The 272,392-nt window shown below is 36.7% G+C and overlaps 1 protein-coding gene and 2 pseudogenes across 3 annotated transcripts; 2 read left to right on the top strand and 1 right to left on the bottom strand.

Moving 5' to 3' along the window:
• The first annotated feature begins 11,582 nt into the window (after positions 1–11,582).
• Positions 11,583–13,170, top strand: LOC112649371 (2-phosphoxylose phosphatase 1-like; annotated as a pseudogene).
• A 30,179-nt stretch (positions 13,171–43,349) lies between these two features.
• Positions 43,350–189,956, top strand: NRK (Nik related kinase). 3 transcript variants are annotated; one of them, XM_049107124.1, is made up of 29 exons: positions 43,350–43,802; positions 51,426–51,491; positions 111,898–111,954; positions 113,281–113,352; positions 120,562–120,687; positions 125,311–125,421; positions 126,888–126,978; positions 130,031–130,161; positions 131,828–131,882; positions 137,391–137,469; positions 138,478–138,653; positions 140,244–140,307; positions 140,723–141,890; positions 145,313–145,414; positions 148,169–148,227; positions 150,290–150,384; positions 158,958–159,055; positions 160,055–160,419; positions 162,203–162,530; positions 165,343–165,529; positions 165,986–166,141; positions 168,961–169,104; positions 171,016–171,174; positions 176,136–176,240; positions 177,843–177,985; positions 178,275–178,424; positions 181,236–181,395; positions 185,247–185,386; positions 186,749–189,956. In XM_049107124.1, the coding sequence occupies exons 1-29, from the start codon at positions 43,746–43,748 to the stop codon at positions 186,842–186,844; spliced, it is 4,740 nt and encodes a 1,579-aa protein (XP_048963081.1). In that variant the 5' UTR covers positions 43,350–43,745; the 3' UTR covers positions 186,845–189,956. The 3 variants fall into 3 exon arrangements, with proteins under 3 accessions (XP_048963081.1, XP_035568046.1, XP_035568047.1); XM_035712153.2 differs by lacking the exon at positions 177,843–177,985 and having other exon boundaries at positions 176,136–176,236; XM_035712154.2 differs by lacking the exon at positions 177,843–177,985 and having other exon boundaries at positions 176,136–176,236; positions 181,260–181,395.
• A 76,934-nt stretch (positions 189,957–266,890) lies between these two features.
• LOC112649591 (U6 spliceosomal RNA) lies at positions 266,891–266,987 on the bottom strand (annotated as a pseudogene).
• Positions 266,988–272,392: the final 5,405 nt, after the last annotated feature.

Below are 272,392 nucleotides of genomic sequence, written 5' to 3' on the forward strand. Positions count from 1 at the left end.
GAGATTATTTTAAAGGATTTTAATGATGAAATGTATGTAAGGAAGGGTGCTGTTAATGACTAGTTATATCTATTCATTGAAGCTAGATGAGCACATCCTTTCCTTGAAAATATCATCATGGTCTTTATTCCAATACTATTTTTTTCAAATATCATTATTTTTTAAATTAAAAAGTAATTCAGTCTTCTTGCTCATTCAGTAAATAGATCCTCCCACCATTCTTGAGTTAGTGAATTGTGATGTATCTCAACACTCCTTCGCCTCCCAAATAATAACAACCCTAGACATTTTTTAGAAAGAAGTTTTTTTTTAACCTGTCAAGTCACTTGGATTTTCTACTCACGAAGATCTTAACACGTTTTAAAGGACAAAACAATAAATAGGAAGTTCACCAGGTCAACAAGCCATTGTGTAGTTGTGGCTTTTAGGCAGTCACAAGTTGAAATGAGTCAATAATATGATGTAGCTACTTAGAAAGCAAATACAGTCTTAGAATAGAGCACTATACAAATAGAATGCCCAGTTCAAGGGAGGGACTCAGCACTAGTCAGACCACATCTGGTAGGCTGCCTTCATTTCTGGGCACCCACATTCTAATAGGAACTTTACCAGTCTAGAAAGATTTCAGAAGAAGATAGTCCAGATGGTAAAGTTTCTGAAATCATGCTATGGAGGGAAGATTGAAAAAACTGGAAGTGTATTTCCTGAAAGAAATAAAATTTAGCCAAAATGTCATGTGGAGACAAAATTAGACATATTCAGTGTAGCCCCAAGGGGAGAACCAGGATAATGAGTAGAGCTCATGAGGAGGCAAATTTAGGCTCAGGATCAGAAAGATCTGTCTAAGGATGCAAAATACCCACAAACAAAATGGGCTGTCTTGCAAAACAGTAAACTGTCACTGCAAAGTGTCAAAGACTGGAAAAATGCAGAAAGGATTTTTACTTTAAGTCTGGGGTTAAAATAATTGTTATCTGAGAATATTTCCAACTTGAATCTATGATTATGCTCAGATATGCTCAGATAACTGAAATACATGTCTAGCTGATTTGTCTTTGAATCCACACTGAACACTACTATCTAATCTACTATTGCCAGACTAATCTATTCCATTTTTATTTGCTGTTCCCCCTTCTCCTCCCCTCTATTCCTTTCTTTTTTCATACCACACACACAAAGACACACAGACTGACAGACACACACACACACACAATTGTTGAGCCATGTATGAAGTTCACTGTGTGTCAGCACAATACATACACTATATTCATACAGATACAAACGCACACACTTTATATATGACTCCTCTTGAATGGGGTCCAAATCTCTTTTATGACATTTTGTACCTCCCTACGACCTGAACTCCTTCTTTCTGGTGATATTATTTTTTCCTCTTTGCCAAAATATATTCTCCACTATTGAAGACATCCTAGCTATTTCAGATTTCTATTTTATCCCATGACTTTGTATGTACTGTACTTCTTCCTGAAATTTTCCCAGTCATTCCCTCCACAAAGTTAAATGGTACTGATACTTCAAGGCTGAATTCTTTTATTTTTTTTCCCAAGGCTGACTTCTAACCTATCTTTTCCTGACTCTTTCCGTGGCTATTATAGCCTACACTTTGTCTCTTGTTTCCTCTGAATTTGTAAATATATCAACATCATAGTTTCAATCTCTAATTTTATGTAGTCCACAGTTTTCCAAATGAGGAAATGATAATGCCTCCAAATAAAGTGACTTGTCTGAGCTAACCCAGCAAATTAGTAACAGACCCAGAAAGATAACAAACTTTACTCTTCTTGGGCTGGGTGTTTTAGTATGCAATATTTTTGTATCTAATCATTTCATCTTTTTAAATTATTCTGAATTCGTGGAAGATAAATACTACTCCGTATTAAAAATTTCTTTGTATTTTCAGAGGATTTACCACTTAGTTAGGCATATAGGTATCATCCAATAAATTCTTGCTGAAGTGAACAAAACAAGTACAAATATCACACCCTTATAGAGCTTAAATTTTCACAGATATCCAATAAACTAGAAAAGAAGGCCTGGTTGAAAGAATAGTTTATCTGACTTGCCCTTCTACAAAACTTCCTTACACACCACCAAACTGACTTGAACTGAACAACGCTGACCTTAACATGTAGAACAATTTTGGAAACTGGATTCCTGTGTGTGGTGTGTGTTTAATGTACTTATTAGAAGGATCATCAGTCGTAAAACTAAGTCCTAGAAGCTTATATTCTTGTCCAGTCTAACCAAATCCAAACCAAGTTGACCAAAACTAAGAACAGGATGACTGAGTTTAGGTGTTCAAAGCCACATTTGCCTAATGACTCTCTTTTTTGGATTTATACTTTTAAATGAAAATTTAAAACCCCATCTCTAGGAGTTAGAGATATTATTTTAAGTCATTGAAGGTCAGAAATTATTAGTTAACATGAAAATTAAAATCAATCAGTAGATATTAGTATCTAGTATATACTGAGCATTGTGCGTATAAAGTATAAATCATGGCCCCCACTTTGTGATGTTAAATAAAAAATAAAATGTACCTAGTGTGAAATACAAGCACTTCATCTGTAAAAACTCCCCCTCCCCATCCAGTCGCCAAACAAAACATATGCATAGGAAATAGTATTGGGGAAGGGAATAACTTAAGAGCAGAAATGAGAGCCCCAAGCTGACAAAACCTGAAAATATCCCAATTATGATGTTGTACCTCAATGGATGAAACCCTAATTCTGAGAGAGTAACCTAAGAAATTGAAGGAGCCCTTTTTCTCCCCACTCTTCACTTCCCCCACAGACCAATGCAGACTATGGAATGTAAGTCCACAAACCGCCACATCTCCACTCTTTACCTTGTGAGAAGGCCAAAAATGTTTAGCTATGTCAGTGGGTCCAATGGCCAAACCTCATATTTTTATGCATAAATAATTGGGAGTATGTGTAACGCTCTGTCCTCAGGGTTTTCAAGGACTGGAAGAGTGTAAATCATCTTAGAGTGCTGAATAAATGCAGATTGATAAAGAAATGTACACAGGTTTACACATATAAATTCTCTGATATTAATATTCTGGAACATTTTCTCCAGCAACCTACAAATAACAACTGGACCTCAAATATTTGAAAAAGATTTATAAGTCCAGCAACAGTTCCTTTGCTGTTTCTCCTTTAGGAGTTACAACTGGTGGTTTTTATGTGACTTCTAACAGCTCAGCTAGTAGTCTGCAAGTTCCAGCAGCTTAAATAAGGAGACTCAATTTCAAGGTGTGAGAGTGTAATCACAAAATCAGTTTTATAATCCAGAATATTTTAGTCTCAATTCATGAGAACTCCCCAAAGAAAGATAGCTCCCCTTGAGGAAAAAAACAACAACTTCCTTTTGGGCTAGAGACCCTTATTTTGTTCTCTGAAGAAGTCTCTTAAAACAGTTTTGTCTAGGTTTACAACCATACAATGATGGTTCATGTTCAGAATCATATTTTTAACTTTTGGCTCATGGACCATGTTGATAATATGGTAAAATTTATGGATCTTATTCCCCAGAAAAAAAAGCACACATATACAAATATATATATATTTATATAGATATATTATATTATATATATAATTTATACATATAATTTTGCACAGCACACAATGTGAGAGGCTCCCTATATTTCCAGAAGCCCATCAGTGGTCCCAAAATTAAGAATGCCTCCTCTAGAAGATAAAAATGAACATAGGAAGAAAGATGCATAGGAAGGCAAAAGGTGGGAAATATAACATTTTCAAGCAAGACAAAATTGCAAAGAATGTAAGCAATTTAGAATTATAGCTGTGATAGTCCTATCCCAGGAACAAAACAAAACAAAGAGATAATATGAGGAGTTGTCACAAAACTATGAGCTTTTTTACTTTGCAAAAATAAAAGCATAATATGCTTCAAGATATTCTTGCAGAATGTGGAAACTGTGACCCTTGGCTGCTATCATTTTTTTTCTATTTTTCTTGCCAAACAAATGTTATGAAAGAATATCTCCAGGCATTCACTCTACCCTGAGGGTTAAAAACATGTACAGGATGGAAACTGGCAGAGTGCTGAGGTTGGCGGACTCGTCCGCCTTCCTAAAACTTCTAGAGACCTTCAAGTGCTCTAGGGATGAGGGAGTTGTCTTTTTTTTTAGAGAAAATCAGGTCACTAAAAAGTGTCCAAGTCTTCAGAACAATTGAGCCATGGCAGCAGATACAAGTAGAAAAAAGTTCTTCAGTGTAGATCCCATGATCTCAGAACGCTGTATTTTACATTAAGAGCATCTACAGGAAATACTCTTGCCAGCACAAATAATCAGGAACCTTTCTCAACTGGAGAAACTGGGAACAAAACAGCAGACATTATATCTTGAGAGGAGATAGATGATTGAGGCTTTGAGACAGGATTCCCTAGGGATAAAATTCTCAAAAGGAATTCTATGGAGTTGAAATCATGCTCAGATATCACCAGATTTCTAAGGGTCTTTTCACATGCCTCCAAGAAAACCAACATTATACTGTCTTTTGTATAATTAAGTGTCTCAACATACCTTTATGTGTTCTCACAGGCCCTGTACTTTTAAGGCAGAAAGCAGAATAGATAGTTTTTGTTCTTAAGCCAGCAGAGAAAATAGAAATACAAGCATATAATTATAATTAAGTATCCTAAGTGCATTAATAGGAGTATGTACAAGATATTAGATGGAACAAAGGAAGGAGAAACTAAGTCTTCTTGAGGAAATAACACTTTGAATTAAGTCTTGAAAGAAGAGTAGAAGTTTGCTAGGTGACCAAATGGAAGAAGGACATACCAAGGAAAAAGTATAGCAAAGCCTAGAGATCAAGAGGGGAAATAATATGTGTGCCTGGAGAAGAGCAGAGTATTGATATTGGGCCATAACATGTGACAAGGTAAACAAAATTAAGTTAGTATTTCAATTAGATCCATTGATTTTCAATGGTTGTAATCTATGACATCCATAAAATTTATAATTAGGAATTAGATGAATCCAGGTGAATTTAAGAAGACTTTTAACCTGAAAATAGGGCTGACAAATGGCTAAAACTGCTTTATAAAAATAAATATCTACACTTCAATGAAGTTTTTTGCTGTATCTTCTGCCTCTAAACCCAATTCATGTTAGAGTGCAAACTGTTACTTCACTATAGAAATGCACATTTCCACAAAACCAACATGAATGGTAACTGCCTACCTCCTTTTAAAGAAGTCAGTAGAGTTCCTTGAAAAACCAATAATAGAACTTTCTTTTTACATTTTTAAAGAGTGAAATACATGTAACTTAAAATTAACTGCTTAAAATGTACAATTCGTTGTCATTTAGTATATTTAGAATTCTATGTGACCAACATCTCTATCTAGTTTCAAAACATTCTCATCATACCAAAAGAAAACACTGTACCCATTAAGCAGTCACTCCTTCTTTCTCCTCTCCCCAGTCCTTGGCAACGAGCAGATCAGGAAGCAGTCTTCTTCCAGTCTGTATGCATTTGACAATTCTGAATATTTCATAAAAAATCAAATAATTCAATATGTGATCTTTTGTGTCTAGCATATTTCACTTCATATCACATTTTTGAGATACATCAATGTTGTGTGTCAGTACTTCACTTTTTATGGCTGAATAATATTCCATTATATGGATATGCTACATTTGTTTATCCACTCATCAGTTGATTGGCATTTGGGTTTTTTCCACCTTTGGGTTATTGTGAACAGTGCTGTTATGCACATTTATGTACCGGACATTTTTGAACACCTTTTTTTCAATTCTTTTAGATATATACCTAGGAGTATATAACTTTTGAAATTGCTAGGTCATATGGTAATTCTATGAATAACTCTTTGAGGAACATCTAATCTGTTTTCTACAACGACGTTGCTTTACATTCCTACCAGCAATATATGAGAGTTCCAATTTCTTCACATCCTTACCAACATCTTATATTTTCTGTTTTTTAAAAAATACTTTCTTTTTGGGATCCCTGGGTGGCGCAGCGGTTTGGCGCCTGCCTTTGGCCCAGGGCGCGATCCTGGAGACGCAGGATCGAATCCCACGTCAGGCTCCCGGTGCATGGAGCCTGCTTCTCCCTCTGCCTGTGTCTCTGCCTCTCTCTCTCTCTCTGTGACTATCATAAATAAATAAAGTCTTTAAGAAAAAAAAATACTTTCTTTTTTAAATAATGGCCATCCTAGTGAGTATAAATAAGATATAATTTACAACAATATAAGATAAGGAGAGATGATCCATTGTAAGTCCACTTTGGCAGACTATCTCATTAAGTAGTGGAAACTTTGCTTGACCTCATGTAGAACATTGAAATCTGTATACAGCACCATCAGTTAAAACCATGATCATCAATAAGTCATAAATATCATGCTTTTTAGAAAAAGTATGTTAACCTCATTCTGGATGTATAGGTAGATAGCTAGATAGATATTGATATATATATATATAGAGAGAGAAATTGATATAAATATAGATATACATAGATATATATTCCACATATAGATAGTCAAAATAGTCAAAAAAAATCCAAATAGTCAAAAGGTGAGTTGATAAAGTGTACAACCAGATGTAGTAACACAACTAGAAAAGGAAAGAAAACCACACTCATATTTCATGATGACAAGTTAGGACATCTTTATCCTCTATGAAAAATATATTTCTTCATTAACATTAAAGCCTATAGATGCTATTTGCTCTGTCAAAATCTCATTTTTATAAAATATCTGAGCCTGTTAAACCCTGGGGCCAGCTCAGGATTTCTTTATTGTCAATTAGAGCTACAATAATTTTCCAGTGATTTCAAATCTGATCACACCCCTGAGGGAACAAAGCTGCTTGGGTGGGGTGGAGAGCAAAGAGCTTTGTATGAAAATTCTAGCATTGAGAAGTCTCTGGCAAGCCAAAGCAGCTGGATGAGCAGCATAGAGAAATTAATATGAACCTGGGACCAGATTATATGAAAATTTCTTACTTCCAGAAAACTAAGCCAGCAAACATTTGCCAAAATTAATTATCCCCACAGTTCAGCCCCACAGCCAAAAGCAGCATAAGATCCATAAGAGGGACCAAATGTTGAGCACCATTTTGTCCTTAAATACATATATTGTATAATTTGCTAATGATACCACTAATGGTCAACTAGTGAACAAATTATAAACTAAGCTTTTTTTAAATTTGTACTCAGATTCCACATAAAAGTGAAACGACATGGCATTTCTCTTTGTCTGTCTTACTTCACTTAGCATAATGCCCTCAAGGTCCATTCATGTTGCTGCAAATGGCAAGATTTCATTTCTTATGGCTGAATAACATTCCATTGTGTATATATGCCACATTTTAAAAATTTCAATAGAGTTAACATACAGTGCTGTATTAGTTTCAGGTGTGTGATATAGTGATTCAACACTTCCAAACATCACCCAGTGTTCATCATGACAAATGCACTCCTTAATCCCCGTCACTTATTTCACTCATCCCCACCATCCCCTTCCCCCTGGTATCCATCAGTTTATTCTCCATAGTTAAGACTCTGTTTCTTGGTTTCTCTCTTTCTCTCTCTCCCTCTCTCTCTCTCTTTCTCTCTCTCTCTCTGTCTGTCTCTCTTTCTTTTGCTAGTTTTTTTTCTTAAATTCCATATGGAAGTGAAATCATATAGTACTGATCTTTCTCTGACTGATTTACTTAGTATTATACTCTCTGGCTCCACCCATGTTGTTGTAGATAACAAGATTTCATTCTTTTTATGGTGAATAATACTCCAGTGTGTGTGTGAGTGTGTGTGTACCATATCTACTTTGTCCATTCATCTATTGATGGCCACTTGGGTTGCTTCCAAAATTTGGCTATTGTGAATAACAATGCAATAAACACAGGAGTGCATATATCCCTTTGAATGAGTGTTCTCAACACTTCCATATACTCTGTGCTCATCATGACAAGTGCACTGCTTAATCTGCATCATACTTAAGCCACTGTGAAGACAGTATGGAGGTTCCTCAAAAAGTTGAAAATTTATCTACCTTATGATCCAGAAATTGCACTACTGCGTATTTACCCAAAGAATACAAAAACTCTAATATATATAATATTATATATATATATATATATATATATATTTACAGAAAGCTTCTTATATTGATATAGTCCCAACAGTTTATTATTTTTTATTTTTCCTTTTATTTAAATCCCTTGCCTTGGAATATCTAGAAAATATTGCTACTGGTGATGTTGAAGACATTACGGACTGCTCTCTTCTACGATTTTTATGGTCTCATGTCTCACATTAAGGTATTTAAACCATTTTGAGTTTATTTTTCTGTATTATATATGAAAGTAGTCCAGTTTCATTCTTTTGCATGTAGCTGACCAGTTTCTCAACACCATTTATTGAAGAGACTGTCTTTTTTCCATTGTATATTCTTTCCTACTTTGTTGAAGATTAATTGATCATATAATTGAGGGTTTATTTATGGAATTTCTAGTCTGTTCTATTGATCTTTACCACAGTTTTATAATATAACATGAAGTCCACAATTGTGATACCTCCACACATAAATTTTAGGATTGTTCTAGTTCTGTAAAAAAAATGCTATAGGAATTTTGATAGAGATTGCATTAAATGCACATGTTGCTTTGTGTGGTATAGACATTTTAACAATATTTTTATTCCAATCGATGAGCATGGAATGTCTTTACATTTTTTGTGTTGCCTTCAGTTTCTTTAGTGTTTCATAGCTTTCAGAGTAGAGGTCTTCACCTATTTGATTAAGTTTATTCCTAGGTATCTTATCTTTTGTTATCCCATATTTTCCTTATCTATTTATCTATCAATGGACATTTATATTATTTCCATATCTTAGCTACTATAAATAATACTGCAATAAACATAGGGGTGCACTATATCTTCTTGAGTTAGTGTTTTCATTTTCAAATACCCAGAATTGGAATTGCTGGATAATATAGTAGTTCTCTTCTTAATATTTGGAAGAACATCCATACTGTTTTCCATAGTGGCTGCACCAATTTATATTTCCACCATCAATGCTCAAGCATTCTTTTTCCCCACACCCTTGCCAACACTTGCTAGTTCTTGTCCTTCTGACAATAGCCATTCTAACGGGTGTGAGGTGATATCTCACTGTTGTGATTTGCATTCCCCTTATAATTAGTAATTATCATCTTTTCATATACTTGTTGTTCCTCTGAGAGTCTTTTTTGGAAAGATGGCTATTCAAATATTCTGCCCAATTTTAAGAACTCATTTGGAGGTTCTAACAGAAAATGCAGCTCCTCGTATACCCTTGACGGAATAATGATCCTCCTTTAATCAAGGAAAGTCATCCTCTTTGTCCAAGTGTGCAGCTTTGGGAGAGACACACGTGGAGTGGTGAGTAAGGAAGGGGACATCTGCCTAGCCAGCTAGATCAGCCAAATCAACCCTGGAAGTCAAAGTGAGGACAGATGTTGCAGTCAGACCACCTTCACATTCTATTCTGCCCATTTTTGAATTGAGATGTGTGTGTTTTGTTTTTACTATTGAGTTGAATAAGTTCTTCATATTTTTTTGGGTATCATACATTATCAGATATATAATTTGCAAATATTTTCTCCCATTTAGCAGGTTACTTTTTTATTTTGTTGCTGGCTTGTTTCACTGTGAAGAAACTTTTTAGTTTGATGTAGTTCCATTATAGTTTTCCTTTTTTTCCCTTTGCTTTTGGTGTTAGATCCAAAAAATTATTCCCAAGATATGTTTTCTTCTAGGTTTTTTATGGTGTAAGGTCTTATATTCAAGTCTTCAAACCATTTTGAGTTAATTTTTTTGTAAGATAGTAGTCCTGTTCTTTTGTATATGGTTGTTCAGTTTTCCCAACACCATTTATTGAAAAGACTGTCTTTTTCTCATTGTATGTTTGTTACTCCTTTGTCATAAATTAATTGTATATGCATGGGTTTATTTCTGGGCTCCCTATTCTTTTTAATTTATCCATCGTGTCTGTTTTTATGACAATAGCTAAAGCTTTGTAGTGTGGTTTGAAATTTGATAGTATGGCAGTAGTGTGATTTGGTAGTGTGATACTTCCAGCTTTGTTCTCTCTCAAGATTGCTTTAGTTATACGGAGTTTTTGGTGGTTCTATACAAATCTTATGATTGTAAGGATTGTACAGAATCTGTAGATTGCTTTGGGTAGTATGGACGTTTTAATAATATTAAATCTTCTAATCCATGAGCATGAGATATCTTTCCATGTATTTGCATCTTCAGTTTCTTTCATTAATGCCTTATAGTTTTCAGTGTACAGGTCTTTCATCTTCTTGGTTAAATTTTGTCCTAAGAATTTTATTTTTTCTGATGCACAGAAAAAAACTCTAGTATTTCTTAAATATTTATCAGATATTAAGAGTAGTGTCAGACACAATCATTCGTTAGGACTAGCTTTGTCTTTATGTGACAGAAAAATCAAAATAAACAAAAATGAACAAAAAATAAATAAAGTAAACAAAAAGCTGACATTGATCTGTCTGTTGTATAAGAAAGTGCAAGTGATCCAGAGTAGCATTATACATGATACTCTCAGGAATCCACATTCCCTTTTACTTGTTGCTTTGCTCTATTATCACTTTATGGTTCAAAATAGCTGCTAGGGTTTCAGCCAATATATCCTTATTCTAGTTATCAAGAAGAAGGAGCAGAAGAAGGGCACACTCTCTGTATTTAAGAACACTTTCTGGAATTCCACTCTTTTCCACATTCCACTCTTACATTTATCACTGTATCAATTACCTATAATAACTTAGTCCAGTGTTTAGCAGCTATAAAACAACTCACAGTTCTGTAGTTCAGAAATCTGGGCATGGCTTGGTTATAAGTCTACGCTCAAGGTGTTGGTTAAGCTTGTGTTCTATGTGAAGACTTGTCTGGGGACAAATCCACTTCCAAGATTACATGTATGTTACTTGGCAGGATTTGGTTCTTTGCTGGCAGTTAGCTGAAGATTGTCCCTTGTTCCTGCCAGTTCCTTGTTCTCCAGTCTGATCCATTTGGTCAGAACTTTATGTCATGGCCACATCCAGATCAAAAGAATCCAGGAAATGAAGTCTTTATTCTAGGTGACCATGTGGCAAAATAAAATCAATCATTCTACTATTAAAGGAGTAGAGGGGGAGCTCCAGCTCCCGGGATCCCCGACCCCGCAGCCTCCAGGCCGTTGTGGTCATGTTTAAAACCCTAAATTCTGTACACTTTAAAGGGGACCCTGAGACCAGAGTCACCAAACGTGGCATTTCCCACACTTACAAGGATTGGTTTCCGATTGGAGGTGAAACCATGAAGAGGGGGATCCCTGGGTGGCTCAGCGGTTTAGCGCCTGCCTTTGGCCCAGGGCGTGATCCTGGAGTCCTGGGATCGAGTCCCGCGTCGGGCTCCCGGCGTGGAGCCTGCTTCTCCCTCCTCCTCTGCCCTTCTCTCTCTCTCTCTCTCTCTCTCTCTCTCTCATAAATAAATAAATAAATATTTAAAAAAAAAGAAACCATGAAGAGAAAATAGAACAAATAATAATGCTTTTCTGCAATCGCTTCTTGCTGCTGCTGGCCCTGGCTACGCTGCTGGCCTTCATCAGCCTCAGCCTGCAATTCTTCCACCTGACCCCAGTGTCCACAGCTAAGAATGGAGTGAGTAGCAAGAGTTGAAAGAGAATCATGCCTGACCCAGTGACCAAGCCCCCCGTGATGGACCCCGTTTACGAAGCTCTTTTGTACTGCGACATTCCCAGTGTGGCTGAGCGCAGCATGGAAGGTCACGCTCCGCATCATTTTAAGCTGATCTCAGTGCATGTGTTCATTCGACACGGGGACAATACCCGCTGTATGTCATTCCCAAAACAAAGCGACCAAAAATTGACTGCACTCTGGTGGCCAACAGGAAACCATTATCACCCTAAACTGGAAGCTTTTGTTAGTCACATGTCAAAAGGATCCGGAGCCTCTTTCGAAAGCCCTCTACACTCCCTGCCTCTTTAACTCAATCACCCACTGTGTGAGATGGAAGAGCTCATGCAGACACGAGTCATGCAGCATTTGCAGAATGGCCAGCTACTGAGGGACACCTACCTAAAAAAACACAAACTCCTGCCGAATGACTGGTCGACAGACCAGCTTTACTTGGAGACCACGGGGAAAAGCCGGACACTACAAAGTGGGCTAGCCTTGCTTTATGGCTTCCTCCCAGATTTTGACTGGAAGAAGATTCATTTCAGGCACCAGCCAAGTGCCCTGTTCTGCTCCAGAAACTGCTACTGTCCAGTGAGAAACCAGTATCTAGAAAAGGAGCAGCGTCGGCAATACCTCTTACGTTTGAAAAACAGCCAGCTGGAGAGGACCTACCAGGACATGGCCAGGACCGTGGACGTGCCCACCAAGCAGCTTCGAGCTGCCAACCCCACAGACACCACGCTCTGCCACTTTTGCCACAACATCAGCTTCCTTTGCACTAGGAATGGCTGCATTGACACGGAGCACTTCAAGGTGATCAAGACGCATCAGATAGAGGACGAGAAAGAGAGGCAGGAGAAGAAACTGTATCTGGGCTACGCACTTCTGGGCGCTCATCCCATCCTGAACCAGACCATCAGCCGGATGCAGCGCACCGCAGAAGGCAGGAAAGAGGAAGTCTTTGCCCTCTACTCTGCGCATGATATCACCCTGTCACCAGTTCTCAGTGCCCTAGGCCTTATGGAAGCCCGATTCCCAAGGTTTGCAGCCAGGTTGATCTTTGAGCTCTGGCAAGACAGAGAAAAGCCCAGTGAGCATTCTGTCCGGATTCTTTATAATGGTGTCGATGTCACATTCCACACCTCTTTTTGCCAGGATCACCACAAGCATTCTTCCAAGCCTATGTGCCCCCTCGAAAACTTAGTCCGCTTTGTCAGGAGGGACATGTTTGTGGCCCTGGGGAGCAGCAGTAGTACTAATTATTATGATGTGTGTCACAGGGAAGGATTCTAAAAAGTATGCAGTGCAGTGCTTATAGAATCTATGCCAATACAGAGGGACAGGAAGGGTCTGCTTCTAGTTCTGTCCGTTGCCAAGGGTATAAGATTACTGAGCGATAAAGGCTAGAAATCATGTTTGAGCCACGTAGATGTTTGGGTTGAACAGTAAGTACGTTGCTATAATTGGGTACTGAGTTACTTGGTACATAATGGCCAGTTCACAGAGAGAGGAAGGTACTTTTATCACAGCCAGACTTTGTTTACGATACCAGAATAGTATTTCGATACCGAAAATTGCCAATCCACGTGTGTATGATTTCAATCTGCCATGGTACTCTATGATGGAACCAGCAAACTTCAGCTAAAATTTTCTTCATCTGGGGCAATTTTACCTTGTCCCTGTTCAGTGAAACATTTCCTGAAATTATTTATCTAAAATAGGGGTTGGCAAATTTTTTTCTGTACAAGGCCATAAAGATTTTAGACTCTGGGGACCCAAAGGCCACAGACAGTCGTAACTATTCAACTCTGCTCTTGTAAGGTGAAAGCAACCATAGACAACATGTAAACAAATAAGTGTGGCTGTGTTCACAGGGCCTAAGTTTGCTGACCCCTGATCTCAAAAAACAGGCCCTACTACATTTGTACTTTCAGCACTTTGAGAACCAGGTGAATACAAAGAATTACTCAGTGGTGCCTCCAGTAACTTCTGCGAGAAACACCGAATTTGGTCTGTATCTGGTGTTAGAACAAACCTTAAGGGGAAATAAACATTGAATCAGAATGAATCATAGAAAAATTACTAGAATAATATTTGATGTTCATGATGATTACAGTAGAAGATAGTTTTTGGTATGTTTTAAATATTTGTCTGCTGTAGTCTGTTTGCTGTATATGCTGAAATTTTTGTATTCCATTTAGTATTTTTATAGTCTAGGAAAATATTTTCTAAGACCAGTTTTAGATGTGCTCTTATTCCTATGTAATACTCAATTTACTGTACCTGCTTGATGGCTAGAAGGAAGCCAGAAGCTGAATTCAGGCACTTTCTTCCAAAAAAACTAATTATGGCTCATTCCCTTTGACAAGCCGTAGAATTGGATCAATTTTTAAACCGTAAATTCTATTTTTAAATAAGTTTTTGGAAGAACTTTGTTACTAGATAGTCAAATAATCTTTATAAGATATTTTATATATTAGAAGCAATTATAATTAAGTCTGTGGTTTTTGAACTAAAATGGTGCTAGTTCCACGTGAAGAAATGTAAAGTGCAAGTGTGATTCTCCGGTGTCGTTGGCATTCCAAACTTTTCTCTTTGTTTTTGTCTAATGTTGCCTTTGTATACATCTGTTTCTATAAATAAATTTTTGAAGAATAAAAAAAAATAAAGAAGTAGAGGGTGCTACAGAATATTTGGAAGCAATATCTGGTTTCTACTACATACAATTTATCCCATTAATTCTCATAAGTACCCTATAATGTAAATGGTATTATCCCCATTAAAAAGATAAAGACTTCAAGGTTAAGTCCCTATTAAATAACTTTTTCATTTATTTTTATTTTTTTAAAGATTCTATTTATTTATACATAGAGACACACACAGAGAAAGAGAGGCAGAGACACAGGCAGAGGGAGAAGCAGACTCCATGCAGGGAGCCTGACATGGGACTCGATCCCTGGTCTCCAGGATCACACCCCAGGCTGCAGGCAGCTCTAAACCACTGCACCACAGGGGCTGCCCAACTTTTTCATTTACAAACAAGTTAGGTTAGGTGGAAAAAAGAAAAAAGATAGTGGATGAAAAATCCTGCTCAAAAAGTGTCAATAATATTAATCTTCCAATCTGTATGAGGACAAGTATTTCTCGTTTTCCATATATTCTACACAATCTTATTTAATAGGAATCAAGCTTTCATGTAGAAGAGTGTGTGATGTCAGCCATTTTTAAGCATTATGATTTTGGCACGTTATTATGGTATAAACTAGCCAATAAGAACTAATTGAGAAGATTCTACCAGCTGCTAAACTTCTTGGAGAAAACCAGCTAGATTATAAATTTCTTAAGGGTAACATATATGACTTTTCTCCTCCAAAGATTCAGTGATGGTTAATCACCACAATGTTCTTGGGGTGTGGAGTTTATTCTTCCTAAAGTGATTAAGACATTTTAGTTGACACATTGATAATTTGCATAGGTAATTGCAATACTGAAAGAAATAATGTCCAACACTGAAATAACTACGACCTTAATTATCCAAATGGCTGTTTCAATAAACTCAGCTGAACAGATACTTGGAATAAGAAAAGAAAATGATTTTAATAGTCTTGTCCTGTATCAAGTTGGAGACACTTTCATAACAAAAAACCCCAAACTAGGAATTTAAATCGGTTTTCACAAAGAAAGTAGAATTCTAGTTCTCTAGTGAGCTCATATTCCCAGAACCTTTGCTAAGCTAACTCTTTGCCACATTGACCCTTAAGACCACTCTGGTCTCTTGGAGTTCCTGGTTCCAACTTTCATTTCCTCCTACTGCCCAATTCCCGCTGTGACACCCTGCATATTTTTATCTTGATATTTTCTCTATTCTCTTTCTTATTTTTTCTACTTTTCTCATGCTTTATCTCCCTTCCACTTTTTTTCCCTCTGCATGACCCTCCTATGAGAGTAGAGAACAAATCATGTCTGTGTAATACAAAGAAAGAAAATGGACCAAATTTACTTATGTTCCTTTTATTTCCATATCAATTCCAGTCACAACCTGAAATTTGTCTATTTTTGTGCCTGCTGAGTATAACCTGGGGCCCAAATGATTCATTGGGTCTGGTTAAACTTGGGGAGATCCTTTTCTAAGGAATAAGAGTCTCAGTGAATTCCTTGGGATATTTTAAAGGGGAAACACTAAAAAATCTCTAAAGTCAATCTATGTACTCCTGCATGTTAAGTTCACTACCTCCCCTTATTTGCTTTGCAGAGGCTCTCACATTTATGTTTAAAAGCTGGGTGAACATGTAAGTCACTAATGTTTATAAGCATCACAAAAAATGTTTATAACTGGGGCTGCAGTGTACAAAGTCTCAGCTTTGGCTGTAAGTTCTATGATATGTTCTTTACCCTTTGGTCTACATCAGTAATAAAACCATGTTTGTAATAGAATTTTGATCGTCTCTTAATCCTGGCAGAGCTTCCCTAAGTGTCTTAAAAGACAAAAGAAATCTAGAGCATATGGAATACTTGGAAGATAATGCCTAGTTTGAAAAGCAAGAATATAACTGAGACGCAAAGACCTCATTTGGGAATTATAATGACAGATGAGGTTGATACCAGTAAATTTATGTGCTTGTAAAGCATTATAAAAGCAAACCTTGGAAGATAATTCTTATATTAAGGTCCACAGTTGAAAACCACCAGGCTCTATTGTAGCTAAGTCCCGCTTCACTAAGACATGGCCTACTAACTTTGCTTAAACATATTAAAATATCAAGCACTATTCAAAGCCAACAGAAATGTCAACATGCTGGGAAAAGGTTATCAGAAGTGCCAATGCATATATTTGGAGGCTTTTCACAGGAGTGCACAGCTGTTCCCATAACTTTAACCAAAGAACATGGGCCTCTCTCTGTGAAGGTCAGCTTTTTCCAACAAGTGTGCAGTTGCATAAAAGACCCACAAGGAGGACTGAGCAATGCTGCAGCCTGATCTTTCCACTTCCAATGTAAATTTACCTGCTTTTGTAATTATCACCTTAACCAAACTAAAAAATGCAGAAGAAGGTACTTAGGAGATTTTGCTATTTTGAAAAGTTGGGATTCAATAAGTTAAGACAAAATAGAAGTTTGACTTTGACAAAATTTTCTTCATGTTTTTAATGGTCACCAGTGGGGAAGAACTTATCATTTATAGAGTACCTACTGTGCATAAGTTTTTCACATATTATTAGTTCTCTCAATACTTGTGTAAGTAAATATCATTATTTTTGTTTTATAAGAGAAGAAATCATGGCCCATGGAAGTTAAGAGGCTGGTCCAATGAAAATGCATAGCTAGAAAATGACAGAATTCAGAATCAAACCCAAATAGTGAAAGGGAATATAAGGGAAGGGAGAAGAAATGTGTGGGAAATATCAGAAAGGGAGACAGAACGTAAAGACTGCTAACTCTGGGAAACGAACTAGGGGTGGTAGAAGGGGAGGAGGGCGGGGGGTGGGAGTGAATGGGTGACGGGCACTGGGGGTTATTCTGTATGTTAGTAAATTGAACACCAATAAAAAATAAAATAAAAAAAACAACAACAACAACAAAAAACAAAATAGCCTGACTCAAGGACCATTGCTCACACTAAGAGATTCTTAGTCAAAGAAGAAAGATTCATACAGTTTTTAGGGCTTCTTTCCAGAGGAAGGGCTGGCCTGGAGGATAAAGGTGGGAAGACTGGCAGATTGACTTTCAAAATGACATTTGTGTGATTCTTTATTATAAAATGCTTTTATATACAATATCTCTTTTAATTCCCACATTGACCCCATGAGGCAGGTGTTAATATTCCCGACAACAAACTCAAATCTGAATATAAAATCCTTTAGACATTTCTGGAATGCCCATATCCTTGCCTCTTTCTGTTATACAACCTTTCATTTCCTGTGAAAAGTATTCATCCCAGTTAACACTCCTTGTCTCAACTTGCTTCCTTTCTCTTTTTGACCCCTTACTTTCATTCCTTAACTATCATTAAAAGTGTCACCCAAGAGGCTTTGGAAGGAGATCACCGTGACCTGAAAGGTGAGAAACTGGAAACTACAATGTAGCCCTAATTATTATAAATTAATTGGAGGAAAGATGTTAACCTTTGAGCAGAGATAGTTAAAGTCTCCTATAGCTTTTCCCTTCAGTGAGTTAAAACATAGCAGACAGATAGAATTTCTCTTGTTTGAGAGGAACAGAGAAAATTAGGAAAATTCACTCTCACTCCTTGAATGCTTTAAAAATTGCAAAATGGCAGCTTTAAAAAAAAAGTAAAGTACTTTTTTTCAGTTTTTATCTAAATATCTTATCCTATCAGTAAACAAAATCCAATCTTATATCTCTATTCAAAGTTAAAAACCATTTGGGGGATAAAGAATTTAATAGATTCAAATGACCTTCAAAAGAGAATCCAGGGTCAGCCTGGGTGGCTCAGCAGTTTAGTGCGGACGTTGGCCCAGGGTGTGATCCTGGAGATCTGGGATGGAGTCCCATGTCAGGCTTCCTGCATGGAGCCTGCTTCTCCCTCTGCCTGTGTCTCTGCCTCTCTCTCTCTGTGTCTCTCACGAATAAATAAATAAAATCTTTAAAAAAGAGAATCCAAATGAGTCTTTTTTTATCTTGATATTTTATTTTATTTTATTGAAGTTTGATTTGCCAACATATAGTATATCACCCAGTGCTCGTCTCAACAAGTGAGGTTTTTTATTTATTTTATTTTATTTTATTTTATTTTATTTTATTTTATTTTATTTTATGATTTTTTATGAGAGAGACTAAGAAAGACCTCCGACATCATTTGCAAGGTGCAAAAAAGGAGGTGGTGTAGGAAACAAGGTTAAGAAAAAAAAAAAAAAAGAACAAATAACATCAGAAACAACAATATGAAAACCATTGAGACCAGCAATGTTTAATGCACTATGCTGCCATGCAAGTAGGGTTAGGCCATTTGTGTGTGCTTTTAATTGGAATCAATAGGCCATATTGTTGGTTTCTCCAGCCTGGCTTCCCAACTTGGCCCTCAATCTCCAGAAACATTCAAGGTATTTCCTTATCGCATTTATTTCTATTTAAAATTTTTTATCCTTTGTCTTACTCCCTTAGTAGCTTGTTTTCTGCTGGATATATAATAAATTTATATAAGCTAAGAAATTAAAGGCTCATAATGATCTAATAACCCCAGGTATACACAGTATACATTTATTTATTTATTTATGCAAATAAATTTATTTATTTGAGAGAGGGAGAGAGAAAGAGAGAGAGAGAAAGGGGTAAGGAGCAGAGAGAGAGGGAGAGGGAGACAATCTCAAGTAGACTCCCTGCTGAGTGTGGATCCCGACATGAAGCTTGATCCCATTACCCTAAGATTATGACCTGAGCCAAAATATGGAGTTGGACACTTAACTGAGTGAGTCACCCAGGTGCCTCAACCCAGGTATACACATTTTAGAAGGAGATTTCAACAAAGACTTATTCCAAGGTTAGAAAGGATACTCTATGTTGTAAATTTCAGGCACTGGTACATGCTGACTAGAGCGGAGGTGATGGTGATAATGTGATTTCAGTAATTTTCAACTCACACTATAGAATCCTACATATAGTGTATGTACAAATTGCAGAGAAACAGGGTCATTTTAAAGTTGATAAACTACAAACAAATATAATAATACAATGGAGTTATAAACATTGTATTAGGCAAGAACTTATAAATGTAATACTAATTAGGATGGGTGGGAGAGAAATAATACATCTTCTGATAATACACATTTCCCACCTCCTATCCCCAACATCACACATAAGCAACACATATTTTGGCCCTTGCAGAGAAAGAATGGCAAAAGGAGTGTCTAGGAGGAAGGAACTAGAAGTGGACAGTTTCTAGGTCAGAGACCAGACCTAATATCACCAAATATTGGAGCAATGTTTTTCTTTTTCTACTTTTGCCCATCTATATACCCACTCCAACCCTTTCAAGTATTGATCTCCCTATTATTGGACTTACCTAACTGAAAAACTGTCACGAATTTCTATTTATAAAATACATAAATAATAATGATACTATTTCTTCATAAGGGGAAAAGATATTGAATCAAGGAGGAATCAATCAGAAAGCCATGAGAATTAAGGCAACTTCTTTGCCCAAGAGGAGCAGGGTGTTGTTAACCAAAAGGTAGCAAATACATAATAACTAATCATTTGCACAAAGCAACTCATCCTTAAAAAGGTGTCCCCAGTGACATATAATATAAAGCTAAGCCTCTCATTTCTCCTTCTAAGGCCAGATAGCTAACCATGTGTAAGTACCCAGATATGATGGTGGTTAGCAGAACCCGTTATTTCCTCATTAAATTGCTGTCATCAGACTCCTGACAGCCAAGTGACCAAATAGTTTATGTAGACTGTAACACTGGCAGCAAACAAAACAACCAAATAAAATGGAGAAAAAATAAAAGACTTAATTCAAGTTGAAAATACAGATAAAATAGAATGACATTTTTTCAATCAGGATTTCTGCAGAAAACATTTGGACACCAGGATAATATATTCCAAACTATGCCTAGAGTAAAAAAAAGACATATAATTAGGATGCATTTCTTTGCATTGCAACTTAGTTTGTACTGATCTAATAGCAATACATACATTACATAATATTCCACTTTGCTCTTCCATGACTGAAAGTTTTAACATGCATGATAGCAAACAAACAGCTGTATATCAGAGTAATGCTGCATTAAATGAATCTAAAAGTATTTTTTTCCTTTAGAAATAAAACAATATTTGTGTTGATAAGCTTGAGGGTTTCTTCTTATGACAAATGAGTTCATTTTAAAGACATTTTTAAAACACTGAAATAATATTTCTTAAAATTTTAAATTTAGTTTATAAAATTAAACTTAATATGCATAACATTAAACTTAATATTTGAGAAATATTTACCCCTCCCATTCAAAAAAGCTCTCATTACTTGGAGTCTTCATTTGCATAGATGAGATTGTGTCCAAGCCAAAGGCATAGAGCAAAAGAAGCCAAATCTTGGCGTATTAAGCACATAAATAAATAAATAAATAAAAAGGAATTTGGTAGCCAGATGGGCCTGTGCTAATTTGGTTGAAAATTTCCCCGAAGGAAAATTCACTGTGTGAATATATATCAAAGTAAACAGAAAACTTTCAATGACCAGTGTTACTTGAAAAATAATGTCATGATATTGTGGAAGAGACTTTGAGCATGGAGACTAATCTGGTGACGAAAAGATATATATGGCCATCCTGAGAAACCTGGTAGCAGTGCTGAGAAATGATACTTTGCACAAATTAAATGGATTATATTTCTTAATTTCTTATTTTTTATGTTTTTATATAAATTCCAGTTAGCATAGTGTTATAGTAGTTTCAGGTGTACAATATAGTGATTCAATACTTCCATACATCAAAAGGGTGATATTTTTAAATAAAGCATCATGAAGTCTTCCAAGTGACTAATTAATGGTGTGAATGAGACTTGGAGCTCACATTTGGCTAAGGGGATTAAGGCAACAGAGAATACAATGATTAAAGAATCAAGGCCCTCCTTTTCCAACTTTCCTCATCCAATTAGGAATAATTGGGGAAAGGGGAGAAGAGATCTTGTGAAATTTCTTTTTGGAAGAATTCATTGAAATAAACTCAGGAGTTCGAGAAAAATAAGAAATAAGAGTCATTAAAATTACGGTCTCCCAAAGTAAGGATATTAATGGCAAATATATTAGCAACATTCTTTCTGTCATTAGATCTATGGGGAGAAAAAGCCCATCTTTTGAAAGATGCAAGACCAACATATTTTAAGATCCCAAAATTCATGACTCTACTGTGAAATTCAGAATTTAATATATTCTTCTGGAAATTGGTACTGTTTCATTCTCCTGCAAAATGATTATGGGATGATGGTTGAAGTGGGTAAAATCGAGAAAAGTAGACTTTAGTAGACTTTTGAATTCTGTTGCACTATTGTGCAATGTTTATTCACTTTCAAAGAATGCTAACAAATCAAAGGTTAGTATCAAGCAGAATACAGATTTAAACAGCTCTGGACATATACTAGCAATACTCTAGAGACAAATTTCCTCTTTTCCCTTTCCTCTAAGAGTATGATTTAGCAATAGAAACAGCTTGGATCACTCATAGAAAGGATTTTTAAAAATCACATTTTCACCCATTGAGAGACACTGTGCTTAAAAGAGCTATTCCTTATCATTATGGGTAGTGAATGGAACAGGCAGCCTAATTTATGGTGTGATTATGGAGATATCATGAAGACACCCTCTGTCTCCTTCCCTCTTTCTCATCACCCCATAAATACCTCCTTCACACAGCTTGGAGATATCTAAATTTCAGTTATTGCTTTATCCTTTTGGCTTGAGGCACTGTAGTATTGGTAAAGGATACAGGCTTGAGATTCAGTCAGATTTATACATCTAAAAATTTATACAGTCTAAATACATCTGTACCACGTATTAGCTGTGGGCCCTGGGTAAGTTGTTCAATCCCTCTGAGCCCATTTTCCCAAATTTATAAAATGAGGGTGATAGTAATAGTAATAACAATAATAATAATAATACCTTATTGAATTATCATATAAATTAAATAAGATAACAAATTTAAAACAGTGCCAGGAATAGAGTAGGTTGGCAATACATGTTAACTGTTAGTATTATTAAAATGCAACCATCTTCAGGGAAAGAAAACATCATATTTAGCTTTATCCATAATTTTCTGTTGAATTTAGCAGCTCCCTCTCTCAGAACACATCATGAGGAAATGAAAACGCAGAGAACACACCAGATTATTTAGGAGTCTATATATTATGGGTTAAGCACCACCACCCTAGGTGAGTGGAGGGGATGCATGAAGAACAATGTGGAAATTCACAAAAGTGAATTTTTATCCCAGAGACGTTGGACCTGGACTGAAGAAATGTGAGAACCCAACTGAATAATTAGCATTCCCTTCAACATGACATTAAAATAGAAACACTTTTGGAACATCAAACTAGTTCAGTCATAGGTCTAAATCTTGAAAAGTAGATCAACTCTTGAAAATTATCACAGTGAAAGGGGGTATCCATAACTGACTAGTCATGTGACTTGAGCAAGTTGCCTAAGCCCCCTAAGGCCTTGATTTCTTCATATATAGAATGTATTTCATGCAGGTACTAATTATAGATTAAGTAAAATAATATTTCTAACGTTGTTAGTACAGAACCTCCTCAAAAATTGTAGCAATTAATTAGCATTCTTGCTGAATTAACTCCCTTTGCTGGGTAGCATCATGGTATAATGACAAGAACATGGATTTTCTAACACAAAACCTTAGAAAATGCTTTTAAATGTCTAGACATTATTCCTTTAGTAGAAAAAAATATTTAGGAAAGCTTCTCCCCACTCTAATATAACAGTTGGACCTAGGACAAAATGAGCCATGAATCATAAACAGGAGGTAGCATTCCCAGCTAAATGTCACCTCTTCATTGAAGTCTTATATGACTACCTTATATAAGGACAGTACCCTTATTATTATTCTGTTTCTCCTATCCTATTATTTTCCTGTCACTTGTCAAAAGACAAGATTATTTTGTTTCCTTATTTGACACATAATAGGTACTCCTTAAATTAATGAATGAATCCTACTTCTTTAAAAGAAAGTCAAATATTCCATGATCTTTTCCTACTTGCCTTGGTCCATCAGTGCCTAAAGATAAGGTAGATAGCTATCTTATTTTGCACACTAAAATAATCATCTGTCATTCCACTCTTACTTTTATTTTCCTTTGGAAATTTTTCCAGGGTGACCAAAACTTCTGAACTACCACCACTAGTAAGACATAGGCTTTGAATGTATTTTAAGTTTTGGGATCTAAAGTTCTAGAGCACAGCAAAATCTAACAGGTCCACATGGAAACCACATCCACAATTTTTATCTTATTAACTTTTCCCCTCACATCTATTCATATAATAGAGCATACCAAACATAAATCCAAACCCACAGGAAGGGAGAAATAACTCTGTAGTTCTTCTCAATAGATAACTCTGTCCCAAATGTTGATTTTCAGTATATAGAATAGCTTGGGAGATCCTCCACTCCACCAATCACCAAAAGTTGTGAGAGATGAGGCAGTACCATTCTTAAATAGTTTTCTAGCCTATCAAAGACTCCTCTGACAAAGCAAAAGCTTTCAAAACTCCTGTTTTTCTCCCACCCAAAACTTCAGAAAATCTCTGATCTTATATCATTTGGGGGACCCATGAGTCCTTTTAAAGAGACTATCTTATGCTATGACTCATCAAAATTATCAGTCTATGATCTGATGGGTATGTACATTTTCCTAACCTGAGAAGCTTAATAATTCGGTCATTTAACAAGTGAATACCTACTACATGACAAGCCACTGTGCTAGGCACTGGTGAGCAAGACATTTACCGTCATGGATCTCATTAACTCAGTATTAAGGGTTACAGTGCATAAGAGTAATATTTAAAGGGATTAGGGAGGAAAAGGACATTTCTTGCAGTGTACCACAATGTCTAAGAGCATTTTAGTAAGGCTGTCTATTGTTGAAATCATTGTCAAGAGTAGAATTCTTCAATCACTATTAATGTTTTAAAAATTACGTATTTTTATTTTTATGAGTCATTAACTCTTGTGTAGAAGATGCCCCTAAGCTGTTGGAGAATGAATATGTTATAGAACAAATGCTGGCACGGTGGGCAAGTATTTGGCATGGTATGTGAAATAAATAAGAGCCAGGTTAAAAAAATAGAAGAATCCAATAAATACAGACTTGTTCAGTGAATGCTAGAATACTTGACTAGATCCTTAGGAAAGGATTACTTTGTGCCAGAAAAAAATAGTACATATATGGTACTGAATAGATAAACATATCCAAAAAAGGCTTAGATGTGTGCATGCATGACTGACCCATATTGAGCTATTAAGAGGAAGTAGAGTGGTTGATGAAATCTTTCAATTATGTGATTTCCAGGCTTTGCAAACTTTGAGATGTTATAGATTAAACATCAGCAAACTATGGCTCCAGAAACCAAATCTAGACCACCACTTGTTTTTGTATGATCCATGAGCTAAGAATGGTTTTTGCATTTTTAAATGGTTGAAAAAATCAAAAGGAAAACAGTATTTCATGACACATAAAAATTATGGGGCATTCAAATTTCAGTGTCTGTAAATAAAGTTTGATGGAACACAGTCATGCTTATTTGGTTACATATTACTTATGGCTGCTTTCATTCTACAATGATAGAATGAAATAGTGGCAAGAGAGACTGTATGTACTCAAAGCCAAAACTATTTACTATATGACTGTTTATATATAAAAAAAAATTAGGGGATACCTGGGTGGATTAGCGGTTTAGCGCCTGCCTTCAGTCCAGGGCATCATCCTGGAGTCCTGGGATCAAGTCCCACATCAGGCTCCCTGCATGGAGTCTGCTTCTTTCTGTGCCTGTGTCTCTGCCTCTCTCTCTCGCTCTCTCTCTGTGTCTCTGATGAAAAAATAAATAAAATATTTTTTAAAAAATTGCTGACCCCTGCCATAGACCATAGAAGCTTTAAAGTTTCACAAAACAAGTCTAAGTCCTTACTATTCCTTTAGAAAATTACTTATCCTCTGTGAACCCCAATTTTCTTATCCAAAAAGTGAGGATATTAATAGTATCTTCATATAATTTATATGAAATAATACATTTGAATAAGAAATAATACATGTTAAACATTAGTATTGTGCCTGTTATGTTTTCAGCATTCAAAAAATCAAAGCTATTACAAGGGTCTAAGATAAAATACTGGGTTGTGTGGGCTGTATGAAAGAGCCCCAGGTGGTAGTTCTGATGCTGTTAACTAAGATATCTGGCCAAGAAGCCCTAAGGTAAAATCTGGAAAACCATTCAATATTTGCTATCCTTTCTCTTACCTTAAGTTAAGCATCATGATCTTTTTTAAATTTATTTTTATTTTTCCCAGTTTTATTTAGAAATAATTGACATATATCACCATGTAAGATTTTTTGTCTCTTAACTTCTTAAAATTTATTAGTTTTTGACTTTCAACAAATTTCATTATCCAGATGCAGAATCAACAAAAGAAAAAAACATTGTTTACTTGAAGCATACTTCAGAATACATGGTTTTAAAAGATATATATAAAATATTACATCCAAGAAAAATAGAATATACATTTTTGCCAAGTTCATTCAGAAGAATCCCCCAGTTAAATCACATTAAAAAAATAACAAGTATTATAAATTTAAGAAGACTGAAATCATACCAAGTACATTTTCCAACCACAATGGTATAAAACTGAAGATCACTCAGCAAACATTATATGGTCTCATTCATTTGGGGAATATAAAAAATAGTGAAAGGGAATAAAGGGGAAAGGAGAGAAAATGAGTGGGAAATATCAGTTAGGGTGACAGAACATGAGAGACTCCTAACTCTGGGAAATGAACAAGGGGTAGTGGAAAGGGAGGAGGGTGGGGGGATGGGGTGACTCGGTGATGGGCACTGAGGGGGGCACTTGACGGGATGAGCCCTGGGTGTTATGCTATATATTGGCAAATCGAACTCCAATAAAAAAGTATATAAAAAATAAATTAAATTTAAAAATGAAGATCAACAATAAAACAAAGGTGGAAAATCTATAATGTAAATATTAAATATTTAATATGTAAATATTAAACAATTCATCATTGCACAAGAAATGGGCCAGATGAGAAATCAAACGGCAAATCAAACTATGTCCCAAAACAAAAACAATACTCCAAGTCCTATGGGATGCAGCAAAAGCAGATGTTAGAATGAATTTTATGCTATAAGTGCTTGTATTAAGAAAAAAAGTTTAAATAAATGACTTAACATCACACCCGGAGGAACTAGAAAAAGAAGATAATTAACTGAAATTTAGTAGAGGAAGGAAATAACAAAGAAAAATCAGAAACAAATAAAATGGAGCTCCAAAACAAGCAATAACATAACGTTGGTAGTAATAATCAGTTTTTCCAAACAAACAAACAAACAAACAAACAAACAAACAAACTGGCAAGGCATTAACTACATTAACTAAAAAAGTAGAAAAGACTCAAATACCAAATGAGAAATAGAAAACAATACAACAGGGATCCCTGGGTGGCGCAGCGGTTTGGCGCCTGCTTTTGGCCCAGGGCGCGATCCTGGAGACCCGGGATTGAATCCCACGTCGGGCTCCCGGTGCATGGAGCCTGCTTCTCTCTCTGCCTCTCTCTCTCTCTCTCTCTCTCTCTCTCTCTCTATCATAAATAAATGAAAATTTTAAAAAAAGAAAAAAAAACAATACAACAGACACCATAGAATTATATAGTGTGATAACAGATTACTATCAACAATTATATACTAACAAATCAGGTAACTTAGGAAAAAAGCAGAGAATTCCTAAAAAAATAAAATTAAGTTTCTAATCACCACAACGGTCTCCATACAAGCATACTACTACATTGATAGTCTAAATCCTTAATTAAGTGATTATCATGCTATTTTGGTCAGATGGTATGCAAACATATTGACTCTAAATTTTAGTTGGAACATTTGCAACTAAATGTTGAAATGTTTCAGTGTTAGTTGAAAGACTTTTTATCAACCTACCAGATAAGATAATGTCAGACACTAAGAAGCAAGCTGAAACCAAGAATTTTGCATGTTAAATGAGTGATAGGCCTCAATATAATACTTCACTATATTCAAATACGTTTTCCCATCATTATCATCCCCTTCCATGAATTTATACTCGAAATAAAAAGATCAATAGATTTAATACAATGTTCCATATGTAAGGAGCTTGGAAGCAGCCACTCTCTCCTAACAAGTAAAAAGCTGAACAGACTAAAAACTCAACAACTATTCTTGAATCCATAAGAGAGTGGAGGGCATAGGGCAATTGCTGCCCCCAACACTGGGGAGACACACAGGTAAAAAAGAGTTGCAGTTTATAAAAACAGAGACTCACAAGCAGAAACTGCTGTGGGTACCAGTGCCAAGATAGGAAAACCCAAACTTTAAATGAAGAGTTGTCGGAGGCACAGTGAGAAAATCTGAAAGTTAAGCACTTCAGTGGTATCCTGTTGTAGCGGGACCCCATGATATTGTGAAACTTACTTCCAAGAACTTGAACTGGTTTTTCACAATAAATATTGGGGTAAAATCTGCTTGTGCTTCCATCAGGGGGATAGGTAAAGGAACCACTTTGAGATACACCAAAGTATTCTGTTTTTTTCTTAACAAGGCTCACCCTGGGAACAGGTCAATCAGACTGTAACCTGTCAGAGTATAATCAGACCTTAAATGACCTAAGGAAAGTGAAATATCCAACTCCAGCCCACTCTAACCATTCTGTTGCAACTAAGCTGGATGGAGGGGACAAAAAAAGAAGAAACACATGAAAATATTAATAGTTGGAGAAAAAGTATTGTATCTAAAAAGTTATCACCATACTTAACAAATCAACAAAATTCAATACCCATCCATGATAAAAACTCTCAGTAAACTATAAATAGATGGGAACTTCCTTAATTTGATAAGGAATATATACAAAAATCACGATGTCCTTCGACAGGTGAATGGATAAAGAAGATGTGGTGTATATATACAATGGAATATTACTTAGCCATCAGAAAGGAAGAATGCCCACCATTAGCTTTGACATGGAAAGAACTGGAGGGTATTAGGTTGAGTGAAATAAATCAATTGGAGAAAGACAATCATCATATGGTTTCACTCATATGGGGAATACAAGACATAGTGAAAGAGATTATAAGGGAAAGGAAGGGAACTTAGTGGGGAAAATTAGAGAGGGAGACAAACCATGAGAGACTCCTAACTCTGGGAAACAAACAAAGGATTGCAGAAGGGGAGGTGGGTGGGGGATGGGATAACTGGGTGACAGGCACTAAGGAGGGCAGTTGATGGGATGAACCCTGGGTGTTATAATATATGTTGGCAAATTGAATTTAAATTAAAAAATTTTTTAAAGAGTATCTACAAAAAACTATAGCTAACATTATACCTTATGGTGAGAAACTAGAAGCTTTCCCATGAAAATCAGGACAAGTCAAGGATGTCCCCTCTTACTACTCACTTTCAACATAATACCAGAAGTCCTAGCTATTGCAATAAGACAAGAAAAAGAAATAAGGGGTATATAGATTAAAAAGGAAAAAAATAAAACTGTCTTTGTTTGCAGATGAAATGATTGTCTAGGGATCCCTGGGTGGTGCAGCGGTTTGGCACCTGCCTTTGGCCCAGGGCACGATCCTGGAGACCCAGGATCGAATCCCACATCAGGCTCCCGGTGCATGGAGCCTGCTTCTCCCTCTGCCTGTGTCTCTGCCTCTCTCTCTCTCTCTCTCTCTCTGTGACTATCATAAATAAAAAAAAAAAAAGAAATGATTGTCTAAGCCAAAATTCTGAAATAATCAACAGAAAAACTCCTGGAAATAATAAGTTATTATAGTCAAGATGCAGGACACATGGTTAATATACAAAAGTCAATTGCAGGGGTGCCTGGGTGGCTCATCCTATTAAGCATCTGCCTTCAGCAAAAGTCATGATCTCAGAGTCCTGGGATTGAGCCCTGCATCAGGCTCTCTGATCAGCAGGGAATTAGCTTCTCTCTCTTACTCTCTTCCTGTTCTCCCTCTCAAATAAATGAAATCTTCTTTAAAAAAGTTAATTGCTTTCCTATATACCAGCAATAAACAAGGAGAATTTGAAATTTAAAACAATATAACTTTCATTAGGACCTTCCAAAATGAAATACTTAGGTATAAATCTAACAAAATATGCACAAGATTTACATTAGGAAAACTACATAAATCTGATGAATAAAATAAAAAAGAACTAATAAATGGAGAGATATGCCATGTTCATTGACAAGAAGACTCAATATTGTTAAGAGTTCAGTTCTTTCCAACTTGACCTACAGATTCAATGCAATCCCAGTCAGAAATCCTAGTTGGATATTTTGTAAACATTGGCAAACTAACATTTACATGGAAAAGCAAAGCAAAGCAAAACAAAACAAAACACAATAACCAGCCCAGTATTGAAGGAGAGGAACAAAATTGGAGGACTGACACTGCCAGATTATGAGATGTAATATAAAGCTACAGTAATTAAGGCAGTCTGATATTAGTGAAAAAGCAAACAAATAAATCAAGGGAACAGAATATAAAGCTGAAAATAGACCTACATAAATATAGTTAACTGATCTTTGATAAAGGAGCAAAAGCACTACAATGGAGCAAATATAGTCATTTCAACAAATAGTGTTGGAGTAACTGGACCTCCACATACAAAAAAATAAATCTAGATAAAAACTTTATACCTGTTACAAAAAAGTAACTCAAAATAGATCAGACCTACATATAAAATGCAAAACTCTAACACTTCTAGAAGACAACAGAAAAGAATATCCAGAAGATCTTGAGAGTGGTGATGATTTTTTAGATACAAGACCAAAAGCAGAATCTATGAAATAAATAATTGATAAATTGGACTTCATTAAAATTAAAAACTTCTGTAAATGACAATGCTAAGAGAATGAGAGGATAAGTCACAGAATGGGAGAAAATATTTATAAAAACACATCTGATAAAGAACTATTATCCAAGAGGAATACCAATTTCAAGGGGCCCATGAAGCCCAATTTTTATAACAGCATTATCAACAATAGTCAACTTATGGAAAGAGCCCAAATGTCCACCCACTGATGAATGGATAAAGAAGAAGTAGAATATTGGAATATTACTCAGCCATAAAAAGAATGAGATCTTGCCATTTGCAATGACACGGATGGAGCTAGAGAGTATTATGCTAAGTGAAATCAGTCAGACAGAGAAAGACAAACACCATATGATTTTACTCATATGTGGAATTTAAGAAAAAAACAAATGAACATGGGGTGAAAAAGAGGAAAACAAAGAAACAGGCTCTTAACTATAGAGAACACACTGATGGTTATCAGAGGGGAGGTGGGTGCAGGGATGGGTTAAATCGATGATGGAGGTTAAGGAGGCACTTGTGGTGAGCACTGGAGGTTGCATGTAAATGTTGAATCAGTAAATTCTACACTTGAAATTAATATCACATTTTATGTTAACTGACTGTAATTTAAAGAAATAAAAACTTGAGAAAAAAGAACTATTATCCAAAACATACAAGAAACACTTAAAACTCAATAATTAGCAACCTAATTAAAAAGTGAACCAAAGACTTTAATGGACATCTAATCTAAAGAGGTACACTGATGGCAAATAAGCTTATAAGAAGATGACCTTTGGGGCATCTGTGTGACTCAGCCAGTTGAGCTCCCAACTCTTGATTTCAGCTCAGGGCATGATCTTAGGGTTGTGTAATCAAGCCGCATTTTGGGCTCCATGCTCAGCAGGGAGTCTGCTTGAGATTCTCTCTCTCCCTTTCCCTCTCTCTCTGTGCCTCCCCCTGCTCACTTTCTCTCTCTCAAAATAAATAAATAAATCTTTTTTAAAAAGAAGATGATCCACATTATATGTCATCAGATAAATGTAAATTAAAACATTGAGCTATCACTGCATACCTATTAGCCAAAATCCAGAACGTTGACACCAAATGCTAGTGAGGATATAGAGCAATAGGAATATCCATTCACTGCTGGTGGGAATGCAAAATGGTACAGTCACCTTGTAAAACAGTTTGGTGGTTTATTACAAAATTAAACATACGCTGATCACACTATCCAGCAATCATACACTTTGTTATTTACTCAAATGAGTTAAAAACTTATGTCTATACAAAAATCTTCACACAGATGTTTAAAGCAACTTCATTTATAATTTCTAAAACTTGGAAGCAACCAAGATTTCCTTCAGTAGGTAAATGCATAAATAAACTGTGGTCTCTCCAGACAGTGGAATATTATTCAGCACTAAAAATAAATGGTCTATCAAGCTTTGAAAAGACATAGGAGAATCTTAAATGCACATTACTAAGTGAAAAAAAGCCAATCTGTGAAGACTGAATACCAGATAATTCCAATCACATGACATGCTGAAATGTTAAAATTTTGTAGACAGTAAAAAGATGAATGGTTGTTGGGCAGTTTGGAGGGAGGATGGGTGGACTACATAAGATATTTAAGGCAGCAAAAATACTCTATGTAATACCATGATGATGGATACATCTCATTACATATTTGCCCAAACCCATAAAATGTACAGCACCAACAAAGAATCCCAATGTAAACTTTGGACTTTGGGCAATTATGACGTGTCAATTTGGGTTCATTAGTTATAACAAATGTACCACTTTAGTGGGGAATGTTGATAATGAGGGAGACTATGCATGTGTGAGGACTGGGTATGTCTGGGAAATATGTGTAACTTTCTCTTAATTTTGCTATGAACCTAAACATCTGTAAAATTGTAAAATCTTAACTAAAAAAAAATCCAAGAGGCTGTAGAATAATTTAGGCACATAGAGTTGAAAAACATACACCTTTCATTGCATATGAGGTATATATCCATGTATTGTATTTCTTTTAAAATCTGAAAAATTGTTGATCTGCGTAAACACTGGTAGGATTATAGTTCTTTATGAACCAAGCTGCATAAATATCCATTGCTATTTTAAAAAACAAAAAAGATAGAGGAAAAAAATTATTGGCATCATCTATTGGAGCAAATGTGTGGAAATATGAGAACCCTTGTAAACTGCTGCTGGGAATGTGTTTGCTACCAAACATTTGGAAATTAATGTTGCCACAGCTATTAAATATTTAAAATGCACATACCCTTTGAGACAGAGGTTTCAGTTTTGGAGATCTATACTAGATAATCTAAGGCATCAGCACATAGGATATATCTATGATATTTTTGAAGAATTTTTTATAAAGAAATAAAATCTGGAAACTACTTGAGAGTCCACCAACAGGTTGAATAAATTTTGATATCCTATGAAATATTGTGTAGCCATTTAAAACAATTGGTTGGATCTTTGCACATTGACCAGGAAGATGTCCATAAAAATTGTTAAATGCAAAAAGCAGGTTGAAAGTTATTATATTTAGAAGTTCCCACTTTTATTTTTAAATCTTTGTTATGGGCTTATTTATGGTTGTAAGAGCATGGAGAATTGTGTGGTAAATATGGTTAACTCATGGGAAGTGAGACTGCAGGTGAAGGTGGTACTGTTATGTCTTTCTTTGGGGGAGAATAAGTGTTTTTTATTTTTTTATTTTTTAAAGTTTTTACTGAAATTCCAGTTAGTTAATGTACAGTGTAATATTAGCTTCAGGTGTACAATATAGTGATTTGACACTTCCATATATTAGTACTCATCACAACGCTTTTCTTTATATAACTCTACAAGGTCTTATTTTTACACTACTTTTATCATTAGGTTTCTATTACTTTAATAATTTAGTGAAATATGCTTTTTATTTCTTTTACTTTTTCTTGATTACTATGCAGTTGAGTAAGTTTTTTTTTTCCTTTGAGTAAGTTTTCATATACTTATGAGTTACTTGCATATCTTCCTCTGTGAATTGCCTATTCATAGCTTTTGCCCATTTTCCACTGGAGAATTTCTTTTTCTCTATCAGTTTGTAGGAGCTTATTAGTGTTACTATTAACACTTATTAGTGTTATTAACCATTTGTTGGTGATATGTGTTGCAAATATTTTTCTAGATCCATTAAATGCTTTAGTTTTTATCTGATCAAACGTATCAGTCTTCTCACAGTTCTTTTTTTTAATTTTTTAATTTATTTATGATAGTCACACAGAGAGAGAGAGAGGCAGAGACACAGGCAGAGGGAGAAGCAGGCTCCACGCACCGGGAGCCCGACGTGGGATTCGATTCCGGGTCTCCAGGATCGCACCCTGGGCCAAAGGCAGGTGCTAAATCGCTGCGCCACCCAGGGATCCCCTTTTCTCACAGTTCTTAAAACATGAAGTTACATTTATATGTTTTGATATCTATAACATATTAAGTAAAGCAATTTGTATAGTATAATCTATCTTATTTTAAAAAGAGGAAAATATATTATGTCTGGGTATGTTTGCATGTATTTACATGAGTAAATATAAAGATACAAAGAGATAAAAACTGTTAACATTGATTATCTCAATGTTATGAAGTGGAGGGAGAGGCAATTGCTAGCTTTTCCTTTACATGCTACTTTGTAATGTAACTTGTTAGAGCAAGTATGTATGACTATTGTAATCTTTTAGACATCCAATAAATGGAAAATATCTTAATGAATACCATTATTATGCTTTCAGCATCCTCCTTGGTGAAAAATGTATATTATGTATAGCAAGCACCACTCTCTTTCATAGATTTCCCTTGGAAGCACTATAAGAAGAATAATTGAATATGTTCTATAACTTATGTTCCATATTCCCTGAGATGATAACTACCTCTGCAACACACACACACACACACACACACACACACACACACACACTACCTACCCTGAAAGACCTTCTTTATTGTTCCAATACCACAAAGAGAAAAGCAGAAAAGATAGAAGTAGTTATTTGTAGATTGTGATGAGAATGCACTTTGCTTGGTAATGCCTAGGATCCGGATGGGGTTAAAAGGAGAGGGAAGGAGTGGTGGCAGTGTTTGCATTGCTTGGCACTTGCTCCACATATAAAAATAGCTAGTTATGTTTTTGGGTTCTACCCAAGTGTAGCATTTGTTCTGTGACTTTATATAAAATGTAGTTTCATGGGTGTGACTTAAGGATAGTACATGTCCCTAACTTGGAAACAGAATAGCAATGTCTTCTGTGTAAATAGCCAGAGACCACAACACATAGAGGAAAAGAATAGTAGTTGTACAGTTTCTCAGAATTGGAAAGGATTTAGAGTTGCTGTAGTTCAATCTATTTTCTAATCCATGAGTTCTTTGTGCAAATCCGGGGAAGATGATCATCTAGTTTTGGCTTGAAATATTTCCCGTTAGAGAGACCTCTCTAATTTATAAAGCAACTAATTATTGTTTTTCATTTTTTTCAAAAAGATTTTATTTGTCCATTCATGAGAGACACAGAGAGAGGCAGAGACAAAAGCAGAGAGAGAAGCAGACTCCCTGCAGGGAGCCTGATGTGGGACTCGATCCCAGGACCCTGGGATTACGACCTGAGAGGATAGCAGATGCTCAACCACTGAGCCACCCAGGCATCCCTAAAGCAGCTAATTATTTACAGTGATGATTGGTAGAATGTTCACCCTTAGATTACTATTAGTCTTACCTTTTTAGAACCTCTATCCATTGGTCCTTCTTCTTTATGGCTTCCTGTTAAAAATATGTGAAGATAGCTATTCCATTTCCATAAACCTTGTCCTCAAAAAATTATACATCATCAGTCCCTCAACCTTTCCAAATATCATGATTTCTAAATTATTCACTATTCTACTTTCCTTAGTTTGGAGAATATTTGATTTGTTTAAAATATAATACGCCAAAATAACCACACCTTTTCAGATGCCTTTATCAGATATGGGGTGCAATTTAAAAATTGGTTTTGATTTAGATATTCCACTAGTCATTCTGGTTTCACTGAAATACCAGATTAACGTTACCTTTGAATGTTAAGTTTCTTCTTGTGCTTATGGAATTGATTGCTTGTTTTTTAAAAACTTACAAAGTTTTATACTTACATCTGTTAAATATCATCTGATTGGCTTAGGCCAATATGTCTAGGCTCTTGCACAGTATAATTCTCTACAGAATGGACCTGATACTTTAATGTTCTAGCCCATGCCCAAGGAGAATGCAAAATTCCATAAGCAAAAACAGAAGGAAGAGCAAGGCAGCTCAAAGCCAGCAAGAACTGGCTCTCATTTGTGCTTATCCTTTGCTCCATTTCAGTCTTCCCCCTGCCTCCCTTTTCTAACCCTCTGCTTATTCATCATTCCTGTCAGCTCCAGTCTCATGTCCAGCTTTATCTTCTCTGTCTGTCTGCTTCACTGCCTCCCAAATCTATGCCCAATTTATTGCTTGTCTCCTCACCCTGTTCTGGCCTTGGGACCTTTCCTTTGAACTAGCCCTAAAGACTACCTTATGTCTCAGCCCAAACACTTCCCTAGCTCTACTCCCTCCTGCTCTGATCTTGAAGTGCCAGAACTAGGAAAAATGCTGTTAACCTATTTTAAATAATTCTTCCCACTTTGAGTTCACCAACAAAAGTTGCATGTATGTCTTTCATATTTTCACCTAAAACATTGATTAATAAGTTAAACACCAGGCCAAGGACAGAAAATCTGTACTACATTCCTTCTAGAATTTCTATCTTTAAGAGTCTGTTTATTCTTTTCATCTAAATTTTAACAAACCTAATTTCTTAAATTAGAGAGAGTTTTACTGTTAATACAGTGACCACTAGCCACATGGGTCTATATACATTTAAATTAACCTTAATTAAAATTAAATACATTTAATTCAGTTCCTGAGTTGTAGTAGCCAGGTCTCAAGTACTCAGCCACAGGTTGCTTATGCTATCATATTGGACACTGCGGATACAGAACTTTTCACCACCACAGAAAGTTCTATTGGACAGCACTACAGCTATATACATTTGATCATGCTCAGCCTGTTAAAAATGTTCATTTCAATTTGCTATTGATTCATTAGTCAACTGTTTTGTTGCACTGGTCATGAATATGCCTATCTGCACTTTATCCATGCCATATTTTTCTATTTTGTCTAAGGGGATATTATAAGGTCCTTTGTAGAAATAAAAAATATAGTGGCTATATAGAATCCTGGTCTACTTGTTGAGAAAATCATATCATTAGTCATTTATCGATTTGTAACAATTTATCCCAAAAGGCAGTGGCTTAAAACAAGTATCTTTTCTTATCTCTCATATTTTATATGGGTTAGGAATTTGAGAGTAGCTTAGCTCAGAGTCTGTTATGAAGCTTCAGTTAGATGTTGCCTGAGATTGCTATCATCTGAAGGTTTGATTGAGGTTAGGAAATCCACTTTCAAAGTGGCTTATCACATGATTGGCAAGATGGTATTGGCTGTTGACCACAAGTCTGACTCAGTTCTCCTCCACGTAGTCTCATCACAGGGCTGCTTCATTGTCCTCAAAGCTTGGCAAATGGCTCATCATATATCAAGCAATCTTAGAGAACTAGCTAGAAGTTTTAGTGTATTTTGTAACCTAGCTTTATAAGCCATGCATTATCATGTCCTCTGTATCCCATTAGCCATACAGGGCCAGCCCTGTTTCATTCTGGAAGGAGATGACACAGTCTTGTTAACAAGATACCTGGTTCGTTAGGGGGTACATTGAAGGCTTGATATTATTACACCATTCAATATAGAACAGGAGCTGGTTTGTTATGGCTCATTATTAATGTATGCCTGCTTGTTCCCAGGAATCATCTCCTTGGACTTCTCTATATACTATTCTGTGAGAATTGCCCCAGAACCAATATTAAGTTTACTGTTTATAGTTTCTGGAATCTATCTTTTTGTCCTGCCTCGAAAATAGGAATTTTGCCCTTTTTCAAACTTGTGGTGCTTCTATGATGTTCCAAAGACCGCCAAAATCACATATGATGGGTTCTGTTTTAGTTTATTAGTTTAAATTATTTAGTGTATTAGTTTATTTTTATTTTAAGTCTGTCATTTTTCTGAGCCTGGAGGTTTGCCCTGAAGTGCAACAGCTGTGTACTTTCCATCAATCTGTACTTTAGCAGCTCTCACCTCTTCAAACTTTAAGTATTATATCGCAATAAATTTTTGTTGAACTAGAGTTCTCTCAGAACATTCTTGATTCTGTGTGTGTGCATATGTGTTGTTTTCTACAAAATTGAACCATGAAAAGAAGCACACTTTTTGAAACGTATATATATATATTCCAAAAATAAATAACTGTAATTTCCAGTTCCCCAACTAGCTTTTCTCTAATCCTCAGATTAAATCAACAGTAGCAGGTTTTTCATTGCTTATATTATCCTCTAATAAATGAAATTGTCAGCTTGGCAATTGAAGAACTTATTAGACTCTGCTTTTTGTTTTTTTAGACTCTGCTTTTTCTTTTAGAGAAAAAAATTAAGGGAATAATTTTAGAATGAGTTATATCTACATATTTCACCTGGGAAGATATCACTGATACATGTTGTTAAATTGTAAAGTTGTGGATATCGGTATAATCCCAGTTTTGTTTAAACAAATAGTAGAAAACAAAAGAATGAGGAAAGAGCTGTATATGTGTGTGTGTGTGTGTGTGTGTGTGTGTGTGTGTATGTATGCACATGTGTTTCCATAAAGTTTATGGTCATGGAGAATGTTAGAGAAGGATATACACCAAATTGTTAACATGTTGAAGGAATGAGTGGTGGTGGTGGTAGTGTGTGATTGGATGGAGAAGGTAGATACTGTTACCCTTTTCTGCATTCATCTTTAAATGTTTTGAATGATTAAGATTAGTGTATATTAACTTTATAAATTTTTGTATATAGTAATATAAAACATTAAAAATATGGTCTCTATCATTATTACTTTCTGCCCCAGTGGCACTACTATAACCGAGATTTAGGAAAATATAGCCCATATAGTTCCTATCATCAATCTGTAACATACTTCCATAAAGATATTCTTTGTTTCCTCTTTCCTTTTTATTCTCTATCAAAGGGATACCAAATCTGCTTATGTGATGCATTACTTCCGGCGTATAAGGATAATTTCTTAAAGTTCAGTGTTATTCCTCTTTTCCTTCTTTGAGTTTTCTCTTTTCAAAATACACACTTTCTAGTTGTGAATTGCTAGTTGCAATTCTTTGTCAAGTCTCTGTGATATGGACATTACACACACACACACACACACACACACAAAACTTCAACTATGTTCATTATACATTATGCATTTGGGGCCAGAAACAAGTTTTGTTGGATCTGAAGCTTTTATAATTTGAGGAACCCACTTCAAAAAGGAATATAAAGTCGTCAATACAGGATTATTAGGGCCATTTCTATGCCCTTGGAAGTGCAAGTGAGGTGTCCTGAAGCATAAATTTCATTAGTATCAAAGTAAATGTGCTCTTGTGTGAGTTTGTTCTGAATGAGTGAGAATGGCTAGCCTGAAGTTTCTAGGTTGGGAATTCTAGGACGAGAATGACATGGACTCCAAGAGGGAAAAGACAAAAACAAAAGGAAGCCCCATGACCAACTTCAGAAATTTATCTGAGTTTTGGGTTTAATTTCCTTGTTTAAGTTCTCTTTATAAAACAATTGTCTTTTTTTAGAGTAGCATTCCAGTTTTCAATAGCAACAAGACCCATGTTAAGTTAGGATCAGATTTCCGGGCCTCATTTTAGAAACAAGCATAGCTCAAATCATGCCGAGCTTAAGAGCATTCCATAACAAGTGACAGAAGCTTTGCAAACTATGGTCAGAAGGCATATTTCATGACCTTTAGCCTGAGAAACATCAGGTGGCCTGTTGCTTTGTCCCCAGAGGAGTGGCACATAGGAAAAATCAAAAGGAGTGTTCACAAGAGTGTTGGGGATTGTGGCAGAAATCCTACAGTTGCAGAGGTGTCTCCATAAAAAAGAAAGAAAACTGTAAGAAGGTCCATTAACCCAGTGATTCCCAAAGAAGTTTCCTCCCTCAACATGTACTTCCTAGGACTCTTTCAGATATGATGCCCTAGCCTTTCACAAGTATACTGGGAGATGTTGGATCTTCAGTGCTTGCAATTACAAGTATTTGAAAGTATTTTCTCAAGAAGATTGCTGTATAACCTTATTTCACTAGTCCCATCCAAGACCAATAATTATAGATAGCAACCTTGTCTTAACAAAAATTGGCAAGATATTCATTTTCATACATGAGGTGTCTGAGTAGAGAAAAAACAATAAATGACAGACCTTTCTGTATGTTTAAATGTCTAATAAATGGTTAATAAAGCATTCTATGAGATTCATTTTTAAAGTGTCTATTAACATCTGTATTGTTGATTATCAATGCATAAATAAAAAAGGATACAACCTATAATCTTTTCAATCTATATAATTTATAATACACACGTGTTCTTGAAATATACTTTCTGCAGATCATGGTGACTAGTGATTTACATGAAAAAAATGAATATGCACTTATTTGTATACAAAGATGAAGGATTGATTTTGGAGTTGTTTTTCCCAAAATGCATCACTGGTTGGTCAGAGAGGAGGTGTTATCAAGGGCTAAAGAATGGAGAGATGCACACTGATCCTCTGGGGGATCAAGCAACATACCCTTGGCACCAGGTCTATAGTACACCTAGCAACTAAACTAAATGGCTATAACCTTGCCATTTAGCACCTCAGGTCTGTTAAGCACGATTGCTCACAAACACAGCCTCCTTCAAGACTTCACTGAATAGAGTTTGTTCTCAGCCAAAAAAACCCTCTTGAAGGAATAGGTATGGATTTTAATATTTTTCCAAGCATTGAAAATCACTGGGATCTTTTTTTCCTCTGGAAGTTTCCTAAGCTTTAAATCCATGATTTTTCCCTGTGAGGCGACCCACTTGGTAATCTCAGCTCAGGCAGGTCACTAGCTACTCTTGGGCTATATCTGAATTCCATTTATTTTTATAAAAGCCCTTGTTATTTCTGTTAGGAGGGCTTGAAGGCTGAAAGGGGGAAAGGGGAACTGGATAGCTCAAGGGTCTAGCTAATGTCATCTGATCTCATTTGCCTTGAGGCTTTTTTGAATTTGGCTCCTCTTCACACAGCCTCAAAATATGCACTGGCCTTCAGTCATTGACAAGTGGGCTCTGGAGTCAGAGGGCCTAAGTTGGAAGCCAGCCTCCTCCAATTTCTAGCTGTGAAGCTTTAGAAAAGTTACTTCATCTCTCTGTGCCTCAATTTCCTTGCCAAAGAAATGGAGATAATTAAAAACCTGGAAGAATAGTCAACAAAATTAAATGAGATAGTATATAGAAAACACTTAGTCCAGAACAAATGGCAAGCATTCAATACATTTTAGCTATTAAAAAATACTAACAATCAAAAGTTACAAAGCTCTCAGGGCCTTAAGATTAACAGAATGGATTGGAGGAGAAAGAGCTGTAATAAATATGGGGCCTATGGATCGTGTTGTTAGCTAAATTATTTCTGGGTAAAACGCAACCTGACAAGTTCCTAGACCCTGAATGGACTATGTCTGCTTTTATGCAGTTTGAGGTCAAGAAAGAAAGGAGAAAAAAAATAACATTTTGAAAGGGGAAGGGGAAGTGATGGTTATAGAGTCAGGAGAAACGAAGACCTGGAGTTGGAAAACAAGTGCCCTATTTCAAGGTTCCTCTCAAGGTTAAGCCTCCTGCTTAGGGGCCACCTATTTGCTTTCTGGTCTGTTAACTAGGCTGACCTTACCCAAGCTGGCCACAAAAATCCCTATAATGCTGGCCTACAAGGCAAAGTTTCCATGCTCTTCCATGCCTCATTTTTCCTTGAAAATAATAATAGCTTAAAAAATATATAGGTTCTCTGTCATGTTCTGGTCAAACACCTAGATTCAGCGCCCCCCTAAATGGAGGTCCTGCCCTGAGATGTGGCTAATCCCTATGGAGTCTTGAAGCTGCTAGCCTCCCAAGGAGCCTTGCAACTAGAGATCCCAATGATGTGGCCTGGATTCTTTTGCCTGGTCTGGACTTGTCTCTTTAGACAGGCTAAAACAGTCTCTGCCATCAGGGGCCATGGGGCATTTCCCCACTCCCTACCATCAGCAAACCACGTTGTGAAGAAAGAAAGAAAAAAGTCTTAACTTATGAACACTTCTTCCCTTTAGCAAGGATTTTCTTCAGAGCTCCTTTAAATGTCACATTTCTTAACTCCGTATTTGATTACTGAAAAGTAGATATGTATACAAAAGTGGAACTTTCTATTAACTAGCTCACCTGCCCATCTGTAGCCATAAATTGCTGCTTTTGGGCTCATATTTAGCAACAACTAAAATAGTTTTTCTAATCACCCAGGAATTCTTAAACTGTGTTTTAGAAGGGCAAGATTTTGTACAGTGTAGTTGTAAGATTTGGATTCTTGGAAAATGCAATTTCTGTATGGTTCACATCATATTTGAATTAACATGAAAATTCGATCCAGAACACCCGAGTTTCTTTTGGGGGGTTAGCTGGTTTTCTCCGCACCCATTAACAGAGAATTTATTTAGGGAAAGCCAGTTCCTCAGACAGGCTGTGGCCATTACAGAGCTCACTGAGGCTCAGAGGTTAAGGGATATAAAGAGGTCAAACTCGGAACTTGAAAAAGACACGAAAGAAACAAAATCCACCAATATAAAAGAATAATGACAAAAGTTAGAAGTGTGTGTCAAAATGGTGCGTTTCAGGTCGGTAGGAAGACTTATTCATGTAAATCTTCCTAAAGGAGGTAGAAATTTCTTAATTAAAAAAGAAACAGGAAACAAACCCCCCACATTACTGTTCCAACCCCAGAGTGCCGGTGCGCAAACGCAGTCTGTAAACTCCAGGGAAAGTAAGCAGCTCCGGGACATTTTTCTAAAGTGCTCTTTGCAGTGCAAGAGCTTAGAATGCGGTTAGTTTTACGCACCGAATCCTTTTCCCATAAACTCTTCAAGAGGCGCCTTGCTTCTTAAGGCTAAATCCCGTTGTCAGATTCTTTTAAAACGTATGTCAGATCCCCTGCGCGTTGTGGGGAAAACGGAGGCGAAGAGCCTGGGCGCCCAGAAACATTTTGCAACGAATGAGCGAATGAATGAAACCCGGCCGGAGTGCTGGAGATTGGGAAATTCGCAGGAACTTTCTGTGTGCTCTTTGAATGCAGCAAACTGCAAACCTAGGAACCGGATTAGCTGGGGCTTCACTCAATCGGTCTCTCTTAACTCCCAGCACCTGTGAACAGGTGCGGTTCTGACTGAGCAGCCCTGGCCTGGTACCAACTAGCTCGGGGCAAGAAAGATGTGGCCCGCCTCGAGGGGACTTCGCAGCGGCCGCGTCCATGCCGCACTGCCTTCATCCAGTGGCTTCAAAGGCTGGACTGTGGTAGCCCTGGGGCGCACTTGGTGCTCTCTCCCCAACCGCACAGGGGTTGCCTATATCGGATCCCTAACCCAGTGTCAAGTCATTTCCTTTTCTAACTTGATGGGTGTTTGAATAAACGAAGCAATAAACTCAGAGGAGCCGAAAGAGAAAAAAAGACAACTAGAAAAGTCACAAGTGTTTCAGGGAGAGATGAGGGCGCGGGCTGTTTGGATTGTGGCAGAGCTGTGAGGCCCAGACTGGGAGCGGCGCGGAGCAGGACCGGTTTTCCGGGGCTGGCAGCTGCCTCGAAAAAGTTTCCTGTGGAACACTAGCCAGCGGGGGCGGGGGCGGCGGGGGCGGCGGGCCCAGCGGTGGATGTGGGAGGGGGCGTGCAGGCGGGGGAGGCCGCGAGGGGCAGTCTCCGAAACCGTTATAGTCCTTCAGCACCTCCCTCGGCCAGTGGCCCCCCCAGCCCGCCTCCCCGCCGCGCGGCTGCCCACCTGGCGACGTGACGCTGCACCAATCCTCTTCGAGCTGCTCCCGGGGGGGCCCCCTCCTTGTACCGCCCCCCTCCCCATCCTGAAAGAGGCGCACCCTGCCGGGACGGACACTGCGCTGTCGCCGGTGGAGCACCCCTCTGAACTTCTTGGTCTCAAAGACTGACGCTCAGGCTCCTCTCTCGCCTTAGCCAAACTTGCTTTCCCGCCTCTCAAACTCCGACTTCACTCCACTCCTCTTTTCCCTCCACTTTCCCCTCCTCTACCTCCCAAGCCACAAGCCCCTGTCCCCTATTCCTTTCCCCGTCTCTCCCTCCTCCTCTCCCTTTTCAACTTCTTGTCCGATTCCACCTCAGACTTCCCGAGCGTTCCTAACTCAGTCGCCCGCTTTTGATCGGCTCGAAGCCATGGCGGGACCTGGGGGTTGGAGGGACAAGGAAGTCACGGATCTGGGCCACTTGCCGGTGAGTAGAGGACGCATCGCCTCCGAAGTGCTCTCTTCTGCAGATTCTGAGCACTGGGGTAGGAGACGGACATCCGCAAGCTGGGTTAGGACAGGACTTTGACGGGGCCGCGGGTGCGGGAAAGGACCCCGGGACCGGGCTTGCGGAAAAGGCGCGCCCCCCCTCCACCACCACCACCCAGGCGCCCGGGGCCGTGCCAAACTCACGAAAAGGCAAAGGGACAGAGTTGGGGTAGAGAGAAGAGGTGGCAGTGGGGTGGTGCGGGCCCTAAACTATGGGGCAATTTCTAAATGTGGCCCGTTTTGTCTAGCGGTGCTCTGGTACCTGTTCTTGGCGGGGGCTCGAGGAGAGACCAAAGAGCACGACGACGCGTGGTTTCCCAAGAGCGCTCTGCCCTGCCACCCCGCCGCCCTGTCGTTTGCTTCTTTTGCCAAAGGAGATGCCCACTCGCGGAGTGGCCTTTACCTCAGAGTGACAACAGGCTAGAAAAATTAAAGCGTTGCAGTCTCACTTCTCTCACTTTGTAATGGCGCTCTCTAAAACCTTATTCTGCCAGGGCACTGTTCCCGGATTTAGCACTGCAGGAGCGAAAACATTCGACGCCGCTCCAGGAAGAAGTGAATTCTGCATACCTCAATTTAAAAAAGAAAATATTGCGCTCACTAACTGACCAGATTTAGCTTTTTTCTCATGGTTTTCGTTTGTAGATTCTCCTTTTGCCGAATGGCCAGCTTTCTTCCAGAATTATAATTAATTGGTGAGCTATTATCGCTGTCGTTATTAGTAGACTTATTATTTTAGCAGTGCCGTCTATTTCATTGGTATCTGGTTTCTGGCAGATATTGGATCCCACCCAACTCTGTCCTTTAAGTTCCCTTTTTAGATTGGCATTTCACTTGCACCCTCTCTTGAATGCAAAGGGCCCCTAGACTCTCGGAAAGGGAATAAGCATGCACCGTGAGGGAATGATCACCAGGCAACTGTAGTTCAGGGCAGTGGCCTGCTTGCTTTGGGAAAAGCTAAATATTAACCTTGAGGTTATACGACTATTCAAAGTCGCGGTGCTTTAATTTTATACATATTTGGCATCTAAAGATCGTATTCTTCATGATGGCAGACACCTGTCCCTATCAAAAATGGGGCATTCCTCGAACCTCATCTATATGATTTCACACTAGAATGGTGTGGAGGAAGAAGTGATTCACGTGAATAACATTTTAACAAATTGTTCTCAGCCTTAAAAAAAAGGAACCTCAATATTGCCATGTTGAATTACATATATTGGCATTGTTAGTGATACAACTTTATGAAATAAATTTATAAAATATTTAAAAGCTGAATCTTTTATTCACCTTGCCTACGTCAGATTTCTGGGATGTGGAGGCCTCAATTGGTGGTTTCCTTTCCGAATAGAATCTCCTTATTTTGACTTGATTTAGTCTCAAGTAAAAGTGTAAGACCAATGAATAAAATGTTACCCTCCTCCAATAATCTCTTTGTAGGTTGGAGAAAAGAGAAAGGAAGCAAAGAAGGGCAAATATGTGGAACCACAAATAAGCAAACTGAAATAACCCTTTTTCCCCCTAAAAATGACTAAAGAGAGGAATAGTAAAGACCTTATAGAAATGATAGAGCAGGGAATTCCAAACCAAGGGGGAAAATGTTTTATTGCCACAAAAAGGGGGTGGGGTGGGAATGGCACAGACTAAGTGACCCGGTCATGGCCCTGGGACATAAGAACTTGGTGAGAGCTGAGGAGATAAGGGAAAAAGCTGCAATCTTTACATTGCAGTTCAGTGGTATATTAGTTTTCTGGGGTCTGGTGGGAGTGTGGAGGGGAGAAAGATGAGGTTGGTTTTTAATGTAGGAATAAGGAGAAAACAAAACTTCATGAAACTCTCATAAAGTCCTCAGCTTTGAACAATTTCTGAATTTCCATTATGCAGGGTCTCAAAGTGGAGGTCTTCACCATTAGCAAACTATGCATATTTGAGCAAATTATGCCCAATTCTCCCCTCTCCCCAAACACCCAGATATAAACCCTAAGATATCTCGAAGACTATTACTCCCTTTAGCATCCCTTACCGTCAAATTTTGAGATGCAAAAAGTTCACATTGCTTTGGTCACTGACATATATTTATGATTGAGATTTCTTTGCATTTGACTTATTTCCTGAGTTTCTGAAGAAGTCAAAGTAAATGAAGAGGTCAAAAGACATCGAAGCTAGCTGTTTGGAAGTTTGCATTTTGATGCATAGATGATAAAGCAAAGAAACCTGCTTATTATGGTGAGATCTCTTATGATTATTATCCTAAATATAATAAGCAAGAGTGAAAGCTGGGGAAATAGCAGGGGAGGAAAATTGTTTAACTGTTTGTTTTTTTTTTTTTTTGCATAATGCCCCTAAAGTCAGAGACATAAAATAAGAAAGCCAACATAGTAACCAGGGAATGACAAGTCAGCTATATTTAATTAATAGATTGCTGTAATGTTTTTCTGATTTCTATTGAATAAATACTTCCTATAGGTGACAAAAAGGAAAGTACAGAGATTTGTGGCTTGTACTTCCTTTTTGAAAAGACAATTGCAAAGCCTTATGTCTTTATGTATATCTCTGTGTGTGTATGCACACACACATGTGTATATATTATTTTCACCTTGTCTTCTAGCAATTCATGGGTGGGTGTGTGTGTCTTTCTCTCTCTCTCTGTATATATATATATATACTAATTTTTTCTCCTAGTATGCCTATGTCACTCAATCCTTGGGACTGGAAACTATTTCTTCATCTCCAAATCTGGCATGTCTTTCACTATGATAGTCCCTTTTGCCTTCTGTGCCCAGTATGGTAATGACATTCCTCATGGCTGTGGCCTTGGTATTTGACACTGCCATGTGTAGTCCTAATCTATATTGGGGTCAGGATTAGACAGGGCTGGGGGACAGTAGTGGCAGAGGTGATCTGAAATAGCACATGATCCAAAAACTATATTTGAATTACATTAGGTTTATATTTAAATATAACTGTCAGCTCTCCCAGTATTCCACCATCCAGACTAAGCCTGCTTTCCACACTCAGTCATGAGAACCTTTCCACTTTACCAAGTACCTTAGCCTCCTGCTTTGAAGCAGTTTTACCTTCTAGTCCACAAGTATTGAAACTTTCAGCATGTCTTCCATTATGTATTTCAAGCATCATCTTAGTATTACATTGTATTTCAATCTATTTCTCAGCCTTTTCCCCCAAATTTCTAGAGCAGTGGGTTTTATATTAGTGCACAAGAATCATTTCGCGATCCTGGGATCTATCCTCAGAAATTCTGATTTCATAATTCCATGATAGTGACTAGGAATGTGTATTTTATTTTATTCAGAATTTTTTTTATTCTTAAGTAATCTCTACACCCAACGTGGGGCTTGAACTTAGAGCCCCAAGATTGAGAGTTACATGCTGCTCCAACTGAGCCAGACAGGCACCCCCAAGTAATCTGTATTTTAAACAAGATTTCCCAAATGATTCTCAAGTAAGGAGACTCTTTATGGTCCATAGGTTGAGAAACACTTGTCTTGAGGAAGAGATTTTCCTTTCTAAATTTTCCACTTGAAATGTGAAGCCCATTCTCCCAACTATCTCTGAAACTCACTCTCTCACTTAATGTGTTCTATATGTCATTTTCAAGTTTTCTTTTCATAAATTTTTCATAAAATCTCTATTTCTAATATTTAAAACAAAATAAGAAATGCTTCTACTGTTCCTTCTAGGTACCTTGCAGTCTTTTCCCTTCCTTTAGCTGTCTGACTAATGGCTTCAGTTCCCTAGTTCTCTTTCTTTACTGCCCTAAATCTGAAATTTATTGCTCTCCGTATTGACCATTTATCAGTTCCCTTTTGTTCCTAATTTCTGCTATATTTGATTCTGTTGATCAGCCTCTGCTTTTGAGTCTCCTCCATGACCAGTAAACACTGCCTTCTAGTGGTTCTTTTTCTTCCTGTTACCCTCACCCCCTATCCTTAATAAAATTGTCCATCAAGATGCTCATTATTTCCCCCTCTCCTTGAATTCATGAGATGGAAACAAATCCTAAAAATTGTGGGTTTCAGGGAACAACCAGACAAAGATGTTTAAATTGCAGGAGATATTTTATAGATCCAGAGTATATCATGAAGTATAAAGTGTTTGCCTGGCATTTTATGTTTCAAAAATGTCTTGAGACTTAGAATTTTCTAAATTTCTTTCAAGAAAACCTTTCACAAATTAGGGTCTCTTATTTACTAACCGTTTTTTAACCAAACAGATCACCAAAGCATATGAAACTGCCAAATAATTTCCGAATTATTGTAGCAGTCATAGCTATAAAGACCTTTCCTTTGCTGGTTTTCCTATCTCAGAGTGACAGGGCAGAGGAGAGGGACCAAGTGATTATGGAGACCCTTCTTACATGGACTTTTTAATTTCACAGATACAAAAAAAAAAAAAAAAGGTTCCGGTTCCTTTTCAATATCTCCTTCCTTGGGAGCCCAGAATAAACTTTCTCTATCATTCAGTGGAAAATGTGATATAAGAAATTGAGTAATATTACCTTACTAATAATTAGCGCAGTTCTACTCCCCACTTTTTTCCCAGTTTGACAGTCATTTAATCTTGAAAGATTCTAGTGTGGATATTGGGAGCAAAAATATTGCATAAAAACTGAGGAAGAAAGTGCTCTTAGTATAGTGAATACTAAGTTGAGCTGTCTTTAAGGACAGAAGAAATTTTTTAATGACATTCTTTTTTAAAATGTGACCATGAGGAGAATTAGGATGTTTTGGTCATTTATGAACAGGAAAAACGTTTCCAAACAACATGAATGCAGACAAAATTAGGCCTCCAAGAATTCTATGGGTATTTTATTATCCCTGTCCATTTCTTTGGTGGATTTTGTTGTTGTTGTTGTTTGGTTGTTGTTGTTGTTGTTGTTGTTTTTAGTAATTAGATATCTGAGTTCAAATATAAGTAAGGTATTATGTTTTGAAGGTGGAAAAAAAGGCTTAAAGACATTTAGGACTTTTGTGCTCAAAGATTCAGAAATAGTTGTTCAGGTAATATAGTAATTCCCTAATATGTGGTATTTTTTTCAGCTAAAATTTAGCCTTAATTATAACAAAGAATAGCTTACCAATAGGAATCAGCTAACATATTTGATTCTTTTGACAGATGGCTAGAAGTTGTTCCTCCAGAATTAAAAATGTCTAGTATAAATCCCTTAATAATATCCTTCAAATAAATATGCTAAAGTGATAAAGTTTTTAAGCCAAACCTTAGCAACTTCTTTGTTGGCTAACTTTTCACCCATAATTTTTTCAATGAGTTATAGTAACAATGATATGCTTACTATCAAGGCCACTATAGTAATCTATTTTTACTTCTGTTAAATTCTCAAAATTATTATTTTAAATAACTTTTATGTTTTCATTGGGAGTATGTTCCCTGAACTATTTGATTATAATAATAGACTGCATTTTGTGACATTGATTTTTATGATGACTTTAAGGAAGTAGGCTGCTGTTTTCTCTAACGGTGGTCGTATCAAATCCAATTGGGATTTTAAAACATTTGAATCTGATTTTTTTTCCTATAGATTTTGAAAGCTAGGAAATTACCTAATACAAAACCTTCATTTTATATGTGTGAAAACTAAGTCCCAGAAAGAGTAAATGACTTATCCAGAGTCATATAGTTAATTAATGGCAGAGCTGGAGCTAAACCTCCAGCTTCCTCTGTCCAGTTGAATACTTATTGACTGAAGTAATCCCAGACCTGTGTCATTTTCCTGTGACAGTTTTGTCAGATCACACAAATACTGAGACCATTTTAAGAAGTCTATAATTTTATTCATATACATTGCATATCCTCAATAGTGTTTCTGTTTAGCTCACATTTGTCACAGTGATAAAAATGTTTTCAAATAAGGTTAAACAAAGTTTATGTTTATAAAATGTGCTTTCTATATAAGGCATGTGAATCTCTAAGGATGCACTAATGAGCCTAGCACTTTGTGTATAAACTGGCATCTACTCATACCTCATTTTGGTTTTGCTAATATAGCAAAATAAGCTGCTAGACTAAAACAATTAAGTAGTGATAAAATTCAAGAAACCTTGTTTTGTGGTGAACAAGCAAGGGATATCCATAGTAAAGGTTAGGAGGCAATGTTTAAGAATGAATTTGGAAATCTTAGGAATCTGTCCATAAATACGTTTATTTTGTCTTCTATGATGCCGTTCTCAGGCCTAAGACAGAAAATATCATTGGGAAAATTGTGCCATGAAAAGGTATTCAGCTGATGCAAAAATTAACTTAAAATAAATTTAAAAATCCTCCAACTGTCTAGTAAAAAAAAAAAACTGCACTTGTTTAATGCCATGCTCTTGCTTTGTTATTTACATATGTTTCTTAATTTTTAAAGAAAATTTGATTTTATTGACATTCTGATTTGAGGCACCATACATATTCTTTTGGGGGGCACTAAAGATATATGTATTTCTTTATTTTATTGAAGTATAATTAGCATACAATGTTATGTTAGTTTCAGGTATACAATATGGATTCAACAATCTTATATATTACTCAGTGCTCATCACAATAAGTTACTCTTAATCCCCTTCCTCTACTTTACCGACACCCCCCACACCACCCCTCTGATAACCATCAGTTTGTTCTCTATTTAAGTCTGTTTTGTTGTTTGCTTCTTTTTTTGTTGTTCATTTTTGTTTCTTAAGTTCTACATATGAGTGATATATGGTATTTGTTTTTCTCTATCTGATTTATTTCATTTAGCATGATATTCTCTGGGTCCATCCATGTTATTGCAAATGGCAAGATCTCATTTTCGTCATGGCTGGATAATATGCTATTGTACCACATCTTCTGTTATTCATATTTAGAGGTGATATCCTTTCTCAAGAATTACTATTATGTAAATAAACTGTCCAGATTTTGTACCTAATATCTACTCATCATTGCTGTATGCTAAACTTTCTGCCTGTCTGGTTAGTACTCAAAAAATTAATATTAAAAGTATATCAATTGCAAGTAGATAAATTTCCTTTTTTTAAGATTTTATTTATTTATTTATTTATTATTTATTTATTTATTTATTTATTTATTTATGAGAGACACAGAGAGAGAGAGAGGCAAAGACACAGGCAGAGGGAGAAGCAGGCTTCATGCAGGGAGCCTGATGTGGGATTCGATCCCATGACTCCAAGATCACGCCCTGGGCCAAAGGCAGGCGCTAAACCGCTGAGCCACTCAGGGATCCCCGATAAATTTATTTCTATTTTAAGAATTGTTCTAATTGTATTATGAATATGTGTCAACTAGACATAATTGTATTCATTTTACAGGTTTGTGATAATTTGTTATACAACTGCTTAATATTCGTGTCATTGTTTCTTTTCCATAAATGACTATACTCTGCCCAGGAAAATTGTGACGTTTAATCTTTTGGTAAATGACACCAGGTTCCTCCCATGGAAATTCTAAGGAAGCAAGGCACTATGGAAATACCATTTTAGGTAGTTAAATGCTTGCCTATTTTTCCAAGAAGATTGACAGTTTTTGTTCTACATTTTTCTAGGATCCAACTGGAATATTCTCATTGGATAAAACCATTGGCCTTGGTACTTATGGCAGGATCTATTTGGTAAGTAGAGTTAGAGTATGCATTGGTTCTTCATTTTTCTACTAACAACAATGATTGCAAGTGAAAACCCTACACTGCAGAGCAAATAATGACAAAAGCATTTTACTTTGAGAGATGAATCAAATTAAGATAGCTCAATGATATCTGTGAGAATTATTACAAAAGAAATAGATTAGGAATCTGTAGTGAACCAACACTCCAAACATAAGATCTAAAAATTATTAGCAGAAAATGAATAAAATCATCAACAGAAAATGGAATTAATTCAAATAAGATGTACCCAAATAAAAATATCATTCATTTTATGTTATACATTCATACCATTCAAATTTCATTCAAATTTAAAATGAACATTACAAAAATCAACATTTCCACAATATTCTACATCATACTGTGTGCATGTGTGTGCACATGTGTGTGACAGAGTTAGCCAAATAATATAACTCTGTATTTATTTAATGATTATTTATTAAACAAAATATGTTCCGAACACTGTCATCATCTCTGGAGGTAAAGTGATGACCAAAACAGATGATCCCTGCTCTTCCAGGGCTTATGGTCTAGAAATATGTAAGTGATTAAATGTGTGTATGTGTGTGGGAATGATTGGGAGAGGCACATATATTATACATGTAAGCACACAAATAACTATATTTGCAGTTGTAATATATCCCTGGTGTGGTTATTGAGGATGATGCTGATGCATTCTAGGTAAAGCAGAGAAACTGTTAAGGGCTGACTTGGACATGGGGTTACTTTTAATGTCCCTGTCACCTTGATCACCTTCCTCTACTCTTTAATACAGGGATTAGACATTTTCTCAATCTTTTATGAGGTTCTGTACAAATGCAGTGTTCCTTTACCCCAAGCCTATCCCTCAAAAACCAAATATCTGTCCTTAATCTGATCCTTACTGTAGACTGACCACAGGTCCTCTACATATGGGTTGAATAGAGGTGTCCTGGTATAGGTCCAGTGGAAGGGGCTTCTCTCTAGTTCAGAGAAGGTTGCCTTCTGCTTGCCAAGCCTTGTACCTTTAGGTTACATCTGCATAGAAGGGGATTTAAAAAAAATCATATACCCAAGTTGGGGTACGGGAGATCTTTAAAATCTGCACAAAAGTACTTATATTGTCAAAGCTGAGTAGTAAACATAGCATTGGGAAGGTTCCTTAAAGCAGAAAGAACCTGTGAGTGTGTAGGGAACAGAGATAATTCCAGTATTCATGATAAACTTTTTAAAAATCATTTTGATTTTACCTTTTAACAGAATCAATAAGCTATAGACAGTGATGTAATATAAACACAAATATATTGTTTATGTTACCTCACTTGTATCTCAAACTGAATGATTAGTTAACAATTGTGTGATCTAGGTGAATTTTGCCACCACATACATAGATACCTACACCTATATACTTAGTTCTTCTTCCTTCTTTGTGGTATGTGTATTTACAATCTCTGTAACTCCATACCCACTTTAATTCCTGAGGGTTATATACATGTGTGTATGTTTGTGTGTGTGTGTGTGTCTGTTTATTTGAAGGAATACAGCTCTCTCCACCACCAGGTTTTAGTAATAAAAACATCAGTCATATGAGTTAAAAAGCAAAGGTAAGTTTAGATAAGACAAAAGGATGGTTTCTCATCATCAGTCATCAGAACTGTGATGCCATAAAAAGAAGAAAAGGCAAGAAGATAAAAGGTGAGTTCTGCATGGTACTTCTCTTTTTTTTAACTAGGGTTTGTTGAGGTATAGTTTACAATTGGTAAAATTTGCCATTTTAAGTATGAAATTCTATGAGTTTGGACTACTCATGTAGTCATTTAGTCATGTAACTATCACCAGAATCAACATTTTTCCAACATACATCTTAAAAATACACAGTATACCTTCAAGTAATATTCTTCAAGTAATATTTCACTGTGTGGTGTCCCAGCGTGTGTAAAATGGTTATAGTTGTTATTTATTTTGCCTTTATGTGTGATATAAATCCATAACACTCCTACTTTGTTCCCTGTACTCAATACTATTACTTTTTATTTAATTATCTTTTAGAGCAATTAAAAAGAAGAAAAAATACTTTTTAAAGATTTTATTTATTTATTCATGAGAGACACAGAGACAGAAGCAGGCTCCATGCAGGGAGCCTGATGCAGGACTCGATCCTGGGTCTCCAGGATCAGGCCCTGGACTGAAGGAGGCACTAAGCTGCTGAGCCACCGGCACAAAGCCGCAGACGCCCAAGAAAAAACATTTTTATTCATTTGAGCCATTTCTGGAATTTTCATTTCTTTGGGCATATCCAAGTTTCTATGCTTCTAAAGCCTGAAGAATTTTCTGTGATGTTTCTTGTAGTGCAGGGCTCCTGGTAATGAATTCTGTCTTGATTTGTATGATTTGTATGAAAATCCCTCATTTCATCTTCATTTTTAAAATACATTTACACTAAATATAGAATTTTATATTGATGGTTTATTTTTCTTTCCACACTTTGAAGATACTACTCTATTGTCTTCTGGCTCACATAGTTTTTGAAGTCTCTTGTCATTCCCATCTTTGTCCCTTTGTATTTTTCTTCTCACAGGTTTTAGGACTTTTCTCTTTAAATTTGTTTTTTTTTTTTTGAGTTCAAATATGAGATGTCTAAGGCTTTTTGTGTGTATGTGTGTCTGTGTTTGGTGGGCTATTTATCATCCTTGGGGTTCTCTGAACTTCTTGGATATGTATTTTGACATATTTTATTTTGGGGGGGCAGTTTTTGACCTTTATCTCTTCAATTTTTTTTTTTGCTTTGTTCTCTTCTCGTAGTGGGAAACCAAATTTATATTTGATAGGCCATTTGATATTAACTCACAGCTCTTGGATGCTCTATTTTGTCTCTTATGTGTGTGTTGCGTATATATGTTCATATGTTTATTTGCTTTTATTCTCTTTTCTCTTTGTGTTTCACTTTGGATCCATTTTTTCGTATCTTCAGTTTTACTGATTCCTTTCTCAGCTTTTTGGAGCCAACTGATGAGACTGTCAAGGGCATTTTTTAGCTCTTTTACAGTTTTTCATTTCTAGCATTTTCACTTGACTATTTTTATAGTTAACATCTTTGCTGAAATCTCCATTTGTTCATGCATGTTTTCCATATGTTTCACTAAAACATATGAATTATAGTCATGTTAAATTTTGTCTCATACTTTGGATATCCAAGTCATTTCTAAGGCTGGTTACATTGATTGCTTTGTCTCTTGAGAGTTAGATTTTTTTTCTTTTTTGCTTATCTGTTTCTCAGAATCTTTCTTTTTTTTTTTGAATGCCAGACATTGCTTATAGAACAGTAGAGATTGAAGTAAATAGTATTTACACCTTGAAATGGGCATACTTGTCCTGCTAGGTCATTAATATAGGAGGTTGAGTCAATCTAATAAAATGAGCTATGTTTGGATTATATTGTTGCTATGGTTATCCCAGTTAATCACCAGCATCAAGTTCTTCTGTTACAATGTGCTTAGCATGGTTGGTGGGGTTCTCCATATTCCTGCTCTACCCTCAGATTTAGAACCTTCCCTGTGCATCTGTGCCTCAAAGAGATTTTCTCTTCATGCTCCTGAGTCTCCCTAATGATATGCTGGTATTGCTTCTTATTAAGTTAGCTCCTTAGCCTGGGACAGGGAAGAGTTCTCTGTTTTCTTTCTGGTGTGGGACAGGAAGTTCTCTGTTTTCTTGATTCAACCTCAACCTTAGGCAGATCCTGTGCCTCTGGGTCATGGAAGTGGGACTTTCTTAGTTATTCTTTCCCTCTGCTAGTTGTAGGATTCTTCTTAATTCCTGCCCCTCACCAGAAGTAGAGGACTTATTTATTATTATTATTATTATTATTATTATTATTATTATTATTTGCATTTCCCCAGCTGCAGTAGATCATCATCTATACCCTGAGGGGAATAGTTTGCTGCCTTTCCCTTAAAGTTTAGGGCTGCTATTCCTTAAGGAGAAAGGAATTGGACATGGTTTCATGCTTTTCCTACTGTAAAGGTTTCTGCTCTCTACTAGGTCAGTACCGTGAATCTATGGAGAAAAGCCTGTGCATGTGTATAAATTCCTCTTATATCTATGGCTCCCAAGGGTATTGTACTCTCATGATAGCCCATACTTGGCCTTTAGCAGTTCATTAAAATTTAGCTGAAGTCTTTATACTATCTTCTATGATGACCTTGCCTTTCCCCTGCAGCCACAAGTTAGCCTGTGCTCATGTTCCATCTCTCCTTGCAGATACTTATCTTTCTTCAGACATCAGACTAGTTGATTGTCTTGAGGCTTCTCTCTGGGTTTAATAAAAGTTATGATTTTGTAGATTATTCAGCTTTTTCTTGTTGCCAGCGTAGGGATGGCACTCTTTCCAGCTTTCCACATTCTTATCAGAAGCCAGAAGTCCATGTCAATTCCTTTACCTGAATCTTCATGAAGCATCTACCATTTGCTAGATCCTGTACACATTTGTAATTCCTAAGAATTTTATATGTGCCTATTCAGATCCAGAGATAGAGAATACTTTCCACCATCAGATCTTCAAGGCAGAAACCTCTGTATTACAGAAGGTAGATGATTGCAGATGCTTTACTCACATTAGACGTATCTTCCTTTGTCACTCATTGATGTGACCTCTTTTTTTCTACCTGAAATTAATTTCCTTATGTATAATGTCTTGGGATGGTGTTACTGTAGATCAATACCTCCTTCATGGAAAACAATCTTGAGTATGTATAAAATGCCTTTATAAAAGCATTATTTATATTTTATTAAGCATACATAGTATGGGTTTTATAGTATAATAATACCATTTTTAGAAATCTATGAAAAACACCGAAAATGTAGAAAATGGATGAAGATTTATTTTAGCAGAAAGCTAGAATATTGTGGTGAAAAGAGGGCCTCTTTTGGAACCAGGCAGACCTGATTCAGTACTTACTTGGACATTAATTAGCTGTGACCTTGAACAAGTCACTTAACCTCTAAGTATACATTTCCTTCTTTATAAAATATAACTAATAATACTTACATGATTTGATAAGTTTTATTTTTTATTTATTTATTTGATAAGCTTTAAAAACAATGTATTACTGTTGCTATTATTTGTAAAAGACAAATTCAGAAAAATCCTAAATAGTAAAAAATAAGATGAAGTAAATACCTACTCAGTCAATGTAATTGCTCTGAAAAGCAATGTTTATGAAGCTATCTAGTACAATAGAACTATATTTAATATGTTAAGCAAAGTATTCCATATTATTATATGTATACCCCGATTATGGTAATGTTAAGAATTATGCAGTGATAAAGGGTAAATTAAATGTTTAGAATTACATTATTATGTAATTTCCCATTCCATAGTTTTTCTAATCTATATTTCTAATGTTTGTAATGTTATATTATTTAGGTAGAGTACATGCATATTTGTGGATATAAATTAAATATATACATGCATATGTATGTATTAGTACCAAATTCTGTAAAAATACCCCATACAACAAAATGGAAGCATGATACCATTCAAAATTAATGTCAGAGTGACTCATAGAATCCTTTGCTTTTTCAGTGCTGCCAACCACATCCCCTGCTGGTGTTTGTTTTGGTTAAGGTCTCTCCAATGTCTTCCAGCTTGTTTCCAAGGCCCTGTTCTCTGGCAGGTTTCCAGCTGTCTGCTGAGGTCTGTGCACATTGAAATGAAGGCTGAGTTGCACACTTCACATTGTAATCCTTTTACTTTCCTGCCTTTTCTTCTAATTAGATGCCTATCTTTCTACTCTCTCCCACTCCTGCCAGTACAAATCTCGCTTAAAATTGTGGATTTTATTTTTCTTCTTTTTTCAGGAGAAAGTACTGTTCTTCTTCCCCCAAGTAGAGTCATAAATGTAGTTTCCTTTTCACCTTTAGCTGCTAGTCTCTTTCATAGCTTAAGAGTTGTCACTCGAAGTAAAGGAATATTTAGAATTTTCACAGGTGAGGACATATTAGTAAAAAGAAAGTAGGTTGGAACTTGTTTTTTAAAGGTACTATTAGAAAAATAAACAATTTCCCAAAAAACAATGTACACAGAGAGACCATAGTTATTTTATGAAATATTAAGGAGACCAAGACCCTTTAGGGTAGTGTAGTGGGTGACACTATACATGTAACTTGATTTTTCTGGGCTAACTTCCTCAACTGTAAAAATAAATGTGTTAAACAAGGTAATCTCCAGGGTTTCATACAGCTCTCTGAAAGTACACCTAGCAGAGTGCCTAGAACTCAAAAAAAATTAAACTATTCTTATTCTTACTGTTATCAGCATACTTGTAATTGTCTTACATCCCCTTCACCATCTTGCAAAATCGAAGTTGTTTATTGGTTGTTAGGTAAGTAGTTCCTCATTTCACCAAATAAAATTATTGTCATCACGTTTTTCTATTCTTTCCTCTACCACTTGATACAAAGACCTCATATTATAGCTCAGTAATTACTGTAATACCCAATGCAAATATAAAACTGGGTAGGGCACCAGGGTGGCTCAGTGGTTGAGCATCTGCCTTTGGCTCGAGTTGTGATCCTGGGGTCCTGGGATCAAGTCCCACAGCAGGCTCCCTATAGGGAGCCTATCCCTCTGCCTATGTATCTACCTCTGTGTGTGTGTGTGTCTCTCTCATGAATAAATAAATAAAATATTTTAAAAATAAAAGATAAAACTGGGTAGCAGATGTATTGGGAAGGTTGGGTATTTCACTATATGTTAGTTAACTAATGTTTCATTCATCAGAATACTGGTAGGGTAAGACAAATAACTGAATCTTCAAAATGAACCATTTCTCCTTGTCCTTCATGAAGTCTTGACTGTACCCTTAATCTCAATCATCTATTTCCTTGTTGCCATTTGAAAGTGGTGAGGGAGAAAAGGCAGTAGGAAAAGGTTTAAGGCAACCATTTTTACAAAAGGCAACCATTTCAAGCAAAGGAAAAATTTTCCTGAAATAGGGTAAACCTCTATAATTGGGTTTAAAGCTTAATTGTCACATGTGCCTGACACCTAATTGTATTGAAATTAATGCTAGTAGAAGGAAGAGACTGCTCCAAATAACTTATTGTTCTAACACTTAAAAAAATATGCTCTGGACATAAGTAAGCATTTATCCATGAGAGATAGTAGAGGAGTCAGCAGATTAAGTCACATAGGAAAGTGTGGCATTGCAATCACAAGGAAATTCCTGACTTGCTTGCACTCTGGAAATACACTGTTGAATATGTAAATTTCGTTTCAAAACTCTGTCAAATGTATCACTCTCAGATTTTTTTTTTAATCATTGCTTGACACATTGCTTTTACTTGGAAATCTCACCAGATAGGTGAGATTTAGGTTTATTAATTACATTTTCTGGATTTGAAGTTGGAGCAGGGAATGGGAACAGAAAGGCAGGAAAGAAATGTCCTCAAAGTTGATGACATACAATTTATGATATTTTAAATTAAGTTTCAGAAACATGGTGCTGACATTTGGGTTGCCTAGCCACTAGGCCTATTGGATAGGGGTTTGAGTATTTTTCCTTTTAGGCTGAAATTATACTGTTTATTTGCCTACCAAATGTCTAGCACTGTGAATGCTTTCTTTTTAGGTAGGAAAGTTTCCTCACATCCTTGCCATTTTTGCAAATATAGCTCAATTAAGTCAGCCAACAAATATTGCTTGAGAGCCCATAAAGTGCATAACACTGTACATTTTATTATACATTGCAAGCCTCAGAAGCAGGAGCTGAAGCTGAAGCTGACTTGAGAGTAAAGGATTGCTAGGTTGTGGTTCCTTCCTAGTGGAGTATCATAAGTCCAGAAACCTCTTGGTTCTGCCTTTTTCTTGTGGCATTGCGTCCTTGTGATAATTTGTGTGCCTTAAAAGTGGGAATTGACTTTTTTTTTTACTTTTTTTAACTAACCTTCTTGCTGCTCTACATAGGAAATATTAAATTTATCCCTTAAATAAAAACATTGCTTTGAATGTTTAAAATTTTCCATAATAAATAAAAAAATATTCATCAAGTGCCTACTATGTCCAAGCACTCTGTTATTCACTAGGTGTTAGTTGGAATTATCAGAAAACATTTGAGGGGTTGCTCTTATTGATTTGGTTTTAGTGGACATAAGGAAGGAGATTATTTTCCCTATAATTGTGGCCTCTACATATGAGGAGGGAATGATATGTAACAGGAAGGAAAGGGAGTGGTAGGGTGAGATTGGGCAAAAGCAGGGAGGAAATAGGGATGTCAATTTGTTTTGTTTTGTTTTTCCCCCCTGAATGTAGAAAGTATAATGAAGCTTCTACTTGAACTCAGAAACAAGTTTTTTCTTCAGTAAGAGAACTGAGGTTGAATATTTACAATGAGGGTGAAAAGAACTAATATAGGCTAAGTAGATTGAAACTCAGGGTGAAAAAAAAAACTCAGGGTGAGACTCAGGGTACCAAATTAGTGCAAGGTACTAAGGCTTAAAGGCCTTGGGAAAAAAATGGAATATTTCTATCTTGATCATGACATCTTTCCATAACCTAGGTTCTGAATTGTAGGTTTGTCTTTTCCTTTTTGTGTTATACCAGAATATATACTTCTGCCTCCTGATAAATCTTGAGGAGGAGAAGCAGTAGCATGATAGGACCAAAAGGTGAAAGTAAATGTTATATGTGGGATTTGTGCTCTTAGGAGGCCACAATTTTTTTTCACAACTACTGTAATCTGTTTAATAAATTCATAGATATACATGGAGAGAAATTCAAATCCTATTGTGGTAATGTAAAAAAATTATGATCTCATATCATTGATTTCTAATTAAGTTGATTTTATGAAGTTGTTCTAGGGATAGAAAAGACAAATTCAAATGTATGGAGATAAATATGTATTTCTAAACAAGGTCCAAGACTAGTAAATTATAGCATGGTGTCTTTGGTCAATCAGATAAAAGCATCCCAATTATAAAAATTTTTATAAAATAGAAGTATAAATCTCTGTGGGAGGGAATAATACAGTTACTTAAAAGTGGATATACAAAATTACACAATTGATGCTTAGTTTATACACTTAAAGCTCCCTTTACTATATCAGTCCTAGGAAAATTTATGTAGACAAGGTTTTATAAACCATTTTTTAGGGATGCCTGGGTAGTTCAGTGGTTGAGCATTTGCCTTTGGCTTGGGGCGTGATCCCGGGGTCCCAGGATCGAGTCCCACATTGGGCTTCCTGCATGGAGCCTGCTTCTCCCTCTGCCTGTGTCTGTGCCCCCCGCCTCTGTCTCTCATGAAAAAATAAATTAAATCTTTAAAAAATGTTTTTTTAAAGGTTTTATTTATTTATTTCAGGGAGAGAGGGCAAGACCATGAGTGAGAGAGGTAGAGGAAGAAGGAGATACAATCTTAAGCAAACTCCATGCTAAGCGCACAGCACCATGAAGGGCTCAATCTCATGACACTGAGATCATGACCTGAGCTGCCTGAGCTGTGGAGCCCCACACAGGGCTCTATCTCACGACCCTGGGATCGCAACCTGAGCGGAAACCAAGAGTCAGACACTTAACCAACTGCGCCAACCAGGTGCCCTATATAAATCATTTTAAAGAGAGATGGGTGTGAGTGAGAGCAGTGCTAGAAACATTAATGTACTCTGTGTCTAATACACTAAAACTTCAGTTCTGTTTTATTTTGCATATACATATATTTTTATACATGTAAACGTATTTACACAAATAAATGTATTGCATATATGCTATATCTTTGTGTGTATATATAAATTATATAGAATATAAATTATGTATAGATAAATAGATAGGATTGTGGTCAGATTCTCAGTGAATTCAGTAAGGTGGCTAAAGAATCAAGAGTTCTTGCTTTCCTTGATCTTCTAGTAGCTGAGCACTAAAAACTAGTTAGGTCTCCACTATATTTTATGAAACAGCTAGCTAGGTCTCCACTATATTTTATGAAACAGACACTTTAGAAAATAGCATTTAGGCAGTTCTAATTCTTGAATAAGAAAGAGTCCTAACTTGGTTTTAGGAATTTCCAACATCCTACCATATTTGTGTATTTGTGTCTGAGGTAGTTTTGTGTGATGCTAGAAATGAAGGTGTCATGGTAGCTCTCTGAAGGTGTTAAAGAAACAGTGGAACCTCTTACATTTTTATGTTGCTGGGGTTATACTGAAGGCAGGTTCTTACAAAGAGGCCTGTGAGCAAAATTGTGCTAAAATATAAAAAAATATCAGAATATATAAGTAGCTTTTTAACCTGCAGTCTTATTTTTCCCTGCTCAGATACACTCAGGTTATAACAAATTCCTCTTCCATCAGAGCATGGAGAGAGAGAGGAAAAATGAGGTATCAATTGTGTGTCATTTCAGTTGGAGAAGTTGGAGAAATAATGATATAGAGGTGGTTTATGTATAATTTGTGTTGGAAAAATAGGAAAGCTCCTTTTAGGTATGTCATTTATAGGCAGAGTCCCTTTATAAATAGGGAAAGGAGGTTGGATTATTCAGGGTTCCCCGAGGGAAAAGAAGATTGATTATATTCTAAGCACTGCCAGTAACATTTTGTATAAATCATTAACTCTGAAGAGAAACAAAACAAAACAAAACATAAACACCACCATATTCAAAAAGGACAAGTTTAAGAGTTCCCATAGAAGGATAGTTTTTCTTGGTTCTGAGAAAAAAAATTAAATAAAATTAGTTGGTATACAAATTGGATGAGGAATAAAGAAGACAGGGAATGAAGTGTTAGTCACTTTAGAGATGATGAGCTTTATATCCTCAAAGTGAGTAACAATTTTTTTTAATTTATTTTTTATTGGTGTTCAATTTACTAACATACAGAATAACCCCCAGTGCCCGTCACCCATTCACTCCCACCCCCCGCCCTCCTCCCCTTCTACCACCCCTAGTTCGTTTCCCAGAGTTAGCAGTCTTTACGTTCTGTCTCCCTTTCTGATATTTCCCACACATTTCTTCTCCCTTCCCTTATATTCCCTTTCACTATTATTTATATTCCCCAAATGAATGAGAACATATAATGTTTGTCCTTCTCCGACTGACTTACTTAACTGAATTACAATTATATTGTTCTTGGTGCTTAATTTGCATTCTATTGTTTATATTTCATAAGAGGTTTATGACATGGGCACCATTATTATCATCATCTTCCCATCTCATAAATAAGGAAACTGAGGATCCAAGCACTTGAGTTCCTGAGCAAGTTCACAAAGCAAGTAAAGCTGCAAAGTCAGGAGTCAAACATAATGTGCCTGGCTCTTAGGTTTGTGCTTTTACCTCTACTATCTTATATTCAGCTCCACATATACAAGCCAGAGTCAAAAACCATTCAACTAGATCAGCTGGTTGAAAAAAATATCTGCCCAAGTATAGACGTATGCAGGAACCTTGTGAACTGAGGTCAGTTATGAAGATTGTTCATGATGCATCCCTTAGCCTATTTGTTTCCTTCATGACAAGCACTAAGACACACTGAAGTCTGAGGAAATTTTTCTGGGATTTCGAATTTCAGAAGTGGACAGGAACAAATCAGATGGGCTTTGAAGGACACTTGAAGCTCATGACTAAATTCCTACTCAGATTATTGAAAGCCCTAGGAAGGCAGAGATTGCTTGCAATTGCTTCTTTACTCTTTTCTAATGAGCCAGAGGCCTGTCTCCAGGGCCACTGGCTTCATGACTCAATTTCTGCTCCTACTGGAAGTCCCAGAGAAGAGGGAGACAACAAAGGATAATTGAAAGTTAGTGCCTCTCAAAGAAGAAACAGAACCTCAGCATCTCCTTTGTGGATGATTGGTTTCTAATTGGTAGGGATATTAAAAATTAACATATTTTAAAGGTTTTGTGTATTTTCTAACAAATGCATTTCAAAGAACATAGATAAAAACTAGATAGATACATAGATATAATTTAGGGTAGGAACATGGGTGAAAATTATATATAGATTTATAAATTATATTATTTATTATGTTTATATATAATATGTAAACTCTATGATAATTTATGTATATAATTTAGGTTACCTTTGTATGTTCCCTAAGAATAGAATTTCTCCCAGTCTAGGCTGGAATAAATTACATGTAGGGGCTAAATGGCTATAGCTTGAAAGGTTAGAGGCTGGGAGAAGAAGAGATTGAGCAGGTGGATGGAGGCAGATTTAGCATTGAGATGAGGCAATGCATATGCCAGGTGTGCTGTGTAAGTAAAATTTTCCATATATTGTCCCATCAAATGGGCATACAAGTTTCAACAGAACTTACATCTTGAGCTTTCCTGTGGTTAACCTCTACAAGAATTTTGCAAGCTTCCAAGTTCCTCCTACCTTGTCACAAAATAAAGTGTTGTAATGATAGTAGAAAACCAGCTACAAGTCCTGGAGTGAATGCTTAAGAATTTATTAGTCTTTGAAACCAGTTTGCAAATTTCTTCAGGGGATAACTGGGACATTTTAATTTAGGCTGTATCTCCAGAGTACCTACTAAATTGCCGTGCACAGAGTAAGCACAAGGGCATCAAGGATATAGGACAAACAAAACTTTTCAGTTTAGATGTAAGTATTGCCTATACTAATTTTCTTCATTTATTATCAGTGTTGTCATTATACAAGTAGATATTATGAAAAAATTAGATGTCTCCAGAAAATCTCTTTTAATCACCTATGTAATTTCTTTGGAACTAGCAGAACACATATGAATGCTTGGCATAATTTCTTGTGGGACTAAAAAGATGTGTACAAAAGTGACCCTCTCCCAAATGACATATTTTAACAGGCACTCTCTGCAGATGTGCCTTGATAGAAAGAATTGACTAATGACACCCTGCTAAGCCAATGCTGGAGACAGGTTGGCCTTTCAAAATTATACCACCTAAGTTACTTTCTACCCTGACTATAAAAAAAGGTGGCACTGTGTAGAGATAAATATTTCCAAAGGATGGAAATATTAGCCTTACTTTTTTTTATTACTTTCTGCTGAATGAGTCATTTAGGAAGTTTGAAAGAGTATATTTTTTCTCAGGGTACTGTAGTTTGCTGTAGTGTTGTTGGCATGGCCAAGTATAAGGACTGTTTCAAGAGAGCCTCATACCTTCAGGAAGATGTCTAGAACATGTGCAAATATTTCCTGACTTGGAAGATTGGCAGCCATTAGAAAGAAAAACACATAAATAAGAGTCTACAAATGTCCTTGCTTCTCTTAGCCTTCTACCCACGCTTGCCAGTTGCTGTAATGGGTTTTTTAACTACCTTAAATTTTAGTAAATTTCAAAAAAAAATGCCCCATAATGTTAAACTCTAAAAGTTTCAGTAATATAGATTTTGCAGGTTATATACACACACACACTCTCTCACACACACACACACCCATAAATACATACATACATATATACATACATATGCATACACACACATACACACACACACTGATCAACTCATCTCGGTTTGTTGGGTACTTTTCTAGTCCTGTGTCTAGGAAACTTCCATCAGTCTAGGACATTATACATATATGCTTGCTTTATGTCTTTTAACACTTGAGCAACATATTATAATGAGTAAGAGTTAGTTGTATCTTCTCACTGCACTAAGGATGGAACTAATAGATGTGACTAGAAAGGTGCAAACTAATTTAAGAGAAGCAGAAAACAGAAAGATATATCATATTTATAGGGGGCATTGTCTGTGTTCACTCCAGTCAGGACAAAGTGAAAATTGGTTTGACTAATTTGTTCACCACCACCAAACCCCCTCCAAAAATATAAAGGCAGAATTAATTGACTGGTTATTTGAAAGAAATTACCAAAATGTTTATGATCCTATTGAGGCTGAGTTGTAAAGCCTTCTTTACACTATAAAGATAAGGAGAACTTGTATTTTTTTAAGTAGGCAAAGATCTGCCTCTCTATAGCAACTGGTATATATGATTATGTGCTCTCAACTCCTTTATAAATACTTACTTCTTTTGAGTTCTGTTGGTGCTGTGAATTACCTTGCCATTTACCCAAACTTTATATATCATTATGCACGTGGTAGAGAATTATAGTGCCCTTAAGGTAACAGAGATTCAGTGCCTAAGGAAGTATCTCAGGTTTATATAGAAGCAAAAGCCTTTTGAGTCTTTAAAGATGCAATTTATCCCCCATTTGCATTAAAACCTGCAGAAGGAGACATGGATCCAAACAACTTCACTTGGCCCCAGTCAAACTTTTCATTCTAGAAAGGCTATAAGGGCAAGGCTTTTTAAATGTTCCCTATAGTAGCATTCTGCTGAATCAAATTTTGATAATTCGGTATTTTGTGGTTTTCTTTATTTAATTCTTATATTCCAGGGCACTTCATAATCAGGTAGGTGAATAGGGGAAATGGAAAGAAGAATGGGAGAGAAATAGAAAGGTAAAAAAAAAAAAGAAATAGAAAGGTAAGAGAGACCTTAAAACTAGGGTTGCCAGATTGCACAAATAAAAATACAAGATGCCCAGTTAAATTTGAGTTTTGACAAAGAACACATTTTTGTATGTGTTGGTGTGTCCCAAAAGTATTTACTTATACTAAAAAAATTACTTGTTTATTTGAAATTCAAATTTAACTGCACTTGTCCTGTACTTTAATCTTACAACTCTAGAACCAACTTTATGGGTCACAGATCTGCTACTCTCCAATCCTGTGTTAAGAAATAAGAGGAAGATTGTCTCTCCTAACTGATGTGGTATGGCAGAGAATGCCAGTTCATCCTATCTAAGAAGTTGTCAAAGGGTGGGGAGGAGGTGATCTTCTAGGCTTAAAACAGCTACCACTCCTGCCTGCTTCTGGCAAATGTTTGGTGCTGCTTTCAAAGCTCTATAGTAAAACTGCTTTGCTGGTACTTGTAGCAGCCACTGAGTTCAAGTGAGTAATTCTCTCCTTACTGAGGGGCAGAGTAGGGGAAAGGGGAGTTTTCTTTTTCACAGGCCAAGAAGATCATTTTGCCTGCTCAGTCCCCTGGACTAGAGAAGAAAATCAAGATCACTTTTTTTTTCTTACTCTAAAAGTGGAAGGGCTCTGGGCTGCTGACTTGATTAGTCACTCTCCAGTTTTATCATGCCTAATATGGGTCCAAGAACCTAGTGTGATTGCAATCAATAGCAATCAATGATTTTTTTGTTTTGCTTTGTTTTTTGGTGAAAGACCTTATGTTCTTCTGTTTCACAGGCCAGGCTATCATTGGCTACAATCTACAATCTACTCCTCACAGAAAGACATTTGCATTATTTAGAGCCCTGTTACATGTGGTCCATTTCCTTTGTGAGTTGTGAGTTAAATCATTCATTTGGCCTGTGGTAATGGGAGGTTTACCTTAAGGAAGGATATATGGTGCATGACTGATTTACAGTGCAAAATAGAGGCAGACTGCCACTGGAACTGTTTAAATCCAGCCATCATATCAGTCTGCTCCTAATTCCCTTAGGATGGCTCAGAGAATGTACCATCTATTATCTCCCTTTTATAAATAATGTTTCCTCAAGAACAACTGATAATCTCCAGGGATTAATGCTTCTGTAAATTTTGTGAAGATCTCCCAAAAAGCAGCAATATACTGAATGCCTCCAGTTGATATGTCATCGTTAGTTATACCCTCTCTGAATTTGCCAAGAGTCCCAGTAGAGAGGGAAATAGAGCCTGAAACAATGTCATTATCTTCCAGCTTTCTCAGGGACTCTATTTTCTGGAACTTCTACCATTATCAACTTTTTCTAGAGCTTCAGGAAAAAGTAGTTCCTAAATAAGAAGTGGAGAAAGCCATACATTATAAAATAGAGATACAAAATAAGTCATTAATTCTAGCCAATAACAATTCAAATTAATATTAAGAGTTTACTATATACCGGACTCCATTCTGTATTCTTTACAGGCATTAATTCTTTTTTTTTTTTTTTTTTTTATTGGTGTTCAATTTACTAACATACAGAATAACCCCCAGTGCCCGTCACCCATTCACTCCCACCCCCCGCCCTCCTCCCCTTCTACCACCCCTAGTTCGTTTCCCAGAGTTAGCAGTCTTTACGTTCTGTCTCCCTTTCTGATATTTCCCACACATTTCTTCTCCCTTCCCTTATTTTCCCTTTCACTATTATTTATATTCCCCAAATGAATGAGAACATATAATGTTTGTCCTTCTCCGACTGACTTACTTCACTCAGCATAATACCCTCCAGTTCCATCCACGTTGAAGCAAATGGTGGGTATTTGTCATTTCTAATAGCTGAGTAATATTCCATTGTATACATAAACCACATCTTCTTTATCCATTCATCTTTCGTTGGACACCGAGGCTCCTTCCACAGTTTGGCTATCGTGGCCATTGCTGCTACATCGGGGTGCAGGTGTCCCGGCGTTTCATTGCATTTGTATCTTTGGGGTAAATCCCCAACAGTGCAATTGCTGGGTCGTAGGGCAGGTATATTTTTAACAGTTTGAGGAACCTCCACACAGTTTTCCAGAGTGGCTGCACCAGTTCACATTCCCACCAACAGTGTAAGAGGGTTCCCTTTTCTCCGCATCCTCTCCAACATTTGTTGTTTCCTGCCTTGTTAATTTTCCCCATTCTCACTGGTGTGAGGTGGTATCTCATTGTAGTTTTGATTTGTATTTCCCTGATGGCAAGTGATGCAGAGCATTTTCTCATATGCATGTTGGCCATGTCTATGTCTTCCTCTGTGAGATTTCTGTTCATGTCTTTTGCCCATTTCATGATTGGATTGTTTGTTTCTTTAGTGTTGAGTTTAATAAGTTCTTTATAGATCTTGGAAACTAGTCCTTTATCTGATACGTCATTTGCAAATATCTTCTCCCATTCTGTAGGTTGTCTTTGAGTTTTGTTGACTGTATCCTTTGCTGTGCAAAAGCTTCTTATCTTGATGAAGTCCCAATAGTTCATTTTTGCTTTTGTTTCTTTTGCCTTCGTGGATGTATCTTGCAAGAAGTTACTATGGCCGAGTTCAAAAAGGGTGTTGCCTGTGTTCTTCTCTAGGATTTTGATGGAATCTTGTCTCACATTTAGATCTTTCATCCATTTTGAGTTTATCTTTGTGTATGGTGAAAGAGAGTGGTCTAGTTTCATTCTTCTGCATGTGGATGTCCAATTTTCCCAGCACCATTTATTGAAGAGACTGTCTTTCTTCCAATGGATAGTCTTTCCTCCTTTATCGAATATTAGTTGCCCATAAAGTTCAGGGTCCACTTCTGGATTCTCTATTCTGTTCCACTGATCTATGTGTCTGTTTTTGTGCCAGTACCACACTGTCTTGATGACCACAGCTTTGTAGTACAACCTGAAATCTGGCATTGTGATGCCCCCAGATATGGTTTTCTTTTTTAAAATTCCCCTGGCTATTCGGGGTCTTTTCTGATTCCACACAAATCTTAAAATAATTTGTTCTAACTCTCTGAAGAAAGTCCATGGTATTTTGATAGGGATTGCATTGAACGTGTATATTGCCCTGGGTAACATTGACATTTTCACAATATTAATTCTGCCAATCCATGAGCATGGAATATTTTTCCATCTCTTTGTGTCTTCCTCAATTTCTTTCAGAAGTGTTCTATAGTTTTGAGGGTATAGATCCTTTACATCTTTGGTGAGGTTTATTCCTAGGTATCTTATGCTTTTGGGTGCAATTGTAAATGGGATTGACTCCTTAATTTCTCTTTCTTCAGTCTCATTGTTAGTATATAGAAATGCCACTGACTTCTGGGCATTGATTTTGTATCCTGCCACGCTACCGAATTGCTGTATGAGTTCTAGCAATCTTGGGGTGGAGACTTTTGGGTTTTCTATGTAGAGTATCATGTCATCGGCGAAGAGGGAGAGTTTGACTTCTTCTTTGCCAATTTGAATGCCTTTAATGTCTTTTTGTTGTCTGATTGCTGAGGCTAGGACTTCCAGTACTATGTTGAATAGCAGTGGTGAGAGTGGACATCCCTGTCTTGTTCCTGATCTTAGGGGAAAGGCTCCCAGTGCTTCCCCATTGAGAATGATATTTGCTGTGGGCTTTTCATAGATGGCTTTTAAGATGTCGAGGAATGTTCCCTCTATCCCTACACTCTGAAGAGTTTTGATCAGGAATGGATGCTGTATTTTGTCAAATGCTTTCTCTGCATCCAATGAGAGGATCATATGGTTCTTGGTTTTTCTCTTGCTGATATGATGAATCACATTGATTGTTTTACGGGTGTTGAACCAGCCTTGTGTCCCAGGGATAAATCCTACTTGGTCATGGTGAATAATTTTCTTAATGTACTGTTGGATCCTATTGGCCAGTATCTTGTTGAGAATTTTTGCATCCATGTTCATCAGGGATATTGGTCTGTAATTCTCTTTTTTGGCGGGGTCTTTGTCTGGCTTTGGAATTAAGGTGATGCTGGCTTCATAGAACGAATTTGGAAGTACTCCATCTCTTTCTATCTTTCCAAACAGCTTTAGGAGAATAGGTATGATTTCTTCTTTAAACGTTTGATAAAATTCTCCTGGGAAGCCATCTGGCCCTGGACTCTTGTGTCTTGGGAGGTTTTTGATGACTGCTTCAATTTCCTCCCTGGTTATTGGCCTGTTCAGGTTTTCTATTTCTTCCTGTTCCAGTTTTGGTAGTTTGTGGCTTTCCAGGAATGCGTCCATTTCTTCTAGATTGCCTAATTTATTGGCGTATAGCTGTTCATAATATGTTTTTAAAATTGTTTGTATTTCCTTGGTGTTGGTAGTGATCTCTCCTTTCTCATTCATGATTTTATTAATTTGAGTCTTCTCTCTCTTCTTTTTAATAAGGCTGGCTAATGGTTTATCTATCTTATTAATTCTTTCAAAGAACCAACTCCTGGTTCTGTTGATCTGTTCCACAGTTCTTCTGGTCTCGATTTCGTTGAGTTCTGCTCGAATCTTTATTAACTCCCTTCTTCTCTTGGGTGTAGGGTCTATTTGCTGTTTTTTCTCTAGCTCCTTTATGTGTAAGGTTAGCTTTTGTATTTGAGTTCTTTCCAGTTTTTGAATGGATGCTTGTATTGCGATGTATTTCCCCCTTAGGACTGCTTTTGCTGCATCCCAAAGATTTTGAACAGTTGTATCTTCATTCTCATTAGTTTCCATGAATCTTTTTAATTCTTCCTTAATTTCCTGGTTGACCCTTTGATCTTTTAGCAGGATGGTCCTTAACCTCCATGTGTTTGAGGTCCTTCCAAACTTCTTGTTGTGATTTAGTTCTAATTTCAAGGCATTATGGTCCGAGAATATGCAGGGGACAATCCCAATCTTTTGGTATCGGTTCAGACCCGATTTGTGACCCAATATGTGGTCTATTCTGGAGAAAGTTCCATGTGCGCTTGAGAAGAATGTGTATTCAGTTGAGTTTGGATGTAAAGTTCTGTAGATATCTGTGAAATCCATCTGGTCCAGTGTATTATTTAAAGCTCTCGTTTCTTTGGAGATGTTTTGCTTAGAAGACCTATCGAGTATAGAAAGAGCTAGATTGAAGTCACCAAGTATAAGTGTATTATTATCTAAGTATTTCTTCACTTTGGTTAATAATTGATTTATATATTTGGCAGCTCCCACATTCGGAGCATATATATTGAGGATTGTTAGGTCCTCTTGTTGAATAGATCCTTTAAGTATGATATAGTGTCCCTCTTCATCTCTCACTACAGTCTTTGGGGTAAATTTTAGTTTATCTGATATAAGGATGGCTACCCCTGCTTTCTTTTGAGCACCATTCGAATGGTAAATGGTTCTCCAACCTTTTATTTTCAGGCTGTAGGTGTCCTTCTGTCTAAAATGAGTCTCTTGTAGACAGCAAATAGATGGGTCCTGCTTTTTTATCCAGTCTGAAACCCTGCGCCTTTTGATGGGGTCATTAAGCCCGTTCACATTCAGAGTTACTATTGAGAGATATGAGTTTAGTGTCATCATGATATCTATTCAGTCTTTGTTTTTGTGGACTGTGCCACTGAACTTCTTCTTAAAGGGGAATTTTAAGAGGCCCCCTTAAAATTTCTTGCAGAGCTGGTTTGGAGGTCACATATTCTTTTAGTTGCTGCCTGTCTTGGAAGCTCTTTATCTCTCCTTCCATTTTGAATGAGAGCCTTGCTGGATAAAGTATTCTTGGTTGCATGTTCTTCTCATTTAGGACCCTGAATATATCTTGCCAGCCCTTTCTGGCCTGCCAGGTCTCTGTGGAGAGGTCTGCTGTTACCCTAATACTCCTCCCCATAAAAGTCAGGGATTTCTTGTCTCTTGCTGCTTTAAGGATCTTCTCTTTATCTTTGGAATTTGCAAGCTTCACAATTAAATGTCGAGGTGTTGAACGGTTTTTATTGATTTTAGGGGGGGATCTCTCTATTTCCTGGATCTGAATGCCTGTTTCCCTTCCCAGATTAGGAAAGTTTTCAGCTAGAATTTGTTCAAATACATATTCTGGCCCTCTGTCCCTTTCGGCGCCCTCGGGAACCCCAATTAAACGTAGGTTTTTCTTCCTCAGGCTGTCGTTTATTTCCCTTAATCTATCTTCATGGTCTTTTAATTGTTTGTCTCTTTTTTCCTCAGTTTCCCTCTTTGCTATCAACTTGTCTTCTAGGTCACTCACTCGTTCTTCCACCTCGTTAACCCTCGTCGTTAGGACTTCTAGTTTGGATTGCATCTCATTCAATTGATTTTTAATTTCTGCCTGATTAGCTCTAAATTCTGCAGTCATGAAGTCTCTTGAGTCCTTTATGCTTTTTTCTAGAGCCACCAGTAGCTGTATAATAGTGCTTCTGAATTGGCTTTCTGACATTGAATTGTAATCCAGATTTTGTAACTCTGTGGGAGAGAGGACTGTTTCTGATTCTTTCTTTTGAGGTGAGGTTTTCCTTCTAGTCATTTTGCTCAGTGCAGAGTGGCCAATAGCAAGTTGTATTGGGAAAAAGAGAAAAAGAGAGGAGAGAAAGAAGGAAAGAAAAGAGAAAGAGAAAAAAAAAGGGAAGAAAAGAAAAAAAAAACGAGAAAAGAAAAAAAAAAGAAAAAGAGAAAGAAAAAGAAAGGAGAAAAAAAGGGGGTGGGGGAAGGAAACAAATCAAAAAGCAAAACAAAACAAAAACAAAAACAAAAACAAACAAAAAAAGAACCACCGGGTAGTATCTTCTGATTCTGTGTTCTTTAAGTCCCTTGGCTTCTCCTGGAAGTTGTCAGTCTAGCTGGTGTTCTGGGGGAGGGGCCTGTTGTGCTGATTTCCAGGTGTTAGCAGTTGGGGGAGCTGCTGTGCCCCTGCCTGGTGCAGGGCTCAGTGGGGGTTGTTTACCCCGTGAGGCCGCAGGAGGAACAGCCCCAGTGGCGGGGCAGCTCTGGAAACCTGGATTCAGCTCCTGCAGGAACTCCGTCTGCAGGGCCTGGAGGCTCTGGGGCGGGGCCGCTGATCTGCTCAGCTCGGGGCAGGAGCGTCCTTGCTGTCCTGGGCCCTCCCGGCCTCTGCCTGTTCCGGGGGAGGCGGGATCCTGGGCTGTGTCCCGGCGCCCTGTGCTCCGGAGCCTGCGCTGTTGGATTCGCGCTCCCGGGCCGCGCAGCCCCCTCCGCGGAGCCGCCGCCCAGGCCCCTCCGAGCTGCTCCTGGAACCGCGCAGCCCCCTCCGCACGGAGCCTCTTCCTCTGCCCGAGCCCCTCCGAGCTGCTCCCGGGGCCGCGCAGCCCCCTCCGTGGAGCCGCCGCCCGAGCCCCTCCGAGCTGCTCCGGGTCCCGCCGGGTCCCGCCGTGCGCGCTGCAGCCCTTAGGGAGCTCGGCGCACTCTCCTGGGCGCGCAGTTGCTGTTACTGTCCCAGGGAGCCGGAGGGCATCCTCGCCCTCCTGGGTCCTGCTCCAACTCCCTGCGAGCCCCTTTCCGCCCGGGAAGGTTGGTGCAGCTCCTGCTCCTCCGGGACGGGGCTCTCCTGTCCTGGGGACACTCGCCCCGGCCTCAGCCCGGCTCCTCCTGGGCCCTTCCCCCTTGGAGGCCTTTGTTCCTTTATTTCTTTTTCCCCGTCTTCCTACCTTGATAGAAGCGCGAACTCTTCTCACTGTAGCATTCCAGCTGGTCTCTCTTTAAATCTCAGGCCAAATTCATAGATTTTCAGGATGATTTGAAGGTTTTCTAGGTAGTTTGGTGGAGACAGGTGATTTGGAGACCCTACTCCTCCGCCATCTTGCTCCTCCCCCCTACAGGCATTAATTCTTTTGACCTTCATGGAAATCGCATAAGATATAAATGTAATTCTCATTTTGTATATGAAATTGAGGCATAGAGAAACTAATTTGTCTAAAGTCATGCAGTAAGTGGCTAAACCAGGTTTGAAACCAGTACTCTCTTCCACACAAAGCCCTCACCTTTAACTATGCTATGTAAAACTACAAGAAGATTGTTAAGTACAATTTCTACATGATATCCTTGGATCTGTGAGAACCTGTAAGGTGGATCCACCAGACCCCCAGGGAGTGTTTATGATGACGTTCCAGTGAATACAACACTTCCAGTTTCGGTAGCATTATTGTTTTCCTCTAGTCAATCTCAGAAAGCCTTTCTGATGAAGACGGAAAGAATTAGAGAATTATCATTTCAGTCCATTGACAAAGCCAAATTACATAGTACATTTTATGGGTAACATTAGAAGCTACATAAGAAATGAATAGCCATTCATGAAGTGCCTGTTCATGAAGTGCCTGTTCCGAATAGTAAATATTTAAGGAGGATTCAATTAAATTTTCTCACTGAGGGGTCGCTTTTATTTTTAAGAATCATTTTTATGTAAAATCTTTTATCAGGAAAGTGTCTGATGCATGATATAGGTTTTGGAACCAACCAGAACAGAAATAAATCAGACATGCTATTGATATTGTGCTATACAATTTCAAGGGAGAAAGCTCTTCCCTCAGAAAACTAGCCAGGAGACACATACTATTCAAAAGATTAACTCCTTTAGTGAGAGCCCTGGCCAGGGAGATATTGGTTTAGGTTCATGGAATAGATTCTAAATAGTCAGCTAAAAAGTCATATAGGAACTTATTTTGACACAAGTTTAAAATATGCAGCTTCCATCCTTCTATAAGCAAGTCTGCCTAGTCCCCTGCCATGCCACACTGGAAGCATGCATTTTGGTGTCACACATATTTGAGTTTAACTTTATAAGGTAAATGACCAGGAGGTGGGTCACTTGAAATTTCTGAGCCTCAGTTTCACAAAAATAATGAGGACAATAAAACCTATTATACAGTGTAGCTATTATTATCCTCATGAAAGAACATGCAAAAAGCCTGTCATCAGTACTGAAAATATTATTAAAATGTTTTACTACTGAGAGTGGGGGGGAATTGGTGGAGGAATGCCTTTCTTTAATATAAAGTTTATGTTAATATTCACTACTTAGAAAGTGGAGGCAAATTACGAAGAATTAAACTCTACTGCAGGACAGAGATGAAAGGATTCCCTTGAGCTAGTATTATCTACAGATGACAAAACTCAAGCTCTGAGAGAGAAGTGACTTGTTTAAGGTCAAATAACTAGAGGTGTAAAGCCTCACTTTGGTATAAAAGTACCATGTTCCTATCTCTTGTTAACTCACACTCAGTTGTTCAAGGCTTTCCAGATATTAACTATACTCTAACTTTGAGGTGGTCATCCCCTAAGTATCCTACTTCTTCCTGATAAACCAAAGATAAAATGTCTATTTTTTTCCTCTAATTTGTGCATAATTAAAATGGTGATAATTCAAATTTATAGTAATAGATATTGTCATACCAATGAAACAATAATGTTTATGAAACCAGAAATGATTATTCAAATATACCGCAAGACTCTCATGAGTGACAGCTATGAGTAAAGGATATTTTTAAATTTACACTAAAGAGGCCTGTTGGAATAGTCAAATTACAGAAGAGTCTAAATGTCTATTGACTGATGAATGGATAAAGAAAATGGAGTATATACAATGGACTATTACTCATCCATAAAAAAGAATGAAATCTTACCATTTGCAATAATGTGGATGGAACTAGAGGGTATTATGCTAAGTGAAAAGTCAGAAAGATGAGTAACATGATTTCACTCATATGTAGTTTTTAAGAAATGAAACAGATGAACTTGGGGGGAAAAAGAAAGAGGCAAACCATAAAACAGACTCTTAACTATAGAGAACAAATTGAGGGTTGCTGGAGGGGAGGTGGGTAGGGGGTGGGCTAGATAGAAGATGGGCCCTAAGGAAGGCACTTGTGGTGAGCACTGGGTGTTATATGTAATGATGAATCTAAATTCTACTCCTGAAACTAATATTACACTATATGTTAACTAACTAGAATTTGAATAAAAACTTAAAACATAAAAAAGAGGCCTGTTAGTGGTCATCAAAACACAAGGAGAAAAATATTTCATAAATCAGGATTTAGTTACTCCAGCCTCTGAAAAATGAAACCTCTGTCTGCAGCTCATATCATCCCCCTTCCCATCTCTTTCCTTTGATGAGTTCTTTTTTTTTTTTTAGATATTACCAGTTCTAAGTATGGCAATGACATTTTCTGCTGAATCTCTCTGGGTTGTTTTTGGACAGAATCTGGAGAATTGTAAAGGAAACGTATTAGTTGACTTTCTAGAATCACTTTTCCACTATGCTTATTTCCATGTGCTTTGTATTATGATGTAAAATTTGGGTAACTTGTCCCAAGTATATTAGATGGCAACAGTTGAAAGACTGAAATCAAGTAAAGGCCTTGCCCTTGCCTGCCTCTCCTTAAAATGCTTCACTGTATTGTTCCTTACATGACCTGCTTACAAGCAGATTAAATAACCACTGATATTAGATATGCAGAGAGATGAAAGGCAGTGAGAGAGAACACATGAAAGAATATATACTCATGGATGTTAATGTTGCATTCTTCCCAGAGAAATCCATAATTTGACATGAATTGAGAAACTGTGTTTAAGCAACATTGTAAGCAGAGGCACTATCAGGCCTCGACCTGCTGCCTTCTGATGGAGCAGAATGGTGTTATTTCTATATTTCCATGGTTCCTAAGTAGGAGTGCATATCAAAATCCTCTAGTGGAATGATCTGAAAAAAGTAAACACTCAAGATTCACTCTAAGAGATTCTGACTGGGAACCACTGCCTATGTGAAACTGAGATTCTAGATGTATACTAGAAAGCTCAGAGAGGATTTACTTTTTCTCAGAAGTGGAAAAAATTAAGTATATGTGCTGGGAAAGTAGAGATTTGTGATGGAGTGATATGCAGGAAAGATATCCTGAACCAAAAATACAGCCTACAGACGAACCTGCCACATTCCTTGAAATTCCCATTAGAGAGCCATTCCTCTGGACCTCTTACCAGAAATCACCTGTTCACATGCATATTATCAATTAAGTAATGTATTAAATCACTAATTAACACTTTACCACAGATGAGATTAGGGCTCACCTTCATCCCAAGGGAAATGAGGCACAAGTCAGGTAAATTATTTTTGATGGCTGTGAGAACCAGAAGAGGGAGACTTCTGTAACATGGGGAGTTTTTCCCAAGGAGAGCAAAGCCAGATGTAGCACCTATGTAAGAGGAGAGCCTTAAGGGCAACATTGGAGGGGCCAGTGGAAGGAGGGCTGGAGATGAAGGCAAAATAACACTTTGTCAGAGTTATCCAATTGCCCTTGATGAAGAGAGCCTGCTTCTCTCACTCTTACAGGCTCAAGTATCTCTTGTTCAGAATGACCCACAACTGACCCTGGCTTATTTAAATGCAAAGCAACAAAAGGAGAAAGCCTGGAGGGACTTAATCCTACAATTTAGGTTACACAGTATTAAACAGCTGATTGATTTGGCGTATTCAGTGAAGAAAACACACGTGCACACATATTCAAAGCAATTGTTTGTCAATTCAGAGAAAAAAAAGTAAACTATGTTAGACTGATGGAGAAACAACACTTTCAGTCTTTTTGCAAATGCCATTTTCTGTTTTCCCACCTGAATCTCAGCCAGAGTTGTGGGTCCTACTAAAAGTCCTCTTGCTGATGGGAGAACTGACTCTTGGGAGAAAGAAAAATACTGTCAGAACCTTTCAATATGCTGAAAATGCAAGCTCAGGATCTAGGCTGAGGGTGGGATAGAGGGATTAGGGAAAATGGTCATGTAGATTTGACTGTTTTAACTTAACTGAAAAATGGCGAAATAGTAAAAGTTCTGGTCTTGGTCATAAAAAGTTTTAGGACATCGGTAATCAAGAATTCTATGAATTTTAGGGATCCCTGGGTGGCGCAGCGGTTTGGCGCCTGCCTTTGGCCCAGGGCGCGATCCTGGAGACCCAGGATCGAATCCCACGTCGGGCTCCCGGTGCGTGGAGTCTGCTTCTCCCTCTGCCTATGTCTCTGCCTCTCTCTCTCTCTGTGACTATCATAAAAAAAAAAAGAATTCTATGAATTTTATCTTTCTTTCTAGATATTGATAAAGCACATTTGTCCAGATGTCCTGACCAGCATATAATTAATAGATTATATTCCCTTTAAAAATTGTGGTTTTCTAAAAAAAAAAATAAAAACAAAAAACAAAAAAAAATGTGGTTTTCTTTCTTCTGCTCTTGGATCATCTTTGTTCAGACTTAAATCTTCGACCTTTTTTTTCTTTTTTATATGTGGCCACGTAAAAGAGGGAGTAAAGCGCGTAGCAAATTTAAGCAGCAGGATTTAAACCAAGCCAAGTGCATGAGCTCTCTTTCTTACTTCTCTCCCACCCCAAAGTTAGCATCAATTCCTAAAGCAACACCAGTGTTTTCAATTAAGAATGTCAGCTGAAGTGGCATGAGTAGGGACCACTTTCTTAAGGGAAGCCCAGAAGCCAAGACTGAAGTCTTGGAAGAAAACATAATGGAATTAAAAATATAGTCAGTATGGATTTACTGGAAGTATGCTCAAATTCCCCAGACCCCTCCAAGATCTTAACAGTTTCGATGGCAAAGGAAGGTGAGAATATAGCGATTTAAAACAACTTTTTAATACCATATTACCCCCTTGTGAACTAAATCTATCAACCAAGTAATGAAACTAATTTTTTCTTTCTCTGGTTTACCAGTTCCTACCAGTTCAGTGCTGTGTGGCAGCCATCCTTGAAATGACTCTTTAGTCTTTTTTTAAGTTTTATTTGTTTATTCATGAGAGACACAGAGACACAGGCAGAGGGAGAAGCAGGCTCTCTGCAGGGAGCCTGACATGGGACTCAATCCAGGGTTCCCAGGATCACGCCCTGGGCTGAAGGTGGCGCTAAACCGCTGAGCCACCCAGGATGCCTGACTCTTCAGTCTTTATTTGATGACCTTTTGAAGTGGTTGATTGACAGATTTTACTGTTACATGTCAATGCCCTTAGTACAATGGTTCTGGAATTTTGGTCTCTGGACCAGCTGCACCATTACCACTCAGGAACTTGTTAGAAGTGCAAATTCTTGGTTGCCAACCCAGAACTACTACATCAGAAACTCAAACTAGGGAAGGAGTGGTGGTTATGGGAACAGGCGAGCTGTATTTTAACAGATTATATATTTCTGATGCATGCACCAAGTAGAAGAGCCCCTGCCTTAGTACATTTCTTAGTTATATCCTGTCCTTGAAGGTGCTCTTTTGTTTGCCTCTTGCACATAGTACCTGTCCCCATCTCAGGCATGGGGAATAAAATCTTTTTAAAAAAATATTGTATTTATTTATTCATGAGAAACACACAGAGAGAGAGGCAGAGACACAGGCAGAGGGAGAAGCAGGCTCCATGCAGGGAGCCTGATGTGGGACTTGATACCAGGTCTCCAGGATCAGGCCCTGGACTGAAGGTGGTGCTAAACCACTGAGCCACCCGGGCTGCCTGGGGAATAAAATTATATACATTATCTTCCACATCAAGTTCTCAGAGGATATAGACTTGAAGAAGATATTTAAGACTCTCTTTCATAATAAAAATAAACTATAAACTATGAAAGCATGTCCTTAGGCATTGATAAAAGCAAGTCTCCTGACTCCTCTACTCCCACACCACAAATCCCTAAAAATTTAGAAATACATGTAGTCCTGGTTTTGATTATAGAATTAGTTACTTTTCCTTGCTTTGCATATGTGTCCTGTTAGTGAATTGGAAACTTAAGCAATTTGTTCCTTACATCTTAATATACAGTTGAGTAGCATTTTGGGGCTGTCTTCACAAAATTCTTTCTTGGCAAGTTAGTGGTGGCAGCTTAGTGCCATGGTTTGGAGTACTGTAACAGCATTCTGCAGTAAATTTCTCCAAGATGATGGCTTACAATTTATTAAATGTTTCTGCAGAACTTGCAGATCTGAAAACCTGGACAAGATTTCTCAGAAAGGACATAAATTGTAGTTGTTATGGAAAGAGCTGTATGATCCCCTCTCCTGGTAGGATTTAGAGTGAGATACTTTGTAGATGATTTGAGGGCTTTCATTGTTTTGCTGCCAGATTGGTCTACTCCAGTTAACTTGGTCAATCAACTTAATAATGAAAAGAAACTTTGTCAAACCAGTTGTTTGACTAAATTAACTCTTGATTAACTATATGGCTGGTTATTTCATTCAAGACACACACAGCCTCAAGACGCAGCCTATGTTCAATATATTCCTAGTAAGAAACTGAGGAAACACTAACATCTGCAAGCCACATGAATATAATTTTGTGTTTGGTTAATGGGCTTCAGATGAAAATCATTTGAGTCACAGGAAGCACCAAACTTTTTATAGTCTAGTACACTTCACCTACATTTCTTTTAACCTGCACCCAAGTTGACTAAACCCAGGTTCGTTATGGTCTGGTATATAACATTATAAGTGCACATGTCAGATGATAAATGTTCTGCTCTCTTTAGGTTGAGTTTCAGTATTTACAAGGGAATCTTGAGTTGTATTAGTGCTCCTTATTCTTATTTTAAATAAATAAAGCCTGGATTGCTTTGGGGAGCTGCATAGTATATTGCACAAAGAATGAGCTTTGGAGTCACTCAGACGTGGGTTTTAACCCTAACTCTGCCCCCTTCCGGGTGATGTTAAGCAAATTACTTAACCTATCTGAGCCTTAGGTTTCCTCATCTGTAAAATTAAGGATGGTAATATTTACTTCACAAGACACAGTGACTGGTAATTAAGAAGTGCTTTGTAAAGTTAGTTACCCCCTTTGAGGACAAAGGAATTTACACTTGAGAATTTAAATTAATAGGTATAAGCATGGAATTATACTGGTAACCTGGAGGAATACTGTTTGTCTTCCTGATAGAAACAGTCATGAGCTGTATGTGTGGTAATAATACATAAGCTGCGGAACAGAGGGAAGAGAAGGGGAAAGAGCCTGAGGTTGGCATCTCTATGATCTGATTTAATAACAAGGATAAAAACAAGAGTTTTGATTCATGGAGAAAACAATACCAAATGGTAAAATGGAAGTACAGAATTCTGAGGAAAGGAGTCAAAAGTAGGGTTGGGAGGAGGAGGATAGATATCTTTATAATTGAACTAGAGGAGAATTCAAAAATCATTGTAATACAGTGCGTATTGTAATAGGTACTATAAAAAGGGCTACGAATGACAGTGAGGGTTGAGGGAGAGGAGGAAGAGACCTATTGAAATTATTCTGATTGAGAAGATGGGGGGCGGGGGAGTTTCTGGAACTTTTCTCCTCACAACATTTCATCTCCTGTAGCTGGGAGATAAGCCTGCATTTGTAGCATACATAATTGATTATTTCCTCAGGTGACTATCTTATGAATGATGACTTTTAACTTATAAAACAAAAGAATGAAGGAAAATTATTGTCACTAGAAGATATTCATGCCTCACTTTTTTTGAGGCAGTAATATTTTCTTATGTGCTCTGACTTTGACAGAAAGAAGATAACAACAAATCCACTAAACCACTATAGATATTATGGTTTTTGTGGAAGAGAACATATGTAATTAAAGTATCAACTCATGCCACACATTTTTTATTATGCCTCACTTTTTTAAAAGATTTTATTTATTTATTCATGAGAGATAGACACACACAGAGAGGCAGAGACATAGACAGGGAGAAGCAGGCTCCCGATGTGGGACTCAATCCGAGGACTCCGGGATCACGCCCTGAGCCGAAGGCAGGTGCTCAACCACTGAGCCACCCAAGCGTCCCTATGCCTCACTTTTTAACGCTATTCTAATGTACTTGACATTAAAGGAATAGCAAATTTAATATATTAGGATGAGCAGGCACCCTATACCTATTAATAAACAATAGTTATAGCTTTCCTGTGAGCCATATGAGCCATGAAAATAATTTTATCTATTTTTTACCACTTTTATCGCTTCTTGGCCTTTTGGCTAAGATTAAGTGTAATTTTTACCACTTTTTCAAGTTTTATGTTTATCAACTACACTCGGAAGGAAAATTCAAGGTAGTAACATTTTTGTTGATTCTTCTACTAATCTATTTTCTGTAATCATTTCTTTAATTAAAGAGAAATCTTTTAGACAGCTTGTACTGTATGAAAATTGATCTAAATATGTTTTTGTTTTTTTATTTTTTATTTATTTTTTTAAGATTTATTTATTCATAGACACAGAGAGAGAGACACAGGCAGAGGGAGAAGCAGGCTCCATGCGGGTAGCCAGACATGGGACTCAATCCCAGGTCTCCAGGATCACACCCTGGGCTGCAGGCGGCGCTAAACCACTGCGCCACCAGGGCTGCCCTAAATATGTTTTTAGATACATTAATAGTTGCTTACAACAAATTTGAAAACCAAGAAATTTATGAGAAAATTCTGCTGAGGAAGTGCCTAAGTACCTAACAACTCTCACTGGAATTCTTGTTCTTAAAGTAATTCCAAATTCTGGGATTAGGTTTATTCTTCACTTTTGCTACTTGATCTTCAGTGGTATGTAAACAGTCTGTAATAAAGTAACACTAATGCTTCTGGAATGCCATGAAAAAATCTCATTTTAGTCCATTATGTCATAGGGTTAGTGCTCATGTACATAAGATGCTAAACATCTGGATACTTGACATTTGAATGTTATGGCATGACATCGATATTACCAATGTGCATGTTAGTTATTTAAGAACCTTCATGGATGTTATAGCAGAAGAGAACATCATCAATATTTGTTATGTTTGTAGGCCATTCCACTTTCAGTAAAGTAGAAAAAAATAATATAGCAGGCTAAGGATACTAGTGACATTGGACCACTGACTATTTAGGGACAGAAATAGGGACCTCAGTACCAGTACCACTTATAGAAATAAAAGGGTCTGATTTTCTTAGATACAGCAATATCTAAACTTAACTATCCACAATATGGAGCTATTTCAAACATGCTAAATCAAGTAAGTTTAATCAGTAAGTGGGTTGCTGCAGTTCAATTAAGAAAATTATTTGACTCAACAAATAGTGAAAGGCAGTATTGTATAATCATTAAAAACATGGAATCTAGATTTTCTGGATTTATATCTTGGCTCAGTCACATGTGATCCTGGACATATGACCTCTCAATTTTCTCATCTGTACAGTGGGTATAATAATAATCCTACCCCATAGGGCAGTAGTGAGGATTAACTGAGTTTATATATATAACAATTCTTAGAATAGAATCTAGTACATAGCCATCTAAAATTATTTATTTTTATTGTTTTTATTAGTTATTTGAGTCTAATGGCTCTTGGTCATGGGGCAGTGGCAACACACTAATCAGCATATTAAGGAAATTGAGATGGATTCATTTCCTTTTTAAAGTAATAATTATTTTTATTATTTTTTTAAAGATTTTATTTATTTATTTGAAAGAGAGAGAGTGAGCATGTGAGCACAAGCAGGGGAAGCAGCAGGTAGAGGGAACAAGGGTTGGGGGTGGGGAGTGGGAGGGGAGAAGCAGGCTCCCCACAGAGCAGGAAGCCCAATGCAGGACTGACCCCAGGACCCTGGGATCCTGACCTGAACCAAAGGCAGATGCTTAACTGACTGAGCCACACGGGCGCCCTAAGCAATCATTATTTTTATTGCTCTAATATGCTATTAAGAAAGTAATATTGCTCTAAAATCTTTGATTAGTGTCACACCCCTCTTAAAATATGGGCTTTCAGTTAAGTAGCAAAAGATTGGTACAGATTCTTGTTGCACATTACTCTTTAGCCAGCTACCAAACAACCAAATGTAAATAATTTGTAAATTAAACCTTGTCTTTTGTCAGGGGATTTGAGGTCATTTAAAATGTTAAATGCGGGATCCCTAGGTGGCGCAGCGGTTTGGTGCCTGCCTTCGGCCTAGGGCGCGATCCTGGAGACCCGGGATCGAATCCCACATCGGGCTCCCAGTGCATGGAGCCTGCTTCTCCCTCTGCCTGTGTCTCTGCCTCTCTCTCTCTCTCTGTGACTATCATAAATAAATAAAAATTAAAAAAAATAAATAAATAAAATGTTAAATGCATTAAGATTTAGGTGAGAGATCAGAAATCAATTAAAGATAATTATCCCAATAATCTAGGAAAAGAAAATAAGTTCAATTGAATAATAAAAATCTGGATTTTTGGAATCCAAGGCCAAAATAAAAAAAAAAACACGAAAATGAAAAATAGAAACACACCCCACCCAAAACTATGATGGCATTTATATCAATTTGAAGAGACCTATATATTTCAAGGAAAGAAAACTAATTTTTTTTGCAACCATAATTCTGTTGGTTCAGCCCAATCGAAGAAAGCTTTAATTTACTGGGGGTTTTGTTACATAACTTGTAGGACAATGATGGAAATAACAAAACTAGCTTAAAAAACTATTTAAAGGCGTTTTCTGAAAAAAAAAATTTTAAATAAAGGCGTTTTCTGGCAAGTGGGCACACCTTCAGTAGGGTTTCACAAATCCTCTGTCTATATTAACCTTCAGGACTGACTCCGCAAAATATATGAATAAGTACAATTTCCTCTGTGATTTCCTTTCTCTCATTGTTGCCCCCTTCCTTCCTTTTTCCCTTCCTCCCTTCCTTTCTTTTTCCTACCTTTCCTGTCTTTGATTTGATAGAATCCCTCACAGGTTTGTCACCTGAGGAACCCTAATTGATCAAGTAAATTAACCTATATCTCCTGCCTGTCTCTTCTCTACTTAATAAGGGAGCAAATGGACTCTCGCACTTTAGAAAGCTTTCCAGCAAAAATGGGATCAAGATTGTTTTTTGGTTCCTTCACAATTAAGCTAAACATTTAGTCAAAGAGAACTTTCTATTAACTGGTAAGTCCATTACCAGCACCGTCAATATAGTAAGTATAAAATACTACCTGAAGGGATTTTCTGGGATATTGAGACTATTCTATATTTTGATTATGGTGGTGCTTACACAACTGCATCTGTTTTTCAAAACAAATAAAATAAAAAAACTAATAAAATATACACTAAAATAGGTAAATTTTACTAATGTAAAATTATGTAAAAGTTATCGTTCAATAAACCTGACTAAAAAAAAAAAAAGTGTGCCATCTTCATTGTTTTTCTTCGTGTTGTTAGAAAAGGAGGAATCCCAAAGATATGTGGATGGATGGATAGATAGATACCCAAAATTCTATAGAGACAAAATTATATAGTTATAGAAAAGCCCTGAGACTGAGATCCTAGAAACAGAATTTTAGCCTCAGCCACACCTTGAGGTACACCCCTCTTCCGAGTGACACCAGTAAGCTTTCTTTCCCTTTCTGGAGGTTGTTTTTGCCTCTACAGGCCTAAGGGGTTGGACTAGAATCTCATTAAGCTCAGGCAATTCTCTATTGAGGTGACCTGATTTGGAGGGAGGGTAAAAGGAGCAGTTAGGGAGATTTGTTTAAGTGTCAGAAAGTAAATCATCTGTCACAAAAACAGGTGGGATGGATAATGTCATGTGAAATTTGAGAAACATCTGTTCGCCTATAGCAGTGTCTGGGTCAAGATGGAGCCACCTGGGTGAAGTGATGTATCAGGTTGCCGAAATCAGAATCTCATTGACCCAAGACATTTTGACCAGTGTAAAAACAAGCTATTATCAGTTATATAGTTTTTAGGGTTGTTTTTACTTTCTTTAATTTCTGGGAATTGTTTTTTGGAGCCAGTAGAGGAAGAGGAAAGTCAACTAAGTTATTCTCAGTGTAAGAGATGTATATTTATCTTAGAAGAGTAAACATTGCCTCTAAGATAAGTAGTTATTATTTTGTGAGTATTTTATCGACTTGCTTTCCTGTAATTGCTTGCTCATATAGGTCTCTTTAAATTAGAGAAATGGGAAAAATTGATTGCATCAGTATAGAATGTGAAAGAGTAATTCATTGAGCAATATTGAATGTGTGGTAATAGAACCTGATTATGTCTGAGAGACCTGGGTTTCCTTTCCCATGCATGAACAGACCTACAAAAAATAGTAAACTTGGTAAGATGATGATTTTGAAAAAGAAATAATAGGATCCAAAACAAACCATGCTCTCTGGTTGAACTTTGTTGTCTTCAACCTATAAGGGAGTCTCTGAATGATACCTACCAGATAAGATTCTCCAGTGATAAGAGTGCTTTTATGTCAGTGATTAATAAATGTATATAGACTAGACAGTGTCACCATGGTTTTAGTGATTCATAACCCAACAAGGGTTATGAGTTAAGATATAAGAAGATTATTATTATTTTTTAAGAAGATTAAATTAAGATTAAGATAATATCTAGCTTGAACTGAGAGAACAGCAGCAACTGAGAAGACTGCATATATCTTAGAAACACACTGGAATGTGTTACTCAACAGAATACAAAGACCTAGGGTTCTATTGGAAAATACTTTTGAAAAATATATTACAGATATCCCCAATGAGAGATAACTGCATTATACTGTTCACTTAACAGCCACATGCATAAGTAGAATTCTTTGCACTACCATATTTTATGTTCCTATAATCACTTGTTTGATTGTGGGAGGGTGAGAGGGTGCAGAAACTTTCTGAGGGGATAATATGGGTAGTTGGGGATGTCTTGCCACACAGAAGGCTTGTAAAGAATAATAAAACTTGTTGATGGTAATTTTTAATAGCCTAGTTGACACTGAACCTCTTGAAGGTGAAGTCCTAGACTTAATTTGTTTTTCAAGCTTAAGCCCAGAACCTTGCATTGAATAAATTTGTTGTTTGATTTTATATTCTTTTAGTGATTTCTATGTGTCAGGCACTGTGCTACTTCTTTCATGTATGTTCTTTTAATCCCTATAACATTCCTGTAAGAACATTAGCATCATTCCTATTTTACAGATGAGGCAAAGATTCAGAGAGGTCAAATAACTTGCCTAATGATTGGTCACATAGTTAGGTAATGGTAAAAAGCTAAAATTCAAAAACCAACATACTCTTTCTACCATAACAGAGCTTGCTTCATTGTCCAAAGAGATTAACCATGTATTAATGTGTTCCTCTAATACATTACTAATTAAGCTGTGTCTTTTGTCAAATTGTTCTGTAAATACTAGAGAAAATTCATACTTAATGTTTCCACAGTCATTATTTAATTTATTTTAATTTTTAAGTAAAAGCTTTATTGAGATAAACTTCACATAACATTTATCCCTTAAAAGTGTGTACTTTGGGGGGTTTTAGTATATTTATAAATTGGTGCAACCAAAATCACTATCTGATTCCAGAACATTTTTGTGACCCACAAAATAAACCCTGTAAACATTAACAATCATTCCACACTCTGGCTCTCTCCAGCCTCTAGCAACCATTAATGTACTGTCTCAGAATATTTGCATACTCTGGAAATTTCAAATAAATGGAATCGCATAATATGTGACCTTGGGTGACTAGCTGCTTTCACTTAGCCAGATGATTATCATATACAATTTAAATAGAGGTATAAGACATTTTTAAATACAAATAATGGTACTACTTTTATGGTTCATCATATTGTAATATATATCAATGCATCATTTTTATGGGTGAATAATATATCATTGTATGGACATACTACATTTTGTTTATTCATTCTTTAGTTTCGAGGGGCATTTAGATTGTTTAATGATTTTGGCTATTATGAATAATGTTGCTGTGATGATTCATGTTCAAGTTTTTGCATGGATATATGTCTTCAATCCTAGTGGGTATATACCTTGGGATGGGGTTGCTGGGTTATATGGTAACTGCATGTGACTTTTTGAGGAACTCTAATACTGCTTTCCACAGTGACTGCACCATTTTACATTCTCATTAACAGAGATGAAAGTTCTGATTTCTTTCCATCCTTTTCAATATTCTTTTCCATTAAAAAATAATTATAGCCATCCTTATGGATATAGAATGATATCTCATTGTGGTTTTAATTTACATTTCCCTAATGACTAATAATGTTGAGTATATTCTTATGTGCTTATTGACCATTTGTGTAATTCCATTGAGTAGATGTCTGTTTAAAATCCTTTGCTAATACAACTTCTTGATCAGATATATGATTTACAAATATTTTTTTATTATGTGGGTTTTCTTTTCATTTCATTTTGATAAAATTCAGTTTATCTATATTTCCTTAGTTCTAAGAAAACATTAGCTAACCCAATGTTACAAAGATTTACCCATATTTTTCCTAAGAGCTTTATAGTTTTAGCTCTTACATTATGTAAGTCATCCATTTCAAGTTAGTTTTTGTATATGGTATGAGGGAGAGGTACAACTTCATCTGCAGGTTGTTTCAATACCATTTGTTAAAAAGTCTTATTTGTTCTGCACTCTTGTCAACAATCATTTGATCATAAATATAAATGTAAGAGTTCATTAAAGTTATTTTCATCTAATTATCAAAGCTTTTTTGATGCCTGCCATTAATTTGATTTAGATATTTGAGTTTCACACTAAATGAAATGAAGATAAGATACAAAGCATCCAGGGATCCCTGGGTGGCTCAGCAGTTTAGCACCTGCCTTCAGCCCAGGGTTTGACCCTGGAGTCCTGGGATCAAGTCCCACATCAGGCTCCCTGCATGGAGCTTGCTTCTCCCTCTGCCTTTCTCTCTCTCTCTCTCTCTCTCTCTCTTATAAATAAATAAAATGTTTTTTTTTAAAGATACAAAGCATCCTTATGTGGAGTAAAATAGTTACTGAAATAATTTCGTCATCAAGGAAGAAAAAGTGAATGGTTTCTAACTTTGAAAATAATTATACTTGGGTTTTCATTACAGTAAATTATTATCTACTATGGTTCAACCTTAACTATGAAATTGATTACCCATGAGCTAGTTTTGAATAAGGTTATATATAAATGGAACCATTGACTCCCTTCTATCAAATGCATGAAGAATTTCATATTAGTTAGCCACTAAAATTACAAAGCAGCAAAAAGAATCAGCCAGATAATTATTCTATACAAATTAAGTAGAAGCATAAGACATTTTTAAAAACAAATAATAATAATAAAAGGAAAATTGTCACTCATCTCCAAAATGAAGAAGAAATATATTTTCTAGTCTCTGAAGTGGTTTTCTTATGATTTTCCTTTGAGATTTATTTTAAAGAATAACAATAGATTACTGAATATTTTTGTGCTATGATATGGATCATTTGATGTACAAACAAACTATACATAGAAAAACTTGAGTTTAAAATGGGTGTGTTTGTGGCTTTAACTTTCCTAAGTCAACATTTACAATGAAAACAATTAGTGGCAGATGTTAAAACCAGGATGGAGGGGCTTGTACTTATTTGTGCTCTTAATACATCTAAGCAAGTTGAATAAATTTGTTTCTTGTGGATAATATATTTGTATAAGAGGGGCACCACATAGTATTACAAATTCATACGTTAACTGTCTTTAAGTCATCTAAATGGTGAATGGCTGGTTTGAGAATTAAGAGTTTAGTCATTAAAAAATTAAGAAGTAGCAGAAGAGATTATATTCCATTTATCCTGTAGAATAGGCCTGGGAAAAACAACCAATATTGTATAAATGGTGAACAAGGAATAATAGTTAAGCTATGGGATGGTATGATACATAATTTATATGATTTTTATGAAACCTGAACCCAAGCTTTTGTACCCTATTGATTACATTTCCTGCAAGGCAAGAAGAAAAGTTACTATGAAAACACTAGTGGTGATTCTAAGGATGCTGAAGTCACAAAAAAGTAAAAGAAAACAAAAAAAACAAAACACAACAGAAACAGCAGTTGTATTATTGAATACTGTTACTATCAGGAAATAGAGAGTTCTGACATCCTTTATTTAGACTGGCCAAACTTCAAACTTTTAGGTTAGATAGTAACACACACACAGAGTTTGTAAAAGTCTCTGTGGGAAGAAAGTAACCTATTCCCCTGTGTTATCATTCTAATTGTCATAGTTTTTGCTGATGTTAATCAAAATCTTTCCTGCTTTAATTAAAGACACTTTCCTTTTTATCAGTTTCCTGCAGTCAGAGCAGCATCCATGCCCTGTATATTTGAAGACATTCTTCCAGGATATCATTGAAACTTCTCTTCACTCAGCTCAACAACCTTAGTATCTCTAAACTTTTCTGGATTCACTTGCCATCACTTTAGTTATTTCTGTTATTCCTTAGAAAAGAGTGTTCTTCTCTTTAAAAGATAATGCTCAAATTGACTTATATGGAGTCTCTTTATAAGAGTCTGTGGGTTTGTTTGTTTGTTTGTTTTTGCTATTACTTTTTCAATGAGAAAGAGAGCCTAAAAATTCAGAATTCTATTTAAGAGACTTCCAGTTCTTATCTTTACATTTCTCAGACTGTTTTTTTTTTTGGGGGGGGGTGGTTGGTCACCATTTATGATTGTATCTGAAAACAGTATTAGCAAAGCTTATGCCAAAGCATTTCTCAGAAGCTTTTGCCATTGGAGTCAATTTGGGCATTAACCCAGGAGAACAACTTGTTTAATCAATCTGAGTCATTTTTTGCATGAGGACAATCTAAATTTTCCTTTATCCATGGTCATTCAATGTCACGCATCTATGGGCCACTGCCCAGTCATTAACTGGCCAATTCTGCAAATTCATTCACCTTATTTACTAGAAAAATCTTATTTGAGCTGGAAGTTTCTAAACCTTTTACAATTAAAAGGAATAAAGTAAATATTAGTGGAAAAACTCTGAAACTCTTAAAAGTACCAAGTAGAAGAAGAAATCAGATCTTTATATAAAAATCACCATTTATTTTAGCTGGTGGTAAAGACTCATCAAGCCATCCAAAAGTTAATGAATATATATCTATTAAATTATACACACATGCACATGCACACATATGCATGGTTCTCAATACCTGAATAATCTTATTGGTGCAGTTTGGTACTTAAAATTGTTGGCATAGAAAAGCTAGTTTCTATTTGGTTTTCTGTAACACGTGGCTTTGTCAGGCCAGTATTAATTCAGGGAAATGAAACTAGATCATTTAGGGTATCTGAATTTTGCTGAGTAGCTAGTAAATGTTACAGATACTAGGCAAAAAGAACTACTAAAATAAATTGCTTTGGCTGCAGACTTTGCCCACTCTCAGAGGAAAGTCGATATTTCCCCTCCCCTTCCCTTCTCTTTTCCTTCTCTTCCTCCTCCTGTCCTTTACTCTTCCTCCCTTCTTCCTCCTCATCCTCCTCTTCCACCTTCTTTATTTATTCTGTTCTCCTTTTTCTCCTCTCCACTAACTCCCCCTTAGTCTTTGTCACGTCTCTCCATCCACTTGCCCTCAATTTGGCCTGGAAGAAGGCCTACATCTAATCACCCTATCAATACTACCACCCAACTTTACCCAGTCAACGTAAATGGGTCTTCTCTGTTTTACACAGCTTCCCCTCAGGCTCCTCTTGGGAGATTTTTTCCCCTTCAAGATTGCCTTAAATATTTATTGTAATCTGTAAATCTCTCCTGCATTTAAATGCTTGTTGCACTCTTTAATAGCTGCTGAAATATTGCAGGGATTCCATTTCAGCAAGACAATTATAAAACAATCTATCTCTCAAAGCCCACACCTGGAGTGGTAAATAGGGGAGAGTGAGAGGAGAGGTAGTAGAAGGTAGCAGTGTTCCTTGGAGACAAAGCTTAATTTTTGCAGGTACAGTATCCTTCTAAGGAGGCCCCTGAGCTCACACTCTTGCAGGTCCTGTCCTGTAAATATATAGGAATTTTCTGACTTCTCATAGTTCACAATGGAATAAAGTTATAGTGTATGATAAATAAGAGCAGCTTCTAAATTAACTCACCGATGGTGACTCATAGACCAAAACAGCAGTGAACACCCTTGGAACCAGAGAACTTCGGTTTGATGGAAGCTCAGGTGTCTGCTAAGAGACATAGTGGATTTTGTTTTTTAGAATTGTCTTGCTGGATTGGAAACTTTGCAGTGTGTTTCAGCAGCTGTTAAAGGATGCATTTGCTTTTTTATATATATATATTTTTTTAATTTTTTTTTTTTTATTTATGACAGTCACAGAGAGAGAGAGAGAGAGAGGCAGAGACATAGGCAGAGGGAGAAGCAGGCTCCATGCACCGGGAGCCCGATGTGGGACTTGATCCCGGGTCTCCAGGATCGCGCCCTGGGCCAAAGGCAGGCGCCAAACCGCTGCGCCACCCAGGGATCCCCTATATATATTTTTAATTGAAGTTCGATTTGCCAACATATGGTATAACACCCAGTTCTCATCCTGTCAAGTGCCCTCCTCAGTGCCTGTCACCTACTCACCCCATCCCCCCACCCGCCTCCCCTTCCACTACCCTTTATTCATTTCCCAGATGTAGGAGTCTCTCATGTTTTGTCACCCTCTTTAATTTTTCCCACTCATTTTCCCTCCTTTCCCCCATAATCCCTTTCACTATTTCTTATATTCTAAGGGACGCATTTAAATTCACACAACTGGTAAAGGCTACTGAGCTACTATTTATGTAAATATTGTAATTTGAGGCTGAAAGGAGTTGGATTTTGTATGTTAATAGATACAGTTGGTATAAAGAAATAGATCATCAGCCTTTGTTACCTTTCTATGTAGCCCTCTAGCTCTGTTTCTGTATTTGTCAAAGACTAATTAAGGAAAAAGATACTAGTCTTGCAGCCTCGTAGTCATTGCTATGGCAAGATGATCTTTTCCTCATTTAGATTCTGTTAACACAGTAATCTGTTGGGCAGCCTGGGTGGCTCAGCGGTTTAGCGCCGCCTACAGCCCAGGGCCTGGTCCTGGAGACCTGGGATTGAATCCCATGTCAGGCTTACTGAATGGAGCCTGCTTGTTTCTCTGCCTCTCTTTCTTTCTGTGTCTCTAATGAATAAATAAATAAAATCTTAAAAAAAAAAAAACACAGTCGTTTGTCCGTCAATTCAGGGAAAAACCAGTTCAGTCAGTTATCTTTTCAAAGTTTGGCCCAAAGAACACTGCTTAGCCTAGGGAATACTCTAGGTGGCACAGCTGTCAAAAAATATTATGTCAAAAAGTGATAAAAGTCAACAGGTTTTTACATGTTTTAATTTCTGTTATGAAGTCCCAAATGAATATTTTTCTTGGCTTAAGTTTATATTTTATTATTGATGAAAAGTTTATTGCATAATGATGAAATTAAAATTGGAAGTTTATTGCATAATGATAAAATTTTAGTATATGCATTTTTGGTATATGCATATAGAAGTATATGTAAATGCACCAAAAAATATATCCTAAAAGTAAGTGAAGCTAAACTGATAAAATTACAAGGAGATAGTGATCCATCCACAATCACAATAATAGTCTTTGATGCCTCAGAATTTTACAGATCTAGTTGACAAAAAATTAGTAAAAATGTAATTAGCAAGCTTGATTTCATAGAAATATGTAGAATTCTGCAACCAGCTATTAGAGAATAAACATTCTTTCCCAGCATTTAAGAGACATTTTGAAAAATTGATCATATGCTTGACTAGAAAGAAAACCTTAGAAACTAAAAAATCTGTATTCTACAGAAATACTCTCTGGTCAAAATTCAGTGTAATTTAGAAAGCAACAACAAAATCTTCATGTATTTAGAAATTGGCTGCATGTATATGTACATAATTCATACAGCAATAAATATTTTAACATACTAAAAAATGTATTGAATCGGATATTTATCCAATCCAATAATACTTTCAATTGAATAGGAAGTGTATTTTGAAACTTACATGCATATCAAATAATAATAAATAAACCTATTGCATAATAATTCATAAATACTTGGTTGATTAGAAAAAATGTGTTGTCAAAAATAAATGAATATAATAAACAGTAGTAAGAAGATTATTTAATGTATTTAGAAGAACAATTTTTTCAAGTCCTTTGGCAGTACTAGATTTTCTGTCACACACTTCCTAGCACAATACTTTGCAAACAAACATTCAATTAGGATTTTTTTCCTTGTATGCAATGGACAATAGTGAAAAATTATACCTTGGTATAGTGTTGATGAATTCATTGAAAATCATTCTTACCTAATCATTAAAGTAGATTCTCCAAGGTTATCTATTAGGCAATCTGGATCCATATATTGAAGTTACTTCAATTTAGATTTTGAAATAATTTAGATTGGCCTTCCTAAAAGTTCTGCTAAATTAATGAAGCATAATATAATTGTTTAATCTTTTCAAAAAGGGAAAGTGACTCTTAAAGCTACATCTTACAGATGCTCTCTAGTCCAAGTCACGTATGGGTGAAGTATCTTCTCTGGACTCCAAGCCCTGATTTTAAGCCAGGTATGGATGTATGGTTTTTGAAAGATCTAATGATTAGTCATGTGGGGCTAGTTAAGGTTATAGATAGGCCACCTAAACATAGTGGCTTAATTCCAGACTAATCATTGGGTTCCAGTTCCTGATTTATACAATGCCACCCTGAAAATAAACCTCATCAAACATATTTTTAGTATGTAATATGTCTCAACATTGTCAGGTAAATACTCAATCGGTTAAGGTAATATTTAAACAATGCATTTGTACCAGCATTTGAATTCACAGAAATTCTTATAATAAAATTCTTTCTTCCATTACAAATAGAAATTAAAACATAAAAAAATCATTCATTCTATTATACCAGTTGTTTTCTTTATATTCTCGAATTATTACCAGTTGGCTCCATTAGATTTATTCATGGATCCCTCCTGAAGCTTATGATTGTAACAGTAACATGTGATATTGCAATCAATATGAAACCATACAGAACCTCTGACCTAAGAAAATGTAACTGTTATATATAAATTCAAATATAAGCTAAGAATTTGAAAATAGTCAAATACATAGAATCTCAGTGATTTAGGGGGAATACTGGCCTGGATTTGTGAAATATTTTCAATAGGAAAATCTTAAATGCAATTCTAATACTTTCAAGGATCTTGCAACTTTTCATTTGTACCCTTATTATGAAAATTGCCACATTGTCTCCTGTATTATGGGAGTTTGTGTATCTTTATCACTATATTAAAAGTTCCTTAAAACTAGAAACTAACTAGTTTTTATAATGTCTTCCCTGGTGTCCAGCGATTTAGTAAATACTTCTTAAATATTGAAATTGTATGAAGAAGTGAAAAAAGCACCAGAGTGGGAAAGGAATCTTGGGCTTAATTGTGGCTATGCTACTAATCTAGGAGATTAGCAATGGAAAATGTAGCAGCAAAAAAATGGCAAAACTATTTGAAGGAGGAAAGAAAGAAGTCAAAATTGTGAAGAAGGCAAAGTTGGTTTCTTCATGCTCCCATAATCTCTTAGATTTTGTTTGTTCCTTTCCTCCAAATCTGGGAATCATTTCTACATTACCACATTGTTCCCCACTAAAAGTACTCCCTGTGTGTGTGTGTGTGTGTGTGTATACTCACAGAAATGCATTTTATTAAAATATGCAGATATTTTATATAAATGTGTATTTTCAGCCTTTTTAGTCAGCCTTATTATTGCCTTTGTCTCTTAGTCTTCCATATAACATTGTAGATTTCACTTGCCTCAGTGGCTTTCCTCTTTCAGGTAGCCTTAACTAAGATCTTCCTGTACTTGTAGTTTATTTTCCTGTGCTCTAGTATCATTATATTTTTATCATGTTACAAATTCAGCTCAGCATTTTCTGGGTGGCTATATCCCACTGTCATTTTCCCTGAACCCACCTCTGTCTGCCACACAACTCTGAGGGATACACTGAGGAGTTTAACTTTGAGCCTTTTAGTTGATTTCACACTCTTCAGATTTCATTTCTGTAGGCTTGAAGTTAACAGCCTGTTATTGGCAAATCCAGCACTATAGTAGCAAAAATATGGTGAAATTCCCACTGCCTAGATAATTCCATAGGGCTAAAAAGGTCCTCCATAAAGCAGACACCTCCATTTATAATGCACATGTAGTACCTTAGTGAGAAGGGAGGTCACTGGACAAGACCTTCCCAATACTTCAGTAAGGGAAGGTTAGCTAATGCTTTGACATTGTAAAGACCAGAGCATGATCCTGAAGAAATGGGATAGCCAAGTGGAGTGTAAAGGGTATAACCATCTGGCTGGAGCCTAGAGCATTGCCCACAAAGGTCAATTCAAGGGGAAGTAGCTTTGAAATAAACTTTTAGAATGCTAGAATGAGGAGTCTCCAATTTTTTTGAGGCTGGCAGGGCCTAGGATTTAGGGGTGAATTACCACATTGATATTGATTGAAGATATCCTTTATTTTCTTTACATCTGTGCCTTATAAAATTGATTAGACCATAAGGGTTATTGGTGTTTCTCAGCCTATCTTCAACGGAAGCCATTTTTCTCTTCATCTGCTTTTGCAATCTTTTATACCACATGCCTTTTCTCTTACTTTTCCCACTGCTACTTTCTTTTCCATTTTCCCTCCTCCGTGGCACTTCCCCAAGTTTTAGTTCCAGCCCAGTCAAATGCAGATGCTCCTTAGGTGCCTTTGAGAACTGCTAATCACTGCCATAGATTGTGGAGACAGTTCTGTTTATAGGGACTTTTTTCCTGTAAGGCATCAACATCCTCATCACCTTAGCTTCATGCTAAGGGCTGTTGTGTTTGTTCCTCTGTGATAAACCTGGGAGATTTGAGAATCCTGTTTTGATTGGGTAGATTTTGAAGTAAAGCTGCTTCTTTTGGTTGAGTCCCTCTCCTTCCCCATCACCCATCTGTCTCAGTGATTTTCTTGCAACTAGTTGTGCTGTTCGATAGAATTGGAAACACTGCAGCTTACATCTGTCTGAACAGATGGAATTCATTTTGCATGAGTGTTAACTGATTCATGCATTGCATAAAGAAAGCAATCTGTGTTAAAACACTGTGACATTGTAATGAAGCATTATCTTCTGTGTGCTGAAACCTATTTGCTTATAGAAGGTTAAATTCTTTGCCTTTGCCCATGTGCTCACACACTACCCCCATGGTCAAGCCCAGAAAAACTTTAAGGACAGAAAGCATACCATGACAATGGGAGAAAATGAAAACTGAAAGGAAAAAAATATTGATGCAAAGGTGGCTTTTGATAGCTAAGTTCCCTTTTATTTTTGTAGTGTATGATCCTTCAGAAAGAGAGAAAAGAATATTATGGGAGGAGGCTCCCCACATGGAGCCTCATCTTTCACTAGATGATGATTTTACTCTATAGAACATTGGGAATGTTTTTAGAGTGTTTGACATAGTATGGACCCTAGTCACACAGTTTCTGTGTACCTTCCTTAGCAGAGCACATTTACAGACTGTGACTTTAAACTTGAACTTGTGGGGATCCCTGGATGGCTCAGCGGTTTAGCGCCTGCCTTTGGCCCAGGGCGCAATCCTGGAGACCCAGGATTGAGTCCCACGTTGGGCTCCCAGCATGGAGCCTGCTTCTGTCTCTGCCTCTCTCTCTCTCTCTCTCTCTCTCTCTCTGTCTGTCTATCATGAATAAATAAATAAAAATATTTAAAAAAAATAAACTTGAACTTGTGACCAGCAATGAAGTTTTTATAATATCACCCATCTCTAGCACTGACCCTCAGTACTTTTGTACTTTTGTACTTGTAGACAGTGATGTGTGTTTCACATAGCAGTGCATTGAGGTCTTTCTTTAGTTGCCTATTAGTAGCTATTCATTTATTTCCAGCAAATGGTGTATGGATCCTACAGCCAAGAACACTGCACTTTATTTTCCATTTTGTGCAATTCACTGTTTGAATGCTGTAACGCAATAGAGAGAAGTTCCATTTACAAATGATGTTACTACATATTTTGACCTATTTTTACCTGCAGGAGTAATAGCAAGGGTAATAAAATTCAGTTGAAGCTGCTATATAAGCACACATAACTGCCTCAAATTACAGGGCAGTTTCTAAGCTACAAAGCCACTGAAACCATGAAGGCCATCTTCCGACTCCTTTCATAGTTCTAATAAGCATGACCATGACTGTCCCATATTTCTGGATGAAGAAAAACATTATTCTGTTGGATTATGCTTTTGGTCAACTACAAAATTTCTGTTTCAGTACGTATGCTTTGGCTCCATTTAGCCAAGTTTTGGGTAATTTGGGGGTTTGCTAAGAAAAAAAAGAGGTGAGGAACTTGGAGCTCTCACCATCTCATGTCCTCACAGTTGACATAACCACAAGGGGTATAAACAGCAGATATTTGGTGAAGAAACTTTGGGAATAGTAGCCCCGGATTAGAGGAAGTATGGATAACAATTAGGTAATGTCACCTGACAAACCAAACTTGTACCAATTTGGCAAGAGACTTGGCAATTTTATTACTTTTGTAGGTCATGCCCTGACCTCGAACAGCTCATATCTTCTCCCTTGAGGCTCCGTGACTAAAGAGAGCTCTGAGGAATTTTGAGTGGCTTCTCAGTGGAACCACAAAGATGATTATAGGGTCAGGAAAATTAAATTAACCTGTGGCCAAATAATGGCCTTTGAGTTCCTGGAGTACTCTGCTGCAGTGCAGCATTTCACAGTCTTTGTCAGGAAACTCCAGTGTATCATGGGGCACATTGGACTTTGGGCTCCTTCTCACTCTTTTCCCATGTAACCTGGCATAAAAACTATCTTTGTGTTTCCTATCATCACACACATATATACATATAAACACCTTTGCCCATACATCTCCTCCCTATTTAGAGCTCCATACGGAGACTGATTTGGTTTAGTTCAAATCATACTTGCTAAGTGCTGGTTATTGCTAGGTATTGTGCTAGACTCTAGAGATATATAGAAAAAAAATTCCTTTAGAGAGTTGCCAGTCTAATAGTGGAGATGTGTAGGTAAATAGATTAGAATTGACCCTTGAACAAGGTGGGGGTTAGGGGCACACACCTCACATGATCAAAAATCCATGTATAAATTTTGACTTCATAAAAACATAATTACTGATAGTCTACTATTCCTGACAGCCTTACTGATAATATAGACAGTTGATTAACACATATTTTGTAAGTTATATATATGTATATGTTATATGTCTTATACTATATTACACTGTATCGTATATAATAAAGGAAGCTAGAGAAAACAAAATGTTGAAATCATAAGGAAGAGAAAATACATTTACAGTACTGTACTATATTTGTTAGTATTATAAATTTATATATTTATTGAAAAAATATGCATATAAGTAAACCTGTGCAGTTTAAACTTGTGTTGTTTAAGGGTCAACTATAATTAGGTAAGAGGAACTTCTGAAGCCTCAGGATTATGATGTACTAAATCATAATGTAAATTTCATTTATGTTACTGAAGAAATTTGAATGCAAATTTATTCCTATATTTACAAAGATACGATATTTCTTCATAGTGACCTAAAAGTCATGACTGTGTCATAAACAATACATATAAAGTCCAGCAGCAATCTCTTTGTTACTATTCTTGAAGGAAGAGTAGTTCCTATGCCCTTGACCCCTGAATTGCAGTGTTTGCCCTGAAAGTTGTAGAAGCTTGATTACAGAAGGTTTCAATCCTGAAGTGCCAAGGTTAAAATAGTATTTATTTAACTCTAGGCTTTTTGCTCAAAGCCAGAAATATTTGCTGCTGCTTATTCTGAATTCTCTCCAAATGGAGAAAGTCACACCCAAAATGAATTTTCCAACTTTGATACACTTGGCTGTATCAAAACTTTTGTGATAATGGGGTGCTCATGCAAATATCAAATCAGAAACTCTCTTCTATTCTCTTTATCAGCTAAATGACTATTATCCCTAAATCAAATATAATGAGCATGATTTTGGTGGCCTAACACTATATTAGGCTTGTGTGAGTTATACAAAATGTGAGTTTTAATCTTGTCAGTTATCAAATAGTACTTATCAAACAGCTACATATTTGTGAGTTTCCTAAAACTTTTAAAGCAAATCTAAATTTGAAGTCTCTGGAATTCCTTTAAGGAGCTCCACGAACAGGCAGCATCTCTTCCTTTGACAGCCTTTAGAAATAAATAAATCTTACTGATGGATAAGGTGTTAGTTGAAGGATAACTGACATGTTCCCTTATATGTTTCCAACTCTACCCACTCATCACTACAACCAGTCTGTACTAGATTCTCTCCAATCTCAGCCACACCTCCAAAGCCTAACTGTTACAAATCTATATATCCCTTTGGGGTTGTTGAGCTTACTGGTGATGATTAAGACTGAAAAATGAAACAAAATGAAAAGACTTCCAAATAATAATTAAACCACCATTACTTCTCATTTCAACCATTGGTTAAGTAAAGGTCCTGCTTAGAGGCAGGACTTGCTAATCTTGAGTCATCTCCAGCCTCATGTCTTTATTTTTCTGCAAACACAACGCTGACATAAACTATCCTGTTAGCCATATTGTCTCATCCCTCCACAGCATAGCACAGCACAGCACAAAGTACTCCCAGATGCTGTTTATGGCTGCACTCTTGGTGGCCTTGAAGCATCACTTAGTTTGTTTGTTCGGAGAAAGCTGGCATTCAACCAAATGACTAGAAGGACAAAACTGTGTGAATAAAAAACAAGGTTACTAAATGGACATGAGTGTAGTGAGTGCCTTGTGGCCTTCCGCCACCACAAAACCAATTGAAAAGAAAGAAAGAATGCCCTGGGGATTATGTGGTTTAGATCTGCCAACAGAAGGCAAAGCAAATAACTGAAAGGACAATGTAGGAAGTACTGAATAGTTGACAGTCTTTCCACAACAGTTTCCTTAATTACATGATTAAAAATAAAGTTTTCAGCCTAATCAAAATTACAAGGCCATCAAGGACTGTCTTGTATTCTTTCTGGGGAAAAACATAGTAATTAACTGCCACAGAATGATGGATTTTTCCAACACAGCTGTTACAACTGCTATTTTAAATCATTTGTTATGGTTTAAAATGTGTAATCCCCAAGAAATTGATCATTACTGCAATTCAGTACTGGTTTTTCAGTGCCTTAACCACTCTGAGCTTTGTATTCAGACTATTAACTAACAGAAGCCAGTCATAAAATATTAAACAACTAATGGTTTATTATTCCATGATGACTTCTGTTTAATTTTCAACAATATTTTATTTTTAAAAATTTGTACGCTGAAGTTTCGAGCATGACAAAAACAGGTGCACTCTTGCATTCTTTCCTTTTCATCTCTTTTTAAGGCCACTCCCACTTTTTCCTTTTCTTTTCTTCTTTAGTGGCTGTGCCTTCATACTCAACATTGTCTCATAGCCTTTGTTTATGATGTGTCACTCATTGGGTCAACCCTACCTACCCTTCAAAATTTGTTAAAATGCTATTCAATCTTTATGGCCCATTTGACATTCTGCCTCTTCCAGGAAGCTTTTTCAGTTACTCTATTCATCATTCACTCAACTCTTGTTTGTTAAAATGGTCTTATGTAGCAGGTATTATGATAGACACTAGAGATACCAAAATAAAAGGAAATATTCCAAGCTTTCAAGAACTTTGATGTTTTGGGATGCCTGGGTGGCTCAGTGGTTGAGCATCTGCCTTCCACTCAGGGCGTGATCCTGGGGTCCGGGATCAAGCCCTGCTTCGGGCTCCTTGTGGAGAGGCTGCTTCTGCCTCTGCCTATGTCTCTGCCTCTCTCTGTGTGTCTCTCATGAATAATAACATCTTTTAAAAAAGAACTTTGATGTTTCACTTGATGTTATTGAGTAACTAAATCCTTTATAAAACTATGTGCTTCATAACTAGATTTTATTATTTTCATGTATTTTTTTCATTATCATTATCTGTATGTAACTAACTTACTCTTGTATTGTCAGTGTGGTTCTGTATTTATAAAGGATTTGAGAAGACTGAGTCCTACCTAGGGCTCATCACCTATTCCCTGCTTTACCACTACCTCTCTCTCTACTCTCCCTTCCATGACTATATCTATCTCCGAGATTTGCTAAGAGAAATAATGAATAACTGGAATGGCTATTTATTTCCATCTGAATAGGACAAGCCTATAAAACAAAAAGTGGAGATCTTAAGATGATGTGCGCCAAAAGGAAGTATGGTAGACTAGTTCATCAGTTAGAAGTCAGCACAGCTGTCTTAAGTGACCAGGATACTATTTATAATTTTCTTCTGCAACAATTAGGTAACTTAGAGTTTGATTCTGGATCCCCAAAGTACAAGTTGACTGGCTTTATTACTTTTGAGATATTCCCCCAAATTGGAAGTAATCTGAAATATAGCAATTTGATTTTCCAAAAATAAATTTGAGAAGTTTGGTGTTTAATGAAAACTAGTACAAGTCTAATTTGCAAACTAGAGGATTCTTTTATGACCACCCCTTCATTTTTTGTTATGTATATCAAGATATTCCCGCATTGATTTTTGTTTAAAGCAGGTACATACATTTTAACAACTTTTTTTTTATGTGACCAGTATTCTAAATTCAGGAACATGTCACATTTTCTATTCATAGGACAGACCCAGAATGCTAATGTTCAGCTTGGAGCCATTGCAGAACAATAGAACCTTAATACACTGTTTTGCCTGGGGGAAGCCGCTTATTTAATTATCTAAATGAATTACATAAGAACGCAAATTCTTGCTAAATTGAAATCAACACATTGAAGAATTTATGTTGTCTCCTGGATAATTTCAAATGGTTCTGGAAAAAGAATACACATTTTCCCCAATTACTATATTTTAAAGCACAGCCCTTGAAAATAGTTGTAAGAACATAAATTATTCAGGGATTTTTTAAGGATTTTATTTAAGATCTTCACATGGCATCACATATTCATTCTCTTGAACCCCTTAAACTATATTTCACCCCCAGGAATTCATGTAGTCATTAGTCTTTGCATTTGGTTTTATTCTTTGTTTCAGGTGTAGACATCTTAAAAACTGTAAATTCCTCTAATAAAATTGTGACTTTGCACTTTGAGTATCCCTTCTCACTCACCTTTACTTTGCTTTCCATTCCAGACACCTGCTACCTTCATTCATTATAGCTAATGGACAGCCTTTCTTGGAACTCTTCAGATTCTAATCCTTTCCTTTCTCCACCTTCTACTTCCATCAATACCTAACTGTTCATTGCCATTCTTGCAGTTATCTAATCTGATCACATAACTCATGCTAAAGTGTTAATGACAAATAATAACTCAGTATGTATTTATCCCAGCTGACATTTCAATAATCAGGAAGTTTTGTTACCTTAATAAAATTTAGGACATAACGAATGATTTTTGTACTTTATGACAGGTGATAGGATGGAGGGGGAGTTTTTTGAGTACTTGACCTTCTGGTGCCCCTAAAATCATACTATATGAGATGCATCTATTAATAATTAAACTTGAATAAGTTGAATGAGCTTGCTGACAAGACAAAGAGCTGCCTGAAGTGAAGATAGAGATACTTGATTCCAAATGTCAGTAGGTTTGAGCTTCCCATCAAAAATGGCTACAAATTATTGTTACTACATATCATCTTATGTTACTCAAATATGAGAGGGCTTGTGAACTTATAAAATAAACTTAAGCAGCAGTTTCTTTTATTATAATAATAATTAAAGCTAGAAGAATTTTCTTCTCCTTGTTATGTGATGCTTGAGAATTAAAAAGTCATTTTTTGCATGCCAACTCTGTTTCAGGGATCTTTGTTAATCCTGTGCAACTGGTGACTCCTGTATGATACTAGGGGTATTATTGATAGTAGGAAAAACACATTTATAGTTTAAGGCATTCCTTGTTATTTTACTGTATAATATTCACAAAGACCAGTGAGAACTGTGAGGCTATTTAACAGTCTAGAATGCAAAACCAAACTTTTTTTAAGCATTCTCCCTGTGTGTTTTCAACAAATGGTGTTTTAAATTAATTTCTTATAAAGCATATATTGTAATTGAGAAAAGGCATATCCTATAAATTGGATTTGCTGGTTTGGGTTCAACATCTCATTGAGGGAGACAATCCATGACAACATGGCCTTCAGTTGAGATCACAAAACAACTTCTATACGGCCCGTGATCCACAAGGTGGCACCACTGAGCAATTAGTTTATCTTAAGATGACTTCTAGGTTCTCTAGATAATGCTGAAGAATAATGTTATCCCTTTTCAAAACCAATATCAATCACTTCTAATGAATAGAGTAAGAAAGGGAAAAATTATGACTTTACAGTGGATAAACTTTGCAGACATCACTTTAACCAAGTACTCAAGGTTAACATCACTGGTGATCAGTCATTGTTATACCATGTACTCCTGACATGACATGGTGAGAAGGGCACTTCACCTTTGTGACATTTTTTTCCTCAAACCCATAACCTGAGTCTAATTATGAGAAAACATCAGACAAATCCAAAGTTAAGTATATTCTACAAAATACTTGACCAGTATTTTGTCAAGATCATAAAAAACAAGAAAGAAGACTAAGGAACTGTCACAGATCAGAAGGGCCTAAGGAAATATGACAGTTAAATGGAATGCAGTATTCCAGTCTGGGTTTTACAAAATAACATTAGTGAAAAAACTGGGGAAATCTGAATAAGGACTACAATGTAGTTAAGAGTATTGTACCAATATTAATTCTTAGTTTTGACAATTGTACTGTAGTCATATAAGATGTTAACATTAGAAGAAGTTGAGTGGAAGATAAATAGATCTTTGTGATGTATGATCTTTGAAACTATTCTCTAAGTCTAAAATTATTTGAAGTAAAAACTTTAAGTCAAGGAACTCTCAAAAATACTAGGTTAACAGGCAGCAATTTTCCATTTATTTATTATATGGATATACCAGAAATCTATAAAAGCTTGAATAATGGTTAGGCATATTAACCCAGTATATGGTTTCAAGATCTGGAGTTTATTTCCTCTACAGACACAGTGAACATATTTACCAAACCCCACAGTAGGATACTTTGTTTGACAAAATATGTTTATGTAACTTTCAAGTGAGAGAATATATCACAGGTAATAAAAACCAAGTTGATTATCTCTGTTCTCTGCCCTTTGGTGGCACCTTTCAGTTATCTCACTAAATGTGTGTTATGAGATTGATAACTGTATTCTAGCCTTGCCTTTTAAAAACTCTGTGGCTTACTAACCACCGGTCATATGAGACAACATATGGATAAGATCTTTCTAATAAGCCAAATGTTTGTGTAGCACAGAATAGGAGTTTGGACTATAAATATCCTCTTAGAATCAACTAAGGAAATATTTTTAACTTCCTTTTTTTTAAGATTTTAAAAATTTATTCATGAGAGACACAGAGAGAGGCAGAGACACAGACAGAGGGAGAAGCAGGCTCCTGGCAGGGAGCCAGATGCAGGACTTGTTCCCCGGACTTGGGATCATGCCCTGAACCAAAGGCAGATGCTCAACTGCTGAGCCCCCCAGGCATCCCCATTTTTAACTTCTTTAAAGGATGTGTGAGAACCAGTTTTCAACATGTTATATCTGTGCATACAGATATGAGAAAATTTTGACTTAAAAATTCTTATATAAATGATTAAGAAAACAATAATTTATAAGCCTTGATAAGAGCTAAATAAATAAAAATATTAATGTATATTTTCTCCCAGAGATGCAAATTAATTTGGGAGTCTCCAACATATTCACATGAAAAAGAATGAAATTGGACCCCTATCTCATATCACTCACAAAAATGAACTCAAACTATGTTAAAGATTTACATAACCTGAAACTGTAAAAATCCTAGAATAAAACATAGGTGGAAAGATTTCTTGACATTAGTCTTGGCAATGCTCTTTTGGATATGACACCAAAAGCATAAGCAACAAAAGCAAAAAAATAAATGAGACTACATCAAACTAAAAGTTCTGTACAGCAAAAGAAATCCTCAACAAAATAAAAAGGCATTGTATAGAATGGAAGAAAATATTTGCAAACCATCTATCTGATAAGAGGTCAATATCTAAAATATTAAATTCTTTTTTTTCTGATCAGTCAATAACCTATAGATTTTCCTTTCCTTAAAAAATTCTAGTTTTTGGTAGCTATCATGCTCCACCCAAAACCACTCACCTGATTTTAGACATTTCGTTATACATTAATTCATAGTTTCTGAACCCTATACCAAGTCTAGCCTATTCCCTTATCTTGATTGATATCCTTCTATGTGTACCAATTTCCTAGGGCTGATGTAACAAATTACCACAAACTGGATGGTTTAAAAGAAAAAAAAAACCGTTCCCTCACAAGTCTGGAGACTAGAATTCTGAAATCAAGGTGTCAGCAGAGCCATTCGTCCTCTGAAGTCTCTAGGGACAAAGTCTTCCTTGCCTGTTCCAGCTGTGGGTGATGCCAAAAATCCTAATTGTTCCTTGATTGAGATACACATCAATTTCTGCCTATTTCCTCATATGGCATTCTCCCTGGATATCTATGTCCAAATTTCCCTCCTCTTAGAAGGACACTAGTCATTGGTTTTAGGGACAACCCTAATCTAGGATGACTACAGCTTAACTTGATTATATCTACAAAAACCGTATTTCCAAAAAGGGTCACATTTACAGGTACCAGTGGTTAGAACTTCAACATTTTTTTTTGGAGGACACAATTCAACACAAAACATCTTGACCTAACTCTTTCAGGCTTGACTCCATAAACTAAAAACAGCAACCCATGCCACTTCCCATCAATGCTGTAACCATCTAACCAGTATAATTATTTAATGCTTAATTATTTGTCAAGAACTGTGGTTAAGTCAAGGTGGCAGCATTTCTAGAGCTACTTTAGTTACTGAAAAGTTTTCTAATCCATTTCTGACACATGGCCCCATTTACAAACAGTGGCATGCTCAATAGGATTGAAGTAACCTTAAATGTATGGGATTAAAACCTATCAGTCTTATCAGTGGGAAAAAATAGAGAAGTGTTGACATGCTTGTGTACCATGTAACATTGGTGGTAATGGTAGAGAGTTCTTTTCCTTTTGATTTTCTTTGATGAATTGGCTTTATTTTGATGAGAGAACTTGTAGGAATCATCTCAAAATAGCATTCATATACTTCAAAGTAGATGCTTTATAAAAAGAGATTTGACAACAAACAAGTAATATACTTAAGGATCACATTTCTGAAATCAGTTGATCTTTTGCATCACTCACTGACAGGTTACACCAAGATATTAATACTATTCAGAGACACCATTCCTCATTTGATCATTCTATAAGTAAAAACTGTTGCTGTCTTTCACATGAGAGCTGTGACTAATGACAGTCCTTTTGTTTGAATACCCCTGTATTTCCTACAGCTGTGGCAACAAATCCATGTATTAAATACCTAAAACAACAGAAATGTATTCACTTACAGTTCTCAAGACTAGAAGTCTGCAGGGTCATTCTCCCTCTGAAGGCTCTAAGGAAGATTCCTTTCTTCCTTCTTCCTAGCTTCTAGTGATTGCTAGCAATCCTTAGAATCCCTTGGCTTATAGCTCCATCATTTCAGTTTCTTCTGTCTTCACATGACTCTCCTCCCTCTGTGTGTCTGTGTCTCTGTGTCCAAATCTCCCTCCCCTTTCTGTTACCAAGACAGCAATCATTGGCCACTATAATTGACTATAATCCTCATTTAACTGGACTACATGTGCAAAGACATTATTTTCAATTAAGATCACATTCTGTAGTTATGGGTTAATCTAAATTTTTGGGAGACACTGCCTAACTCACTACAGTGCCCAAATCAAATCTTGTGCTAGATAAGGCATTATATTTTAAGTTGAAGTCTTACTCATATAAATACAAAACTGAATTTTTCTATGACTACAAGTTGAAATATTTTTTTAAGATTTTATTTATTTACATAGAAAGAGAGTGAGTGAGTGGGGGGACAGGCAGAGGGAGAGGGAGAGAGGGAATCTCAAGCAGACTGCACTGAGCACAGAGCTGGACACAGGGCTTGATCTCATGACCCTGAGATCATGACCTGAGCCAAAATCAAGAGTCAGATGCCTAATTGTGCCATCCAGGTGCCCCTACAAGTTGAAATATTTTAAAAGGCACCAGCCACAAAATGAGAGCTCTGATTCCTAACCTCTGTGTCCATTTTTGAAAATTATAAGTTTATAACTTGTACTTTCATTTAGGATAAGACTAAATTTTTGGAACTCATAATGTTTCCACTACGAATCTTTCAGGGGCACCTGCGTGGCTCAGTTAATTAAGTGTCCTGCAGTTGATTTAGGCTCAAGTCATGACCTCAGTGTGGTGAGATCCAGCCGGGCATGGGGCTCCATGATCAGTGCAGAGTACTGCCCCTTCTGCTCCTCACCCTGGTCTTACTCTCCCTCTCTAAAATAAATAAATAAATAAATAAATAAATAAATAAATAAATAAATAAATATGAGGCCAGCATCACCTTAATTCCAAAACCAGACAAAGACCCCACCAAAAAGGAGAATTACAGACCAATATCCTTGATGAACATGGATGCAAAAATTCTCAACAAGATACTGGCCAATAGGATCCAACAGTACATTAAGAAAATTATTCACCATGACCAAGTAGGATTTACCCCTGGGACACAAGGCTGGTTCAACACCCGTAAAACAATCAATGTGATTCATCATATCAGCAAGAGAAAAACCAAGAACCATATGATCCTCTCATTGGATGCAGAGAAAGCATTTGACAAAATACAGCATCCATTTCTGATCAAAACTCTTCAGAGTGTAGGGATAGAGGGAACATTCCTCGACATCTTAAAAGCCATCTATGAAAAGCCCACAGCAAATATCATTCTCAATAGGGAAGCACTGGGAGCCGTTCCCCTAAGATCAGGAATAAGACAGGGATGTCCACTCTCACCACTGCTATTCAACAAAGTACTGGAAGTCCTAGCCTCAGCAATCAGACAACAAAAAGACATTAAAGGCATTCAAATTGGCAAAGAAGAAGTCAAACTCTCCCTCTTCGCCTATGACATGATACTCTACATAGAAAACCCAAAAGTCTCCACCCCAAGATTGCTAAACTCATACAGCAATTCGGTAGCGTGGCAGGATACAAAATCAATGCCCAGAAATCAGTGGCATTTCTATACACTCACAATGAGACTGAAGAAAGAGAAATTAAGGAGTCAATCCCATTTACAATTGCACCCAAAAGCATAAGATACCTAGGAATAAACCTAACCAAAGATGTAAAGGATCTATACCCTCAAAACTATAGAACACTTCTGAAAGAAATTGAGGAAGACACAAAGAGATGGAAAAATATTCCATGCTCATGGATTGGTAAAATTAATATTGTGAAAATGTCGATGTTATCCAGGGCAATATACACGTTTAATGCAATCCCTATCAAAATACCATGGACTTTCTTCAGAGAGTTAGAACAAATTATTTTAAGATTTGTGTGGAATCAGAAAAGACCCCGAATAGCCAGGGGAATTTTAAAAAAGAAAACCATATCTGGGGGCATCACAATGCCAGATTTCAGGTTGTACTACAAAGCTGTGGTCATCAAGACAGTGTGGTACTGGCACAAAAACAGACACATAGATCAGTGGAACAGAATAGAGAACCCAGAAGTGGACCCTCAACTTTATGGTCAACTAATATTCGATAAAGGAGGAAAGACTATCCATTGGAAGAAAGTCTCTTCAATAAATGGTGCTGGGAAAATTGGACATCCACATGCAGAAGAATGAAACTAGACAACTCTCTTTCACCATACACAAAGATAAACTCAAAATGGATGAAAGATCTACATGTGAGACAAGATTCCATCAAAATCCTAGAGAAGAACACAGGCAACACCCTTTTTGAACTCGGCCACAGTAACTTCTTGCAAGATACATCCACGAAGGCAAAAGAAACAAAAGCAAAAATGAACTATTGGGACTTCATCAAGGTAAGAAGCTTTTGCACAGCAAAGGATACAGTCAACAAAACTAAAAGACAACCTACAGAATGGGAGAAGATATTTGCAAATGACGTATCAGATAAAGGGCTAGTTTCCAAGATCTATAAAGAACTTATTAAACTCAACACCAAAGAAACAAACAATCCAATCATGAAATGGGCAAAAGACATGAAGAGAAATCTCACAGAGGAAGACATAGACATGGCCAACATGCATATGAGAAAATGCTCTGCATCACTTGCCATCAGGGAAATAAATAAAATCTTTTAAAAAATAATCTTTTAGAACTTTTTCCTTTCATAAATATCATTGTTCTCATGACTGAGAGCATACTAAACACTTTACAGGTCATTGGATTACTTATGTATCACTCTTACCTGTGATCATTATGGCAAAACTTATTTAATGTATAAGAGGGGTCCAGTGGAAAGATGTATCTGCATAATGCCACATAATCAGTTGAAAAAATGTTGAGTATTAGCACCTCCTTTTTCCCTATCTTCAATCTGAAATTTTTACTTTTCATATAGATGCTCTGGTGCCATGTATATCTAGACTAAAGATGCTAAGGAAACAGTGTCTTCAAATGGCCAATAATGTCCACTATTTTAATACAAACACAAAAAAGCAAAACTACTCCATAAACTTGCTTGATTTTTCAAGTGAGCTAGTTGAAGTTTCTTTTAAAATATTCATAATTTAGGGGCACCTGAGTGGCTCAGTTCATTAAGAACTGGACTCATGATCAGCCCGGGTGGCTCAGTGGTTTAGCACTGCCTTCAGCCCAGGGCCTGATCCTGGAGATCCAGGACCCTGCATGGGGCCTGCTTCTCCCTCTGCCTGTGTCTCTGCCTCTCTCTCTCTCTCTCTCTCTCTCTCTGTCTCCCATGAATAAATAAATAAAATCTTTAAAAAAAGAGAGAACTGGACTCATGATTTCAGCCCAGGTTATGATCCCTTGGGTCATGAGATCAAGACCTGCATGAGGCTCGTGCTCTGTGGAGAGTCTGCTTAAGATTCTCTCTCCCTCTTCCTCTCCCTCTCACCCTGCTTGCACTCACTCTTTTTAAAATAAATACATCTTTTAAAATAAAATAAAATAAAATAAAATAAAATAAAACACTAATAACTTAATATTTCTGTTCTCTGTAGAATACCTGATATTTCTTCTATATGTAATATGCTATTTTCCATAATAGGCTATGATGTTTGACCTTATTTAATTATTTATTATTTAAAAATTTTAATTCCAGTATAGTAAACATACATTTTATATTAGTTTCAGGTGTACAATATAGTGACTCCACAATTCTTTTTTTTTTTAATTTTACTTTATATTTATGATAGGCACACAGTGAGTGAGAGAGAGGCAGAGACATAAGCAGAGGGAGAAGCAGGCTCCATGCACCGGGAGCCCGACGTGGGATTCGATCCCTGGTCTCCAGGATTGCGCCCTGGGCCAAAGGCAGGCGCTAAACCACTGCACCACCCAGGGATCCCTACAATTCTATACATTACTCAGTGCTCATCTCATAAGTGTAGTTTTAATCTACTTTACCTGTTTCACCCATCCACACCACTCCTTTTTAGTAATCATCAGTTTGTTCTCTACAGTTAAGAGTCTGTTTTTTTATTTGTCTTTTTTATTTCCTTTTCTCATTTGTTTTGTATCTTAAATTCCACATATAAGTGGGGGCGCCTGGGTGGCTCAGTGGTTGAGCGTCTGCCTTTGGCTCAGGGCGTGATCCCGGGGTCCTGGGGTCGAGTCCTACATCAGGCTCCCCACAGGGGGCCTGCTTCTCCCTCTGCCTATGTCATTGCCTCTCTCTATATCTCTCATGAATAAATAAATAAAATATTTTTAAAAATTCCACATATGAGTGAAAACATATGGTATTTGTCTTTCTCTTACATATTTCACTTAGCATTATACTCTCTAGCTCCCCATGTTGCAAATGACAAGATTTCCTTTTCATGGGTGAATAATATTCCATTGTGTACATATATGTGTATGTATATATGTATATGTATATATGTATATATATATATATGTGTATGTATCTGTTCTCCTATCAATGCGTGCTTCTTGATTGTATAGATAGCATTTAATGTTTGTTACTATCCTGTGTTTCAGGGACTCCATGAAAAAACTGGTGCATTTACAGCTGTTAAAGTAATGAATGCTCGTAAGGTAATATATCTTGTCCATATTCTGTTCATTTAATGGACTGTTTATGGTGTTGGGATAAACAGCTTGGAAAATAGATGTGTTTTAATCATTAGTATACAAAATTATAATTGTGTTAATCTGGATTTTTATATTTATCAATTAATATTTCTATCCATTAGTATCATATTTTTATTATTGATTTATTGTTTTTACACATAAAATGTTTCACTCACAGTGAAAGGTCTACATATTTTGGCATTCTTTAAGAATGAAGAAAATATCTATATTCCTGTCTACTTCTAGTTATCTGTTTCTAGGGATAGCAAAGAGGAGATTTCCTCTAATATTGTGTTCATTCTCCTGTTTTCCATCATATATTTCTCCCTGACCAACCTTTCCTTTTGAGAATTGAGGCCATTAGATTCTCAATGACAGGCAGAAGGAAAGAACTTGTCATAGATGCACATTTTTCAGGCATTTTCTGACAGATAAGCAAGAGGGACAGTTTAATTGACATTGTTCCTGCTAACATTTGTAAAGTTGTGTCATGGTTCATAACATATTGTCATAGAATTTGTTAAGCACTGATTTCTATCTTTTTTCTTCAGCATGAGTGCCTCACTTTTCAAGATAATATTAGCATGAACATAGCAAAGATAAAAAAATTTTCACTTCACTATACCCTAAAGAAAAATTCTCAAATGTTATGACTGAAAAACTATACATATTCACTGAACTGTTGTCAATGCCATAAACTGTTCTTTTCCAATTTGTGCAGGGAGTGAATTGCTGAAACTGTTTAAGGAGTTTTATGGTTTTTATTTTGCCAGTAAATGTCAAATGTTGAAAACCAATGTGAATTTCAAGGAATTTTGAGGTTTTGTGGATTTATTTTGCCCTACAAACCATGTCTTCCAAATAATCAGCCTAGTACTTTTTGAGTGTGCCTTTCTAAAATAATTATTTCCTTCTTTTGACTTGAAAAATCTTTTACATATATTTAATTTACCTTTTAGGTACTCTAACTTTTGAAATATTTAAAAAGTATGTTCAACCCATAGATAGTTTCAATTACCTTGTTTTATAAGGAGAAATAGCACTTTCCTAACATCAAATGGTAATGTTCCCATTAACATGGCAGTTAAATCTGTTACTATGAATTTAGTGCCAAGTTTCTGTATATATAAGAATTTGATTTTTTGAAGTAAAATTATTAGTGAAAATTGAGAGAGGAATAATATTATGTTACTCTTCCACTTAGTGCCAAAAGAACACAAAATATTTAAAAATAAATCATTCTCCGAGTGTACCAGTGGATCTAATAACATTTTGTTCTTGATTTTGCAGACCCCTTTACCTGAAATAGGAAAGAGAGTGAGAGTGAATAAATATCAAAAGTCTGTTGGATGGAGATACAGTGTGAGTACTGAAAGTCCCCTCTAGGTCTCAAGCTGTCTTTCCTTTAATTTTCAACTTTAAACTAACCCTTTATATCTTTATCTTTAGAGGGACATCGCTAAAATATTCTTGCCTGGAAGTGATAACATATTACCTTTTAACACATTCATTCACATAGATTCAATCATTGTACTTGAACACTAACATCTGTCATAAAGCAGGAGCTAGAAGAAATGGTTCCCTGAACAGATAAGTGTTGACAGCAGGTGAAGAATTGATTATATCCACAGAGCATAGAACCCTCTAGCTGAGTAGTAACAAAAGAGATAAAACCAAGAGAAAATTTTTCCTTGAATTGGCCTGCACAAGGTCTTTTTTACACCTTTCACATGGTATTCCAGACTGACTGGCTATTCCCCCATTGTGATTCTAACAACATTGCTATTGTATATGAGCTAAAGGAAGACTATCCTTTTTTTATTGTAAGAACAATAGCAGACAGAAAACCACAGACTATCCAAGCTAAGTCTTCACACATCTGGCATAGTACTTGATTAGATAACGGAGTGTGAAGATCCTTTCTACTTGAAGCTTTTTAACTGTCTTACAAAGCAGTCTCTATGACTCTAATAATTTTCTGGCTCTAGAATAAGGTCAGACAAAGAAAATTCTTTTTTGGTAGATGTTGGTGATCTATCAAAATATTCTGTGAGCCTAAAGACAGAATTCCTGCTCTTATCAATATAATTCATTGATATCTTTTTTCTTACTTTTCTCCTCAGCTATCTGGTATTCAAATATTTTAAACCTTTGTGCCTTAATAAATATTATCTCAGGATTTAAAATAACGTTTTCCATTAGCACAATCACATTCAGAAAACATTTGTATTTATATTAGAAAGGTATTGGTAAACAGCTTCATGATTCATCTAATAAGTACCTGGCTCCTGTTTTATTTACAATGTATCTCAGGACACAAAGCATATCCAAGTGAAAGAGTGCTGATTAATAACATGGTTTGGTAGATCAAGAAGCTGCAAAAGGCTAAGGAATGAAAAATATAATCTTTGACTAATTTTGGTCTCATCAAACATTTCTGTTAATAAGTCCCTTTAAAGATCTTTCCCCAAACCTCTCTGGTATTCTTTCCACGGGGAAAAATATTTTGGTTCTAGAACTGGGTGAAATTATAAAGGAAGTTGTGGTATCCTTGAGCTGCTTATTTTTGACGAAAAGTAGGATGTTCAGGCTACTCTGGGATCAACTGGCCCTGAGCCAGGAAATGCTATAGCATCATGTTACTGGGATGTGTGTGAGAGTTTTAAATTACCCACTTGGCCTGATGGATATAATATACTTATGTATTTTTCACAAGCTCAACTTCCTGTTAATTGAGAATGGCAAACACACTAATGCTTTTCAAACATATCTGATCTTGGTTTACTGGTTTTGGGGGAGTTTATATTTATGTGGGAAACTCACTCTTAAAACTTTTCTAATTGGTAACTTAGAACTCTCTGATTATATATTTTAGTAAGAAAAATAACTGTTAGCTGATCATCCAGTTAGTATCTCTAAATCATCCTGAATCCTTGGGGATAAGAATTTTGTGACTTGTACACACATCTCTTTGGGTCAGGGATTTATGGAAATAGCAATAATATGGAAGTCCAGACACATGAGTTTAAATACCAAGCCTATCACTAAATTGCTAAGAAATACTTGGAAAACTGGTCTTACCTCTTTTGGCCTCTGATTCCTTATAGGTAAAATGGCACCAGAATATTTGGCCTACTTATAAACAGGGTAAAAAATATGATCAAATGCAACTGCATAGCTGTCTGGAGCCCAGCTATTCTCCTACTTTTGCTTGGGGACATGAACTTTCTAACTCAGAAAAAAAAAAAAGCTATTTGATAATTAAACTATGAAACAAGTTAAAGGACTCAGTCTGGCCCTTGCTTCTCTTTTACATGTACTTTGTGTTCTTACCCTCACATCATCAACTCATTCCTATTTCTTGCACCCTTTGTGAATTCATATTCCTTTAAAGATAACCATGGTGCCTTGCTAGGAACTGAGAGTGTCCATGTACATACAGAACTGCTCGCTCCCAAGGTTTTTTCTATATGATGACAGATGATGTTACCATTTCAAAGGAAAGCCACATCAGAGGGAAAGCAGAAAGTTCAGTGGTCCTACATGGCAAGAATGAAAGTCACAAGGATCAACTTTTAGCTTTGTGGAAAACAGGTTAAGGGAATTCAAAGGGAGCTTATTAGCTGAGTTTCCTTAGGACGCTGGGATGAGGTTGGAACTTGAACTTCTATATAATTCTCATGCTACAAGTTGATTGTTTTATTTATTTCTGCCTTTGTTACACAATAAATACAAAGAAAGAACCTGTCATTGGATTTCCAGCTGGAGAAACCATGCCCTGTCTCCTTCCCCTAAAGACAAATAGGTGTCTAGATTTCTTTTCTAGTTGTTGAATATTTATGGAAAATAAATGTTTATCTACTGGAAAATCCCAGGGAAACGTTAAAAAATGTTCTGCAGCTGCTAGTAATTTCTCTGATATTTCAAACTTTTTACAAGTTATATTACGAATATTTGGGGACATTTCAGAACCTAGTACATTGCCTTATATTTATTTCATAACTATTTTTAAAGTCTAATCACACTGTAGCTAAATATTTTAAAAATGCCTATCTTTTCTACTGGGTTTCAGAAAATAAGCTAAGAAAGAAAATGAAAGCTGACTAGATATATTCAGCTATCTATTAATTTCAGCTAAAAAATGTATTTTCCTTAACCCCCAGGGTCATCAAGTCAAGGTAATTAAAGGAAATTCTGAGGAGAACTAAAGATATAGGTTAATTCCTTGATACTTTTCATGCTGGTTGACCCTTTTCTGATTCATTGCCCCAGAGAAGTCAAAGGTCTTTTTTTCCTGGATTTCAGGACAGGAACTCAACTATTTTTAATTGAAATGTCTTCTTTTCTATTTTTGGTTATTTGAGGAACCTCCATACCATTTTCCACATTGGCTATACCAATTTACATTCCTGCCAACAGTGCATGAGAGTTCCTTTTTCTCCATATCCTTTCCAACATTTGTTATTTCTTGTGTTCTTAACTTTAGCCACTTTACTAGGGTAAAATAAGTCAGACTGAGAAAGACAAATACCATATGATTCCACTCATGTGCAATCTAAAAAAGCCAATGAATAAACAAACAGCAGAATCAGATCTATAGGGCAGCCCCAGTGGCGCAGTGGTTTAGCGCCGCCTGCGGCCCAGGGTGTGATCCTGGAGACCTGGGATCGAGTCCCATGTCGGGCTCCCTGCGTGGAGCCTGCTTCTCCCTCTGCCTGCGTCTCTGCATCTCTCTCTCTCTCTCTCTCTCTCTCTCTCTCTCTGTGTGTGTGTGTGTGTCTCATGAATAAATAAATAAAATCTTAAAAAAAAAATCAGATCTATAAATACAGAGAACTAAGTGATGGTTGCCAGAGTGGGGGAAGTGAGGAGTTGGGTAAAATAGATGAAGGGGAGTGGGAGATACAGGCTTCAGGTAATGTAGTGAATTAGTCACATGGGTGAAAGGTGCAGCATAGAAAACATAGTCAATGGTAAAATAATAGCATTGTATGATGACAGATGGTACCTACACTTGTGGTGAGTATAGCATAATGTATAGAGAAGTTAAATCACTCTGTCATACACCTGAAACTAATGTAACATTTTATGTCAACTATACTCAAATTTAAAATTTTAATTAAAAAATTACTTACACTTTTCGGTCAAATAATCTTTTCTTTACATACTACAACATATTTACTTTGTACAGTAAGAGTACTCTTAAAAAGATTATGTAAATTGAACTTTTATAGATGTATTAGGTGAGCTTTTTTATTATAATCAATTGAAATTTAGAGCAAGTAGGAATTCAAAGGACCCAGGTGGTAAATCCATTTGTCAAGTGTAATCACTTCCTGAGTCATTTCATATCACCCTCAACTTCATTATGCACTATCCTGTGTTCATCAATGATTATGTCATTCATGTATGTGAATCTTAGTTCCTTGTATGTAAGTTCATTTAAGTTAAGGATATGATATATAAATGCATAAAGAAATTATATGCTTATTGGAAATTCCCAACAATTTAACTTACTTTTCTTAAGTTAACATTTTAAGATATTTTCTCCAATGCATTGCACCTGTATACACATAAAGTGTGATTATTTTTTTAAAATATTTTGTTTATTTATTCATGAGAGAGAGACAGAGACAGAGACACAGGCAGAGGCAGGCTCCATGCAGGGAGCCCAACGTCTGACTGGATCCCAGGTCTCCAGGATCACATCCTGGGCTGCAGGTGGCGCTAAACCGCAGTGCCACTGGGGCTGCCCAAGTGTGATGATTTTTAAATTATTGAGAAGCAAAGAGCTTTTTATCGATTGGCTAAGAATAGTTACAGATAGATTATGGAACATATGGGAACTACTTGGTTGTCATGGGACAAGGGTAGAGCTGAGTCTTAGGGAGAGAGAATAGCTTCCTATTTCACTCCACTATAACAAATAATGATAGAAACAAAAGTTGCTGATGTTTGTAGGTTGGGGTAAAAAGTGGAGAAAGGTGTATAATTCTGATAACACTCTAATGAAAATGAGAAGGTCAAGTAACAAAGATACTGTATGATAATACCTTGCATTTATAACATTCTTCTTTCAAGGACTTCAAAGAACTTTAAATAAATTGTCCTATTTGATTCCACTAATTTTCCATGGAGATGGTAATGGCTGCCAATGTCCATCAGATTTCTGAAGATGAATTCAACCTTGGGAAGATTAAGTGAATTTCCAACCTTTAGCTATTATTGATAAAACCCAGGTGTACTAATGCCCAGTGTAGATGTTCTGCTCCCCCCTCCTTTTTTTTGAGAGGGGGGGGGATGAGGGAAGGAGGCAGAGGGGAGGAGTAGAGAGAGAATTGTAAGCAGGCTCCACACTAGGTGGAACCTGAGATCATGACCTGAGCCAAAATCAAGAGTCAGATGCTTAAATGACTGAGCCCAGGCACCCCTAGATGCTCTTTTCTCATGACATCATACTGTCTTCTACTAAAAATATCTCTTGAAATTATGTGTTATACCTTGGCAATCCCATCCAAAAAGATAGCTTCAATTATCACTATAGAGGTAATCCTCAACAACAACAGTACCTTTAGCCCTGATTTGTCCCCTGAGTGGCACATGCATATCTTTATTCTGTGCAATTCTATGCATCCATATAAAGGAAGTACATTTGTGTTTATTGATATAGAAACATGCACTTTAGGTATTGAATAAGACATGCAAGTTGCAGAATAATGAGATATATATATTCTGGAGGAATAAAAATATTTAGAGGAATATACACTCAACTGTTACGACTAATAGAAGAAAATATTCAGTGAGTGTACAGCATTTACATATTTTACTTCATATATAAATACATTTTATTTATAATTTATATATATAAATACATTATGTACTTATACATGTATGTATAAATGACTTTAAGCATATCTTTATAAAAGATTAGCAAAGATCAAACCAGTACCTTTAAGATACAATGACTCACAAACCAATCAACTCAGTGTGGTACAGGCATAAGGACAGAGATACCAATCAGTGGAAAGGACTATTTCTGTATATCAATGGTGGATTTTTGACAAGGGTGCAAAGACAATTCATGAAGAAAAATAGTCTTTTCGACAAATAATGCTGAGACAACTAGATATCCATATGTAAAAGAATTAACTTGCACCCCTAATTTATATGAAAATTAACTCAAAATGATCAAATACCTAAATGTGAGACTAAAACTATAAAATGCTTAGGAGAAAACATTGGGATAAATCTTTATGACCTTGGATTTGGCAAAGGATCCTTAGATATGACACCAAGAGTATAAAGAATAAAATAAGAAATAAATAAATCAGACTTTATCAAAATTGGAAATTTTGATAATCCCACAGAATGGGAGAAAATGTTTGAAAATCATATACCTTATAAATACTTGGATGTAGAATATATAAATCTTACAATTCAATAATAAAGAGACAACCCAGTCAGAAAACAGAGGCAAAGATTTTCAATTAGACATTCCTCTGAAGATCATATACAAATGGCTAATGATCATTAGTATGATTAACCATCAGAGAATTGCAAGGGAAAACCACAATGAGATACTACTTGAAACCCCCTAGGATGGTTATAATAACAAAATACAAAATAATAAGTGTTGGTGAGGGTATGGAGAAATTGGAATCATCATTGCTGTTGGGAATATAAATATATGCAGCACTGTGGAAAATGATTTGGCATTTTATCAAAATGTTAAATATGGAGTTAACTTTCGACCTAATCACTTCCTTCCAAGGTATATACCAAAAATAAATAAAAACACATATTCACAAAAAAACGATATGAATGCCACAGTAGCATTATTCATAATAGCCAAAAGGTGGAAATAACCCAATTGGTGAATGAAAATGAATAAAATAATAATATGTAATATAATATGGATGAATCTTAAAAAAAAGTTATTCACGAAAGTTCACATACTATATGATTTTCATTTATATAACATGCCCAAGATAGACATAGAAAATATATTAGAAAATTATATTTTCTATAGAAATAGAAAATATATTAGTGGTTGATTAAAGCTGGGATGTGTGTGTAGCAGAATTTAGGAGTGATAACTAGAGTATGAGGCTTCCTTTTGGGGTAATATAAATGTTTTAAAATGGATTGTGGTGATGGTTGCATAATTTTGTAAATATACTAAAAACCTTTGAATTTTATACTTTAAATGATAAATTTATGGTATATAAATTATATCTCAATAAAACTGCTACAAAATAAATAAACAAAATTGTAATGATTCTATTCAGTGAAAACTTTATACAGTGGCCATTGCTGCTGGTGCAGGGATCAAACTTTGAGAACCACTGAATTAAAGGATCTTCAATTAAGCTTTATTTTTCCCCCAAATTCCTGGTTAACCAGGGGTCTTCATTCTCTGACAATCCTAGTTGAGATTTTATTATCAACTGCTGTGTGGTACAATGGGTAGCCATAGGATTTCCTTTGTTCTACTGTAGTTTAGGATCCCATAGTCATTAACTGGCATAGCTTTAAGGGCTTTATTGTCTATCTTCTATTCTTATTCTTCAGGATGAGGAAGAGGATCTCAGGACTGAACTCAACCTGTTGAAGAAGTACTCTTTCCACAAAAACATTGTGTCCTTCTATGGTGCTTTTTTCAAGCTGAGTCCTCCTGGTCAGAGGCACCAACTTTGGGTATGTATTTAATTACCTTGATCTTATTTCCTAAGACTAAGTCTCAGTTGAGGAAATACACTTTAATAAGCTGAGATGTCACTTTTGTCCACAGGAAAATTTAAGGACTCAGCTGCTCAAAGTAGTATGACAAAATGTAATCTGATTCCTGGATGTGGGAGTGAAAAATATGGAATAATTTCAGTAAACTTAAATTCCTGTCAAGAGGCTTTAGGGCAAAATAGGGGAGGGCTCAAATAAACACTGGGAATATTGAACATATTTCTTTTCTTTTTTTTTTAATTTATTTTTTATTGGTGTTCAATTTACTAACATACAGAATAACACCCAGTGCCCGTCACCCATTCTTCCCACCCCCCGCCCTCCTCCCCTTCTACCACCCCTAGTTCGTTTCCCAGAGTTAGCAGTCTTTACGTTCTGTCTCCCTTTCTGATATTTCCCACACATTTCTTCTCCCTTCCCTTATATTCCCTTTCACTATTATTTATATTCCCCAAATGAATGAGAACATATAATGTTTGTCCTTCTCCGACTGACTTACTTCACTCAGCATAATACCCTCCAGTTCCATCCACGTTGAAGCAAATGGTGGGTATTTGTCATTTCTAATAGCTGAGTAATATTCCATTGTATACATAAACCACATCTTCTTTATCCATTCATCTTTCGTTGGACACCGAGACTCCTTCCACAGTTTGGCTATCGTGGCCATTGCTGCTATAAACATCGGGGTGCAGGTGTCCCGGCGTTTCATTGCATTTGTATCTTTGGGGTAAATCCCCAACAGTGCAATTGCTGGGTCGTAGGGCAGGTATATTTTTAACTGTTTGAGGAACCTCCACACAGTTTTCCAGAGTGGCTGCACCAGTTCACATTCCCACCAACAGTGTAAGAGGGTTCCCTTTTCTCCGCATCCTCTCCAACATTTGTTGTTTCCTGCCTTTTAATTTTCCCCATTCTCACTGGTGTGAGGTGGTATCTCATTGTAGTTTTGATTTGTATTTCCCTGATGGCAAGTGATGCAGAGCATTTTCTCATGTGCATGTTGGCCATGTCTATGTCTTCCTCTGTGAGATTTCTGTTCATGTCTTTTGCCCATTTCATGATTGGATTGTTTGTTTCTTTGGTGTTGAGTTTAATAAGTTCTTTATAGATCTTGGAAACTAGCCCTTTATCTGATATGTCATTTGCAAATATCTTCTCCCATTCTGTAGGTTGTCTTTGAGTTTTGTTGACTGTATCCTTTGCTGTGCAAAAGCTTCTTATCTTGATGAAGTCCCAATAGTTCATTTTTGCTTTTGTTTCTTTTGCCTTCGTGGATGTATCTTGCAAGAAGTTACTATGGCCGAGTTCAAAAAGGGTGTTGCCTGTGTTCTTCTCTAGGATTTTGATGGAATCTTGTCTCACATTTAGATCTTTCATCCATTTTGAGTTTATCTTCGTGTATGGTGAAAGAGAGTGGTCTAGTTTCATTCTTCTGCATGTGGATGTCCAATTTTCCCAGCGAACATATTTCTTTTCAAATATAGTTTTGCTGCTTTTAACTTTTTATGTACATTTGCTAGTAAATTAGAGGTATGGCTAAGAAGACTATCTAATAGACTTGCAAATAATGACTGGATAAATATCAATTCTAATTAGCATTTGGCATGAACATATGAAAGCATTTAAGTTTTTCTAAGTATATGCATTTATGTTTAAACATAAATCCCAGGAGTTCTTTTCTAAATGGTTAGTTGACTTATCCTTTTCTTAGTCTATTTATGCCTATACTATCACAAATTACTGATCAATGAGATGTAAATTTTAAAGGGTATCTATAACTTACACTATAGTTGCCAGAATTGTTGCTGCTTCCCACTATAGCAGAAATAGTCATATAACAAGAAAACTGAGCTTTAATCAAGGATAAGTTTATTTAGAAAGGAATACTTAGAACATAAATGAAGCCAGTGTACACTTGCTGGCTACATTCTATTTCCAGTTCAAATCAAGAATAGCATTGTTTTGGGTTACCTGGGTTGCTCAGTCAGTTATGCGGCTGCCTTCAGCTCAGGTTATGATCTCAGGGTCCTGAGATCAAGCTCCAGAGCCCCACATTAGGTTCTCTCCTCAACAGGGAGTCTGCTTCTCCCTTTCCCTCTGTGCTCTCTCTCCTTCTCTCCTTCTCTCACTCTCTGTCAAATAAATAAATAAAATCTTTTTAAAAGACCCAAAGAATAGCATTGCTTTTAAGAATAATAACAGACTTTTCAGAATCTTCAGTTGGCAAGGAAAGATTGTGATACTTCATATAATGGACATTAGGAAGCAGGACTGGGAACATTATAGAAAGATTTTTTTTATAGAAAGATTTTCAACAAGGGATTGAATTGAAATAGTTTTTCTCAAACTTTAGCATGCATCAGAATCTCCTGAAAGCCTGATAAAACACAGATGGCTGAGCTCCATAGAGTTACTGATTCAGTTATTGTGGGATGTGAGTCCATGAATTTGAACTTGACAAATTCACAGGTGATATTGATGCTACTGGTCTGGATACTACACTTTGAGAACCTCGAATCTTTTCTTTAGCCCTGTTTTCTTCCAAATGTCCAGTTGATTATATCCTCTATTGTCTGACAACTCCAGTTGACATTTTATGAAATATTACCACACAGCTTTAACAGCAACGGGTATATTTTTGGGATACAAAATTTGTCTTTCAATATATTTTTACTTACAAGTTTTTTCATTTTGACTATATAGTAGTCTCCTTATTGGATACATTTATCAGTACTCAGTTCATTCAATCATTTAACATATTCATTTAAAACCATCTATTTGCCATGCCTTCTGCTAGATTTTGGAGATAAATGAATAAACAGAATAGACTTGTCCCTGACCCATCAGAGCTTACAATCCATTTTCAATGACTGGTATCAGTCAAATAATCACACAAATGAATAGGTAATGGTCTGAAGGGAAATAACTTGCTTCTATGTGGGCACTTAATCTAAATTAAGTTGGGGAACAAGAAACTCTTCTTTGAGAAACTTTTTCCTTGAACTGAGATCTGAAGGATAAATAATTATTGTGGAGGTAGGAGTTTTTATGGGACCATTTGCACTTTCTTCTCCATGTAAATCAAAACAAATAGGAAGTAAGTAAATTACTAAATAACTACCATTTATAAAGTGTATTTGCTGGGCATCATGCTTACAAAGCTGGGAAAATAATTGAGAATGTCTTACATTCCTTTCAGAGTAGAGCTCTTCTGACTCAGGTAATATTAGCAAGATTTTCCAGGGTGCATCTGAATGAATGGCTTTAATTCAGGTTTGTTGTGGCTCAAAATGACTTCCTTTTCTTCCATTACCACAGCTGTGCCCATATTTAATATAATTAATAGTTTATATATTCATTTATATTTTATATATAATAAATAGATATTTTATAGCTATGTATATATAATATATATTTGCATATATATAATATAGTTAATATAGTTTAATAAAAATTAAACTTTTGTGGTTTATCTGTAGTACTGGTTTTGTTAGTCTGTTTCTTTTGTTTCATGAGAGCATACTCAGGTGAAACACATGCAATACTATTAGTTGTGAATGAATATAAATTTAAAAAGTGATTTCCTGAAAAGAAAATGTTAGTATTCCAGAAGGAAATAAGGTAGACTTTTAAATATTCATAATTTGCAGCCTATCTTTTTGGTTTCCTTATTCTACAGCAAAAATTAACTTGCCAACAGTTAAAAAAATACATGTTTTGTTATATTTATATAGCAGTTTTGATGCATAAACCTGTGCTTAAAGAAAAGTTTCCTGGGTTGATTATACCTAATCTCTTTCACATTGGCCAATCCTTTAGTTAGCTCATATGGGAAAGGAAATTTACTAGCTGGGCACCTAATTCATTGATGGCAAAAAGGTAAATTTTCTGAGAAATTGAGTTTATTAGTGAAGTAATATCTGAATGAGATGCTATCAATAATAATAGTCTTAAAATAGACTTTCCTTAGCAATAAATCATTTGGAAAAAAAATCTCTATAGGAATGTAATTGACAGTTTTCCCCTTGGAATTGTAGTTTGCCAGTATTTTAGGGAAAATAATCTAGAATTTAAAATAAAAACAACAATAAAAACAAATCTAGTCTTAATTTCGATGTATAAATCCCTTTGAGATCCTTCTTTCCTGCTTTTTCACTTGCAATCAAATAGTTCCCTTGATGGTCTTTCTCCTTGCACTCTGGTCATCACTCAGGTTTGCCTCCCGTACAAGCTTATTTCTAAGGGCATGTAATCATTCTGTTTTCAATAAACTGAATGTTCTTCCTTCTCAGTATGTTAAAATACTATCTATCCTTCAAGGCTTAGATCAAATTCCACCTCCTAGTTAAATATCCCTGGTGTAGTACCTGCTTTTCTTCCTTCTACAGATCTTTGGATATGTTCCAACTCTTTAATTCCACTAGCCTTTAGAGACTTCCACCAGACAATTGAGCCAGCCTTTGCGATGTCTTAATCTCTAAACATCACATATAAATACAAGTCATATGGACTAAAACCCTCCAGATATTTTCAGAGAATTACTTTCTAATTCTTGACACTTTGCTGGCTTCCCTGCAGATGGTGATGGAGTTATGTGCAGCAGGCTCGGTCACTGATGTAGTGAGAATGACCAGAAATCAGAGTTTGAAAGAAGATTGGATTGCTTATATCTGCCGAGAAATTCTTCAGGTAAGTCTTCATGTAGTCATTCTCCTCTGGCCTTAAAACACCTGGAAGCAATATATGCAGTGTACCTTATACCTGCCAATATAAAATGGTTTAAGATTCTGAACATAACCTCTGGATCAGGATACCAAGAAAAAAACAGAAACAAAAACAAACAAACAAAAAACAAATGGCTTTAGAGAGAAAGCAGATTTTCAGGTGATGTCCTTAACTTTAGGTACATTGCAAGATGGGTAATCAGGCCCTTCTAAATCATGGCCTTTAATGGCTGTCAGAGTTAGACTGTTGTGTTCATGGATCATGGAAATAACCATTTGGAATATTAATTACGTTATTTGGATTTTTAGAGTTATTTTTAAAAAACAACAACGTAGCACTATCATTAGAGATTAAGAAAAAAGTAAGACAAAGGTCAGTATTTTACTGAATGACCCCAAACCATCCATAACCATTTTGCAGACAGATACCCTGTTTGAATAATGCCCTGTTTTTAAAACTTGCTTTATTTTGAATACCAAATTGGATGAAAAAATCTTCTTAATCTACCACAATCAAATTTTTCTTTGTGGCTTAACTACTCAGGGTCACCAGAGGAGGATATTAACAGAACTGGATAGCACCACTGATACAATGTTAGAATGTCCTTCCTCTCATCTTAGTTGGATTCACTTGTGCTAATAGTATAAATAGTTGGGTGTAAACTGTGGACTGAATTTAAATTCTGGTTCATCATATATTAGCTTTGTGGCTTGAATCAGTTACCTAATTTTTCCAGATCTCACTTTTCTTGACTGTAATATGGGGTGATATTAGTATCTTCCTCGAAGGATTGTAGTGGCGATTTCATAATTTCCTAAGTATTAGCTGTTTTTACTGTTACTTCTATTATTAATCCCCAGTGATTATCTGGAGCAATCTCCCTGAAGCCAGGTCAGGGGTTAGGCAGGTCACAGGTTAGTTTTAGTGGTGAATAGGCTGGGGCCAGCACGGTAAGCCAATACAAATTGCAAATGCTTTAAAATGAATTTCCATATTCCCCCAATTCCTCAGCCTACAAGGTTGACTAGAAAATATTTTGGATTAAACAAATGGTTGGATGAGGAATAGAGTAAAACAATGGCTGAGCTATGATATTTAAGATGTCCAGGTCTTCACTCTTATGGTTAGTTGGAAATATGGAGACTAGAAAGGAAGGTAAATGGCCCAATGTATACAAACATTACTTTTTGGTGTTTTTTTCCTTTCATGGGTGTCCTGATTTATTTTCCTTTCCTTATAGCCAAAAGTTGTATTTCTGGGAACTGGTTGTAGGAATTCCAGCCTAAAGAAAGAATTTTGTCTGAAAATGCAAATTGGGCCATTTTTCTTACCAAAAGCTTTTCCAAAGATACTAAGAACGGTACCAAAAAAAGAGAAAATATATATACTGATGTGACTTTTTAAATAACTATATATCTATCTATGTGAAGGGTTTAGCTCATCTTCATGCACACCGTGTAATTCACCGGGACATCAAAGGTCAGAATGTGCTCCTGACTCATAATGCTGAAGTAAAACTTGGTAAGTTTGTTCTTATAGTACTTTAAGTGAGGCCCCAGATATTTTAATGGAGAATAACCCTTTTAAGATACTATGTGTTGTTGTTGTTGTTTTTTTAATCATGTCACTAACAACATCTTCTACGTATTTAGGCTGTGTTTTCCTTGCTTACAAAACCAGTCAAACTTTGAAAATTTGTTTAGGGAGGGAGATGGAGCAGGAGAAAAATGCACCTTTAACTGCTTCTCTAAAATCATGTGGTTAAAAACAACTCTGAAATAATAATGGAAAGCTTCCATTTTGGTCATTGTTTTGCTCTCTATTAAGTTATAGGTATTAGATTGATTGCAATAATTGAATTGCATCTTAATTATGTGAAGTTTCTGTGCCATGGACAAGGAAACAAAAAGACAGTTCTTCCACATCACAAAACCATATTTTCCAAAGAATATCAAAGAACTTTTAAATGACTTAACTACACATTGCTTCTTTGGAATTTCCCCTCAAATATATAAAGAACTGATATCAGTTACTCCCATAATATCCAAATCAAGTTTAGAATTAGAAATCAAAAGGCCAGAAAGTCCCTGACTTTCTATTCCAGGATTCAAAATGGCATAATATATTTTAAAATAACACACATATTGTCTCACAGGCACACAGGAAAAAATGTATTGCATCCTTTAATGTTTAAAATAAATATTGTTGGTTTTAAAATAATACCCTATGAATAATAGTAGTACTAGGCAATGTCAGATAACCTCATTGATATAGAATATGAATCACTGGTTATTAGATCATGTATTTTTTAAAAGATTTTTATTTATTTATTCATGAGAGACACACACAGAGGGAGGCAGAGATATAGGCAGAGAGAGAGGCAGGCTCCATGCAGGGAGCCTGATGTGGGACTCGATCCCGGGACTCCAGTATTACGCCCTGAGCCAAAGGCAGGCGCTTAACCACTGAGCCACCCAGGGGTTCCAAAATCCGGTGTTATTTTTAAATGATAATCAATTCTTAGCTACCATGTCTCTAGCATGACCTTATGATAGTTCCCATTTTCCTGATAAACAACTATAACTACAGCAGGGATTTTGTTCATTTATTGGAAGGTTTTCATTGAGTATTTGTGAAAGAAGCTTGTGGATAATTGTTCTTGAAATAAGAAAAGAAGCAATTTCAAGAAAATGTATTATGTCTTAAGTTTCTAAAAGCTACAAGGCTAGCAACACAATTTTAAGACACTGTGTAAATATACAAGAGGAATTTGATCTCACATTCAAATGGTCAGGATACAGAGTCTGTCACAAAGCTACATACACACTATGTTCACATATGGCAGCACTCCCATATATCTGAGTCAAGTTTCTGGCCAACTCAACCATTTGCAACACAGAAGAGGTATTGTAAGTAAATGAAGAGCCACTGAAAACTCTGTCACAAAGTCCCTACACTAAAGCTTATGTACTTTACTTTGTAGGAGAGACCTTTTAGTTAGAATTTAATCAGGCTTATTTTATATACAACTCTTATACATTTGAAACATTTCTTAGATTCCAGTATACTTTTAAGCAGCATATTTATAAGAAGGTTGCAGAAGGCAAACCCAAGGGCATCACAGGGAGTGCTAGAAAGGAAAGAGACTGGAAAGTGATCATATTGTAATTGCAATTGATCAATAATCCTTACATTCTGGTCCTTAGGTCATTAAAGAAAAGTTAAATTATGCCCCTGTTGAGTTCTCATCTCTAATTTTATCTAAATTTCAAGCTTTTAATTTTCCTTTTTCTTCCATCCATCACTCTTTATTCTAATCTTCCCTTTTCATTTTCTTCCCTGAATGTCATATATATTAGCTCATGGACTTCATAGGTATTTCTTGGCCCTTAAAGTTGGCCCTCAGGGATAGTAAGAAAGCTAAGCTCTGATAAAGTACTCTCCTAAAAAATCGAAATAATGAGATTGTTTAATACCCAATGATGATTTTAACATATTACAGATATCTCATGTTTTTAAAAAATCTTTTATTTTCATTATTTTATTTTATTTTTATTTATTCATGAGACACATAGAGAGAGGCAGAGACATAGGCAGAGGGGGAAGCAGGCTTCCTGCAAAGAGCCTGATATGGGACTTGATCCTGGATCCTGGGATCATGCCCTGAGCCAAAGGCAGATGCTCAACCACTGAACCACCCAGGCGTCCCAGATATCTCTTGTTTTTAAGTCCTTCCTTAAAGACTACTTTAAGCTCTTAACTTTTTAATTTTTCATTTCTTCTCCTAAGTTCTTCAAACTACGATTCAGTCAGTGTTATTCTCCATCCTCTAGATTCCTGGAAACCATTCTAAATTAGAAAATCTACTTCATTTTTCATCCCTGAAAAAAAATCATCTACTTTCATTTTTCATCTTATTTTTTCTGGACTAAATAACCCCAGTCTACTTTAGCCCTTTTTTCTGTCTGTTACTGAGGATACCATACTAAATATTTTCATATAATGTATCCCACAGATGAATAGAAGACTGAACTTTTATAGTCTAAACTAAGATATAGATACCACAGTAAATATCTGCATCTGATTCTGAAAATCTGTAGAAGAACTTAAACTAAATGCTAGCAGAAAACTAATTTTTTTAATTGGTGTAATAGGACTTTCTAATGTCATGAGCGGGGCTTCCTAATAAACTACGAATAGGTTTTAGATTTCTTAGATGTTGCCTATAGTGTTGGTCTTCCTCCAGTTTGGTGGCAGGTCCAAACACTACATATGTTATCACTTCAGAGGTTCAGGGTACACTGATGGAACTTTATTTTTAATATTCATGGTAAATGTTCAGCCAAACCTACTGTAGATTTATAATAGCACTTCTGAGTCTCTTTCCAACATAAATAGCAGCAATAGCCTATTTCCCAGTATTCCTGGAGTAGACTTCATGGTAAAGTTTTCTGGGCTGGAATGAAAATCTGTTATCCATTGTGGATTTTGTATTGGCTTTCCAAGTTAAAGCAATAACTTATTGAGCTTTTTGTTACTGATTAATTATTTTGACATATGCTGAATTTTGCAGTGGATTTTGGAGTGAGTGCCCAGGTGAGCAGAACTAATGGGAGGAGAAATAGTTTCATTGGAACACCGTACTGGATGGCACCTGAGGTGATTGACTGTGATGAAGATCCAAGACGTTCCTATGATTACAGAGTAAGTGTGAGGATTCAGATAGTGGGAATCAAAGTTTGGAAAGGACTTTTGACTAATGTTTATTTTTAAATGATAAAAGATTTAAAAGCAGGCAACTCCTTTCACATTAAATTCTAACAAGAAATACTGGCTGCTATTCATATATGTGGTTTGATGACATGCATAAATATATTTTCTAGGAATGTAGACAAAGTAGGCCATTGGAAATTATCTACATTTGAGGAAGAATGTCTAGTTCATGTTGCTTGCAACTTCTTGGGGAAAACATTATATTATGTGGCTTTATATGGAAATTTAACTTCCAGGGGCAGAGAACTTTGTAAACTTAAAAGCGAATGAATGTAAAGCCAATTATTAATCCCCACAGTAACTTAGCTCTAGAAAGAAAAAAACATAATTTGGTTACTCAGGATAATGGGGAAAATCCTTGTCATGGTTCACCTCCAAACCGCTGAAAATCAGTGGAATAGACAAATTAAGTAACAATTCATGATATTTATTAAAATTTCCACTGAAACTGCAATTTGGACAATATATATCTACATACACATTTCAAAAAGTTAATGTGGAAAGAAAACTATCCATTTGCTATAGACTGGAAAAACCACACTGACTCTTCACATCGTAAGTCATCCAAACAATTCATTGTGGTTTTCGTTGTGTGGAACCTAGGACTCAATACTTGAAGTTGATTAATTCAAGTCTCATCTCTTTTCCCTTTCCCTTAAATGCCCTCTGCTTGATCTGCAAGCAGATCTATTGAGAGCTTATAGTTTAGTGCTATTATATGCTATGGAGACTATGGAAGCACAATGTTCTTTTAAGTGGCTTGCTGTAAAAATCTTTTAAGTGGATGCCTTCTACCTGTACAACTTTTAGCAGTATTACAGGGACTTTCACTTATATTAATTATTTATTAATTATTAATTAATTTTTAGCCCCATGTAAATTGAAACAAAGTTTCAACTTATGCCATCACAACCATCCTTTGAAGCTAAGAAATGTATTAACTGAGATTCTCAGAATTCAGTTAACTTGTGTAGGAGTCATTCAGCCAGACAGTGTACTTCCAGCCATGTGCCTTTCTGCATTCTAAAAACCAAAGTACAGTTAATAGTGAGGATATGAGCCTCTTAAAATCTAATTTCCTTGAATAACCGTAATTATATTCTCAATTTGCTATATTCAAGGAACTGACTGAAGTGCTTTTATATATGTTATTTCATTTAATACTCATACCCGTGCTATGAGGTGGATATCATTATTATCTCCATTTTACATAGAGAGAAACTGAGGTACTGAGATTTAAATCATTTACCTAAGATAGCACAGGTAATACATCTATGTGATATGATTTCTTCACAGCAAGCTCCTTTTGATATTTCAGTTAAAGCAACAATAGCAATACATTCAAGACTTCAAGACGAATTTTCCTTACCCTGAATGCTATCCCATATCATCCTATTGTGTAGTGCAGTAATGTCTAATCACAAACTCAGATAACATCTTCCTATAATGCCAGCCTATAAGGAAAGCTTATTGTAGAAAACCCATAAAATGTATCTCACATTGACATTCCCCCAACCAAAAATTGTTTTGAGATTCTAAATACTATTAGTGTCCCATTGTTAAGTGACTTCCGGGGGTCATTTTCTTTCTTTTGCAGAGTGATGTGTGGTCCGTGGGAATCACTGCCATTGAAATGGCTGAGGGGGCTCCTCGTGAGTAAAAATGTTTATTTATTAAAAAGTTTGGGAAGCATGTTTTATAAATTTGTCACTCGTACCAGTCAGCTTGTACTGGCCACACAGGTGCCACACTATTGCCAAACTGTAAATGGTGGCCTTTTCAGTGATTATCAAATGTTCTAGTCAGAATGGCCAGATGTATATATAAGGAGTCTGTGCCTTTCACTTATGATATATTATTTTAGGCTATTGAGTGTTGTTTCAATTTAACCTCAGTAGTATTTGGTACTGACAGCCCTGATAATGAGAATCTAAAGGCATTCCAGTACATAATGATTGGTGGAATATTTAGATTCTAGAACATTTATAGCCACACACTGCTACTGCTTCAGACTGTGGTAGTTAAGAAAATCTTCCAGTGAGAAAATGAGTGAAAATATCAGTGAGGGTGACAAAACATGAGAGACATCTAACTCCAGAAAATGAACAAGGGGTTGTGGAAGGGGAAGTGGGTAGGGGGTTGGGGTGACTGGGTGATGGGCACTGAGGGGGGCACTTGGTGGGATGAGCACTGGGTGTTATGGTATATGTTGGCAAATTGAACTCCAATAAAAATTTTTTTTAAAAAAAAGAAAATCTTCCAGTGTTTCACTGAAATTAAACCAATCCTCAGCCTTGGGAAGTGAGGGGTTTGTGGGGGTTTTTCCATTTATAGTCAGTCGAGCTCACCTTTGGTGCCTTCCTTGCTCATTTTAGCCACTCCAGTGCCCTTAATTGCTCAGAAGGCTCAATTTCTCTTGTTTCTCCCTCATCTCTATCTTTTAAATGTTCTGTCAGCATCCTGTTCTTGCAGGACACTGATTTCTGATAGGAATGTGAAATTAAAATGAACTTGGATATAAATAATGAATACATTCCTACTACTGTTGGATGAGAAGTAAGAGAAATGCCTGGAGTGTTTGTTGGGGAACAGGCAAATGGGGGTGGAATTTCTTTGCTTCCACTTTTCTAGGGAGATCCTATATGGTCCCATGATCCTGCATGCTCTGTCTGTACAATGTCCACCCAACAAGCTTTATAAATTTGGAGTATCATAGTACTGTATTTCAAGGCCAATAGGAGTAATTTCAAGGGGTAGAAATAGTGGTGACATGATTGTTAATAATCCCTGGTGTCCCTTAGAGTATCAAAGATAAGATCAGGTTGTTGCTGCCTCTCTTTTAGTGCCCCCCAAAACTACAAAGTACCTCTGTTGGGTGAATAAAAAATCAACAATGAAAAAACTCTATATACTACATATATAGAATTGATATAAGACTAGGGAGATGAATGTTATTCCTCCTCATATCTTGATTATTTGTTTTTGTGAACATGCTTAGATTGTATTAGATTAAGCAGAAGCTTCTCCTCTTTTTCTATCTCTTTCTCCTCCTCATCCCTCCCTTCCCCATCCCATTCTTCCTATTTTTTTCCTCCTTCCCTCCTCCTCCTCCTCCTCCTTCTTCCTCTTCTCTCTTCACAATATGGTATTTCATATGAGTACTAATGCATATATTTATTTAGGATACATGACTGCAACTAGTAGTATATTTTTCTGTTGTTTCTGAATGTTTCTTAGCATGCCTTTAAAAAAAAAAACTAGCTTTCTACATTTTGAAGATTTGTATTTCCTGGTCATCTTTATTTTGTTTCACTTTGTCATTCCAAAGTATTAAATAAATCATGGGAGGGAAAAGGGGTAAAGAGATAACTCATAAAAGGAGTACAGAGAAGGAATTTTGTACACAGTACACAGATAGTGAACTTCTTACAAAAGGTGTGTGAGGACCAGGAAATTTTTAATTTACAATGAGAGAAAATAGGACCAACACGCCTAAATAAGTAATTGGAATACTACAAATTTGGTTATGAGCAACCTGAAATAGCCACACTACTAAAACATTGGTCTTTCACCTGCCTCCTGTATTGCCTGGAGTATTAACTTTGGATGGGATGGGAATAATTGTCATTAATTTAACTGCAGAACGGGTGGCTCAGCGGTTTAGCGCCACCTTCAGCCCAGGGCGTGATCCTAGAGACCCAGGATCAAGTCCCACATCAGGTTCCCTGCATGGAGCCTGCTTCTCCCTCTGCCTGTGTCTCTGCCTCTCTGTGTCTCTCATGAATAAATAAAATATTTTAAAAAATTAACTGCAGAAATCCTCCATGTTTTGATAATTATCATCTCAGAGGGGGTGGCCCTCTAAAGTGATAATCATATGATAATTGTCTCTGAGGTTCAGATAACAAAAGTTCTTTCTTTGGTGAGTCTCTCCCAGAAAAGTAAAAAGAAAGGGAGAATAACTTAAGCTGTAGAGGCTCTCAGAGGAGGAAAGACCTGTTACCAGTCCATACCAGGACCTTTTTAAGTGCTTGGGTTCATTCTTTATTTTTTTTCTTAAATTCCACATATGAGTGAATCATATAGTGCTTGTCTTTCTCGGACTTATTTCACTTAGTATTATACCCTCTATGAAATGTATTTTTAAAAGAGATTTGCTATTTCAAAGGAATGAGACTCTAATGGTGAAATATTTAAGCATGTTAGATATGGAGTAAAGGGAACATTTATTGGCATTCCTAAGATTAGACTCTCTAGGAAACATCCACTGTTTGACATAGCTCTTGTACTCACCCTCTTGAACCCATCCTGTACTGCATTCCTTTGTGGACTTCTCATTTCCCTTAATGAAACTTTCCTTAGTCTATGCTCTAACTCTTGATCCTTGGGGATGTTGTTAGTTGACTGAATGATACTCAAATATTAACAAATGACAACTGCTTAATATTGTACAAACTCACTTAAAATACGTTTAAAGAACAGAATCTGAAAAAAAAAGAACAGAATCTGGTGACTGGACAGAGTAAAGGAATGAAGATAAATATGATCTTGATCTTTTTTAAAGATTTTATTTATTTATTTGAGAGATAAGAGAGAGCACTAGAGTGAGTGTGCACACAGATCAAGCACATGAGTTGGGGGAGGGGCGGACAGGGAAGGAGAGGGAGAGAATTTCAAGCAGACTCTGTACTGACCCTGATGCAGGGCTAAATCTCAGGACCCTGAGATCATGACCTGAGCCAAAACCAAGAGTTGCATGCTTAACCAGCTAAGCCCCCCAGGCACCCCTGATCTTGATCTTCTAGCTTGGGGATAATACTGCCCTCAATTATAAATCTATACCTTTATTAATTTATACCTATGTAATTGAAAAAATCTTGACCTTTGGACAATTGCCTTTATATCACTCTAAAGAAATAACCCTGGGGAGTTTTTTCCTACTATTACAAGAGGCCAGATTGCATTGTAGTTTTTCTAGATAATGCATTTTAGAGAAGAAAGGATGACTCAAAAGAGTCATTAATATCAAATTGTCCTTACATGAATGACACAGTTATAATATTAGATGAAACATGTTAAGATGTGGAGAAAAAGGAACACTCTTCTAATATTGGTAGAAATGCAAACTGAAAAAAAAAAAAAAAAGAAATGCAAACTGGTACAGCCACTGTGGAAAACAGTATGGAGGTTCCTCAAAAAGTTAAAAGTAGAATGACCCTATGATCCAGTAATTGCAGTATTGGCTATTTACCAAAAAAACTACAAAAACACTAATTTGAGAGTATCTATGCACCCCTATGTTTATTGCAGCATTATTTACAATAGCTAAATTATGGAAGTGTCCATTGATAGGTGAGAGGATAAAGATGTGGCATATATATATTACTCAGCCATAAAAAAGAATGAAATCTTGCCATTTGCAACAACATAGGTGGAGCTAGAGAGTATTATGCTAAGTGAAATAAGTCAGAGAAAGACAAATACCATATGATCTCACTCCTATGTGGAATTTTTAAAAAAGATTTTATTTATTCATGAGAGACAAAGAGACAGAGCGAGAGCGAGAGAGGCAGAGACACAGGCAGATGGAGAAGCAGGTTCCACACAGGGGCCTGACATGGGACTCGATCCTCTCCAGGATCAGGCCCTGGGCTGAAGGTGACGCTAAACTGCTGAGCCACCTGGGCTGCCCCATGTGGAATTTAAGAAACAAAACAAGCTGAGAGAGAGAGAGAGAGAGAGACCAAGAAACAGATTCTTAACTATAGAGAACTGATGGTTACAAGAGGGGTGGTAGGTGGAAGGATGGGTAAAATAGGTGATGGGGATCAAAGAGTACACTTACCATGGTGAGTGCTGAGTAATGTATAGAATTGCTATATCACTATATTCTACACCAGAAACTAATATAATACTGTATGCTAACTATACTGGAATTAAAATAAAAAATTTAATGAAATAAAAAATATATCAAGAAAAAGTAAATTTAAACTATGACTCTTCTTTGGAGATTTTTTGCACTGCCAGCTTTGTTTAACCAAAAGTCAAGAGGAAATAAGTGAAGTCAGACATATATTTATTTTTTTAAAGATTTTTAAAAATTTATTTATCCATGAGAGACAGAGAGAGACAGACAGACAGACAGACAGACAGAGGGAGCAGGCGCCATGCAGGGAGCCCGACATGGGACTTGATCTCGGGTCTCCAGGATCAGGCCCTGGGCTGAAGGCAGCGCTAAACCACTGAGCCACCCGGGCTGCCGCAGACATATATTTAAATGCTTGTAAGAAAGCTTATAGAAAATTCCTCAGATCAATAAGGTAAGGAATTTATATAGCACAAAATGGAATAGACTTTTCTTTGTATAGCTGTATATTTCAAAATGTGAATGGAAGTCCTCCAATTTGGCACGGACTTGAAGTTTCAGATAGTTAAAATTTTTCTTACAATACAAGTAGTTAATGTTTATTAAGTGCCTATTCTGTGCCAGATAGTTTAACATGTAGGTTAATCCTCATGGCAACTCTTTGAAGGAATTCTTGATTTTTTTTCAGATAAAGAAACCAAAGCACAGACAGATAGGTTAAATAATTTGCCTGAGGTCATAAAGGAAGAGCTAGGATTTGAACCCAGATTATATTACTCTAGAGGATGTGTTTTTAATAGTTACACTATATCTACCTCTTTTCCTAGGACTGTCAGTTTCCAAAACAGATTCTTCTCATCTTTTTGTACTGCTAAATTATTCTTTATATATTATTGTGTTTAGGTACTAGTTTGGTTGACACTTTAAGCCTATAATTACATATTTCAATTTTATATCTGTAGATACCTACACCAAAAAATACAAGAGAGTATTTGCGTCCATTTTTGGTTTACTTCTCTAGATAGAAATCACCAATCACAGATTTTAAAATGTTTATCCAGTATAGTTTATTATTTGCTGCATCTCAGGATGTTGAAGTGTGAGGATCTTATATAATGGACTGTTTGCCTTAAAATGAGCTTTTCCTGTAACTACATAATTTTGTATCTATTTATTTCTTAGTGTCTATTAAACATGATATGTGAAAAAACACTGAGAGACCCCTCTGGAATGAGGAGTGTGCTTTGTTGTTACCCTTCTCAGTCATTCTAAACGTACCTATTTTCCTTTGCAGCCCTGTGTAACCTTCAGCCCTTGGAAGCCCTCTTTGTTATTTTGCGGGAATCTGCCCCCAAAGTCAAATCCAGTGGATGGTAAAGATGAATGATTTAATCTCCTAAACACATTATATTGACATTTTTTATGTAGCAAATGAGTTTTAATCAATTTCATAGTCTTGTTTCAACATCTTTGTTGCACAGTATATCCTAAAAACTAATACATTAAGTGGGAGGTCCATGGTATATTATGATGACATTACTGCTCTGGAATTAATGGCATGTACAGTTGTTTCTCCATTAATAGCATGGACCAATAGAAATCATTTGTGACATTTCTCACTGTGCCTAGATAGGCAGTCAGTGATTGTGATATACAGCTCAATTGTTCAGTGCATTAAACTCAACATCCATAGACCTAGAGAAAAGAATTTGTTTCCTCAGGGTGCTACAGGCCAACTAAACTTGGGAAGCCTTTACAACTGAAGCTTTTTGATTGAGTGTCAGAAGCTTTTGCTTATTAGTATTTATTACTTGCCCTGGTAGAAGTGGTGGCTGTGATTTGAATACTGACATTTTTCCTTGTAATTCAATTTAACCCTTCCCACAGATTCAGTCTTTCTGGACACACCTGTTTTCATGGGCCATTTTATAAGATTAGTTAGTCCTAGTGCTATTGACATTACATCTTTGTAGATCATTGCATCTACAACTATGTAGCAATGCATATAGTCAAGTGAAACAGTCAGGCTTCAAAGTATGACTACTGTGGGCTGACCAATCTAGTCCCATGGCCTACATATATCACATTAACCACTCCATTGCCATCACACCACTTAACTTTTTACTGTGTACATACTTCCGAACTCTTTGAAGTTTATACTACTGTTTAAATGCCATTGACTCTGGTTCATCTGAGGTTTGAGTGGTATTGTTGTACAATGTATATTGTCAAGCTGCAGGACATATGACAATTGAAAAGACAATTATAACTAGAGGCAACTCTTTCCAAAACTATAACTTGCAAAGTGGCATGTGTGTGAGGGTGTGAGAAGATAGGGCAGGACTGAAGATGTTCTTTTCTCTTTCACTCATTTCTTTTAGGTCTCGTAAGTTCCACAATTTTATGGAAAAGTGCATGATAAAAAATTTCCTATTTCGTCCTACTTCTGCAAACATGCTTCATCATCCTTTTGTTCAAAATATAAAAAATGAAGGACATGTTGTTGAGTCATTGAAGAAGCATCTTACTGGAATCATTAAAAAGAGACAGAAAAAAGGTTGGAATATGTCAACTTTCATTTTACTGGAATGAATATTTAGATGAGAGAAGAGTTTATTCATTTTTGCAGGAAAAATAATATTTAACAATTAGATTGAAAGTTAAAAATCTGAGGCCTTCGATATTTAGTGTTTCTACTAATATGCCATGTGCAGTTAATTATCTCTTACCTGATTGTCTGCATATATATGATTATAAATTGTTGCCAATTATAACTGGCAAATGTTAATATTTATAAAAACCTTGAAAGTATCTAGAAGAATTTTGTGATGTGCCAATTTTATTTTAAGAAAATTTCTAACTAAAGAAATAAAATAAAATAAAATAAAATAAAAGGTTACAAAATCTATATCTTACTGCTCTTTTTTGGTTGGTTGATATTTTAATTAACTCCAATGAAACAAATGGATTTATAAATATCCATCTATTGACTGTTATTTTGAAATAATTCCTGTGTTCTATACAAAGTTTGTTTTATGCACTAATCTCCAACTATAAGGTGTAATTAAAAGGACTAATTTATACAAATAAAAGTTAGCTTTTATACATTAATGCCAAAAATTACAGGATGGATTTTCATCAAATCCAGAGTAAACTACTTAGGAAGTTTTAAATTTATATTGTATGGCACGTTCCACATTTAATTTGGGACACCATGGGCAGTGTTGAGAGTGGTGATATAATGGAAAAGGGGAAACTGGAAACATAGCAGTAATTCCCAGAATAGCTACAGGATTGATTACAGTAGAGTTTCTTCCATCTACATAACCATATGTATCCTATTTTCGAGTGAGAAGCAGCAGAAATTAATTTATTTAACCATGGTAGAAAATTCACTGGCCAACATCACAAAAGCCAGCCAGTCTCAAATGGGTACAGGAGGACCTCATTTCTATGTGAGAATTTGCTAATTTCCAGAGTTGTGAGACTTCCAGAATGTTACCTATAGGAAAAGTCACATTTATGTGAGGATTACATAGCTGTAAATACAGTTGATCTAAACACTTTTATTTAGGAAATTCAAAAGAAAAGTCTTGTTTGTAAGCTTCTATATTTCAGCACAGAACAGATGAAATGAGAAAAGCTGAACATGTTGAATATCTTAAATACAAAATCTAGAATTTAGATTTTTACCTTCTCATTGGAAAGACCAAAGATCCTGATCCTCATTTTCAAAGGTCCTCATTGAAAGGAATAAAGATAGGGTGGGCCCAAGCCATAAAGTCCTTACTTCTAGATCGCACACCTTTAAGCCATGCTCAACAACCACCTATAGAGTTTCTCTCGTTCCTTTCTCCCTTTGTCTTTCTTGATTATTTCTCTTTAGTATTGCAGCAACCAAATTACTAAATTCCCTTTCTTGTGCCCAGAGAAATTAGTCTGTATGGAATGGCTTCACTATGCTGCAAAAGTGGGCCTAGAAACTAGGATTATTGTCTATATTACCAACCAAGTGTGATTTGAAGGTTTACCTTCTTGTCCTTGTAAATTCATTTGAAATTCTGAGCATTAAAGGGTTAAAATTCACTAAGGTAGATTACTTTAATCCCTGCTGATTTTTATCTATTTTTATCTCTTTTATAAAAAGGAATACCTCTGGTCTTTGAAAGAGAAGAAGCTATTAAGGAACAGTACACCATGAGAAGATTCAGGTGTGTTAGATAAATTATTTATATAACTTGTTGCTAGCAATTTATGTAAGACAGTTGATTCTGTACTGTTGCATTTGACTCAGAAGAGCTTAATCCTTTCTGATATAACAAATAACAGCTCTCTGAATTTTCAAAAGATATTTGAGTGGAAATGTTGAGGATACATTTTTATTACTACTCAAAGATTAATTTCTGGCAATAAAATGATCAAGTAGATTATTAGATAATTAATATTTAGTATATTAGTAATACAAAAACTATTGCAGACATTATATGAATGATTCAAGAAAGATTAATTGAAAATATCTTTATTGTAGAAAATGTCCATTTTTTTAAATAAAAGCATTTCCCCTGAGTGGCTTCACTCCACTGACAATTTTTACTATATAGCAATCATTTGTATGTTTATTTCCAGAGGACCTTCTTGTACTCATGAGCTTCTGAGACTGCCAACCAGCAGTAGATGCAGACCACTTAGAGTTCTGCATGGAGAACCCTCTCAGCCAAGGTGGTTACCTGATCGAGAAGAGCCACAGGTCCAGGCACTTCAGCATCTACAGGGAGCAGCCAGGGTGTTCATGCCACTACAGGCTCAGGACAATGCACCTAGGCCTCTACAGGGGCAAGCCCAGGCACCTCAGCGGCTTCAAGGGGCAGCTCGGGTGTTTATGCCACTACAGGCTCAGGTTAAGGCTAAGGCATCTAGGCCCCTACAGATGCAGATTAAGGCACCTCCACGACTCCGGAGGGCAGCCTGGATGCTCATGCCACTACAGGCTCAGGTTAAGGCACCTAGGCCTCTACAGGTACAGTCCCAGGTCCCAAAAGAGCAACAGGCTCAGGCTCAGCCCCAGACATCAGAAGAGCCACAGGATTTGGACCAGGTGCCAGAAGAATTTCAGAGGCAAGATCAGGTACCTGAACAACAACAAAGGCAGGGTCAGGCCCCTGAACAGCACCAGAGGCAGAACCAGGTACCTGAACAGCAGCTGGAGCTGAACCAGGTACCTGAACAGCCAGAGGTACAGGAACAGGCTGCTGAGCCCACACAGGCAGAGACTGAGGCAGAGCAACCTGAGTCATTGCGAGTACATGCTCAGGTGTTCCTGCCCCTCCTGTCACAGAACCACCATGTGCTGTTGCCACTACATTTGGATACTCAGGTACTCATTCCAGTCAAGGGGCAAACTGAAGGTTCAGCTCAGGCACAGGCCTGGGCACTAGAGCCCCCACAGGCAGTGGGCTCAGTTCAAGAACTGATAGAGGGACTATCAAGAAATTTACTTCGAGCACCAAACTCACATAACTCAAAGCCGCTTGGTCCACTGCAAACCTTGATGGAAAACCTGTCTTCAAACATGTTTTACTCCCAACCAGAACAGGCAAGGAAGAAAAAATCAAAAGTGTCTAGTCTAAGGCAGGCATTGGCAAAAAGACTATCACCAAAGAGGTTCCGGGCAAAGGTATCGCGGAGACCTGAAGACTTGGAGCTCTCAGATGTAGAAGCCTGCAGGCGAAGGCGCCAGCGCAGATGGGAGGATATCTTTAATCAGCATGAGGAAGAATTGAGACAAGTTGCAAATGTAAGAGTTTCTTATATTTTTACTGAACCAAATATGCAGAGAAAACATGCTAGTTCAGGCTCCAGTTTCCCTTTGTAAAACCAAATGAAAGAAACCGTACTTGTCCCCGAGAGAGTATTAACTTAATAATGTATATTTCAAATAAAGTATCTTAAAATTTCCAGATAATTATGACTAAATTTGAGAATGGAAAATTTGCTTGAATGATCCAGGTAATTGCTTAGTATCTTTGTAGAGATAGAGCTTTAATTATTAACCAATAAACGGACATCATATGGATATTTAAAATTACTATTTTGTATCTTTGAAAATTACTGTCATAGTTCAACATTTCAAATATAATTCATTTAAAATAAACACAAAAACAACTTTGGCTTTGTTCTCCTAACCTCTAAGTTAATTAGTCTTTCTTTTCATAGAATGCTGAACTATGCTATTTAAGTGAATTATACTAATTTTTTTTTTAATTTCAGGATGTTTAGATCAAGGTTAAAATGGAATGGAAAAGCAGTTTCCAAAACATTTTGTATTTCCTATATGTATGACTTGTCTTACTAATTTTCCACCATTTTACATAATTAATTTATGAAGTGTCTCCCTAGAACATGACACAGGTTACAAATTCCTCTCTGCACTCTTTTGAAATGCAGTATGTTAATATCTTTATCTTACTTTGGAATAGTCAAAACTTCATTCTTTCAAATTTTCTAATATAAGTGAATATAATTTGGCTGGAGTTGATTAATTCAATCTGGCAGATCTAATGTCACAATAAAGAGTTTGTGGGCCTCATATGCAAATTAAGGAGGTCAACAGGATTAGGAGAGCAGTTGTTTTCTTATACTGCACAGCATCCACTTACATAAAGGAATCCTAAATTAAACGCTGGTGTCAACATCCATTTATCTAATAATAACTAGTGTAGTAATTACAAATGTATCTTGTCTGAACGTCTGGATAAGTGACTTATTTGGTTTGTCCATTGAGCCAATTAAATGAGTGTTATTTCCCTAACACGTTTAACTTGAGAAAAGGGAAAAGCAACAAGCAAAGAAAGGCCCAAAAGGGTAAATGGATGTCTATTCCCAATAAAGGGGGAGATAGGAAGAGAAAGAAACCATGTAGAGAAATGGAGGTATGAGTCTAGAATGATGATATTTGCCTGGAATTAAGGCATCTAAAATGCTAGTGATCAATATCAATGAGCACTAGTAACAAATCTAATGGGTTTTGCATTTATGAAAAAGACTCGCTATGCATCCCTGCAAGACTCAAGGAGGGGAACTGAGTGGGAAAAATTAGAGAGGGAGACAAACCATGAGAGACTCCTCTAACTCTGGGAAACAAACTAAGGGCTGTGGAAGGGGAGGTGAGGGGTGGGATGGGGTAACTGGGTGACAGGCAATGAGGAGGGCACTTAATGGAATAAGCACTGAATGTTATACTATATGCTGGCAAATTGAATTTAAATTTAAAAAATGTAAAAATAGGGATCCCTGGGTGGCGCAGCGGTTTGGTGCCTGCCTTTGGCCCAGGGCGCGATCCTGGAGACCCGGGATCGAATCCCACATCGGGCTTCCGGTGCATGGAGCCTGCTTCTTCCTCTGCCTGTATCTCTGCCTCTCTCTCTCTCTCTGTGACTATCATTAAAAAAAATAAATAAATAAATAAAAAAATAAATAAATAAATAAAAAATGTAAAAATAAGTAAAATAAAAACAAAAGACTCATAGCACTGGTAGCATGACACATACTATTGTCATTCAGTGTTTTAAATATACATCTGAGAAATCATTCTAAAGTGGAAGAAAAAGTCAATAAATAATGGTTGCCAATCCCATGACCCCAGGATCTTGTACAGGCATTCATATATATATATTTTTAATTTTTTATTGGTGTTCAATTTACTAACATACAGAATAACCCCCAGTGCCCGTCACCCATTCACTCCCACCCCCCGCCCTCCTCCCCTTCTACCACCCCTAGTTCGTTTCCCAGAGTTAGCAGTCTTTACGTTCTGTCTCCCTTTCTGATATTTCCCACACATTTCTTCTCCCTTCCCTTATATTCCCTTTCACTATTATTTATATTCCCCAAATGAATGAGAACACTTGCCATCAGGGAAATACAAATCAAAACCACAATGAGATACCACCTCACACCGGTGAGAATGGGGCAAATTAACAAGGCAGGAAACAACAAATGTTGGAGGGGATGCGGAGAAAAGGGAACCCTCTTACACTGTTGGTGGGAATGTGAACTGGTGCAGCCACTCTGGAAAACTGTGTGGAGGTTCCTCAAAGAGTTAAAAATAGACCTGCCCTACGACCCAGCAATTGCACTGCTGGGGATTTACCCCAAAGATACAGATGCAGTGAAACGCCGGGACACCTGCACCCCGATGTTTATAGCAGCAATGGCCACGATAGCCAAACTGTGGAAGGAGCCTCGGTGTCCAACGAAAGATGAATGGATAAAGAAGATGTGGTTTATGTATACAATGGAATATTACTCAGCTATTAGAAATGACAAATACCCACCATTTGCTTCAACATGGATGGAACTGGAGGGTATTATGCTGAGTGAAGTAAGTCAGTCGGAGAAGGGCATTCATATATTTATATGTGATTTTTAAGGAAAAGATACAACAAATAATTGATACTAACTCAAAGTCATAGATCTTTTGAATATCTAAAAATGTACTAGCATTTAGAGATGAATGTGAATTCTTCATCTAACCAAGGGAAAGAAAACTCATTTTCATTACTCTCTTTGAGTTGAAGAAATAATATTGACTGGCTTAAATGTGAGAACAGAAACTTTCCCAAGCTCCCAGAGCTCAATTAGTGAGAAATATTTATACTGCTGTATTACAGATCTTCCATGGTACAGAATGACCAAACTGCCTATGAACTGTGACAGTTTGGGGTTATGAATTAAGCTTTAAACCAGAGATTCTTAATCTGGGCCTAATAGATTGATGCAGGTGGTCAGTGATCCCCTTAAAAATGTATGCAGACATGGGGATCCCTGGGTGGCTCAGCGGTTTGGCGCCTGCCTTTGGCCCAGGGCGTGATCCTGGAGTCCCGGGATCGAGTCCCACGTCGGGCTCCCGGCACGGAGCCTGCTTCTCCCTCCTCCTGTGTCTCTGCCTCTCTCTCTCTCTCTCTCTCTCTCTCTCATAAATAACTAAATAAATAAATGAAAAAATATATATATATGCAGACATGTGTGTCTATATGCAGTTAGAATCTCTTCAGATTCTAAAGGGAATCCACAACCAAAAACTATTAGCAACTACTGGTTTAAATCATTTTTAATATTTGAAAACTATTCTTTTAAATTATACATTGTGAGGATAGAGTTACTCTTATCATTTGCATTTTAACAACTAAGATATCTATCTTCCTTTTTGTTTCAAAGGACAAAGAAGATGAATCATCAGACAATGATGAAGTATTTCATTCAATTCAAGCTGAAGTCCAAATAGAGCCATTGCAACCATACATTCCAAATCCTAAAGAGGTAAGTTTCTCAGTATGAGTTGCTGTGACATTAATAAGTGCTGAGAACAGTGGTTCTTAAACTTTTTGGTCTTACGTTACCTTTACACTCTTAAACATCGAAGACCCAAAAGGTCTTTTGTTTATGTGAATTGTGTCACTCAATATTTACTGAATCAGAAATTAAAATAAAAATTTAAAATATTTATTAATTTATTTAAAAGAAAGTAAAAGTATTACATGTCAACATAAGACACAAAATTTTAATAAAAATAACTATTTTCCATTTTGCTTAATGGAAAACAACTGGATTCTCATATCTGCTCCTGCATTCAGTTTGTTGCCATATTTCATATTTAAGTATATGAATAAAAGCTGGCTTCTCACATACAAGTAGTTGGGAATGGAGAATTTTCATAGCTTTTTCAGATAATTGTGTATATTCTTTGATAATACACCAAAACTACATAAGTGGAATTTAAAACCCTATCAGTGAAATTTTAGGTATTTGGAAGTATTAAAATCCATTGTTCTCTTGTATACTATGAGTAGATGTCTTGCTCATGCACAATTTTGTATCTTCATACATTGATCATTTGGAAAATATTGATTCAGTGTGTATGTAGATCTTTCCAAATATTTACACATTTCATTACACAGCATCAAATAAACAGCATTTGTTAATGTCACCAATTTCATCAGAAAAATGATTGAGTATTGATAAGTCATGTGCATGCAACAGATAATAAATTTAAAATTTTAATTTTCACTCCACAGCTCAGTTTTATCATTGCTAATAACGTCAGTTGCTTTTTCCTTGAATTGCGAGGCTAACTTCATGATTTTAAATAAAATGGCTGCCAAATACCCAAACTGAATAATCATAGTTTGTCTTGTCATTCTTTTAAGTAAAAATACTGCCCACAGAACACTTGGGCATTGTTTTGGGATGTAGTTTATGAAAGGATCTGGGTTATTTAATCTGTGGTATTTTTTTTACACTTCTAGGAATAATCAAGTCAGTTCTCATATCCAGGTTGACTTATTGCCTTACTAATAGTGGGTCAGGAGTCTCATTGTTGTTCTTAATCAGCACAAGGGCCCCAGATCACTATATTTTTCTCTTCTAGATGCTTCAGAATAGTTCACTATGATGTCTTTCATGGATAATTATACTTTTAAAATATGTTACTTTTGATACTAATGGTCCTTTGAAATGAATAACAGAATATCGCTTTATAAATACTAACCACTGGCAGAAGGAACATAAGCTGGATTGTATTATTTACTTACGAAAAGCCTTATGTCTCCCTCTCTGCATTATTAAATTATGGCTTTACTCCTACCCTCAGATAAAATTATTACCTTAAGCATGTGTCTTTAAGCAGGAAATATAATGAGTTGTATCTGATTGGTTTGGAATGCATCATTTGCCTTATATATGCTATTCTTACTAATCATCTTCCCATTTTTTTTTTTGGACCAAATACAGCCAATTTGTATCATGCATTAGCTCTTCTTATTTTTGGCCTTTATCTTTTCTGAGTAATCCTGGCCTCTAGTTTACTAGTTCCTGAGATCAGTTTCATGAACCAAGAGGCCTAGACTGGGTCAATATGATACTAGTTACCTGAATCAAATGTGAAAGAAGTCAGATTTATCATGCATACTGCCAAACATCTGGTTACATTTGGAAGCACTCATTAACAAAACGTGACCAATTATCATTTTTCATTTCTTACCATCTGTCCCTTGGAGTTTAAAGGCAACCTTGGTAAGTTATTACACAGAAAATAATGTAGTGAGGTTAGTATAGTTTCTATAAATTATAGAGTAACTTTATCAGCATGAAAATGCTAGATTTTTAAAAAGTATAACGTTTAATTTTTCCTTCTAAACTAGTATGACTGCCTTGTTGAATGTCAGAATAACCTATTTTTTTGGTTAGCTAAGAATTATTTTAAGTAGAAACCTAATGATATGAAACTAAATAAGGCAAGGCAACACTACATGGTCCTATCTACTAATGTTGGCAGAAAATAAATCTGCCTCACTAAGGGATGCTGGCTCATTATATGTGCTCTTCCTCAAGTATTTTGCTGCATTTGATGAATTAATAATTAATAGAAACCAAATTAATTCATTTAGAACTGAAAAAGTATTGGAACACTGATTATGACATTACAGTCCAATTGTAAATTGGAAACAACATACATTCTTGAAGGTGGGACACTTCTGACACTTGAAAGATTTTAATGATGCATGTGTGTTTGTGTGTGTATTACAACTTTTGAAAATCTAGGGTTAGCTTAAAAGGGTGAGTGAGTGAGAAGTTTGGGCTCAAATTCTGAGTAAGAAATTTGGACTTGATATAAAAATAACATGAAAACAGAGAAAGAACACTGAATTAGAAGTTAGGGAACCCACATTCCAATTATAGATATTGTGTAACTTGATGTGAAATTCTTAGAAACGTGATTTTTCCTCTCTGGGGTACAGGTTCCTTAATAATAGAATTAGGGTGCTTGATGATATAATTTTCAGGATCTGTTATTATACTAAAATTCAAGAATACCATCAGAAATTATGGTTAAGCAGTTCTAATGTTATACTATAAGTAATTATGGGAACAGAATCTAGTTATGAAAATCAGATTTCATAAGTTGGATTTTTAGTAAAAATATCTCTATGTGAAGAAAGGAATTTTTCTCATGAATTAATAACTGAAAAGAATTTATGATTTTTTTTTTTACCAAAGTATTGCATTGTCTTTAAGGTTCAAGAGAGATCTACTTATAATCAGGACTGTGCACAACGTGTCAAGTTCTCTTCAAAGTATGTGTCTCTGATTTCTATATTCAAATTACTCACAGTTTACTATCATGTGGAGAATTCAAGCACATTTATTTGACACCAACTTTTGTGTAAATTCAAAACTAAACTATTAATAAAAACATCGTCATTAGTGATATCATCGGCCTCTAAAACCTTAACTACAGCAATGCATTAACTAGATATTTTATATCTGGGCATACTGCAGTCTCAGTGTCATTTAGTTTAACAATTAGCCAGCAAGATCCACAATTTAATAAAAGAAATGGCAATCAATTCTCTGACGGTGTTCAATTAGTACTTGATAATAAAAAGATGTGAAACTTCGCATATATCATGTAACTTCAATTATACATTTTATCATGTAGTACATCATGTATCTCATGTACATGAACTACATATTAAAGTACACACACACACACACACACACACAAAAGGTACACACACAATTCCTAACTTTAGAAGCTAATGCCATGGAATGGGCAAGCTTGAAATGACCTATTGGAAAAATCAAATCTAAAGCTCATTATTATACCAATGATATTTTATACCAGTAACTATATTTTTATCTCTGAAATATCAGTGATCTTCAGTAATTTTCAAAGATCATATTCATATTTTAGATGTTATATGCAAAGTGCTATATTTGAAAGTTAAATTTACTTATTTAAAGATTTATTTAATTTGGAGAGAGATTGAGCATGAGCAGGAGAGGCAGAGGGAGAGGGAAAGAGAATCTGAAGCAGACTCCATGCTGAGCACAGAACCCAACAACTTGGGGCTCAATCTCACGAGCCCTGAGATCACAACCAGGGCTGAAACCAAGAGTCGGAGTCTTAAATGACTGTACCACCTAGGTGCCCCTGAAAGCTAAATTTTAACATAGATTTTCCTTGAAAATCATACCCCTTCCAACTCCAAATTATAATGAAGAGACCTTAGCCTATATTCATTCACTAAATATTTATTGAGCACCTACTGTATTCAAGATACTGGACAGCATGGTCAGACTGCAAAGAGTTGATAGTATGTAGTATATATATTCCTACCGCATTATTATTTATATTTATTTATTTGTTTTTTCCTACCTCATTATTATTTAAGACACCACATATGTATGTCCTTAGATTTAACTTATGTGCAGAAATCTTGGGAAAAAAAGAAAGCAAGATCAGGAATTTCTCTCTTCTCTGAATTCATTGATGAGTTATCATGGTCCTTCTGACCACAAAGGAGAAACCAGTTTAATTTTGCATATCTTTTTTTAGTATCATGGAATATGTCTTAAATAAAATCCCATATACAAAAATTAATGTTGTTAAGCTAGATTTGGATATTCCCATTATAAAAAGATTTTTGAATTTATGAATAGCAAATATATTAACTTTAAATATAGTTGAATTTATAAAGTTAAATAAAACTTGAGTCTTTCCTGAAATTTGGAGTCCTAGAAAAGACTCTTGACTGTTCTAGGCCTAGATCAATAACCAGAGTCCTTCTATAGAAATTCTGAAGTGACATGAAATTTAGCAGCACCAATCGAAAACAGCTTTCTAAATATTCCCTGAATTTGAAAATTAAAAAATGAAGTGGCCTAATTGTATGTCCATCCATCTATCTAAATCAGGAATAGGTCACTAAAAATTCAAATGCCAAATCGGGATGATAATATAGGAGTATTTGACATAACAATAACAACTTTTTATCTTGATAAAATCTACACATAGACTATAAAGTTATGTTTATCACTGTGTTACTAAGTATATAATAATATCAATATTACCTTAAATAAAGTTTATTGAATTTTTGAAATTAAATATGATATGTGAAGGAAATGTATACTATATGGAAACATTTTATTTATATATTGGAAATTGTTTTTCTGTTCTAGATAAAATAGCATATTTGTGGAAAAAGGAAATTTGAAAATATTACTTAAGTTCTACTGCTTTTTAGTTGATATATACCAATATACTTAAAATTTTTGGTTGGTCTTGATATTGAGCTGTACATTCCCTTTATGAATATTAGGACATGGCATATGCTTTTCTGTCTTTTCATTTAGTGTTCCTCAGCAGTCTGTTTTGGAACAAGCTCTGAAGCCCACTGACATCAGACAAAGGAGTTCACAAAATCCTCAGAATTGCCCAGCGGCGTCAGGTGATTCAAAGCACAAAGTTTAAACAGTCAAAACGCAGAGATAATGTTTAACTGTTTGTATTGCAGAAGAGAAGAAAGAATTTCGAGAAAGAATGAATCAAGTATTAGAGAAGCCAATGTAAAATTAAAACCAGGAGGCCATTGAATTTGGCAATAGCATGGTCAGAGGTGACCTTTAAGTTGGGTAGTAGTTAGAAACGGGTCTAGGGAGGCAGGGGTGCCGATTTTAATTTCTGTACCATGTGGAAAAAATATGGGAAAGGAACCTGGGAGAAGCGTTTCTAACAGGCTAAAATTTATAAGCAGACCTTAAAATATTCACATATTAGATGGAGTAGTTGTGGGCACATGTTATTTATTGTTATTTATCAATTTGTTATTTCACCACCCCAAAATAAATATATACAGTATCTCATAAATATCCCTAAATGTTACAAATCAAAGTTTTTAATCAAAATACATGAAAAACTAATAAAAATAATAGAAAATAACTTATCAATTTGTAATATTAATTTCAAAAAGTGGTTATGATATACTTTTGAGAGTTTAAATGAATTGTAGATTTGTGAAATACTGAAATAAAGCCAAAAGTTCTGCCTTAGGTTATAAAATCTGGCATTGCATATTTTTATGCAATCCAAGTAAGTTCAGCAAGGACAAATGCCTGAATGAGTCCTCAAGTCATCTGTAAAAATGTAGAACACAGATTTTATTAAAGTGTTAATAATAAAAAAAGATATATAGGTGTGCTGTATCAAAATAAATATTTTTCGGGATCCCTGGGTGGCGCAGCGGTTTGGCGCCTGCCTTTGGCCCAGGGCTCGATCCTGGAGACCCGGGATCGAATCCCACGTCGGGCTCCCGGTGCATGGAGCCTGCTTCTCCCTCTGCCTGTGTCTCTGCGCCTCTCTCTCTCTCTTTCTGTGACTATCATAAATAAATAAAAATTAAAAAATAAATAAATAAATAAATATTTTTCAAAGATCTGAACTTAAAATCTCCATAGTTCTTAGGAAACTCAGATAATGGTAGAATTTTTTTTGTATATTTTTTTATTGGAGTTCAATTTGCCAACATATAACACCTACTACTCATCCCATCAAGTGCCCCCCTCAGTGCCCATCACCCAGTCATCCCATCTCCCCACCTCCCCTTCCAATACCCCTTGTTCATTACCAGAGTTAGGAGTCTCTCATGTTCTGTCACCCTCTCTGATATTTTCCCACTCATTTTCTCTCCTTTCCCCTATAATCTTTTTCACAATTTTTTATATTCCCTGAATGAATGAGACCATATAATGTTTGTCCTTCTCCAATTGACTTCATTCAGCTTAATAACCTCTAGTTCAAAAGAAGATGTGGTATGGATATATCCATCTTTCGATGGAAAGATGAATGGATAAAGAAGATATGGACACCGAGGCTCCTTTCACAATTCGGCTAGTGTGGACATTGCTGCTATAAACATTGGGGTGCGGGTATCCTGGCATTTCACTGCATCAGTATCTTTGGGGTAAATCCCCAGCAGTGCAATTGCTGGGTCATAGGGTAGTTTTATTTTTAACTCTTTGAGAAAGCTCCACACAGTTTTTCAGAATGACTATAAAAGTTCACATTACTGGGATCCCTGGGTGGCTCAGTGGTTGAGCGTCTGCCTTCGGCCAGGGCGTGATCCTGGAGTTCCAGGATCGAGTCCCACATCAGGCTCCCTGCATGGTGCCTGCTTCTCCCTCTGCCTGTGTCTCTACCTCTCTCTGTGTGTCTCTCGTGAATAAATAAATAAAATCTTTTAAAAAAAGTTCACATTACTACCAACAGTGCAAGAGGGTTCCCCTTTCTCTACATCCTCCCCAACATTTGTTGTTTCCTGTCTTGTAAATTTTCCCCATTCTCACTGGTGTGAGGTGGTATCTCATTGTGCTTTTGATTTGTAGTTCCCTTATGGCAAGTGATGCAGAGCATTTTCTCATGTGCTTGTTGGCCATGTCTATGTCTTCCTCTGTGAGATTTCTGTTCATGTCTTTTGCCCATTTCATGATTGGATTGTTTGTTTCTTTGGTGTTGAGTTGAATAAGTTCTTTATAGATCTTGGAAACTAGCCCTTTATCAGATATGTCATTTGCAAATATCTTCTCCCATTCTGTAGGTTGTCTTTTAGTTTTGTTGACTGTATCCTTTGCTGTCCAAAAGCTTCTTATCTTGATGAAGTCCCAATAGTTCATTTTTGCTTTTGTTTCTTTTGCCTTTGTGGATGTATATCTTGCAAGAAGTTACTGTGGCCAAGTTCAAAAAAGGTGTTGCCTGTGTTCTCCTCTAGGATTTTGATGGAATCTTGTCTCACATTTAGATCTTTCATCGATTTTGAGTTTATCTTTGTGTATGGTGAAAGACGGTGGTCTAGTTTCATTCTTCTGCATATGGATGTCCAATTTTCCCAGCACTATATATTGAAGAGACTGTCCTTTTTCCAATGGATAGTCTTTCCTACTTTGTCAAATATTAGTTGACCATAGAGTTGAGGGCCCATTTCTGGGCTCTCTATTCTGTTCCATTGATCTATGTGTCTGTTTTTTTTTTGTGTGTGTGTGTGCCAGTATCATACTGACTTGATGATCACAGTCTTGTAGTACAATTTGAAATCTGGCATTGTGATGCCCCCAGCTCTGGTTTTCTTTTTCAATATTCCCCTGGCTTTCAGAGTCTTTTCTAATTCCATACAAATTTTAAGATGATTTGTTACAACTCTCTGAAGAAAGTCGATGGTATTTTGATAGGGATTGCGCAGAATGTGTACATTGCCCTGGGTAACATGGACATTTTCACAGTATTATTTCTTCCAATCCATGAGCATGGAATATTTTTCCGTCTCTTTGTGTCTTCCTCAGTTTCTTTCAGAAGTGTTCTGTAGTTCTTAGGGTATAGATCCTTTACCTCTTTGGCTAGGTTTATTCCTAGGTATCTTATGCTTTTGGATGCAATTATAAATGGGATTGACTCCTTAATTTCTCTTTCTTCAGTCTCATTATTAGTATATAGAAATGCCACTGATTTCTGGGCATTGATATCATATACTGCCACATTGCCAAATTGCTGTATGAGTTCTAGCAATCTTGGGGTGGAGTCTTTTTGGTTTTCTATGTACAGTATCATGTCATCTGCAAAGAGGGAGAGTTTGACTTCTTCCTTGCCAATTTGAATGCCTTTATTTCTTTTTGTTGCCTGATTCCTGAGGCTAGGACTTCTAGTACTATGTTGAATAGCAGTGGTGAGAGTGGACATCTGTCATGTTCCTAATCTTAGGGGAAAGGCTCCCAGTGTTTTGCCATAGAGAATATTTGCTGTGGGCTTTTCCTAGATGGCTTTTAAGATGCTGAGGAATGTTCCTTCTATCCCTGCACTCTGAAGAGTTTTGATCAGAAATGGATGCTGTATTTTGTCAAATGATTTCTCTGCATGTATTGAGAGGATCATATGGTTCTTGGTTTTTCCCTTGTAGATATGATCAGTCACATTGATTGCTTTATGAGTGTTGAACCAGCCGTGCATCCCAGGGGTAAATCTCACTTGGTCTTGGTGAATAAGCTTCTTAATGTACTGTTTGATCGTATTGGCTAGTATCTTGTTGAGAATTTTTGCATCTGTGTTCATCAGGGATATTGGTCTATAATTCTCCTTTTTGGTGGGGGTCCTTGTCATCAACTTGTCTTTTACGTCACTCACTTTGTTCTTCTACCTCATTAACCCTTGTCGTTAGGACCTCCAGTTTGGATTGCAACTCATTTAATTGATTTTTAATTTTGGCCTGATTAGATTTAAATTCTGCAGTCATGAAGTCTCTTGAATCCTTTATGCTTTTTTTCCAGAGTCACCATTAGCTTTATAATTGTGCTTCTGAATTGGCTCTTTGCCATCGCATTGTAATCCAAATTCTGTAACTCTGTGGCAGAGAGCACTGTTTCTGATTGTTTCTTTTGTGGCAAGTTCTTCTTTCTAGTGTTTTTGCTCAGTGCAGAGTGGCTATATGAGCGGGCTGTGTCAAGAATATCAACCACAACCTAAGTATATTTCATGTAGATGATTCTGCCGAGGTCAGAGACCAGAAATTTAAAACCAAGATGAGAACGAAATAAACAAAAGGACCACTAAAGTGAAAAACAAATTTTAAAACAAAGTAGTAAAAAATAAAAGGCCAGGAATCCCAAAGAAGAAGAAAAAAAAAGAAAAAAAGGAAAGAAAAGAAAAGAAAAAAAGAAAAGAAAAGAAAAAGAAAAAAGAAAAAAAGGAGAGAAAAAGGGGTTATTGGGAGATGGTGGTGGTGAAGAAGTCGTAGTAGGGGGAGAATGTAGTCTACCCGAGGGGTTCTAGAGGGTGATCCTCTTGTTTCTTAGTATATTAAGTTCTGTATATTAGAAGATGCTCAGTCCCCAATTTATATAAACCAGAAGTACTTGTAGAGGGCCCAAACATTGAACACCAAAACATAAATGAGATAAAAGAGGGGGGCAGAATGGGACTGAGGAATCTCACAGAATGAACTAGCACAGTATACCACTTGGTTCTGGGTGCATACTGGCCATGTTTCAGAACGTATTAACTTCCACCATTGTAGAACAAAATGAGGCAGAGAAAACAAAACAAAAAAAAAAACACAAAACAAAACAAAAATATCTGTATATCTCCCTCAATTAAGTTGAGTATGATGAATGGAACCTAGAAGTAGAAAGTATATATCTAGGACCTGTTGCTGTAGAAATATGAAAGTCAAAAAGGAAGAATCTTAAAAATGAAGAGGTGGTAAATTATTGTAGTTAAGGTGGGAAAAGAGGAAAAAATTGGAAATTTAGCTTCTGATACAAAAGCGAGTTGTACTGGAACAAGGAAGGAAAAAAAAGGAGGGGTACCCTCTAGTCTATATACTATAAATCCCTTGACTTCCCCTGGAGCTGTCTAGCGCTTCTGGGTCAAGAACTTGCTCTTCCCTTATCCTTCCAGCTGGTCTTCTGGGGGAGGGGCTGCTGTGATGATTCTCAGGTGTGTGCACCTGAGGGCGCTGCCCCGCCTCCCCTGCCCGCTGGGTTCTGGGCTCAGTGGGAGCCGTTGACCCTGTGAGGCCTCTGTCCCCTGGCGGCACTGCCCCTCCCAGCCACACAGCGACACCAGGAGGAACAACAACACTGGCAGCAGCCAGCTTTCCAGCCCTGGAATCAGCTCTGCAGTAACTACTGCAGTCTCCCAGTCCGTACTGGCCTAGATGGTCCTGGGTGGTGCCGGTTGGCTGATCTACACAGCTTGGGGGCGCCCAGCGGCAGGACAGTCATCGCTGTCCTGTGCCCTCCCTGCCTCTGCCTGTCCCAGGGGCAGCACAGGATAGTGGGCTATGTCTGCCCGGCGCCTTGGAATCCAGGGCCTGTGCTGCTGGAATTGTGCTCCTGGGGCCGCGGGTCCCGAAGACAGCAGGGTACAGAACCCTCTGCCCGGACCGCCTTCTGACCACCAGCTTCTCCCCAAGCTCTACCCACCCCTGCCGTCTGCGCTCCAGCCTGTTACTGAGACCGGCTCACGGTCTGTGGCGCGCTCTCCCCTGGAGTGCACTTCCTCCACTAGTGACTCCAGGAAACTGGAGGCTCCACTGCCCCTCCTGCAATTCTGCCCGAGTTCCCTGCTAAGTGCCTTTCCTCCGGGAAGAATCCAGTGCAGATTTTTTACAGTTCCTGCTTCTCAGGGGCTGGGATTTTCCCTCTCGGGGCTGCCGCCCAGCCTTAACCCACCTCCTCGCAGGGCCCCTCCCCCACTTGATTCTTTTTATTTTTTTTTTCTTTTTTGTTCCTCCTTCCTACCTTGTTAGAACCTCAAACCCTTCTCTCTGTAGTGTTCCAGCTGTTCTCTCTTTAAATCTCAGGTCGAATTCGTAGGTTCTCAGGATGATTTGAAAGTAATCTAGGTAAGTTGGTGGGGACAGGTGACATGGGGACCCTACTCCTATGCCATCTTGCCCCGCCCCTGGTAGAATTCTTTTAATAGTGTCCTCTCATGCAGAAATATGATCTTGTGAAAAATAAAATAAACCTGAATCAATATAACTTTAAGAATATTTACCCCAGGGATCCCTGGGTGGCGCAGCGGTTTGGCGCCTGCCTTTGGCCCAGGGCACGATCCTGGAGACCCAGGATCGAATCCCACATCGGGCTCCCGGTGCATGGAGCCTGCTTCTCCCTCTGCCTATGTCTCTGCCTCTCTCTCTCTCTCTCTCTGTGACTATCATAAATAAATAAAAATTAAAAAAAAATAGAAAATTTACCCCAGTACCTTTCTGATTTGACTAATTTTACTAATACTGGACAAACACCTAAAAATTCAAGTTTTATTCATATTGTCTTTTCTGAAATAAAGAAATTCTATATTAGGTCCCAAAGCAGTCATGAACATTGGTGGGGGCAGTGGGGAGAAGGGGGTTGTCAGGTTTAATCCGATTGGTAGTGAAATGAAATAGGCCAGGCAAAAGTGGGTCGAGGCAAGCTTTTAATGGGACGCACTCTCAGGCGAGGCTTTGTGGCCCGCAGGGGAGGGTGAGAGTAGGGAAGTCGCTGGCCAAGTAAATCGTGCCCAAAGGGAGTACATGCAAGCTTTTTAAGGGACAAGGGGCAAGGGGTTGTGTCTGTATTGGGTGATAACTGCTTATGTCCTTATATGGGGTTTGGGTAAGGTGCGGTTCAGGTTTTCTGCATAGGTCCTGTCTCCCCATGATGACGTGTCCTTGGGCGGTCTGCTGGTGGTGGGAAAGTCCCCAGTCAAGGGTAACAAGATGGAGGGTCCGCTGCCATTTTGTTGGTGCCTCCCAATCCCCCTCTATCCCGCCAGCCCAACAGGGGTTGCTTCTGTGTAAATAATAGGTGGAGTTCTTTTCAGCTCTAAAATTCTATTATTTTATTGTGTGTGCTACCTAGACCATTTGAAGTTCCCATGAGATTATCAGAGCACCTTACTACAGTTTGCCTCAAAATCTCAAACACCCACCCAGACTTCTTACTTAACCTAATAACACACCCAGGGACTTGAGAAGAAACGGTTTTCTGAAGAATGATAATAAACTGCACAAGTACAATGCCAGAACATGCAGACACAAATGGTAGGATGTGTCCTAGATAATATACTCAAAAGATAGCAGCGTTTGCAAATAGATGAGTTTTGGAGTTGTAGTGTCTCTGCTTTGGCTATATATAGCAAGGTTGCAAATAAAAAAGGGATAGTACTCTTTATCTTTAAAATCCAAGCACACAAAAACAATAAGCAGGGACATAAGTGCCCCTTAGTGAAGCTTTTTCTAAGTATCCTCAGCCAGATCTACTGATTTTTGAGCCTAAAGAGTATTACTGAATTTTAACCACAGGTGTTATTTACTGTGCCACGAATCTTAATATAAAAAAAATCCACACTTCCAATCCAGATACATTTGTGTGTTTTTTAGATTGTTTTTTTTTTTTTAATTTTTAAGTAATCTCTACATCCAATGTGGGGCTTGAACTCACAACTCTGAGATCAAGAGTTGCATGTTCTACCAATTGAGCTCGCCAGGGGCCCCTAAATTTGTATTTTGTTTTATTTTTTAAAAATATTTTATTTATTTGAGAGAGAGAGTGAGCATCCTCAAGAGAGAGACTATGAGCAGGGGGAGGACCTGAGGGAGAAGCAAACTCCCCACTGAACTGGACAAGGGGCTTTATCCCAAGACCCGGGATCATGACCTGAGGCATAGGCAGACTTAACTACTTAACCAACTGAACCATCCAGATGCCCCCAAAATTTGCATTTTAAATGGAAATATTTACACTATGAAATTAAGCTGTATATTGTGATAGGAACTAGCCGAATTAAAACTAAAATTAAAATGTCGACCCTTCAGGCATACTGGCAATATTGCAAATGCTCACTAGCCATGTGCAACTACTGGCTACTATATTAGACATGCAGATACAGAACATTTCTATTACTGCAGGAAGTTCTCGTGCACAACATCTCTATAGAAATATTCCAGGCTTCATAAAAAGGGTTAGTTTTTTTTTTCTTTTTAGTTGTTTGCTTTTTAACCTTATTGTAATACTTCAGTAGATATCATTGAATAGAAATTGGGGGGATTAAGGTTACAGGGTCAACTCTCCTCTTGAGAATTTTGTCTAAATTGTCTTCTTCAAATACACTGTTGGACTCTTTTTCTACTGGTTACTATAAGAGGCCAGTGATACCACCTAGCTTGTCCTATTCTTGATATATATTATTTTTTAAGTGAAACTGCCTATCAATCTCACTGAGTATCTTCTCACACAGAAATATTTAGCAAGTGTGCACTTAATATTGAAAACAGAAGAACTGTGTAGATCTACAGACAGGACAAACCTTGAGCCTGTCAATACCCCTGCAAACTGACTCTAGGATCCTGGCCCCATGAGAATTTATTAGGTGAGATTTCCTGAATGGAAAGAGGCTACAAGAAAAATCCCAAGGTATTGAACTGGTGATAAAAATGAAGGCAATGGCTACAATCATCACTGTTACTAATGTCTTTTTGTCATCCCACAGAATCATCTTCTGAGGAAGAGAGTCCTGTGACCTGGAGGAGGTCCCAGTCATCACCACCTTATTCCACTATTGATCAGAAGTTGCTGGTTGATGTCCATGTAGGTTTCCAACTTAACTCTTAGCATGTTTATCTGTTTTTAAAAAATATTTTTAGACATACATATTTTCATTTTCACTTGAGGGCAAGGTCAAAATGTTTAGATTTTTTAGTTAATCTTTAAAAATAGATTTCCATTGCTATGTAAGTATGCAGAATATGAAATCTAGAAATTAAGTTTGAAGTGGAGAAAATTTATTTGATCATAAAATATTTATTACATTCTTTTATCAGAATATATTCAGAGAAGAATGATAAAAAGGTCTTTGTAGAAACTAATCTCAAATCAAGGAGTAGAAGCTAGATGTTCACTTTTTGTACAATATAGTTTCTTGGATGATAAGGCAATGTATAAAAATAAAACATTTGAAGAGAAATAAAACATATGGATAGCATAAACATTCTTCCAATTGTTTTGCAGTGTGCTTTCAGGTCATTCCATTTTATTTTTGTAATCATTCCTACCTTTCCACATACACATGTATTTCAGATTGCCTAAAGGTTGCTTATATAACACTTACCATGCTTAAAGGTGGATTTATATTCATTCGTTTCTCAGTAGTGTCTGATTTACTTTAAGACAACCTATGCACAAAACTAGAGCTGGGAAGTTAACATATCAATTTTAAGAGCTGTGTGTCAATCCTAATATCAGAGAATAAAATGAAACATAAAAAATTTCTATATCTTCTGTAGAGCATCGAATAATCTGTTCTACTTTTTATCACCAAAACCAAATGTCTACACCTCAGCAGAAAAGTAGAGGTAATAAAAAGGGAGTAAATTTTGCCCTGGGTGATCCAGAAAGGCCATTAATGATCATAGCCTGAAGTTTGGGTTTTGGCATCTCATCCTCACAAAAATGTTGCTTTATTTAGTGAGTAAACATCTTCAGTTCAAATGAAAATATATTTTAAAATATTCTCAGCTTGGAAACTTTCCAATCTAGAAGAAAACAAAAGGCTACTGGAGACTACATTAACCTTTCTTGTGCACACAGGTTCCAGATGGATTTAAAGTAGGAAAAATATCCCCCCCCGTTTACCTGACAAATGAATGGGTAGGCTATAATGCACTCTCTGAAATCTTCCGAAATGATTGGTTGACTCCTGCACCTGTCATTCAGCCACCTGAAGAGGATGGTGATTATGTTGAACTCTATGATACTGGTGCTGATACTGATGGTGATGATGACGATTCTAATGATGCTTATGAGGATACCTATGACCATGACAATAGCAATGATGACTTGGATAACAAGGTTGATCAGGCTAATGATGTTGGTGAAGACCATGGTGATAATGACAATGGTGAAGCTATTGATGACAAAGAAAATAATCATGATGATGCTCCTTGTTGGCCAAGGTTGGTTTTTCTGGATTACTTATGCTACCAATATTTTAGAATTTCAGAACTATTTGAACCTCTGTCTTACTTTCAAATTTTATTACCAAGAGGGTGAATAAATTTCACTTGCATATTAGTAAATGGTTGATTTTTAATGATAGATTTTAAATTATTTTAATGCAAAACACTTAATTTTGCATTTTTGTATACTGCATTTTATTAGTATTCAAGTAAGTTCTTTATAACTGCAATTGTTGAAGTTTCTGTTAAAATTAATGCTACTTAATCATCTTAACCTCTAAAACCACAGTGAGTATATGAGATGAGGTGACAAATAGTGTGCTACTTAATAACTGTAAGATGGAGCCCTGATATTTACAAACAAAATCTCCAAATTTACTGAGAAAAATGAATTGCAACCTTGATTTTTACTTGGTAATTTTAGGCGGAAACTTACTAACATAGCATTATTCTTGGAATTCTGCAAACTGCTATAACTAAATTCAGTACCCATTCAATTTTATCTTGTTACACAGCAGCTGCCAAAAATGGCAATATTTAGTGAAGTGATATTTTTGACATGCCACCAGTTGTTTGAATATATATATATATATATATATATATATATATATATATATATATATATAGTAGTTCCTTTCTCCTGCTCTAAACAGGCCAGTGTATTCTTATTTACATATGCTCATGGTTTGCATTCGAACTGCTTTCAAAGAAGATTACTTAACATAGTAAATGTTTACATTTTTAGAAAAACGATTAACAGTGGGAGAATTGTTTGCTTTTTCATATTGAAATAACTATATTGTTTTTGTTAATTTTCAAATGTTATTGGGTGGATATTCATGGCAGAACAGACTACAGACCATTCATCATTTTTTATTTTTTGCCAACTAAGAAATCTACCAGGAATTCCACCATCAAGCTGGCTTTTATTATTTTTTATTTTTTTAAAGATGTTATTTGTTTATTCATGAGAGACAGAGAGAGAGGCAGAGATACAGGCAGAGGGAGAAGCAGGCTCCATGCAGGGAGCCCGACGTGGGACTCGATCCCGGGTCTCCAGGATCATGCCCTGGGCCGAAGGCAGGCGCTAAACTGCTGAGCCACCCAGGCTGCCCCAAATTGGCTTTTAGAATTATCATAGGTACCTGGATATGTTGTCTCGTATGCAAAAAATCAGTGACATTTGGTATGGTTGATGTTCTCCGCAACTAAATAAATGACTATCTTAGCTTAATGAGATCTAGATTACTGGATTTCCTCGTGGTAGTAATAGAAAAATCAATGGGATTCTTTAGTAAAGTAGTCAATACACATCAGAAAATCAAGACACATGTTAAAATTAACAGAAATTATATTGCAAAAAACAGTTATTTAATTATGTTGTGGTTGTGCCAAAAATATGGGCTTGATCATTTATGTGGCTGTGAAGTTGCTAATGCATGTAGTCTATTATTTAAGCAAAAAAACAAAACAAAACAAAACATATTTTTGCTGCTAACGTAACACATGTTCCTAATAAAGGAAGCAAGTTCCCTTCCATCTGCCATCCATGTACGGTCATGGAATTGATGGTGGCCATGGCGTTAATTCAGTATTTAAGATTGGCAAGATACAGGGTAATTTTCTTGTCCATACCATACCAGTAGTGTTTGCATCGAGAAAAAACATTCCTAGGGATTGTACATATGTATCAGATACATCCTAATTATGTTTTATTTGCTGACTTTCAAATGTATTTTTGTTCAGTGGCTTTCTATATTTAATTGGATCTTGTTATCAGACCAAGCTATGGCAGAGATGGAAGCTGCAAGCAAGATGGAAGTGATGGTGGAGAAGAGACCTGCAGCAGCTATGGAAGCCAGAGAGTCCATAGAAGTCATGAAGGAAATGTAGCCAGTGGGGGCAGTGCAGCCATTGTAGATGTTGAAGAACTTGGAGCCAATATAGGCAATGGAAGAAGAGTTAAGGAGGTTAATGAAGGTAAGGGAGTCAGTGAAGCCAATGAAGAAAGCGGAGCCCTTGAACTCAGTGGAGGAGAAAATCACTCAGAGACAGATGGTCAAGGATTGGAGAGACCCATATCCCAGGACTTTGAACATCAACAGAAGGTAATGCACCATTTGAAAAGGAGAATGAACTCTTCTCCTTGTAAATTTGTTTTTTCATGTGATATTGTCACATTTCCAGTCATTCCAAATAGGTTTTTAACTTCTATCCCCAAGCCTTAAACATTTTAATTTATAGCTATTGATGTTGACTTCTTCTCATTTGGATGGTTCCTATTTGCTCCTAGGAACAAAAATACATTTTTTTTTGTTTGCCTTTATTACTCATATCACACATTTGGAATAGTGGCTTTTAACACATACAAGTTTTTTCTGGGAAGTTGTCAGTGTGATAAAATATACATAACATAGAATTTTCCATCCTACTATTTTAAGTGTACAATTCAGTGGCATTAAGTTCATTCACAATGTTGTACAACCATTATTACTATTCATTTCTAGAACATTTTCATCATCCCAAACAATTAAATAATTAACTCTCTATTATCTCTCCTACCAGTCCCAATTAATCTCTATTCTTTTTTCTGCCTAGGTACCTTATATAAGCAGATCATGCAATATTTCTCCTTTTGTGTCTGGCTTATTTCACTTAGCATAATATTTTCAAGGTTCATCCATGTTGTAGCATGTATCAGAATTTCCTTCCTTTTTAATTTTGAATAATATTCCATTGTATGAATATATCACATTTTGTTTATCCATTCATCTGATGGACACTTGGGTTGTTTTCACCTTTTGTCTATCATGAATAATGCTGCTGTGAACATTGGTATGTAATCATCTGTTCCTGGAGTGCCTGTTTTCAATTATTTGGGCTATCTACCCAGGAGTGGAATTCTTAGATGTAGAATTGCTGGAATAGAATTGTTAGATTCTATTTGAACTTTTTGAAGAACTATTAACACATACAATTTAAATAGAAGTAATGTATTGTGTTAGGCAATGAATTTATCATTCACAAAACATTACTGACTATAAACAGGATTAAAAATACTCCAATAGTTTCATAGAAGCTAGATCAATAGGAATGATCACAGAGAAGATTCCCTGGACCATGTGGTATTTGGACTAATTCTTGACAAATAGGGATATTTGGATATCTGAAAACAGAGATGAGACGCCAGTCAGATGGAAAATCATGCCACTTTACTTTCCCAGCCCATTGTCCAATCACACAAAAAAGCTTACAAAATGTTGTGCTATTATCATGAATTCATGTCCCTGTGCAAGCCATTCCCTCTGTCTATAAGGCTTCCCCCTCATGTCTTCCCTGCTTAGTCATTCTCATGACCCAACTCATAGTACCATCTTTGACTTTTCAAGAAGGAATTTTATACTCCTCCCTCTGTGTTTGCAAGCACTTTGCCTATAGTTTCATTTTAGTACTTGTGAAATTGTATTTGGTCATTGACTTGCTTTTCTGTCATACTAGATCGTGAACTCTTAAAAGGCAACAACTATCTGTAACCTATTCTTTTTCTTTTTTTAAATTTTTTTAAATTTTTATTTATTTATGATAGTCACAGAGAGAGAGAGAGAGAGAGAGAGAGAGAGAGAGAGAGAGGCAGAGACATAGGCAGAGGGAGAAGCAGGCTCCATGCACCGGGAGCCTGATGTGGGATTCGATCCCGGGTCTCCAGGATCGCGCCCTGGGCCAAAGGCAGGTGCCAAACCGCTGTGCGGGATCCCTCTGTAACCTATTCTTGATTACTTTTCTCTACCCACTCACCCAATCCCAGGGCCCAACCTAGGACTTAGTTTATGATAGACACAATAATTATAGAAGAATTTCCAATAGGAAAGCAGTATGAGTGGGAAAGTCTCTCTCTTTTCCTCTCCCTTGTTCCCTCCCTACTTACATATCTTAATTAAAAACATTAAAACAGAATTCCCATCATAGTTTCCACAGCACCCCCAAGTATCTCCAATTATTGCAAGGAATGTTTTTGATATCTACAGAGATAGTATATATTCCTTTTATTTTAATTTGAAAAGGACATGTTGCCATAAAAGACTTTGTGATTGGAAAGGTCATAAAAACACTCTTTGACAGGGCAGCACAGCTCTCTCAATACCGAGTCACTGTTTAGACACAAAGAAATGCTTATCAATAGACAGGCTTACCAAAGCAGTTGGTATGTTTTTTTCCACAGGGTATGGCATCCCACATAAAATCTGTCACATTCTGTAGCTTTTTACCTTGAGTTTTTTCTATGTAACTTAATGGAAGCCAACTCGATTTTCAGTGAGGCATGGTCACACCCTTGAATTTGTGTTGGTTGGTTTTCCATCATTAGCTTTTTCATGTGACAAAGTAAAATTGATACCCCCAACTTGTGCTTTTTAATTTTTTCAAGTGGCTATTCAGCACAGCATAGCCGAACGTAAGCTTTAGAATCAGACTTTGGCTTCAAACTCTGGTTCCCCTAACTTATCTCTGATTTGAATAAATTATTTAACTTTGCTAAGCTTTTGTTTCCTTCTAAGTAAAATGGAGATAACTAAACTTACTTTTTGAGTTATTGTAAGGATTTGCAATAATACGTAAATAAAATAACTGGCAGTGCCCCTAGTGTATAATAAAAAATTCCACTAATATTAGGTCCCAAATTGTACAGCTAGGGATTTTAAGCTCCTTAAATTTCTCCTCTGACATCAATTGTCTCATATAGGTTACTTCTCTCTTCTGATAACATTGTTGAATTCTTCTGATAAATGTGGATTTTAAAAGGGTGCAGAATTACAGATGCTGCAAACTTTGCATTCTCTTTTTCAAATGACCTCTAAGCATGTTATATTTCTCTCACAGTTAATCTCTGAATAAGGTCAAAATTGATTTTCAATCTTCTTTTAGGAACCAGGTGGTAGAAACGAGGCCTCAAATGCCATTGCCTCTGGCGCTGCAGCAGCAGCACCTGATGATGAGAATGACAGCATGGACATATCAGAAGCATCAACACAATCAGGTTTTTCTGCCAGCTACTCATCTCCTTCCAATGGTTTTTGGAGGGCTGCAAATGCTGACTTTGCCAGTGCCATCTGTAAGTATGTTTAATATAATCTCCAAATGCTTAAGTCTGTTTACACATTATAGGGTTTGACCCCTGGTTCATCCTATGAAAAGACTGGAATCATTCTGATATTCAGTTAACATAAATTCAGATGGATACATGCTTTAAAAAATATACTCCTCACTGAGTCTTTATGGCACCTAAATTTAAACTACAATTGAGTAATTGAGTCCCTCAGCTGGATTTTCTTTTGCAATCTAATCATGGTAATTTGAAATACATTCATATTCAGAAATGTGTTTTAACCATCATGATTTGTGTTATCTGATGGTTTAGGAGTTATAGAAGTGATACCTCCAGGAAAAATAAGATACAATAAAGGAAAAGACTCTTTTCTAGGCTGTGTCTTATTTGTGGAAACATTCAGGCACCTATGGTGTGTACTCTAGTAATTTCTCTGAACATCTTCCCCTTACTTCTTCACAGTGTATGCTGGATTAGTGGAAGCACCTGAGAAATCACCTAAGCGACCCTCTGAAGTCAATGTTAACCCACTATATGTGTCTCCTGCATGTAAGAAACCACTAATTCACATGTATGAAAAGGAATTCACTTCTGAGATCTGCTGTGGTTCTTTGTGGGGTAAGTTTGGTTTCTTAACATGGAGTTGTTTTTTTTAAAGAATATATTTTTATCAATGTAGCAAACTTGTGAAAAATCATAGATGTAAAACACTTGTTATTGCCAAACCATTACCAAGCAAATAAAAAATATATATTTATAGTAGACAATTTGTTCCTTTTTGTTTCATTGATTTATTTTCACTCAGTGCAGTTTGATGTTGGAATTGGCACTCCTTCCTCTTTTTATTGTTTTTCTTTTTAATTTGAATTAACTTGACTAGAACATAAAATTAAAGTAGGCTATGATTACTTAAAAATTTGAGCTTAGTACTTTTACTTTAGGGTAGTGTGTAACATTTGATACCTAATGAGATATTACAAGACAGATTTCTGTATGTTCTTGTTTTTAAATAGTCTTGTGGATTCAAAGAGAAAGATCTTTGTATAATGTCTCTTTTTAATGTTTCAAGTTTTTATTTAAATTCTAGTTTGTTAACATATAGTGTAGTATTGGTTTCAGGAAAAGAATGCAATGATTCATCACTTACATATAACACCCAGTGCTCATCACAATAAGTGCCCTCCTTAATTCCCATCACTCATTTAGCCCCCCCCCCCCGGCCCTCCCCTCTGGCAACCCTCAGTTTGTTTTCTATAGTTGAGAATCTCTTGGGATGCCTGGGTGGCTCAGTGGTTAAGTGCCTGCCTTTGGCTCAGGGCATGATCCTGGAGTCCTGGAATGGAGTCCTACATCAGGCTCCCTATATGGGGCCTGCTTATCCCTCTGCCTATGTCTCTGCCTCTCTGTGTGTGTGTGTGTGTGTGTGTCTCTCATGAATAAATAAATAAAATTTTAAAAATTTCTTATGGTTTGCCTCCCTCTCTTTTTTCCTTCTCCTTATGCTCATCTGTTTTGTTTCTTAAATTTCACATGAGTGAAATCATATGGCTTTTGTCTTTCTCTGACTGACTTATATCACTTAGTATAATATACTATAGCTCCATCTACATTGCAAATGGCAAGACTTCATTCTTTTTGATGGTTGAGTAATATATATTATACATCTTCTTTATTCATTCGTCGGTCGATGGACATGTGGACTCCTTCCATAATTTGTTGTTGATAATGCTGCTAGAAACATCAAGATGCATGTGTCCCTTTAAATTAGTATTTTTGAATCCTTTTGGTAATTACACCAGTAGTGTAATTGTTGGGTCCTAGGGTAGTTGTATTTTTAACTTTTTGAAGAGCCTTCACACTGTTTTCTAGAGTGGCTGCACCAGTTTGCATTCCCACCAACAGTGCAAGAGGGTTCCCCTTTTTCTGCATCCTCACCAATATCTATTGTTTCCTATGTTGTTAATTGTAGCCATTCTGGCAGGTGTGAAATAGTATCTCATAGTTTTTATTTGCATTTCCCTGATGATGAGTGATGTTGAGTATCTTTCCATGTGTCTGTTAGCCATCTGTATGACCTTTGATAATGTCTTAACTTTGATAGACTTTTTTCAATCCTTTGTTCTAGAAGAATTAACCACATTGGTAGGGTTCAGACAATATTTTACCTCAAGCCAATGTGAATCATAAATGAAACAATAAATAAGTGGAAGGAGGGAAGAAATTCAAAGTAAATGCCAACCTCTGCCTTGCAATTTCATAGATTTTGCTTAATGTATGTTTGAACAGGGGAGAGAATTTTAAATTAAAAATGGAACAGTGTAGCAAACATTATAGTTACATGGATTGAATAACTTAGAAAAAACACATTACCCTCAAAACTAATATATTGTATCAGATAACAAGAAAGCAAAGTTTACTTCATTATCATTTCAGTCAGGCAACTACCCAGAGATCTAATTAATGTCTAATAATTCATTTTTATAATTTGTGGTTCTATATTTTGAAAAATAAAAGATTACAGTGAAAACTAACCATACTTTCCCCCTCCCTCTCTGATTCCCCTGTGGGAAGAAATACAGTTCCTAAATCTGCCACAAGCCATTACTTAGAGAACTGATAAAGGACATAGTAGGAAAATGAAAGCAGAAACACTTGTCTTTTCTCCTTATATCTTTGAAACACAAATAGTCTCCAATAGAAGGAAAACACTGAAGTGCTCTTCATTAATATTACTTGGCTGAGTTTTGTCTGTGTCTCAGGTTATGGGAGAAAACTCCCACAGTGGTTTGAAGTGTATTCTAATTTAGCCTAATCTATTTCAGTCCTCTCATTTAGTCTTTTAACAGTGTTTATATTTGAATAAATAGAGCAGCAGACAAATAATAGAGTGTATGAATTTAGATACATAAAAGTAGGAACTACTTTCATAGGTATTTTGCAATGTAAGTTTTTTAATATAAGTGTGAACATAGGTTCATTCAATTTAAAAACAATTTACATAAAATTATTTTAAAAGCATTAAAACCCCTTGTTATAATTAGGAATGAGGAATCAACTGAATTAAATTGTTCATATACACTAGATATCCTTAATGTTTAATAATTATTTTCAAAAGTGTTGATTAATTTTTATAGTTTGGGACACTGCTCAGGGGTGTTGAGATATTTATACAGTTCTCCTTTTGAGATGCCACACCAGACACCAGGCTGTAGAAATATTGCCAGAAGGTATTATATTCTACATCTAAATATATTTCAGAGAAATTGGTTCTGTTGGTAGAGGGTTCATTATTATACAATATGAGGTTAACATTAGCCTAAAATGATATGTCATCTTTGCACAGATCAGTACCTGGAATTGCAAAAGTACCAATACAAGTTCAATTATAAAAATGTAATGTAAGCTAATATAGCACCTTTCTTTTTATATGCAAACAGGAGTGAATTTGCTGTTGGGAACCCGATCTAATTTGTATCTGATGGACAGAAGTGGAAAGGCAGACATCACTAAACTGATAAAGCGAAGACCATTTCGTCAGATTCAAGTTGTAGAGCCACTCAATTTGCTGATTACTATCTCCGGTTTGTTTAAGAACTAAAATTAGCTAAGTAATTATGTAGGTTAATTAGGTTCCAAACTAGGATAAAGACTTTTCAGGTTAAAGTGTTCGTAGGAAAGCGTGTTAAATTTAACCTTAAATTGGGGTACCAAACTTTCCTACTTGTGTTTTCTTATCTATTTACAGTTTAACTTCTGACTCTCCTTTGGTGTCTGGATATTTGATTGTAATGCACCTTATCTAGGTCATTTGTTTTCTTTTTAATTATTTATTTATTCATTCATAGACACACACACACACACACACACACACACACACACACACAGGCAGAGACACAGGCAGAGGGAGAAGCAGGCACCATGCAGAGAGCCCCGACGTGGGACCCGATCCAGGGTCTCCAAGATCAGGCCCTAGGCTGCAGGCGGCGCTAAACCGCTGTGCCACAGGGCTGCCCTCTAGGTCATTTGTTAAGAAAAAAACATACCATTTACATCTGTCAAGTCTTTTCTGAGTAGCCACCTACAATTTTACAACTCACAATTTCACACACCCATGTGCAGATGATCACATCCATCACATACTTTCTTATAAAAAGCTAGAAGCAACAAAGAACAAAGTGGACAAGAACTGGATAAAAATGAGAGTCTACAGATAGGATTACTAACAAGAATGGATACCCTAAGGCCTTTCCCTTCTTCCCATGCAGTAATTGAATTTCTTAGTTTTGGTCAGAACCTGAATATCCGAATATAAGAGAGCAAATAAATGGATGTTAATGATAATTGTCATTACTCAACATAGCTATATGGCACATTAATTAATGACTATGTATGTTCCTAGAAATTATTAACTTTGCTCTAAGTTTTGGTTAGAGGAGAAAGCCCTCTATAGATATACTAAAGCTTCATGATGTTTTTGGTCATGTTTCATTTTCATTCATTTATAATTGCTAGAGGTGCACAGATACAAAATTTAGATTTTGAAAACATCTGGGTGGCTTAGAGACTGTGCATCTGAATAACAGATTTCTTTACTGTTTATCCAGATTTCTCTAACTCAAATGTGCCCTTTTTAATCCTTAAGTTTTTCTTAAAATGGATTATTTTTGCATCAAATAACACTGAGAACATCAGTGTAGAAAGATACCTAATAGTTTAGAGCAATTCTACCACTTAATAATAGAATGGAAATAGACATAGATGTCTGAATTCTAATGCTCCTTCAAAAACTGTCATGTAAAGACATATTTAAGATTAATCACATAAGAATCCTGTTGTTGAGACTATAAATCATATAACAAAACTGTAAAAAATGAATATGAAGTCACTGCACATGAAAACAAATGTGTACTTTATTGGTCTGTTTTTCCTGAAGGAATTGTATGAATTTTCTGGGATTTACAATTAAAAAATTAGCAGTGAGGGTAAACTAGATAGAGAAAAAAATAAAACTTTAGTTACTTTGTTTGTATGCTGGAATGAAAAAGCACAAAGCCACCCTTCCCAGTAGTCCTGAATGCCTAACAGTCAATGCGTCAGACATCCCTCTCATACATACAACCAAGGGCAGCTTCTGGGTCTCTGAATCCCAGAAAGATCATGACTTAGATAAAAACCAAAGTATAAGTGAAATGGATGGTAGCTCTGTTGCTGCGCCATGGCAATCTTAATCTGTCCCAAAGAAATATTTTACTTCTCTTCAGACAGGCACATAGGTAGCTGGTAGAAATTTTGACTATCTCTTGGAAGTGAGAGACTTAAGAAGGACTTTGCTATCATATTTATAAACACTGAAGGGAAGAATCTAGTAGTGTAGTTTTTCTAAAAGAACTTTTTATTTTAATAAAATTTGTTTAAAAGGCAAAAATACTTTGTTGTGTTTTACTAATATATGAAAAAAAGACTGAATTAAAATACTGTGTCTTACCTATTAGGCCATAAGAACAGACTTAGGGTTTATCATTTGACCTGGCTGAGGAACAAGATTTTGAATGATGATCCAGAAAGTAAAAGGAGACAAGAGGAAATGCTAAAGACAGAAGAAGCCTGCAAAGCTATTGATAAGTTGACAGGCTGTGAACACTTCAGTGTCCGTAAGTCTCATTTTATGTTTACTATAGCTATATAAAATTTGCTTTCCTTCGTTTAGTAAAGTATATTGTTGTGAGAGGCAAAGTAGGTAAAGAAAAGTATTTGTAACTTCCTTTTATATATATATATATATATATATATGCATATATTTTTAGAAGAAGGTTGAACAAAGGAAAGGAAGAAAATCGTATTAGATATGTTTTTATCTTTTGTTTTAGTAGCAGGCCTCCATTGTATTTATTGCTTTGGTAATAATAACCATTCCCTGGACACCTGGCCTGACCTGTTTTATCAAATAGCCCTTCTTACAGTTAGGATACATTTTGGTACTCAGCTCTCGAGATCATATTTCCTTCCTGTTCATCTTCCTTTTTCTGGTCCTAGATGCTATAAGAAAATTTGCAAATTATGAAGAAAAATAGACTAGGAATTTCCAAACTGGGAAAGGAAGCTTATATTTTTAAAAAACAACATCTCATTTTTTGCTTAATTATGAAGGAAAGTGCTTTGCAAATTATACTTTATTTAAAAATTGTTTTTAGTCTTTAATTGAATTAAAGACCCAGAATGAACATGAACTACAGTATTCAAAGAAGCGAGTTTTAACTCCTATAAAAGAGAAGATACTCACTGGGCCAAAGTCACCAAGCATGTCCCCTGTTCCACCTCAAAACCTTTCACCTCCAACAAAAGATGATGCAACAGAAAGTGAAGTGGAAAGTTTGCAATATGATAAGTACACAAAACCAATCTTTAAAAAGAACACCTTACCCTTTGGATTTGGTTTTGTGTCCTTATTTGTAACTTCCTATACAAAAATGAGTGAATTTCACTGAGGCAATTTCCAGGTCTTCTATGACACAATCCTGGCTGTTGAGAAAGTATTGATTGACTTAAATAGCTTTGAAGTTAAGTTTGGTTTACTTTCTCACCTTTCTCCTTTCAGTCACTCTAATTAGTCCAGATGAACTGATACTTTTTTTAAAAGATTTATTTATTTATTCATGAGAGACACAGACTGAGAGAGAGAGTCAGAGACACAGGCAGAGGGAGAAGCAGGCTCCTTGCAGGGAGCCTGATGCAGGACTCAATTCCAGATCCCGGGATCACAACCTGAGCCGAAGGCAGGCACCCAACTGCTGAGCCACCCAGGCGTCCCTGATACTTCTTTTCTTGCCTCTACATAACTCCAACTATATAAATATTCTTGATGTATCTTAAATAACCTGCAAGGAAAAAAAAATAACCTGCAAGGAGATTCATATGATAATATCTTTCCTTGGAACAGCAGTAAAATGAATCACAGAATACTTTAACTTTCTTAAATCAGAATTTTTTTTCTTAATACTGACCAGGAAACTTTGCAATGAGTCCAAAAGAAAATTCTTCTGTGGTCTGCTGGCTCTTGCTCCCACTGTCAATATTCATGAGTATAATTGCTAAATATTTTCTGTCAAAGTAGAATTTTTTCATATGCTCTATCTGTTTACAACCATCCACTGCAAGATGAAGTAACAGCTCCAGGGTTTCAGGATCCTGCTTTCATCTGTCAACAACTAGAAGTGATGTTATCCCATTCTGTTCTATTTCTGAAGCAAATATCCTCTATTCTCAGCCTTTGTTTTCTTCCTTCCCTTTCACTAATTACCCCTCAGACAGAACTAGTGGCATAGATAAGAGATAGCTGGAATCACATGATATGAGTTTTAGCATGATATTGTTATTCTGACTGACCATTTCTGTTCTGCATATAGGGGCCTTCCTGAATAGGTTTCCATATGTATGTATATAAATACACATACACCATTAAAAGGAGAAGTGAGTGCCCAGACAAACCAGGAATTAAATAAATGCACTACTTTCTTCCAGTTTTATGTATCACTACTTCTCTTCCAAATAATATTATATGTATTTGGTAGCCAAAGGTGAAACAGATCCCCAGATGTTAAACAAGGAGTTTATATAGCAGAACTACCTACCTCCTATTAACTTGTAAATTTTTAGTTCAATAAAAGAGAGATTACAATAATATCTTGCACATCTGTGTTCTTGGTAAGTAGATGAACTAGTTAAGATGAGTTTTCCTGGTTGACCCCATTCCACCCCTCTCCAACTCTCATAACAACTAGAAACCTTTGTCTACTGACATGTAAAACATCTTCAATACAGTGGAACACTCATGTACTCATACTTGCATGACATTTTCATAGCCTTTCAAGATACATAAAATAATTAACTGACACCAATTACTGCCATATATTAAAATTAAAAGGAAGTGTTTGCTTAACAGAGAATTTCTTTGCTTGTTGGGGGTTTATTGATCATGTTTCTTTGACCTACTTGGGAACAGTGTAAAAGAGAAAGACAAAAAACTAGAATCAGAGAGAGAGAGAGAGAGAGAGAGAATATGAGTAAGAAAGTGGGGGGATGGTAGAAAGAGAAGCCTTATATTTGGCCTATGATAAAGTCTGACTAGAAAGGACAGAAGCAATATTCCTACTGAGGAAGAAGGGTTTTAGCACAAAATGTAAATCTAGCAAGTAGGCCAACATACTCCATAAGAATCAGACAGTCTGAGAGAAAGCATATCCTTTTTATTCTTATTTTTCTTTTTTTAAAAGCAGCTATATTTAAATAATTTATATACCATAAAATTTACCCATTTAGAAGTATATAATCAATGGTTTTTAGTATGTTTATAGACTTGTATAACCATTATCATCATCTAATTTTCATTACCCCCAAAAAGAACCCCCATTGCCATTAGCAATCACTCCATATTCCATCCCTCTTACCTTCATCTTTTTCTCCTCACAGTCCTAAATAACCACTGATATATTTTGCTTTCCTAAAATATTTTTCTCTTCTGGATAATTTGTTTGAATGGAATCATATATTTTATGGTCTTTGTAATGGTCTTCTGTAATTTAGCATAAAGTTTTTAAGGTTCATGCATAATGAAACTTGTATAACATATATCAGTACTTACTTTTTATTGCTGAATAGTATTGCACTGTATAGATAAACCTATTGTTTATACAGTTTTTATACATCCATTGTTTACATTTGTATTCTTTACACTTTTTGCCTGCTACTAACATTTCATATATGTGTCTGTACATGGGAATGCATGTTTTCTTTTCTCTTGGATAGTACTGCCGGACTGTTTCTCAAAGTGGCTGTACTGTTTTACATTGCCATGAGTATGGAAGCTTTATTTTTCATCTTGCCAACACTTATAGATGTCTATCTTTTGATTCCAGGCATTCAAGTGCATGTGAAGTGACATGTTATTGTAGTTTTGATTTGTATTTCCCTGACAGCTAATAATGTTGTGCATTTATTTATTTATTTATTTACTTACTTACTTATTTATCTATCTTTTTGTTGTTGAGTTCTAGGCATTCTATATATTCTGGATCCTAGGACCTTATCAGATACATGATTTTTAAATATTTTCTCCCATTTAATAGATTGTCTTTTCACTTTCTTGACAGTGTTTTTTGATAGCCCAAAAATTTAATTTGGATAAAACTTATTTATCTGTTTTTTTTTCTTTTGTTGCATATGCTTTTGGTGGCAAATATAAAACAACATAAAAAAACTCCATTGCCATAAAGACTTATTTCTATATTTATTTCTCAGAGTTTTATAGTTTTAGCTCTTACATTTAGGTCTTTGATCCCTTCTGAGTTAGATTTTGTATATGGTGTGAGGTGAGGGGTTCAACTTATTATTTTGTATATGGAAATTCAGTTGTCCCAGTGCCATTTGTTGAAGAGAGTATTCTTTCCCAATTGAATGGTCAGGACATCATTGATCATTGATATATGGGTTTATTTGTAGACTCCCAATTCTACTCTGTTGACCTATATGCCTTTCCTAATCTCAGTACTACACTGTTTTGATTACTGTAGTTTGTAGTAAGTTTTGAATTTGGGAAGTATGAGTCATTCAACTTTGTTTTTCTTTTTCAAGATTCTTTTAGCTCTTGGGGGCCTTTTCCAATTCCATGTGAATTTTAGGATCAGCATTTCTATTTCTGCATGAGAGGCCATTGGGATTTTAATAGCAATTGCATTGAATCCATAGATCACTTTGGTAATGCTATCCTGTTTTTAAAATATTTTCATTTTTATTATTTATTTATTTAGTGGCTTAAAAAACAGTGATTTGTTATTTCTCCTAAGTGTACGAGCTGACTAGGGCTCAGCTGGATTTTTTTATATAGTTGACACATAATATTCCATTAGTTTCAGGTATAGAACATAGTGCTTCAAATTCTCTGTATGTTATGCTGTGTTCACCACAAGTGTAGCTAACATCTGTCACCATACAAAGTTACTATAGCATTAACTATATTCCCAATGTTGTAGCTTTTATTTCCATGACTTATTCATTCCATAACCAGAGGCCTATACATTCCATTCCCCTTCACCCATTTTGCCCATCCCCTACCAGCCTTCCCTCTGGCTGTTATCAGTTTGATCTCTGTATTTATAGGTCTGATTATGCTTCTTGTTTGTTTATTCATTTGTTTTGTCTTTTAGATTCCACATGAGTGAAGTCATACAGTATTTGTCTTTCACAGTCTGGCTGATTTCACTTAGCAGAATACCTTCTAGGCCCATCCATGTATTGCCCTCTTAACAATGCTAAGTCTACCTATCCATTAACAAAGGAAGTCTTTCCATTTATTTAGGTCTTTAATTTCTTTCAACAATGTTCTGTAGTTTTCAGTGTACAATTTAGAGTGCTCTTGAAGGCTAATGCATATACTCAATAAAACCATATAGTTAGTTTTGTCACCTTTTAGGGGGCATCAAATTGTAACTAAATAACTGTACTAAAAATATATGATCTGTGCTCTTATAGTTATAATATTTTTAAGGACCAATAAAAATACTTGAGTGTTCTTGTGAACTCTGTAGCATTGTTACTTCTTTGTATTTTATTGTTGTAGTCCAACATGAAGAAACAACATATATTGCAATTGCTTTGAAATCATCAATTCACCTTTACGCTTGGGCACCAAAATCCTTTGATGAAAGCACTGCTATCAAAGTAAGTGGTTTCCTTTTTCAAACTTGGATCATATAGTTTTTCTTTTGGGAAACTGTAAACACAGCAATATTTTTATAGTAGCAAAAATAAATACCATTCTTCTACAGTTAATGTAATTTGGCTACACCATGTCAATAATTATCATTTAACCCTTTTTTAGATAATTCACAGGCACTACAGCAAGGGAGAGTGTGAGGGAAATCCCTGACCCCTCCCTTTAGAGGACCTCCCTACCAGCTCCTCATTCCCAATTCTGTAGTCAACATGAAGACCTTCTCTTCTAGAGCCCCAAATGCAGGTTTTGGGTGCTACCACCCCCAGTGACTTGAAGCTGAGAAAGTCTCTGTTCTCTCTTAGTGGGGGGTGGAGAGCAGAGGGAAGGTAAAGAAAGGTGTGACAGTGGTAGAGGGGGAAGCCCCACTGGAAGAGGAATAAGAGAAGATCAAGTCTTTGCTCTAATTACCAGGGCTACAATAGATGGGGTTGGGGAGGAAAGGGCAGAAGGGTCTATATTTCTTCCGAGCTGGAACTCTAAACACATTTCTCTCCAGAACTATTGCAAGGAATGGTGGTTAGGCTTATTTGGATTACCAGTAATATTTCCACCTTTATTATGGTTTAGCTGAACTTCTATGGATCAGCCTCTTAAGGTAACCAGTTGGTGTCCCAAACAGTTAAGTTGCTAATGATTTTTTAATCTCATCTCATAAACTGGGGACTTTTTATCTTTATTATTTTTAATGATACTCCAAAATTCTATGTAAATAGGATTATTTTTTGTTTATTCCATAGCAGTAAGGACTAGTTAATGAACTGGGAGCATTATATAGAGTCCAGTGACTCCTAATCTGGAGTGTACACCAGAATCATTTGGAACATTTGTTGAAAGTTTAGATCTCAGACCTAACCTCAGGCTAAATTAGTAGGTCTGGGGTGGGGCCTGGGAATCTATATTTTTAGCAAATGTGACTTTGAACTAGTTGGTCCATGACAAGTTTTTACAAAGCACTGATAAGGACACATCACGATAGACTCCAGCAAGGTATTTATGTAATATTTTCGTATCTTAGGTCAAGATATGTTTACATGGTATATTTTGCAGCCAAAGCATCACATGTGTGCAATAAAGATGAACTAATTATGACTGCCTCTCAATGTCTATTTTCACAATAAATATGTTCTTTTGTAAAGCACAGACTATCATATAGACAGCCTGCATCTGTCCTGACACAAATTACATGTCTGATCTGATCTCCCTAAATTGGGCCTTGGGTCAGCTGTCTGTATTTGGATATGGGTGTGTTCTTGGCTGTCTGCTGATTGGTCAGAGCTGCCTGATATGGAGCTGGAAAACAAAGAAGATAAGTACCAACAGTCTGTCTAGCCTGATATACAGTTCCTGGTCCAAGTCCTCCTCCAGTTGTTGAATCTCATCTCATGACTGCAGTATAGTGAATCCTGTGATGCCCAGTCCTCTACTGTGACCTGAACTTGGCAATGAATCCTGTTTGACTTTTTGTTTCCTTGGACTAGGAACCTTAGGAGCCTAGAGTACATCCAGTCTATGGTAGGTTAACATGTCTGGCCTTTTTCATTCCCTACCAAGTATGCATTGATCAATCAGCAGACTCCGAAGGAGACTACATGTCCTATGAAGCCTATATACGAATACTGGCAAAAATACAGGCAGCTGATCCAGCGAACCGGTTTAAGAGACCAGATGAGCTCCTTCATTTGCTGAAGCTCAAGGCAAGGAATATAAAGACAGCAAGCAGAGTGCAGGGCCATAAAATGTTCTTATGATCATTGGATATTTGGCCTCCGCAGAGAAACTCAAAACTTAGAGCCTGAATATAATTATGTTCTTATTGTAGTAACAGACCTAAAAAAAGTCATAATACATAGTCTAAATATATTATGTAACTTAAAAAATCAACCAGGGTTTTATAAACTCATTAAACAAAAGGGCAGGGGAATTTTTGCTTTAGTCAGAGTGTCATTTTTGGCCTTTTGGCCATATTTGGTTTTCTATCTACAGGTGTTTCCGACAGTTGGTCATAAGCCAGTGACAGTTGACCTGGCTATTGGTTCTGAAAAAAGACTAAAGATTTTCTTCAGCTCAACAGATGGATATCACATCATTGATGCCGAATCTGAGGTTATGTCTGATGTGACTCTGCCAAATAACGTAAGATCCCTAGAAATATTGTACACCACAATCTGTCAAAACTCTTAATGATTTAAAAATATGATTATCAATATCTATACTGGAACTGAAACCTAAAAGGTAAGTATAGAGTGCCAGGAAGTAGTAATGGATAAGCAGAAATTATTGATGGCTTCTTAGTCCAGACAGCTGAGTCTCTTCTTCAGATAGATTTTGTTTGTCTGGCATGGTGTTTTTTGTTTGTTTTTAAATGAATAGTTTACACTGAAAAATCTGAACTTCTATTGATAAACCAAAAGATCTGATAACATCTGGCCCTTATTAATATTTGGCCATTATCAACTGGAAATGATTCGTGCCTGCCTCCTTTTATTATTTTTTTATGTTTGCTCCCTTTTAGATGGAATATATACTATACATTGCCTATCCATCCACTTTTATATATTTATAATAACCAGTCCTAATGGATGTATGAGTTTACAATCTTTGCTTTTAGTCCTTCTTCACCCCATAATACATAAACAGATTCTTTAAAACTACACCAGTATTGCAGCATCATTATCCCCTTCTTTATTCAAATGATAGTACTTTAACTGTGATATATAGCAAATTATCATAAAGTGTTCTCTTATAGTATCAATTATAGCTAGACTTTCTGATCAAAGGACTCAGCACTTTAAAAGCTAATGTACCTCAATTCTTTACTCTCAAATACTTATACATGATGATTCTGTGGCACAATATCTAAAATATGGATAATTGTAAATATACTATACATATCATTTATATAGAGTTCAAACATAATACCCCCTATACACATGCACCATACAAAATATAATTCTAGTGTGTCTCAAATTTGATGGTAGCAGTGATATTTGTTTTATAGAAAATTATATTTTAAAAAAGGGTTGAAGCAACAAATCTCTGCTTCATCATTTTTTAATTCCCCAGTTTGTTGGCAACTAAAATTTTAGCAGCTTAGCATTATATAAAAGTCCAGGAGAAAACTTCTATGTACTTTAAATCATTGTAGTAATGTGATATTTTACATAGCTTTCAGAATTATCTCATACATCTCTGACAAATTACATAGAGCAATTGTCAAATTATCAGTGGAAACACTAAAAAAAGTATTTTGGTCATATTAAAAATCTAATTAACTCATCACTCAGTTGTCACCTATGAGTATATAGAAATCACCCTGTTTATAAAGTAGAAAATATTGAGCTGAGCCCAGCCAAAGCCACATAGATATGAGTTAAGATTAATATTAATATGTTTTACAGTACTTTTCAGTTTGAGTCTTCCATAGCTTCCTGCATCTTATTTTCTATGTAATAGCAGATAGCCTTTGTTTTGAAGCTAGTGCCATATTAAAAATTGCAGTATTGGTCCAAGTTTATACTGATTTGAAACATCATTCAAGAAGATTGCACTCTCTGTTCCACTTGATTACCAAGCAAGGAGAATTATTTCCTTTTGAAGCAATCAGTTCATTATTGTGGAGGCAAGAATGGGAGATCAATTTTTTAAAAATATTATTTTCTGACCTAATTAGGATACCTTAAGTATATTCAAAAATAGTATTTTTAGCTAACTGCCCTAATGTCCTGACCCATTAAAAGAGAAAGGAATCTAATATAAGGGAGAGGAGTGTCTTCTGAAACAGAAGATATTGAAGATTATATTTTTCCAAGAGTGCCCGATTACAAAACCTGTAATGCTACAGGGGAGCCATGTGTGCTAAAGAATATCTGATTACTGCAGGAACCATCTGAGAAGCAAAGAATTACCTCTGGGGCTTTCTGAATTTACAGCAGTCCAGCTTTATTCTAAACAGATTTTTTAGAGACAGCCTTCTTTCTTGCAATTTCTTTTTCTCTCTTCTTTCATCTCTTCTCTGATTCAATTGCTCATGCAAGTGCCCAGGGAACGCATTAAAATTGCTTTTCGCCTCTGGATCCCCATTTTAGTTTTAAGGATTGTTGTTGCTGAGACATGGCCTGAAGCACTTGGCCTGAGTACGCTGGGTTTGGCAAGTATAGTTTCTGACCTTTTCTTCTTGTAACTTGCTAATTTAGAGAAATAATAAAGGAATGTAATTGTTCATTTTTTCAGGGAAATACTATTAATGTGGCAATTTCTGTAGTTTAAGTAAATTTTGTCACATTGTTTCATGCATTATAAAATTTTTAAAATTCTTAGATATTTCTTAGTATTTCATGTTATGTCGCCTAAGACATCTCTGAAATTGTATGTTGAAGATATTTTATGACTTATAAATTGGATAAGAAATCCTACATTTTTTGTGAAGGGAGAATGACTGTTCTATTTCAAGTAGTAATGAATATTATAGTTACCCCTTCTAAATATTTTAAGCTCAAGCTATTTTTAAGTTAATTTTTCTATTTCTGATTTAAATGAATTGGATAGATAACCAGTGATTGTGTATTTGTTAGTTGATTCACATATTCATCACTAAACTATTCACTAAATGTGCTGAAATGAATCTGAAGTCCCACTTTGTAAGAAGTAATGTTTCTTCTGTCATTACGTTAAATTTCAACAATTTTATCTGTGTTGGAAATGTTTTTTTCAAACAAAGTTTTCTCCTAAATATAAAGGACACTATTTGAACAGTGATGCCTTTATAACATAGGAAAGGTTGTTTTCAGGTGTTGGGTAGCATGCTGTTTAATATTAAAATAGAAGTTTCTCTTCCTCCCTGCACTTTGAAGCCCTTTTTGTCTTTATTGCTCAGCCAAGCTGCTTCAGTTAAAGTATTAGTAATAAAATGTTGGACATATAAATCTTTATGAAACATAATTCCAGCCCCTGGAAATCATTATACCACAGAATATCATCATTTTACCTGATTCCTTGGGAATTGGCATGATGCTCACCTTCAATGCTGAAGCCCTTTCTCTAGAAGCAAATGAACAGCTCTTCAAGAAGATCCTTGAAGTGTGGAAAGACATACCATCTTCAGTAGGTATGTACAAAATTTTTTCTCTTTTTTATGACCTCAGAGAAACTTCTATTTTCTGAAATATCACATTTTCTCCAGGCATATAAGGTTAATTTAAGATACTTAATAAGGTGTGTGTTTACCATATACTTAATAAATTCGCAAGGCTACCACAAAGAGACTAATTTTGACCAAGTTGTTCATGTGTAGTAGTAATATAACTAAAATAGGAAAGGAATTCCTTTCCACAATAATCTATAATTTTATTTTAACTCCCTTTCCTTGCAGATTTTATGCAGATGTTGGAAATACTTTATTCCCTCACATTGATTTTGGGGGTTTACCCTTATCTTAGGAGATTGCCAAATAATCATAAAAGGAGAGCAGAATATTTCTATTTCATATAGCAAATAGTGTTCTATTTAGAGAGTGATAATCCTGTGAAGAATCAAATACAAACTAAATATGTGACATATTGGGTCACTAAGATTTCATCATCCTTCATTTATGAAGGAGATAAATATGACTCTCTGGAATGCCTATTAGGTACTAATAGATTGCACCATAAAGAAAACTGCCTTTCATCTTCATCAGGCCAGGACATTTTTTTTCCTCTTAATGAATGCAGCATTGCTGATTTGGAAAATATGAATAACTTGAGACTCTTGTATATGTCTCTGAGGCTTGGTGACTACAAAGGTGATTCTAGACAGGGAACAGAATGCATATGAACAGTACAAATATTAGGAAGAGTAGAATGACTTGGTGGAGGATAAATGTTCCTGAAAGGAAGAAAGGGTTAATGAAGTAAATAAAAGAGAAAAGGAAAGGAGAAGTAAGGAGAGGGAAGGAAAGGTAGAAGGAGAAAGGTAGTTTATTAAGGAGGCAGAAGCTAACGAAATCTTTATATGAAATGGTTAAATGTGATCCGCATGTAGCTTTATTTTTTTATTTATTTTTTTTAAAGATTTTATTTGTTTATTCATGAGAATACACAGAGAGGAGAGAGAGAGGCAGAGACACAGGCAGAGGGAGAAGCAGGCTCCACGCAGGGAGCCCGACATGGGATTCGATCCCGGGTCTCCAGGATCAGGCCCTGGGCTGTAGGCGGCGCCAAACCGCTGAGCCACCAGGGCTGCCCCCCATGTAGCTTTAAAGACCAATTTGAAAGAACTGCTTTTTAATGGACATTTTTACATTACGGGATGATGGCACTTTGCATTGCACCTGTAGAATCCTTTCCTTTTGCACATATAGTGTTAACAATTGTCCTGAAAACCTCTTTGAATTTCTTCAAGCAATGAAGAACTCCCAAGGGTTTAAAACCATTTTAAGTGACAGAAGTAAATGCTTATAATTGACAGATCTGGGGCAAAATAAACTGAAAATAATGAATCTTGTTCTAACCTTTACAGTGGTACTTTTGTGATCAATATATTAATTAGAAATTAAAATAAGGAAACTCAGTTCAAATGGGAAACTGAGCAAACCTCTATATTTATGCCACTAGACAATCATAGGAATCAAAGCGGTCTTTAAAAAATGTCATCTGGCAAGCTCTTGTCCTTAAGACAACTTCTGACCTAAAACAAGCTATTTTAAGTTGCAAGAATTTGAAAAGCATCTCTCTCCACATAAAATAAGTTATAGCACTATAGGAATGTGATATTTTAGTTTGTGTATTAAGGATATTTTGATAATATACTAAAGACTACAGTATAACATTTATATTAAGGAAATAAGTTTCTCTTTCTGTCTAAAAACAGTTGCTTTGCTATTTAAAACTAACCTAGATCCAGATTTCCCCAATATAAAATTTACATTTCCTTGAGATATAATAAATGTTTTCAATAATAATATCATTGCTTAGAAATTTCAAACAAATATATAGAAGCTTAGCAATTACAACAGGTATCACTAAGCATTACCACTCCAAATCATTGGATCTTATTTCATAAGCAAACTAGCTCAGTTGCCAGGTTAAGTAGCAAATTAATGTTTTTCAGAATTAAGGTGTGAATTTTGTCATGCCATATGAACTGTGAGCTTGGACTCAGCAAGTATCAAATTTAGAATTTTTTGCTCTGTGTGGTTGTTGACAAACTACCAATTTCAATGAAGTATTCACATTGGTGACAAAAATTCAAATCCAGATAGACTAAATCTACTACTTATTTCCAACACTCAGGTCATAGATTACTCTCACTTTCTTTGTATTTAATTCCAGTCTGAAACTGGATTTATAAAGTCATTGTCCAGGAGAGCCATTTGTCTGAATAAAAATACCATTGTGAAATATAATGGTAAAAAAATGAAATTGTAATATAATTACAATTTTGTGATCAATTTCATACATGGAAATGTTTTGAACTGTAATGAAAAGGAAACAAGAGACCATAAATGCTTATTTAAGTTTTAGTTGAGGAATTCAAAATGCCTTACAGTATGCTTGTAAAAAGTCACTTTTGTCAAAGTTTAAGAATTTTTTCATGACTCCTTTTATGTATATTTAATGTATACATATATAGGCCAGGTAAAGTTTGGTTTAAACAAAAGCATTCTAGAACTTTTGAGAATTATAAAGAAAATTTTAACTATAATAACTCAGTTTATTGTTTCTATAATAGAAGAAAATGGAAGGTCTAAGAACTGAATTCTGATTTTAGTCATGTAACATGGGAATGAAGGTGCCTTGTTTTGGTGTTCTCTAGACTATTTCAGTTTGACTCAAAATCTTGATATTATTTTAAGTACAGGATTGAATTTATTTATGAAAATTTACTTTCCAATGAAGTACATAAAAAATCTACTTAAAAGTTAAACATTCAACAACAATTCTTCTCCCTGTGTCAGAAAATACTTTTCAGCACCAGCTGACTATATGACTGCATAATTAGGTTTTCTGCTTTAAGGCAATTGTCATTATTTTTAAATTGAAATGTAGTTGGTATATAATGTTATATTAGTTTTTATTTAAAAAAGGTAAAGTTTCAGGTATACAGCATGGTGATTTTATAATTTTATACATTACTCAATGCTTACCATAATAAGTGTAGTCACTATCTGTCAACCTCCAGTTGTCATAATCTTTATTGTTACCAAGTAGTAGGTGACACAGGGTGCAAAAGTTAAAATCTTAATAAAATTGCCTGAGTAAGACACAGTATCAAATTAGGTTTAGTTCTGTTTATAATGTGGTCATTCATTGACTTGCACTAGAGTTGCTAAAGTTATTATCTGAGCAAATCATTTTTTAACGTCTTAATTTTGAAGTTAATCAGATTTTTAATGTATGTCACTGAAGCCCAAATACAAACCCTTATGGAATGCTATACCTCAACTAGACTGTAAAAAAATGGCTGTCGGCAGATTTTACTTTCTATAAACAGGGTAGAATTAACATTTAGCTTTTTCTGTGGTATTAGAGAATAGGAATACAAAGACTAAGATCTAATTATTCAGGGACACCTGGGTGGCTTAGCGGTTAAGTGTCTGCCTTTGGCTCAGGGCGTGATCCTGGAGACCCGGGATCGAATCCCACGTCGAGCTCCCTGCATGGAGCCTGCTTCTCCCTCTGCCTGTGTCTCTGCCTCTCTCTCTCTCTGTGTCTCTCATGAATAAATAAATAAAAATCTTTTTAAAAAACCTAGTTATTCAACATTTGAATAATCACAATTATAACAGTGAATAGCTTGCTTGAATACCACTGCTGAGCAGCACATGGCCAAATGACTAACTATAGAAGGAGGAAAAACAAAATATGCTTACCTAAACTGAGCTTATTAATGAGCTTATTAATAATCAAATGTTGACTATGGTTTTAATTTGCTATTACTGATAGAAAAAAATTTCTGATTTTTAAATTTATATTATAGCTTATGAGTGTACACAGCGAACCACAGGATGGGGCCAAAAGGCCATCGAAGTCCGCTCTTTGCAATCAAGGGTCCTGGAAAGTGAACTGAAGCGCAGGTCAATTAAGAAGCTGAGATTTCTGTGTACCCGAGGTGACAAGGTATTGTTTATATCCCGCAGTTACAGCAAAAATAAAGCAGGCAATGAAAATTAAGTAAGAAAATCCTTTTCCTCTGGCCATAAATATATTTATGATATAATTCCCAAATTGGCAAACTATTGATTGATAAAAAACAATTTTTCATTTTGCAGTAGTAATATCCCATTTGACAGGAAAGAAAAATAAAATTGAAATTTGTCAATTATTTATGTAATGTAATCGATTTTAACAACAAATTCAGATAGTTTAAATGGAAAATACACATTACATAAAACCATTACAGTCTCTACATACTATGAGAAATAATAGCATGAAAAAATAACCCTGACAAAACTAGGAAACATCCACATTTTAAATAGATTGCAGAGGATTCAAATTAATTTCAGAACAGGCAGGGTAAACATTATGCATGAAGGAAAAAGTACTGGTTTGCAATATGAAGGGATATAATGGGAAGAACCAGTGTTTGAGGTCAGATAGACTTAGCATGCAGTCCTGGTTCTGCCACCTAATGAGGTGTAAGAATCTGGAAGACTGATGAATCTTCCTGATTCTTAGTTCCTTCATCTCCAAATGAAAATATTAATAACTCTTTTGATAACAATTTTGAAAATTAATGATAATGTGTGTATAGTAAGCATCTCACAGATTGCCTGAGACATGAAATACATTAAGTCAAGGATAGTTAGTGTTATTATCATCATCATCAATGTCAAAACCCTTCTAAGTATATTCATTGTGGATGTGGAAAGCCTTAGTCCTAGCAAGGAGGCCTCTGCTATTTATTTTCATGTTCTGTTTTAAATTTCTTTATGGCACAGACCATACTCATAAGACATGTTCCTCTCTAAACTGGTTAGTTTAACTCATAATATCAATCTATTGGTGTCAGTCCATTCCACTGATATAGAAAATCCCACCAAGTAGAAAATTTCAGCAGCCATTTAAACAGCAGCAACAATGGTGAACAACATCAAATATCTTAATCATTTCCTTATATTAAAAGAAAAAGTACAGCCAACTTGAGTAGATTTTTTAGTAGATTTTTTTAAAGCAAAAGGAATAATCCTTAACCAAAGTCAATCAAGAATGTCACCAGATGAGTGCCACAATGAAAATCTAATTTTAACTATGTGAAGTACAATTATATAGAATATGATAGATTATTTTTAATATATAATTTAGACTCCATACCAATTTAAAGTCTTTTTCTTCCATTTAAATCCTGGTCCAAAAGAAAAGTATGGCTTAATATTTTAATTAGTTGATGTAGAATAATTGAAATTATAGTTGTATCTGTCAAATATCAGATTAAAATGTAGTAAATATTTACTGATGATATCTCTTTCTCTCTTTTTAAAGCTATTTTTTACCTCCACCCTGCGCAATCGCCACAGCCGGGTTTACTTCATGACCCTTGGAAACCTTGAAGAGCTCCAAAACAATTATGGTGTTTAAAAAGTTCCAATGATTTATTACATTTACAAACATCATAAATATGCAACTTGCATTTTAATATTTCTGAGATTAAATGAGCATTCAGTTTTATTTTAGGGAAAAATTAAATCAGATACTTTACTTTTAATGTAGCACAAAATAGTTCTAATGAGAAATGCAGCTTTATATATAAAATTAACTATAGCAAGCTCTATGTACTCCAGTGGTGTACAATGTCTTTTGCACAAACTTTGTAACTTTTGTTACTGTGAATTCAAATATTACTCTTTGGACAGTTTGGACAGTATCTATATTCAGATTTTACTACATGGTGTAAAGAAACCTGTAATAAGTTAGATCATAAATCCTTTCAAAATAATTGACCCTGAGTGAAGTTTTTCAGAAAAAAAAACAGCAACAAACTATATGTACATTTGCAAAGTCATATAAAGAACCAAAGTTTAGATTATTAAGTGAAAATAATGACTATTGCTATAAACCAGACTAAGCCTGAACAACCTACATGCCTGGAGAAAACTACAGTGATAAAAGGGAAAAGGCTACCCATTTACTTATAGTTCCTTGACAGTCAAGCTCCTAGTCAGAGACCAGTTGTGTTTTTTTCATACCACGGTAAGCTGGTTTTCTCCTGATAAGGAGGAAGAAAGTCTTAGATGCTTGATTTTCCTCAGAACCCCTGAAAATGTGCAATAGCTGTTTAAAATAAAACCACCAAATAATACACTTGCAAGACTGAATACAGGACTGAACTATACACATGTACTGTAGAATGAGTTTTTATTTTTAATACATTAAAGTAGGCATCAAATTTTAACCCCCAAAAACAGATTGGTTGATTTATCAAAACTCTTATCTGGCCAACAGTGGGACCATCAGACAACATTGAATATTTTCCCAATCCCAGATTAAACTATATAAAAATTCTACCCCCCACCCCGGGTCAGTCGTTAAACAAAAAGAACAAAATGTAACAACAAAAACTTTGGCTGCTAATGCTTATGTTTTCCTATTTCTATTACTGTAAAATCAGAAATTAATCTAAAAGTGATAAGTCTACATGTTGGGATTTAATGTTTAGGTAAAAAAAGAAAGAAGAAAGAAGAAAGAAAGAAAGAAAGAAAGGAAGAAAGAAAGAAAGAAAGAAAGAAAGAAAGAAAGAAAGAAAAGAAAGAAAGAAAGAAAGAAAGAAAGAAAGAAAGAAAGAAAGAAAGAAAGAATATTTTGAAAAAAATACAGCTTTCATCAAATTTAGAGTAGTGAAAATCATGCTAGTCTATCACCCAATATATTATAGATGCCATAGATAGGTGGTGTTTGGTCACCTATAGTACCTGCTACCTGGTGAAAAACATAGTTTCATAATTTCCTCAATACCATGGTTAGTTCTGGGGCAACAGAGAAGCAACAGAACTACCGCAAAGTATACCTCAATATAATTCCTCTAGTTCTGCTTCAAAAGTATGAAGCAAGCACTAGCAGGATACTAATTTACAAACTACCTGGTTAACCAAAATACAAAAGCAGCTGACTATGTGTGATTTCATGATAGCACATTGTTTCTTGACACTCTGGTGCCAAGAATGATGATTTGGATTTTCCTAACAACTTCTATCAAGAGTGTAGTAGCTCAAAATGAGAATTTAGGAGAACCTGAATCCATGAATTAAAGAAATAAATGTGATTCACATTTCTGTTACTGTGACACAATAATGTGATCCTAAAACTGGCTTATTCTTGTGTGTTTACAACTCGAATGACTTTTTAATGCAGTAGTTTAAAGAGAAAACAAACATTTACGTCAAATTATTTCCTTAGAAGTAGTCTTCATTATTATAAATTTGTACACCAAAAAGCCATGGGGTACTTTGTGCAAGTACCTCATTGCTGAGCAAATGGAGCTTGCTATGTTTGAATTTCAGAAAATTTTTCATTTAAGTAGTGTGTAGAATCAAGTCTTTTAAGAATTCATTTTTTTCTTCATAATATTTACTCAAAGTTAAGATTCAAAAATAAGTTTTATCTTAAAATCGTATTTTAAGGCATTAAGACAGTAAACTATTTTAGGAAGTCAACTCCCATTGTGCTTTGTGGCTGTTATTCTAGTAAACAGAGACCATAGTGAACTGAATCTACAGAGATGCCCCAAAGTAAACAGGAAAAATTACAGATGTGTAACTGAGCTTTAAAGGATGAGGTGTTAATAAAGAAAGGAAGCTGAGTACATATCACGAAAGGAGATTGAAATGTTGAGTAGCCAAATAGAAAGGACTGAAAATATTTAAAGTGGTTCATAGGTAATGAGTATTTCCAATTTTGATGTTATTCCATCTGGAATTTTTATATCCTTTGCCAGCTGAAACGAAGTGAAGAGACAATTAAATTTCATAGTCAGTGCACAGTAATAGAAGGTATATCTACACCTTGCTTTGTAGATCAAGCACCTGAAGCAATGGAGGGGGAATCCTGACCAGCCAATTCCCCTAGCCCTGTGATTGAAATCATGAAAGTTCTAGCAGCTTGTGAGTAGCACTGGGACAAAATACAGTTTTATTTTAGTGTACTTTAGTTTTTTCACTAAAGCCTTTGTCCAAAATAAAAGGCAGTGTTGGAAATATTTGAAAACTAGAAAATGATGTATGAAAAGGGCTGACAAGAAAAGCTCTGAGTGATCATGTCTGTTGAAGTGAGCTCAGAGCCTCAGAGGAAATAGTAAGAAAGGGTAATCATTTATATAGTAAAATAGGCAAAGCAGAAATCATACATGTGCATATACACGCATGTACACATACATACAAACCAGTAGAATGCATAATTTTTAATATTTTTAATATTTTAGTGCTACCAGTTTCTAGAGAAAATAATCAGTAGATATTTTCTGCCAGAACTCATTTAATTGAAATAGTATTCATAAAACTAGGAATAATGCCACATACATTCAATGGGATCTTTTAAATACTCCAATTATTTTTTAAAATGTACCTATTTAAATCAATTTATATTCGATCTGTGCTTTAAAATTTATTGAAATAATCTTTGAGACTGCTAATTGTTTCATCAGAAAATCTGTAATGAACTATTGTTCAACCTCTAAAAATAAACATTTTAAAAAATATTGAATGATATCTTTATTTGAAATATGCTTGTCTAATGCCTCAGAATTAGGATTCATTTGGGGAATATTCAGTTCTTTAAAGCATGTAATAAGGTATGAATTGGAAGTTTTTAGGGGTTTTTCTTGTTATTGCAGTAGGAATTCTGGCTAAGGAGGTTTACATTGATTGATTAAAATTTTTCTAGGTACAATAGTAGAATTTCCTCAAAATGTATGGGACTTTGCACAGACACACAGCATCACCACAGCATGGGTAAAACCCAAGGAAATTTTAATGCCAAATCCCTTCCCATCCCACCCCAGTGTCCTGAAGTCCAGTGGAAAATAAGAGGAGAAACCTTTTCCAAATAGAGGAGTAATAGATTTATAGTTTCTTAACATTCAAGAAAGGGGTTAGTGCAGGCTGATGGTTGAAAATGAAAGACAGAATAATTATGGCAAATTGTCAAGAAAGTTGAGTCCTTCAGTTGGGAACAGAAGAGGAATAACACTTTTCTCAGCAGGTCACAGAAGCATTAGAGGCATGGCCCCATGAATATTCTGTTGTCTAGGAACATTCTAGAGAGAAGTTTATCAAGTTTTCCCATTACGGCCAGCTGACCATGGTCCTAATTTGTCATGTGTGGCAAGGCATTCATGAGTTGGGTTACCTGGACATGACAAGCTCATCCAGACTTTTAGAGTCTAAATTCAAAGTGCTTCTATGATCAAATTGACTCATTCAGCTTCATATATAGAGCCCACAGACTTCAACTATTTTAAGAGGCAGTGATCCAAGTAATAAAAATATCATCACAGATTGGAATTAGAATGGGCAGGGTGGATAGCCCAAGGCTGAGAGAGGGCATTTTCCTAAGAATGCTTTACCAAAACACAGGGACAGGGTAGGTCATGAGTAGAAGCTGCTATTAGCAACTTTATCATTCTCTAAAGAAGCAGTGGGTTTACAGACTCCAATACTGCAAATCCGTTAACTGAACCTTTTCCAACATTATGATTTCCAATATAAGAGCATCTTTTTATTTACAGGGCCTTTGGCCCTCACATAAGGATACTCAGGTTCCTGAGGATACTAAAGCCTTTGAGTATAGCTACTCTTTAATTCCAAAAATTGAGTAGAAAGTAGCTAATGGATTAAAGTCCAAACATGTTCCAGAAAACATTGTCATATGTCATGTTTCATGTTGTTTACAACCATTTCAACTGATTAAAAAATAGTTCCCAAAGGAGGAAAATTTATTCTATATGGATTTATATTTTTAGAAGCTAGCCCAGAATCTGCTTTATAGATGAGTATAAAATCAGATTGGGGAATAACTTTCTCTAATATCTTTGCCACCCTATATGTCAAAGTGACTTGTTTGGTGCTTAGCATACAGCAAAGACATAAAATAATGAGTTGAAAAGGAGAAATGGACTTTTTTTTACTTTGATTATCCTTAACTATTTTATTTACAACAGTTTAAAATTCACAAATCTATTTGATTCTTCAAAGTACTATCTGTGTCTGGTGACCAAAGAGTAATTACCTTTACTGGATAATTTCAAATGATTTTACCCTACAAATCTGAAATGAAACAAAGAATAGGTCAAAATGAAATTAAAATTAAAAGTGTCCTCTCAAGTTTTATTTTTTGGATTTTTATTTTTTATTGAAGTACAATTCAGATAGTGTTATATTAGTTTCAGGTGTACAATATAGTGATTCAATAATTCTGTACATTACTCAGTGCTCATCATAGTAAGTGTATTCTTAATCCTCTTATTTATTTCACCTATAGCATTACCTTTAAAAGCAACACATTAGGGACCACTGTTACCCTTAGTAATTACCCAAGGATCATGAGTAATGACAAAGATTGTTTAGTAACATAAAATAGAACAAGAACAAGCCGTTCAACTGGCTGTTTTATACAAACATTTATTTTGAAGGTAATTCTTTGTCACAAGATTGACTATATATCATCTTGAGACATATTTAAAGGTCACCAAAGCTTGTCAATATACTTTCTGACCCCAATATTTTAAGTTCTATTCCTGTAAATTGATATATCAAATTCCAGGCATTCCTTGAAGGTATGTTTTGACCAGATGGAGTATATCTGACTTGCAAGTGGATAGGTAGCCATTAAAATATATGCCAAATGGGACCATCTTTTCAAAAGTCTAAAGGGAAGCATGCAACACTATAAAGTTGAATCTCAGTCAAGAGTCAGAAATGAATATAAAAAATTTTAAAGTGAATTAAACCACTCACAGAGCTAGAACAAACAATAGCCATAGCAATCTTGAAAAGGAAAGCAAAGCTGGAGGCATCACAATTCTGGACTTCAAGTTATATTACTGATGAAAATCTTCATTCTATAAGTGAAATTAATACTATATGTCAGACTGGAAAAGTAAGTGTTTTATTTGAAAAAAATGGACAAGACATGAATAGACATTTCTCCAAAGACTTTCAGATGGCCAACAGATACATGAAAAGATGTTCAACATCATTCATCATCAAGGAAATGCAAATCAAAATTACAATGAAGATTCTACCTCACACCTGTGAGAATGGCTAAAATCAAAAGCACAAGAAACAAGTGTTGGTGAGAATATAGAGAAAAAGGAACTGCCTTATACTATTGGTGGAAATGCAAACTGGTGCAGCCACTGTGGAAAATGGTATGGAGTTTCCTCAAAACATTAAAAATAGAACTATCCAACAATCTAGTGATTGCACTACTGGGTTTTACCCAAGAAATTAAAAAAAAAACACTAATTCAAAGGAATACATACACCCCTGTTTATAGCAGCATTATGTACAATAGCCAAGATATGGAACCAAGGTTAAAGAAGATGTTACACACACACACACACACACAGAGAGAGAGGAATATTATTCAACCACAGAAAAGAATGAAATCTTGCCATTTGCAACAACATGGATGGAGCTACAGAGTAAAATGCTGAGCGAAGTAAGTCAGAGAAAATTACCATATGATTTCACTCATATGTGGAATTTAAGAAACAAAACAAATGAAAAGAGGGAAAAAATAAGAGAAAAAAACAAGAAATAAACTCTTAACTATAGAGAACAAACTGATGGTTATCAGAAGGGAGGTAGGTGGGAGGGATGGGTGAAATAGGTGATGGGAATTAAAGAGTACACTTATCATGAAGAGCACTGAATAATGTAGACAATTGTTGGATCACTATATTGTACACTGTAAATTAATATAACAAATATACTGGCATTAAAATTAAAAACTTAAAAACACTTATATCTGAAAACGTAAAATGTATTTGTGAATTTTACTTCACAAACTTGAATGTGCAAAAACCAAAACCAACAAACAAGAAAACAAAAAATGGTTATTTGAACTCCAACTCTTATCCCACCAGGAAATTCAATCTTAATCATTATTTGGACTTTCCTCATTCATCCATTAAGGTTATACAAATGTCTGGGTGATCAGAAAATTGAGGGGTACCCCCACTGGTTTATAGTCTACACTAGTCAACTTTGATGTTGTTCATTTATCCTCTTTCAGTGACTCTGATACTCATGTGTTATGTCTGGCCATTGAAATATTTGGCAAAGCAGGGAGTCCAGATACCTTGGGTCATATCTACTGTGGTCATACTACTTCCTTGGGTGCTGAGTAAGCATGAGTCCCTGATGTTTTAATAACCTAAGTTCCTTATGTCCTTTCCTATTCCTGGTGAATCTCTTTATCTCCCCCTAAACTCTTGTATTTTTGTTCCCTCCTCATCCCTTATAAAATGTAATTACTGGGCACCTGGATGGTTCAGTGGTTGAGTGTCTGCCTTTGGCTAAGGTCGTGATTCTGGGATCCTGGGATCGAGTCCCAAATCAGGCTCACCAAAGGAAGCCTGCCTTGCCCTCTGCCCTGTGTCTCTGCCTTTCTCTGTGTGGCTCTCATGAATAAATTAATAAAATCTTTAAAAATATAAAAATAGAATGTAATTACTTCTTTCCCTTTCCTTCATGAGAATTACCTAACATAATTATGTTTTTTTAATATTTTATTTATTTATTCATGATAGACATGGGGGGAGGGGGCAGAGACACAGGCAGAGAGAGAAGCAGGCGCCATGCTGGGAGCCTGACACAGAACTCGATCCCGGGACTCCAGGATGATGTCCTGAGCCAAAGGCAGGCGCTGAGCTGCCGAGCCACCCAGGGATCCTAACATAATTATGTTAAAGACCTTAGGCTTAAAAAATCCAGCAAGAGATTTTAAGAAAATTTTTGCTTTAAGCCCCACTATATAACCTCTGTACCTGCTCAAGGAAAAACTCTCCATAATCTTGGGGAGAGAAACTCAGTGAGAACAAATTAAGACCATAATTAGTTGATCCTGTTACCTACATATGAAAAAGAATTCAACTTAATGCAATCAAAGAAATGAAAATTTTGAAAAAGGAGACACTATTGTTGCTACGATGAGGAAGTCCAAAAATATCTAATCATCTCTCATTACGATCTCTACAATCCCCTTCCTCATACTCTAATACTTTCCTTTATGCCCTGTTGCAGCTTCCAAACCATTGTCCTTCTAGATCATTTTCCCTCTTTTCTCCCTGATAACTCCCACCTTTGAATCTCTTGCTATCAGATAATATTATCCATTACCCCTTCCTCGGCGCAGTCATGTATAGACTCTCACATCATTCTCCTCATTCCTTAAAAAATTTAGCACTTGCCTGTGATTTATTCCAACACTACTAATTTTTGATAAAATTAATACCTACTTAGCTGATCCTGTCAATGTCCTTCCTACTGTAATCCATGACTTTCCTATCCAAATAAGCTTGACCACAGTATCTCAGCCACCTACTTCCACAGTAATATACATAGAACCATATAATTACCAATAATTATATTTCTTTTATAATCTTAATTTCAATAGTCTCATTCTCATACCACTACTTAATTTTTCCAGCTGACTCCCTCTATCACTGGACTCTAAAAATTTTTTGACCTTATATGGGCCACAGTCCACATCTTTTAACTCCCCTTCACCCTTATCCAAAGAAGTCCTCATTCTCTTACTCAGCTAAGATTTCATGGTGTCTCAGCATAATCAATCGTTTGTATGGACCCTTAATTCTATAGCTATTTTTAGCTTGGCAAAAATCACAGAGATCTTTGAATTGAACTCTTCATCCCTTCCACACCTACAGCCCAGATGATTGTGGCTATAGAAAATACACAAGTGTGCTAACTGATCTCATTTTTTAAAGATTTTATTCATTTATTCATGAAACACACACACAGAGAGAGAGAGAGAGAGAGAGAGGCAGAGACATAGACAGTGGGAGAAGGAGACTCCATGCAGGGTGCCTGATTTGGGGCTCGATCCTAGGTCCCCGGGATCAGGCTCTGGGCTGAAGGTGGCGCTAAACCGCCGAAACACCCAGGCTGCCCTTGATCTCATTTTTAATGCATGACTGAAAGCCAACAGTGGGCTGGCAACACCACCCAATAACATGCTGCATTCCCTTAGCCCACTCACATCTAGGAAGATTAAAAATTCATACTTTTTCTTCTGTCCTTAATTCTCCAAAATCGCCTCTCTCATTCTCATTCTCACCTAATGACCTCTAGTCACAGTTCACTGAGAAAATAAAAACAACTACCCTCCTATCCACCCACATATCAAATTGATTTTATTGAGTAAGAGTTACTCTTACTCAGATCAGTTTTGTATTAATTCCAATCAAATTTTCATCCCTACCACTGTATGCAAAGAGCTAAAAAGCTCTTCTCAAGGTCATCAATGTTCTCTACAAGGTTAAATACAATGCCAATTCTTCCCAGTCCTCTTTTATTTAATGTATCAGTAATGTTTAGCAAAATTGATCACTCTCTCCTTGAAGCAGTTTCTTCTCTTGGCTTCTGGGATACCATTCTCTTCTGATGTGTGGTATATATAATTCTGCTAACTGGTCTCATTTCTTCCTGTCTCCTCTTCTGGTTTCTTCTCATCTCTCTGATCTCTAAATGTTGTAGTATCTCAGGGTTCAGTTCTAGTATCTTATACCTCTTTATCTACAATTTCTCCTTAAGTGATAGCACCTATTCTCATACATTTTTATGTCATCTATCTATCCACTGACAACACCCAAATAATTATTTCTACTCTAAATCACTATTCTGAGTTCCAGACTCATATCATCTACTACTTTGCATACCATAAAGTTTACCACTTTAAAGTGTACAATTCAGTGGCTCTTACTATATTTACATATTGTGCAAATATCACCATAAACAAATTACAGAACATTTTATCACACCCCAAAGAAACCTCACACCCTTTAATAGTCACTCGCCATTACCCGTCCACCCTTTCACAACCTTAGGCAATTATTAATATGCTATCTGTCTCCATACACTTGCCTATTCTGGACAGTATATATAAAAGGAATTATACAATATGTGGTCTTTTGTGATTGGATCTTTTCAATTAGCAAAATGTTTTTCAGGTTAATCTATTTTGTAGCATGACATGTTGTGATTAGACACTAGGGAAATGTAAATCAAAACTCTAATGAAATACTACTTTACACACAAACTAGGATGACTGTTATTTTTAAAAAGCCCAATAAGTGTTTTCCATAACGTGGAGAAATTGAAACCCTCATACATTGTTGGTGGGAATGTAAATTGGTGCAGCTCCTTTAGAAAACAGTTTGAAAAATCCTAAAATGTTAAGCATAGAGTCACCACATGCCCCAGTAATTCCACTCTTAAGTACATACCCAAGAGCAGTCAAAACATATACACACAAATATGTGTGCACAAATGTTCAACATTATTCATAATATCCCAAAGTGGAAAAATCCTTTATATATTCTGGTTTCAAGTCATTTAACAGATATGTGATTAGCAAATATTTTCTACAATTCGATGGGTAATCCTTTCATTTTATTACTGGTGTCACATGTACTACAGAAGTTTTCAAGTTTGATGAAATCCAATTTACCATTTTTTTCTTACGCTTTTGGTGTCATATCCAAGAAATCATTGCAAATCTAATGCTATTAAGCTTTTCCCGGTTATTTCTTTTAAGAATTTGATAGTTTCAGTTCCTTTCTTAAGATTTTATTTATTTATTCATGAGAGACACACAGAGAGAGGCAGAGACACAGGCAGAGGGAGCAGGCTCCCTCTGGGGACCCCAATGTGGGACTTGATCCCAGGACGCCAGGATCACAACCTGAACCAAAGAGATGTCAACCACTGAGCCACTCAGGTGCTCCTATAGTTTTAGTTCTTACATTTAGGTCTTTGATCCATTTTGAGTTAATTTTTGTGTATGGTGTGAGATTGAGGTCTCATTTAATTTTTTTGTACCTGGATATCCAGTTGTCCTAGAAACATGTGTTGAACACACTTTTCTCAACTGAATCGTCTTATTTCCCATGTTAAAAATCAATGGACCATAAATATATAGGTTTCTTGTATGAACTCTCAATTTCATGCTATTGATCTATCTTTATGCCAATATCGAGCTGTTTTATTTACTGCATATTTGTACTAAGTCTTGAAATTGGGAGTGTGATTCTTCCAACATTGCTCTTCTTTTTCAAGATTATTTTGGATCCCTTGCAGTTCAGTATACATTTTGAGATTAGATTGTCAATTTCTAAAAAAAAATGGAAGCCAAGTGTTTCATAGAGATTGTGTTGAATATGTAGATCAATGTGGAGGGTATCACTCTTAACAATGTTAAGTCCGTTATTCCATAACACAGATTGCCTTTTTACTTATTTCAGTCTTTCTTTTAATTTCAGTCTTTAATTTCATTCAGTGATATATTATAGATTTATGTGTATAAATCTTCCACATCTTTTGTTAAATATATCCCTAAGAATTTCATTACTTCTTATTGGTGTTCAATTTACCAACATACAGAATAACACCCAGTGCTCATCCCATCAAGTGTCCCCCTCAGTGCCCGTCACCCACTCACTCCCACCCCCCGCCCTCCTCCCCTTCCACCACCCCTAGTTCGTTTCCCAGAGTTAGGAATCTTTATGTTCTGTCTCCCTTTCTGATATTTCCCACACATTTCTTCTCCCTTCCCTTATATTCCCTTTCACTATTATTTATAATCCCCAAATGAATGAGAACATACGCAGTTTGTCCTTCTCCAATTGACTTACTTCACTCAGCATAATACCCTCCAGGTCCATCCATGTTGAAGCAAATGGTGGGTATTTGTCGTTTCTAATGGCTGAGTAATATTCCATTGTATACATAAACCACATCTTTATCCATTCATCTTTCAATGGACACCAAGGCTCCTTGAACAGTTTGGCTATTGTGGACATTGCTGCTAGAAACATCGAGGTGCAGGTGTCCCAGTGTTTCATTGCATCTGAATCTTTGGGGTAAATCCCCAACAGTGCAATTGCTGGGTCGTAGGGAAGGTCTATTTTTAACTCTTTAGGGAACCTCCACACAGTTTTCCAGAGTGGCTGCACCAATTCACATTCCCACCAACAGTGTAAGAGGGTTCCCTTTTCTCTGCATCCTCTCCAACATTTGTTGTTTCCTGCCTTGTTAATTTTCCCCATTCTCACTGGTGTGAGGTAGTATCTCATTGTGATTTGATTTGTATTTCCCTGATGGCAAATGATGCAGAGCATTTTCTCATGTGCATGTTGGCCATGTCTACGTCTTCCTCTGTGAGATTTCTCTTCATGTCTTTTGCCCATTTCATGATTGGATTGTTTGTTTCTTTGGCGTTGAGTTTAATAAGTTCTTTATAGATCTTGGAAACTAGCCCTTTATCTGATACTTCATTTGCAAATATCTTCTCCCATTCTGCAGGTTGTCTTTTAGATTTGTTGACTGTATCCTTTGCTGTGCAAAAGCTTCTTATCTTGATGATGTCCCAATTGTTCATTTTTGCTTTTGTTTATTTTGCCTTCGTGGATGTATCTTGCAAGAAGTTACTGTGGCCAAGTTCAAAAAGGGTGTTGCCTGTGTTCTCCTCCAGGATTTTGATGGAATCTTGTCTCACATTTAGATCTTTCATCCATTTTGAATTTATCTTTGTGTATGGTGAAAGAGAGTGGTCTAGTTTCATTGTTCTGCATATGGATGTCCAATTTTCCCAGAACCATTTATTGAAGAGACTGTCTTTCTTCCAGTGGATAGTCTTTCCTCCTTAATCGAATATTAGTTGACCATAAAGTTCAGGGTCCACTTCTGGGTTCTCTATTCTGTTCCATTGATATAGGTGTCTGTTTTTGTGCCAGTACCACACTGTCTTGATGACCATAGCTTTGTAGTACAACCTGAAATCTGGCATTGTAATGCTCCCAGATAATGATTTTCTTTTTTAAAATTCCCCTGGGCATTCAGGGTCTTTTCTGATTCCACACAAATCTTAAAATAATTTGTTTTAACTCTCTGAAGAAAGTCCATGGTATTTTGATAGGGATTGCATTAAACATGCAAATTGCCCTGGGTAACATTGACATTTTCACAATATTAATTCTGCCAATCCATGAGCATGGAATATTTTTCCATCTCTTTGTGTCTCCCTCAATGTCTTTCAGAAGTGTTCTATAGTTTTTAGGGTATAGATCCTTTACCTCTTTGGTGAGGTTTACTCCTAGGTATCTTATGCTTTTGGGTGCAATTGTAAATGGGATTGACTCCTTAATTTCTCTTTCTTCAGTCTCATTGTTAGTGTATAGAAATGCCATTGATGTCTGGGCATTGATTTTGTATCCTCCCACGCTACCAAATTGCTGAATGAGTTCTAGCAATCTTGGGGTGGAGGCTTTTGGGTTTTCTATGTAGAGTATCATGTCATCGGCGAAGAGGGAGAGTTTGATTTCTTCTTTGCCAATTTGAATGCCTTTAATGTCTTTTTGTTGTCTGATTGCTGAGGGGAGGACTTACAATCTTATGTTGAATAGCAGTGGTGGGAGTGGACATCCTTGTCGTGTTCCTGATCTTAGGGGAAAGGCTCCCAGTGCTTCCCCATTGAGAATGATATTTGCTGTGGGCTTTTCATAGATGGCTTTTAAGATGTTGAGGAATATTCCCTCTATCCCTACACTCTGAAGAGTTTTGATCAGGAATGGATGCTGTATATTGTCAAATGCTTTCTCTGCACCTAATGAGAGGATCATATGGTTCTTGGTTTTTATCTTGCTGATATGATGAAACACATTGATTTTTTTTACGAGTGTTGAACCAGCCTTGTGTCCCGGGGATAAATCCGACTTGGTCATGGTAAATAATTTTCTTAATGTATTGTTGGATCCTATTGGCTAGTATCTTGTTGAGAATTTTTGCATCCATGTTCATCAGGGATATTGGTCTGTAATTCTCCTTTTTGGTGGGGTCTTTGTCTGGTTTTGGAATTAAGGTGATGCTGGCCTCATAGAACGAATTTGGAAGTATTCCATCTCTTTCTATCTTTCCAAACAGCTTTAGTAGAATAGGTATGATTTCTTCTTTAAACGTTTGATAGAATTCTCCTGGGAAGCCATCTGGCCCTGGACTCTTGTGTCTTGGGAGGTTTTTGATGACTGCTTCAATTTCCTCCCTGGTTATTGGCCTCTTCAGGTTTTCTATTTCTTCCTGTTCCAGTTTTGGCAGTTTGTGGCTTTCCAAAATGCGTCCATTTCTTCTAGATTGCCTAATATTGGTGTATAGCTGTTCATAATATGTTTTTAAAATCGTTTGTATTTCCTTGGTGTTGGTAGTGATCTCTCCTTTCTCATTCATGATTTTATTAATTTGAGTCTCCTCTCTCTTCTTTTTAATAAGGTTGGCTACTGCTTTATCTATCTTATTAATTCTTTCAAAGAACCAACTCCTGGTTCTGTTGATCTGTTCCACAGTTCTGGTCTCGATTTCGTTGAGTTCTGCTCGAATCTTTATTAACTCTCTTCTTCTGCTGGGCGTAGGGTCCATCTGATGTTTTTTCTCTAGCTCCTTTAGGTGTAAGGTTAGCTTTGGTATTTGAGTTGTTTCCAGTTTTTGAATGGATGCTTGTATTGCGATGTATTTCCCCCTTAGGACTGCTTTTGCTGCATCCCAAAGATTTTGAACGGTTGTATCTTCATTCTCATTAGTTTTCATGAATCTTTTTAATTCTTCCTTAATTTCCTGATTGACCCTTTCATCTTTTAGCAGGATGGTCCTTAACCTCCACGAGTTTGAGGTCCTTCCAAACTTCTTGTTGTGATTTCGTTCTAATTTCAAGGCATTATGGTCTGAGAATATGCAGGGGACGATCCCAATCTTTTGGTATCGGTTCAGACCCGATTTGTGACCCAGTATGTGGTCTATTCTGGAGAAAGTTCCATGTGCACTTGAGAAGAATGTGGATTCAGTTGAGTTTGGATATCTACAGTTCTGTAGATATCTGTGAAATCCATCTGGTCCAGTGTATCATTTAAAGCTCTTGTTTCTTTGGAGATGTTGTGCTTAGAAGACCTATCGAGGGTAGAAAGAGCTAGATTGAAGTCACCAAGTATAAGTGTATTATTATCTAAGTATTTATTCACTTTGGTTATTAATTGGTTTAAATATCTGGCAGCTCCCACATTTGGGGCATATATATTGAGGATTGTTAAGTCCTCTTGTTGGATAGATCCTTTAAGTATGAGATAGTGTCCCTCTTCATCTCTCACTACAGTCTTCGGGGTAAATTTTAGTTTATCTGATATAAGGATGGCTACCCCTGCTTTCTTTTGAGGGCCATTTGAATGGTGAAAGGTTCTCCAACCTTTTATTTTCAGGTTCTAGGTGTCCTTCTGTCTAAAATGAGTCTCCTGTAGACAGCAAATAGATGGGTCCTGCTTTTTTATCCAGTCTGACACCCTGTGCCTTTTGAGGGGGGTCATTAAGCCCATTCACGTTCAGAGTTACTATTGACAGATACGAGTTTAGTGTCATCATGATATCTATTCAGTCCTTGTTTTTGTGGATTGTTCCACTGAACTTCTTCTTAAAGGGGAATTTTAAGAGTCCCCCTTAAAATTTCTTGCAGAGCTGGTTTGGAGGTCACATATTCTTTCAGTTCCATCGTGTCTTGGAAGCTCTTTATCTCTCCATCCATTTTGAATGAGAGCCTTGCTCGATAAAGTATTCTTGGTTGTATGTTCTTCTTATTTAGGACCCTGAATATATCTTGCCAGCCCTTTCTGGCCTGCCAGGTCTCTGTGGAGAGGTCTGCTGTTACCCTAATATTCCTCCCCATAAAAGTCAGGGATTTCTTGTCTCTTGCTGCTTTAAGGATCTTCTCTTTGTCTTTGGGATTTGCAAGCTTCACTATTAAATGCCGAGGTGTTGAACAGTTTTTATTGATTTTAGGGGGGGATCTCTCTATTTCCTGGATCTGAATGCCTGTTTCCCTTCCCAGATTAGGAAAGTTTTCAGCTAGGATTTGTTCAAATACATATTCTGGCCCTCTGGCCCTTTCGGCGCCCTCGGGAACCCCAAATAACGTAGGTTTTTCTTCCTCAGGCTGTCGTTTATTTCCCTTAATCTGTCTTCATGGTCTTTTAATTGTCTGTCTCTTTTTTACTCAGTTTCCCTCTTTGCCATCAACTTGTCTTCTATGTCACTCACTCGTTCTTCCACCTCGTCAACCCTCGTCATTAGGACTTCTAGTTTGGATTGCATCTCATTCAATTGATTTTTAATTTCTGCCTGATTGGATCTAAATTCTGCAGTCATGAAGTCTCTTTAGTCCTTTATGCTTTTTGCTAGAGCCACCATAGCTGTATAATAGTGCTTCTGAATTGGCTTTCTGACATTGAATTGTAATGCAGATTTTGTAACTCTGTGGGAGAGAGGACTATTTCTGATTCTTTTGAGGTGAGGTTTTCCTTCTAGCCATTTTGCTCAGTGCAGAGTGGCCAAGAACAAGTTGTATTGGGAAAAGGAGAAAAAGAGAGAGAGAAGGAAAGAAAAGAGAAAAAGGAAAAAGAAAAAAGGAAGAATAAAGAAAAAAGAAGAAAAAGAGAAAGAAAAAGAAAGATAGGTGAAAAAAAAAGGTGGGGGAAGCAATCAGAAATCAAAAAGAAAAAGAAAAAAAACACAGGGGAGTATCTTCTGATTCTGTATACTTTAAGTCCCTTGACTTCCCCTGGAACTTGTCTGTCTAGTTGGTCTTCTGGGGGAGGGGCCTGTTGTGATTTTCAGGTGTAAGCACTTGGGGGAGCTGCTCTGCCCCTGCCTGGTGCAGGGCTCAGTGGGGGTTGTTTACCCTGTGAGGCCCCAGGAGGAATAACCACAGTGGTGGGGCCAGCTCTGGAAACCTGGATTCAGCCCCCGCAGTAACTCCGGAGCTCTCCTTCTGCAGGGCCTGGAGGCTCCGGGGGCGGGGCCGCTGATCTGCTCAGCTCGGGGAAGGAGCGTCCTTGCTGTCTTGGGCCCTCCCGGCCTCTGCCTGTCCCGGGGGGAGGCCGGATCCTGGGCTGTGTCCCGGCGCCCTGTGCTCCGGGGCCTGCGCTGTTGGATTCGCGCTCCTGGCCGTGCAGCCTCCTCTCCACACAGCTGCCGCCTGAGCCCCTCCAAGCTGCTCCCGGAGTCGCGCAGTCCCCTCCGCATGGAGCCTCTTCCTCTGCAGGAGCCGCCCCCGAGCCCCCCCCAGCTGCTCCGGGTCCCGCTGTGCGCGCTGCAGCCCTTAGGGAGCTCGGCGCACTCTCCTGGGCGCGCAGTTGCTCTGTTAGTGTCCCAGGGAGCCTGAGGGCATCCCCGCCCTCCTAGGTCCTGCTCCAACTCCCTGGGAGCCCCTTTCCGTCCGGGAGGGTTGGTGCAGCTCCTGCTTCTCCAGGACGGGGCTCTCCTGTCCTGGGGACACTCGCCCCGGCCTCAGCCCGGCTCCTTGCGGGGCCCCTCCCCCTTGGAGGCCTTTTGTTTCTTTATTTCTTTTTCCCCGTCTTCCTACCTTGATAGAAGCACGAACTCTTCTCACTGTAGCATTCCAGCTGTTCTCTCTTTAAATCTCAGGCCGAATTCATAGATTTTCAGGATGATTTGAAGGTTATCTAGGTAATTTGGTGGGGACAGGTGATTTGGGGAACCTACTCTTCCGCCATCTTGCCCCTCCTCCTGGAATTCTTTTCTTAACTTCCCTTTTTATATCTATGTTACCTGAAATTCTAGGTTTTAATTTTTTTAATTTTATGTATTTATTCATGAGAGACACACACACACAGAGGCAGAGATATAAGCACAGAGAGAAGCCGACTCCATGCAGGGAGCCCAATGTGGAACTTGATCCCAGGACTCCAGGATCACGCCCTGGGCTGAAAGCAGATGCTCAACTGCTGAGCCACCCAGGCGTCCCTAGGTTTTTAATTTCTCAATGAGCAAATTCCAAAGATTTACACCTGAGCTTTATTGGCCACCAAGCATAATATTGATTGCATAACCATTTAATAACAATTGGCTAAAAACCCGCTTGTGCCAAGCGCTTAATATAAACAATAAAGATAAGTATTTCTCATTCCATAACACAGAGAGAGAAGGGGGGAGAGAAATATAGGCCAAAAGACATTTAAAAATTATTTTCAGTTCATGTCTTTTGCCTATTTCATGATTGGATTGTTTGCTTCTTTGCTGTTGAGTTTAATAAGTTATTTACAGATCTTGGATACTAGCCCTTTATCTGATATGTCATTTGCAAATATCTTCTCCCATTATGTAGGTTGTCTTTTAGTTTTGTTGACTGTTTCTCTTGCTATGCAAAAGCTTCTTATCTTGATGAAGTCCCAATAGCTCATTTTTGCTTTTGTTTATTTTGCCTTCATGGATGTACCTTGCAAGAAGTTACTGTGGCCAAGTTCAAAAAGGGTGTTGCCTGTGTTCTCCTCTAGAATATTGATGGAATCTCCTCTCACATTAAGATCTTTCATCCATTTTGAGTTTGTCTTTTTGTATGGTGTAAGAGAATGGTCTAGTTTCATTCTTCTGACATAGACATGGCCAACAAGCACATTAGAAAATGCTCCGCATCACTTGCCATCAGGGAAATACAAATCAAAACCACAATGAGATACCACCTCCCACCAGTGAGAATGGGGAAAATTCACAAGGCAGGAAACAACAAATGTTGGAGAGGATGTGGAGAAAGGGGAACCCTCTTGCACTGTGGGTGGGAATGTGAACTGGTGCAGCCACTCTGGAAAACTGTGTGGAGGTTCCTCAAACAGTTAAACATAGACCTGCCCTATGACCCAGCAATTGCCCTGCTGGGGATTTACCCCAAAGATACAGATGTGGTGAAACGCCGGGACACCTGCATCCCGATGTTTATAGCAGCAATGTCCACAGTAGCCAAATTGTGGAAGGAGCCTCAGTGTCCACTGAAAGATGAATGGATAAAGAAGATGTGGTATAAGTATACAATGGAATATTACTCAGCCATTAGAAACGGCAAATACCCACCATTTGCTTCGACATGGATGGAACTGGAGGGTATTATGCTAAGTGAAATAAGTCAATCAGAGAAGGACAAATATTATACGGTTTCATTCATTTGGGGAATATAAAAAATAGTGAAAGGGAATAAAGAGGAAAGGAAAAAAATGAGTGGTAAATATCAGAAAGGGAGACAGAACATGAGAGACTCCTAACTCTGGGAAATGAACAAGGGGTGGTAGAAAGGGAGGTGGTCGGGGGGTGAGGGTGACTGTGTGATGGGCACTGAGGGGGGCACTTAATGGAATGAGCACTTGGTGTTATTCTATATGTTGGCAAATTGAACACCAGTAAAAATTTTTAAAAATTATTTTCATGTTTGAACTAAGATTGTAAATAGCTAACTGCTAACATTTAAAAAACAGTAAATTTAGTTCATCCTAAATATCTCAAAAAAAAGTCCAAAGAGAAAAATAAATATATTTTAATATATGGAGAAGTAAAATATTCACCAGAAATAGCTAAGCATATCTAACAAGAGGCAACCAAGAAAAGTTATCTTTTATAATACAAACTCAACTACTATATTTAATTCTTTGACGTTTTTGTAAGTGAAGTTGTTTGAAATTTTGTTTTCTAATGTTTATTGCTAGTATATGGGAATATATTTAAATTTTGTTTGTTGACTTTGTTGTATCTTATCACCTTGCTAAATTAACTCAGTTTTAGGAGCTATTTGTAGATTCCTTAAGATTTATTATGTACACGATTATTTCCTAATAAAGACAGTTATATTTAAAACTTTCCCTTTTATATAGTTTATTGTTCTCATGTGTATGCCTAGTGTCCTGCAACTTTGATGGATTCATTTATTTCCTGTAATTGTTTCTGCAGAATCTTTATGATTTTCTATGTATAAGATCATGCTCTCTGTGAATAGATATGGTTTTACTTCTTCCTGTACAATATGAATGCCTTTTACTTCCTTTTCTTGCCTGATTGCTTTGGCCATACCTTCCAATAAAATAATGTACAGAAGCAGTGAAAATGAACACCGTTATCTTGTTCTTGATCTTAAGCAACAAGTGTGATGCTAGCTTTTGTTTTTTTCATAGTTGCCGATTAGCGTATTTTCTTCTAATCTAGTTTGTTGATTGTTTATATCATCAAAGGGTATAAGATTTTGTCGAATGCCTTTTCTTTGCATCAATTGATATGATTATATGAAGATTTTCCTTAATTTGTTGATATGGTAGAATACATTAATTGATTTTCAAATAATCTGAAAGTAACTTTGGATACTGGGAATAAATTCCATTTGTGATAGTGCATGACTCTTTTTATATACTATTGGATTCAGTTAGCAAATATTTTCCTGAATATTTTTTAATTTGATTTCATGAGAAATAGTCAATAGTTTTCACTTGGCGGTTATGTTTATCTAGCTTTGGTATGAGAATAACACTGACTTCATGAAAGTATTTGAGAAACGTTTGCCTCCTATCTGTTTTCTGGAAGCAAATTTGCAAAAGTGTGAATTTATTCAGTGTTTGGTAGAATTATCCAGCAAGCCATCTGGGCCGAAAGATTTCTTTTCAGGAGGGAGAGAGTATTGAAATTATAAACTAAATTTCTTTAATGGTTATAGGATTATTCAGTTTGTTTAATTCATCTTGGTTAAGTAGTAGTTTTTATTAGTTTATTGTTTTTGAGGAATGGCCCAATTCTTCTAAGGTGCTAGTAGTATTCCCTTGTCAGTTTAGTGACTAAGTCCTTAGTAATATTCCCTGCCTCAATTTTGGTAGTGATGATTTATGTCTTCTATCTATCTTTGTCTGTTTTACCAGAAGTTTATCAATTTTATTTCTTTTTGGAAGAGCATGTCTTTGTTTTGTTGATTTTTTCTTATAGTTTTCCATTTTGCAATTTCATTGATTATTGCTTTTTTTTTCTTGCTCTTTAGTATCTCCTTCATCTGCTTGCTGTGGATTTATTTTACTCTTCTTGTTCTATTTCCTTGATGTAGGAACTTATGTTATTGATTTGAGACCTTCCCTTATTTCTAATGTAAGCACATAGTGCTATAAATATGTTAGAGCTTAATTCTGCAATTTTATTATATTTTCTGTTTCATCTGATTCTCTTTCTTCTGTTTCTTCTTCCTTTCCTGTGTGTTACTGGAATATTCTTAGGATTCCATCTTGACTTATTTGTAATAACTTTTAGTGTATTTCTTTGTATGATTTCTGTAGTGATTATGCTGAGATTTAAGTATACTTATGTGACTTTTCATAGCCCTTTGGCCACATGAAGTAAAATGTGGAAATCTTACTTCCACTTAGGTTGATTTACCTTCCTCATTTGAAAATATCATTAACTTAACAAATGCAGTTATAATACTTTCAATTATCATTTATATATGATTATATGCAAATTACTTATCATTTTACATAGTGGTATCTAAATATCACTACAATTTATACAGCTCATGATGGAAGAAATACTTTATTATCTTTCAGCTCTTTTTTTTTCTTTTTTCCTCTGTCTCCATATTCTTTCTTGTATCATTTCCTTTCTGTTGGAAGAACTTCTTTTACTGACCTTAGGTAGAGGTCTTCTAGAGATCAATTCTTTAGTTTTCCTTAGTCCAAGAACGATTTATTTATACCTTCATTTCTGAAGAATATTTTCACAAGATATAGAATCCAAAGTGGACAGTTTTTTCTTTCAGCACTTGAAATGTATGTGCCACTTCCATTTGGCCTCCATGGTGTTAGATGAAAAATCTTCTCTTATTGTAGTTGATGCAACTCTACAGGTAATTCATTCTTTATCTCTGGATGTTTTCATGATTTTTGCTTTGCCTTTTGTTTTCAGAAAATTAATTATGTTTTTAGGTAGTTGTCTTTGACTTACCATTTTTTAATTTTGTCAGATTCTTGAATTTTTAGGCTTATGTTTTTCACCATATTTGAAATGTTTCAGTCATATTTCTTTGTATTCCTTTATATTCCTCTCTTTATCTCTCTTGTCCTTCTACAACCCTGATACGACAAATGTTAGTTCTTGTTATTTTCTTTTGTTTTCTTGTTATTTTCCCACAAGTCCTTGATACTCTGTTTATTTTTACTTTTTTAGTCTATTGTCTTTCTATTGTTCAGATTGAAGAAATTCTATTGACCTGAGCTCAAACTTACTGATTCTATTCCTGTCATCTCCACTCCATTCTCGAACCCATTTAGAATGTCTTCTTTTGAATTCTATTATTCTATTTTACAGCTCTATACTTTGTTTGGTTATTTTTTATAGCATCTCTTTGCTGAGATTTTCTAATCTTTCACTTATTTAAAGAAAATTTATAATTGATTTTTGAAGTATTTCATGACTGCTTTGAAATCTTTGTCAAATCATTCCAACATTTGGGGTTAAGTTTTAAGAAACCTAACTAAATATAAATCATTATTGCCAATGAAAATTTAGCATCCAATTTGAAATGAACTATATCTCTAGAATGTGTTCTGGGTTTCAAAGATGTAGTATGAAAGAAAGAATAGAAGATATCATATTAGTAAATGTTTTGTGTTGATTATATTTTGGATAATTAAGTTTAATAAAATATGTTGATAAAATTAATTTCAGAGAGCCTTGGGAAGACAGTAGAGTAGGAGGACCCTAAGCTCACCTTGTCCCACATTCACAAATATATATCACTCATATCCCAGTAAAATAACTAGAGAGTGATGCAAAGACTGGCAGAACAAACTCCACAACTAAATGTAGAAAAAAAGCCAGATAGAAGAGGTTAGGAAGAACAGAAAATGTGGTTGGGAGCTGCTTGCTGGAGGGAGGGAGGCTGCATTCACAGAGGAGGGAAAGCACCAGGGACCCATACAAGGTAACTGAATCTCAATAACATCTGGACTTGAAAACCAAAGGGATTGAGTACCCTGAGTTTGTATAATCAACAGGACTTGGAGGCTGGAGCTCTAAAGGTCAGCTGACTCAGCACTGAGAGAGATAGGAGGGTGAGTGATAGCCAGGTCTCCAGCCTTAAAGAGACAACAACCTGCAGAGAGACAACATAGTTTGCACAACAGGAGGGAGAACTGTTTATACTGATTTCAGAACATGTTGGGGATTTCTCTGGGAACAAAGGAACTGACAGGTGCCATTTTCCTCCCCTGCCCCCTGCCCCAGCATAAACACAAGGCCACCTGTGTGAGGCAGTAGGGCACAAACACTTGCTATCTAATCTGCTAGTAGTGCACCCAACCCACAAGTTCTCCTGAGGACTCACACACCCCAGGCCTGCTGGCTTTTGCCCTGGGCTTAGTGCAAATTTTCTTAAGGCCATGCACATCCCACCCAACCACTGCCTCCACATGCCATGCCCCCATGGCTACCAAACTTCAGGGAATCCTGCTTAGGACTAGTGGCTCAGGGCAAATTTCCTTAAGGCCCCAAAGACACTACTCAGCCACCACATGCCTCCAGCCACCATGGTGCTTCATGCCCGCTTCTGCAAACACAGATGTCATGTACCATGCCCAACAGAGATCCTTGCCCCTGGTCACTGCCACTAATGCACACCATGCACCAGGCCACCACCACACTTCAGGGGATCTGGTAAAGAACTAGTGACTCAAAAAAAAAAAAAAAAAAGAACTAGTGACTCAGTGCAAATTTTACTAACACCACAGCCCTATTCCTGAGCCCTTCTATGGTCATGTGTCCTCAGAGCCAGCCTACATGGGTCTCACTAACACCAAAAAGAATAAGCACAGCTCACAATAGGCAGAGTCGGTACAGATGTCTGGACTGAAAGGGTAAGCAACTTGGACACAATAGCAGGATGTAGAACACATATAGGAGAGTCCCCTGAAGTGCCAGGTTCTGGTGAACAGGGGACACTGCACTACAGGGCACTATAGGACCTTTTCTTCATGAAATCACTACTGTCAAGAGCAAAAGTTTTAGCTGACTTTCCTAATATAGAGAAACAGACACAGAGAAGCAGACAAAATGAGGAGACAAGAATTTGTCCCAAATAAAAGAACACAACAAATTCATAGCAGATCAGGGGATGCCTGGGTGGCTCAGCAGTTTGGTGTCTGCCTTTGGCCCAGGGTATGATTCTGGAGTCCCAGGACCGAGTCCTACATTGGGCTCACTGCCTGGAGCCTGCTTCTCCCTCTGCCTATATCTCTGCCTCTCTCTCTCTGTGTGTATCTCATGAATAAATGAATAAAATATGCAAAAAATCACAGCAGATCAGATCTAAGCAAAACAGAAACTAATAATATCCCTGAAAGAGAATTTGAAGTAATAATCATAAAGATATTCTAGTCACTAGACATGAGAAAGGGTAGAAAACATCAGTGAGATCCTTAACAAGGATATAGAAAATAACATATCAGAGATGAAGAACTAAATAAATGAAATTCAAAATACAATAGTTGGAATAAACAGTAGGATAGAGGAAGCAGAGGAACATATCAGAGACCTGGAGGACATAAAGTATTGGAAAGCAATCAAGTTGAACATGTGACAGACAAATACTGCAAAATAAGAATAGACTTAGAGAACAAAGTTACTCCAAGCATAATAACATGCACATTATAGGGATGAAGGGAAGGGGCATAAAATGTATTTGAAGAACTAATAGCTGAAAACTTCCTGAATCTGGGGAGGGAAACAGAGATCCAAATTCAGGAGGTACAGAGATCCCCCAACAAATTTAACCGAAGAAGGTCCACACCAAGACACATAGTAATTAAAATGGCAAAAAATAGTGATAAAGAAAGAATTTTAAAGGTTACAAGAGACAAGAAGACAGATGCATACAAAAGAAACCCTGTAAGATTATCAACTGATTTTTCAGCAGAAACTTTGCAGGCTAGAAGAAAGTAGAAAACTATATCCAAAGTGTTGAAAGGAGATATCTGTAGCAAATAATACTCTATACCAAAAGTCTATCACTCAGAATAGGAGAGATAAAAATGTTCTCGAACAGAAAAAAAAAAATTAAACGAAAGGAGCTTATGACCTCTAAACCAGTTCTACAAGACATATTTAAAGGGAATTCTTTGAGTGGAAAGGAAAGACCATAAGTGAGAATACACAAGGTTAAAAAACACACACACACACAAGAAGTAAAAAGTAATTCTGTAAAAATCACTAAAGAGATTCATAAAATGAAAGGATGTAAAATATGACACCAAATATCTGAAACACGGAGGGGAGATGAGTAAATATGAGTTCAACATTTAGTGACCATTAACTTAATATAGACTGCTATATGTAGAACATGTTATGTACAAACCTAATGGTAACCACAAATTAAAAAATAGTATTAGATATGCAAAAATTAAAGAGGAAGGACTCCAAGTAAATCACAAAAGAAAATGAGGAAACTATGAAATAGAGAAAGAGAAGAAAGCATCAGAGAAAAACTATAAAAACAGCCACAGAACAAGTAACAAAATGGTATAATACATATTGATCAATAGTTTCAATGTAAATGGACTAAATGCTCCAATTAAAAGACATAAGGTGACAGAATGGATAAAAATACAAGATCCATAATACGCTGCCTACAAGAGACTCATTTCAGATCCAAAGACAACTGAAGATTGAAAGAAAGGAGATGGAGAAATACTTATTATGCAAATGAGTGTCAAAAGAAAGCTAGAATGGCAATATTTATATCACACAAGAGATTTTTTAAAAATCTATTTTGATTTTAGTTTCATTTTTAATAATAAATTTATTTTTATTGGTGTTCAATTTGCCAACATACAAAATAACACCCAGTGCTCATCTCGTCAAGTGCCCACCTCAGTGCCCGCCACTCAGTCACCCCCACACCCTACCCTCCTCCCCTACCAATACCCCTAATTCGTTTCCCAGAGTTAGGAGTCTTCCATGTTCTGTCTCCCATTCTGATATTTCCCACTTATTTTTTTCCTTTCCACTTTATTCCCTTTCACTATTATTTATATTCCCCAAATGAATGAGACCATAAAATTTTTGTCCTTCTTGGATTGACTTATTTCACTCAGCATAATACCCTCCAATTCCATCCACCTCAAAGCAAATGGTGAGTATTTGTCACTTCTAATGGCTGAGTAATATTCCATTTTATACATAAACCACGTCTTCTTTATCCATTCATCTTTCGATGGACACCGAGGCTCATTCCACAGTTTGGCTATTGTGGACATTGCTGCTATAAACTTCGGGGTGCAGGTGTCCCGGCATTTCATTGCATCTGTATCTTTGGGGTAAATCACCAACAGTCAATTGCTGGGTCATAGGGCAGATGTATTTTTAACTCTTTGAGGAACCTCCACACAGTTTTCCAGAGTGGCTGCACCCATTCACATTCCCACCCACAGGGCAAGAAGGTTCCCCTTTATCCACATCATCTCCAATATTTGTGGCTTCCTGCCTTGTTAATTTTCCCCATTCTCACTGGTGTGAGGTGGTATCTCATTGTGCTTTTGATTTGTATTTCCCTGATGGCAAGTGATGCAGAGCATTTTCTCATGTGCATGTTGGCCATGTCTATGTCTTCCTCTGTGAGATTTCTGTTCATGTCTTTTGCCCATTTCATGATTGGATTGTTTGTTTCTTTGGTGTTGAGTTTGAGAAGTTCTTTATAGATCTCAGAAACTGGCCCTTTATCTGATACGTCATTTGCAAATATCTTCTCTGATTATGTACGTTGTCTTTTAGGTTTGTTAACTGTATCCTTTGCTGTGCAAAAGCTTCTTATCTTGATGAAGTCCCAATAGTTCATTTTTGCTTATGTTTCTTTTGCCTTCGTGGATGTATCTTGCAAGAAGTTACTGTGGCCAAGTTCAAAAAGGGTGTTGCCTGTGTTCTCCTCTAGGATTTTGATGGAATCTTGTCTCACATTTAGATCTTGCATCCATTTTGAGTTTATCTTTGTGTATGATGCAAGAGAGTGGTCTAGTTTCATTCTTCTGCATGTGGATATCCAATTTTCCCAGCACCATTTAGTGAAGAGACTGTCTTTCTCCAGTAGATAGTCTTTCCTCCTTTATCGAATATTAGTTGACCATAAAGTTGAGGGTCCACTTCTGGATTCTCTATTCTGTTCCATTGATCTATGTGTCTGTTTTTGTGCCAGTACCACACTGTCTTGATGACAACAGCTTTGTAGTACAACCTGAAATCTGGCATTGTGATGCCCCCAGCTATGGTTTTCTTTTTTAAAATTCCCCTGGCTATTCAGGGTCTTTTCTGATTCCACACAAATCTTAATATAATTTGTTCTAACTCTCTGAAGAAAGTCTATGGTATTTTGGTAGGGATTGCATTAAACCTGTAAATTGCCCTGGGTAATTGACATTTTCACAATATTAATTCTGCCAATCCATGAGCAAGGAATATTTTTCCATCTGTTTGAGTCTTCCTCAATTTGTTCAGAAGTGTTCTATAGTTTTTAGGGTATAGATCCTTTACATCTTTGGTTAGGTTTATTCCTAGGTATCTTATGCTTTTGGGTGCAATTGTAAATGGGATTGACTCCTTATTTTCTCTTTCTTCAGTCTCATTGTTAGTGTATAGAAATGCCACTGATTTCTGGGCATTGATTTTATATCTTGCCACGCTACCAAATTGCTGTATGAGTTCTACCAAACTGGCAGTGAGTCTTTTTGGTTTTCTACGTAGAGTATCATGTCATCTGCAAAGAGGGAGAGTTTGACTTCCTCTTTGCCAATTTGCATGCCTTAAAGTCTTTTTTTTGTCTGATTGCTGAGGCTAGGACTTCTAGTACTATGTTGAATAGCAGTGGTGAGAGTGGACATCCCTGTCTTGTTCCTGATCTTAGGGGAAAGGCTCCCAGTTCCTCCCCATTGAGATGATATTTGCTGTGTGCTTTTGGTAGATGGCTTTTAAGATGTTGAGGAATGTTCCCTCTATCCCTACACTCTGAAGAGTTTTGATCAGAATGGATGTTGTATTTTGTCAAATGTTCTCCCTGCATCTATTGAGAGGATCATATGTTTCTTGTTTTTTCTCTTGCTGATATGATATATCACATTCATTGTTTCACGAGTGTTGAACCAGCCTTGCATCCTGGGGATAAATCCTACCTGGTCATGGTGAATAATCTTCTTAATGTATTGTTAGATCCTATTGGCTAGTATCTTGTTGAGAATTTTTGCATCCATGTTCATCAGGGATATTGGACTATAATTCTTTTTGGTGGGGTCTTTGTCTGGTTTTGGAATTCAGGTGATGCTGGCCTCATAGAACAAATTTGGAAGTACTCCATCTCTTTCTATCTTTCCAAACAGCTTTAGTAGGATAGGTATGGTTTCTTCTTAAACATTTGATAGAATTCCCCTGGGAAGCCATCTGGCTCTGGACTTTTGTGTCTTGGGAGGTTTTTGATGACTGCTTCAATTTCCTCCCTGGTTATTGGCCTGTTCAGGTTTTCTATTTCTTCCTGGTCCAATTTTGTAGTTTGTGGCTTTCCAGAAATGCATCCATTTTTTTCTAGATTGCCTAATTTATTGGCATACAGCTGTTCATAAGATGTTTTTAAAATCGTTTGTATTTCCTTGGTGTTGGTAGTGATCTCTCCTTTCTCATTCATGATTTTAATTTGAGTCTTCCCTCTCTTCTTTTTAATAAGGCTGGCTAATGGTTTATCTATCGTATTAATTCTTTCAAAGAACCAACTCCTGGTTCTGTTGATCTGTTCCACAGTTCTTCTGGTCTCGATTTCGTTGAGTTCTGCTCGAACCTTTATTAACTCTCTTCTTCTTCTGGGTGTAGGATCTATTTGCTGTTTTTTCTCTAGCTTCTTTAAGTGTAAGTTTAGCTTTTGTATTTGAGTTCCTTCCAGTTTTTGGATGGATGCTTGTATTGCAATGTATTTCCCCCTCAGGACTGCTTTTGCTGCATCCCAAAGATTTTGAACGGTTGTATCTTCATTCTCATTAGTTTCCATGAATCTTTTTAATTCTTCCTTAATTTCCTGGTTAACCCTTTCATCTTTTAGCAAGATGATCCTTTACCTCTACGTGTTTGAATTCTTTCCACACTTCTTGGGATTTAGTTCTAATTTCAAGGCATTATGGTTTGAGAATATGCAGGGGACGATCCCAATCTTTTGAATCGATTAAAACCTGATCTGTGACCCAGTATGTGGTCTATTCTGGAGAAAGTTCCATGTGCACTTGAGAAGAATGTGTATTCAGTTGCGTTTGGACGTAAAGTTCTGTAGATATCTGTGAAATCCATCTGGTCCAGTGTATCATTTAAAGCTCCTGTTTCTTTTGAGGTGTTGTGCTTAGAAGACCTTCGAATGTAGAAAGTGCTACATTGAAGTCACCAAGTATAAGTGTATTATTATCTAAGTATGTCTTAACTTTGGTCATTAATTTATATATTTGGCAGCTCCCACATTCGGGGCATAAATATTGATGATTGTTAAGTCCTCTTGTTGGATAGATCCTTTAAGTATGATATAGGGTCCCTCTTCATCTCTCACTACAGTCTTCGGGATAAATGTTAGTTTATCTCATATAAGGATGGCTACCCCTGCTTTCTTTTGAGGACCATTTGAATGGTAAATTGTTCTCCAACCTTTTATTTTCAGGCTTTAGGTGTCCTTCTGTCTAAAATGAGTCTCTTGTAGACAGCAATTAGATGGGTCTGGCTTTTTTATCCAGTCTGACACCCTGCGCCTTTTGATGGGGTCATTAAGCCCGTTCACATTCAGAGTTACTATTGAAAGATATGAATTTAGTGTCATCATGATACCTATGTAGTCCCTGTTTTTGTGGATTGTTCCATTGGACTTCTTCTTAAAGGGGAATTTTAAGAGTCCCCCTTAAAATTTCTTGCAGAGCTGGTTTGGAGGTCACATATTCTTTCAGTTCCTGCCTGTCTTGGAAGCTCTTTATCACTTCTTCTATTCTGAATAACAGCCTTGCTGGATAAAGTATTCTTGGTTGCATGTTCTTCTCATTTAAGACCCTGAATGTATCCTGCCAGCCCTTTCTTCCCTGCCAGGTCTCTGTGGAGAGGTCTGCTGTTAACCTAATACTCCTCCCCATATGTTAGGGATTTCTTGTCTCTTGCTGCTTTAAGTATCTTCTCTTTATCTTTGGAATTTGCAAGTTTCACTATTAAAAGTCGAGGTGTTTTACGGTTTTTATTGATTTTAGGGGGGGAACTCTCTATTTCCTGGATATGAATGCCTGTTTCCCTTCCCAGATTAGGATAGTTTTCAGCTACGATTTGTTCAGATACATATTCTGGACCTCTGTCCCTTTCGGCACCCTCGGGAACCCCAGTTAAAGGTAGGTTTTTCTTCCTCAGGCTGTCGTTTATTTCCCTTAATCCATCCTCATGGTCTTTTAATTGTTTGTCTCTTTTTTCCTCAGTTTCCGTCTTTGTCATCCACTTGTCTTCTATGTCACTCACTTGTTCTTCCACCTCTTCCACCTCGTTAACCCTCGTCGTTAGGACCTCTAGTTTGGATTGCATCTCATTCAATTGATTTTTAACTTCTGCCTGATTGGATCTAAATTCTGCAGTCATGAAGTCTCTTGAGTCCTTTATGCTTTTTTCTAGAGCCATCAGTATCTTTATAATAGTGCTTCTGAATTGGATTTCTGACATTGAATTGTAATCTAAATTTTGTAACTCTGTGGGAGAGAGGACTGTTTCTGATTCTTTCTTTTGAGGTGCGGTTTTCCTTCTAGTCATTTTGCTCAGTGCAGAGTGGCCAATAACAAGTTGTATTGGGAAAAGGAGAAAAATAGAGAAGAGAAAGAAGGATAGAAAGAGAAAAAAGAAAAAAGGAAGAAAGAAACAAAAAAGAAAAAAGGAAGAAAAAAGAAAACAAGAGAAGAAAAAAAGAAAAAAGGGGGGGAGGGAAACAAACAAATCAAAAAACAAAAAACAAGGGGAGTGTCCTCTGGTTCTCTATACTGTAAGTCCCTTGACTTCCCCTGGAACTTTCCAGTGCTGCTTGTTTAATAATTTGTTTTTTCCCTGTCCGTTTAGCTGTTCTTCTGTGGGAGGGGCCTACTGTGCTGATTTTCAGGTGTTAGCACTTGGGGGAGCTGCTCAGCCTCCTGCCTGGTGCAGGGCTCAGTGAAAGATGTTTAAGCTGTTTATTCGGTGAGGCCACTGTGAGGCTCACTGGGGGTTGTTTATCCTGTGAGGCCCCAGGAGGAACAACCACAGTGGCGGGGGCCAGCTCTGGAGCCCTAGAGTCAGCTCCCGCAGTAACTACAGAGCTCTCAGTCTGCAGAGGCCTGGATGCTCGGGGGGCAGGGCCGCTGATCTGCTCAGCTTAGGGCAGGAGTGTCCTTGCTGTCCTGTGCCCTCTTGGCCTCTGCTTGTCCCAGGGGGAGCGCCGGATCCTGGGCTGTGTCCCCGGTGCCCTGTGCTCCCGGGCCTGTGCTGTTGGATTCGCTCTCCAGGCCACGCAGACCCCTCCCTGCACGGAGCCTCTGCCTCTACCAGAGCCGCCTCTGAGCTGTTCCCGGGCCGTTGGATAATCCAAATGAAAATCAATGAAGAAATAGTGTCTTTGAATGACACCGTGGACAAGATGGATTTAACAGATACATTCAAAACATTCCACCCTAAAACAGCAGAATACATATTGTTATCAAGTGCACATGGAACATTCTCCAGAATAGATCACATATTAGGCCACAAAATAAGCCTGAACCAATTTAAAAAAAAGATTGAAGTCATACCATGCCTCTTTCTGACCACAACACTATGAATAGAAATCAATCACAAAAAAATCTGGAAAGACCATAAATACATGCAGGTAAAATAATGTGCTACTAAACAATAAATTCGTGAAACAAGAAATGAAAAATTACGTGAAAATGAAAACCTGTGTTGGTCTCCCCAGTTAGCAAGGGAGCCTGCTTCTCTCTCTCCCTCTGCCCTTCCACCTGCTTATTCCCTTTTCAATTAAATAAATAAATTTTAAAAAAATATTTATCAATGAAACAGTGAGTTGGGATCTTTGAAAAGATCAACAAAATTGATAAACTCTAGACAGACTCATCCAGAGAGAGAGAGAAGACCCCAATAAATAAAATCACAAATGAAAGAGGAGATAAAAAACAATAACAACCACAGATTTACAAAGGATTATAAGAAAATATTATGAAAAATTATATTTCAACAAATTAGCCTAGAACAACTGGATAAGTTCCTAGAAACATATAATCTCCCAAAACTGAAGCAGTTAGAAATAGAAAAGTTTAACAGACTGATTACCAGCAAGGAGACTGAATCAGTAGTCTAAACACTCCCAACAAACAAATGTCCAGGAACAGATGACTTTATAGGCAAATTCTACCAAATATTTAAAGATGAGTTCATTATCTATTCTTCTCAAACTATTCCAATAAATAGAAGAAAAATCTCCAAGTTCATTCTAAGAAACCAGTATCACCCTGATACCGAAACCAGATAAATAGATGACCAAAAAAGAGACTATAGGCCAGTATCTTTAATGAACATGGATGTAAAACTCCTCAACAAAATAGTAGCAAACTTAATCCAATGATACACTAAAAAATCACTAACCATTGTGTATATATACATCACATCTTCTTTATACATTCATCTACTTATGGACATCTGGGCCCTTTCCATATTTTGCTATTTTAGACATCACTACTATAAACATCATAATATTATTCAGCCTTCAAAAATAATGAAATCTTTCCATTTGCAATGATGTGGATGGAACTAGAGGGTATTATGCTAAGTGAAATAAGTCAGTTAGAGAAAGACAAATATCATACGATTTCACTTATATGTGGCACTTAAGAAATAAAATAGATGAACATAGGGTAAGGGAAGGAAAAATAACAAGATAAAGAGAGAGAGAGAGGCACATAATAGACTCTTAACTATAGGAAACAAACTGAGGGTTGCTGGAAAGGAGATGGGTGGAAGGATAGGGTACTTCGGTAATGTGCATTAAGGAGAGCACTTGATGTAATGACAACTGGGAGTTACATGCAACTGATGAATCACAAATTCTAGCCCTGAAACTAATGAAACACTGTATGTTAACAAAATTAAATTTAAATAAAAAATTTAGGGATGCCCAGGTGGCTCAGTGGTTGAACAACTGCCTTTGGGTCACAGCATGATCCTGGAGTCCCAGGATGGAGTCCCACATTGGGCTTCCTGCATGGGGCCTGCTTCTCCCTCTGCTTATGTCTCTGCCCCTCTGTGTGTGTGTCTCTTATGAGTAAACAAATAAAATCATACATACATACATACATACATACATACATACTTTTAAAAAATCATTTACTACAATCGAGTGGGGTTTGTTCCTGGGTTGCAAGGGTGGTTAAATATTGGCAAATCAACCACATCACATCAATAAGAGACAGGATAAAATCATGTCACTATTTCAATACATAGAAAAAGCATTTGACAAAGTTTAACATCCATTCATGATAAAAGCCCTCAACAAAGTAGGTTTAGAGGGGACATACCTCAACATAGTAAAAGCCATACATGAAATCCCATGGCTAATACCATCCTAAATGGGGAAATACTGAGAGCTTTTCCACTAAAGGTGAGGAACAAGACAAGGATATCCACTCTCACCACTCTGATTCAATATAGTACTAACCACAGAAATCAGAAAACAAAAAGAAATAAAAGGAATCCAAATTCACAAGGAAGAAGTCAAACTTTTACTATTTGCAGATGACATGATACTGTATGGAAAAAGCACTAAAGACTCCGCCAAAAAACTACTAGTACTGATAAATGAATTTAGTAAAGTCACAGGATACAAAATAAATGTATAGAAATCTGTTGCATTTCTATACTCTAATAATGAAGCAGCAGCAGGAAAAATTAAGAAAACAATCTCATTTACAATTGTACCAAAAATAGGAACATATCTAGGAGTAAACCTAACCAAAGAGGTGAAAGATCTATACTCTGGAAAATATAAAACATTGATGTAAGAAATTGAAGACAGCACAAAGAAATGGAAAGACATTCCATGCTTATGGATTGGAAGAACAAATATTGTTAAAATGTCTATATTACCCAAAGCAACCTACACACTTAATGCAATCCCTATCAAAATGCCTACAGCGTTTTTCATAGAACTATAGAACTATAATGAACAATTCTAAAATTTGTATGGAAACATAAAAGACCTTGAATAGCCAAAGCAATATTGAGAAAGAAAAGCAAAGCTGGAGGCATCACAATTCTGGACTTCAAGTTATATTACAAAGCTGTGGTAATCAGAATAGTATGGTACTGGCACAAAAATAGACACATAGATCAATAGTACAGAATAGAAAACACAGTAATAAATCCATAATTATATGATCAACTAATCTTTGACAAAGCAGGAAAGAATATCTAATGGAAAAAAGTCTCTTCAGCAACTGGTGTTGGGAAAACTGGTAAGCTGCATGCAAAAGAATGAAACTGGACCACTTTCTTAAACTATACACAAAAACAAATTCAAAATGCTTCAACGTGGATGGAACTGGAGGGTATTATGCTGAGTGAAGTAAGTCAATCGGAGAAGGACAAACATTATATGTTCTCATTCATTTGGGGAATATAAATAATAGTGAAAGGGAATATAAGGGAAGGAAGAAGAAATGTGTGGGAAATATCAGAAAGGGAGACAGAACATAAAGACTCCTAACTCTGGGAAACAAACTAGGGGTGGTGGAAGGGGAGGAGGGCAGGGGGGGTGAATGGGTGACGGGCACTGAGGGGGGCACTTGACGGGATGAGCACTGGGTGTTATTCTGTATGTTGGTAAATTGAACACCAATAAAAAATAAATTTATTATAAAAAATGGATTAAAGACCTAACTGTGAGACCTGAAACCACAAAAATCCTACAAGATAACTCAGGCAGTAGTATCTCTGACATAAGCTATAGCATCATATTTCTAGATATGTCTCCTGAGGCAAGGGAAATAAAAGCAAAAATAAATTATCAGGACTTATCAAAAAAAGTTTCACATAGTGAAGAAAACAATCAACAGACGTCAAAGGCAACCAACTGGTTGGGAGAAAATATTTGTGAATGATATAGCTAATAAAGGGTTAGTATCCAAAATATATAAAGCACTTCTACAACTCAACACCCAAAACCCAGATAATCCAATTAAAAAATGGGCAGAATAAATGAACAGACATTTCTCCAGAGAAGAAACCCAGATGGCAAACAGACACACGAAAAGATGCTCAACATCACTCATCATCAGGGATATGCAAATCAAAACTACAATGAGATATCACCTTACATCTGTCAGAATGGCCAAAATCATAAACACAAAAAAACAGTAGGTGTTGGTGAGGCTGTAGAGAAAAAATTATCTTCATGCACTATTGGTGAGAGTGCAAATTGGTGCAGCCACTGTGGAAAACAGTTTGGAGTTTCCTCAGAAAGTTAAAAATAGAATTACTTTATGATCCAGGAATTGCACTACTGGATATATGCCTGAAGAATACAAAAACACGAATTCAAACGGATAAATAGACCCCTATGTTTATGGTAGCATTATTTATGATAGCCAATATATGTAAGTACCCCAAGTGTACATTGTTTAATGAATGTATAAAGAAGTGGTATATATCTACAATGGAATATTATTCAGCCATAAAAGGAATAAAATCTTGCCATTTTCAATTCCATGAATGCAGCTAGAGAGTGTAACACTAAGAAAAATAAGCCAGAGAAAGACAAATATCATATGATTTCAATGATATGTGGAATTTAAGAGACAAGACAAAGAAGCAAAGAATAAAAAATGAGAGAGAGAAAGAGAGAGAGAAAGACCAAGAAACAGACTCTCAGTTATAAAGAACAAACTGATGGTTATGAGAAGGGAGGTAGATGTGTGAAATAGGTGATGGGGAATAAGGAGTGCATTTGTCATGATGAGCATTGAGTGATGTATGGAATTGTTGAATCACTATGCTGTAAACCTGAAATTAATAGAACACTGTACATTAACTATACTGGAATTAAAATATCAGAATAAAAAAATTTAGAGCAGAAAAGATGTCATTAACAAAAATACAGCTTATCACTGTGGGCCAAGATGATAAAGTTTATCAGATACATTAATGGGAACATGCAAGGTGTAAAAATGTACTCCATAACATCAAAGATTTTATAATATCTTTTATACTATAGTAATATATAATTTCTATATTTATATTATATGATAAAGTAAGTTTGTATATTCATATTATATATAATTTTTATTATTTCATGTTATATATTATTTATATTTTATATTGTATTTATTTTATAAAAACTTTTAACTTTAACGCATATTTCTTCTGTGAAAGGAAAAATAATGTCCGAGTGGGTGAAATATCTATTTTTCATTTTCTATCTCTTTTTACTCTTAGAATTTTTATTCACGCCCTTACATTACTTTCTCAATTATAAAAAATTCACTAAATAATGAATGTTATGTTCCTCAATTATAATTAAAAGTAGTCTTCAGTTTAATTTTATCAATTGGTTTCCTAGAGACAAATTATTGCCCCGTGGACCTTGTGCATAGAATAAAAACCACATACACACCAAAAAATTAAAAGGAATTACCTATAAAGGTAAGATCATATATTATCTTTTTTATTCTCCATAATTTTCTGAATTATTTCTATTGTGCATGCATTACTTTAATAATAAAATAGTAATAAACTCCTCTTTCTCAAAAAAAATTTTTATAAACTCTGGGTATCATTTCTGGCTGTCATTATCCTCTTCACTCTAAAGCTCTTTTATCCTATTACTAGCTGTTCCCTTTCTTTTTTTTTTTTTTTTTTTTTTTTTTTTTTTTTTTTTTTTTTAGCTGTTCCCTTTCCTTTGACGCTTCTACTTTGGTCGAATGTTTTGGAGCAGAATCAGGCCGTGTCAGAAAAAGGAGTCCCTTCACCTGGATATGTGAGCTTAGGCCTCTAATGCATTATCTATCAAGGAGGATTACGATTTTTCTTTGTATTAGATTAAACTACAACTGTTTGATATTTGGATTATAGTTACGCTGAATTATGATTGTTTTCACAAAATCAGAACATAGAAATAGCATCTATATTCTTACTAGAGTTAGGAAGAAACTGCTCTTGCTTTTCCTGTGAACCATACTAGCCACTAAGTGGAGCTATAGGCTCAAGTATAAGAAATGTGAACCACTAGTTCAATTTTTTTATGAAAATATAATGATGTCCTTTGAGTTCCCCAAAAAATAATAACAAAAATAGAGGACTATTCCTTCCTTTGTTCAAAATGACTACTCAAAAGCCAGGATGTTGAATAGCTGGGTGAGCTCAATTAGAAGGCCTATGGCTGAGATATATAGGTGACATTCAGTTTCATTATTTCACTTCCATATTAGATTATTTTAAAACAATTGCAGTATTACAAAATGTTCAACAATTTTAGTATTATAGAATGCTGTTTTATTGCCTAAAGTAGTGATTTTCAACTGAGGTTAACTTTCCATGTCCCCCCACCAGGGGACATTTGGCAATGTCTGGATACAACTTTCATTGTCACAAAAAAGTGAGGTGGGTGCTACTACCATGCAGTGCGTAGAAAGCAGGGATGTTCAGGATGTTGTTTTCCCTGATGCATTCTTATTACCTCTTATGATTCTTGATACTACAAGATAAAAATGAAAGAGAAAGAAGAAAGAAAGAAAGAAAGAAAGAAAGAAAGAAAGAAAGAAAGAAAGAAAGGAAGAAGAAAGAAAGAAAGAAAGAAAGAAAGAAAGAAAGAAAGAAGAAAGAAAGAAAGAAAGAAAGAAAGAAAGAAAGAAAGAAGAAAGAAAGAAAGAAAGAAAGAAAGAAAGAAAGAAAGAAAGAAAGAACCTTTCATAAAAGCCACATTATCTCTTTGAAAATTAACACACAGTACTATAACAACTTTGAAACTATTGTTTGAAAAGCCTCCATATGGTTATACGGGTACTTTTTATGTAAGTAATCATGCATATATATAAAGAAAGTAACAACATCATCTATTTATTGAACTTACTACATGTGTCAGATACTTTGCTCAAGCAATTTATATGTATTATTGTTATTCAAATTATAGTAAACTCAATATTTTGTGTTATTTCTGCTTTATCAATAGGAAATTGAACTTCAGGGAGGTGAAATAATTTGTCCGAGGGCATAAAGCTTGTAAGTGGAAGAATTAGGGTTTAAATCTGAGGCCTACTGGCTCAAGTTGATGGATTTGTTTTCTGTTTTGAATATACTTTATTTTTTTAGAGCAGTTTTAAGTTCAAGCAAAATTAGCAGAATCAAACCCAAGACAACCATCTCATCTTATAACCATCTCTCCCATAAAGGCCACTACTACTACATACACACACACATATGCACACATATACCTATAGATGCTCATTGTACTATCCATATATGGAACAGAAAGGTAGCTTAATTGAGAGCACCTGGGTGGCTTAGTGGTTGAGTGTCTGCCTTTGGCTCAGGCCATGATCCCGAGGTCCTGGGATCAAGTCCCCCATCAGACTCCCTGCAGGGACCTTTGCTTCTCCTTCTGTCTATGTCTCTGCCTCTTATGAATAAATAAATAAATAAAATATTAATAAAAAGAAAGGTAGCTTAATTGAGAAGGGTTGTAGTGGAGACTGCTCCTAATATCCATTCTTCTCAAGCCTGATTCAGGTCCTTAGACTCAATCAGCCAAGTAATAGTATTTTTAACTGGAAATATAGCTGCTCAGCATAAAGAATAAATTTCTGAGACTTCCTACTCATGAATGTGATTAAGTTCTGGCAAACAAGAAGGAAGTATAATGTGATGTGATAGTTTCCAACTACCATCTTTATAAAAGTGCTGAAGTTTGCACTTTGTGCCTTTTTCTTTTTTTCCTCTGCCCTGTTTCCTGGAATGCAATTGATGCTCCATACCTAAGGATGAAGGCTGCATTCAACAAGATGGAAAGTAAACTGGAGGGATCCCTGGGTGGCACAGCGGTTTGGCGCCTGCCTTTGGCCCAGGGCATGATCCTGGAGACCCGGGATCGAATCCCACGTCGGGCTCCCGGTGCATGGAGCCTGCTTCTCCCTCTGCCTATGTCTCTGCTTCTCTCTCTCTCTCTCTCTCTCTCTCTCTCTGTGTGACTATCATAAATAAAAAAGTAAAATAAAAAAATTAAAAAAAGGAAAGTAAACTGGAGGAGCTTCTTTTTTTTTTTTTTTTTTAAATTTTTATTTATTTATGATAGGCACACAGGGAGAGAGAGAGAGGCAGAGACACAGGCAGAGGGAGAAGCAGGCTCCATGCACCGGGAGCCCGACGCGGGATTCGATCCCGGATCTCCAGGATCACACCCTGGGCCAAAGGCAGGCGCTAAACCGCTGCGCCACCCAGGGATCCCTGGAGGAGCTTCAATTCTCAAGGTTTTTACTGATTAGAGCTGCCATGTAACCCTGAAATGTGATATTCTAGACTTTTGTATGAAATAAATTTCTTTTTTTTTTGTTTTTTTTTTGAAATAAATTTCTAAATTATTTAACGCACTGCAATACTGAATTTGTTAGTCACTGGCAGCAGATCCTAATCCTAATTATAAGAGTATTTTTCAAATGGACAACTAAAGGCCAAGAATGCAGCCAAACTTCAGACCTGACTGGTTATACCAGAACATTGCTTTTCCAGACAAGGCCACCCAGTCTTCAAGTCTACGGTGTCTTTTCCCCAACAATATTTTCCTAGATACAGCTGAAGAGATATTCAGAGATTCTTCTTCCTTTGATACCGCTGGGACACAGTCTTCCTAAAATAAATGTATCCTGACTCTATGAAACGAAATCTACTTTCACTTGTCATATAAACACCTTACTAGACACACGTGACAGATAGGTGAAAGAGACTGAGTCTGTGTTGACTAGATCTTAGCTAGCCAATTTTGATGAAGGCCCTTATTAGATGCAGTTCATCTTCTAGGGAAAAACTTGATTTTGTACACTAAAGATTTATATGCTCTGCACAGAGGCATGTATGACAAACGGTGTAGGGATATGATAGAAGAGCTTGCAGGATCCTGAAAGTGAATCCAATATGGCAGAATATATAGTCTATCAACATGAGTCAAATATATAACAGAGACTGAAGTTAGAGGACAGTGAGTTTTGGTACAATCTGGCATTCTGACAACATTAAGGTATACTCAGTTCAAGATGATTAAAGCCAACTTGACCCCATTCCCAAGAAGCATCTTTGTGTCTTAGGAGAAGAAATAGTTGTGAGCATAAAACTGAATGTATATAGCACAAGAGTTCCTTGCATATTTACTACTAGACCTTTCTAAACCAGTACAAAGATGTGATTAAAAACTCATTTCCTTGTGGTTCCAAGAAGTTTAAGCCCAAGAGATTATAACAAATGATTATACCTAAAGTGCACTGCGATCGTGTGCATAATGACTCAGACAAACTCTAAATTATGGTCTAGAGTACTGAATAGATAGGAAATCCATGAAATTGGACATTGGACAAGTTTACCTCAAATGGATACAGTAACAACTAGCACTCATAGATGGAAAGTGTCAGTCAGCAATAGCAATCACCTGAGTCTGCACAGTGGCAGCAAGATAATACTGGTAGAAATGAGTGAATTCAGGGTGTGACACATGTTCAGGTAAGAACAGCCTTGAAAATAGTCCAAGTGGAGCATGATTCAAAATTCCCCAACTTTTCCTGAGTAACTCATATTTGCGAGTCTCCCTTCCAGGTGCTGGTGATATAGCAGTAAACAAAACAGACAAAACTCTTTGTTCTCATTGGACTTTTTTTTTCTGGCACAATGAAACACCAAATAAGCAAAATAAATTGAGTACATTTTAAAATATTAAACACTATGGAAAAAATAAAGCATGCTAAGAAGGAGCTGTGCATGCTAAAAAGAGTTGGTTGGATTTTTAAATAAGATGGTCAGGGTAAATCTCATTGGTTAATATTTGAGCTATGTGTCTATTTCAACAGGAAAAAACAACATGTACAAAGGGCCTGAGGTGGGAACATGCCTAGTATGTTCAAGGAACAAAAAGGTAAGAATTTCCATAGTTGATTGAGATAATGAATAGTATAAAAGGAAGTCATAAAATTAAGATCTTGTAGACCATTTGAAGGACTTCAAATTTCCTTCTGAGAGTATGTCATTAGAGGGTTTAATGCAGAAGAAATATATGACCTGACTTAGGTATTAAAAATATTATTTTGACTTTTTAAGAATAGGCTACAGGAGAGCAAGAGTAGAAACGGTTAAAAAGCTACTAAAATAAATTGAGAGATGATGGTGGCTTGTCCCAGGGTAGTAGCATTAGAGGGAGTGAGAAATAGTTGGTTGTAGATATTGTATGTAGGTAGAGCCAACAGGATTTCCTGACCAATCAGATTTTAAAAGTACAACATAGAGAGAAGTCAAAGATGATTCCATGACTGTTGTTCTATGCCAGTCAAAGGAACTTAAATCAATTGAGATGAGGAAAAATAAAGGTGCAGTAAGGTTTTTGTTGATCTGCTGTATTGTGTTTACCTATCGGCTTGCTTGTTTGTTTTGGGGTGGATTGGTAAATTGGTTTCAAACGTGTTAAATTTGAAATTTCTTTAGATATCCATGAGAAGATTCAAGTAGGCAGTTGAAGAGGTTTATAGATGGTAATATAGCCAGAAGATGTGAAGTCACATAATGGGTGAGTGTAGAGTGAAAAGAGAAATGGCCTAAGAATTGAACCCTAGGGTTCACCAATCTTTAGAGCTTCAAATGAGTAGAAGAAACAAAAATAAGACTAAAAAAGAATGACCGTGAGGTATATAGAGAACCAAGAATGTGTGATGTCCTGAAAGTTAAGTGAAAAAAATACCTCCAGGAGAAGGAAGTAAGTAATTATGTCAAATACAAATAAATCAAGTAAGATAAGGACTGGGAATAAGTCACTGAATTTAATAATATAGAGGTCCACAGCAACATTGACAATAGTGTTTTCAGTTAAATTATGGTGACAAAAATCTGATTGGAGTTGATTCAAGAGAGAATGGGAAAAAAGGAATTGGAAACAATAAATATGGGCAACTCTCTTGAACACTTAGGATCTGAATATGAGTACAGCTATTGCAGGGTTTGCATATTGGGATATGGACAGAATCAAAATGGAAGGATGACCTTGCTCCTGAAACTGCCACATCCATAACCATGTAATTTGAGGAAGTTGCTTCTAGAAGTTGAGCTGAGCAAGAATATAGCTTCCTTGGAAATGTGAAAGAGAAAAATGTATACATTTTGAGGGAGAAGGAAAATGTATCATTTTGAGGCTTGTTGAAAATGTTGGGAGTCATGGGTTTAAAGATGCCCATATTTTCTTCTTAAATAGATAGCAAATAATGTTTGTGAAAGGCAGAGTGCTTGGCAGCTAAGGGCAAAAGTTTAGATCAAAGTGCAGACCATGTGTGAGAACACCCTTAGGAATTTACAAGGAGATACCATAAGAGGAGGGACTCTAGGAACAGCAGCCTATAGAGACACCCACTCTGAACTATGTTAGTATTTAAAGTGCTAATTCATTGACAACAGGACAAGAGGAATATGAGAGACATATGCAGTTCAGATCAGAACTCTTTTTTTAAAAAAAGATTTTATTTATTTATTTATTTATTTATTTATTTATTTATTTATTTATTTATGAGTGACACCAAGAGAGAGGGTCAGAGACATAGGCAGAGGGAGAAGCACGGTCCCTCCAGGGAGTCCAATGTGGGACTTGATGCTGGACCTGGAGATCACGCCCTGAGCCAAAGACAAATGTTCAACTGCTGAGCCACCCAGGTGTCCCTCAGATTTGAATTCTTGAAGGAAAATACCCTTCAAGGTGGGATGGATATACCATCAATAAATAAGTGATACTTTTAAAATAAGTTTTACCTTGCCTTATTCAATGAATATTTTGAACTCATAACATGACCTGGCACTGTTATAGATACTTGGAAAACATCAGGGACAAAAGAGAAAAATATTCATGTTCTCATTAAGACTACATTCTAGTAGGGACAGAAAATAAACAATAAATATAATAAATATGTAAATTATATAGAATGGTAATTTTTGATAAAGTTCTATGGAAAAAAGAAGTCACAGAGAAGGATTAAGGTAGATTCCTCCAATAGTTAAAAAAAAGGAGGGGGGCGCCTTTGTGGCTCAGTGGTTGAACATCTGCCTTTGGTTCAGGACATGATCCTGGGGCCCAGAATCAAGTCCCTCATTGGGGTCGCCACAGGAAGCCTGCTTCTCCCTCTGCCTATGTCTCTGCCTCTCTCTGTGTGTCTATCATGAATAAATAAAATCTTTAAAAAATTCCTCCAGTGGTGACACTTTCTGGTATCTTACAATATCACAGTGAGAATACTAAGATTGGTACAGTCAAGATACAAAGCAGTTTCGTCAACACAAAGCCACACTGTTATAGTCACACTGTTCTCTATCCTTTCGCTCCCCTTACCTAGTTATCCTTGTGGTGATGGAACTGTTCTGTATCTTGACTATATTGTTAATATTCTGGTTGTGATGTTGTGCTGTAGTTTTGCAAGATATTAGCCACTATAGGAAACTAGGTAAAGAATACAAACTATTTCTCTGTATTATTACAACTGCATGTGAATCTATAATCTAAAATGATATTTAAAAAGTCTCTTCATATATCTTATTTTAAAAAATTTTTATTGAAATTCCAGTTAGTTAACCTATGGTATAAAGTTAGTTTCAGGTGTATAATATAGTGATTCAATATTTCCATACAATACGTGGTGCTCATCACAAGGGCCCTCCTTAATCCCCTTCACCTGTTTCACCCATTCCCCCATCTCGCTCCCCTCTAGTTACCATCAGTTGGTTCTGTATAGTTAAGAGTCTGTTTCTTGGTTTGCCTCTTTCTCTCTTCCCTTTTGTTCATATTGTACCCATTTCTCTGTAAACTTAAAGCTATTAGAAAAAGTTTATTTTTAAAAATTAATTTTATTGAGTTATCATTTACATATAGTAAATTGGATCCATTCAAGCTATATGAAAAGATAATAAGCAAAAGTCTCTTTATATTTAATGGAACAATACTGATACATTATTATCAGAAAAGTTCATAATTTATTCATAGTTCCTTAGCTATTTCTTAAATACTTGCTTCTGCTCCTGAATCCCATCCAGGATATCATATTGCATTTATTTGCCATGTCTCTTTGGGCTCCTCTTAGCTATGCCAGTTTCTCAGATGTCCTTGTTTTTGATGACTTGGTTTTCATGAATATTGATCAGGTATTTTCTAGATTGTCTCTCAATTGAAAATTTTCTTATAATATTCTTATTATTAGACTGGGGTTATAAGTTTTTTTTTTTTTAAGATAGTAGATGGGTGCCTAGGTGGCTCAGTGGTTGAGCATCTGTTTTCGGCTGAGGTCATGATCCTGGGGTCCAGGATCAGGTCCCTCATTGGGGTCCCCACAGGAAGCCTTCTTCCTCTTCCTATGTCCCTGCCTCTCTCTTAGTGTGTCTCTCATGGAGAAATAAAGTCTTTTAAAAAAAAAAAAGAAAGAAAGAATGATAACAGTGGTAAAGTGTCATTTTTATCACAGCATATCAAAGGATCATACAATCAACCTGACTTACCACTGTTGATTTTGCCCTTGATTACCTGGATAAAGTAGCATTCATCAGGTTTCTCCATTGTAAATTTACTACTTTTTTTCTTTCCATCCAGTACTCTCTGAAAGGAAGTCACTCTGTAAAGCTCACAGTTAAGAACAAGGATTAAGCTCCACTTTCTTGAGGACAGAATATCAACATAGAATATTTGGAATTCTACTTTATAGGCAGTCTATTCTCCCCTTATGTATTTATTTATTAAATCATTACATATATCAGATTGGAATTATGGATTTTAATTTTATATTTTGAGTTACAATCCAGTTACAACTTGCTTATGGTTTTTTTTTTTTTTTTTGCTCAAATTGTCTCAACATTGGTCAATGAAAGATCTTTCAATAGGCTTCTTTCATCTTTTAGCAGGATGGTCTTTAACCTCCATGTGTTTGACTTTCTTCCAAATTTCTTCTTGTGATTTAGTTCTAGTTTCAAAGCATTATGGTCTGAAAATATGCAGGGGACAATCCCAATCTTTCAGTATCGATTAAGACCTGATTTGTGACACAGTATGTGGTCTATTCTGAAGAAAGTTCCATGTGCACTTGAGACGAATGTGTATTCAGTTGCGTTTAGATGTAAAGTTCTGTAAATACCTGTGAAATCCATCTGGTCCAGTGTACCATTTAAAGCTCTTGTTTCTTTGGAGATGTTGTGCTTAGAATATCTGTCATTTACAGAAAGCGCTGTGTTGAATTCTCCCAGTATATGTGTATTATTATCTAAGTATGTCTTAACTTTGGTTATTAATTGATTGATGTATTTGGCAGCTCCCACATTAGGGGCATAAATATTCATGATTGTTAGGTCTTCTTGTTAGATAGATCCTTTAAATATTATATAGTGTCCCTCTTCATCTCTTACTACAGTCTTTGGGATAAAATTTATCTGATATGAGGATTGCTACCTCTGCTTTCTTTTGAGGATCATTTGAATGGTAAATGGTTCTCCAACCTTTGATTTTCAGGCTGGAGGTGTCCTTAGGTCTAAATTGAGTCTCTTTTAGACAGCAAATAGATGGGTCTTGATTTTTTTATCCAGTCTGAAACCCTGTGTCTTTTGATGGGATCATTAAGCCCATTCATGTTCAGAGTTACTATTGAAAGATATGAATTTAGTGTCATCATAATACCTATTCAGTCGCTGTTTTTGTGGATTATTTCTTTGGACTTCCTCTTTAATTCACAGAATCCCCCTTAATATTTCTTGCAGAGCTGGTTTGGTGGTCACATATTCTTTCAGTTTTTGCCTATCATGGAAGCTCTTTATCTCCTTCTATTCTGAATGAGAGCCTTGCTGGACAGAGTATTCTTGCCTGCATGTTCTTCTCATTTAGGACCCTGGATATATCCTGCCATTCCTTTCTGGCCTGCCAGGTCTCTGTGGAGAGGTCTACTGTTAATCTAATACTTCTCCCTATATAAATTAGGGATCTCTTGTCTCTTGCTGCTTTAAGGATCTTCTTTATCTTTGGAATTTACAAGTTTCACTATTAAATGTCAGGGTGTTTAACGGTTTTTATTGATTTTAGTGGGGGATCTCTCTCTCTCCTGGAACTGAATGCCTGTTTCCCTCCCCAAATTAGGGAAGTTCTCAGCTATGATTTGTTCAAATATGCTTTCTGGTCCTCTGTCACTCTTGGCGCCTTCTGGAACCCCAATTAAACATAGTTTTTTTTTTCCTTCTGAGGCTGTCATTTATTTCCTTTAACCTTCCCTCATGATCTTTTAATTGTTTTTCTCTTTTTTCCTCAGCTTCCTTCCTTGTCATCAACTTGTCTTCTATGTCACTCAATCATTCTTCTACCTCATTAACCCTCATCATTAGGACCTCCAGTTTGGAATGCATCTTATTTAATTGATTTTTAATTTTGGCCTGATTGTATCTAAATTCTGCAGTCATGAAATCTCTTGATTTCTTTATGCTTTTTCCAGAGCCACCAGTAGCTTTATAATTGTGTTTCTGAATTGGCTTTCTGACATCAAATTGTAATCCAAATTCTGTAACTCTGTGGAAGAGAGTACTATTTCTGATTCTTTCTTTTGTGGTGAGTTATTCTTTCTAGTCATTTTGTTCAGTGCAGAATGGCTAAAAACAAGTTGTACTGGAAAAGTGAAGGAAAAAAAGAAAAAAAGGGGGAAAAACAAAAAACAAACAAAACCCAAAGAACACAAAACAAAAACAAAAACAAGGAGGAGTATTCTCTGGTTCTATATACTGTAAATCCCTCGACTTCTCTGGAGCTTTTCCAGCACTACTTGTTTGAGAACTTGCTCTTTCTCATCCTTCCAGCCGGTCTTCTGGGGGAGGGTCCTACTGTGCTGATTCTCAGGTGTGTGCACCTGGGGGCGCTGCCCCTCCCCCTGCCAGGTGCATGGCTCAGTGGGAGCTGTTTATCCTGTGAGGCCCCTGCTCCCTGGTGGCCCCGCTCCATCCTAGGCACAGGATGACACCAGGAGGAACAACAACACTGGCAGCAGCCAGCTCTCCAGCCCTGGAGTCAGCTCCCGCAGTAACTACCACAGTCTCCCAGTCCACACTGCCCTGGATGCTCCGGGGGCGGGAAGCACTGATCTGCACAGCTTGGGGGCACCCGGTGGCAGGAGTGTCCTCGCAGTCCTGTGCCCTCCCAGCCTCTGCCTGTCCCAAGAGGAGGGCAGGGTCCTGGGCTGTGTCCCCCAGCGCCCTGGGATCAGGGGTCTGCGCCACTGGAATCTCGCTCCTGGGGCCTGGCAGCGCCCTCCACCCAGAGCCGCCGCCTGGACTGCTCCCAAGGCCCGACTGGGCACGCACTTCAGCCCTTTACCACTCAGCCTGCAGTGTGTGGCGGGCTCTTCCCCGGGTTGCACTTCCTCCACTAATGACTGCGGGAACCTGGGGGCTCCCCTGCCCCTCCTGGAATCCTGCCCGAGTTCCCTGCAATCACCTTTCCATCCAGGAAGATTGGCAAAGTTCTTGCTTCTCCAGGGCTGGGCTTTTGTGTTCTGGAGGCTCTCGCTGCCTGGCCTTAGCCTGGCTCCTCGCGGGGGACCCTCCCCCACTGGATTCTTTTTCATTTTTTTTTCCTTCTTCCTACCTTGTTAGAAGTGTAAACTCTTTTCTCTGTAGCATTCCAGCTGTTCTCTCTTTAAATCTCAGGCTTAATTTGTAGGTTTTCAGGATGATTTGAAAGTTATCTAGGTAAGTTGGTGGGGACAGGTGACTTGGGGACCCTACTCCTCTGCCATCTTGCCCCGCCCCCTCCCAATAGGCTCCTATATATCTTTGACATACCTTGACATCCTTGTTTTGAGCACTTCTTTACTTTCTGTCATTTTAGGAGGCTCAAGACACATTATGTATATTTCCCATCCCATTCCTACAATTATCCATTGATCCAAGAAGTTTTGGATTTTTTTTTTTTTTTTTTTGGAGAATAGTAATAGAAACCACATTCTGGGCATGAGGTATGCTCATTACTACTGCAGTGTCATTGGTCTAGGCCCTCTCAACTCACAGAGCAAGAAGATATGTATGAGTATACTAGTATATGTGCACATATTTACAAAGATTATTTTATGCAACCATCTGTATCAATATTGAACTAAATATGAGTTTATACTGATGACTCCAACTCTAGTCCTTTACCACTTGGATCCCTAGCTTCCTCTCCTTATCTCTAACTTCTAAGTCCAATAGTGAGAAACATATTTCTTACCACCCTCTAATAATTTACTTATTTGTTCTATTCCAGTACCACATGCATAGTAGTTTCAGGGTTGTTAAATCATAACCACATGGGTAAAATAGAGGGAGGGGCAAGATGACGGAAGAGTAGGGTCCCCAAATCACCTGTCTCCACCAAATTACCTAGAAAACCTTCAAATTATCCTGAAAATCTATGAATTCGGCCTGAGATTTAAAGAGAGAACACCTGGAATGCAACAGTGAGAAGAGTTCGCGCTTCTATCAAGGTAGGAAGACGGGGGAAAAAAGAAATAAAGAAACAAAGGCCTCCAAGGGGGAGGGGCCCCGCGAGGAGCCGGGCTAAGGCCGGGGCGAGAGTCCCCAGGACAGGAGAGCCCCGTCCCGGAGAAGCAGGAGCTGCACCGACCTTCCCGGGCGGAAAGGGGCTCGCTGGGAGTTGGAGCAGGACCCAGAAGGGAGGGGATGCCCTCGGGCTCCCCGGGACAGTAACAGAGCAACTGCGCGCCCAGGAGAGGGCGCCGAGCTCCCTAAGGGCTGCAGCGCGCACGGTGGGACCCGGCGGGACCCGGAGCAGCTCGGAGGGGCTCGGGCGGCGGCTCCGCGGAGGGGGCTGCGTGGCCCCGGGAGCAGCTCGGAGGGGCTCGGGCAGAGGAAGAGGCTCCGTGCGGAGGGGGCTGCGCGGTTCCAGGAGCAGCTCGGGGGGCTCGGGCGGCGGCTCCGCGGAGGGGGTTGCGCGGCCCGGGAGCGCGAATCCAACAGCGCAGGCTCCGGAGCACAGGGCGCCGGGACACAGCCCAGGATCCCGCCTCCCCCGGGACAGGCAGAGGCCGGGAGGGCCCAGGACAGCAAGGACGCTCCTGGCCCGAGCTGAGCAGATCAGCGGCCCCGCCCCAGAGCCTCCAGGCCCTGCAGACAGAGAGCTCCGGAGTTCCTGCGGGGGCTGAATCCAGGTTTCCAGAGCAGGCCCCGCCACTGGGGCTGTTGCTCCTGGGGCCTCACGGGGTAAACAACCCCCACTGAGCCCTGCACCATGCAGGGGCACAGCAGCTCCCCCAACTGCTAACACCTGAAAATCAGCACAGCAGGCCCCTCCCCCAGAACACCAGCTAGACTGACAACTTCCAGGAGAAGCCAAGGGACTTAAAGTACACAGAATCAGAAGATACTCCCCCGTGGTTCTTTTTTTTTTCTTTTTTTCTTTTTTTCTTTTTTTTTGTTTTGCTTTTTGATTTGTTTCCTTCCCCCACCCCCCTTTTTTCTCCTTTCTTTCTTTTTCTCTCTTTTTCTTCTTTTTTTTTTCTTCCTTTTTTTTCTCTTTCTCTTTTCTTTCCTTCTTTCTCTCCTCTTTTTCTCCTTTTCCCAGTACAACTTGCTTTTGGCCACTCTGCACTGAGCAAAATGACTAGAAGGAAAACCTCACCTCAAAAGAAAGAATCAGAAACAGTCCTCTCTCCCACAGAGTTACAAAATCTGGATTACAATTCAATGTCAGAAAGCCAATTCAGAAGCACTATTATACAGCTACTGGTGGCTCTAGAAAAAAGCATAAAGGACTCAAGAGACTTCATGACTGCAGAATTTAGATCTAATCAGGCAGAAATTAAAAATCAATTGAATGAGATGCAATCCAAACTAGAAGTCCTAACGACGAGGGTTAACGAGGTGGAAGAACAAGTGAGTGACATAGAAGACAAGTTGATAGCAAAGAGGGAAACTGAGGAAAAAAGAGACAAACAATTAAAAGACCATGAAGATAGAATAAGGGAAATAAACGACAGCCTGAGGAAGAAAAACCTACGTTTAATTGGTGTTCCCGAGGGTGCCGAAAGGGACAGAGGGCCAGAATATGTATTTGAACAAATTCTAGCTGAAAACTTTCCTAATCTGGGAAGAGAAACAGGCATTCAGATCCAGGAAATAGAGAGATCCCCGCCTAAAATCACATGGGTAAAATATTTTCTCATCTAGACTACAATGCTAATATGAAGTCTACTCTGCCTTACATCATACAGACTCCAGTCTTTTCCAAAGTTGTTCCATTTTTAAAGTTTATCTTATCAATGTTTTTCCACATATAGATCCCTCACATTTTTTCAGACTTACAGCTAAGTATTTATTTTATTTACAGCTAAGTATTTATTTTATTTTACTTTTGTACTATTGTAAATGATATTTTTAAAATGTCTAATTCCAATTGCTCATTGCATGTATTTAGGAAAGAAATTGACTTTTTTTTGGATATTAACCTTTTGTAACCTTGCTATACTAATATTACTAATATTACTTCCATTATTTTTTGTCTATTACATGGGATTTTCTTCATAGGCAATATATTTTTAAGAGTGTTTATTTTTCCTTCCCAGTCTATGTACTTCTCACTGCTTTTTCTTATCTTATTGTACCTCCTAGGACTTCTAGTATGATGTTGAATAGGAGTGGTGGGGAAGAACTTCATTTTCTTGCTCCTAATACTAGGGTAAAAGGGTCCTGTTTCTCAGTGTTAAGTATGATGTTATCTATAGATTTTTAGTAGATGCTACTTATGAAGTTAAGGAATTTCCTCTTTATTCTTATTTTGCCGAGAATTTTTTCTTGAATAGATATTAGATTTTGTCAAAAGCTTTTTCTGCATCAATTGTCGTGATTTCTCTTCTTAAGCCTATTGGTGTGGAGTATACTGATAGTTGTGATTTCTCTTCTTAAGCCTATTGGTGTGGAGTATACTGATACTGATAGATTACTGTTGAATCAGACTTGCATACCTGTAATAAATACCACTCAGTAATGGTATATAGGTCTTTCTCCATATTGTTGGAATGGATTTGTTGATTTTTTAAGGATGTTTGCATCATGTTTGTGATAGATCTTGATCTGTAGCTTCCTCTCTCATAATGTCTTTATTTCATCTTGAAATTAGGGCTAAACTGAGTTCATGGAATAAATTAGAAAATATTCCTTCTGCCTCTATTTTCTGCAAGAGATTATGAAGAATTTGTATGATTTCTCCTTCAAGGTTTAGGAGGATCCACCAGAGAAACCATTTAGGTTTGGTGATTACTTTTTTGGAAGGCTATTAACTACTTCAATCTCGGGGGCGGGGCAAGATGGAGGAGGAGTAGGGTCCCCAAGTCACTGTCACCAACAACTAACTTAGATAACTTTCAAATCATCCTGAAAACTTATGAATTCGACCTGAGATTTAAAGAGAGAACAGCTGGAATGTTACAGAGAGAAGAGTTCTTGCTTCTAAAAAGTACAACTCATTTTTATATAAAATTGTAGATTTCCAGTTTTCTTTCTCTATTCTCACCTTAACTACAATATTTTACCACCTCTTCATTTGTAAGATTCTTCCTTTTTGACTTTCATATTTCTACATTTACAGGTTCTAGATAGATATATTTTCCACTTCTATATTCCCTTCAACATACTCAACTTAATTTTGGGAGATATACAAATATGTCTTTGTACTGTTTTGTTTGTTTGTTTGTTTGTTTTCTCAGCCTCATTTTGTTCTACAATGGTGGAAGTTAATACCTTCTAAAACATGATCAGTATGTACCCAGAACCAAGTGGTATACCATGCTGATTCATTCTGTGAGATTCCTCATTCCCATTTTGCCCCACTCTATAATCTCATTTATGTTTCGGTGGTCAATGTTGGGGCCCTCTACAAGGATTTCTTGTTTGTATAAATTTGGGACTGTCTATCATCTAATATACAGAACTTAATATACTCAGAAACAAGAGGATCACCCTCTAGAAGCCCTCAGTTAGACTACATTCCCCCTCCACTACAACTTCTCATGACCACCATCTCCCAGTACCCCACCCCCACTTTTTTCCTCCTTCTTTTTTTTCCCTTTCTTTTTTTTCCTTCTTCCTTAGGATTCCTGGCCTTTTATGTTTTACTATTTTGCTTTAAAATTTATTTTTCACTTTAGTGGTCCTTTTCTTTTCCTTCATTCTGGAAAGAACTCATATACAAAAGCTAAACTTACACCAACAGGAGCTAGAGGAAAAACAGCAAATAGATCCTACACTCAGCAGAAGAAGAAAGTTAATAAAGATTCGAGCAGAACTCAATGAAATCGAGACCAGAAGAACTGTGAAACAGATCAACAAAACCAGGAGTTGGTTCTTTGAAAGAATTAATACGATAAATAAACCATTAGCCAGCCTTATTAAAAAGAAGAGAGGGAAGACTCAAATTAATAAAATCATGAATGAGAAAGAAGAGATCACTACCAACACCAAGGAAATACAAACAATTTTAAAAACATATTATGAACAGCTATACGCCAATAAATTAGGCAGTATAGAAGAAATGGACGCATTTCTAGAAAACCACAAACTACCAAAATTGGAACAGAAAGAAATAGAAAACCTGAACAGGCCAATAACCAGGGAGGAAATTGAAGCAGTCATCAAAACCCTCCAAGGCACGAAAGTCCAGGGCCAGATGGCTTCCCTAGGGAATTCTATCAAATGTTTAAAGAAGAAACCATACCTATTCTACTAAAGCTGTTTGGAAAGATAGAAAGAGATGGAGTACTTCCAAATTCGTTCTATGAGGCCAGCATCACCTGAATTCCAAAACCAGACAAAGACCCCACCTAAAAGGAGAATTATAGACGAATATCCCTGATAAACATGGATGCAAAAATTCTCAACAAGATACTAGCCAATAGGATCCAACGGTATATTAAGAAGATTATTCACCATAACCAGGTAGGATTTATCCCCAGGACGCAAGGGTGGTTCACACTCGTAAAACAATCAATGTGATTCATCATATCAGCAAGAGAAAAATCAAGAACCATATGATCCTCTCAGGAGATGCAGAGAAAGCAATTGACAAAATACAGCATCCATTCCTGATCAAAACTCTTCAGAGTGTAGGGATAGAGGGAACATTCCCAAGCATCTTAAAGCCATCTAGGAAAAGCCCACAGCAAATATCATTCTCAACGGGGAAGCACTGGGAGCCTTTCCCCTAAGTCAGGAACAAGACAGGGATGTCCACTCTCACCACTGCTATTCAACATAGTCCTGGAAGTCCTAGCCTCAGCAATCAGACAACAAAAAACATTCATTATTTTTATGGCTGAATAATATTCCATTCATCTACTGATGGATGCTTAGGCTGCTTCCATAATTTGGTTATTATAAATAATGCTGCAATAAACATAGAGTTACATGCATCCTTTTGAATCAGTGTTTTTATATTCTTTGGGTAAATGAACAGTAGTGTGATTACTGAATTGTAAGGTAGTTATTCATTTAATGTTTTGAGGAACCTTTACTGTGGCTGCACCAGTTCGCATTCTTATCAATAGTGCAAAGGGGATCCTTTTTCTCCACATCTTTGCCAAAACTTGTTGTTTACTGTGTTTTTTATTTTAGCCATTCTGAAAGGTGTGAGGTGATATCACATTATAGTTTTGATTTGCATTTCCTCGATGATGAGTGATGCTGAGCATAAATTCATATGTCTGTTGATCATCTAAATGTCTTCTTTGCAGAAGTGTCTATTAATTTTTTTCTGTCCTTTTTTAAAGTAGATTATTTGTTTTTTGAGTATTGAACTGTATAAGTTCTTTATATATTTTGGATGCTAACTCCTTACTGGATATGTCATTTGTAAATATCTTCTTCCATTCAGTAGATTGCCTTTTAGTTTAGTTGACTGTTTCTTTCATTGTGCAGAAGTTTCTTATTTTGATGTAGTCCCAATAGTTTATTTTGCATTTGTTTCTCTTGCCTCAGAAGATATATCTAGAAAAATATTGCTATGGCTTATGTCAGAGACATACTGCCTGTGCTCTCTTCTAGGATGTTTATGGTTTCAGGTCTCATATTTGTGTCTTTAATTCCTTTTGAGTTTATTTTTGTATTTGATTTAAGAAAGTGATCCAGTTTCATTCTTTTGTGTGTAGTTGACCAGTTTTCCCAGCACAATTTATTGAAGAGACTGGAAAAGATGGAGTTTCTATTAACTAAGATGGGGAAGTCTCTGAGGGAACCTGGAATCAGGTAGAAGATTAAGAGGGTTAAGTTGAGTTGAGATATATATAAAAGACATTCAAGAAGAGATATCAAAGAGGTGGTTGAATATACAAACCTGGAGTTTGGGTGAGACATGTGGTTAAGATATACATTTAATTGTCTTCGGCATATGGATAATATTTAAAGCAACAAGACTGAATATAACCAATGGAATGACTATAGATAGAGAAGAAGAATAAAGACTGAGCCTTGGGGATTGTCAATGCTAAGAGGTTAGGGAAAACAGGAGAAACTAGAAAGAGCAGTGCTAACAATATGCTGAAGGACAATCATGAGAATCCCATTTCCTGGAAATCAAGGGAAATATGTTTAACAAAGATGTGTAATCAATTGTCTCAAATGCTGTTGCTAGGGCAGTTAATATGAAGATTAAGCATTTAACAAGATTTAGCAACATAGAAGTAATTAGTGACCTTTATGAGAGCAGTTTTGGTAAACTGTAAAAGAAAAGGGTTGGTGTGGGAGAATGGAAATTCTGTTTCTTATTAGGGTAATAGAAAAATGGAAAATATCTTTCTTCTCATGAAACTAGCAAATGAACTGATAGGAAGACTAGATCTACTGAATTACAGAGAGCAATGAGCCTTTCTTGGAGGAACAAAGAGGTATGACAATTTCACATATGAGGGCAGGTATCTGATATAGGGACAGGATAATGAAGGAACAGTCCCCATAGATGGAGAGAAAAATTTTGCCAAAACAAGGAGAAATGACTCATTTCTCAGACAACAGTGTGACCTGGCAGTGCATGTTGCAAACTGGATGAGTCTCAGAAACAAAAAGAAACTGTGTGGTCCAATAATTCATTTTATAAACACATCCCAAGTATTTGCCCAAATGATGTAACTGGAAAAGCTACTAGAAGAAAGAGAACACGGAAGCAATAATATTTCTACAATGCCTGATTTTTGGGTTGTGCAAACTTTATCCAAATGTAAGCCCAAAATATAGGAAACTATAGCCTAAACTCACAAATCAAATATTTCCAAAATCAAAATGGTAGAAGGGGTGCAAAGATTTGGAAGTTGAACCCAATCTAAAGTAGTAGCTTTGCCTATCATCAACTCTATTTTAAGAGGAATGTAAATGATTATCTTCTCAACAGAACCTGTAGACTAGCAGTAAGCAAACTACAGCCCATGGGAAAATCCAGCTTTCTGTTTCCATAAATGAAAATTTTATTGAATTATAGCTGCATCCATTCATTTATGTATTGTCTATGGCCATATTTTCGCTACAGTGGCAGAGCTGAGAAGTTGTAATAACAGAGAATATATAGCCTACAAATCCTAAAATTTTTACCATCTTGCCCTTCATGAGCCATATGATTTCATTATCTATGACTTCCACTTCTACCTTAAGAAGCTAGAACAGTAAGAGAAAGCTAAAGTGAAATTAAGAAGAAGAAAGAAAGAAAATTCAGAGTAGAAAAAATGAAATAGAAAACCAAGAAACAGCAGAAAGGAGCAAATGAAAACAAAAGCTTGCTCTTTGGGTTACCTTTAATCAGATTGATCAGGAATGAAAGAGAGAAGACAAAAATTACCTATAACAGGAATGAGAGAGGCAGCTATATTGGAGATTCGGAAACCTATTAAAAATTTCACTCAGGAAAAAATAGATTACCTTAAAAGCCTTATGTAAAGGTTAAAATACATTATTATATTATTATATTGAATGCCTTTACAAGTAATGAAACTTAGAAATCATTCATGCATAGTTTATTTTCAATACAGATATTTCCATACAGTTGTGTATGGAAATACTATTAAAAACTCTAAATGTCTATCCTACTAGGAAAACAATGGTGTCTATGATTTCCATAGACAAAAGTTTTTGCTGAATAGTATCAAGGGACTAAATAATTAAATTCAGCACTTGATTTTTTTTATAAATATATTTTTTGTTGGTGTTCAATTTGCCAACATATAGAATAACACCCAGTGCTCATCCCATCAAGTGCCCCCTTCAGTGCCCATCATCCAGTCACCCCCACCCCCCGCCCACCTCCCCTTCCACCACCCCTAGTTCGTTTCCCAGAGTTAGGAGTCTCTCATTTTCTGTCTCCCTTTCTGATATTTACCACTCATTTTTTCTCCTTTCCCCTTTATTCCCTTTCACTATTTTTTATATTTCCCAAATGAATGAGACCATATAATGTTTGTCCTTCTCCGATTGACTTATTTCACTCAGCATAATACCCTCCAGTTCCATACATGTCGAAGCAAATGGTGGGTATTTCTCATTTCTTTTTTTTTTTTTTTTTTTTTTTTTTTATTGGTGTTCAATTTACTAACATACAGAATAACACCCAGTGCCCGTCACCCATTCACTCTCACCCCCCGCCCTCCTCCCCTTCTACCACCCCTAGTTCGTTTCCCAGAGTTAGCAGTCTTTACGTTCTGTCTCCCTTTCTGATATTTCCCACACATTTCTTCTCCCTTCCCTTATTTTCCCTTTCACTATTATTTATATTCCCCAAATGAATGAGAACATATAATGTTTGTCCTTCTCCGACTGACTTACTTCACTCAGCATAATACCCTCCAGTTCCATCCACGTTGAAGCAAATGGTGGGTATTTCTCATTTCTAATGGCTGAGTAATATTCCATTGTATACATAAACCACATATTCTTTATCCATTCATCTTTCAGTGGACACTGAGGCTCCTTCCACAGTTTGGCTATTATGGACATTGCTGCTATAAACATCTGGGTGCAGGTGTCCCAGCATTTCACTGCATCTGTATCTTTGGGTAAATCCCCAGCAGTGCAATTGCTGGGTCGGAGGGCAGAATAATTTTTAACTCTTGGAGGAACCTTCACACAGTTTTCCAGAGTGGCTGCACCAGTTCATATTCCCACCAACAGGGCAGGAGGGTTCCCCTTTCTCCACATCCTCTCCAACATTGTTGTTTCCTGCCTTGTTAATTTCCCCCATTTTCACTGGTGTGAGGTGGTATCTCATTGTGGTTTTGATTTATATTTCTCTGATGGCAAGTGAGGCGGAGCATTTTCTCATATGCTTGCTGGCCATGTGTATGTCTTCTTTAGTGAAATTTCTGTTCATGTCTTTTGCCCATTTCATGATTGCACTGTTTGTTTCTTTGTTGTTGAGTTCAATAAGTTCTTTATAGATCTCGGAAACTAGCCCTTTATCTGATACGTCATTTGCAAATATCTTCTCCCATTCTGTAGGTTGTCTTTTAGTTTTGTTGACTGTATCTTTTGCTGTGCAAAAGCTTCTTATCTTGATGAAGTCCCAATAGTTCATTTTTGCTTTTGTTTCTCTTGCCTTCATGGATGTATCTTGCAAGAAGTTACTGTGGCCAAGTTCAAAAAGGGTGTTGCCTGTGTCCTCCTCTAGGATTTTGATGGAATCTTGTCTCACATTTAGATCTTTCATTGATTTTGAGTTTATCTTTGTGTATGGTGAAAGAGAGTGGTCTAGTTTCATTCTTCTGCATGTGGATGTCCAATTTTCCCAGCACCATTCATTGAAGAGACTGTCTTTTTTCCAGTGGATAGTCTTTCCTGCTTTATTGAATATTAGTTGACCATAAAGTTGAGGGTCCACTTCTGGATTCTCTATTCTGTTCCATTGATCTATGTGTCTGTTTTTGTGCCAGTACCACATTAAGAAGATTATTCACCATGACCAAGTAGGATTTATTCCCGGGACACAAGGCTGGTTCAACACTCGTAAAACAATCAATGTGATTCATCTTATCAGCAAGAGAAAAAACAAGAACCATATGATCCTCTCAATAGATGCAGAGAAAGCATTTGACAAAATACAGCATCCATTCCTGATCAAAACTCTTCAGAGTGTAGGGATAGAGGGAACATTCCTCAACATCTTAAAAGCCATCTAGGAAATGCCCATGGCAAATATCATTCTCAATAGGGAAGCACTGGGAGCCTTTCCCCTAAGATCAGGAACCCGACAGGGATGTCCACTCTCACCACTGCTATTCAACATAGTACTAGAAGTCCTAGCCTCAGCAATCAGACAACAAAAAGACATTAAAGGCATGCAAATTGGCAAAGAAGAAGTCACACTCTCCCTCTTTGCAGATGACATGATACTCTACGTAGAAAACCCAAAAGACTCCACCCCAGGTTTGCTAGAACTCATACAGTGGAAGTGTGGCAGGATATAAAATCAATGCCCAGAAATCAGTGGCATTTCTATACCCTAACAATGAGACTGAAGAAAGAGAAATTAAGGAGTCAATCCCATTTATAAGTGCACCCAAAAGCATTAGATACCTAAGAATAAACCTAACCAAAGAGGTAAAGGATCTATAACCTAAAAACTATAGAACACTTCTGAAAGAAATTGAGGGAGACACAAAGAGATGGAAAAATATTCCATGCTCATGGATTGGCAGAATTAATATTGTGAAAATGTCAATGTTACCCAGGGCAATTTACACGTTTAATGCAATCCCTATCAAAATACCATGGACTTTCTTCAAAGAGTTGGAACAAATTATTTTAAGATATGTGTGGAATCAGAAAAGACCTTGAATATCCAGGGGAATATTAAAAAAGAAAACCATAGCTGGGGGCATCACAATGCCAGATTTCAGGTTGTACTAAATTCAGCACTTTCATGATAGTCTGGGCCTACACACTCTCTCTCTGAAGTAACATAATTACACCCTACTTTAATACATTTCAAAATTCTTGGCATGCTCCTCAAAAATTTCAAAGCAAACCACCACTTTATTTTTCATTCTCATAACATGTAATAATTCCACACAACCTATTATCCAAACACAGTCTGAATCGAATATTAACCTAAACCAATATGTATTTACGAGCACCTACTTTGTATCTGAGGCTTGATGTTATAAAATAAATAGGACATTCTTATCCATTACAGACACCTATAATCTAACAGGCAGACAGACAACTACCCAAATCCCAAATCATTACCATAAAATTATATAAATGTTATAATGAAATATATAAAAATGAAGGAGTGTAAAAAACAGTATCTTTTTAATAATATTTTTATTTATTTATTCATGAGAGACAGAGAGAGAGAGAGAGGCAGAGGGAGAAGCAGGCTCCATCAGGGAGCCTGACGTGGGACTCCATCCCGGGTCTCCAGGACCAAGCCCTGGACCGAAGGCAGTGCTAAACCGCTGAGCCACCCGGGCTGCCCCAAAAAAACTATCTTTAAACTAACCTGTGGCTTGTTTGAATTGTATCATGGGCTGCCAGTGAAATGAACCCCCTTAGGTTGAGAACCAGGCAGATGCAGCTGGTCCACTGATAAAGAGACTAGCATGGTGGGGACATTTTCCCCTTGGTGGGGAACATACACGGTGAAAGCAGGGGAATTCATGACTAACTACTTGGATCCCTGTGAGTCTTAACGATGTCAAGGCATCATGTGGAATTTCAGGCTTTACAAAAAGAGCTAAAGAAGCTAGACATAAAAGTCTTTCTATGGACTATTGAGTACAATTACATTTAACTTAAGAATGGATTAAAACTAACCTGTAGTTATGCAAATGGAAATAATGATTGAGGTAGAAATTGATTGCAAAGGGACATGAAGAAACTTCCTGGATTGATACAAATATTTTATATCTCCATTTGAGGATGGATTTAGAGGGTGTAAACATTTGTGAAACCTCATCAAACTGTACACTTTGCATATAATTATTTCATAGCATGCAAATTATAATAAAACATGAGTGTGTGTGCACATTTATGGGAGAGAGAAAGAGAGATAAAGGTGGAAGAAAGAATTGAAAATGGAATAAGAGGAATTGGAGACTTCAAATATTAATTTTTAAGTTTTGCTTTGCAAGTGAGTAAAAGAATGTGGTGTTAGTTAACAGAAATGTGAGATCAAGGAACTTTTTTATGATGGAAGAAATAATAGGAAATTGTATATTTATTAGAATTATCCACTAAAGAGCAAGAAATAAGATAATTTTATAGGAGAGAGAAGGAAAAATCATTGGAGCTCAAGCAAAAGTAATCAAAAGAACATGCGATCTAATGTAAAAAAGATCGGGTTTAGGGAAGAGTAAGTAATCATCTTTGTAGTAAGTAAAAAGTTAGAGTATATGGCTGTAGATGCTGCTAAGTGAGTAGAATTAGTGATAAGAGTATGTGAAAATTTCCCTTCTTCAATTCTTTCAATTTCTTTACAGAATAGGAAGCAAAGTCATCAGCTGAGAGAGAAGATGGGGGAGATGGTATTAGAAGTTTGAGTATGAAGCTATCAAATAGTTAACTGGGCAGATGAGAGATTTAATAAATTTGAAAGAAATAAGATATTTGAGAGCATTAAAATGTACTTTATGATAAGTGAAATCAGTCAGAGAAAGAGAAATAACATATGATTTCACTCATATGTGGAACTTAAGAAACAAACAAGCAAAGGGAAAAAAGAAGAGGGAGGCAAACCAAGATAGACTCTTAACTGTAGAGAACAAGCTGATGGTTAGCAGAGGGGAGGTGGGTAGGGGGATGTGTGAAATAGGTGATGGGGATCAAGGAGTGCACATGTGAAGAATACTGGGTGATATATGGAAGTGTTGAAACACTATATTGTACATTTGAAACTAATATTACACTGTATGTTAGCTAACTGGAATTTAAATAAGAAATTTTTAAAATGTTACTTTAAGTATTTGGTCATTAATTTATTATTATGCATCTTTTTCTTCAGTCATGGTCAGAGTCTCAGGTGTAAGCATGGAAGAAAGTTGGATTTAATCAAGGTTGCAGTTTCCCAAATACAAGTGTGTCAAACTGAAAGAAGGGCAAGAGAGCCAAGGATATATGCAAGAAAATGAATATCATGATTGACCAATGGATTTGAGCTGGATAAAATACCTAGATATAAAGACTATTATTATTATAGACTTATTATTATCATAGACTTCTTTAAAAAGTGATTTTAGGAGGATGGATCTATAGTTTTTAAAAATATATAATTGTAACAGTGCCACATATACCTTGTTTTTAAAAATTAAATGTATAAAATAAAAACTAAAATACCCAATATTCACACCTCCACCCTCCATCACTCAGGGCCAACTACTATAAAGTGCTTTGTATGTATGCCTGCACACCAAAATATAGTTTATTTTCAAGTCCTCTCCCTACAGATACAGCATTTTTGAGAAGTAAAAGAGCTGTGTTCCTAGAAAGAGATTTGTGGCTGTGTAAATCCAGGCTCCCACAGAATTAGCAAATTCTGAGAACTTAAATTGGACAAGCAATAGGGAAAAATGTATCTTGAAGTTAAATTATTATATTTAAAACAAAGATTTTTTTTTCAGTAGTCTTGCTCTAGCACCAGGAAAAGAGGCATTTGAACCCTGTCTGGAGTGAGACTTGTTGCTGCCAGATGGTAAAAAATAAGTCTTTAAAGGAGAGAGTTTAAAGTTCCTTGGTGTTTTCAAAGTAAACACTAGTTAAATAGTACTGACAAACTGCTTTCGAACTCTGAGGCAGGCCAATGGGAATGTTATGAACTATAGGAAATATTCAGGTCAAAGTTTAACTATATGTGTGTTGGTGATGAAGACTAGATTATAAAAAATAGAGAAAGGAGCACAGATAAAGTATTGATCAATATTGCCTAGAAGTTATTGAGCAACAGGGGCAAGACAGAATGCTTTAGCTGAAGCTCTCAGTAATAGATCAAGGGAACAGCTCCCCTTCACATCACCACATACCTGATTTATTTTAATTAATACACAGTATAGCTTGTTATCTCTGGTCAGTGATATCACAAGGTTATATTCAAGACTCCAGGCCAATTGCCAAACATAACTGAAAATCAATTTGAAATATTTACCTTTTCCTAGAAGTAGCTTCTGCCCCCTTTTGAGGTAAACTGAGCTAACCTTTATGGGTCCTTCAGTTCTGCAGCTCTACTCGTTATTCCAATCAGCACAATGAGATCACACATCTAGGAGCTGCCTGCAACAGAGGATTTCTCCTTATAATATGGTAGTGAAAGCTGAAATAATAGGAATACTTACTTTAAGAAAATTTAGTCAGTTTTATAATAGTAAAAGCTAACTTACCACACAATAACTTTGGGAACTTACCACACAATAACTTTATACGTGCCATTTTTATCATCTTCTATCCACAAATAGTGAAACTGAGGCCCAAAGAGTTTAAGTAAGTGGAGGGATCAGAATTGAAACCCATGCTCTGGTGTTCATACCCATGTACATCATTGGTTTATTATATATGGCCTCTCTACTAAAATTTTATGAAAGGTTTAAAAAAAGTAGAAAATAACTCAGGCAAAATTAAGCAAAATCGAGTTTGTTATAATGATATTAAGAGCTAAGACAACCAACAAGAAGCTAGACAACTGGGCTAGAAGTGACCAAAAATGATGTACCATAACTGGTTTGATTTGAGTGCCAACACCTTGTTTGTCTAGGCTTCAGACTTCAGTGTTTTTGTACCTATAATTAAGGTCCAAAATCTAGCCATAGAGCATTAGATTATTCTAGTTTAGGTCAGAATGTGCCTGCTTTTTTGTGTATAGCCGAGCGGTGCCATTGATTTAAGTAGACTTAATATAAAGGGCAAAGGTTGTTTAAAAAGAAATTGGAGAAAAAAATAAAAAGAGATTGGAGGAAAATAAGGAAGGATAAATTTGATGCTGGTTGCCAAAAAAGCAATATATATCTATTAGAATCTATGCTTATGGCTGTCCAGTATCTACATATCCTTTTTCCATATATTTTCTTCCAAAAATGTCACTCCCTAACAAGATACAATTATTTCCGGTATAACCCAAAACAAATTCTGTCACTTTCCAACATCTCTTCAGTCACTTCATTGAACTCCAGCTCCAGGATCTGTGAGCAATAATAATACCTCCCCTAGATTCATTGTGACTATGATTCAATATTATTCAGCCTGTAGACTAATTTTAGCCAGTATAATCATAGTCAATTTAGTCAGTATAATCATAGCCTCAAATCATCCACAATTTGAGGATGTAGAGAATGAATATTAATTGAAATATATAGATATAAGTCCATGACTAGGAAGAAAGAACCTATTTTTAAAGAACAAAGAACAAAGTTTTGTAACTGCTCTTGAGGTAGTTTTTAGTATTTATGGCTTCCTTCCTCCACTCTCCATTAAATATTCCCTTTTCTTTTTACCACCACCTTAGCAGTTGGGCTTCATTGTTTAATGGTATACTCAAACTTTAATTCTTGGCTTATCTGAGCCCTCAGATGTCCTGCCTGAGAAGAATTGCATTGAATTACATTCTGATACCAACTTCTCAATAGAGATTGTTTCCCTAACATTATACCCATTTCATGATATTCAGGCAATAAGTGATTTGCCAAAGTTCCCACAGCCAGTGAGTGGTAAAATCAAGGTTTAAACTTAGGTTCTTCTACCTCCAAAACTCACACTTATGGTGTTAGTTTGGCTCCTGAAAAAGAAAAGAAAAGAAAAGAAAATACTGAGATAAGAGGTAAGAAATAAGTGGAGCAACATCAGAGGCAGTTGTTCTTGTCATAGGCCCACAATCAGCAAAGAGCAGACCTGTTGAATGGGCAGTAGGGAAATGGAAAATATGACAGTTGGCACAGTAGGATGAGGGAAAGGGGGGGTACAGAATGAGACAAGCCCTTGCAAAATCATCCCTTGCAAAGTTAATAATTTGCAAGGAAATAAAACAAATAAGTGATAGGTGGAGAAAAAATCAACTTAGACTTTGTGGGGGCATTTCATCTCAGGTTCTGGGAAGTGTGGTATACAAACAGAAAGAGTAACCCTTGTTTCTCCAGCCTACAGAAAAGAACCATCATATATGGATTGCTGTTCTTTCTTTGTTCCCTGCTTTATTATTCTCCCTAGTACTCATCACAATGGAAGACTTGATATTTTACTTATTTAGTTTACTGTCTCTCCAAACTTGGAATGTAAGCTCCATAAAGATTTTTTGTTTTGTTGGAACAGATGCTGTCACATGGTAGGCCCTCCAATAATGTCTGTTGAATAAATGAGTGAATGAATGCATCAAGATGATTTGTGATTTTCCTCTTCTGATGGAGATATTGGGGCTCTGATACCAAGTCTCTACTTTGCAAGTGTTTTCTTGAAAACTCATGGCTCCTTCTCAAAAACTGATGAAGCTTTCTAACTGCTTTTGTTTACTGCTTTCTATTTACCTTATGGGTGGCCTTCTGCTGTGCCAGAAAGTAACTTTGGAAAGACCAATCTTGCTGGCACTACCCTTATTCCTATCTTTTCCCAGGAGACAAGTAAGGTGCTACCCAAGAATATAGGCTCCAGAGTGAGATGGCCTGGGTGAGAATCCCGGTTTCAACACTACAAAGCCATGGGACTTTGGGAAATTTCCTTAAATCCCTGAGACTTTATTAACTCATCTGCAATGCTTCCCTAACAATATATAACAGTTGGGGATAATATTGTACATTTCCAGATAAGGGCAATGCTATTTATCAGATAAAACCTAATATTTCCATGCCTTCAAATAGAGGTTTATTTCACTCTCATCTAATAAACCAAAGTAGTTGTTCATGATAGATGGGTAGTTTACTCCACATGGTGATTCAGTGATCCAAGCTCCTCCTGTCTTATGAGTCCTCCACACTCTAGATCACTAGAGCTAGCAACATGAGGAAAGAGATGATATAAAGGCTACATATGCCTCTTGATTTTCTTGATTGAGTAGTAATACAGATCACTTCCACTCGTATTGTATTGGCAAAAAGAAATTACCATAACTCACCTACTTATGATGGCTTCTGGGAAATATAGTCTATGGCTTGGAAATTGTTTCTCAACAATAAATTTATCTAATGGAAGGCAGGAAAGATGTTTTTGGAGGACAGCTTACCTAAGTATGTTTGCTCCTCTGGCCTTCCAAATTTGTATGTATCTTCCTTTTCACTCCTATGATACACTCATTCCCTCCTCAAGGGAGATAGGCCAATGTCCTAACCAGTTACTACATTCAGCTCAAAATCCAGGATCTCTACACGATGTGCATACCTCCTCATCAGGTCCATATGTAGATCCTTTTGAACTGAAATTTAAATTATCTGCCTCCTCCACATTGCCAATATACAATAATGGAATAGAGACAGAATAAGCCAAATAAAAACTCCCAATAAGAAAATGAAAGAATGCAAGATATGCTATAATCCCTGGCCCATAGCAATGATGAAATTTTACTGATCAGGTACTCTGAAAACATTCTGCCCTGATAGTGGGGAAGGTTCCCTGAGTAGATATTGATTCTTCTTTCTGTGGGGAAGTCCTTAGTCCATTGCTCTCCATTGATGAATCTCAAGTGGCTTTGGGGGAGATTTCCCTCCTTAGTAGATACATAATTTTCCATAGCCCTCTTCTCAAGTGGCTTTGGGGGAGATTTCCCTCCTTAGTAGATACATAATTTTCCATAGCCCTCTTCCTAAGAGTACAGGTTTAGGAATCAGGTTAAATAGTCACAAGTTTTTTTTAGACCAAGATAGTGGTTTCTTTGGCAATGCAATTGCCTCAAAATTCAATAAGCTTTCCGTCTATTTGCTTTCAGTCAATCCCATGTGAAAGCAACCAAATTCAATTTTCCCCCAGATACAGTTAAGTGTGCTTTATTTCTTTACTTTCTCACCTTTTACTGCTCTCTTTTATTAATTTAGGCCACCTGAATCTGTTACATTGGGCGAAAATGAATGAATACAGCTGTTTAAATGAGGACTCTTAATAAGAATGTTTTGTTCAAAGACTTTTTCTACTTGAGTTAATTAGAATTTTTTTCTATTTGGGTTAATTTTTGTATGTGGTGTCAGGTAAGGGTACAACTTTATTCTTTTGCCTGCTGATATTCAGTTGCCATAGCAGCATGTTTTAAACAGATCATAATTTTTGATTGAATGGTCTTGGGATCATTAAGACCAATGTCAAAAATCAATTCACCATAGATGTATGAATTTGTTTATAGACTTACAATTCTACTCCATTGATCTAACAAATGCCAGTAGTGCACTGCTTTGATTACTGTAGCTTGACATAGGTTTAGAAATTGAGAAGTATAAGTCCTAAACTTTGTTCTTTTTAAGACTATTTGGGCTATTCAGGGCTCCTTGCACTTCTTTATGAATTTTAGGATTAGCTTTGCTGTTTCTGCAAAGAATGTTCATTAGAATTTTGGTAAAGATTTGATTGAATCTGTAGATCAATATGAGGAGTAATGTCATCTTAATATCAAGTCTTCTATTCCATGAACCTAAGATGACTTTCCATTTATTTATGTCTTCTTTAATTATCTTCAACAATATTTTGTAGTTTCAGAATACAGGTCTTGTATTTCTATGGTTAAATTTACTTCTACATATTTTGATCTTTATGATTCTATTGTAAATGAAATTGTTTACTTTCATATTGTTCATTGAATTTTTGTGTGTTGATTTTGTATGCTAAACATTGCTGAACTTATTAGTTCTAATAGTTTCTCCTACTATTATTTTCTTGTTATCAATGATCTACTTTATGTTTATTACTTGTTGGTTTACATATTTGGGTACTTCAAAGTTAGGGGCATAAATTACAATTTTTAGGGTTTCTTGATGGATAGACCCCTTAATTATGACATAATGCACTTCTTCATCCATTGTTACAGTCTTTGTTTTAAAATCTAGTTTGTATGATATATATAAGTATGGCTACTCCAGCTTTCCTTTGACATTAATTAGCATGATAGATAGTTCTCCATCTCCTCACCTTCAATCTGCAGATATCTTTCAGTCTAAAATGAGTCTCTTATTGGCATAATATAGATGGATCTTTTTTTTAATCCATTTTGATACCCTATGTCCTTTGATTTGAGCATTTAGTGCATTTACATAAGAGTGATTATTGAAAGATATGAGTTTAGTGCCATTGTGTTACATGTTAAGTTAGCATTTCTGGTGATATTCTCTGATCCTTTCTAATCTTTCTTGCTTTGGGTCTTTTGCCCTCCATTCAAAATGTCCTCCTTAAAATTTCTTGCAGTACTGGTTTAGCAGTCATGAACTCCTTTAGTTTTTGTTGTCTTGGAAACTGTTTATTTCTCCTTCTATTCTGAATGATACCCTTCCTGGATAAAGTATTCTTAGCTGCATGTTTTTCCCATTCAGCACGTTAATATATCTTGCCACTCACTTCTAGCCTGTCAAGTTTCTGTGGACAGGTCTGCTGAGAACCTTATCTATCTTCCCTTGTAGTTTAAGGACTTTTTTCCCTTGACGCTTTCAGAATTCTTTCCTTTTCTCTTTATTTTGTGAATTTGACCATGATACGCCTTGGTGATGGTCGGCTTTTGTTGAATTTAATGGGAGTTCTCTGCATTTCTTGAATTTTGATGGCTGTGACATTCCCCAGAGTAAGAAAGTTTTCAGCTATAATTTGCCTAAATAAATCTTCTACCCCTTTTCCCCTCACCTCATCTTCTGGGACTTCTATGATACGAATGTTATTACATTTTAATAAGTCACTGTGTTCCCTAAGTTTACCTTCCTGATCCATTACCTCTCTCTCTCCTTTTGTTTTTCAGCTTTGTTATTTTCCATAATTTTATCTTCTATATCACTGATTCATTCCTCTGCTTCATCCATCCTCATTGCCATGGAATCTAGTTGCGTTTACGTCTCGGTTATTGCATTTTTTATTTTGTCCTGACTAGTTTTTATTTCTTTTATCTCTGCAGTAAGAGATTCTTTATTGTCTTCTATGCTTTTATCAAACCCAGCTAGTATCTATACAACTGCTGTTTTATTTTGTGTGAGTGTTTTGTGTGTGTGTGTGTGTGAGTGGTTTTTAATTTAAATTAAATTTAGTTAATATATAGTGTATTATTAGTTTTAGAGTTAGAATTTAGTTATTCTACATTACATATAACACCCAGTGCTCATTACATCAAGTGCCCCCCTTAATACCTATCACCAAATTACCCCAGCCCCTGACCCACCTACTCTCTGAAAAACTCTCCCTCAGTTTGTTCCCTAGGGTTAAAATTCTCTTGTTGTTTGACTCCCTGTTTATATCATATCTTCTTTTAGAGCCCAGATGTCCACTGTCTGATGAATGGATAAAAAAGATGATTACTCGGTTACCAAAAATAATGAAATTTTGCCATTTGCAACAAGTGGATGGAGTTAAAATGTATTATGCTAAGCGAAATAAGACAGTCAGAGAAAGACAAATACCATAAGATTTCACTTATATGTGGAATTTAAGAAACAAGATAGATGAACACAGGGGAAGGTAATTATAATTGCTGTTTTAGTATCTGTTTCAGACATCTTATATCTCTATTGATTAAATACCTGGCCATGAATTCTGCTTCCTGTTCTATCTTTTGAGGCAAGTTTCTCCATCTTATTATTTTTCCCAGAAGAGAAAAGGAAAAAAAAAGAGAGAGAGAGAGAGAGTAGAAAAGAACTAGTTCTTAGGTATGTTTTGGTCTGCTTGTTAAAAGGAGCTAGATCCAAAAATAAATAAAACAAAAAATTTTTTATAAAAATAATATATAAATATATATAAATAAAAGTTAAGAAAATAATGATAAAAATGAAAAACAGTTAAAAATAAGAAAAATAGTAAAATAAAAAGTAAAAAAAAGTGAAAAAGAAGCTAGATCCTATTTCGCCTAGAGCTTAAACTTTGCAGCACTCTGTGATCAATAGACTTGGTGTATGTGAGGTGTTTGTGCTGGTCTTCTGGGGGAAGGGTTTGTTGCATTGATTTTTCAGGTGGACTTGCCCTAGTGGAGATGTGCCTTCAGGGTGTAGGGAGGGCAGGACTTCATGTAAGTGATTGTGCCTTCCACTAGGTGGTGCTGTTTTGCTCCTTGAAATCTTTCAACTCTGGTAAGTGGGATGAAAATGGAGCACACTTCTCTTTAGACTGGGAGCTGAGAGTTTGCACCCCCCACTCTTCAGGAAGCCCTCACAGAAGAGCAATTGGTCACTCCTCTTGTGTCCCCAGCTTCTGTCAGATCCTTGCCTTCATCCTGCCCCTGTCTGAACTGTTTTTGTCTGAGACACATAATTGGGTTTCAAAACTCCAAATTTGGGGACTCCCCTGGCCTGGACCCATGTTGATCCTCTGGGGGAGGGTCTGGCCATGCTTTTGCCATTTGATGTCCTGTTTCAGGATAGTGGTCACACAACTGTTCAGTGGTTCAGAGTTTGTGGCAAGGTGGAGCAGAGAGCCAGCACCCAGGCTCACTGACTTCAGCTTGAGCCCCCACTCCTATGCCTGGGAATAGTGCAACATGTTGGTACCACCTGTTCATCCTGCAACTCAGGGGATCCTCAGACCACACTGTTCACTCCTGGTTCTCTGCCCTACTTCTCTACCTGATACCTTTAAGCCAGGCATGACCCTGGTGGTGGCAGACTTCTAAAATTTCAGATTTTCCACTCCACTACTTTGTGGCAGCCTCCATAAACATGGTTCCCTCTAGTCTGCGGTATCCATAGTTATAGCTCCTGCAGATCGACTCTGCACCTCCTACCTTCTAGGAGGTGATTGCTTTTCTACTTGTGGACTTGTAGTTTCATTCTCTCAGACCTCAGATTACTTTCTTGGGTGTTCAGAATGGTTTGATAATTATCTATATGTGTTTGAGGGACAGGTCAAGCTTAGGGTCCTCCTAGTCCCCCACCATCTTAACTCTTCCTCAGCTATGTTTTTCTTAATTAAGCATTTCTCTGGTTGCCATAAGCTTTTGGTTAGTTTCCAAAGTTAGGAAAACCTTATTCTAATATGTTTTGACAATTTATTAGTTATTTTGTGAAGGAATGGGTTTTTAGAGCTTTCTATTCTGACATGCTCTCTGAGGAAACTTAAGGAGCCTTTTTGCTTAAAGAGTTTTTCAGCCTGAAGTCTTTCTCATTATAATACAATATTTTAAATTCTGCAAGGCCATTCCTATGGGTTGAGTGTGCCCCTCCAAAATGTATATGTTGAAACGCTAGCACTCAATGTGACTGTGTTTGGAGATAGGGCTTTTAGGATATATTTACGGTAAAATGAGGCCATAGGATGGAGTCCTAATCTGATAAGATTGGTGGCTTTACAAGAAGATTTCACACTCAATATCCTTCTATCTTCCCCTCTCTCTCTCTCTACATGTGCACTGAAGAAAGGCCATGTCAAGATAGAGTGAGAAAGTGATTGTTCATAAGCCAAGAGTAGATAACTCACTAGAAACCAGTCCTGCTGCATCTTGATCTGGAACCTGTAACTTACATAACTGAGAAAATGCATTTCTATCAGTTAAGCCACCCAATCTATGTTATTTTGTTATGGGAACACAAGCAGATTAAAACATGTTTTCTTACTGAGAAGTAGAGCACTGCTCTAGCAAATACCTTAAAAATGTGGAAGTGGTTTTGGAACTGAGTAATGGGTAGGAGCTAGGAGAGTTTTAGTGTGTAATTTAAACAAATGGACATTAGGGTGATTCTAGTGAGGCCTCAGCTGGAAATGAGAACCGTATTATTGGAAACTGGAGGAAAGGAGATCCTTGTTATAAAGTAGAGAGACCTTGGCTTAATTGTGTTCTAGTTTTGTGGAAAGTATAACTTACAAGTGATTAAGTTGAATATTTTTCTGAGGAGGTTTCTAATTAAAGTTTTTATTTTTTTTATTTTTTAAATTTTTTTTTTATTTATTCATGATAGTCACAGAGAGAGAGAGAGAGAGAGAGAGAGAGGCAGAGACACAGGCAGAGGGAGAAGCAGGCTCCATGCACCGGGAGCCCGACGTGGGATTCGATCCCGGGTCTCCAGGATCGCGCCCTGGGCCAAAGGCAGGCGCCAAACCGCTGCGCCACCCAGGGATCCCTAATTAAAGTTTTTAAAAAGTGGTTTGGTTCTTCATGATTGCTTATCATAAGATACAAAAGAAGAGATAAATTAAAGAAGGAATTGTTAAGCAAAAGGAGCCAGAAGTTAAAGATTTGGAAAATTCTAAGCTTATCTATATTTCAAAAAAAGAGGTTATTTGGCTAGACTATCACGAGATAAAAAGTTTATGAGGTTATATTAATAGAAACATTGTCAGTTTAAACTGAAGGGGTTAGAATAGATAAGAGACAAAAATGAAGGAAAGCTTCTTATTGGATTTGATGGAATGGGACAATAGAGCTATCTGGTTGTGAATATGTGCTATATTCTTCAAGAAGAGAGAAAAATGACCCTGAGAGTGATTCAGAAATCATCAGAGCCATTGCCTCAGTTTCAACATGCAAAATGGCTTCTCCCCAAAGCCTTGGGAATAGGATTATGTGGAACCTTGTGGATAGGCACCTGACTTAGCAGAGTTGTGGGAGCACAACCCTCCACCTAGAACTACAAAGGTGATGCTGCCACCCCAGTGGACTTGGAGGACAGAGTATTGAACTGAGAGGATTGTTTTTTATTTTTTTAAGATTTTGCTTATTTATTCACGAGAGACACACACACACCGAGGCAGAGACACAGGCAGAGGAAGAAGCAGGCTCCATGCAGGGAGCATGACATGGGACTCAATCCTGGGTCTCCAGGATCAAACCCTGGGCCAAAGGTGGCGCTAAACCACTGAGCCACTCAGGCTGCCCTGAGAGGATTGTTTTTGAGCCTTAAAACCTAATGACAAGAATGTGTATTCAGTTGAGTTTGGATGTAAAGTTCTGTAGATATCTGTGAAATCCATCTGGTCCAGTGTATCATTTAAAGCTCTCGTTTCTTTGGAGATGTTTTGCTTAGAAGACCTATCAAGTATAGAAAGAGCTACATTAAAGTCACCAAGTATAAGTGTATTATTATCTAAGTATTTCTTCATTTTGGTTATTAATTGATTTAAATATTTGGCAGCTCCCACATTCAGGGCATATATATTGAGGATTGTTAAGCCCTCTTGTTGCATAGATCCTTTAAGTATGATATAGTGTCCTTCTTCATCTCTCACTACAGTCTTCGGGGTAAATTTTAGTTTATCTGATATGAGGATGGCTACCCCTGCTTTCTTTTGAGGACCATTTGAATGGTAAATGGTTCTCCAACCTTTTATTTTCAGGATGTAGGTGTCCTTCTGTTAATTTTTTTTTTTTGTCCTTCTGTTTAAAATGAGTCTCTTGTAGACAGCAAATAGATGGGTCCTGCTTTTTTATCCAGTCTGAAACCCTGCATCTTTTGATGGGGTCATTAAGCCCTTTCACATTCAGAGTTACTACTGACAGATATGAGTTTAGTGTCATCATGATATCTATTCAGTCCTTGTTTTTGTGGATTGTTTCTAGCAGCAATGTCCACAATAGCCAAACTGTGGAAGGAGCCTCGGTGTCCATCGAAAGATGAATGGATAAAGAAGATGTGGTTTATGTATACAATGGAATATTACTCAGCCATTAGAAACGACAAATACCCACCATTTGCTTCAACGTGGATGGAACTGGAGGGTATTATGCTGAGTGAGTGAAGTAAGTCAATCGGAGAAGGACAAACATTATATGTTCTCATTCATTTGGGGAATATAAATAATAGTGAAAGGGAATATAAGGGAAGGGAGAAGAAATGTGTGGGAAATATCAGAAATGGAGACAGAACATGAGAGACTCCTAACTCTGGGAAACGAACTAGGGGTGGTGGAACGGGAGGAGGACGGGGGGTGGGGTGAAAGGGTGACGGGCACTGAGGGGGGCACTTGAGGGGATGAGCACTGGGTGTTATTCCGTATGTTGGCAAAGTGAACACCAATAAAAAATAAATTTATTATAAAAAAAACCTAATGACATTTGTTTTACTAGGTTTTGGACTTGCATGGGACCCATCATCCCTTTGAAACCCCTTCTAATTTGTCCTTTTTGAAATGAAAATGTCTATTCTATGCCTGTCCCACTGCTGTATTTTGGAAGCACAGAAATTGTCTGGTTTCACAGTCACAACTGAAGAGGAGTTTTGCTTCAGGATGAATTACACCTTGGATCTCATTTATATCTGATTTAAATAATATTTAGGAGAGATTTGGGGCTTTAGACTTTAGAATTGATGCTAGAATGAATATGACTTTGGGAACTGTTGAGACTGAATGAATTTTGCGTGCATGAAGACATAAATTTTAGGGAGACTGGGTGGAATTTTATGGATTAAATCATGTTCCTTTCAAAATTCATATATTGAAGGCTTAATATCCAACAAAATTATATTTGGAGAGAGGGTTCTTAGAAAGTAGTTAAGGTAAAATGAAATAATAGGGCTGGAGTCTTAGTCTAATAGAACAGATGGAAGGAGGAGGAGGAGGAAGAAAAAGAAGAGAGAAAAATTTATGTGCATGCATCAAGGGAAGACCATGCTAGAACACAGTATGAAGCCATCTGTCAAGAAAAGAAGTCAAAAAGGGGTGCCTGGGTGACTCAGTTAAGCACCCAACTCTTGATTTTGGCTTGGGCCATGATTTCAGGGTTATGTGATGGAGCCCCACATCAGGCTCTGTGCTCAGCACAGTCTACATGTCCCTCTCCCTCTACTCCTTCTCCTGCTCCTCTTCTGTCTCCCTCTTTCTCGGAAAGAAAGAAAGAAAGAAAGAAACAAACAAACAAACAAAAGTAGTCAAAGAGAGAATACTCAACAGACATCAACCTTGCTGCAAGTTGATCTGAGACTTTATATGGTTATGGCACCTGAGAAGACTAAGACTTTCTATTGCTTTGTCTTTAATCTCAAACCAGATAATTCTTATAATAATATCCTTTCTTGACACATCTTGTTAAGCACAGCAAATAACAATCAATGCACATTATCAACATTCTATTATCCAATCTCTCCTTCTAGAGCTTCAGGCTTAGTAGGTCTTTGTCCTGACTTCCAAGTGATCATGGCTGATACATTCACACAATGTTTGCCACTATTCTTGGTTTTCCATCTCCAGTTGCCAGTTTCAACTTCCTTGCTACATACAATTTGACCACTAAACCAGAGTCACATATATATTTTTATTATGGGTTAATCCCAGTTCCAAGTTCCAATCTCTATATACTCCAGTATAATGTTAGCTACTGTTACAAATTATCCCAACATTTCTGTGACTTTAAACAATAAAAGTTTATTTTTCACCCATGTAAGAGTGAAATTGGCAGAAGGCAACTTTCCTTCACATGGTGACTCAAAGAAAACAGAGTATTTTTTCTTAGTGCAAGCTGCTGGGATCTGAGAGAGCTCTTCTTAAAAAAAGGAAAGTAGGTAGACAGTCTCTCCCTTGCTGTCCTGACCACTGCTTCCTTGCAGCATACATATTGAATAACTTCTATCTCCTTTGTTCTGCCTTGGGTGAATTATTTCATCACTTTCATCACCTACACCACTGACCTCCACCTGACTGGGTTACCCCACATTTGGTGGACCCTACACAAGGAACCTTCCTGGCCCAGAGTTCTCCCCAGATTAACTGGGAGTTTCTTGAGACTTTCCCTCAGTGGATTGACTATAGTATTCCTTGGGGAACTGATGACCTCTGGCTGAGTTTACTCCTCAGCAAGGATCTGAAACCCCAGGGGGGAACTAACTCAACCACTTTTGCCTGAAAGAGTTAGAGATTTTCCCTCTTGCCTTTTGGAGGGATCCTTCTCTCACCTTTCTTTCTCTTTTTGGCCCTTCAACAACCTAACCCTAGTATTTCTCAGACAATTGAAGATATCTGGCCAGGGCAGCTCCCCGGTGTGGTCTGAAGGTCTGAGAGTGAATAGGTTAAACTGTCTGTACCTGTGAAGGTGAAGGACTCTTTTTCCTTTGTTCTCTCACTGTATTTCCATGAGGCCTCCATTCCCAACATGTGGCACAGTAGGCAGCAGCAGCTCATTCAGGGTAAATCCACACACATTATGGACTCCGTTGGAACCCTTATCTGACACTGGCTAACTCATAGCCGCCTTACTTCTCTCAGCTCCCTCCCCTTTATTCCTTTGTCCCCACAGATCCAGCCACCACCTTGATCTGTGGCTAAACACACTCCTGCATCTGAGAGACAACATGAGGTAAACTTCGGAGAATTTGCTACAAAACTCATATGAACAATCTTCGTGCCTGTTGCTCTAATGGCCATTGAAAAGGATCATCAGGGACATTAGAATTATAAACCAGAAATACCCATCTGATTCCCACTGCCTGTCCCCACTCCATCTGAGGATGCTTCAAGCCTGACCTCTAAAAACCTCACTGACAGCACTCAAGACTCAGACACTGAGTTTGTAGCTTGCTCCATTAACTTATATTTTTTCTTTTGTTTCCATAAAGGTGCCTCTTATTAATTACCTGATTACTTACTAAACAACTCAAAGCATATGATGGACAACACCGCCTGCTACACAATTAAGTCCTTAAATGACTCTCAAAGTGACATTCCATTATTTAACACTGAAATAACTCAAATGCATAAGGCAGTCTTACAAAATAGAACGGCATTAGATATTTTAACTGCTGCACAAGGTGGAACTTGTGCTATAATAAAGACAGAATGCTGTGCATGCAATCCAGATTACCAGAAAAATATTTCTGGGTTTCTAGCTGACATGAAACCCACTCAAATTGGTGCTCTAAAAGACCCCTCCTTTCTTTTACTGACTGGTTAAACCCCTGGACAGGAGGAGGAATTTTGTCAACTATCAAAGGACTCTTATTTGACCTTTTTTTCCTTCTTGTTATTCTAATCATGTTTTGCTGTTTTTTCCCCATGCCTCTCCACCTAATGCAGAGACTCCTTCACTGCCATAACTTCAAGCCAACAGAGGATCCTCTCTGCTCAAGGAGACTCCCATATGTTATGAACTCTAGACACAGCTGTGTTGGCTTTCTGTAACAGCTATTAAATTCCCAACTGTACAATGTTGACCCATAGGTAGGGACATCTCTACACCCCTATCAGCATGAAGCAGGTACTGAAGATGAGACCTCTGTCCAAATGGCAAAAATTTGCCATTGTCAATCTGTCAGGGCAGAATGTAGATGCTGCTTTTAGGCAACCAACTTGAACAACAGAAACCTGAGTAAGTTAAAAGGGCCCACAGTGACCCCTTACCCCCTGGCTGAATATATACCAGCCCATTAGGTGGCCTACCTCAAAAGTATCCATAAACCTTAGCTGATCAATGGATTACTTACATCCAGACATAAATACCAAAAGAGGAAAATTCCATATGTCCCCATACATCCTCTCTTTTCTCCTTAACTACAGCCCTCCACCACTGCCTTGTGGCAGACAGTCTCTCCCTTTCTGTCCAGCCTGCTGTTCCCTTGTGATAATAATAAACTTCTATCTCCTTTGTTGAGAGAGAGAGAGAGAGAGAGAGAGAGAGAGAGAGAGAAAGTAGAGAAGGAATACTGACTCTATAACCTCCATGGTTCAGAAGTGACACACATCACTGACCTATTTGTCAGGGCCTAGGGTTCATGATACTTTTAGGGGGCTCATTAAAAAAGCACTTAATTTCTTTTAAAATCAGAAGATAAAATATAATAATAATTAACACACAAAAATGAATTAAACCTGCATTATATTTATATGTATACCAATGCATTCATAAAATATATATATTTTTATGGAGTAAATGGCCCAGGACATTTAAAGCACCAAGGGCCTTTACAAAATACAACGTGGTCCTGGTGACGTTTTATTCATATTTCATTGGTGAAAATTGTATTAGTTTTCTATGGCTGCTGCAAAAAATTGCCACAAATTTAGTGGCTTAAAACAACAGAAATTAATTTGCTTACAGCTCTGGAGGCCAGAAAACCAAAATAGTTTTACTGATTCAAAACCAAGTGTCAGAGAGTGGTTTAGTTTCATTCTTCTGCATGTGGATGTCCAATTTTCCCAGAACCATTTATTGAAGAGACTGTCTTTCTCCAGTGGATAGTCTTTCCTCCTTTATCGAATATTAGTTGACCATAAAGTTGAGGGTCCACTTCTGGATTCTCTATTCTGTTCCATTGATCTATGTGTCTGTTTTTGTGCCAGTACCACACTGTCTTGATGACCACAGCTTTGTAGTACAACCTGAAATCTGGCATTGTGATGCCCCCAGCTATGGTTTTCTTTTTTAAAATTCCCCTGGCTATTTGAGGTCTTTTCTGATTCCACACAAATCTTAAAATAATTTGTTCCAACTCTCTGAAGAAAGTCCATGGTATTTTGATAGGGATTGCATTAAACGTGTAAATTGCCCTGGGTAACATTGACATTTTCATAATATTAATTCTGCCAATCCATGAGCATGGAATATTTTTAAATCTCTTTGTGTCTTCCTCAATTTCTTTCAGAAGTGTTCTATAGTTTTTAGGGTATAGATCCTTGACCTCTTTGGTTAGGTTTATTCCTAGGTATCTTATGCTTTTGGGTGCAATTGTAAATGGGATTGATTCCTTAATTTCTCTTTCTTCAGTCTCATTGTTAGTGTATAGAAATGCCATTGATTTCCGGGCATTGATTTTGTATCTTGCTACGCTACCAAATTGCTGTATGAGTTCACCATACGCAAAGATAAACTCAAAATGGATGAAAGATCTAAATGTGATCCAAGATTCCATCAAAAAAAAAAAAAAGATTCCATCAAAATCCTAGAGGAGAACACAGGCAACACCCTTTTTGAACTCAGCCACAGTAACTTCTTGCAAGATACATCCATGAAGGCAAAAGAAACAAAAGCAAAAATGAACTATTGGGACTTCATCAAGATAAGAAGCTTTTGCACAGCAAAGGATACTTTCAACAAAAATAAAAGGCAACCTACAGAATGGGAGAAGATATTTGCAAATGACGTATCAGATAAAGGGCTTGTTTCCAAGATCTATAAAGAACTTCTTAAACTCAACACCAAAGAAACAAATAATCCAATCATGAAATGGGCAAAAGAGCTGAAGAGAAATCTCACAGAGGAAGACATAGACATGGCCAACATGCACATGAGAAAATGCTCTGCATCACTTGCCATCAGGGAAATACAAATCAAAACCACAATGAGATACCACCTCACACCAGTGAGAATGGGGAAAATTAACAAGGCAGGAAACCATAAATGTTGGAGAGGATGCAGAGAAAAGGGAACTCTCTGGCACTGTTGGTGGGAATGTGAACTGGTGCATCCACTCTGGAAAACTGTGTGGAGGTTCCTCAAAGAGTTAAAAATAGACCTGCCCTCAGACCCAGCAATTGCACTCTTGGGGATTTACCTCAAAGATACAGATGCAATGAAATGTCGGGACACCTGTACCCCGATGTTTATAGCAGTAATGTCCACAATAGCCAAACTGTGGAAGGAGCCTTGGTGTCCGTCGAAAGATGAATGGATAAAGAAGATGTGGTTTATGTATGCAATGGAATATTACTCAGCCATTAGAAACGACAAATACCCACCATTTGCTTCAACGTGGATGGAACTGGAGGGTATTATGCTGAGTGAAATAAGTCAATCGGAGAAGGACAAACATTATATGTTCTCATTCATTTGGGGAATATAAATAATAGTGAAAGGGAAAGAAGGGAAGGGAGAAGAAATGTGTGGGAAATATCAGAAAGGGAGACAGAACATAAAGACTCCTAACTCTGGGAAACGAACTAGGGGTGGAGGAAGGGGAGGAGGGCGGGTGGTGGGGGTGAATGGGTGACGGGCACTGAGGGGGGCACTTGATGGGATGAGCACTGGGTGTTATTCTGTATGTTGGTAAATTGAACACCAATAAAAAATAAATTTATTATTAAAAAAATAAAATAAAATCAATTTTCCTGGAAAAAAAAAAGAGCAGGGCTGTGCTTTATCCACAGGATGTAGGAGAGAATATATTTCCTTGCCTTTTCCAGTTTTTAGTGCTGTTATTCTCTGCATTCTTTGGCTCATAGCCCCTTCCTCCATCTTCAATGCCAGCAACATATCTTCAAATTTCTCCTTGCTTCCATTATCACATCACCTTCTCTTGTGGTCAAATCTCCCTCTGTGTCTCCTTTAAAGGGACACTTGTGATTGCATTTATAGCCCATTTGGGTAATCTAGGATAAATTCCCCATCATAAGCTTCTTAACTTTTTCATATCAGCAAAGTCCCTTTTGCCATGCAAAATTAATATTTATAGGTTCTATAGATTAGGATGTAGATAAATTTCAGGGCCATTATTCAGTCTACCACAGAAACTAATCACATTACTCCATTTAACTACAGAAGTTTGGGTGAAATATGTAGCCCCTCACTGGGTTGTCACTTGCCTAAAATAACCCTTCACTAATAAATAAATAAATAAATAAATAACCCTTCACTGTGGAAGTGAAAACAGCAGAGCTAGCTGACTCAGTCACACTCTTGCATAGGGTTATCACAAAAATTAATTGAGCTAATATATGAAAAATGCCTTGTGTAATAATATATGTAAATATTCAACCCTTGCATATAGTAAACCCTTGATAAAGTGTATCATCTATTATGCTGTTCACTCCTGTTGTTCATTTGTACTACTCCTCTTTCACTACCACTTACCCACTCTCTCCCTTACTGATTTGTTCTTGACTCTTTGGAGTCAAGATTAATCTTGGGAAATATTTTCAAAAACTCATGTTTCACCCAAATTGGGTAGTCCTGCATTAGAATGGTATAGTACTTTCTCAGACTACTTAAATAACCCTGCTTGTTGAGGAATTTGGAACTATTTTCTAAAGACCAGATTCCAAACATTGTAAGAGTACCACAAAAAGCCAAGTTAAATTGGCTCCCCTAAATAAGGGGTTACTTACTCAATTCTTAAACTTAGGATATTTTTTTCACACCAAAGACCTTTGCCCCAAAGGCCAGAAAAGCCTTTGTGTCCTCTCTTTGGAGGCCTTGGTCTTCATGATCCAAGTCCTAATCATCAACTCCAAAGTTACTTTCACTCTATTGTCCCAGAATGCCATGCATTCTTCACACAAATACCCTCTTGGTGGTTGTTCTTTAAAAAAAAAAAATATGGAGCACTTCTTGAATTTGCATGTCAGTCTTGCACAGAGGCCATGCTAATCTTCTCTGTATCACTAGTGGCTGTTCTAATAACTCAGTTTCTCTATGGCATATGTACACATTAGTATTGACTGTGACCTATAATGCAAGCATCCTCAGGTCAGGTCTATTATTCTGGAAAATCCTTCATTTTTGTCTAAGTACCCTGTCCTTTCATCCATAAATCTCAGGCATGGCTTCCACTAAGGTACATCAGAGACTCCCTTAAGCTTGGTTCTCCAGAACAGACTATTTCCCCATATTCCAGGAGATACCAGACTGAGTATATAAATTATTTTTTCTGTAATGTCCTCTCTGGGCAACAGAGCTTAGCAGATACACCAGCCTTTGAAAAGGAACCCACACCCTGCTCTTACCTTTCTTTTTCTACCTGTTTTGACTGAGCTCCAGGTAGAAAGGATAAAAGAAACTCCATAAAAATTATAGGGACTTTGTCTCAATTCTCATCATGGAAATCTGAGAGCTGGGTGGATAAGCCAAACATCATGATTCTGTTGCAGGAGAACAATAATGGCTGAGAAATGTTATGATGCACATGCGTGAGGACAACCTCATAAAAACCCTGGTAGCCTTGTATGGTGTGAAGAGAATGGCTTTCATGTCTCTGGGGGAGGGGGTACACCTAAAAGGTTGAAGGAGGACCAAGAGGTCAAAAGAGAATTTGAAATTGGCAACAAGACAATGCGTAAAGGAATCCCTGTAAACCAAAGGTCATGGCAGGACAGGAAACAACTCAACAGATGTCTATAGGGATAAACAGGAGCCAGTGTGTAAGGAGAACATCAGCAGAAGCTAATATGGACAGACACTAACCACTTCATACAAGAAGTCTCTCCCCTGTTATTCAAGGAAATACATGACTAAGCCCCCCTTCTTCTATGTTAGTTAAGTAATTGTGGGCGTTGGGAAAGAGAGAAAAGGTGGTAGAAAGCCGTGGGTTTAGAAATGTGTTCACCAAAAGAGAGAGAGAGAGAGAGAGAGAGAGAGAGAGAGAGAGGAAAAGTTTATACATGACTGAACTTGCCCTATTGTGACCAGATACATTTCTGTGCTATATAAAAACAGAGTGGTCAAGTGCAAAGTTCAGTAACCTTATCAGAAAATAAAGCAACATTTTTAACTTCTATAAGCTACTTCAGGGAATATCCTCTATCAGGGTTCTCAAGAGAAAGAGAACCCCTATTTATATAAATACTACAAATATAATAATATGAGATTTATTTATTTATTTATTTTAGGGTATTGGCTCACATGATTTTAGAAATTGACAAGTCTGAAATCTATAAGGAAGGCTGGCAGAATGGAAAGCCAAAGAAGAGTTGATATTGTAGTCTCATGTTCAGAGTCAGTTTGAGGGCAGTTTATTCTTCCTGTCCCCACAATTCTGATATCTGTAGAATTGCAGTTCATAATCACCAAAGGGCAAACACTTCTGCCACAAAACTCAGCAAAAATCATATTGAACTGTAAGTTATAGATTCTTCCTAGACATGCAGGATTCTTTTGTTCAGGGGATAGCCAGAATCACCATCTATTGTCACTGTCCTATAGACACAGGATGGATCCCTGCCCCAAATTGGGTTCAGAAGTCAAGTGGTGATGCCACACAGACACACCAAGAGTGTTCATACTTATATAATGAGGCTTTTTCAAGAAAGCAGGACAAGCTTCCTGAGCTAGTCCAAAAATGGCTTGAGAAATCAGGGAAAGGAAACTGGCTTGGAGTTTTTATGGTGATTAGGGGACGAGAATTCCTTTGTGCAGGTAGAGGCTTGCATGGTTTGAACCTCCCATTGGCACCAAAGAAAGGAGTACCTTGACTTTCTTATAAGCTTTCCCAGATGTGGAGTACAAGGGGAAAAAATGGAGGTGATATTTAGAAGATGTCAGCAAACATCAAAAAATGGTGTCAGATTCTATTATGCCATTTGCATGGGGTAATTAACCTTGGTCATCAGGAGGAAGAAATGTTGTTAGATCATGGGAGCAAGTTGAATATGCTTGACTCCCAAGCAATCCACATGGGTACCTCTTGGTACTCTTCTGCCCAATTTTGGTGGGAAATGGACATGTGCAATAACTTTGGCCAGAGAAGAGCATGGCAACCAGCCCTTATCAGGGCTGACAGTTGCAGTCCACACAGACCAGGTGAGAGGAAAAGGAATCTAGAATGGATAGTGGAGAACCCTGGAGGATCTTCTTTCTGGACTTAAATGAAGAAGCAGATTTTAGCAGCATAAAGAGTGGACATTATTGACATGGTGTATCTCATGAATAAATAAATAAAAGCTTAAAAAAAAAGAAAGGACTTGTTCCAGAATCTAGGGTTCTTATTAGCAGAAAGTCCTCATCTTTTAGCCCCTTCAAGGACAGCCTTAGTTGCAGAGAATCATCTGACCCATATCCAATGACTAATTGAGATGGGTATGTAAAGGCCCAACCGTTACATGTATCCAAAAGATATTTTCCAATAAACATTCTGTACAATAAAATCTGTTTCAAAGTGCTTCCTGGAGAGTATAACCTGAAACATCCCAACTAGTGGTATCAATTTCTGTATTACATGGAATAAGGCTAGTGTTATGTTCTGAATGCTTGTGCCCCCTCCCAATTGATATGTTGAAGCCCTAAAGCCAGTGTGGCTATATTTGGAATGAGGAAATAATCAAGGTTAAACAAGGTCATAAGAGTGGGGCTCAAATCTGATAAGATACACATCTTTGCAAAAAGAGACACCTGGAGCTCACTCTCTCTCTCTCTCTCTCTCTACACACACACACACACACACACACACACACACACATAGGAGGAAAGGCTATATGAGGACCTAGTGTGGAGGCTGCAACCAGGAAGAGAAATCTCACTAGAAATGAAATTTTCCAGTGCCTCAATCATAGACTTCTAGACTGAGACTGTTGAGAAAATAAATTTCTCTTGTTTAAGCCAATCAGCTTGTGGCATTTTGTTATGGCAGCCTGATTAGACTAATAGCCAGGCTCATTTAGTAAATAGACTCAGCAATAAATTATATTCTTGAAGAAGATAGAAGTTTACTTCTCTTCACCTAATCATCTGGAATAAGCATCTTAGGTCAATGGGCAGCTCTCCTTCATGATGGTATTTAGATATCAAGGTCTCTTCCACCTCATTTTTCTGTCAAGGCAGAGATTTTAACCTAGAATCCATAGAACTTTCAAGGAAGTCTAAGGATCTATAAATCCTTAGGGGATTTACAAGTTTGTTTATGAAAAACTTCCTCTTTAATTTTTTCCAACTTCCAACTGTAATCTAATATTTTATTTATTTATGAATGTGGGCCACAAACCAAAGTAGTGGCAGCTATACCTGTAATCTTGTCACATGTAAAATTCATATAATTTCAAAGTATATTATTAGTGTTGCAGATATCTTGAAATACTATTTTGGAAGTAATGTACTTACTAAAACTGTCACAAATCTTATTAGTTAATATGTTTTGAAAGCACATATCAGTAATATTAATTGGATTATTTTTATAATTATATTTTAATATTACTGATGGCCATGGCCTTTGTAATCCTAAATTATTTTGGCATTTAAAATATTATCCTAAAAAGAAGCACATATATTACACCATACTGCCATAGATCTCTTCATCTGCTTGGATCATAAGTAAGTCCACAATCCAGATCAAAGGACAAGGAAAGAAAGGAGGTACCCAACTGATGTAATGTCTTGGTCAGGATATGTCACATGTCACTTACACTCATGTTTCATCAATGAGGACTTAGCTTTATGGCTACACATAACTGCAAAGGTGGCTAGGAAATACAGTATATCAGAAAAGCCATGTGATTCTATCACAATAGAGAATGGTAAATAAAGTTAGTGAATTCCATGTGATCCATAACATCATCTTCCTGTACTTCATTCTTGAATAAATTTTCTCCCTTTTGTTTTAAAATTTTATCCATAGATTCTGTTTGTCTGTGTAGATAGATTTGTTTCCTCCTTTCTATCTCATCCTTTATAATCTTTCTTTTTCTTGTCTTGCTGCATTGTCTAAGATCTCCAGAAAAATGATAAATAGAAGCAGTACTATAGATAATTCTTGTCTTGATCCCAATTTAGTAGAAATTCTGCTAAAAACTTTCACTATTAATTGAGATATTTCCTATAGGCATTTTATGGGTAACCCTTATGAGGTTAAAGAAGTTATCTTCTATTCCTAGTTTGCTATAAAGAGCTGAGATTTACAAGGTAAATAGTGGTAGCTTTCATTATTGGGCCACAAGAATGAATGACTTGAATGAGGTTTAGTCTCTAATGAGATACATAAATTACTTGAGAGATGGTGTCTTGGTAATTCCTGACTTCCCTCTAGAAAAAATGAGCAACCTCTGATTAAACACATCTTGGGAGGTTTAGGAAGGGGTTGGTACGGCATTTACTATAGCCTCTGGAAGTAGGGCCTGAGCTAGGTAACATGAATCTGCAAACCAAGAAATCCACACTACAACTTTGGTTCTGATCCAGCTCACTGTCTCATGTTGACCAATAGTAATAAAAAATAATATTTACAAGAATTTTTATCAGGCACCTGGCTCTGTAATGAGCACATTACATATGTTGTAGCATGGAATGTTCACAAAATCCTGATGAGATGGATATTATGTGTTTCAATTTTACAAATGAGGAAAATAAGGTGTAGGTTTAAGTATCCTGTCCAAGTTTACAAAAGAGTGTAAGTATCAGAGCCAGTTGCTGTGTTAATTCAGTGAAACTAAACTCCATGTTAGCAATAAGTTTTCTGTACCACAAGTCACTTTCCCTCTCTGAGCTTTCAATTGTTTATACACAAAATCAATTTGTAAACTATACCAAGAGTAAGCAAATCTCCATGCAAATGGGTCTAATAAGAAAACACCAGAATGTTTGTGGGCTACATACTTTTCTAAACAGAAATATTTATTTCGGCCTGGAAGCATAATATCTGTGAAAGCACTTATGCATTTGTTATTATTTCCCTGCCGCTGAATAGTTTCACCTTAGGGCAAGAATTTCAGATGCTACATCATTAACACTCACCATGCCATTAATGTGTACTGAATTCTACTGGGGCTTTGAGTAGATATTGTCTAAGATGAAATCTAGTTTGGTGAATAGGGGTAGGATGGACTACACAGGTAAGGGGAAGAATCTGGAGATAGGGAAATATCAAATTTCAGTAAGAACCAAGACAAAAATACAGACTAACCAAGAGATTTGTATTTGAGCAAGTGAGACAGCAATGCAATATTTGGAAAGGAGTCTTACTAGGATACAGAAGATGAAGGGCTATGATATATGGTATGAATGAATGACTTTCCTTCCCCAGTCCAAGTTTGTAAATTAGCAACAAGGAAACATTTGGTGTGTGTGGGGGGAGGTGGGTTTGGAGAGGGAAATTTATCTCTGTCTCTTTTT

The sequence above is a fragment of the Canis lupus genome, chromosome X, assembly GCF_003254725.2.
Source record: "Canis lupus dingo isolate Sandy chromosome X, ASM325472v2, whole genome shotgun sequence".
Lineage (NCBI taxonomy): Eukaryota > Metazoa > Chordata > Mammalia > Carnivora > Canidae > Canis > Canis lupus.

Coding starts and splice junctions, on each gene's coding strand:
- NRK (XM_049107124.1), top strand. CDS start 43,746: ATGGCGGGACCTGGGGGTTGGAGGGACAAGGAAGTCACGGATCTGGGC. Junction 171,175..176,135: donor CTGTGAACACTTCAGTGTCC/GTAAGTCTCATT, acceptor TTATTGTTGTAG/TCCAACATGAAGAAACAACA. Junction 181,396..185,246: donor AGACATACCATCTTCAGTAG/GTATGTACAAAA, acceptor TTTATATTATAG/CTTATGAGTGTACACAGCGA.